The following is a 282600-nucleotide window of genomic DNA, read 5'->3' as shown; positions in this document are numbered from 1 at the left end:
TATTGACCAGTTTCAAAATTTTATGGAGGGTTTGTTAGGGCGGACAAGGTCACCGCCGTCTATAATCATAGTCCATCTTGGGGGTAATGATTTGGTAACCACTGGTAGACGACTGCTTCTCGAGGCAATGCTTTCCACTGTAAGTTGGTTGGCGAGAAGAGTGCCAGGGTGCACAATTGCATGGTCCCATATGATTCCACGAAAAGTGTGGCGGGGGGCGATTTCGGTTTCTGCTCTGAATCACTCAGTGAAGAAAATAAATAACAAGTTGGGTAGATTGTTTCGTTCAAGAACACTGCATTCTATTCCGCATGGTTGTATCAAGGGGGACAGTATGTATTTGGGAGATGGGGTCCATTTGTCCCGGGTGGGGAATGAGTTACTCATAGGAGACCTCATAGCTTGGCTAAAGAGTTTAAAACATGACCTTTAGGCAGGAGTTGTGTGGGGGGTCCGGATAGCCGGTCAACTATCCGGCCTGTGGCGGTAAGGTCATGATCGGTGAGCAGTAATTGGAAGATCCCTATGGGGGGGGCGTCACCCATTACGGATGGGAGCGCCCGGGGGAGGTGGCCATTGGCCCCTCAACGGGGAGGCGGTTCCTTCTAAGGATGGGCCGCCGAAAGAAAAGGAAAGGCGGTCAAGGCCCCTTCCTTGATAGGAGGGGCTACGGGCCCCTCCTGGGGAATTTCCCGGGGCCAGGACACCTGCGACGGCAGATGTGGTAAGTTGTGTGGAGTGGGGAGGGGGTTTACGCTACCTTCTAGACACCTCACACGAGTCCTCGGACGACCTTTAAATGGCGTCGAGTTAATTGGGGCCCCCGTCAAGTCAAGGGAAATTGGTAGATGCATTTGAGGTACAGCCTCTGTGCGGTCGCCCCTCCCGAGTGGGGGGGGTAATTCTGGTTTAGGGATCTGACACCGGTTACGACCTTGCCGTTGGCCCTTAACGTTAGGATGTACAATTTCAAGTTAAATGTTTTGCAGGATGTTAGTTCGGCTAGGAGAACCTTTGTATTAGAAATATGTTAAGGTTAGCCAAACATCGTAATGTGGAAATGAAATTGTACATAATATGAAACTGTTATTTTAATGTTTTGATTTTTGTTTCATATTTTAATAAATACGGCTGGGAGGGTCACTCCCTCCCGCCTTCCAAAAGTTCAGAACCGTTTCCGTTTTCCCATCCTTGGGGATTGCGCCGAGAGGGGGTGGCGGGTATCTCAGCCATATGGAAAGGGGCGACCACTCGGTCCCCCCGAACGTATGGTGGAGTACCCCGATCCCCCCGGGAGGCCATCTTGGGCGGGAGGCGAGTCTCGGCTGGTATGCCCGAAGCGGCGTAGCCGGGGCGCGCCTTTTCCCGCCCTAGAGTGGGTTGTCCTAGACGCTGACGCCGCCGACCACGCCCCCGGGGGGGCAGGCGGAGGCGGGTTTACGCCCGCCCGAAGACGGATAAAAGGAGCAGCAAGCCAAGGAGGCATCCTCTTGTTCCTGTGCTCTGAAGCTGCACCTCCCCGCTGCACGTGAGCTCGAGACGGAACGAAGAGTCAATTTTGAGCGTTTGTAATTTTGTTCTTGTTTTTACAGATATCTTCGTTGGAGAATGCCGGGCAAGAAGGTCGGAAAGCGGGTCGGTACCGATCAGATGCTCCGCATGCTCATAAAGGAGGTAGCCGAGTTGAAGAAACAGATGGCGGTAAAGAACGGGGAGGGAGGCCCGAAGCGAATCGTCGGACCAGCTTTGCCGGGAGTAGTCCCTAGTAATTGGAAGATCCCTATGGGGGGGCGTCACCCATTACGGATGGGAGCGCCCGGGGGAGGTGGCCATTGGCCCCTCAACGGGGAGGCGGTTCCTTCTAAGGATGGGCCGCTGAAAGAAAAGGAAAGGCGGTCAAGGCCCCTTCCTTGATAGGAGGGGCTACGGGCCCCTCCTGGGGAATTTCCCGGGGCCAGGACACCTGCGACGGCAGATGTGGTAAGTTGTGTGGAGTGGGGAGGGGGTTTACGCTACCTTCTAGACACCTCACACGAGTCCTCGGACGACCTTTAAATGGCGTCGAGTTCATTGGGGCCCCCGTCAAGTCAAGGGAAATTGGTAGATGCATTTGAGGTACAGCCTCTGTGCGGTCGCCCCTCCCGAGTGGGGGGGGGGTAATTCTGGTTTAGGGATCTGACACCGGTTACGACCTTGCCGTTGGCCCTTAACGTTAGGATGTACAATTTCAAGTTAAATGTTTTGCAGGATGTTAGTTCGGCTAGGAGAACCTTTGTATTAGAAATATGTTAAGGTTAGCCAAACATCGTAATGTGGAAATGAAATTGTACATAATATGAAACTGTTATTTTAATGTTTTGATTTTTGTTTCATATTTTTATAAATACGGCCGGGAGGGTCACTCCCTCCCGCCTTCCAAAAGTTCAGAACCATTTCCGTTTTCCCATCCTTCGGGATTGCGTCGAGAGGGGGTGGCGGGTATCTCAGCCATATGACTTTTGCCCCACATATTCCGTTTTTTCTGTAGATACTACGACTACTGAATATTCTACTCAAAATACCTGTGCACAAAGCATAGGAATAATGATTCTAATAACTATGTAAGTAATTTCACATTGTTTCATTATGTGCACATAAATATAAACACACACAAATAATGACTTTTGCCCCACATCTTTCTTTTTTTCTGTAGATTCTACTACTGAAAACTGCACTACTAATGAACAAAGGACATCAGTACTATTTCTACAATACATTTTACTAAGTAAGTATTATGCAACTGAAATAAATGTGGAAAAACCATACAAACATGTAGAACTGTTCTAATTATTTTCTATTATATATTGTTTATTTACAGAGCAAACACGACGAATAGATATACAGACATAATACAGAACTCCACATTCTGAATAATACAGATACTAATCACAAAGTAAGTATATTAAAGAACATAATTACCAGATAATCTATTAAAAAACGTACCAACATGGTGATTATTCTAACACATATGTTCCTTTTTTTTTAAGATAACACTACAAACTACTCTCCAGAAGCTGAAGAAACAACTATACTGGCAAACACCAACCTAAAAAAATATGTAAGTATCTTCACAATGTGAATCATGAAGATACACTTTTGTAGTAGAAATGAGCTCTAACATTGCAAATGTACCGAAACATTAATTAATAATATACTACTTTCATGTTTTTCATAACAGCTACAACAATATCACAAACAATTATCCCCAACTAAAGAAGCAAGCAACTCCTAATTTTGCTGTAAATTCAAAAACAAGTAAGTGTAAACATTCCTAATTATCACTAACATAGATTATTTATCACATTTAATTTGACATTAACTATTAAATATATATTTTATAGATATACAAAGTCCAAAATGACCGAAGGAGCCGAATTTGTGACCAGCCAGAAAGGAAAACTATTACTATGCTACATGGGTTACACTTATACACAAGAAAAGCAATATGGCATGAAAGTTAATTGGAAATGTTGTAAATATTATTCTAACAAGTGCTATGGAAGAGCAACAACTAGAGAAGCTACAGTACTGTATACTAGGGAACACAATCATCCACCTAATGTTACTGAAATAGAAGTTAGAGCAGCTTTGGAAAATATAAAAGAAGCTAGTACAGGTTCCCAAAAGCAAACAAATGTCATTTTAAAAGAAGCCATTCCTAAAATCCCAAAAACAGCCACAACCCAAATGCCAAATATTCTCTCCTTAAAAAGAACTATAGCACGAACTAAAAAAGCTACTACTGCTACAACACCATCTCCCAGAACAAATCAGGATATAAATTTCACTGCAAACCAAATAATCACTTTAAATAAACAACCATTTATAGTTTATGACAACGAAAACAATGACAAAAGGCTTATCATTTTTGGTACCAATATGAATTTAGTTAAACTGCAGCAAAGCCAATATTGGATGATGGATGGAACATTTAACATCTGTCCCAAACCATTTTTCCAATTATACACAATACATGGCCTGTACCACAACTGCAACATACCTTTGCTATATGCACTATTGCCAAACAAAAATAATTCCACATATATGGAATTATTAAATATAGTAAAACAAAAAACTAATGATTTTTCTCCTGAAAAAATCATTCTCGATTTTGAGCATGCAATGCTCTCAACTATCCTAAAAATCCACCCCCATACCTGCATTCAAGGCTGCTATTATCATTTAAACCAGTGTTTATGGAGACACCTTCAAAAAACTAACCTAAGTGTCGAATATGCTACAAACTCTTCTTTTGCTTTCCAAATTAAAAAATTCATTGCACTTGCTTATGTCCCTGAAACAGATGTAGCTGAACACTACAACATGCTTATAGACAGCCCCTTCTACAAACAAAACAAAGCTAAATTAAGTCTATTTCTCGACTACTTTGAAGACACCTGGGTAGGCAGACTCCACAGATCTGCCCACAGACGAAATCCCAAATTCCTCATACCCTGGTGGAACGTTTACAAAAGTACCCTTAATGGAGAATCAAAAACTAACAATGCAGTGGAAGGTTGGCACAATGCATTTGTACAATCAACTGGAAGAACCAAACCTACCTTAGAACATTTCATTAAATGCCTACAGAAAGAACAGAGCTACCAGGAATTTAGAATGGACCAATCTGTAACTGAATTTGTCCCTAAAATAAAATAATACAATAACAAATGCACAAGTACCTGGAAGAACAAGTAACACTTTACCCTAGTACAAAAGGCATAGAATACCTAAATATCATAGCCAAAACACTACTCTAATTAATTACCAATATGTTATAAAACACTCAAACTATCACCTAAGTATGCAAAAATATGTAACGTGAGCTTCTAAAGTATTTAATGTATGCAATATTTAGAGATATTATAATAATATATGCACACATTAAAACTAAATAACAAGTAAAACACAATTCCATAATAAAAATAACATTACCCACCCACACAAAATAAGAAAGCAAGGACTTACCAATCATGTTGTCAATCCAATAACGTCCTTCTCCACCAAAGTAATCCAGGTAGTGCAAAATTAACCCCCCAAAAAATGTAAAAATACAACTGTTCCAAAATTTAGAAATCCACGTTGTCCAGAGCCATCGAATAACCATAAAAAACCCGAAAAAGTTGAAAAATAGAAAGAATCGCTCCTGGAAAACCGAAAAATGTAAAGAAGTGTTTGTAAAGCAGTGTTGAATTAAACAAACAACCACTTCCTTAAAAAAAAAAACGGAACTTCCGATGTAGCGTACACCTATGACAAAAACATGGAAAACAAACATTCCCACCCACATTAATTAGCTAGTAATTAGGTACAAACATATTAAAATTGATGTTTTCACTTGTAGATATACCCTAAAAGACTAAAAATCACTCTATAAATAATGAGTTAACAAACTAACACTACGTGTATATACCATAAGTAATTATCTGTTTTCGAAATCTAAAACATAACTCCCTCACATTCAACAACACTAAATATAAGGTCACTAGTCTCAAAACATCATAAAAATACACATAAAACATATAAAATAAACCTTACCTGAAGGGACATGAAGTGTCTCCCAACCGCGATCAGCCCTTTTTCCAAATAACCCAAAACGACCAAACCCGGTTACAAAATAAAGCACCCAAATGCAATAAAATAGTCCCAAGTATAAAATATAATATCTATACTTAACTAAATAGGCAAAAATAAACATTACGTTTCTAATATTGTAAAAAAAATTTACTTTAATCCTACAATGATTTGATTAACAAATATGTAAATGAATGTAATAAATAAATATTATGAAAACAATAATATTTATGTTAACAATGTCTAGAAATATAACTACATTGTCACAAATTATAATAATTTAAAAATGTGTTAAAAATGTGTGACTTATATTATAAATATTTGATGTTTAGAAAAGAATTTAAAAAAATCATAATAGAAAAATACTTTTGATATTTCTACATTTCTTTCTGAAATTACAATATGTAAAAGAGATAATAAATAATTTTCATTATTTTAAAAAAATTATGAAAATAATAATGCTTCTGTATAGTTGCTTATCATTGTGTTTATAAAATTTGTTTTTAAAACCAAATGTAATAAAAATATTTGTGTTATGAAATAACATTTTATTTGTGAAACATAAATAAAAATAATGTTTCTACAATCATGTTGAACTATTTGTATCATTATCTTACTATAATGTAACAATCTTATTAGAAATATTGCACTGTATATTAAATGTGAGTATATGTTGGACTCTAATAATATAATTATTAATATACCAAATCCAGTGTACATAAAATTAGAGTAGGTGTAAAATTTATTTTTTGTAATTTCCTTTAATTGATGGAATTTACATTTATTTTATTTGTACCCTTTACGACTGTACCCCAAAAACTTAAAACTGACCCTGAACCCTAAAAATACCCCTTTACCCAAAAACTGAAAACTGACCCAGAACCCTAAAAATACCCCTTTACCCAAAAACCCAAAACTGACCCTGAACCCAAAAAATACCCCTTTACCCAAAAACTGAAAACTAACCCTGAACCCAAGAAATACCCCTTTACCCAAAAACTGAAAACTGACCCTGAACCCTAAAAATACCCCTTTACCCAAAAACTGAAAACTGACCCAGAACCCAAAAAATACCCCTTTACCCAAAAACTGAAAACTGACCCTGAACCCAATAAATACCCCTTTACCCAAAAACTGAAAACTAACGCTGAACCCAAGAAATACCCCTTTACCCAAAAACTGAAAACTGACCCTGAACCCGAAAAATACCCCTTTACCCAAAAACTGAAAACTGACCCAGAACCCAAAAATTACCCCTTTACCCAAAAACTGAAAACTGACCCAGAACCCAAAAAAAATTCCCCTTTACCCAAAAACTGAAAACTGACCCTGAACCCAAAAAATACCCCTTGTCCCAAAAACTGAAAACTGACCCTGCACCCTAAAAATACCTCTTTACCCAAAAACTGAAAACTGAACCTGAACCCTAAAAATGCCCCTTTACCCAAAAACTGAAAACTGACCCAGAACCCAAAAAATACCCCTTTACCCAAAAACTGAAAACTGACCCCGAACCCAAAAAATACCCCTTTACCCAAAAACTGAAAACTGACCCTGAACCCAAAAATGTCCCCTTTACCCAAAAACTGAAAACTGACCCTGAACCCAAGAAATAACCCTTTACCCAAAAACTGAAAACTGACCCTGAACCCTACAAATACCCCTTTACCCAAAAACTAAAAACTGACCCAGAACCCTATAAATACTCCTTTACCCAAAATTAATTCATATTATTTAATTACCAATTCATTATTAATTAACAATAACAATAAAGTAAATATATTAGCAAATTAGCTGTAATTAAATAAATTTAATAATTCGTTTTTTAAATGCTCATGGGGGCGCACCAAAATGAAAGTCCAAAAAGAAATAAGTAGAAAAATGTTCTTTATTTATCTTTGTCCAGCTAAAAAGCACATCAATAAAATATGTAGCGAGTTCAGCCAACGCGTTTCACTCCCTACCAAGGAGTTTCTTCAGGGCTGAAAAAACAATAAAAGACAAATATTCCCATCAATTTCCTGCATAGCCAAGTGTGTACATATTTTCCCATTTGACATTACATCATATGGAGATTCTTTGTAGAACACATGTTTCCCTGGAACCAGGGAAAACAAGAGAAGGACACAGTAGCCTAATAACAGGGAAAGACTGATCAGCGAATATTTGTTAATATCTTAAAAGTCCTTTTCTAAGCGGTTACTACCACGGAAGGGGGAAGGTTTACATGGAAGACCGTAAAGAAAAGTGCAAAACATCCTAGTTAGAGTATATATGTATGCTGAAATCCCACTATAGTTTTGAAACTCCCCGCAGGGAGAGGTGAGTATACCACCGTCAGTAGAGGAAAACACATATCTCACTTTACAGTAACATAAACATATATAGGTCTAACATCACTATTTCACATTCATGAGTAAGAAACATCTGTATAGTCTCACTGTTTTTCCTTCATGGGTAGGAGAGAATACACCAATACTGACTGCAAACTTATATATCCACTTTCCAAGAGTACAGTCCGCAAGTTTTTGTCTTGTTATACCATGCAGTTTGAAAAAGACTAAAGAGTATATGTATACATAAGTAGCACATTGAACACTCTACATCATGTTGTGTCTATTTTCTGACATTTATATCATAACCTTGCCGTCCCACATTCAAAATAGACCATCCTTCTTTCAACTGTTTCTATTGGATTTTAGCTTGGAGTCGAGAGGGCATGGAGCGGAAATGGTAGTGATAGTTTGGACATAATTCTCCTATCTGTTATTAGCAAGGAAGAGTATGCTATCAAGACTATGGTTCTTACCGCTGCAGATCTTTTCGGTGTGTTGTGTTTGAGAGTTCCCTCTGTAATCACATTAGTATTTCTCCAGTCATTTCTTCATTCCGACATGATTCTAATCAGTATAAAAAACATTGTTTTACACTATGTCTGTATTCTATTAAGATTTTCCTATGGTATCATTCATTAGTTCCCTTGTTGAACATACCTTAAAATTCTTTGAAGTACCTCTCTTCCCTTATCTTCTCACGTTATCACGGACTTTATATATCTTGTCCAAAAAGCTATTCTGGTACTCCAATAATTACCCGTCCCTGGCTGTATTTGTTCGAGGTGGGTACAGTGCTAAATGGTAACAAAATTTAAAAATAGACACTAAGTCCATCATGTATTCCTATTTAGACAGACTGCTATATGTTTGCACTTTATGTTATAGGAGCTACCCTGCCGGATAGTCCAGAATCATAATAGCCCAACCTCACAAGTTGAAAAGATATCAGTAGGGCAAAAGTACGAAATATATATATAAAGATCTTAATCCTCTCATGCTGTTTCATATTATCATTGCAGATTTTAGTCCTCTCATGCTGTTTCATATTATCATTGCAGGGATACACCCTACCCTGTATCATAGTATCCCAGAACAATAGCGCGTCTCAACCCATGCTACTAATGGAGATCAAAGATTCACAGGCAAAAACCATCATTATTCTAACCAGCATGAGAGAGAGAGCAGATTAAGAAAGGCACTCTTCTCCATGGGTTTACAGTAGTTTCCTTCTGTTAAAACAATTAAACCAATTAAAAACTCCCAAAAAGCAGAGGAGAACCCATGGAGGTACCATTATAGTAGCCAAGAGTTACTTATGTGTATAACAAGCACTCACTAGCACTGCTGACCCCCACTCATCCATTGGTTTTTAGTTTTTGAAGCCCAGTATGGATGTTCGCTACACTCCTAACCCCGTCTCTCACCTGTAATGACAGTCGTTCGGTTTCAGCGTCTCGGCATGGCTGGTTCCAGGCTGAGTTCGTCATTCTTGAGACCGCCTTATATTCAAATAAGAGCTAGCCCATTGGTCAATCTATTTTCACCCCCGTAATCATTTGTAATGGATAAACTTTTTTCGCTTTGGTCGCCATCTTTGAATGGGCAATTCTACGCGACAATTTGTATTGTAACGCGTTATATATATATTTAAAGGATGTTAGAAACAATGTTTTATTTTATAAGGAGTTGGAAAGCCTTTCTGAGCATTTTATCGCTTAGTGTAGAGAAACACTAGTTCATGCGTGTAGTGTTACCGATCGTTGTATAATCCTTAATCGTCTAAATTCATGTTGCTGCTAGGGTGTCAAAACCTGACCCGTTGGTCACACAGCAATGGCATAATCGTGATCAACAAAAAATTTATTTTGTATACTAAGTATTGGATGGCGTTTTCACTTGATTGTACCCCGCATATTATGCGGGCGCCATCTTGGAACGGGTAAATGGCCTACAGTATTCCATTTTCTCGGGTTTTATTCGTTCAGTTTCGAGGGGTGTATATCATATTCGGATGTACTGATTGTCTATCAGAACATTCGCCAGTACATGTCATTAGTTCAGTTTTATTTGGTAAGAGGGGTGGGACATTATGCTTGGCGCTGCCTCTTAGAATGAAGGGGTACACTGTATATTTAGACAGGGTGAGTGTCAAACCACGCAATATTTCTTTTTGCGTTTGGCGGGCGTTGGCCGGGCCTTGGAAGCAAGGGAGGAGGTAGGGGTAGAGGGACAGAGTATCTTATCGGTTGTGCCTAGTAGTATTCTATATGGGAGGGTACAGAAAGGAGGATGTGTCTAGATTGAATTCATATCTGATCATACAGTTGACACAGTCTTGTTACAAAGTTAGTACTCCCCCTGACAGACTTGATAACCAGGATGTATGCATCACACAGTTTTGGTATAATATTGACTCAGAGCAATAAAGGTTATCATGTCATCATAGAAAATGGTACATTTCACTATCCAAGTTCATGCCGTATTTTATACTTTGTAGTTTGCATATCCATCTTGCCTCCCGCTGCCTAAGAAGTGCCTCCCGATTACCTCCTCTTATAGGCGGTTGTACATGTTCCAAACCATGGAACCAAAATTCAGGTTTCCCACTATGTTTTTCCCAAAAGTGTTTTGTGTGGACATATCTAGCATCTTTGTTCAAAATTGCTCTCCTATGCTCTTGGATTCTTATCCTAAGGTTGCGTTTCGAGCTGCCCACGTATATTAGTCCGCAAGTATAGCCCAAGATGTATACCACAAAGGTAGTCGCACAGTTTATGAAGGATAGAATTTCAAAATTTGGTGAGCCATTGAATGCAAAATGCTTAGTTTTGTCTCTGCCATATTCACAGATGTTGCAATCCCTGCATGTTTCTGTGGCAGCCAGTTTGTACTGATGTCTTTGTTTGGTTTAAGATAGCTAGGGCACAGTTGGTTGCTTAGTGTCCTGCCTCTGCGGTATGTTACTGATGGATTGTTTCTCACAAGTAGTTGCAATCCTGGGACCTCTTTTAGGAGATGCCAATTATTTTTTAGGATTTTGAATATACTGCTGTTATGTCTGGTATATTTTGTTATAAATCTGACATCTGTACTTGTTTTTAGTTTTTTACGTGGTTTGATTTTAAGAGTTTCGTCCCTAGGGATCTTGCGTGTCCTGCTCTCTGCTCTGTGGATGACATCTTCACTGTATCCCCTAGCTTCAAAACGACTCTTAAGTGTTTGAAGATTGGTATCAAAGGATTCTGCTTCTGTGCAGTTCCGCTTCAGGCGTACCATTTCTCCAAATGGTATGTTGTTAATTGTGGAACTGGCATGTGCACTACTTGCATGCAGAACCGCATTGCAAGCAGTGTCCTTGCGGTAAAGGGTACTTTGGATTTTGTTGTTCCTGATATAGAACTTCAAGTCCAAAAAGTTTATGCTCTCTCTACTATATTCCATCGTGAGTTTCACGTTCATGTAGTTCTTATTTAGGTAACCAAAATAATCCCAAAGATCAACATCAGATCCGGACCAGAGACAGATGATATCGTCAATCTACCTCCCCCAGAACACGATGTTATTAGTCCAGGGGGAGGCGCTCTGGTTCCATGCATGTTCTCTTTCAAATTGTCCCATAAAAAGACAGGCATACGACGGTGCAAATTTGGTCCCCATCGCAGTACCCCTCTTTTGGTGGTACCACATATCTTCAAACAGGAAATAGTTTTTTGTTAGTACCAGTTCCATCATTTCTAGGACCATTTGGTTCTTATGGAGCAAGTCCGCCCCTTCTCTATCCAGATAGAATTCACTAGCTTTGAGGCCAATGTCGTGTTGGATGGAAGTGTAAAGACTTGTAACATCTAAAGTCACAAAAAAGAGATCATTTGACCATTCAAAGTCTTGCAGCTTGTTCAAAATATCTTTGCTATCTTGAATAAAAGATGGTAAGTTTAGGACATGTTTGTTGAGTTTAAGGTCTATATATTCAGATAGTTTCTCAGTAGGTGAGCCTATTCCCGAAATGATGGGACGGCCTGGCGGGAATGGCCCACCTTTGTGTATTTTGGGGAGGATATATATACAGGGAGATCTAGGGTTAGAGACTAGTAGGTATTGGTATTCCTGGTCGCTGAGTAGCCCCATATCTTTCCAATCTAACAGTTTGGAGTTGATTTCGATAGTTAGTAGCCCAAACGGATTGTGTGTCACTTGCTCATAGCAGTCTTTATCCGCCAACTGTCTCTCAATCTCATATGTGTAGTCTTTTCTGTTCATAACCACAATGTTTCCCCCTTTATCGGCCTCCTTGATTACTATATTAGGGTCTTCCCGTAATCTCTTGAGGGCATCTCTTTCCCCTTTAGTAAGGTTAAAGTCCTTAGATCGTTGTTCCCTACTTTCCCTCTCAAGTTTATATAGGCCGGCAGTGACTCGCTCGTTAAATATATCAATGTTTTGATGGTATACACCGGGGAGAAACTTTGATTTGGGATGTAATCCACTATCATCAGACATATTTTCTGTAATTCTACATTCAGAGCGGATAGTATCTAAGTCAACTTCCATTTCCTCATTTAGTGTGGTTAGACATTGTAAACCCTTTATCTCAGCGATGGACATATTCACAGGTTCTACTTCAAGCCCCAAGTTCCCAGGTAGTGAGTAACACATAGGTTTGTTGCAAAAAAATTCTTTTAATTTTAGTTGTCGTGTGAATTTAAACAGGTCTATGTGTACATCAGAGAAATCACCATCCTGCGTAGGACAAAACCCCAAACCTTTACACAACAGTTTCTTTTCATCAGAGTCCAAACATCTATCTGACAAATTGACTATTCTCAATTCTGACTGATTATTCATTTCTATGTCATTATTCCTTTCATTACCATCTATTGCTTCGCTTGTTCTTTTGGTTTGTTCTTCCCCCTCTCCGATCTCCTCACTTGCTCCTCCCCCTCTTCTCTTGTTGGACCTTTTGTGCCTCCTGCCACCTCTCCTTGTCTATTTTGCTGTTGTGCTTTTCTGGCCTGATTCCCACTTATTCTTAGTTTCTCCATTTCCTTCTGGAAAGTGGAGGGGCCTGCTTCTAAAGGGAGTCCACCTGGGGCTGTTGCAGAGGATACACTATCTAGCGAGGAGAGAGAGGTACTGCTCACTGATCTTAACTCTTCACTTTCCTCCCTCGTTCGTTTCCTAGTGGAGTCATCTGTATTTATATTATCAAATTTTTTCGCAAAGGTGTATATGCGACCATCGCGATAATCTTTATCATCCCTTTTTATCTTTCTTAATTTTTTGTCTTTTAGATACATTTGATGGTTATCAATTACTTTTTTCAAGATCTCATAGTTTTTCTCAACTAGATCCCGGTTTTCACAGGCCTCAATTTCTTTCACTACATTTTCTATTTCTACCAAAAGTTTAGCCCCCTTCTCTTCAGCATGTTTAATTAGTATTTGCATCATTACACATGAAGCACCCTCCAAGTTGGTTTCCCAGTCCTTTAATAATTCTTCACTCAAGTCCTCAAATGTAGGAAAGATTAGGATGCGTAACCCTCTTGGTACTTTTTTCTGGTGGATGTATTGTTGCAAGGTTACGCCATCCCACCATCGTGATAGTTCCTGTCTCCTTAATCTTTCCAATTTTTGGAACAGTGCCTTCAGTCCTCCGGTTTTCGGTGCATTTGGTATATTAGAATTTGTACAAGAGTCTTTCCCAAACAGGTCCTGTGCCATTTCCTCGCGTTTATCGTCATATTTGGACATGTTTGCTGTCTTTCTATGACTGGATAGCTGTTAGTGCTTGCTGGTCCAGGTAGCAATTAAGTATTTATACGAAAAAGCAGCAGCGGACCTTAGAGTGCCGCACCTAAACTCCAGTGCCAATGAATCAATGTTCAAGTAGGTTTGGTATTGTGCTGCCAACCCCGACACCAGCTGCTGTTAGGCATCGCTGTGCTCTCCAGATCAGTTGAACAGTTTTTTAAATGCTCAGGGGGGCGCACCAAAATGAAAGTCCAAAAAGAAATAAGTAGAAAAATGTTCTTTATTTATCTTTGTCCAGCTAAAAAGCACATCAATAAAATATGTAGCGAGTTCAGCCAACGCGTTTCACTCCCTACCAAGGAGTTTCTTCAGGGCTGAAAAAACAATAAAAGACAAATATTCCCATCAATTTCCTGCATAGCCAAGTGTGTACATATTTTCCCATTTGACATTACATCATATGGAGATTCTTTGTAGAACACATGCAAACACTTGACTCAAAACATCATTTTAAATGCACAGCTAGCTTTCTTATTTTCTCCAAAAAGCATACTGGTCTCTATCTAAAATAAAGAAACCATATCTCACCTTAGCACATGCTTTTTGAATTTCAAAACAGTCTCAGAAACACACCAATTTTTCTTTAGCAGAAGAAAAGGTATGGACTCCAGAGGCTGCAACCAAGAAAGGCACAGAAATGCTGATATTCATCACACAGATCTCTCATGTCAGCCAATCAAAACTCTTCCCTCACTTTTTTCAAATCAACACCTTTCCCCCCGCTGCCCTTTCTGCCCTTTTTCCATAGCAACTACCTCCTGCCAGACCTCTCATGTTTACAAGTTCACACAACAATGTTTCAAATGAACTCTGAACTCTCAGTACACCTGCTAATCCACTGCAATCTTTCATAAAATCATTTTTTCTTAACCATTCAAATTACATCTTTCAAAGAACACATCCATGCACCCTAACTTTCTGTTTTCAGCAATGGAAATCCACCAATCATTGGTAATGAACCATTAGCACTGAAACTCCACAGTTTTTTTTCTTTACAAACTCCTACTGTTTCAACTGCCATTTCATTCCCACACTTCATCTGATTGCAGCAGAACCTCCTCTTGCCATGTTTTCTGTCTGGATTCTTGGACATAGCTATATCCACTGGGCTCACAGGTATGCTGATAACAGAAATTTACACAACCTCAATTTTTAAAATGTGGATATCAAATGGATTGGGCAAAGAGGATTGAGATGTCACCAATTGATACCATTGGTGAAAACCTTTTTGCATTTGCCAAACCCTGACCTCATAATAGTGCACTGTGGAGGAAATGATTTGGGCACTTTGACTGGGGTAGGTCTGGAAATGCTCTTAAAGGACACCTTTGAGCAATTAATGGCACTTTTCCCTCAAACTGCCTTGGTATATTCCAATATATGCCAAAGACAGAAATGGAGGTGTTCCAATCAATTTTGTCCACAAATTGAGAAAGCGAGGAAGCATGTAAATAAGTCTGTTTCAGCTTATATGAGAGACCATGGAATGGGCGCCATCTACAACAATAACTTGTGTTACTACATGCAAGATATCTACAGAGGAGATGGTGTGCACTTCTCAGATGAGGGCAACAGAGTTTTCATACAAAATTTGAGACTGTTTGTTGGTACCTACTTATAAGTACCTAGAACTTACACAGAACACAAAAGCTCTTTTCAGAGCTACCTTAACTATAATTAGTCTTTCCAAATTTCGAATGTACCTTTTTTCACTAATTTTCACTTATGTTCGCTTCCCGGTTTGCTACCCGTTCCGCGTACCGGCAGCTAACCACGCGAAAAATTCAATTTTTTTTTATTCCAACATATATGAGCCTCCTCAGCCACCCTCAGAAAACCTAGTGGGTCAGGATACGTCTACCGTGCCCCCTTATACCCATTTCCCACATTGTTTTTCCTCCATCTTGTGATTTAATTAAAACGAAACACAAAATGGCGAACTCCCGTTACGCTACCGGTGAGCGACCCAGTTCGTGTACTGAGAAGCGCTTCTACCGCAAAAAATCATTTTTTTTTTATTTGCCCCACGGGACCTTTTAATAACTCCAACATCATTCCTAGGGGGTCAAGAGGGGTCTACCTTGCCCCCTTTCATTAAATTCCCCCTTAGTTTTCTCCTCCTCTTGTCTCTCGATCCTACCAAGAGACAAGATGGCGGCCGGTCCGGACTGTTTAGAAGGTTGACAGACACCGGAGAGCCAATCAGCTTCGCTTCGCGAAGTTCCGTTACGCGTCAGGTACGCGAACCGGAGCGCTAACCGGAGCGCTGTCACAGATATATCTGTTTTTTAAAACATTCATTTCTCAAAATCTTCTGGAGCACATATATGGAGACATAGCAAAGGCACGTCAGGCAAACCATATCTACAATTCTGCCAAGTTTTGTGTAAATCCATTCAGCCGTTCGAGCTAAAAGTGAGTCCAACCGCCCTATGGAAAACTCAATGTTAAAAACGCGTTTTGGGACTCCCCTTTTTTCTCGGCCCCCCCTTGACGAAACCCCCCCAAATCAGAAACACAATGTGCCATTTTCCTGAAAATTTCAGCCAATTCCGTCCACAAACGCCAAAGTTATTCGACATAGAATTTTCAAAAATCCCATAGGAAAAAATCCTAACTATATATACCTACTGGTGACTGCCAGTAGGTAATATACATATATATATATATATATATATATATATATATATATATATATATATATATATATATATATATATATATATATATATATATATATATATATATGTCATGAGTGATGTAATATGTGACGTCATCAGCAGTGCGTTACTCGTGCAAGTTATAGTGAGTCCAACTAACTATAACGTGAAATTTCAATCTTTTAATGTCAGTAAAATTTCCAGCTAACTATAACTGATGTGAAACCTATGGTTTTTTTAGTGAATTTAATAGGTTTTTTTTAAATGCTAATTCCTAACTATAACTGTTGTGAAACCTATGCTTTTTTCAGTGAATTTCATTGTTTTTTAAATCCTAATTCCTAACTATAACTGGTCTGAAACCTATGGTTTTTTCAGTGAATTTCATAGGTTTTTTTAATGCTAATTCCTAACTATAAGTCTCACTTTATAAGTAAGACTGTTAGCGCTCTAGTTGTTTAGAAAACTCTGATACATTCTGTCATTGGGCTACCGTTGGGCTATATTTGAGCTATATTTTATTTTGTCTCTGGTGGCCATTTTTGGGCTACATTGGGCTACATTGGGCTACATTTCGGCTACATTTTGGCTCTAACATATATAAAGCCCAAACCACTTAAGAATAGGGCTACCTGTCCCTACAATTTTTCCCATTTTTATTTTTTTATTTTTTATTTTTGGAGCGCTCCCGGTGCACCTGGGTAACACAAGTAGTCCTGCCCTGTGGGCGTGGCTCCTGGCCTCTTGGGAAATGTTGTGCCTAGAAATTTCGATCTCTAGTGAGTTTAGTAGAACCCTGGCAACATAGTTCAATTTAAATCCACAGTGGGTTGAAGTATCAGCACGTCTCAGCCCTTTACTTTGCTTTGTGTTGGAGTCCCGGATTTTTGCATCCATTTCGCGCTTCTCCTCCTGGAGCAGCGCTGGTCCAAAATAAAAGGAGAAATTTATTTTGCTTGTGGATTCCTTTCATAAGGGCAACCTGTTGAATTTATTTGTTGCGGCTATGCTCGTCGCGAAAGGATCCCGCTGCCTCAATGGCAGACCAACGCTGCTCCAGGAGGAGAAACACTACTTGTGTTACCCAGATGCAATGGAACAGAACTAACTTTGGCACACAGCGCACAACCATTGATAAAGGGGACAGGAGTCCCAGAAACGCGTCTGGTGTTGGTGCAATGAACTTGAATGAAGCCATTGGCGTGCTGCTATTTACAAGCCGTTGGAGTCCAAATAAAAGGAGAAATGAATTTGCTTGTGGATTCCTTTCATAAGGGCAACCTGTTGAATTTATATATATATATATATATATATATATATATATATATTCAACACACTCCTGGTTACAGCACTTCATCAATGAAAGAACCAGAGTCGGAGCCCAAATCAGATGCGGTGTCGTCAAGTTTAATCAGCAAAGGAAACACCCAACGCGTTTCGAGATCCGCTGATCTCTTTCTCACGGGTGGAGTTTACCTGGATCAACATTCATTTAAAGCAACATACTGTTTTAGAATTTTGCACACGTGATCATAGACATAGAAAAAATAAACAAATTACAGCTATGTCAACAAAATTAGAAACATTGTTTCAAGTGAAAGTTTGTATCAACTCACGGGAAATAATGGATACATGCGGAACCCCTGTTAATAAACTTAAGTTCTCCTGAGTATTTAAACAGTGTTTGCTTATTTTCCGAACTAAAATTGCAGTTCATTTCAATACACGCCAAAAGTGGCCAGCCCCATTATGCAGTACCAAGTTACAAAATCACATCGGTACTTGTGATGGGTTTATCAAAGGTCGTGTTGCCCCAGTGGGCAAAAATCAATCCATTTTACACAGTAGACAAGGTTTCCAATAAGCTCCAAGTGGGCAATAGTTTAGTCCATATTCCTGGAAAAAATGAAAAAGGGATATAGCTGTAGGTGATAGTGATTACATTTTAGATCAGTGCATAGTTAAAACCAATTAAAAACTTTTGAATTTGTTACCAAAGAAGCAGCAGCATTACAATTTCACATAATTTAGTCACAGTCTATTAAGTCTGGAGATGGATTGCAAGTTCTTCCCCCAAGTTATGACCTGTGGGTTGTAAGGTGTTATACATAATAATGTATTTAGATTCCAGTTTCCAGGAGAACTTAAGTTTATTAACAGGGGTTCCGCATGTATCCATTATTTCCCGTGAGTTGATACAAACTTTCACTTGAAACAATGTTTCTAATTTTGTTGACATAGCTGTAATTTGTTTATTTTTTCTATGTCTATGATCACGTGTGCAAAATTCTAAAACAGTATGTTGCTTTAAATGAATGTTGCTTTAAATGAATGTTGATCCAGGTAAACTTCACCCGTGAGAAAGAGATCAGCGGATCTCGAAACGCGTTGGGTGTTTCCTTTGCTGATTAAACTTGACGACACCGCATCTGATTTGGGCTCCGACTCTGGTTCTTTCGTTGATGAAGTGCTGTAACCAGGAGTGTGTTGAATAATAGGGGTTGGCGTTCCCCGTCGAGAGCCCGCCGTCGAAGATGGCTTAAGCGCTCCAAACCTGTGTGTGTTTATATATATATATATATATATATATATATATATATATATATATATATATATATATATATATATATATATATATATATATATATATTTTCACTGAAAAAAAACACAGGTTTTAGGCCATATATGGTTAGGGATTAGCATTTACAAAACCTTAATTTACTCGCACAAAACCATAGAAATTCGCATATATAGTTAGATGCAATAACTATATATCGCGCACCCGCAATCCACTGCTGATGATGTCACATATTACATCATTCATGACATGGTCAGTGACATCACTGATGACATCACTGATGACATCATCCAGTGATTGTATGTTTCTTTAAAGTTAAAATATGTCTTACATATTGAAGAATGAGTGGATGTATAAGTGTCTGGATGAAGGATTTAGTAGGTGCATGACTGACTGTATGAGAGAGTGATTAAATGTGTCTCACTGAGTGCATGGGTTAGTGACTAAACTGTCTTAATTTGTGCATCATTATGTCTGTTGTTCTGTAAACTGCTGCATGTGTTAATCAGTAGCTATATGAGTAACTATATGGGTTATTGATTGGTTGCCCAAGTATTTGTATGGGAGACTGAGTGTGTGTGTATGGGTGACTGGGAGGTGTGTAACTCTGTGCATAGATGTGTGAGCAGTTGATTCACTAGATGTATGGGTTCAAAAGTGCATGTGGAAACAGCTGCATGGGCGGTTGACTGTCTGCATGAGTGTATTGGTGAGTGAATGGATATCTCAGTGCTACATGTCAAAGTAAGTACATATGTAAAACACAGTACATGTGAGAGTTGACATATATAAATAACTGTGCATTAGAGCCAGTGAATGTGTGAGTGGCTGTATGGATCATTGTGAACTTGTATCAGGGATTGTATAAGAGAGTAAATATGTGTTATTATATGTTTGATTAAGTAAGGTGTGTATAACTGTATAGTTGAGGAAATGGATGTGTTATTGATTCTTTGCATGACTGACTAGGTGTGTGAGTAACTCCATGGATGAGTGACAGTCTGTGAGTGTATGTTTACACTGAGTGTATCTAAGGTTATATTAGAGTCTGAAGAGGTTCATCGTATATCACATGAATGATGTCATCAGTGATGTGATCAGTGATGTCAAATGAGATGTCATCAGTAATGTCATCAGTGATGTCATTTGAGATGTCATCAGTGATGTCATCAGTGATGTCATTTGAGATGTCATCAGTGATGTCATCAGTGATGTCACTGACCATGTCATGAATGATGTGATATGTGACATCATCAGCAGTGGATTGCGGGTGCGCGATATATAGTTATTGCATCTAACTATATATGCGAATTTCTATGGTTTTGTGCGAGTAAATTAAGGTTTTGTAAATGCTAATCCCTAACTATATATGGCCTAAAACCTATGGTTTTTTCAGTGAATTTCAATGGTTTTTTAATAGCAAATATCAAAAGCTGTCAAATGTGAAGTACGTAATAGGTAAAAACATTTTCGTATTTATGCACGCTGATGTACTTTGAACGCTGCCCCCCCCAACCCCCCCCCCGCTTTTCTCTTAGCAGTACTCTCTCTTTGCAGATAGTGAAGGGTAGTTAACGCAGGCCTTTGCCCCCGTTCTAATCCGTCTCGTCTGCTTCTCTCTCCATTTGATTGATTGTTATCCAAGCATTTACTGTTTTAGAATTGGTTCTCTTTGGTTCATTCTCTATTTACAAACAAGCACAGAGTCGCAATACTCTGTTTAGTTTTTGCAGATAGTGAAAAATCGTTTTAAAAAACAAAAGGAATCGAGCAAAATCAATAGGCCACTAATGTGATCTCTTTTTGACCTAGCTAAAATAGAAACATTAAGAACAACCCCTAATGAGAAATACGAAACTAGTGAGATGAACTGAACTCCACACGATGATGGCTGCAAGACAGCTCGGCTCCGCCACCCACCCCACCCAAAATAACGACAAACCCTATGGAAATATTATAAATATATACAACACACCAGCGAAGTAACAGGGTAAAACATTTTATAAAATAACTATTTACATAACTATTTTATACTTTTAGTTGCCCGATCCGGCTAGCTCAATCGATCAAGCATGAGACTCATGCACTCTGATCTCCTTGGCCTCAGTCAAGCATCAATAGTAAGATTTTCATACATGAGTGTTTGTTCATGGTTTTGGTCCCTGAGTTGCTTCGATGTCACTGCCTTGCACAAATGGCATAAGTCCTGGATGTTGGGTGCCATACTTCAGAGTTCTGAGCAGCGCTTGTAACACTGTCTAAACCTTTTTTGCACCTGCTGCAGCTTCACTATTCTCAAAGTAAGTGGGGGCCGTTTGTGGACCTGACTGCATTTGAAAACAATGTGATACGGTACCTCCCTAAACCGCTTGACGGAGGCCCCCGAGGGGCGGTGTGATGGCACGGACTCGGAGAAGACGCTTGGCTCCGACCCCATCCCCAAGTCTTATAGCCCTGTTGTAGCCTGAGATCGCACCCGACATAGGCGGCCGGCTCCCAGGGTCAAGCTGTCTTTGACATTTTGTAGCCTTTCGAATTCTATCCTTAGACGGCATTGTCTAATTCCCAAATAATCTGCAGTTGAATCTGTGGAGAATTATAATAAAAAATGTTATTAACCACTATTACCAAACAGTAAATCAATAACAGTAAGAACTAGATTCGACAATGCTATAAAAAAAAAAGTATGCACAAGGGTGCAGGGGGTATCACTTTGACACCCTCTGACACCCTCAAAACAGGCACAGGTGCCATGTGGCAAGCAAACCAGCCCTAAGGGCAGGTCTGCCTTTCACATGACATAGGTGTGCGAGCACACATGTGCATGCACACCGGAATCGGTATTTTACCATGAAGTTTGATTTCATGCTAAAATACCGATTCGTTAAGGCCTTTGGGACTCAGAAGACTCCCCCCTACATACCAAATTAACAGAATCGGTAAAATACCGATTCGGTATTTTACCGAACAAATAATTTTTCCGATTCTGTAAATGTAGATTTACCTACATGTGGCCTTGGATTTAAGCCCCTACATACCAATTTGCCATTTAACGATCGGAAACGGCCGAAAACAGCCGTAACCGGTCGGTAAATGGCCTGAAACGACCACCTACATCTGGCCCTAAGTGTGCATGCATTTGATTTCAAACAAAGTTTTAAAACATTTTATGTAAAACAATAATACACCTAGGGCCAGATGTAGGTAAATCACATTTACCGATTTTGAAATACCGAATATTACCGAATTTTACCGATTCGGTATTTCAAAATCGGTAAATGGGATGTAGGTACCAACATCTGATTTATTACCGATTCCTTAAAAATTCGGTATTTACCGATTCGGTAAATACCGAATCGGTATTTGCTATTGAATCCTATGGGCCTTGAAGCCCATAGGATTCAATTCAAATACCGATTCAGTATTTACTGAATCAGTAAATACCGAATTTGTCAAGGGTGCAGGGGGTATCACTTTGACACCATCTAGCACCCCCAAAACGGGCATGTGTGCAATGTGGCACACAGACATGCCCTAAGGACACGTCTGTCTGTCACATGGCATATGCATACATGCACAGATGTGCATGTACACAGGAATCGGTATTTTACCATGGATTTGTATTCCATGGTAAAATACCGATTCTGAAAGCCATGTGCCAATGGAAAATTGGCTACCACATTTCAATCTTGCATTTTCGGTAAAATTACCGAGTCTGTAAAATTACCGATTCGGTAAAATTACCGATTCGGTAAAATTACCGAAAACGCAACATTTAAGAGCAAATTAATTAATTTAACACATGGGGGCGTATTTACAAGGGCCTTACACTACAAGGAAAATGACTTCAAATGACCAGACACACATGGGGACGTATTTACAAGGCCCTTGAACCCGGGGGAAGTGACTTGAAATTGCTAAGCACACATAGGAGAGTATCTACAATGCCCGTGCAACACTTATGCATCATTTTTTACATGTACACCATAACATTAACAGCACAATTACATCATATATCTGTTCCGCAAAAGCGACGCATTGCAGGAGTCACATCATTTTACCATCAAAAACAATTTCTCCGATTCTGTAAATGTAAATTTACCTACATGTGACCCTGGATTTAGGCGCCTACATACCTTTTCGCCATTTTCTTTTTGCCTTTTGGTGACTCTTCCATTCTGAACACTGTCCCACAATCCGTTTGACAGAAAACTAACAGAAACTTTAACATGAAACACACTTGAAAAGGAAGGGAACGAAATCGAACAAAATCAGTAGGCCACTGATAAGTTTTTGACTTCGCTAGAAATAAGAAACATGGAAGTGGTGAAAAAAGCCAAGCTTGACGTTACGGCAGCCACGAGGTAGCTAGGCTCCGCCGCCCCCCACTGCTCCAAGCATGTCTGTCCCACCGCCCGCCACGCCCATTAACGGTAACATGAAATAGATACAAATCAGCAGATACCTACCCCCATTCCGGAAACTCCCGAAGTGCAACAGGTCCACGGTTACGGCCATCCGGAAGATGAGGCCTCGACACGTGCAGGGCGGGGCCCGACTAGCCGCCATCAGCCGGAGAAGTCGTGGGATGGTCGGCCCGGAATGTGCTAGTCCTCCCTTTCTCTTCTGGCGCCCTGCAGGCCACGGGGGGGATGTCTTGCCTCTGCCTCCGGCCCCCCCTCTTATCGCCTCATCCGGACATCACGGATATCAACGCCAGGTGTCGGCGTGGGGTGGGCTGGGAGGGAGAGGCGGCGCGAACAAGCCTCTCCCACCCCCCCAGGTGGGGGCCCCTCAGCTGCACCCCCAACGCTCCACACACCCAACCAAAGGGTGGTCACGTAAGGTGCACCAGGAGAGGAGCCGAGGCCGACGGGAACTCTAGCTGCGACAACACTGGAGAGGAATGTCTTGCAAATACCACCGACCCTCCCCTCGTATCTCCTGGTCTCGCCCCGGCTTGGTATGAGCTCCCCGTTCGGTCCTGAAGCGGCGCCCTGCAGGCCACGGGGGGGGATGTCTTGCCTCTGCCTCCGACCCCCCCCCCTCTTATCGCCTAGTCCGGACATCACAGATATCAATGCCAGGTGTCGGCGTGGGGTGCGCTGGGAGGGAGAGGCGGCACGAACGAGCCTCTCCCACCCCCCCAGGTAGGGGCCCCTCAGCTGCACCCCCAACGCTCCACTCACCCAACCAAAGGGTTCCTCCACTCTTGCGATGCAGCGGCGCTGCACTCACCCGACAGTCTTGGTTACTTTTGCGGTACAACAACGCTTTTCAGTTCAGCCTGAAAATGAGTCCTGCGTCCAGAAACGTTCTCCTCAACTTTGAAGATTCTATAGGAGCCACGGGGGCCCCCGACCCCCGATGAGAAATGACTGCCATGATCACCCACGGAACGACCACAACGTAGCCGAGGGACGTCGGCGCGCTCATGCCGGCGCCGGCCTCAGTCTTGAAATGATCAAAATCCTGCAAGACTACCAACTTGATCAGTTCCGGTGGGACACCAGTATGACCCGGTAGGAGAGATTGTTTCCTCCCACCCCACATTCACTGATGGTTCATGTCACCAGTCCCCTCTGCTACCCTTCAACAAAAACTTTTGGACTACCGAAAGAGGTCCAGGTCCAACCACAAGTTGGTGGTGACATTTTGACTATACTTGGACCTTCCTGACCTCACCCAAAATGGCGCCGGTACAAATGAAACTCTCAACTCCTTGTTGTGCCCCGATTGCTCAGCCTTGATATCATGAGATATGTATGCAGTTTTCACCACATGAATTGATATGGGATAAGACTGATTACACGTTCGAACAATGAATTGATATTAAGTTCTAATGCATCATTGATTACTGTATTTATTATTGAAGGTTGGAATTGTCGACACTAATGGTACTTGCTCACAATGAATTATCGATATGATTTTGTTGCACTTGTCGCACTTTTTACTATGAAATCAACGACCACTGACTCTGTTATGTATTCCACAAATAAATACCCCCCCCACCCCCATTTACAGTTCCAGCCTGCTCCGTGGCCGGCCCACGGGGTTGTAGGCCCGTATTTGGGCACCAACATTTTTATTAAAGGTTTTTGAAAAAGCAAACGTAGTTGTACCGCGTACATTGGTAAGTTTCGAAGAAATGGCCACTGTTTCCGATTTTTTTATTTTTTTATTTTTTAAAAAGCAGGTGAAATGAAGCAGCTCAATTAGTTAAGGGTTAAAATGTATAGTACGCAGAAACATTGAAAATATGAATGGTCCAGGTTTGTTGTATGTGTTTTTCATTTTTGTACAGCATAAAGCAATCGATAAAGATCCTGGTATTTAGCTTCTACTTTATATGCTACCTATATCAGGGAAGTTGTTTTAAATGCCCCTAAGCCACCCCGAAGGAATGTCACCTGGCCCCCCTAGTACAAACGAAAACGACCCGGTACCACTGTAGGTTATCTCTCTTCCTCAAAAATGACAAAAATTACTTTCTAGGACGTTTTTTTGACATTGATGATTTTCATATGATCTATTTATTAAAGTAATACTCATCTCTCCGCATGAAATTAATTTTCCACATGCTACACAAGTCAATCTCATCTGCCCAAAGTTCTTTTGCAGATTTGGGATCGTTTCCCTTGCCTCTGACTCACTTATTGCTAAGTCATTGATGAATGTTTTTGCCGGTCGGGGGTTATCCACCAAATCTCGAAGTTGTGCTTTAGAATAATTAGGAGGGTGCCACTTCTCCATGTGCCGATGCATGATATGATGACCATAGCTATATTTTTTTTCGGTCCCTCTCGAGAGTTTTTTTTTTTGCAGATGAAGCAGGTAATGAACCTGGCATTAACTTTCTTTTCATGAGAAGGAAAAGAAAAAAAATGCCAGATAAAATTCACTTTCACATGGGACGTTCTTGGCATTTCTTTCAGAAACTTTTACATTACTGTGTCATTTCTTTGTCTATCCTGGTTAAAGCAATGTCATATAAATACTTGTTTCAAATGTTTTTTTTTAACATGTTTACTTTGTTGGAGCGTTGTATATATTTATAAGTTATTAAATCCTACAACTTTGTTGGAGTGCTATATATTTTTAATGTGACACATAATTGTGAAGACTTTGATGTACAAAAAGGCATCCCTGGAATCTTCCGCTTCAGGCTCGGTCCCACACACCCTTACAGTGAGAATCCCCTCCCCAATCACAATACAGGATCGTTATCAGATAGTAGGAACGCGTGTGGTGTAACGGATCTCATGAGGTGGCGACCTTGATCTACTGTAACTCCTTTGAACAGGGGTGATTCTTTACAGTTGGGGCCATAAACTACATCCGCAGGGCTAGGTGATAGCCTGGGACCGGCCTGGACAATCATACACAGAGGAAGAGGACTGTCAGAGGGTGCGGTAGTGAATAGGGTGAAAGGGAGGTGTTGGGCGGGCACAGGGTGTGATACTCAGGGAAGAGCAGCGCAGATGGGGGGAGGTTTATGGCCCATGCATAAGACAGAGAGCGGGGGTGACCAGTGCGTGGGGGAGATGCTCCAATCCGGGATTTTCATTTGCAATTTGGGACTTGTAGTCTTGTTTATTCCATTGCAAAACAAGGGCTCTCTATCTGTTCCAGAATGCAAAAAAAAACATGGACTGAAGCAAATTAAACTTGAGGTAAAATGTTACAAAAAAAAAAGGAAAAATACATTGGAAAATTTATTTTAGAAAAAATAAATAATACTTTTATAAAAAATATTATAATTAATAGTTGTAAAAACAGCTATTAAATAACTTAATAATTTTCTTTAAAAATCATAGGTTACAAACTCGTTATAGTAAGGAATTAGCTTTAAAAAACCTTTGAAATTCACACAAGTTATAGTTAGCTGAGCATTTTACTCATACAAAACTATTGACATTCCCATGTTATAGTTAGTTGTACTCACTATAACTCGTGCAGCGCAATCCACTGCTGATGATGTCACATATTACATCATTCATGACATGGTCAGTGACATCGCTGATGACATCACTGATGACATCTCAAATGACATCACTGATGACATCACTGATGACATCTCAAATGACATCACTGATGAAATCATCCAGTGAATGTGTGTTTCTGTAAAGTTAAAATATGTTTTACATATTGAAGAATGAGTATATGAATGAGTGTCTAGATGAAGGATTTAGTAGGTGCGTGACTGACTGTATGAGTGAGTAACTAATTTTGTGTCTTACTAAATGCATTGGTTAGTGACTAAACTGTCTGAATGTGTGCATCAGTATGTCTGTTGTTGTGTAAGCTGCTGCATGTGTTGATCAGTAGCTATATGAGTGGCTATATGGGTTATTGATTTGTTGCCCAAGTATTTGTATGTGAGCGTGAGTGTGTGTGTGGGTGGCTAGAAGATGTGTGACTCTGTGCATAGATGTGTGAGCAGTTGATTCACTTGGTACATGGGTTCAAGAGTGCATGTGGAAAGAGCTGTATGGGTGGTTGACTGTTTGCATGGGTGTGTTGGTGAGTGAATGGATATGTCAGTGCTACATGTCCAAGTAAATACATATGTAAAACACAGTGCATGTGAGATTTGGCATATATAAATGACTATACATGATAGCCTGGGATTGCGTACATGACTGTATGGATTAATGTGTACTTGTATCAGTGATTGTAAAAGAGAGTAAGTATGTGTTAGTATATGTTTGAATAAGTAAGGTTTTGTGTGTATAACTGTATAAATGAGGAAATGGGAGTGTGATTGATACTTTGCATGACTGACTAGGTGTGTGAGTAACTCCATGAATGAGTGGCAGTGTGTGAGTGTCTGTATAGGTGTATGAGTGCATATGATAGTGTTGTATTGATGAGTGAGTGTATGTAAGAGTGATTGTATGGGTGAATGAGTGGATGTGTGTAGACTTAGGAATCAGTGAGTGCGGATGTAGCAACTGGTATTGGTGTGTAAATGGTTTCTGGAATGGTAGTCTTTATTTAACACTGGATGTATCAAAGGCTAGATTAGAGTGTGAGGAGGTGCATCGTATTATGACATGAATTATGTCATCAGTGATGTCATTTGAGATGTCATCAGTGATGTCATTTGAGATGTCATCAGTGATGTCATCAGTGATGTCACTGACCCTGACATGAATGATGTAATATGTGACATCATCAGCAGTATATATATATATATATATATATATATATATATATATATATATATATATCCTCCAAACGTTGCTCAGAAATTGAAGGCGCACACGAGACAAATACATAGATATATATATATTATGAATACATAATTCTTATAATTAATTTCAATATTACTGTTAAAAAATCTTATAATAATTTGAGAATTACAAAACATGGTGTAAGTAATTAATATTAATTAAATAATGATAATGATAAACATACTTTTAACACCTTCCATGCTCATGACGAGCTGAGCTCTTCATGAGACACGGTGGTGCTGTGCTCATGACGAGCTGAGCTCGTGTTGACCGCCATGGTGCTCACATGTGGGGATAATTCCCCCTGCTGTGCTGAACGTTCCACGAAAATGGCAGGGGAATTACCCCTGCGGTGAAGGGGTTATAATACATTCACAAATCGAACGGAGTCCATTGGGGACCCATTCCCCTTCGCAAATAGTTTACCACCTCCTTTCATTCGATATACTATCAATAGTATGTGAGCACGATTACAGTCACAAACCATTAATACATAGCATTGCGAATCGCATTTTGGAAGGGATAGCCTAAATACCCTTCCAAATTGTTATTCAAATACCTTTTTAAACCCTGTTTATGATTTGGTAAGCACTTACTGGTTCACAAAATGGGTTTAATGCTTAATGCTTACTAAGTACCTATTTTGTGTTTTTGAACACTAAAAGGGATCCTAGGACTTATTTTGCTGTAATCCGGCTGGTTTGTTTTGGTTGACAGATTATTATTGAATAGATGTTGACATTTTCCCATAGTGTGTTGTTTTATTAGTGAAATCTGGAGTAACTGCAGTGACATTGCGAACAAGTGGAACAGTTTGTTATGGCAGTTTTGCTTTACTTTAAGAACTCATAACAGGGTGCATTGAACCCTGTATATAGTGAGCCAGAGAGGTGCCTGTGGTCGATGAAGAAACTAATGTCTGAGATTAATCATGCAGTAATCTCACTTTGGTTAATTTGAAGTCCTGCTGCATCTTATCCTCCTAGTGATTTCTGTAGAGAATTACATTGCTCCATTATGAAATTCATCTGGCTGCTGAGAAGACTTAATTTTTTCTGAAAGAGTCTCATTGTCTTCGTTGGACTGCATCAAGCAGCTTGAGTCAATTGCACATCTTCATGCATCAACTATGACGTGCTGTAGCTTGAGCATAAAGGGGCATCTCTATTTCTACCCCACCATGTTCAATCAATCAATAAGGGATTTGTAAATCACGGGTCTCAAGGAACTTGGGGGGAGCTGCTGATCCATCGGGGTATGGAGGTTCAGTTGAAGAGCCACGTCTTCAGGCACTTCCTGAATTGGTGAGCTGGAAGGACAAGGCGTTCCAGGCTGGGGGCGAGGTTGGAGAAGGATCTTCCTATGGTTCTGGTCTTGTGGATCCATGGAATGGAGGTCAGTGCGAGTTGGGCAAAGCGTAGTTGTCTGGCTGGTGCATGGAAGGCCAGATGGCGGTTGATTTATTCTCGTCCGATGTAGTGGAGAGCCTTCTATGCATGCGTGAGGAGCTTTAAAGTGATTTTCCTGTTAATTGGGAGCCTGTAAAGATGTTGGAGGATATGTATTATGTGGCTGCAGCAGGGGATGTCGAGGACCAGTCTGGCTGCAGCGTTGTGGATGTTCTGTAGTTTCCTGAGCTGTTTCTGGGTGCACAAGCATAGAGTGCATTGCCGTAATCAAGTCTGCTGGTGATGAGTGAGTGGGTGACCATCTTTATGGAGTCTATGGGGTGCAATCTGAAAGACCTTTTGGAGCAGGCGGAGCGTGTGGAAACAGAAAGGGGATACTGCATTGATTTGGCGGTTCATTGAGAGTGAGGAGTCCAGTATGATGCCATGGTTACGTACATGGTCAGTAGGGGTTGCTAGTGCTGCAGAAAACCAGGAGTCATCATAGACTGTGGGGGTGGGTCAAAGGATGCGTACTTCAGTCTTATCTTACTTGAGCTTTAGGCATCCCTCAGACTCTCAGGTGAAGGTGTTAAGGGTGGTAAGTGGACTGTGGCAGCGTCCCTACCGCGTTTAAAACTGAAGCGCATCTGCGTGTAGCTCGCATGCTTTGCGGCGCGTGAGCATTTTATGCTTTTTAAACTTTGCACATTACTCCTCCTCACCTGGCTGGGAAGCACAGCGTGTTGTCAGCGTGTTGTGTGTGCCCCTTGTATCTAGCTCGGCTGAGCTCTGATAGACGGAATACGGAGGACTGGACTCGCCCCTCCCTCCCGCCTCGGTCTGACGCCGGTGATTAGCGCCGTTTGAGCAAAGGGCGTGGAGGGTCCGAGCCAGGCACTTCCGGTAGGGAACAGCAGCGCTCTAGTTGTTGGAACGCTGGGGGGGATATAAGGCGGATGTGCTGTCGTCAGCGCAGCGGACGAGCGCAGCGGGCGCGACGAAGGCGCGCCGGAGTTGCGCCTGAGTTAAGCCCGTCTGCGCCCGTCCGCGGCCGATTGCGGCCCAGGGCCAGACCCCCTGCCTCTCCCTCCTGTCAAGTCTCTTGGAGTCGAGATGACTTACTTCTCCTCCGCAGAGAGCTGTGCGGGCTCTGCCCCCACAGCATTGATGCAGGGACCAATGCGGGCTGCAGCCACTGTGATTACATCTTCAACACAGGTAAGGCGCTAACCGCAGGCCAACATACCTTGGTATGTGGTCTACTAAACGTTCGCTCCCTACGGAAACACTCCCTCGACATCCATAACTTCTCACGGGGAAACAATGGGATCTGTTTTTCCTCACGGAAACTTGGCTTGACCAAGATTCCATGCCGGAGATCATTGAGGCCATCCCTGATGGCTATTGCCTGCAAAGGCAAGTCAGAATACGTGGGAGAGGGGGCGGCATAGCCATTGTTGTTCGGCAAGACTATCAATGTCATCTTGATCGCACTGTGATTGACGACAGTGAGGCTGGTGCCTTCTCCATTTCTATTAATGGCTGTTTTACCCTGAAAGGCCTGTTAATTTACCGTCCTCCAGGCTCTACCACAGCCTTTGTTGAAAAGTTAGTGGAAGGCGTCACAGAAGCCGCTCTACGCTCGGATAAATATCTGGTCCTAGGGGATCTCAACTTACATCTAGATACCCCCACGGACAGGGTGGCGAGCGAGCTATGCCACACGATGGCCAGCTTACAATTTGAGCAGAAGGTATCGCAACCCACCCATAAGTTGGGTCACCTTCTGGACCCAGTTTTTGCTAACTGGAGTCAAGTGGACGCACAAGCCCCGATTCCCATCGCATGGTCCGATCATCTCCTCGTCCCCTTTACCATCGAAATACAGGGACTTCACCCCAATGACCCTCCCACTGATAAACATCCTAGGCGCAGATGGACAGCGTTCTCCCAGGCCAAATTCAACCTGGCACTCACTGAGAAAGGTCACCCTGGGGGGCGACGGGGCTGATGAAATTAATTCCAACCTGGACCAGCGCATCCTGGAAGCCCTGAATCAGGTGGTACCTCTGGATATGGCGAAATCAGGAGGCCGAGCAAAACGGTCGGCGCCTTGGTAAAATGAGGATTTGCGAACGGCCAAAGCTGCATGTAAACGAGCCGAAAGGCAATGGAGGATTGCATACTCCATGCAGACTAAAACAGTTTACATTGATTGCAGACGTGCCTATCACATGTTGATTAGGAATGCCAAATCATTGTACTATTGCAATAAAATTGAGGAAGCTAAGCAGTCCACCAAGGAGCTTTTCTCTATTTATAAATCTATTGCAATAGGAAAATCCGCCGCAGCACCGAAGAAACTTTGCACCACGGAGGGCTGCAATCGTATTGCGGAGTACTTTGCAACCAAGGTCTCCAACATATACAATTCCTTCCCCCAGAGGACAGACAGCGGCCTTGCCCCCTTGGAACTCCCAAGAATGGAAGGGGAACATTGCCTATTCACGTTTGTCACTCCTTCCACTACGGAGCTTCTCCGTATTTGTGGATCCATCAAATCCGGCTCCCCTAGAGATCCAACCACTCCCAGTCGGCTAAAGGACAGCCTGCCAGTACTAGAGCCCCATGTGCGTCAGCTGCTGGACATCTCCTTTGAGTCTCAGGTGGTCCCGAAGGCCTGGAAACAGGCTGTGGTACTTCCCCTGCAAAAAAAGGCTAACGTTAGCTTTCAAAAGCTGGATAACCTCCGTCCCATTTCCCTCCTTCCCTATATGGCGAAGGTGGCGGAAAAAACAGTCAACATACAGCTCATGCAGTTCGTGGAGACGGCTTCGCTACTCCACGACTCGCAATTTGGCTTCCGCCCCCGTCACTCGATGGAGTCTGCTCTCCTCGTGGCGGTAGAAGCACTCAGACAGGGAGTAGACGAGGGCCAGACGATGGCACTGATCCTTCTTGACTTAAGCGCAGCATTCGACACTGTAGCACACTCCACCTTGCTACAGTGTCTGAATGGAGGAGGGGTGACAGGAGCTGCGCTTGGTTGGATCAAGTCCTTCCTCTCTGAGAGGTGCTTTCAAGTCAGGTTGGGTGAGTGCTATTCCAGGGAGATTGAGCTGGGCCAGGGCGTACCTCAGGGTTCGTCCCTGAGCCCAACTCTATTCAACATCTACGTCTCCCCCCTGGCGGCTATCGTGGAGGGATATGGTCTCCGCCTGGTGTCCTACGCCGATGACACGCAGTTGGTCATCTCCCTATCGCGCGCGCCCGGTCTTGCGGCGGACATCTTCAGGGACTGCATGAAAGACCTTGCTGCCTGGATGTCTGCCAACTGTTTAAAGCTGAACGGGAGCAAGACCGAGGTGCTCGTGGTGGGGGGTGCACCGTCGGCATGGTCGTCTGCGTGGTGGCCACCCTGTCTGGGGGAAGTCCCCGCTCCCTGCCATGAGGCCAGGAACCTGGGCGTGTGGCTGGATAAGGACCTCACCTTTGGCCCACATGTCGGTCGGGTGGCGGGGGTTTGCTTCAGTGTTCTGAGAGCTCTCAGGAAAGTATTAGATCTGCTTCCCATTTCTGCTCGTCAGACGCTGGTGCACGCCTTGGTCACCTCCCGACTTGATTATGGGAACCTGCTCTATCTGGGGGCCACAGGCAGGGTCATCGGCCGCCTGCAGGTTCTTCAAAACGCGGCAGCGCGGCTGGTCCTCAGACTCCCTAGGAGGTCATCCACCAAACCAGCCTTGCGGGCGCTCCATTGGCTCCCCATCGAGAGGAGAGTGGAGTTCAAGGCCCTTGCCATCTGCCACCGTATCCTGAATGGCAAAGCACCTCTTCCGCTCCAGAGCCTAGTAGCCCATTACGAGCCTGCACGCAGTCTTCGGTCCTCGCAGACCGGGCTGTTAAAAGTTCCAAGAATATTTAAAGCTCATATGGGAGGCAGATCCTTCAGATACCTTGCTCCCAAGTGCTAGAATAATCTTCCGCTGGAACTTCGGCTTGAACACTCCGAAATCCAGTTTAGAAAAAAGCTTAAAACGCACCTTTTCAGTAGATAGCTTGGTTGGGAGGAGGGGGGACAGTCACTCCACTTGTCATAGCGTGGGGACACGCCAGTGGCGTAACCAGGCGCTTAATAAATGTCCAATAATAATAATAATAATAAAGGATGTGCCAAACACCAGTCCCGCGATGTGTCAAAAAGTGTGATAACGGCAACCAACGTACACTAAAGCAAATGGAGGATTGCATTTCCATGGTATAATAGCCTTCACCCGTGGGCTGCTTCTCTGTTCCATATCCCAGGTTGCCTATTCAAAGTGGAACAGTCTGTTAAAAGAGTTTCCATTCATTCAAGGCTACAAATGAATGAGTGTGAGTAAAATAAAGTACCGCAGATATGCCTCTAAATTCCCATATTTGTGCCACTAAATTTCCAAATTTGTGCAGCTAAATTTGCTAATCCATCTCACTATATCCTGGCGGGTCTGATTAAGGTTGCATTGTTCAAGAACTTCTTTGGAATTTTTGTAGGTTGCATTGTTCAAGAACTTGATTTAGTATAAATTATGTATAATATAGCGTATTCAATACTCTATAAAGTCAACCAAAAGGTATACAAATTCTAGAAAGACATCAACAGTTTTAATCACTTTGATCACTTCCAAAGTTCTTTATTAATTGTCACAATTCATCAATGAATGCAGGTACTTACACAAAATTATTTATTCACACGTGATCAATAATCTATACTTTATGCAGCAAGAATTATATGTGATGTTCTCAAGGGCATTTTGAACTCCAAACATATTGCAGCTATCAAAGGTGTATTACCTGTAAGCCAAATGAATTGGTTAGCTTTGTCCTGCTAAAATGTTCTTCTATCTTGCAGGCTGCTGAGAAAAGCTTATCTATGATGCTGTAAAGGAATATCAGGGAGGAGCAGAGCTGAGGAATGGAGGCAGTAACTGATAAAGTACAGAAAGAGAAAGTGAGGCGGCAAAAAAAGAGAGTTGGAGACATAATGGTAGTGGCATAATAATTAGAGGTATGGGAAAGGATGCACGATAGAAAGAAGTAAGGAAGCTGAGAAGCAGGAAAGATGCAAGCTAGGATGCCAGGAAAAAGGGAGGAACGAGACATAAAAGAAAGGAAACATGAAAAAAACACAAAAGAACGGACAGGTGAAAAGAAAAAGGAAGGAATATTTGAAGAAAGGTTTGTTGAAATGGTGAAAGGTTATAGAATAAAAATGATCCAGAAATAAAAAAATAGGGAACCAAATGGCTAATTGACCAAGGAAATTGCATAAAGAAAGGAGTCCACCAAGGTTGTGTTCTGGCCCTGAATCTTTTTCTTTTATTTATCAACAAATTTATAGTGTGTTTGTTGTGACAACAGTTCTGTTGAGCTGTGTTATGGACTCACCAATTCTAGCAGGCTCGAGGACCCAGCACTATTTTTTGCAGATGACACGCTCCTTCTTTCAAAAACAAGCTCAGGCCTCCAAAGGTTTCAGCTGTTTTGTGATTTACCTGAGCTAGATATTAACAGGCAAAAAACAGTGAGTCACAAGAGATGGTCGAAGAGTTTGACTATTGATAGTTGGACTCAGAGTTGTAGGTATGCTAGATCTCCAAAAGCAGTCTCCTGACCAAGAACTGGGCTTCTGACATCCTCAGATTTGGTAAGAGGGCTCCCTTTCACCCAGACTCACCAGAGATAGAAATATGTAAAGCTCAAGCCAGGAGTGCGGTATTATATGAATCAGAACTATGTGGTCCGGGATCCACTACTAGTTTAAGGGTGGATGACAACTATTTTGTAAGGGCACACGTTTCTACAGGCCTAGGTACTCCTTTACTTCTTCTTGGATTAGACTTTGCTCTTAAGACCATTACTGAGTTGGCTAGGTTAAGACCCATACTTCATTGACTTCGCATATAGTCCATTGAGGACTTCCAATCACACAGGGAAGCCCTTTGTGATATCTTGAGCGATGGTAGTACTCAGATCCCTTGGCTTATTCAGTCACTGAAGGACCTGGAACAAAGCAATTGTTGGTATGATCCTTTTTTTGTTCTATTATCCATATCAGAGGCTGTGAACCATAGGTTTTAGACTTAATTTAACACCCATTGTGAGCTTTCTTACTCTATGGGTGGGTAGGTGCTGTAAGTCATTTCATCTAAACAAAAACATTTTCATGGGTGATACATCTCTACCCACGTTCAAAAAACCTATTTTCTTGCAAGTTGGATGTGGTATTTTTCCAGTTACCAAATTTACCTCAGCATAGTTGTCATTATCGGAATAAATCTAACTTGTGTCTGGCATGTTGGCAAGTTGATGAAACAGAAAAAAAACTTTTATTCTTCTGCATGACTTACTCCAAACCAGGACCCAAGTGGAGCACGTATGTGCCTCACGGTGACGGAGAGTGTAATGGAACTGCCCATTTAGAAAAGTGCTTCTATGGGGGGTGGTGATTACAGTATCCACATTGCTGTATGCTGCATGAAAGTTAAGACAGAATGCGGTGTCCCCTGTATCATTCCCCCTTGCAGCCACATGACATGAGATCATTGTTTTCCTAGTGCCTTGTAAAACATCCCTGTGTGTCTTTTAACCTTGGACTTCTTTTTTACTTCAAGCTACACTCATTTTTGACCCGTTTGATGGCTTTTATGATTTGTGTAAGTTAAAATGGTATGCTGAATAGTTTTATGTTGTATTTAAGGTATTACTAGTTAAGTTAAATTAATATGGTATCCCTACTTTGTTTTATCTGGCACTATTTTAGCTTTGCCACTTTTGCAGGTTTTTTTATCAGTTTTTATTTATTTGGAGGTTATTTCCTGACATCATATTTTATGAATTGTGTAGTTAATCTGTTGTTTACCATGCTTGTTCGAAGAAGATGTTAATATGTATTTTCTCAATGAACTACATGTTCGATATGCCCAAAAAAATTACTAGATAAATACAAGACAAAATCTACAATAGATAGCTTACTTGACAGGGAGGAGGGGCAGACCCTCCCAGATCCAAACAAATGACAGAAAGGAAGTACAAGGAGAGAAATCAGTGCCAAAGACAAGAGAGCAAGGTCTTCTGATCCCTTCAAAATATTGACCTAGAGATATTGATATGCATTCATGAATGAAACCTGTTTTAACTCAGTATATCCATTTAGAGCTCATCACATACACAACCCTTTGAGATCTGCCTTTAGGTATCACTGTAATTGCTGATGCCCATATGTGGCACATCAGTGTAACATCAAGATCATATATCTGACACACAACACTTCAGAAACCTAAAAATGGCAAACTAGCACCAACAATTGATGTCTCACATCCTTGGAAGGTCATATAGAATGGTTAATTTTGATATCGGTCAGAACAAGATAACAATGAATAAAAAAATACATCTTGCAATAATTAACATGTTTGCTAGCAATGTTGAACCCCTGCATCAAAATATATCACAAACCATATTGGTTAGTGAATGACATGCATATTAATGATGCACATGGAATGCATGTAATTTATGGTGTCATTCAGAAGCATTTTTTTATATTTTGAGCTTGTCCATGAAAGTGAAATTCATGGACTGTGGCCCAGAACCTGTCCATACTTGCAAATCATTTTTTCCACTGGGATACTTCTTGCAGAAAAAAGAATGAAAACAGTATCCCCTCAGTAGTGTACAAAAGGATACATGGAACCTAATGCAAGCAAGAAACTAGGTCCCCATTCACCAGGTTTGGGAGTGGAAACAACAGCTACTAATAGGGATGCGGCAAGCCCTCTAAATTCCAGGACCACTACACCTGCTACAATTTTGATAGGTACATCTTCATCATAGATTCATCTACTCACTCAGTAGGGTCTTACTCACCCAGCCTTCTCTATCTCTGAGCGGCAACTTTGACCCATTCCTGTCTCTTTAAATTATGTTTTTCATTCATCTCTGATCTCTAAGTTGTGGATACTGTCCAAGCCCCACAAACCAAATGTCTTCACCTGGGCATGTGTTATGTATAGTACGCACTGACCTGATGGGTGTGCACCATATCACACCTTTAACAGACTGCGCAAGGTGCAGACTGAGTCTCCACCACACAGGGGCGAACATGTGCCTGCCCTGGGGGCAGGACATTAGTGTAAGGTGGACTTGCTGTTTGAAGAAGCCAGTCCACCTTCCACTGTACAGGTATCAACCAGCCAGCACTGCAAAGGGGGACTCTACTGGTGGGAGGCAGTATGTAACTATATCTGCCTGCAGGGGATGTCAGGGGCGTTCAAGGGGACTCCTTTTCCTCCTATTCAAGGATCACCCTCAGGGGGAAACTGACGGTGCAATGCCACATTGTGGTGCACAGCCGGTGTATTATTTTACAGCTCTGCTGCCTGGCTGCCTCCAACTGTAAATCAGCCAGTATGCAGCTGTACACTATTCCATCATGTGCACAATGCTTCAACCTAATGCATATGAGTGAACTCCCTGTTAATTTCCCTCCAGAGCTATAGGTGTGCCTGTGCAATCTACACTACAGTATGGGTAGCATAAGCATCTGCAGCGCTTCTGTATTAACAAAGTACCCTGAGAATACATAAAGTGAGTGTAGCCTTCTAGGTGCAAAATGCAATCAAGCCCCTGACATAAATTTTACACTTCATACACCTTTTTCATCTTTTTGTTTTGTAAAGAATTGTATTTCATGTTATCATTGTAACACAGGCATCTTTTATATAAGATTGTTAAATTCAAAGTTTAGACTGTGGTCACGATGCATGTGCGCGCATCTAAGAACATGTATCATGAAACTAGTGTACATCTTGGAATGGATTTTTTTCTTTAGATGGTCCATCACAAAATTTCCATTGAATGTATGCATATGCATCTTCAAAAAGATCAGCAGTTTAGATCTCAGACCTATTGGCTTGACTAACATTAGTTAATAAGCGCTCTAGGCAATGGTCGGCTGAACCAATCAAAATGAGGTCCTTCAAATCAAGAATCAACAAAATGAAAACCTAATAGAATTAGTAAGAAGGAGATGTGGGCTAGTGGACCGAGCTGAAGACTTAGGGCAGCCAGGTTCTGAGAAAATCCCTTAACTTACCTGTGCCACAAATATAGGATCAATCCACAAAGGTAAACGTAGACCTGATGTCTGAACTTAGACTTCAGGTATGGACAAGTAGCCGGATTTACAAAGGACCTCCACACTCATGCAGGAGGCCCTGCAGTTGTGGAGGAGTCTCTTCACCCGGATCAGAATATCTACAATGAGAATTTGCAGTGCAGAGATTCCGCTTCAATTGTGGAGACTCCCCCACAACTACAGGACGATTGTGGCTCGTACAGAGTAGGCAGACAAAATATTGATTTTTTAATATCGACCTACAATAATATCAGTGTTTTAATATCGAAGGGACAGAATGTAGAAGGTAAGTAATATCACATTTTTTAATACCGAAGCGACAGAATATCGAAGGTAAGCCATATCAATTTTGTTAATATCGATGTAAGTAATATCGATGTTACTAATATCGATGTTAGTAATATTGGTTACTAATATCGACTTTTAAATTATTTGTATGTATATTATTATGCATTTAATATGTATTTCATTATTTTTTTATGTAATTTAAGTACATTATGTATTTTAGAACTGTAGCGGGTTGTGGGATTATAGGGGAATAGGGTGGGAAGTAATTTAAATTTATTTTCATTAATTTTTTTGCTAATTATATTATTGTTAATAATTATTAATTGGTAATTATTTTTTATTAATTGGTATTTAATTTGTATTAGTTGGATTAATTGATAATCATGTTAAGTGTATTATTGTATTATTGGAGTTTGTTGTGCGTTTAAAGGGAATAGTGTGTAAAGTAATTGATATGTAATTAGGTAGTTATTGAATATATATTTGTGTATTAATAATTAATTTATTGGATAATAATTATTCATTGGTAAGTATGTTTTTAATCATTATTGCTTGGTATTTGTAATTATTTTAGATTTGTTTATTAATTCATTTAACAAATATTTTTAAATATTAATTCATTTATAAGTATGTTATTTTTAACTTCTACACTATCCAACACTAACCCTACTGTTGCACTCTCTGGAGTGAGATAAGTAATATTTACCCCTACGCTACCAAACACTTTCCCTATTGTTGCACTCTCTGGAGTTGGAACAGTAACTTTTACCCCTACGTCATAAAACACTTTCCCTACTGTTGCACTCTGTGGAATTTGAATAATAATTTTTACCCCTACGCTATCCAACACTTTCCCTATTGTTGCACTCTCTGGAGTTGGAATAGTAATTTTTAGCCCTACACAATCCAACGCTTTCCCTACTGTTGTACTCTTTGGAGTGGGAATAGTATTTTTTACCCCTACGCTATCCAACATTTTCCTTACTGTTATTTTTTTTGCAGTTGTAATAGTATTTTATTCCCTCTGTTATTTAATATTTTTTGTATTGTTTTAGTTAATGTAGTATTTAATTAATTTTAAAAATATTAAAAGTAAATATATTTAATGTAATTTGTATGTTTTATTTATGTGTATAGATGAATTTGTAATTCATAATATTTTTAATTATGTATAAGTTATTAAAATAATTATTAAAATTGATTAAGTATCTATATTACAATGTATATGTATATGTTTAATTACATTGTTATTACATTTTGGATATTATAATTTTTTAATATTATAAAATAATGTTAACTATGTGTATTATATTTTTAAGTATTATTTACTTTATTTTACATATTTTTTCTAATTTAAAAAATGATTTTTCTTTAAAACTATATATTTGTTTCGATATTTTCTTTTCGATATTTTTTTGCTTACCATGTTGTAGATAGGATGTCTATATTGTTGACATCGATATTTTTGCTCCGATATTTGTGTAGGTCGATATTTTGTCTTTCTATATTTTGTCAGACATTCGCGTACAGAGCCCTTTTGTAAATCAGGTCTAAAGTTATACGTCAGGCCTAAAGTTAGACTTCAGGTCTAAGTTTACCTTTCTGAATTGGGCCCGTAATGTCTGGTTCTCATGTAAAAGTGTGTTCTGTTTGAAGTGCAATAATGCACTTGGGCCAAGTTTGTGTAACATAGAGCTGAAAAAAAGCAGTTTTGGCAGTTTTTCATCATAGCTGCTCTAGACTCAATGTTTAATTAACTTAATAAGTTAAATAGTTTGTAAATGGGTGTGTTTTGCTATTTTCAGAGACATTCTGGATGAGTAAGCAAAGGGGACCATGTGGCTAATGTGAAGAAAATTCAACCCATAAACACATGCACACACATATATTACATTATATATGTATGTTTTATATTGTGTGCTTCCATTCCTAATGCATTTACCAGTACTATTTGGTGTACATATATTTAGCCTTCAGAAATCTAAATTGACAAAACAATGACAGAGAAGGTTGAAAGGAGAAACAGTGAGAGGCAAAGGTGTCCTGATGAAGGGTATTGTCCATTGTGGCAATAAACTACAGTCATTGGTGACATGGATGACATAGTTGGGGCGATGCTGGATGTCTCTGAACTGTTGCAGGGAGGGACTTCTGGTGGGGTGATGTTGCGAATAAATCCAGTATCCTGTATAAATGATCCCTGAAAGCAGAGAACATGTTGGAAGACATTAATTATCATAAAACACTGTGTCAATTGACAGAGATATTAAACTAGCTCATAATATGCCAATTGTTCGAAGACCTGAATACCCAACAACATACAGTTCTGTTTGGCCTGCTGATACTCCATCCTCCATGTGTTCCAATTTCCTATGATAAGTGACATGTCTCAGCAAATTGCACTCACACACGCTAGTGTACACATGCATGCATGGGTGCACACATTCATGCCATAACACAACCACATCAGCAACTGTGGCTCAAATAAAAGGAGGCACTGAGTGGATTAATTTTTTGGTTGTGGAACCTAGGGAAGCTTTGCTCAGCCTGTCACTTTTGACTATGAATTTTGGTTTTCTCTGGAAAAGTGGGTTTATTGATGCACCCTTTCAGGTGCAAATTCCATGCACCTTCCTAACAACCCAAAGCAAGGACAGCATGATAGTGATACCTAGACCATAAAGGCCATATTTGCAAGTTTTCAATTGCATTCCATGTTTGTGTTTTGCATTTTTATGTTTCTTTATCAGGTTCCCATAGGTCCTTTCAAAAACATGTTCAATAGATTTCTTTTCAACCTAATCAATTAATGCGTTTGCTTTACCTATAGGGTCTGATTTACAAATTATAAAATACATATGTAGATTTGCTCACGTGGAGCAAGACATTCCTCTCCAATTGATTGCTATTCATTATTTCTTTGTTTAAATGTACCATGAGGGAGAGGATACTCCTACATGTAAAGTTAAAAGATGAATACCAAATAAAGTGAAGACTTGCATCTAGGTGTAGTAGTAGTAAGTATGAGTAAATCTATGTGTGTATATGTACATTTGTGAATAAGCCCCCATTGTCCAGGCCACAATCCACAGGTCTGAACAGAAATGGAAAGTATTATATTAACAGCATCTGCCTTCTAAGCACTTTCTGTGATTTGATGCTGAGAAAAAGCTACTAATCCCACTCTATAAACACAGCAGAACACTTTGAAGTGCACAGGATCATGAGCAAGATTTTGGAGAATCAAATCTGTAAAGTAGTTCAAGTGAATGCTTGACACCGGAGAGAATAGTCTACAAATATGAGAGACAAAACAAGAAGAACAAATTGGTGGTTGACATGTAGAAGATATATTTGCATATACTGAATATATGGTAGGTCTGAAAAGTCTTTGGGCACCCACAATAGGGAACCCAGCTCCCTACCCATTCTATTAACCATTTATCCATTAGGGAAAACAATACTAGGGAATGTATGATAATACCTATACCTAATATATAATGTCCCTGTCTTCATCTTCCTTCAAAACATCATCTTTCACTTTTGATTAGGTGTCCCCTATTTTGTACTGTCAGCCAGCATGAAGGGGAATATTCTAATTGTTTTACTTTTATAGGTATTTATAGGATCAAAGGTATGCCTTTAAGACACAAAACTCTCTAGTCATTGAAGGAGAACCTCGTTATAGAAAAACATCCATTTGATGTGCTGAACACTATTCTAACTGCCTTATGAATCCCAAAGTAGTGGCCTGCAGACTCATATAGATTACGTTTGAAGCCATAGAGATTTTGAGATCAAGTATGTGGATATGAGAACTCCATTTCAGAGGATCTGTTTCGATAAACTCCATGTCATTCAATGTTATCAATATAGTCTTTCATATTCCCATAGGTATTGAGACACAGGATAGTTTGACTAATTTGGAGTTGGTTATGAAAACACTTGAAACATATCTGGCAACCTAATATTGCCCAAGTATGCACACTGCTATCCTGCAACAATTAGTTAAGGGAAGGAATGAGTGGGAAACGGAAGGGAAATGGAAAATGGTGGAGTGGACTCATTGTTTGTTATTTGGTATATACCATAGCATATATTATACTTTAGAATTGCCACCTCTTTGGATAATGTTTTAAGAATAACATGATTCTTTTTGGATTACATCTCTTAAAAACAAGTAGGAGTTGGTTACATGGGGCCTGTAGGTAATGCATGAACTATCCCTTATAATTGATAATCAGACAGATAAGAATAATTAACTTAGAAACTGCGTTTCTTCCCTTAATAATGCTGCCCTATTTTCCTCAGGATTTCTGCTGACATTGCAAAAGGATCCACATAGAGGAAGTGTTTGGGCCATCAGACATTAAAACATATACTTGGGTAAGGGCAGCCTGCAAGAATAGATAAAGTCATAGTTGGTCTTCCTCTGACATGAACATTTCATTTTTTAAAGATTTTAACATACAAATCCCCCAGTCCAACCCCCTCTCTCTAAACCCATTCCAAGCCAAGAAAAATCAAATTCATCCATTGAGAAAGTTACGAATGACGGAAAACAAAAAAAACTCTTACATACAGGACAGAATAAGAGAAATCATCACACAAGTTCATCATGAGAACTTGCCCCTACCAGTATTGGCCTTGGCTGTCCCGCTACCTTTCAACCCAGGACTACGCCCCGAGCACCTTCCCCATCCATAGCTTCCCCCTCCAAATCTCTCATCCAGTTCCTCAAAGGTGGTCAGATTTCCAGACCCCATTTCTTTGCTACCCTGTCCTTCTGAACATAAACTGCTAATTCCTTATGATATATAGCTAAGAGTCGAGCCATTCAATGCTGAATTGTAATCGGGACTGGGTCTATTTATCCTGTGACCAGACAGAGCCTTAGTACTGTCATACCAACAAACATAATGGCTGGGCATGGCTTGGTATCCAGTCCTCACCTACCCCTAGGATATATGAGCTGGGGAGTAACTGCTACCCAAAGCCCCAACTGTGTCTCTATTATTCTACCATACATCCGTTTTGGGGCTGTCAATGCTAGGGCAGGTTGCAAACATGTTAATAAGGTCCACCGCGTAGAAGCCGCATTGGTGTTCCAGCAACCCCTCCCCATTTCGCTATTTTTCCTGGAGTAATATAAAGATTATACCAAGCTTTGAAATGCTTCATCTGTAGGTTAGCTACAACTAAAGTGGATTGTTCAAAACTCAAAGTCTTTGCACTCCCCTATACCCACTCGTAAGATTTCTTCCCACCTACTTATATGCTTAGCTAAGTCATCCACCTTCCTGGCATTCTGCATCCTAATTAGTATACCAGGCAAGGGTTGAGATTTGAATTTTGAGTCAATCTCATCAAATAAAAAAAACACTTATCTCCCACCTTTATTTTCAGGAAATCTCTTTTCTGCAGATACCTAAACAATTCCTTGTACTCCAACCTGAACTTACTTTTAATCTCTTCACATAAACAGATGCCCGCATTGCCCATGAAGTCTTACAAGTTCTTTCCAGTCCCTGACATAGCCATCCTTAAACATATCGGGGAGCAGGGTATTGTTATAAATTGGAGTACAAAAGTTCAGTTGCCCTAAACCAAGTTTCTTCCGGACTTCTGACCATACTTTGTATGCGCAAATCATAGTTTTAAACTTAACCCTTTTGAAGTATCCAAACTTCAATTGATGCAGAAGACAGCCACTGGCCTCATCTCCTACCAATATTTCATAAGTTGAAGGGGGACCATCCTCACTTGGTCCTTCCTCAACTTCCCCTTTCAACAGGACTATCAATTGTTGTAGGGTTGAGGCCCAGTAATATGGAAGAAGATTTGGGACAGCCCAGCCTCCACATTCCCTCAGAGTGTCAGAAACTATAAAGCTCTTCTTGTGCGTGAGTAAGCCCAGAAAAACCCAATCTGATTTAGTATCTTAAACCAGCAGCCATCATCCTCCAAGGGAATAGCCCTAAAAAGTACAAAATCTTCGGTAGAAACAGCATGTTACCAATATTGCTCCTCGTCCCAATCAGAGTAAGCCTAAGGTTATTCATTCTCGCAAAATCCAGTTAAGTTCTATGAATCAGCGGGCCCAAATTCTTCTCCACAATTTTCTCTATCTCAGAGGAGATACCCACTCCAAGATAGACGGCATGTGAAGCCACTCGGCTATCGCTTGGTTGAACTATTCTGTTGACCACAGTTTGGGTTTTGTTCTGGTTTAGCAGTTAAACCGACAACTGTCCAAACTTTGCACCCTACATCTCTTTCTCTCTCATGGCACCCTCGGGGTCAGAGGTGGTAACTGCCAAGTCATTGGCATATTCCAGGATTGTATTCCCCCCTTTTACAATACATCAGTAAATTTAAGGGATTATCAGTTATTTTCCTAATCAATTGATCTATCTAGAGGGGAACACAAGAGGAGAACAGGGACACCTTTGTCTTGTACCACATTCTCTAGCCACTGCATCGGACATCCCTCACATTACTGAGATCTTGGTGACAGGATTGCGACATAGAGATTGAATTGCAGTAATGAACCCTGGTACCAGACCTTTTTTACCCATTACTGCCCATAGGAAAGGCCAGGACACCCTATCAAAACCTTACACTGCGTCAAGTAGAAAGCCATAGGACCTCCAGCTACTCTTGCGGCATCAATTAATGTGATTGCCCAATGAATATAGTCTACTGTACTCCATCTGGGAATGAATCCATGTTGAGCTCAATTTCTTGATGATCTCAGCCAATGTGATGGCAAAAACTTTGGCATAGATTTTGACGTCACTACTAACCAACGTGATTGGCTGGTATAATTCTAGTTCTTGGAAAGGGTTCCCTTTCTTAGAGAAAATTATTATATAAGCCAAAGCCCAATACTCTGGTGCCTCTTTCCCTGATAGTGTTTTTTTTTTAAACTCCTCCACAAGAGCATGCAGGTGGGGGACAAACACCTTATAAAACTCTCGAGGTATAAGATCCGTCCTACACGCTTTGCCAGCAGATACAGATTCAATAGGGTTAGTGACCTCTTCTCCCTTTTATCCCAAAATTGGGTCCTCCAACAGTTCGTTCTTTTGTGTAGGTAATCTCCCATATGGCATAACATCTAGGTATTTGTCAGTTTTTGGCCTATTTGAGACTTCTTCTTCATATACAATTGCTGATAGTATTTTTGAAAGGAGGCTCGTATGCCAACTGGCTCAGAGGTCAACCCATTGATTGGATCCCGAATCTCCCTAATCTGACCATATGTTAACTTCTGTCTTGTGCGCACGGCCAGCTGGTGCCTCGCCCTTTCATTAAATTCATACGTCATATTCTTCCAGGCTGATTATTTGTCTGTGGCCTATTTTGCTGAAATATCAACTGTCGCTGATTTGGCAATCACAACACACAGCTGAGTCTGTTCTAATTCATCGCCCCTAGGTACTGCCATAATTAGTTGTTTTTCTGCAGCCACTAGCTTCTCATACAGTTCTTGCAGCAGTTTTTTCCCCGTTTTCTGTTGGGCCCAGCTGACTCCAGTAGTCTCTCCCCGTGGCCCGACTTAAAAGCATCCCACACAACCTCTTTCCGGACACTCCCCAAATTATCAGCAATGAACCTCAATATCCAATTATTCATATAATTGATATACTCCTCGTCATACAGCAAGGCACTATGAAATGACCAGCAGGAGGCAGAAGGGAGAGCTACATCCATCTCTAACTCTACCACCAAAGGGTTATGATCAGACATATCCCTGGTGTATTTATATGTTCTGCATGTCAGAGCAAATTCATATGACATAAATAAAAATCTAGCCTAAAGCTAGGACCCAATGTGTAGCCCAGACATCAGATATCCTATGAGTCTGACATAGGTATCCCAGGGATCTATATACCCTTGGTTTTCGGCCCTGGTATTGTGCCGCCACTGTCACAAAAAATACCATCTGTACCATTAGTATAATTATTAAAGTTCCCACAAATTATGAGAAGGAGGGGCTAGTCAGCCAATTCATTGTTGAGCCAGTCAAAGATCGTCAGATTATCGGCCACTGATCAATAAACTGCACATAGTACAAACGCGTTATTATCTACACAGCACAACATTGCGCCATAATCCATCGGCCATATTTATCCACTATTACTGGCCATAATAGTCACACCCCGTGTTGGGCACTAATTGATGTCTGCTAGGTCTACAACTTCACGCCTACTTCCCTCTACACGTGTCTCTTGAAGACAGAGAATATCTACATTCAAGAATTTTCTATCCACATTGATCCTTCATTTTTGCAAGGGATTATTCAACACACAAATATTTAATGACACTATCCTTAGCTTACTCATCTACATTTGGTTGTAATCCAGCGCTGTCCTATCCATAACCAGTTGGAGTGGAGAAGTGTGGCTCAGGGGTTAGAGGCAGCAGACCCGGAATCTGAGATCGTCCCTGGACCAGGGTTCAATTCCCCGCCTCGGCGGGTCTTGGGCTCAAAAATTCCACGGACTCGATAATTCTCGTTCCGGTGCCTTCTCTACTCACGGGTTCACACTCTGCGACTCTGGGCAATAGCTTGCTTAATCTCCACAACGGCCCCTCGTGGCGGGATGCCTGGCTTTCACCTTGTGGATACCCTGCCGGGGTTATCTCACAGGGGAATACCAGGACGGGTTCCCTAAGCAAGCGCTGGGAAACCCACTGCGGGTAGCTGTGCGCTATATAAGCTTAAATACATTTACATTCTCCTAAAATACATGCTTAGAACTTTCCCTCCACCCACCACCCAGTACCCCAGCCACCACCCCCCAACCACCCCTAAACCCACCCTGCCTCTTGTAATGAGCAATGGCATCAGAAAGGCCCTTATGATGCCACCTACATACCCGCCGCCCCAAGCCGCCTTTCCATAACCACCCCACCACATACTATCAGACTGGTGATCGAAAAGAGTCCAATAAAATCCTAAAAGAAAAACCAAGCACAGACAAAAATGAGGACTAACCATTTGTGAAAGAATCACCTGAGTCCAGTCCATGACGTTGTTTAACCCATCGGGCAGATTTTAATTGTCATCATTTCTAAGCCCTTTATCATGGAACTTTTAGTCCTGAACAGGCCTATTATTCAACCCATATTCACCCACTAATCCCCCTGGTCAAAATCGTATTCAGGAATACTTGGGATTTAATTTCGAATGAAAAAAGACCCTGGGGTTTCCTTTAAAAATGACCATAAGGTGGGCAGGGCTCAACAGTTAAACATCGCAGTCAAGTCTTTAGAAGGGCCCAATCAATTGTCATAGTTGCCACCTTCTCTCCACAGTCATGTGACAGAAATAGGACCTAACAAAAAAGGTTTTGCCCTCAAATGTACTCCGGCTTAGCCTTTTAATTTTCCCCAAATATGTCAGGATGGCTCCGGGTTTCTCATTAGAATCTGGTTGCCTCCTTTTTTATGTCATGAGAGGGAATGTACGCACTCTCTTCACCTCCGCCTCTCAATCCCAATGTGCCAGCTTGGGGAAGGCTCCCATCAACACTCTCAGCATAAAGACCAAAATATCGCCCCCTCAGCATTCTCAGCCATACCGAGGAATCTGAGATTGTTTCTATGCTGGCGGTTCTCAAAATCTTCGAGCTTCCACAGCATGCCTGACACCCGACCTTATTAAGAGGCTAACTGACTTCCCATATTCTCAGCCCCAGCCTCTAGCACTACTGTCTGTTCTGCCACAGCAGGTGTATGCTCTGAAATTTCCATAGAAATCTTGTTGACCTTACGCCTGGCCCCTTGAAGCTTTTTAGTGGCCAAACAAGCTCTCTTATAAGAGCTTCAATTTGCGTTTGTTTCTCAGTGGAAAAGATCAGTTCCATCGAGGGGGAAGTTTCGGACTCTAGATTCGAGACTGGCAGGTCCCGCAGGGTTTCTCTACCTGCTGAACCACCCTCCCCAGATCCAAATTTGAATAAGAATTGTCCCATTTCAATTGATTGGTAGAACTATGATCAGAATCAAATCCAAGCTCGCCAGATAACAATTTTCCATTCCATGTTCTGAGAGGCCACACAATTTTGAGTGGCGGGCTTGACTGAAGAACTGTCAAGACAGTTCCCAGAGGTCCTTGGTGTGGCGGCTGTATCAGAATGGATATCACTAGCCCCAGATAGTTCAGAATCATCAATAAGAGAGAAAAGATCCAGCATCCAACCTTTGCCCGAACAACATCTTCTGGCTGAGAGAGTCTCCCCGCGCCCCCTTGGGTGTTCCAGCTTCGCTGCAATCCTTAGCAACCTTATTCCCCTTCAAAGTGATTGCAACCTTCTAGCTCCACCAGCCTTGGGAGTCAAGCCCACCAAGCACCTCTGCTGCAGCTCGGAGCATTCGCAAGGTAAGCTCTTTTAGCTTCAATAGGCACCAAATAGATTTTTCCTTTCAGGTGGGATTGCAGACTTCTAACAACCTGAAATAACACCATCTGCATTACTTAGTGTCAGAAGGAAACTGGTTAATATTTGCAAGCTTGGGCAGGCTGCTCGCACAGCGTTCAAGCAGCCACCATCTTGCTCCCTGTGACATGAGCATTTCAAAAGAGCTTAGGACTTAGGTTTTCTCAATTTCATATCTCAATTGTGATGACCTGCACTAGACAGAGATTCTTCCTATTTTTGGTGTCCAAAGAGGCTATAGAAAGTTGGGCAATTTTTCTAAACAATCCTTCAAGACCGTTTACAGGAGAGGCGCACATCTCATATAGAAAGCAACTCAATAATCTAGGAAACCACAAGTAAGGGTTCCCCCAAGGAAAAGCCACTGTGACTACACAGAGGACCTCTTACAGGGCCCATTTCACTGAGAGTATGTGAACACACTAAGCTTGCAAAGCTACCACTTTCATGTATTGATTTAGGGCCATTGCCCACCCACAAAAACAGCCATACATTTGAATACTAACTTCATACACATCATAAGAAAAGGAAGACTCTTCCACTTAAAGTCGTGCTCTAGCTCTCCCTGTTTATTCTCAGTTTTTAGGCTACATGTATCTACATATTGCATCAAAGTGCATTAAAAAATGTTGTGAGAGATTTTGGTTTGTGAGCACGTTTGTTTTCTCTGTAGATTGGAATAGCTTGGAGACTAATTCACAAATCTCCTGATTTATGGTTGTATTCATTATGATACCACTGTGAGTCATTGTTTCTTCTCATGTTTAATGCCCATGACATTAGTCTGGGTTACTGGGCAACTCCTGTTTGTTTGGATTTGTGGAGACTCAGTTCCACTTCTCAATATAATTCCTGCAGTAAAGATCGGGTAATCCTGCACCTATTACTCATCCTGCAATGTTTCAACTTTTAATAATTCTTAGCCATGAGGCTGTACCTCAGAACACTTAAAGGTTTTATTTCTCTTTAAGCATTTGGTTATATTTGATGTGTCAGAGTAAATAGCAGTGCTACTAGGATGTGGTGTATTTACATTTTGTTTTTAGAGTGGCAGTTGCAGATTTGGGGAAAACATTATTGCCAAGTAGTTATTCCAACTGAACAACAGATGGTCTAGAAACAGATTTCATATTTTCTTTATTATGCATTACAGAATTCAAAGTACACTTTCTTTCAGTTATGATACATAATACCTAAAGTGCCTAATATTTGCAATCCTGCATGTGAAATGTCAGGGGTCTTGGGGTCAGTCTATAATGATTCAACAAATCCAACATATACACCTGTACTTTCTCACAAACACATTTAAGAAATGTTGTGGGGCTGTCCAAGTTTAGTTGCTTCTCAACATTGTAAACATCCAGCAGATCCTTACTCAACAGATTGATATCTTGTTGAGTATTATTTCTCTGCTGGACAAAATCTTACACTTGAAATCCTTATTAAATCACAGCATTATCAATACATCTTCACACACTAAAAAAGCCCCATTTAAGTATAATTCTAATAAATACCTCATCCCTAAAAGTTTGTATCACTTGGCAAGTGGTAAACATTCGCTGTCAGTCTGCCACTTGAAATCTACAACTAGGATGGAAGGATCCTTTATTACTATATCAGTTAGCAATCTTAGCTGATGTGTTTAGAGAATCAAATATATTTAGGTGCAGATTCAATCGCTATTTCCCCATTCCGAATAATGATTAACCAAATCTCACCTCCCAGCCAATTCAATGATTTTAATATCCTTGTATGTATCACATCTTCCTTAGCCTCAACAAAACATGGTAATATGCAAACAACCTCTCTGTGTCTGCCTCTAAAAGAAACACACAGATCTCCAGTTCCACACAGCACTTCCCCTGCATATTTCCAATAAACAGTCAGGAGCTCTTTCTATCCCCCGTTAGGAATGAGGGTCTCTAGTTGGCAGTGGCTTGCACCCTGTCCAAGTAGGGACCCTTCCCTCTAGTCAGTGTAAGAGAATTGCATATCCAAGATGACCCCTTCTTACCCAATTGGTAGATTTGCACGAGCATTCAGGCTTATCTCAGAGGCAGTGAGTAAAGTATGTGTGCATAGCACACACATTAACATAGTCAAAACACTACAAATGGACACCACACCGGTTTAGAAAAATAAGCAATCTTTATCTAATCCAAACAAGACCAAAACAACAAAAATCCAACATAAATAACTCCAAATATAACTTTTTAAAGGTTTAAGCAATTCTGTCTATAAAACTATATGCATGTGGTGATTTTACTCAAAGTTCCTTAGATGCATCAAAAACAGCAAGGAAAAACAGCTGCAGAGGAGGGAAGCATCGGAAAACCCAGCTATGTGTAAGTACTGGAATCCCATTGGGAGGTGATGCATCAGTTCTGCTGCACACAGGGGATGGGTTGTGTGGACTGTAAGGGGAAGTGATGCATCAAAATTCAAGACGGTTCTGGTCAGCGGAGGTTGCAGTGGAAAACTTGGAGCATAGATACGATGCCTTGTGCACTGGAGATGGTGGATTGCTTTGCAAGGCTTTGGGTCGTACAGAGTTGGTTCTCAGATGCTGAGTATTGAAGCTTTGCGCGGCTTCGAGGGGCTTCACGTCATCGGCTGTCAGCTGTGTGGTGGGACTTGGTGAGGGTTCGTATAACTCACCGTCAGTTCTGAGAAGCTGCAGGGCAGGACTTTGCTCCATCTGGCATCGGTTTCCGAAGAGCTGTCAGCTGTGCGGCAGAACTTGGTGAGGCTTGGTGTTATCCAGTGTTGGCTCCAAGATGCTTTGCAAAGCTTTGTGTTGCTTCTATCCAGTTATTACACAGATCAGTTGCAGACTCCATCTCTGAGGCCCTTTGACTGGTGGAAGGCATATCAGGCGAGGGCTGGACTCACAGATGACAGAGTCCAGCAGCACCAGCAGAGTTGCAGGTTGTCTTTTGTGTCGCTGAGACTTCTTAATAGGAGACAAGCACACACAAGCCCTTGGAGAAAGTTGGAAAGCAGGATTCAAAAGCAAAGTCCAGTCCTATCCCTGTCCACAGACAGAAGCATTAACTGCTTCTGTCCAAGCAAAGTAACACAAAGCAAAGGGACAGTATTCCTCTTGACAGCTCTTCAGCTCTCTTTCTTGGGAGAGAACTCAGACCAGAAGTGTTCTAAAAGTACGGCGTTTTAGGTCCAATATTTATACCCCTTTTGGCCTTTGAAGTAGGCAAACTTCAGAGCAAAGATTTTTTTTATTTTTTTTAATTTTTTTATTTATTTATTTTTGCATGGTACATGAGCCAATAGGAATGAATCACATAAACAATAGAAAATATGTAATTGCAGCCGTTCCATTCAATATCCAAAATGATTATCTTAAACCCTCATCCCAAAAGAGCAGACAAACCCAGCTGCAAACCAAACCCGAGCAGACGGAAGAAGGAAAACAACAAAATGGAGATATACAAAACACATTTAGACCAATGGAGAAAAATACGAGACATATAAGTAATTTTGACGTATAATTTTTATTCATAGATAAGTGTGAGCAGGGTTACCCCTTAGGCTATAAGTACCGCCTCACACACCCCCATATTTGTTCACCAAGCTTTCTCTTTCAATGCCCCTTCAGGGTATAAAGACTATACTCCATGTTATAGACTGTAAAAAAGTGTGCCCTCCACATTTCAAATGAGGGTGGTTCCTGCTGCAACCAGCAAGAAGCAATACTCAGCCTATATACAGCTGTGGCTAAGAATACTAACTCAACGTGTTCTCTTCGTGTACCGCACTCTTCAGAACCCATTTCTACCCCTAAGAGGATCTGCGTGGCTGTCAAACAGAGTGAGGTACCCACTATAGCTGATAAACATTCATCAACTTGCTTTAATAACCTTGCCAACGATGAGCAACCAAAAAAAATATGAAGATCATCTGTAGAGCGCTGACCACATCGGAAACATTTACCAATAGCAACCCCCGACCACTTTGAGACCTTGTCCGGCGTGTAGTATAAATTAAATATTGACTTGAAGTGCTGCGCAGATAACAAAGCCGAGAGGAACACATTTTTTGCCAATTCTAAAGAAGTTTCAATCTGTGTATCTTGTCTTCCTAATTTAGTCACCCATTTACCATTTTGTTGTTCAATATCATTGACCTTCGTACTCAACATATAACCATATAACACACCTATCCTTGCATTTTGCCTAATATCTTCTATCAAGAGATTAGTACAAAAAATGCCTCCACTGTCCCCCAGATGATTCCTAATTTGCAAATACTTAACAAAGTGCTCCCGAGGGAGATGGTACTGCTCCCTAAGTTGCTCAAAAGATTTCAAACAACCTGTATTATATAAATCCCCCACCATCCTTATACCCTTCCCCTTCCACAAATAAACCACCCAATCCAATAAATGCACTGGTTAAGAAGAGTGGCGGCCTCATCATTATCATACTCATCCCTGTAGTATAGTTTTTCATAAAATTGTTGGAACACCTCAAAGATACCAGCTTCATTTTCTACGGAGTTACCATTTGAGTCCAAAATGTTATCTATCCATTGAGCTACCTTCCTCACTCTTAATTTCTGGGCAAAGTATCTGCCACTAGCCCCACCGTACTCATATTGGATCTGTTGTTTAATGAAATTTTTGTTTGCATTTTCCTTGGACCAGTGGAGATTTAATCTAGATTTACTTTGAGTCACTAACATGATCAATTTAGTTATATCCACACCCGTCTGAATCCCCTGAACAAGTGCCTCCTCAGCCTTCTTCAGTCCATGGTATAATTCTTGAAGATTAACAGCCTGTTTTTTTTTTATATATACCAAAGCTCAAGGCTTCTCCTCTAAACGCAGCCTTAAAACTGTCCCAGACATAACCCACACTACTAGTCCCATGGTTGATGTTAAAAAAAGTAGGAATCCATTGTTGCATATGATCTATAAATTGTTGCTCCAATAAAAGTTTACGGTCAAAGGAGAATCCTCTCGGCCTTGTAACTGCCACTATGCGTGTTATTGAGAGAACCACCGGCCAATGATCAGATGTAATTCTTGGGAACACCTGAATTATGGCCTGATTTGATAGTGACTTTGCTGCAAACAAATAATCAAGCCGTACTAACTTAGGATGGGGGAAAGAGAAAAATGTGTAACCCAGAGCCGCCCCTCTTAAATAAGCCCACAAATCCACCAAACTGTGAGCAAACAATAATGCCTGTTGTGCCTTGAAAACATGCGGTTTCCTACCAATATATCTCGACCCTTCATTACATATAACATTATGTGTTAAATGTATATTTAAATCCCCACATAGAATCAGTGGGGTGGGCCAAGATGCTAACTCCACATTTAAAAACTCTAGGGTATCTGCCTTGTCTAAATATGCCCCCTAAACTGAACAGACCGTAAATTTTGTAGACCCAGCAATACATTCTACAATCGCCCACTGACCCAATCCGTCAGTTAAGATTCTGCCTGTATTGCCAATATGTTTTTTACAAAAAATTGCAACTCCTCTAGCCGTCCCTGCAACTTTTGTACAGGCTATAAGGTTGAATCCCAGGTCCTCAAGCAAATGGCACTTTGACCAAACCATATGAGTCTCCTGGAGACATATTATATCACAATACAATACTCGGAACTCTTGCGCCACCGCCGTCTTTTATCCAATGAATTCAACCCTCTCACGTTCAATGTGCCATATATCAATGTCATACCTCTGTGGAATTACTCCACATACTCCCTGTAAGAGAACAATATCTGCCCCAAAAGGACTAATTTCCATATTATACTCAAGTGCTATTTTCTGTTTTTCACCAACCACCCCAACCCTTCCCATTCCCCCTTCCAAAGCTCCCCCCCACCACCACCCAAAAAGAGAGAGCAAAGAATTTTTTGTCCACAAGCTCTTGCCTTGCCCTGCCTTGGCTCCATACACACTTCAGGGATTAGAGATAACATTGTGGGAGGTCAAACACAGCCAAATTCAGGGGTCAGTGAGAACTCCTTCCACTACCCACTCTAGCTCAGGAAGGCCCATCAGCCTGTTGATGGGCAAACAGGATATGTGGACATGCCTCAACTCCCTGTGTGTGACATTTTAGAGTGAAAGCACCCTATCAGACTACACCAGATTGTGATTCCACAGGCAGGAAGATGCATAGGCTGGTTAAACAAGAACCAGCCCACCTCTTAAAAGTGGCATTTTCAAACACACAATTTTAAAATCATCTTTACTAAAAGATATGTGTTTAAATTCTGAACTCAATGAGCCCAATCTTCAAATCTCTATGTCTACCCAATTGAAAGTTACACGTGTAGGGTGTGACAAGGCAGCACCAATGATAACCTAAGGGAGAGTTAGTCTTTGAAATAGTGAAAAAAAGAAATTAGCAGTATTTAACTATCAGGGCATTTACAACACACCAATACATGTCCTAATTTTCACATTATCTGCACCCTGCCCTTGAGGCTACTTTGGGCCTACCTTAGTGGTACCTTACATGTGATGAAAGGGAAGGTTTGGGCCTGGCAAGAGGGTAAACTTGCCTGATCGACATGATAGTTTAAACCTGCACTTGGGTACACTTGCAAGATCGAATAGGATGCGTCACAACTCAAACATTTCCAACGCATGCCTTTACAGGGCGGTTTTTACAACGCAACATCCATTACAGCGCATGATTTCACAACGCATGGCATCACAACTCATTTTTAGAAACTACATTTACAACACATTCCATTACAACGCATACTCCTACAATGCGTACCATTACAAAGCATAATACTTTTAGGGCAACAGTAGTGTTGGATAGTGTAGAGGTAAAAATGACTATTCCCACTCCAGTAAGTCCAACAGTAGGGTAAGTGTTGGATAGGGTAGGGGTAATGAATTGTAATGACATGCGTTGTAGTGACATGCGCTGTAATTGCATGCGTTGTAGTGACATGCTTTGTAATAAGTGCATTGCATTGACTGCGTTGTAATGGTTGTTTCCTGCAAGATCAACTTTGTACTTTAAAACTGCACTTCAAAACACTGCAGTGGGTGGCACAACTAATGCTGCAGGCCCACTAATAGCATTGGATTTGCACTTTATTAGAGACGTACTAGTAAATCAAATATGCCAAGTATGCACTTTAGCACTGATCAGCAGTGGTAAAGTGCCCAGAGTCCTAGAGGCAACAAAAACAAGTCAGAAAAAATAGGAGCAAGAGGGCAAAAAATTAGGTAATAACCCTGCCTAAAGGGCCTGGTCAAACATCTCCTTTTGTTGAAGATTGGATATATTAATAGATATTTATAAAATTAAGTCTGTGGGATATCAAACTCGTCATTGATCTGCTGAAAATTGTAAAAATTCTCTAAATATAACTAACAGAAAAATTGGATTTTGATCCACAATGATACATAGGTATTTGAATATCACTAAAACTATCCTAAAAGTGGTTATAATCATTTGAATTTGTCAAACAAAATATTTCTGAATATCTATCTATACATTGCCTAGATCAGAAAACCTTCCTATTTAATTTTATTGGGATAGTGTTTGAGATCTAAATGTTGGAGTGATACTAAAATGAGCACTTTATGTCATACTATTAATACTGCATAATTAAACATGGGGGGGGGGGGTTATTACATAGTGCAAGCCAATACTAAAATTGAATATTGGTAAAAGCTCACTGTTCTCATATCATTGATTGTTTTAGTTATTTGAATCCCCATATAAAAATGAAGACATAAGGGTTTCTACTTTCCTGCAAAAGGAGTGTGGTCAATGAATGGGTAAGGTCCCCCATTATAATGTGAATCTCTTGATGCCTTACAATTCAGTGTAGGTTTAACACCGATATAATTCATACTGTTTACTGCATATTTTCATATGTCCAGTGAAATCCCATTTTCAGAATATCAGATTTGTCTTGATTTACCTTATTTCATCATATAGCTCTAAACTGTACCGCTATCCAGACTTGTAGGCTCAATACTAGTAGAAAATCACTCCTGACAGGCATGCCGTAGAAGTCCAATGCTTCCGCTTCTACAATCTCAGTTGTTTCCTCTACACATATAAACATGCTGGTCGTGGTACCTGCAACCTACCCCTCCTTCTGTTCTTCTGCTTATCATTGTTGTCGACAAGCCCATTTTAAATAATATCCAGTTCAGCACCTTTGGAAACGTGTTAATTGAACGCCCTGCTTGTGCCAAGAGAGGAGCTTGCCCTTTTTGCTTTTGAATGACTATTTCACACTTGTGTAAATCAAAAATTTAAGATATCACATGTATTCTTTCTTTTCTTAAGTGTTACATCAAATTACTTGGCCAGGTCACCAGTGTCACCAGTGTCTAAAAGGCTTCCCAGAAGTCATGGTACTGAAGCACCTAATGCCACATTTGATTATGGAATATCCTGAGAAAGAAGGTCCATGAAGGTCTACTGACAACTGCTTCCTGAGCAGACTAGATAGATTGGATATTATGGAATATTGTATTCAATGCTTACTTAATGACAAGAGGCTGGAGGTGCTCTTGCAGTAGTAGTTCAGAGATACTCTTGTTTGAGGTAATCAGAAGTATGGTTTCAGGTTCAGCTGGGCAACAGGAACCTGTCTTTCTGATACTACATTGTCATGTCTGTGTACCGCTGAAGAAATGAATCAAATGAGAACAAGCAATAAAGACAATGCTGTCCGTAGGCATATAAGAAATGGATTTGTTCTCCATATGTGAGAAACGCTCAGAGAACAAACTACTATGACCTTCAACTTCCAATAGAATGACATCAGGAATGTAAATGTCGGGTTCCAATGACACCCTGCTGCATGGCACCCTGGTGGAAGGCGGGATCAAGATAACCGTACCAACCGGCAAGGCGGGTTCAAGAGAACCATACCAACCGGGAAAAGGATATTATATGCTCTTGAATGTTGAAGGTTGTGATCTGGAGTTAATTGTTTTCTGTGGAAATGCCACACAGGGTAGCATGTTGCTCAGTGGGCCATCTGGTGTTCAATCACATGACAGATGTTACTTACCAGGCAAATAGAGAGGCAAATGTGACACTCCATCAATTGCAAGAACATGAAGAAAACTGCAGAGATTCTCTAGCATGCAGGAAAACAGCAGTATGAAATAATAGACCAATTCTACATCTAAGGTTTATCACCAAATCAAGACTGAGAAAATAATTAAGGACTGCTATATTGATCTCAGTAACCATCTACCAAGGCTCTTTGCTTATAACAAAGTGCACATTCCGTTCAGACAGTGTCTCTGACCATTTCTGCACTTTGTGGTGGAACAGACTTATTTTAAATTAATGTTTCTAGCTTTCAGATTGAAATAGACACTGTGTATTTACAGTTTACTATGAGGTGGCAGCAGTGTGTCTTCAGTTACAAGGTATATACATGTATCCAGACCTGGATGACTGACCTCTGGTCAATAACATTATTGATGTCTTTGGGTGGTAGCATGTGTCTGTGATGTCTAAGGACTGAGATGCTGGCTTTAGGAAAGACTATTCTGTTAATGACTTGATCCACTTTCCTTTGAAAGGGTTCTGTTTCAGAGAGGGACCCAAAGCATCAGATTCGAGCAATTCCCTTTGGCAAGAATAATTGCATCTCTATTAAGCCTGATCTTGTGTTACACCTCTCTGATCACAAACCTCCACTTGCATATGAGCATTTGGAAGAATGTGGTGAACTCCAGTGGGCACAGACTTTGACAAAATGTGAAAACAGAATTGTATTGTGGTCTAAAGCATTTCATATTTTAGGCTGATGGATGGACCTTCAGAAACACAATGAATATTTTCTTCAGTGAGCTACTGCAAATTCAAGATACAGTATTTAGGCAAGCTTCCCTTAAAGTTTAGGCAGCAAAACAGAGTTCAAATTCGAAAAAATCTTTAATGCCCATTGGGATCTTTTATTGTTTAATCATACTGATTCTCACTGGTGTCATGTTGGTGCTTCACATAGTGCTTTGAAAGCGTCCGGGACAGAAATCCATCAGTTTAGGTGGAGCAGAAGGGAACAATGTAGATCACTTTTTCTAGGTATGACCAATAGGTTTTAGAGAGAGAGATACGACACAGTGTTCCCCTTGCAATCTATCATTTCCCAGGCTTATGCAACAAGGAAGCAAATGAATTTAGGGAGAACAATTAAGAGCTGAATCTAGATAGTTTGCAAAATCTCTAAAATCTTGACTGAATCTCTTGATGGTCTATTTTCTGAAAAAACAAAACACTATGTCTATGATCATCAGTTTTGAGTGTCTTGGTAAAATATGATTCTTAGGGGCATCATTATATGCCTCCCATCAATTCTGTTTAAGAAGTTCTGGACTTTTGCATCCATGATCCATGATCATTCTCACTTGGAGCAAGGCAGATGTGGTATCCTGGCCTGTTGATGCTTTCTGTCACATTTTAAAAGACTTCCTAGTATACTGTACATGCTATTCAGAAACCAGGGAATACCATTCTTCCACAACTTGAGCTCTCTCCCAGCCTGACTGTTTGGGTCCTGAGGTCCTTCTTCTTGGTCACCTAAGCTTTCCTCAGAAATACATAAAAATGTTAATGGCAATCATACAATATGTAAGCAATTCTTCCTATGATAGAAAAGTAAGGAAGTTCTGCATGTAGTGTCTTTCACATTGTAAATATTCCCTATCATGCCAGAGAGAGGTGGTTGCACTACATGTGTGACTCCTTGCAAAGTAATATCTTCAGCCTTGTTTGATAAGAGATCACTCTTGAGTGATCACCTCCTGTTGTCTGTACTACCTTGAGTCAGGACACCAGCTTTCTCGAGGATATTCATGCTGTACCATCACAACTGTTTCTATCAGCCCATGCACAGCTGTGGCATGAACATTCTAACATAAACACTGAATTTGGTGATAATGATAATGATCACGTCTCTCTGGAAAGTGATTAAGCTTCAGGCAAAGTCAGAGGATCACACTTTTATGCATTATTTATCGAGATAAGATCATTCTTGGGAGTCACTCTTTAATCCTGTCTATGTTAATTTCTCAAATACACATCAATCAATCAATAGCCCTCTCAACCTTTTTTCAAAATTCACAAATGAAAAAGGGTGACCCCTGACCCTGTCTCTGGACCATGCGTCACTACTTTTCAAATCTCAATTTGTACTTCCGAAGTAAACCTAATACCGTCAATCTGATTATAAGCTGCTTTTAAGGAGAATGATTGTGTGATATAAATAAAAAATGAAACAATATTTGTATATGCTCCAACCCTGTTCTTACAACCAGCTCAGCTATAGCGGTCGGAAGAAGACAGATGTATTTATATGCAACGAGTTTGCAGGTAGTAGACTCTCCCCCCAACCTTTGAACCCCAAACCCAAAATGACGGTTCAGTCATACAACTATTGTGATTCATATTTAAATCGCAGATCTCTCGAAGAGGCAATAATGTAAAAAAGTTACTAAATATGTAAACAAAATTGTAAAGTGTAAATCTCTTTCAATTTTTGATGTTATTTTGTTCTGAAATATTGAGAGAAAGAGAGGGAGAGAAAGAGAGAGAGAAAGAGAGAGAGAGGGAGAGCGAGCAAGGATTTAAAATGCTCACAAAAGCAGCAGTGTATTTACTGCAATAAATGTTGAAGTAAGATTTGGTCAACATGTTATATATTTTAAACAAACCTTTGACTCTGGGGTCAGTGGCAATTTATTAATTGTATGGGAATTAGTCTCTGCAAGATTTGCAGCAATTGTTTCTGTTATGAGGCATGTTGCTTAAATCCCCCCAATAATTGTCCAAACATAATGTAGCATAACGTATGGTATTAATACCATTTATTCACAGAACCTGTCTACTAATTTCTGCATAATTTGTCAAATGCAACATAAAGCCAGCAGCCACACATGTATACTGTTCAGGATTCAGGAGGTGCTCGCCATCATTTGTTTAACATTCAATATGGTTTTTTGTGTTGGTGTACCCTATGATAGCAAATGTTCCCTTGCTGTATAGCGGTGGAGTGGTGTGGCTCACTGGTTAGAGACGGCAAACCCGAGAGCAGAAGTCAGCTCGGGACCAGGGTTCAATTCCTGGCGCAGTAGGGTCGTGGACCAGGGTCAGAGGACTCCACAATTCTCGCCTCGGTGCCTACTCTAACCTGGGGTCCCACTCGGCAACTCTGGGCATTAACTTGCCTAATCTCCACAACGGCCCCATCAACGCCGGGGATGCCTGGCTCCACCTTGGGGATTCCCAGTAGGGACCCTCCCACAGGGAAAGCCAGGACGGGTTCCCCAGTGGTATACAGCGCCGGGACGCCCCTTTGCCGGGGCAGCTGTGTGCTTTACAAGTATACAACATTTAACATTTAACATTTAGTGTAGTTAGGCAAAGTTCTGGTGCAATGACTCCCAATTTGTTTTTAGGGTGTTACCTCTCAGCTAGAACCAAATTATGGCAATTGGTAACCTTTTTGCCTTTTTTAGGAGATATCCTAAGGAACCCTCAAGATAGATTTCCATAAGATACCTAATTTTAGTAAAAGTTATTATTATCAAAATATGTAGGAAGGAAACAATGGCAACACTTGTACTTTTATTTTGAAGAAGCATGAAATTCGATGGTTGGAAAAGAAACATCATCTGTGCATAGAATGTGAGACAAGCTTCAATTGCACAGGTTGCATGTCTGAACATTAACAGTGCCTGTAAGAGATATCAGACAGGTGTTCCCATTTAGGGAACCCGCATGCTAACAGGTGTTCCACACCACAGGGTGCATCCTGGGTGATGAGTCCAATCTAGCTTGTGGAAATTCTGGGGCCTTATTTATGAAGGCCTTGCGCCGCCGGTGCGTCACTTTTAACATGGGAAAAAGTGACGCACCGGTGGCGCAAGGCTTTCATAAATGAGGCCCCTGGTATTTCCACATTAAAGAAGCCTTAAATTGATACCACAGATTATGAGGCAGTAGTATGGTTGCTCCATCCTCCTCATTAAAGTTAATCAATGGAAAAGTTGTTTGTGTCCATGCCAAATTACTCAACCTGAAGATTTGTGCACATATTACATGCTCTAGCATTCTGCATATTTCTCCAGGTCACAGTATTGATATCCCTCTAAGACATCTTACAAACTCTCTTATTCCTGTCATGAAAATAGAAGAAACTTACATTAAAATGTAGAATTGCAATATTCTGAGTTGATTCCGTGGTGACCTTTTGTACCAGCGAAATATTTTCAGGTGTCCACGATACCATGTTCAATGCAGCAGGGTTGCTGATAAAAAGTTAAAGAGAGGACAGTTTGGATGTGGAGATTGTGACATATAATTTTGTTTAGTAATTATCCTCCTCCCCCACAATGATGATGCCCACATAAATTAGAGTTAGAGACACTCTTCTAATTAAGGCAAATACCACATCATGAAGATATGGGCAGTCAATAAAAGAATCTGCTTTTCCATGCTTTTGATTTGATTCCCCCTGGAACTGCCCTGGCTATCTATGGTGCTCTTTTGTCAAGGCAGCAGAAGTAAGACAAAGTAAAAAAGCCTATATGAACCATGGCTGGATTCTATTTTTTTTATTACTAGAGCACCTCAACTTCAAACAAGACAGCAAATTTTAAAACAGCAGTGGCACAAGAAGCCATTACTGTGGAACCACAGGTGGTCAATATCCCATGATTTCAAATTCCTGGCATTTTGGTCCACCAATGTGGGTGCGATATCTCTTAATGGAAAACAATCTTACCAACAGGAACTAGAGGAACTTGAGGAGCAGATATGTATTTCAATGAAACACGTCTGGAAACCCCTCTGACACAACCTTATGGCACATGGTTCATAGTCACTGGGCCCAGACAGGCACCATTCTTGATGTTAAGCTGTGTATTCTAGGACTGCAACCAGCTATGTTTACAAGCTTCTACAGCTTGATGGTAATGGTGGAAGTCAATGAGGTTTAAGCTATTATTGAGCTAGTTTCATCTATGATAAGATGGAGCCCATAGGCTCTCTGCTCTGTGAGATCATCGTAGTATGCAAAGGTTGCCAAATCTGCAGTGGCTAATATTATTTGGTTTAAGACTGTCATGCCTTCATTGAATGTCTCCTGGAAGTCATCTTGTCTATCCCTGAATAAATCTGTAATGATTGTTAGAAAGAGCCTCACGGAGTAAAATCTATTTGCTTAAAAGTGCAGTAGTATTAGCGGCTGTCATGGCTACAGTTGAGGTGCCATATATGTTCCTCCTGCAGAATCAAGGGGCATATTATCAAGAACAGCGTTAAAAATTGTCGTCGGTTCAGCGACAGAAAACTGCTGCTAAAGCGGTGATATTGGACTCGATAATATGCCCTTGAAAATTCCAATAGAAGTCCATGTTCTGGTGTGAACATGGGCTTCCATTGGAAGTCTCCAGGGCATATTATCAAGCCCATTATTGCCGCTTTAGCGTCAGATTTCTACCGCTAAACCAGCGATAATTTTAATACCGTTCTTGATAATTTGCCCACTAGTTTATTGCTCTCCTTTTGCTGGTGGTACAGATGAAAATGGAGCTGTAGCATTATGTCTCAAAGTCAGTGGTGCAATTGTAGAATCTGGTTGTGAATCAGATCTTCAGAATAAGTCATCTTGATCCATAGGTTTTTAGTTCTGCAGCAAATGGGAAGAAGCAGCTATGACAGAAGTTGAGCCTAGAAAAAGCTGCCTGTGCTGATTTGAATGGGCCTAGTACCAATAGCAGCATATGTCTCAAATGCAGAATTTGAAAGATCAGAGAAACCAATTATGATAGAGTCAACACTGAAACAGAAAGATTTGCAGCACCCCTTGTTCGCACTACATGAAAGGTATTCTTTTTTTCTACAGAAAATTACAGGATTACCTCAATGATTACCTACATCACATAGGAAATGATAATGTAGGGTTACCTATTTATATTGAAGCCAAAGGTTGATGACAGTGATCCATAATCTGGGTTGCTAGCGCACTCAGCGATCATGTTCCTAGGATAGTAAAACAGGAAACCAAAGCACATCTCATCGGATGTGCTATAACCACCCTGTAGTAAAACAAAATAAAAACATCCAAACTGATTAGTCATGTGCAGCTATCACAGTGCATGGCCACATTAGTAAGCAAACTCATTACCTGCACACAAAGTGATAACATATTGTCTTCAATATTGTAGGTGCATGGTTGTAGACAAGTTTTGCTTCTTGTTCCATGTCTCAAAATTGCAAGGCCTATTTGTCTGTTAACTCCTCTTAAATTGTTTGCATGGCATAAACCATGACCAAAAAGATATTCTGTCCCTCTCACTGATACAAATATGTAGCTGTACCCACTCTTCCTAACATTTTCAGAACTGTTTAGCTATTACCTCTTGAAATTAATTTCAAGGTCATTGGAGGACTATGTGTGGAATTCAAAGCATGTTTCTGCAAAGTGCACATTATCCTTAGAGCCAGGTTTTAGACTTTGTCGGGAAGAGATAAGTCTCTTGGTATGGCATAGGTCTTTCCACCTTGCAGACCTAGAGTCCTCCTGCCACCTAATTTTGAGTTGTCACAACAGCGGGTCTGTCAATGTTGTGAGAGTTTAATGGAATGCTCCATCAAACATGATGGCTAACCGTCAAACCTTTAAAACCTTTTATATTTTTGAAAAAACAAACTTTCAAAGTGAGAGACTGTTAATAAATGAAAAAGCAATGGTCCCCATACAATAGGAGTCATTTCCCGGGTGTGGCGGTCATTTCTTTTTTTTGCACCATCCGTCACCTCTAGGGTTTACTTGGCAGTGACCATTAGCAAAGCGATCCAACACTATCCGCTCTAAATAGGGAGTTAGTGACCATATTGATTAAGTATTGACTAAAGATGGAAGTGCATTAGACCAAATGAAATCAGAGCTAGTTTATGGATGTAAAAATCCAAATGGGTTCACCAGGTGAGTACAGTTATAAGCAAAAATCAAATAGAAGGCAATATTGTTCTTTATATTATGAGCACACCTTCTTTAATCTTCTCTATTCCCAAAAGTTAAAGACTGATGTGCTGGGAAAGACACGCATTAAACATTGTGATTAACAAAATCATGAGAAATTTTGGACATATAATATCTCACTAGAGTATGAGAGTACTATGCTTAATTTCCCTCATCTGTTCTCTGAGGTGCCAACATATTGTAACACACCTTATTAAGTATAACTATACATTACTGTAATTTTTTTTAAATGCTTATTTGAATAAATTAACAATATGGTAAGGGGCCAGGTGAAGGTGGAATTACATAAGTTGTGCGGGATGTTAAGTATTATGAAGAAAGAGATGGAGCATGAATAGAAAGGGTGACAAAAAGAGGGTTAGGCCCTAGCGTTCATCCTAAAGAAAAGGAATAAACAGGAACATTGTAACACTCCTTAGCACACGTATATCATAGTACTGTTGTATATAGGTGTTGCCACCCCTTGAAACAATCACAATACGTAGTTGTTATTAATACATAAATTTGTATTTATTCTTGATCACTGGAAGTTCTCCACACAGCCGACACGTGTTTCGTCGTAACTGGGAGTGTAACCCACAACTTTTTCAAGGCTATTTCCAGATCTGTTCTCTTTTAGTTAGTATGCGGTGTTAATTCCAACCTGCATGGGGGTTCTACGGGGGACTTCTGTTGTATGGTATCCAGTTTATGCTGTCCACAGTGACTTCACATCACAGTTTGTTTTGGCCGGCTTTCGCCCGTCTTATTCAGTCCGTAAAGGCTCCCCGTTAACAATCAGCGTGTCCGCTCCGTGATTGTTTCAAGGGGTGGCAACACCTATTTACAACAGTACTATGATATACGTGTGCTAAGAAGTGTTACAATTTGTTTGAAGCTTATGCTCATGTTTGGAAGGATTAAGTTTTTCCTTCTACCTTATAGCACCTTAAGAAATAACGTTTGGACTAGAATAACTTGTGAGACTCTCTAAGTGGCGCCGGATAACCTATATCAAACCACTGTTTGTGCTTGATAAACAGGAACATTGAATGGTCATAAAGAAAATGTTTGTCATCGGACCTGTTACTCTAAGTCTAGTGGGGCTGGCTGAACAATAAACGCATTACTTCTGGAACGTATAGAAAGGAGAATTCCACCCAGACACCAAACCCTGAAAAGTCGGGAGGGCTTTATTGCAGCATGGTTTCTCCTGCCCTTTCCCTCTAATCTGCTTAGGTGAAATATGTTTAGAGACCCAGGCAAAATGTAATTTTACTGTTCAGGTACTCTCTTTCCATTAGCAGGAAAGTTTATTATAGATCATTATTGTACATGGGAACACACTTGCATACATTCTTTCTGCCAAGCCAATGTAACTGTGTATATTGGCCCAATTGTAGCACCGACGAAAGCTCTAGGGCCTTTAAATGAATTTTCCATGTTAAGAAAATATTTGTTATATTCAATCATTCACCAGAGATTGAGGGCTAGTATTAATTTTTTTTGGTCTGTCACGGTCTAAGATCTTGACGCTGATTTGCTTTTCTTCTTGCATGTACAGCAGGACTTTATCAGTTGATGAAGGAACACATTTATGCAAGTATTGTGTCCAAGCAATTTCAAACTAATGAATGAAAGCATTATTGTCAAAGTAAACTTACATATGTTACACTGGTACGTTTCATGGTGTTGTAGGTGCATTTTGTCTGCAACACATCACCCTGTGAGAGAAAAGAAAGACAATTGATTTGCATTTGTACAATCAGGATTTTCACTTTGCAGTACGCTCTGCACAAATGTGCTCTCTGTGTTGGTATTTATAACATTTCAAACTTTTGGGATAGTCATAGAGAACAAACTGTACATAGCAAAATAAGGTGCACTTGAGCTGAATCGTATGGAATTCAGAATCCTGCATGATTATTTACCCTCCAGTCCTCTCAAGAAATGCTGCAAAAATATAATATAGGCTGACGCAAGAACATCCTTCAACTCTCTGATTCTGTCCATTTATAGACGCCTGAGGAGTGGAAATCTAAACACCACTCTCAAGGTTATCTCTCTCAAATGTCCCTGTGGATTGATTCTCTTCAATAATGAACGGAACATTTCCGATAGAGACAAGAATCCCTATGGACCTATACTTACCTCTATTCCATAATCCCTCCTCAAAACTAACCTCTTGATAGCACCTTCAAGAACAAACAGATTATGATTAGGCCCCTGAAATATGTTATCTCCCCTTCCTGAAACTCCATGACAGCTTTGCCTGTTGGGCTTCGAAATCTTTTTTCACCTAGCTCATTATTGCATGACTCACCCTGACACCTCTTTCCAAGTTCCTCTTCTCTTCCCACTATCAAAAAGAATGTCCCCTCTGCAACCTGCACTCCTCTGTGAACTATTCTTTTTAGTGCTATGGTGGATCTCATAACAAATTAGAAACAGCCTGAGCCACCTACTATGTCCTAATTCATGGTCTCTAACTCTTCTTCTACAACAACACATAGTTTACCACTGTGGAAACTCCCTGCACCAGGCCATTTTCACCTGATATTCATGTTACCTCCTCACATCACTTCTATAGGACATCTTCTCAACTATAACCAGGTCACGTTCTTGATATCTCCTTCCCCTACCAACCACTTCCTTCTCAAATGCCTCCCTCCTCTCTTCACAGTGTGTGTGCAAGTCTGAAAATGATTAGGATAGCTTCACTAATTACCTCAACAGTGTCCCCTAAGTCCACCCTGTCATTTCAGTATATGGTATTCTATATAGCTCTAGGGAAGCATTAAAAGTGTTGGTGTCTTGAGTTACTTTGCATTAGGGAGGTGTTCCATCCTGGCTTATGAATGCACTGTGAAGCGAGACCTAAAACTCTACGTACCAATTATTTTCTAGTTATCTAGGGCACTTAAATAGCATTACAAGGTGCCACTTAAATGTCAAGCTCAGGCAGTTTCTGCCCTGTGAAGGAGGGTCCTGATGTCATCAGAAAAGGACTCATTTATTCTCATAAGGTATCCCTTTCTTAGGAAGCAGGAGAAGAAATGAATTTGTGGGTGTCCAAAAAGAATGCTTGGAATGGAAGAGAGATACTTGGATCCTGACCAACTATTGTTAATGAAATGGATGCCAACAGAGAGGGCTGGGGAGCTTGAAGTGGAGATTTTCCCACAGAAGGAATATAGTCTTCTTCTGAAAAGAGTGGACGAATCAGTTGCCTGAAACTGCTTGATGGCTGTTTTGCAGTCCAGTGCCGGACCAAGGACAAAATTAAATTCACTGTCCTAGAAGGACAATGTGGCACTCCATCAATCATCTGGGAAGAATGAGATCCAAAACATCAGCAGATTTGTCATGGGGTTTTTGGGAATTTTGTCTGGAGAAAAGTATCCCAGTGACTGCATGAATATCTGCTTGGGAGATTGAAAACAATACCGGATTGACAGGCCTAACATTTTTAGGATTTTAGTGTTCGAAGCTGCATTCATCTCTTCTGAAACAAAAATCTATGTTTTGGGGACCCTTCTCGGTTAACCATTTTGCCTTCAGACTGGACCATCTGATTTTCGGATCTTTTAGTTTGAGACCCGATCTAGATGCAACGGCCACAGATGTTTTTCTGCAAGACTGTGTCAAAGAGCAGGGATTCCCTTTTTTTATGATAATCCACCTTTCGAAACAAACAAGATGACAATGGGGCAGATCTAGTTGTGGTGATTCTGATTTGGAGAGCTCAGATATGGTATCCAGATCTGATTGAACTTTCCTAGGAGTTTTCAATCCATATCCATTATTGCCCAGATATTCTTCAGGATCCCTTAAGGAATCCCCATCGCCTAGTGTCATAGGGCACATTACATCTGATGGCTTGGAGGATTACAGGGGGCTATTGAAAGTATCTGACCTTTTGACATAAGCTCAATACCCCCTTTCTAGAGCATGGACAGATGAAACAGTAAAGAGGTATAAAATACCATGGTCCAGATGGTTACATGGGTGTGTGCAAAGGGGTATTAATCCTGGCGGCTGTGATGGGCCAAGAAATGGTGTACAGATTAGCAAACACCTTATGATCTTCTATTTCAGCAGGGCATGTTCCAATTGATGGTAGTCCTGTGGGAGAATAGCCTTTAGTTAGGAACTTACACAAATGTATTTGTCTTTGTCTTCCTCTAAGACTTAGATAATCCTCCCATTGAGATATTCACACCGTCTTAAATCTTGTCCTTCTTGCCAGAGCAAGTAAAACTTGTCTCGAAAGGTGCTTTCAGCCAAGTTAGCACTTCTTCTTTGTTTGGTCTCATGCAGTAAGGTTTTGGTCTGTGAGAGATCTAGACAGAACATGCATGGTATTCACCCCAGATTTCAACATTTTTAGACAAATAAAATTGAGCTTTTATCCAGCATTCAGGAAAATTCCAATATTTTTAGTGGTTCAATGTCTTAAAACGTATGAGAGTATGACAGTAGAACTTCTCCCTGCCGGTGAGAATCATTTACTAATTTCCATACATAAACCACACAAAGCACTTAGGGGCCGATTACAATGTTGTGATTGTAGGAGAGTAGGATCTGCTTAGTATGGTTACCCCCATTTTCTGCTGGTGTTTTCCTGTTTCTCAACTTTAGTCTTGCTGGGCTCTGCTAACCAGGACCCCAGCCTAGCTGCTTCCTCTCTAAATTGATTGCATGTACATTAGGTACATTCCAGATTGGTTACTGGGTTACCCTTGTGAGTCCCTAGTATATGGTACCTTCGTTACTAAGGTCATAGGTAACCCAGAGGCCTACCAGGGACTGAAGCATGTATTATGGAACCCCTAGGAAGCCTTCCAAAATGGCACCACAGGTATGCTACTGCAGTCTGGGTAAGCTGGTGCATGCACCCCTTACTAAGATATAGGCTACCTATATCTACTCTTAATCACTGACACTTATCAGTCCTGAAGGCAGAGTGATTGGTTTTGTGTGTGAGGGTACCCATGCATGAGCAGGACCCCTCTGCAGCTTTCGGAATCTATTTTCTGTAGCTGTTCTGTGATGCAGCCAGACCATATATTCTCAAGTGCATCATAACCTTGGGGTAAATGCTAACTTTGGAATGGCTGCATGGAAACATGTTGTGTTTGGTGTCAAACACTTTGTAATCCTACCCCCCTTCCACCCTTCTAGAGGGAGAAGACATGTGCACACTTACCTGACTGGTAATAGTTTAAAAGAGCACCAGCATCACAAAATAGATGCTGTAGCCACAGACACAAGCCTGACCTCCTGCTGCTGGACAAAACTCTGGCAGGGGAGGCCTGGACAATAGTTTTCTTGTCACAGGGAGGTGGAACCACCTCCCCAGAAAGGCTTTAGTGTATTGGGGCTGGGTGGGTGCATTCAGTGAATGCTTTTCAGACAGTGCTGGGGGCACACTTAGTGTCCCTGTGCATATCTCAGTTCAAACTGGTTGCAGGGGCTCCCAGCCCCTGCTCTCGCTCGAAACTGGACAAAGGGAAAGGGGTGTAACCACCCCCTCCCTGGATCCACCCACAGGTGGGTCAATAGAGTACGTCCAACCCCTAAACTTAGTATAAGTATAGGAGTTGGCCTAACAGCTAGGGCGCTCGACCTCGGACCTGGGGAACCCGGTTCGAGTCTCAGTAATGTCACTAAACCTCCTGTGATTCTGGGCAAATAACTAAATCTCCCCATGCCTAACAAAATGAATGTTGTGTCCTTGTGTAACGTAACTGGTGCTATGTAAAGCGCTCTGATACCCGGTTCAGTTCGGGTCTAGTTTGCGCTATATAAAACGTTGCCAAAAAAAAAAAAAAGGAAGCATCTTGCCCGTCTGCATTTCCAAGGCTCCTGCCGAATCCCAATGGATTTGTGACACAGGACATGGACTTCCAGACATCTCCAAGGCCGGTGCAAGATTCCAGTAAGGCTGAGACCTGCAGCCATCACAAGAGACATGGGACCGGAACTCCTTGACCCCGTGCACATTTGCAAGTGCATCAACTTCCAGAGCTTTCCCAAAATTTTGCATTGGGCTACTCGTAGTCCAAGCCAGAGCACCATTTGCACTGAAGATTGTGAGCCTATACTCCACGAGTGTTCTGTGAGCCAGCTTCTAGCATTTACGCTCGAGGCTCCTTCACGATCCCTGGCCCGACGACTGGTTGGTCCCAATAAAGGTAACTCTTCTATTCCTTTGGATTTCCTGTTTGCTCTAGACATGCCCTGCCGCCCCTCCAAAGGGTGAGTCCCTCTGACTTTGCTGGTCTGAACCAAAGCCAATCTCTGCTTTCTGCATGGGTTGGTAACCAAGGCTTGTTCGGTCCCATCCTGAAATCAACACTGCAGCACTCAACATCCTTCGTGGGACAGCTCAAATCCAGATCCTGGTCATCGTCGACGCCTCCTGCTCCTCATGGCTGAAGAGTCAAGCTTCTTCACCTGCAAGCACCAACATCAGTTGGCATCTTCTCTTCGGCTTCCATGGGTGAGGTAACTCGAGTACTTTGGTGCTCCCGTGGGTATTGACTCTAGAAATGCCTAGTTCTAAAGGGGTTTGCTCCAAGTCCTCTTTTAAGTGTCCTTTCTTTGTAATTTCCCAACCGCGACTTTCCCCATAGAAGTAAAAGGTGATTCACGGCTGTGTTTAAGCACTGCACGCGTCCCCCGTGGGTCCCCTGCGTAACTACCTTGGTGGTTCCTGGTGGCCCCAGTGGTTCTACAGGCTCTAGGCTATGTAGTCACGATTCCTATACCACTTTCTGAGTATATGGTTTGTGAGGCCCCGAGGGCTAAACGTATAATGTGCTAATTTACTGTATTCCAAATACATTTAACTGATGTACTTTTGCATCTAGCCTCATAAAGAGACTAGAGGAGTGTGTTTAGAATAAATACATATATTTTATATATATACCTAGTGTGGTTCTCCTTTCATTTGGTCATTCATGAGATTATAGACCGGTAAAAGAAGCTGCTTTACATTCCTTCAAGACAGCCTGAAGGCTGCTCTCCATAGCTACCACTAGGATAGCTTTCTATAAGGTTGTCTTTAACCTACCATCAATAAGGGGTCGTTTGGACTGGTGGAAGGTGCCCACTAGAATAGTGGACAGCATATGCTAGGCCAACTTCTCACAGCGATACCAACACCAACATGCTGTTGGTGCCGGTGCCACTGGCATCTATATCCCTGGTCAGATCGCAGCATTACGATGTGGTCGGTTGTACCCCATTGCCCCAGGGATGACCAAAATTTTCTGACCTGCTCGGCGGTCGGGCGGATCCCATTCACCACAATGGAGGCAGTGCCTTTTGAGGCACCACTGTGGTTGATTATGATCCTCCTTTCCGCTAGCCATTTCACTTCAATTCTTCTGACGTGAAAAGGCTTGCGCAAAGGATTTTACTGTGCCGCCTAGCAGGGCCCCTGTCCCCTGTGGCCCTCCAGTATGGTACCCCCTTAAACATCCCTGCATCATGTGACAGGCACCACATGGTGCTTGCCACAGAGTGCAGGGATGTTTACAAACATGCCTTTTGGCCTTGGGGCTTGTGCTGTGGCCCTTTTCTGGGCTGCCGTAGAAGCCTCAATGCAAAGAGGCATGTTTCCGATTGCCTTCACGACAGTTGTATCCTAATTTGGTGAAATGTTGATAGAATTACACAAGGTTACAAGATAACCAAGACTGGCATTTGATGATATATTTTAGCATGAAATGCCTCTGTGTGTTCATTCTGCGCTGCACAAAATAGTAAAGGAAAACTGTGTTATCCCCGTGCACTCAATGTTAAACCAACGATTTTCAATAGAATGTTTTTCAAAGTTCTGGTTATTCTGATATTTGTCGCACGTAGCCTAAACGTGCCTTTAAATATCAGAATGTGATATTTGGAGAATCATCTACCCACAGAAATGTGCGCACGATATTCGTAGAAACACACCGGTTTCTCCACAAAATTCAATGTATTTGTTTCAAAATATAAACTTTCTTGAAAAATTCTTTAAAGTCTTTGAATTCAATCATATATCCATAAACAGTCTGGCACACATAATGGTAGTCTTATGATGCAAGCTTCATGTAATTTACATCTTCTTATATACCCAATGCATTTCGGGTCAACAAACGAGGACCCTTCATCAGGGGTATGTAACGAGTTAAACAGGACCAAATCAGATACTCCACAATAAATGAAACAAATGTAACTTTCAATAATCATGCAAATGGTGAAAAAGAACATGCATACCAGAGATTCAAAAAGAACCCCGAAAGTGTAGGAAACATGTAAACGATAAGTGCCTGATAGAAGAGTGCCTCATAGGGTGAACGTGAAACTACGAGACCAATGTGAAAATAAAGTGACCTAATGATATGAACGCTTTTAGTATCGAGACTACGTCAAGTGACAGGAAGCTTTCCCAAACGCTGTGCCGGGTTTAAACGAGTGAAAAAGTGAAGCGTACCCAAAGTTAGATGAATTAGACTACAACAACAAAAAGTGAAACGTGCTCAAAGTTAAACAGATTAAACTACATTCGCTAGCGGAAAACTTACATGGAAACGGACAACACTGTGTCTCAATAGGGATTCAGGAAGTCTAACTTGCGGTGACTGTGATTCGTCGAAATAAGTCATGTAATCGGAGTGGAGTAACCAATGAGAATGTGAGATCAATACCATGTGATAGGAGTGTGGGTGCTTCACGGAAAAGGAATGGCTCAGAACAATAAAGTTGTGTGTATGAAAAACCATCAAACAAACTGTCAAACGGAACCTAAAAGTGAAAGATGAAAAGAAAATACATACAAACAAATTGATTATACATTCCCTGCTGATGCTAAATATAGGACAATTCTGAAAAATATAACGGTAATTTTAGATGAGGTCAACAATCTGAAAATTCATTACGCTTGAAAAGGACTCAGAAAATGTCTTCAGACCAAGCAAATTACACTGATCTCTAAATTAAAGAAAACAAGAATATTCAATCCGATACTTCATCCCAATCGGATGAGTAGAATTCAGTTTTTTAATCCAGTAATATTCTGCTCTCAGTCTTTGTTTTACAGCAGCCATGTCTCTGCGCGGAGGATTAGTATCCAAAATCATGAATTTTAATTGAGCTATCTGGTGACGTGCTTCTTTCCAGTGACAAGCAATGGTATATTTCATATTTGCTAGACCTATGTTACTCTTTTGTTCGGTGATCCAAACTTTGATTTTGCGTTCTGTTTGTCCCACATAAATCTTACCACACGGGCATTTTATGGCATAAATACAATTGGAAGTATCACAAGTGCTGGTATGATGTAATTCAATTTGATGGCCTTTCGTGGGGTGGGTAAACATGTTACCCACGATGATGGTATTACAGTGAGTACAGTTTTGACATCTTAACATGCCTTTCCATGAAATATTCTCTTTCTTTCGTGTGTTCAATAATTCCTTAAGATTTTTGGATCTTTGAAATGCGAATGTCATTTTCTCCCTGTAAAGACCTTTCAGGTCAGGTTCCAGTTGAATCAACGACCAATGATTATTGATTATGCGTTTCATTTTTGTGTATTCTGTAGAATATTTCATAACGCAAACTGTTTTCTTTTCAGGAATTTTTACTTTCTCTTGCAGGAGAGTTTCTCTGGTTTGTTCATTAACTTTTTTGAGAGATGTTTCCAAAATTTCTTGAGGATATCCTCTTTGGCGATATTTCTTAGTTTGCTCTCTAAATGATTCTTGTAAATCATGGTCATTCGTGGTGATCCTTTTCAATCTGGTGTATTGTGAAGTTGGCAGATTTTTTTTAGGGACTCCGGATGAAAGCTTTGGAAAAGAAGACTGGGAATTTTATCTGTTGTTTTCTTATAAACTTTGGTGCTGATTTTATTGTTATCCAATTGTATCCTAAACGCAATGTTCTCTTTGTTGATAGTGTGAGTGAATTTTATACGATCATTGTGTGAGTTCAATATGACGATGCTCTTCTCAAGTTGTTGTCTGGAACCTTCCCATATTAAAAAAATATTATCAATGTATCGTTTAAAAACAATGATGCCATCTTGCCAAATTTAATTATGTAGAATGTGATCTGTCTCGAGTTTATACATATAAATGTTGGCATATGAGGGTGCCCCCCCAAAACCCATCGAAGTACCATTACATTGCATTGATTGAAAAATATTGATCATTGTGTGTAGACTAAAGAGCTCCAGGGGAGAACACATGACAAGGTTACTAAGAGGAGCTAGGGAGGAGGGCACAAAGAAGGGGTTTTAGCAGAGAGCACTAGAGGTGAGCTGAATGAGGAGGTGGCAGAGGAGAGCACTGGAGAAGAACACAATGAGGAACAGGCAGTGTGGAGTACTAGAGGAGAGAACAAACAAGGAAGAGAAGCAAGGAACACAGGAGTAGAGCAATGTAAGAAAGAACTGGATGAAAGCGCTAGAAGAGAGCACCAAAAGACACCTCCGAAGAAGAGCATGATGATTAGATAGTGGAAAGCACTGGAAGAGAGCATGAGGAGAAAGGGGGGGTGGAGAACACTGGAGGACAGCACTAGGGGAGAGCACAAAGAAGGCCTGTGAAGAAGAGTATGATGATTAGATAGTGGAAAGCACTGGAGGAGAAAGGGGAGGTGGAGAACACTGAAGGAAAGCACTAGGGGAGAGCACAAAGAAGACCTCTGAAGAAGAGTATGATGATTAGATAGTAGAAAGCACTGGAGGAGAGCATGAGGAGAAAGGGGAGGTGGAGAACACTGGAGGAAAGCACTAGGGGAGAGCACAAAGAATACCTCTGAAGAAGAGTATGATGATTAGATAGTGGAAAGCACTGGAGGAGAGCATGAGGAGAAAGGGCAGGTGGAGAACACTGTAGGAAAGCACTAGGGGAGAGCACGAAGAAGACCTCTGAAGAAGAGTATGATGATTAGATAGTGGAAAGCACTTGAGGAGAGCATGAGGAGAAAGTTGAAGTGGAGAACACTGTAGGAAAGCACTAGGGGAAAGCATGAAGAAGACCTCTGAAGAAGAGTATGATGATTAGATAGTGGAAAGCACTGGAGGAGAGCATGAGAAGAAAGGGGAGGTGGAGAACACTGGAGGCTAGCACTAGGGGAGAGCACAAAAATACCTCTGAAGAAGAGTATGATGATTAGATAGTGGAAAGCACTGGAGGAGAGCATGAAGAGAAAGGGGAGGTGGAGAACACTGGAGGAAAGCACTAGGAGAGAGCACAAAGAAGGCCTATGAAGAAGAATGTGAAGAAGAGGGGGCAGGGGAAAGCAGCGGCGAAATCACAAAGCAGAGGAGGATGGGGATAGTACAGGAAGAGAGCATAAAGAGGAGGGTGTAATAGAAAGTGCTAGAAAAGAGGGGGAAGATAAGTGGGTCGCCCTGTCCACTGGATGAGGTCATAAAAGGAGAGGGCAACAGAGAGCAGTGGACCAGAACAGACTAGAACACTGAGAAGAAGGAGCAGTGGGGAGCACCAGACAAGAATAACAGAATAGAGCAGGCGGAAAAGGGGGCTTCAGACAGCATCAGAGCATGACGAGTAGGGGAAAACATACATCCCTGGAGAATAACACTGGTGAAGCATTGGAAGCACTGGATGCAGGATTTTAAATAAGATGCAAAGAGTGAGGGTCTTTAAAAAGAGGTGTGGCCTGTCTAATTAAGGGGGAGACTTAAACACATAACCTACATTTATGTGATAATGTTAGTGGATTACTCAACCAGCATTTCAGTTATTTTCAATGCATTCTTTTTTGCTTCTATTCATATAACCTATCAACCGACACACACCTAAAACCAGCCAGGCTATGGGATTTGTCGAAGGTTGTTAGCTATTTAAGGTAGATTAGTAGTAATAATACTTTTGTTGTAAGTAATTGATGGAGCAGGGTTTTGCGTAATAAAATCTGCTCAGATAGATTACCCTGTTTTGGAAAATAATCATTAACTTAGTTATATTTTACTAAAAAGTGCTAAACTAAACTGTGCATGCGTAAATAGAAAGTGTGGAGTAGGCCGCAAGCCTGTGCATAACGGCTGCAAAGAGCTAATGACTTAAATGTCTGAAGAAAACATATACAATATTAATACTTTTGGAGAGGTATACACACAAAAGCAGAACCACTTAGAAGCAGTCCCAGAGCATAAGCCTTGTCAGCATCAATGCAGGGGAGGCGTCTAACACCCCTAAACTGTGGTCCACACATTCTCATTGACCAGTGCTCAGCCAGCACCCCAAAGGGTATGTGAGAAACCTCAGTGAACCAGGGAGGCGATCTTTGACAGGCAGCTTCACAGCCAGGTGAAGGGACATCATCCTGGAGTCCAAGGATTTATGTGTAGTGTAGAAACCTGGCTTTAATTAGTAGCCTAAGTTACTGCTGAGAGAGAAGCACTGAAGGTGATTCTATAAGCACATACTGCACAGGGGAGATTCCAGAATTAGCTGCTTTTAGCAGGAGCAGATCATGCACTAACAGATAACTCTGCACTGAGGAGCTAAGGGCGAGATCAGCTCTTCATAGATTTCACTGAGTGCATGTCCCCGGCTGCCAAAAATGAACCTTGATGCTTCACAGCCCTCCCTGTCCTGTGAGATGTTAGAGGGGTTGACACTATAAATGGCAACTTCAGGGCAGTCTCAGTGGTGATCTCTGCTGCAATGGACCGAGCTACACTTCCTAGGGCTGTATCCAGCTCCCCAAAGAGCATTGGGATGAGGCTACTGAGCCAGTTTGCTAAAGGCCATGCTCAAAACTTGTATGTGCACCACTTTGGCATTTGCCCTCTAAGCATTGTTGTGGAGATGACCCGTACATTAATATAGTGTTAAGTTAGCATGGGCTTTTTAAAAGTTCAAACGCCATTTTCGCCTTGTCTGCCCAGCTTTGCACACAACACACTCTGCGCTGGTGTTTAGAGAAACGATAGATGCTTTGCTTCACATGAGAATAAATTTGTTGTGCTGCATTTCTAGACTGCTTTGATAGTTTAGTCTGCACTTTATGAGATGCTACCGTCAAGGTTATCTTAGCCACTGAAGTTGTTGTTCTAACTGAATAGCGCACGTTCTAGCCATAACATGTATGCAGCTGTGGCAATCTTAGAGATTCTGCACATATAATAATGCACTGTGTGGGCATGAATAGACACACTTGGAGAACATTTGTGTGCTGAGAGATTGTGGGGAATATGATGTGATCCACTCCTTCTGATCACCAGATGTATGGGGTTCCCCATGTAAACCTGTGAGACCTTCTAATAGTTATAAAATAAATTGTGACCTGGGGAGGGTGAAATCTAGGTATATGTATAACCTGTTTCCCTTTAGCATTTTAACATGCTTTCTCCCTTTGTATTTTATGGAATAGTAACAATGTTGACAACCTTGCTTTTTTTAGTATGTTTACTTATACTAGCAAAGATGCTGCTCATGAGAACACGTTGTTAGAAATAAACATTTCAAACTTATCCGTGTCTCATTTACTCATTGTTTTGGACTGGTATGATAGTATAACAAAAGAGTGTTCCTGTTTCCACCTAACCTGAGGTATCCTAAGTTTCATGTTCTGGGTTTACTAATCATTGGGTTTTTTGCATAGGACAAAGAACCGATGAGTCACTGATGCTAGTCTGGTAGGGGATGGTAGGTACTAAGGTGAGTTTTTGTACACCCTAATTTACTGAGGTCCTAGGTCTCTATGCACAGTTCTGTGTAGGAACGGAATACCTGCAACATGGCGCCCAATGTTATGGCCGTATTTACAAGGCGCTTGAGTAGTGTTACTATCAGTCCTTAATGCCTTAACCTTTGTTTCTGCAAAACGGTGGTGTGGGATAAACCTACCCATAATTATATAGGTCTTTTAAAGTTTGAATCTATCAAAACGGTTTCCTATTCGAACTACTACCCAGTTGTGCTACACAGTCTGGTCTAGAACCAGACCTTTCTGTGTTGTAATGGCGGACGCTGTAGATATACCGCAGCATAGTCGCATTGCGGTGCACAATCATTTGCAAAATTATAACGTCCCTTTGGAAGGCATGGCAGGAATTATGGTGGTGAGTGCAGAGGTAGCTTACCCGTTTGAGATCTTTTACTCTTGGGTTACTTTTCCTGCAGTAGATGCTACTTCTAATGTGTTTCATACATATACTCCCACACCTGTGCCTACGGAGTGTACTCCGTATAGGACGCAGGAAGTTCCAATTAATGCTTGGCAGCACCGAGTTTGGTTTAATGGTTTAAAGTTCAATCCCGTGAGGGTCAATGCAGTAATGGGCAAGTGTCCCCTGGATAAGGATGATATGCCTTTCTGGCTTGCTGAAAAGTTTGACCAGCTGGAAGCTGTGTTTCCAAATACGTCTCCTGTGGAGAAACACAGGATTCTTACAATATGTTTGTGTAAGGAGTTGGTACCAGAAGCTGGTGACTGTGAATCTTGGAGAAAAATCTTTGCGGCAGTGTATACGAGGTGTTTCAGCACACCGTCAATGACTGTCTTGCCAACGGTCATTAAACATGTTCAATAGGAACATGGACCTTAGGCTGCAGTGGAATTGGGAATGAGGCTCTGCGGTTCATTTGATGCAGTTTCCGATCTAGTCCTTGCAAATGTCAAGGGAGATGTGGTAAGCTTTCAAGTGGTGAATGCTTTGCAGGCTGTTCCCGACGCCGACAAACCCATCCAGTTGCCGACAATTATTACGGCGGCTTAAAAGACCGTGGGCCTTAACAGTTTGGGTGTCAAACCTTTTTCTACTAAAGAAATGAAGCAAACGCATGCTGCTAAGTCTGATAATTCAGAACGGCCTAATTCTCAAAAACAGAATTGGACTAAAAACAAAAAACAGGGGAAGCAACAGCAAAAGAAACAGGAGTCACGCCCTGGGTCACCTGTGCCTGCGCCCACTGAGCGCGTATATGATTTGCGCGACCACACTACGATAAAGTCGCCTGATCGATTTCAGATTGCTGATCAACGTTCTCCTTGTTCTTTACAGGACACATCGGCCTCATTGATTGGTGGTGGAGGCGGCGGCAGAGGACATGGTGGCCCGCAGAATCGCGACCAGCCTTGCCCGAAAGATGGGAAAGGCAAGCAGGACGATTCTACACCGAGAAGATCCCAGTTTCAGAAAAAGAAAGTCGCTGCTTTAACAGCGAGATATGCCACAGATAGTGAGAACGCAGCTTCCGAATCTAACATGGGCCCTGACGTTGTTGGACAGCGCAGCAGAGATTACCATAATTCGAGAGAGCCTGCGTCCACTACTGAAGGTGACAGCGACTGAACAGTTTGTTGTTGTTGAGACAGCTGACACTAGAGTAGGACCCCCTGAACGGCTTTTTGAGATTGTTATTAACATAGCAGGTGACATACAACATACTATAAGAGGGGTATTTTGGCATGACTTAACACCTACTTATGATATCTTGTTGGCGGAGGAAGACTGGCCCCCACCTTTTGTCCTCGCTGCTCCAAGAGGTAATCCTCCCTCGTTTCGCAAACACAGTCCCAAAGGAGCATGCGCAGAATTTGGCAGATGAGTGGGCTAAGGCTCTAGCGCCTGCTCTGTACTGTACTCACTGTGGTTGGGATAAATTGTCACCCCACCATGAGATTCCCTTGCGGTCAATGCCACAACCACAACCTCAATACCCCATGCGACGAGAAGCGAAAGCTGCCGTGTCAGTAATACTTGAAATATTGGAATATCAGGGAGTTATAGAAACTTGTGTGTCTCCGATGAATAACCTGCTTTTTACTTTGACCAAGCCTGACAGTTCATATTGTTTGGTATTGGATTACTGGCATTTACACTCACATTGTCGTACCTGTGCAGTACAGAATACTCAAGGCTCGGCCTTAGTTGATAGTCTTGTGCGTAAATGTTTTAAAAATACACTTGACATATCCAATGGTTTTTTGCCCACAACTTGTCTGAATTGCGTTCTCAATGGACGAGTTTCATCACTGGTGGCAAGCAGCTTAAATGTAAGTGCCTAGCTATGGGTTACAAATTGCCCTGGTGTGTTTGCTGCCCGTATTGTGTCCTTGTTGGAAACAATGAACCCAGATGCATGTTCGTATGTTGATGATATGTATCTCACTGACTACGAGCTATACCAGCATCTGAGCAGAGTGGACCACATAATTGGCTGTTTTGCGGACTTTGGCTATAAATTCAACTTTGCAAAGTCACACATTTTGCCGCTCGATGCGTTTAACTTACGCTGTTGGGACTCTGCTGTTTTTATCTGTGGGACGCTGCCAGCTACCGGAGAACTTTGCTGAGTGTGGGCACTTGCTGTTTATACCCGCGGGACTGCAAGGACCAGGTTGCACAGCTCCTCTGACACCGGCCACACCTGGGTCCTCTTCCCGCCCCGCCCTCAGCTCCATATAGCGCCTTGCGGCCCCCGCTTTGCGGGGTCCGCTCAAGGCATTGAACTTACGCTATTGGGACGCATTTATCTGTGGGGCACTGCCAGCTACCAGAGAACTTTGCCGAACTTTGCCGACTGTGGGCACTTGCCGTTTACACCCGCAGGACTGCGAGGACCAGGTTACACAGCGCCTCTGACATCGGCCGCACCCCAGTCCTCTTCCCGCCCCGCCCTTAGCCCCTCCTACTTAGGTTGAGAAGCTTACGCGCATGCGGGACGTGCGTGAGTGGACGCCGGGCGAAGCCTGGGCCAAGGGCGGGCCCGTTCTAGCCCGTTATAGACCGTGAGAGACCGGACCGTGCCCCCTCTCTAACTCCAATTACCCTGAATCTGACTCAAAACTGTATGTACACTGTATTTGTTTTTTTTTCTGTACAGATTAATTCCAAGTTGTATTATTTATCTGGTTTGGGACTATATGTCATGTTAAGGCTTTTACTATGTCGACACGGGGAAGCAGAAGTAAAACAGCTGCAGGAGAGGCTCAACCTATAGGCCCCTTGGATAGTTTTATTATTAGGGCAAACTCCTTTATAGACCAAGGTATTTCCATCATGGAACGTAGAGTGTCTCAAGACCTAGCTCTAGCAAAAAGATCTTCCATGGGCCAGCTAGCAACCGCTAGAACACCTGAGCGGGCTAGGGACACTGGACTGTTGGAAGTCCGCGCCGACATCCATAGCCTACCAACCATAGCTGATTTATCGGCCTCACAATTGTTTTACGATTTACAACTAATTTTGGACTTGGAAAACACTTTTGAACTAGCCATTCAAACCACACCAGAAGAAACAAGACAGCTGAGAGGTAGGAGGGAGGGCGCAGTACGGAAAAAAAAGGAAAATTCAAAAACATCTAAGGTCAATCAAACACGTGAGACACCTAAAAATAGAGCTGAGAAGCTAGATCATACCACACGGAGAGGGGATCAAGATAGGCATACGGCGTTTCCAAAACAAGTCCCACAGGTGTCCCAAGGACCTATTAGCCTAGACTGACTGGTTACTCCATCAGGGGGTAATGATGTAAATGAGGTCAATACCCAACTCTTAAAAAAATGGGGGAATTATTCCAACTTTCTTTTATCCCAGTAGAAGCTAGATTGCTGCAAATTGAAAAACAGCTAATTGAACTAACAGCCCTCACAAAGAAATCCCTCAAATCACGGAGTTCAAAAGACCGGGGAAAATAAGCAAACCACTAATATACCAACTGTTCAACAAACCAAAAAAATAGCACTTCCAGGAACAGCAGTAAAAACAAAACCCCCTACAGTAATAGAAAGGAAAACCGTGGGGAAGTCTTTAAACTCAACCCCACAGATTAATCAGGAACATAAAAATAATGTTCCTAAGACCCCTGTTTTAAATCCAAATAGAGATTGGGACAGGGGACCTCCTGATGGCAGATTTGCCGTTAACTTGCCCCCTGAGGCTAGCCCATTTGTGGTTGTGATGACCGGTGTCCCAGAATTTGTTGATCCGGCCGCAGAACCCAGTTGGTCATTAAAAAACAAGGTTCAACATTGGCTCAACATGAACCGACCATTACCGCCCACCAGGTCAATCAAGATCCTCATGGTTCGCAGGGCCCCTTGGGTGGGGCATGGCAGGAAATCGATTCAGGGAGATTGTGTCCTCATTCATTTTGAAGATCCCCGAACAGTTTACCACATTTGCTCATGGGGACAGGCTGGAATAAACAATGGTATAGAAACAAAACGTCTCTCTTTCTTTTACCCCCCCAGAAATTGTAATGGTCCGTTTTATGAGGGAACGTGGCACACAGTGGGCCTTCGTCATTGGGGTGGAGACATAGAGGAGTGGGGAGGCAATTTTGCCAGGAATCATATTAGAGAGGAGTGGGGAGGCATCCCTGACAGGAATTATGCTAGAGAGGCATCCTATAGGGATGGATGGAGCAGCATTCCAACGATGAATAGATATAGCTGTCTAGAGATGGTCGATTGACCACAATTGACTGAAGTCCCCTTGAGGGGCCAACAGAAGAAACTAGACCACATACCCCCAGTGGGTGGCACCCTAACAAAGGACTCCCAAGTTCTAAATGTTATTTTTTGGAATATTGCGGGCCTTCACCCTAAGGTTGAAGACGGCAGTGCTATGAGCTTTTCTGGAGACATATAACATTATCTGCCTCCAGGAGACATGGTCTACGACTGAACTCCATCTTCTAGGATATAGAACCTATTTTTCCTCAGCGCTAGCGGGAAGCATGGTCAGGCCCAAGGGAGGACTGACCATCTTCATAGCAAACATAATTCAAGAAGTGAAAGTAACTGTAGTCGAACTGGATGTTAATTCCCAGCTCCTTTGTCTCTCTTTCAGTAATAAGTAGACCATCCTCTTGCTTAACTTCTATAACAATTTAGAGGAAGGACAGGTCTTGAGGGTTGTGACCAATCTTCATGATAAACTCTCCCAGCTTATACAAGTTCATGGAGAAAAAGGAAGTGTGAATAATGTATGGGGGGGATTTTAATCTGCAACCCTGCCCACGCAGTAGTAATATCATCTGCGGGTTGGTGGACAAACACAATAGCCCCCTTGTTAATTTTATCCACTCTAAGTTGGGGTCTCACATGAACAAAGTCCTGTCAGCTTTAGGCTTCTTAATAGTTAATAACTTGGCACCAAATTTAGATCAGCTCCTACCAACATATTTAGGGAGGGGACACAAAACTACAGTCGATTATGTTTTAATATCGAACGCCCTGGCTAATAGAGTGAGGCACTTTGAGGTGCTAGATAACACATTAAGTGATCATTCTGCCCTCAGGTTAGAACTTCATGTAGAGTATTTATATTCTTCCCACAAACTATAGCAAATGCACTAAGTCAGAATAGCCTACATATAGATAGGATAAATGGGTACACTCTAAGATGGGAGAAGATACACCCAGGCCAAATCACAGAAAAGCTGATTAGAGTAGCTTATCCATATATAATGAGATGCCTAGACTTAGCAGCTACAGAGAAATAAGTTTTAATTAATTTTGCCATAATCCTAGTAAAAATAAAGGAATTACTGACAGCAAAGCCTAAAGCAGACCAACCCAAAAAGGCTGGATGGTTTAATCATAGCTGTACGGCGGCACATACTAAACTAAAACTTGCACTGAATAAAACCACTGGAGACCCACAGGCAATTAGTAGGCTCAGGAAAGAGTATACTATTGCGCGGAAGAAGAGAAAGGGCGAACTAAAACAAGCCCTGTGGGATCAACTTCACAAAAGTGCCCTAGAGAAAAACAGTGCGGCCTTATGGAGAGTGGTGAAATCTCCATTTTTTATTGATGACAATCTTCCTAAAATAGAAGTTGCAATCGAGGAATCAGTTTGGGTGTCCCACTTTTCTAAAATATTCCAGAAGAACCCAGTAGCAACAGGGATAGATTTAGCATTTCCTGCAGTTTACCCTATCCCTTTAGAATTCGATATTTCAGAGGTACTCCTGGCTTTAAAAGCTAGCAAAAATGGGAAAGCTTCGGGACCAGATGGGGTCCCCGTGCATCTTTTTAAGTATAATACAGATTTGTGGGCACCAATATTGACTAGGGTTTGTATGGCTGTAACAGTGAAGGGTTTGTTGGATTCCTGGACCAAGTCTATCATGGTTCCAATATTTAAAAAACGAGATCGGCAGGAGGTATCCTGTTACCACCCTATTTCACTGCTGGACTCGATGGGCAAGGTAGTGGGTAGAGTCTTGTTTGAGCAACTCCAGCAGTGGGCTGAGGCTGGGGGGGTCCTTTCCAACCTCCAATTCGGTTTCCGGGAGGGATTTGGTACAACGGAACAGGGCCTGAATCTATCAATGATCCTGGGGAAATACACTCAAGCAAAACAGGGCAAGTTATACATGGTCTACATAGACTTGTCCGCTGCTTTTGATTGTGTCTGCCATGCAAAGCTCTGGTCTGTCCTGTTACAAAAAGGAGTAGATGATCCCCTCGTAGAGGGAGCTATATTCCAAGGCCACTGCGAAGGTACGCTTCGGTACAAAGGGCGAACTATCTGCATTGTTTGGAGTAGAGCGTGGAGTTCGGCAAGGTTGTGTCCTGGCCCCCTTTCTGTTCTCAATGTATACAAACTGTTTGGAGGCGGTGATGTTGAGAGGGGGCCAGGATCTTCCTCAAGCACGAAAGCGTCCGATCCCCGCTCTGCTCTATTCAGACGACGCCGTGAAACTGGCTCGTACCCCGCGTAAATTTCAGAGGGCCTTGGATAGGTACGCTGATTTCATGGGGAGCCCTGATCTGCATATAAATATAAAGAAGACGTACATAATGACAGCAGGCACAGGGAAAAAATGGGTCAAAGATATTTTTCTCAGTAACCAAAAACTTGAAGTTACTGCCCATTATCCCTACCTGGGTATCATAATAGATGAGAAACTAAATTGGAAAGTAGCAGTCGAGGCAAGAAAACATCTCCTTATGAGAGCTACTGCCGCCCTCATAAACTTCTCACAAAAACTGGGCAAAAAATCCCCTGTAGAACTCCTAAAAATCTACAGTGCTAAATGTCAGGCAATAGCCCTGTATGGGGCTGGACTGTGGGGGCATGTAAACATCAGTGCCCTGCAGGTGGCAGAAAATACTTTTTTAAGATTTCTTTTAGCGGCACGCCAAGGAATTTCCACTTTTGCATGTCATATGGAACTGGGGATCCTATATTTAGGGGAACTAGCAAAAATTCAACCACTTTTACTTTGGCGACGTATTTGGAATTCCTGAAAAGAATCTATTAAGTAAGGAAATCCTGGCAGATTGTATGGCACTAGATTATTCACTGACAATTAGATGGCTCCTTTATGTGAGAAATTTTCTAACTGATTTAGGTCTAGAGTCTTATTATACAAAACCTGAGAAGATCTGTGAGATTTCGAAGAAGGATCTGAAAGCAAGGCACTGAGCCACTTAGAAGGCTTAAGGCTTGCCAGTGAAGCCACAAAAGCTTCTGCCCTACATGTAATGGCGGTCCAGACTACCCTGCAAATTCAGCCCTATTTAACACATGATCTCATAGTATTTGAACTTCTTGTTCTGACCAGATTCAGACTAAATCTTTTCCATTGATTAGTAGCTTTCCCAATGAGAAACAGCTGGGAGACAATTCTTATGCCCTGCCCCTGCGATGAAACGTCATAGCAGACGACCAAACACACAGTCCTGTTCTGTAAATTTTATCGTGACCATCGGAAACTTTGGCTATTACCTTTGCTAAAACTCTGGGGTATCAGGCACACTCATCCAGCTATGTTGTGACTGCAGTTTTTAGAGTCTAAATGCATTTGCTATCACGTCTTCAACTTTTTTAAATGTATTTTCAAACATAGAACAAATCTGTAAATAATTTTTTTTATTCTATGAATTTGATAATTTGCTATCTATTCCCTTGACACCAATTGACTATACCAGTGCGGAAAGCCCAGTTTTAAATTGTAATGATTAGTTTCTAAATTGTAATGATTGTGTATTATGTGATAATATGCTTTTACTGTTTGTAATCCTGCTTTTATGGTTTTATATTTTGTAAAACCGAATAAAGAAAGATTCATTCATTCACATTGCAGAGTTTACAGTGTTGTTTTCGGGTTACGAACTCTATAATGAGGGTAGAGGCTTAGCCCCGCACTTCTTGGAGAAATGTGCACAATTGCACGCTCCGACAACACTGAAAAAACTACAGTCTCTGCTGGGATTTCTGAATTTCGGGCGTACTTACATTCCCGATTATGCTCAGCGTATCAAGCCGCTGTATGCTTTGATACAACCAACTTTTACCAAATCGTGCTGGCTGCCGGAACATTCAGCCCTTTTGCAAGCTTTGCAGGCTGACCTTCTAGAATCAACATTCTTACTTACACGTGATAACCACACTAACCTGGTGATTAGAATCGTGCCGGGCGGGGGTGGGTTTCACGTACCTTACCTTTAATGAAGGTGACACAGTTCCTATTGCTTACAAGTCACACTTGTACACTTCGACTGAATTGCGCTTTTCAGTGCAAATGGCGATTCTCAAGGAACGCGCACTGTCGCAGCAAAAACGCATGTTGGTTGTTACCCCGTATCATGCCTTGGAGGCAGTACCGAGAGCCAGTGTACAGCTTTGCACCCATGATGGATACAATGGGCCACATCATTGACGTCTCCGGATGTCACTTTTATCTTTGATGCTTCCTTGCAGTCACAGGAATAATTACAGTATGAGTTTGTTCATCCTGCTCCCTTGACAATGCGCCCATTGGAAGAGTTCCATTGTATCATTTACACTGACGGTTCAGAGCAAATTGCGCATGGATCTAAGCACTCTTATGTCTCTGCCTGCGCGATTGTGGTAGATACCATGGTGAATGGAGAGTTCAAGTCCGATGTTGTGCATTCACAGACATTGGGGGACTGTACCGCCCAATTGGTAGAGCTACAAGCTCTTTTGCTTGCATTGAAGTAGGCAGATCCTAGTGTGACTACTCTTATCGTAACTGATTCTTATTACTGTGTACAGTCGTACAATGACAATCTTCATTTTTGGGGTCAGAATGAATATTGAGACTCCAAAGGTAGCACAATAAAACATAAAATGATCTCGGTCCGGCTGGCTGAACTTAAAGAGCAACTGCCACTTGTGTATATAGTTCTGCCTCTTGGTCATCAGTGCATAGGAGTACACGCTGTTGGCAACAGCTTAGCCGATGAGGCCGTTAAATCAGCAGTATCGACATATATGGTTGCAGAAGTTACACATTCCAAAAGTAAAATCGAATCGAAGGGCAAGATAGCGGCCACGATTCTGGCCGTGTGAGGTGCTGCGCCGTGTCCTCGTTCAAATTCCCTGCCTGCGGTGATTTTCCCTACCTTCCGACCCCGGATTGACGGAGTTCTTCGGTGGTACAGTCGGTGATTTTCTGAGCCAGACCGGGACACTTTCCAGCGGATTTTCAGCGGCATCAGCGGCTGTTTGGCTGCTCGAGTACCCGACCGAGCAAACGCTCCATGCCCACGCCTGCTCTGGTCCCGCCCCGACGCCTATTCCGGGTTGGGCTAGGGCACTCTGCACGCCACGCTGAAACTGACAAGCGGCTTCCGACCATGATAATGAAGCTTGGGTTTGGCTGCTGAAGTAGACGAAAGGATTTAGTTTGGTGAAAAAGGAGAAACTCTGTTGCTACCTTGTTTCAACCCCGGGGCTACAGTTGAGTGACTGAATCGATTTCGGGGGCTGGAAAACGCCTGAGGTGATACATTGAAACACTGCTAAATACTGCTAAAACAAGGTGAGAGTGGGAAATTTGTCTTTTCAAGGCTATTGCAGGCTTTATTTCTAAAATAATATCTTCAGCAATATATAAAGATTCAAATTCAAATTCAATAGTGATCCTGTCTTATAGTAGTTGCGATGGCACCGAAGGGAAGGGGAAATGTGAAGAATAAAGGCGGAGGTGTGACTGAAACACCGGTTGGGACCCCCACAAGGAGCGTGCCTGTTGAGGGAAATGGCAATGGAGCTAAAAAGAGAGGGGCTGCTTCTAAGCCTAATGTTCCTGAGGTAGATAGTCGCTCGACCCAGGTGGCTATAGATGCTGGTGCAGTTGGAAAGACTAACGTTCTAGGCGCAAAAGCACAGCCCTCTTTACAGTCACAAGCACGAGGTGGGCAAGGAGCCTTAGGAGACTTACAAACTAATTACAGAGACTCAGCAGCCCACCAGTCTCAAGCGACACCGACTAAACAAAAAACAGTCTCAGTTGCAGCAATTTTTGATAAAAGGCAGGGAACCAGGCAAGAAATTTTAGAACTGAATACTGCGCTTACTAATGAGTCTATCGTCAGAAACGCTGCAGTGTCAGTTGGAGATGGAAGTGAAGCGAACAATTCCGAGATAGACATGAGTCAGATTCAGGCAGAGGTAATCACCCCTGTAATGGGGGTCTAAGATGTGGTTTCCCAGACTAGCTCAAAATTAGCTTTAGATAAAGATCTTGAATTTGAGGCTGAAGGGAAATTTTACTCTATGTCAGACTTAACAACTCTGTCTGATAAAGAGAAAAAATTGGATAGTGCTAGCAACCTCGGCGACTGGGGGGGACCTTCCAGATTATGAAGAAGACCCGGAACAATTTCAGACTCAGGATACAGTGAGGAAGTTGAAGGATGTTAGTGAGACATTACAGTGTGATCAAGTACAGCCATTCGGTCAGATTAATTTGGATGAAGAGCTGGAAGAGGAGGTAATTACACTCGGTCTCATCTATAAGACTATTATGACTCATCGTAATGAGACCAAAATGGATCCCAGGTATTTTTGTTCAACCCTTCCAAATTAAAGGTTGTTTTCAATGGGCAAACGAGGTATTTCACATCTAGTCGGCTGGCACAGGACTACCTGTCTGACCTGAAAAATAAAGGAGGGTTAAATTGATGCTTACTGTTAACGTCCACTAAGTGGAGAAGATGACTTCTTTAGCTCTGTTGCTCTGACAATCTGAACTTATAATCTGTAATTGGTATTGAGTTTCTATGAATCTGGGGCTCGTGGGTAGTGTTAATGCTTTATTTTTTGGTTAAATGGCATTGAGTGTATCTCTCTTCATACAAAAATATCGGTTGGCTGGCTTAATGTATAAACAAAGGGGAATAGTTCATTTGCTTGGTTAAGTTCTGGTCCCTTGGAGACAATGATGTTAATTGTATCTGTTTATATACATAGAAAGAGTAACCTCTTTATTATTATTATCTCTTATAGATTTTAGGGATTTCTGATTAAGAACTGATATTTGTATTTAGAAGCTAATTATATCCGAGAAACTGAGTTAGAGAGTACCATATTTGTCGGGTAGGGAATTTGATGGGGTGGGGAACGGCTGTTGCATCTCAACATCACTGAGGACAACGTCCTTAAGCTTTTTTTTGGGTGGCGGTGGGGGTGTGGGAGGAGGGGGGTGGGAGTTGGAAGGGGTGGTGTGGGGTGAGGGGGTGCGGAGGGGAGAGTGTGTTAGTAAAAACAAATGAGACCTATTTTGCAGAATTGGTTGTACAAATTATCCATATATTGGCTGAGGGAATCTCATCTGGGTTTTTCTTTTTTCAGTGCTTAGATGCGGCAGGATAAAATAGTTATCAGTACTTGGAATATCTGTGGCCCCCTCTGACGCTAAAAAGCGGGCTCTTTTTCATAAAATTGTTGACTTTATCCATGTAGATATACTTTGTATACAGGAGACACATATTCCTTGGGGGAAGCGGAAATGTTTGAAGATCCCTGGTTTTGAGGTATTAGCCTGTTCTAAACAGACATTTATGATTAGAGGGGTTGCTATATATGCAAGGGGCGGGTTGTGTAATTGTAAAAGGGCATTGGCTGATAATATGGGTGGGTGGGCTATAGTGGAATTGTGCATTGGTGGGAAACTACTAACAATCTGCAATGTGTATGGATCGAATGTAGATGATCCTGAAGTGTTTGAATATCGCGATGTCGAGCTGGCAGCATGGTCTAGTCCCTTACTCTTTTGCGGAGATATGAATATTAATATGCCAAGCGATGTGGATTTTACGAATGGTAGTAACTATGTGGGGAGAAAACCAAAAGTTTTTAAAGCCCTCCAGGCTTTTCTTCGGGAGCATGGTCTTACAGATTTATGGTATGTGCAGAAGAGTACAGAATATGGCTCTACGTTCTATTCTATACCTCATAATAAAAACGTCAGGATAGATTTTATTTTTTTGTCTAAACAGGTGGCAGCTGTTAGCACTATTTTTTGTTTACCACGACTTTTATCAGACCACAATCCATTGATCGCTGAATGTCCTTGGCCTCGAGTTAGAAAACCACCAAGAGATTGGACTTTTGATAGGAAACTTTTATTTGATGTGGGGTATCGCTCACATATTAAAAAATCGGTAGTCCAGTTTCTGAATATCAATAGAGGATCGGCTTCAGATCAAGTGGTCTGGGATACAACGTAAGCTGGGTTACGGGGGGAGACTAAAAGTTTCTCTTCTTACAGGTGGAAATCAGATCAAGAATGGATGCGTAATAGCGTTAGAGAGTTTAGGGATGCAGAAATAACACTGGCTTTAAATATCAGGAGTGTAAACGATACAGCGCCTTGCCTACAAAAGGTAGCGATTCTCAGGGCTGCATTGTTGGAGCCTCTTGGGCAGGATCTAGCGTTAAAGTTCTTACAACATCGCACAGAAATGTTTGAGTTCGGGGAGAATTCTGGCAGGGTTCTGGCTAAGAGACTCTGCCAGTGTAGCATTCAGAGTCAGGTGGTGAACATGCAAGATTAATTTAGAGCAGTACATGAATCGCAGGAAAAGGTCAATGATGTCTTTTTAAGATTCTATTCTTCTTTATACAGCGAAGATACCGATCATCTTAATACTGACAGAGCTACTGAAGCTTACTTAGCAGATATTGAGACTGCCATTATCTCTCCTGAACAGGCTGAACATCTGGCCACACCCATTCAATAGGAGGAGATCGAGACTGCAGTAAAATCTTTGGCTAACGGAAAGGCCTGTGGACCAGATGCAGTGCCAATGGAGTTTTATAAGGTGTTTCTATCTGAAATTGGTCAGGTTTTATTGGAGGTATTAAGAGCAGCCCAGAGGGGCATAGTACCAGAATCTTGGCAAAATACGACTATAGTTTTGTTTTAAAAAAAGGCAAACCTGACTTATTACCATCATCATTTTTGCCTATTTCTCTAATCAATAGTGATTCTGAAATATACTCAAAAATAATGGCCGGCCGACTTGCACAGGTGATTACCCCACTGGTTCTTTGTGTTTCAGCACGGATTTATACCTGGCCGAGATACTGCCGACCATGTTAGACGCTCCATAGCACTATTAGATTGGGCTCAAGTCACTAATTCGCCTCTCGGGTTGATCCTGTTGGACGCTGAGAAGGCGTTCGACAGGGTCTCCTGGGGTTTCATGTGGGCTGTCTTGAAATGAAAGAGATTTCCAAAAGGCTTTATACAGTCAATCTGTGCGATGTATAATTCCCCAAGGGCACAACTTCGTAACTCCGGCCAGCAGACTCGTTGTTTTCCTATCACTAGGGGCATGCGACAGGGGTGTCCTTGTTCTCCCCTTTTATTTGCTCTTTACATAGACCCTTTCCTATCTAAGATCTTGGCTAATCAGCGAATAAAACCTAAAAGAGTCAGCAATATGTCTAACAGCCTGCTAGCGTATGCAGACGATATAGTGGTTATAACTTCGGAAGTTTCATCTGCTTTTAGTGAACTTAAGCAATTGGCAGGACATTTTGGGGCAGTGTCGGGCTACAAGCTCAATGTCTTAAAGAGACAGGTGGTTCTGACACCTGGTATGGCTATTTCAGATGCCCCAGTGGTTCCTGATGCATTGTACCTAGGGGTGTATATAACGTCTGTAGTAGATAGTATACCTGATTTAAACATCTTACCGGTTATAGATGAAGTTAATAACAAACTTGAAAGATTAGATAGCCTGCATCTATCTCTCTATGGACGATGTAGTGTCATTAAAATGCAAATTTTACCTAAGTTTTTATATCTGTTTAGGACCCTTCTTCTTTTTTTTTCTCAAACAAGCTTGTTAAAGGCAGATAAAGTTTGTTACAGATTGTTGTGGGGGTATAGACGCTCACGTAGAGCAGCTAAGTGTATGTTCCTTCCCAGAGATCGAGGGGGCTCGGCGGTTCCAAATCTTGCTATGTATTATTAGGCTGCAATGCTGCAGGTAATGGGTGTGTTGCTATGCGGAGATAAAGTTAGCAAACCTTTATGTAACACTCCCACTATTTACGAGATGGGGCTTGGGTCAGCTGCAAAAGGTATATTACTTGAAGTCCTTGAACCTAGTTACTATAAGAGAACCCACTTCAAGATTTTGTTAGCAGCATATACTATCTGGCGAAAGATTAGGAGGAAATTAACTATTCCAAATATGAACCTATATACGCCTTTTAAAGCTACCCGAATATTTCCCAGCATCTTTCAGGATTACGTTATGTACATATGGCAAAACAAAGGTATCTATGGGCTGGTCAATATGGTTGTGGATGGTGTTGTTTTATCATATAGGGAAATAAGGGATAAAGTTCAGTTATCTTCACGTGACTTCTTTAAGTATTTACATATTCAAAGTTTCATACAAAAATACTCTAAGACAAATTCTTGTATTTTGGAGAAAGTGCCTATCCTCGAGTTGATAAAAAAGAGAAGTAGAATTGGCATTCTGTATCATTATATTTTATCAACATTTCCGGATGACTTGATAGTTCAAAACGTCAAGTGGGAATTGAAATTAGGTGTAGCTGGTATTGATTTATCTTCGGTGATAGAACTTGCTAGTCAGGTTATAGTATCTGGTTCGCTTAAAACCCAAAGTAACATGTCTATGCTGGACCTATAGTATACGCCTGCTAAGATTGCAAAATGGGGGGCCACAAAAGGAAATACATGTCCAAGATGCGGGCTGTTGGCAGCCGGTGTAATACATATGTTTTATTCTTGCTTATCGCTCCGTGCCTGTCTAGATGATATTGAGTATTTTATTAATGTTACACTTAAGATTCGATGTACAATAACACCGGCGCTATTGATATTTGGGGTAGATGCAGGTAATATAGTAGTTGGTGGCAACACCTTTAATGAATCAGCTCTTATATTTATTGTTATGTCACAGTTTCGCCTATGTATTACATCTCAGTGGCTCTCGCCGGAAGCCCCACATTTGGACAGTGGCAGGCAAGATTGTTAGCCATACATCGTTTAGAATTCTCTGCATTCTCTTGTAAAGGGGGGAGACAGCGGCAACTTGCGACCCGAGTCTGGGCGCCTGTGGCCGAATGAATTGGATAAGAAAAATGTGTTGCTTGGACTGTATTTCTGCACTAATATTTTTCTCATTTGCTTTGGATGTGTTTTCCGCGGTCTTAATTGATCAGTATGTATTAGTGTTATCATTTGACTAATTTGACATATTATTTTGTATGAATTCTGTACAACCAAATCTGTTGTTTAAATTGTTAATCTGAATTGTCTAATGTTTGGTCTCAATAAAAACAATAAAAAAAAAAGTAAAATCGATAATGATATCTTGGCTGCTATAGCCGCTACTGTGAATGGAAGTAAATGTGCCGAGGGATTCCCTTCTAAATACTCTTATGACTTAAGTCCCGAAAATGTGCCTTTTGTGAAAACTCCAGACGTTGGTGACAGACTGATTCCCAACGCAGACCGCAGACACCAACTGATTACGGCAGCACATGAAGGTGTTGCGTCCGCTCACGCAGGCATTTCGGCTACTGTTACTCAGTTACAGAAACATTTCTGGTGGCGGGGACTGTATCAACAGACGCGAGAATATGTCCTGCAATGTGACATTTGTCAGCAGATTAAACCTTCAACTGCTGCGCGTCCGCCCCAGACACAGTTGTACATCTCGAATAGACCACTTGGTTGTGTTTATTTGGATCACTGTGGTCCTTTTTCTCTTAGTTGCAGTGGGCTCGTGCACACGCTTTGTATGGGTGTGGCCACAACGCAGCGCTGATTCACGGACTGTCATAAGAGACTTGCGCATCTTTGTAGGATTTTTTTGCCTCTGTTACTTTCCATTTAGACCAGGGTCCAGCGTTCGCCTCTAAGGCTTACAAGGATGCCAGGAGTTCCCTGGGGGTCCAAGGTAAGTTTTCGTCTCCGTACAGAACTGAGGGTAAAATTGTAGTGGAGCGAATGAACCGTGATTTAAAGCAGTCTTTGACAGCCCGAGTTATAGGCACTGTCAGGAACTGGCTAGCCCATCTTGGTGGGGTACAGCATGCACTTAATAATCTCCCTAGAAGGTCTCTTTGTGGGCGGACCCCATACGAAATGCTCTTTGGTATCAAAATGTTTGTCCCGTACCTTGACAGTCTAGACCCAATGGCGGTCCCTGTACCCTTTGACGTAGATGAACGTTGTCATTTTTTGCAGAATCTACAAAAGACCAGAGACAGTCTTGCAAAGGAACACTTGCCCTCCACATCTGATGCTGTGTTTCAGATTCCGGTAGTTGGCTGGATACCCCGAGTTGGACAACTGGTCCAAGAGACAATCGAGAACAAAAATGAATTTGGACCCTTGTATCAAGCTCCAGTTCCTGTACTTGGCGTGCAGGGCACAAGAACAGTCAAATTTCCTCCCCTTACAGGTCGTAAAGAAAAAAGGTATATCTCAATTGACAATGTCAAGGTACAGAGTGGCCGATACTCCTTAGCATGGCGCCTGCAGTTTCCATGCCGGCACTACAGAGAAATTCTCTTTTGGTTCTAGCTCCTAGGGAAGTGCCCTCAGTTACTATCGAGATGCATGTTGTTTCAAGTCCTTTACTAACCGATATTTCAGATACACTTATTGATGAATCCGATTATGCATATCCCGCAACATTATCAATGCCTGACTTACAGACTTGAGTAGCTAATGAGTCCATATTTTCATTTGACGCTGCCTCTTCCACATCAAAGACACCTTCCAGGATTACTGTTTTTGTCCAATGGTTTAACAAAAACTTTTTGATACCCCCTTGGACTTACATCTGGACGGCCCTATTTTCAATTTTTTTGTTTATGTCCGTGGGGCTTGTGAATTTTTTTTTCGTTTGGTAAATGGATGCTACGTAGAAGAAAGAATTGTGACACGTCATCTTAATGGAACTTTGGCCCTGCACGCTTCGTCCCACATCCACAGATCCAGAAGAGACTTTGACTATGTTTATAAAACTGCCTGGCCCGTCCTAGATGGTATAGTTTGGGATGCTGTCAAATTTCAAAAACATGACCCGACAGAGGTCGTTAACGTCCCTAATGTGTTGTGTGTTTCAAAGGGTAATGTAATTGAGCAAAATATACGTGCTGATGATTGGGATGTACAAGCTGATGAAGCTTTGTTTTCAGACTTAAAGTATTATGCTGCCTTCGATGCTGAAGATTTATATTCAGATTCAGCTAATTATGGTGAATTATATTGGTACCAGCACTTTGGCAGTCATTTCCTACATAAAGCAAATATGAGAAGAAATATAGTAAATTTTACTCAGTGGGAACATTGCCCAGCCCCTATAGAAGGCAGTTGGAAGTCTCTTTTAAAAGGATTTTCCTATTTTACAGATTTTAATCAGACAAATCAAGATGCATTTTATTTTAGAATACACGAAAATTCCGCTTCCAAAGTTAGACTAACTCACACCAAATTGTTATATTCCAAGTCCTTTCTTGACCAATTGGCAATAGGGGGCTATGACTTGTGGAAAGATACTATTGATCTTAAATCTGTTTGGGGTTCTAAAAGTGGCAAGTGCAAGGCACAGAGGCTTTGCATCGTGCATGTCTCATCCCAAACCACATGTTGTTTTTGAATTCTACTATTTCATAGAATACTTGCTTGGGATTGGCTACACCTAAAAGATTGAATGCCCCTTCATTTCCTGATTTAGAAGAATACCATGGATGGGACAATTTTACAGAATTGTCTATCCGAGATTTACAAAAACTGTTGCTGAATTCTACATTTGATATTTCAAGCATTAATCCCACTGGTTGGTTGCTTTGGCACAAAAGTGCTGATTCCTGTCAACGTAGTTTCATGGATCTAGCTCCTGGTTATACACAAGTGAGGACGGATCCTAGATTCCTGAGTGACCATTCTGTAACTACTTACTCAGTAGGTAAGTTGTGTCAGAATTGGCTCAAACACTCCACTTTGGCTTCTGTTAAGATGCATTTGTCAAAACTGACGGAGGATGTTGATCTGAATGACTTTGTGAAAGGTCCTGCAACTGGCAGAACAAAGAGATGTATTTATGCTATCTACAATGAAATTTGGAAAGTTTCGCAAGTAGAAGCAGCTGTGCGTTTACGAGCTACAGATCAAGCTAATTTGGAAAAATTGCTTGCTGTTATAGATAATAGTATTAATATGCTTTCTTCCCGCATTTACACATTGGATAATATTGTATTGTCTGTAGTAGATATTGTACAAGAGGATGCTTCTGTTTTGTTTCATGGTCAAAATCAATTGCGTTCCATCATGCAGTTTGCTTGGACATTACAAACGTTGAAGGCAGGGCGAGTACCTTGGGATTACATGAATACGTGATCGTTATTTGCCCCATTTAATTTGGCAGAAAAACAACAATTTATGTCAATGAAGGATGCAACATTTTCTATGTTGCATATTAAAAAGTTAGAACCTTTGCCCTTTTCTGTTGCGGAATACAATTCTGCTGGGTGGCTTATTCATGGGTTAATTACACTCCCTTTTCCACTTTTCAAATTTGAAAATTGTATGATGGCTGTTATGAACCTTTGGGGAGCGCATATCTACATGAAGTTTGGTCCCTCCCATTTACATACAGATGCCTGAGAGAAAGAAAAGAGGTTTATCTGAATGGAGAGGACTGCACTGTTTCTCCAGACCGTTCCCTAATATGTAGAAATATCCAAATTCATGGTTCTTGCAATGAAAACGCGCCTAATCTGGCGTGTGTTTCAAAAGGCACACCTACACCGGCTATCAAGCCAACATTTACATTACTGGCGAACTGTAGTTATTTAGTGTTAAACAATGAAGATTGCTGTGGTTTAATTAGAGGTATTACTTACATAGTTACCGTCAGTGAGAGGGTAATCTGTAGTAAAAATGTTCTGTTTCCACCCCCGCGTGGGAAGCTGGATGTTTCCATATGGCCGTTGATTCTGACCTTGGAGGCAGAGTTCAACAAGCTGAGTCGAATCAGGGCTCTGTTGTCCCAAAAAGAAGTCCCCCTTACATCTGCTCATGAAACATTTGTCCTTCACGTGGCCAACACCCGAACAGAAGTGCAAGCCTTATTGAATACAGACATGCCCTTACATTATGGGGAGTAAATTCATACTACTTTCAATGCCTCCTCTACTACGGTTCTGGCTAATTTTTTTTAAACTGGTCAGTAGTGGCCTTTGTCACTTCTTTTCAAACTATTTTTGGTGTTTTTCCAGCCTTTTTACATTCGATTTTCTCCAGCCTGTTTGGGGGATATCCCTTAATTCTCGCAGTGGTTGCTGGTGTGCTCCTATTGCTATTTTTATTTAAAAATTGATGCAATTCCTGTGGATCGCTAAAACCAGGCCTGGTTGTAGTTGCTGCGCAGTCGAATGCTTAGTTTTTATGGAATGCTGCCTTTGGCTACATTAAGTGCAGCTTATGGATTATCACTTCAATTTTCCTTTTCTGCATGCGTCCAGCCTGTTTTTCATTGCCTGAGCTGTGATTTCCAAAGGGCCCTGGATTTGTGTCTCTGTGGTATGGTGTCTCCCAATGCTGATTATGATCACCTAATGAGCCCCTTAGTTGCTCACGACATGTTCTGTTCTAGCGGAGGGATTATGGCCTTTGCAGCGATGCATGGAGTCCTGCGGCATTGGAATGTATTCACGGAGGCACATGAATGCTTGGCAAGCAGTTATATTGAAATAGACCCACCCCAGGTTGCCTCTGATGGTGCAAGAGGCTCCGGTGATTGAAGAACATTCATTCCCTTTGATGAATTGGATGGCTGAAATGTTTTCAGATGAGAACAATGACTTCCTATTGGAGGCTGTTGCAAAGTATTGCGCATACACGCTATTGGAGTGAGACATTATTTTTTTTCTTCGCTCTTTCCTCGACTGGGGTCAGGAATATGGCGGTGTAAGTTTTTATTTTTTTGTGGTTTCGAACTTGTTTCTGATATTGCATTAGCATTTCTTACTGAATTTTTTCAACGATCTTCTAAGTTGAATTCTCCTTATCTCAAATTACGGCTTTTTGAACTTGACTCTGACTCAGAAACTTGTACTCTGAGTTCATGATTAGTGTCTGTTCACGTCACGTCACGTGCTCCGATCAAGGGAGGGTGTGGTGGAGATGACCCGTACATTGATATAGTGTTAAGTTAGCATGGGCTTATTAAAAGTTCATACGCCATTTTCACCTTGCCTGGTCAGCTTAGCACACGACACACTCTGCGCTGGTGTTTAGAGAAACAATAGTTGCTTTGCTTTACATGAGAATAAAGTTGTTTTGCTGCATTTCTAGACTGCTTCGATAGTTTAGTCTGCACATTATGAGTTGCTACCGTCAAGGTTATCTTAGCCACTGAGGTTGTTGTTCTAACTGATCAGCGCACGTTCTAGCCATAACATGTATGCAGCTGTGGCCATCTTAGAGATTCTGCACGTTTAATAATGCACTGTGTGGGCATGAATAGACACACTTGGAGAACATTTTTGTGCTGAGAGCTTGTGGAGAATATGATGTGATCCACTCCTTCTGATCACCAGAGGTATGGGGTCCGCCATGTAAACCTGTGAGACCTTCTAATAGTTATAAAATAACTTGTGACCAAGGGAGGGTGAAATCTAGGTATATGTATAACCTGTTTCCCTTTAGCATTTTAACATGTTTTCTTCCTTTGTATTTTATGGAATAGTAACAATGCTGACAACCTTGCTTTTTATAATATGTTTACTTATACTAACAAAGATGCTGCTCATGAGAACACGTTGTTAGAAATAAACATTTCAAATTTTTCCGTGTCTCATTTACTCCTTACTTTGGACTGATATGATAGTATAACGAAAGAGTGTTCTTGTTTTCACCTAACCTGAGGTATCCTAAGTTTCATGTTCTGGGTTGACTAATAATTGGGGTTTTTGCATAGGACAAAGAACCGATGAGTCACTGATGCTAGTCTGGTAGGGGATGTTAGGTACTAAGGTGAGTTTTGGTACACCCTAATTTACTGAGGTCCTAAGTCTCTATGCACAGTTCTGTGTAGGAACGGAATCCCTGCAACAGCATCACCAACATTTCCATGACTCAGAATCCTGAATCACGAGCTGCAGGAAAACTTCTAGGCCCCCAACTGAATCTGCTTCTGAAGAATCCTAGGTTTGGCACCATTAGCACAGAGGATTGTGTTTGGACCTATGACCAGTGCTTGAAGGGCCACAAATGAAAAACAACAACTTTGCTCTATGTACGGGCATCTGCGTGAAGGGAGGACAGATGGAGAGAAAACTGTGATCAGCAGCCGCAATCAGATAGTGTCCTAAAAACCTGAGCCATTTTTGCAGCAGTCACAAAGGTAATGAGCCAGCTGTCAGTTTCAAAGTCATGCAGCATAATCAGACAGTTATAACAGCATTGGGGTGCACTATGTTCTGTAGTTGCAGGACGTGTTTGGGAGCAATTGTGTTCTGAGTCTCTAACCCCAAACCAATCTCCCTTATAAGCCTTGAAATGTTTGCACTACTATTTACCTAGTGAACTACTAAAGGAGTGCACATGTTGCTCAGTTTTCAGACAGGACAGCCTAGTCATCAGTGGTGAAAGGAGTCAATCATAAGACAAGCTACTGTCTCAGTAAAAATCATCTGAAAAAGCAGTCCACACTTATGATCATGCAACACTTGCCAGTGTGATCTGAGACTTTTTTTAAACCCATATGAGACTTAAATTTTGTTATTTTTTTTACCCTAGCATCATGTTTCTATTGTAAAATTGCACACCAAATATACAACTAAATACTAGCTAATGGTTTCTTTATTTATAAGGCCAACCAGAGGTGTAAGTTTTTCATTTTCCCTATACAGTTAAATTGTTCTCATTCATAATGTGAAAATAACTAATATCAACAAACATTAATGGTGTTACATAGAGAAATAGGGATGCAGGACATTCACTAAAGATTAGATTATTCCCCTTTCCACCCTATTTGGATGTACACTCATCTGCTGACCACCATCATATGATGGCCATGGTTGCAAGTAGAGGGTGCACAACTGGGAGGACAGGTAAGGGGAGACAGAGGACTAGTGGCATAGACAGAAAATACACTGTGATGCTATCACCATATGGTTGCTGTGCTGAATTATAAGTGACAACAACATATTAGGAAATAAATGCAGGGTGGCCAGGACAAATAAGGGTAAACATGTGGAAGATGCATAAAAAATATACTCTAGAACTACTGATATAATGGTCACTCGGTTATCTATCAAGAGATAGGGATCATTTATGCAGATTGTCCAGGAATCTAGGCTTCGAAATAGCACTTGTGACCATCATCCACATGGTATCTGCAGCAGTAATGCAAACTTACACATTTTTGCTATGCAATGAAGCTCCCAGGGTTTTGGATATTACCTTATTGATCAATTTACTAAAATCACAATATGTGTAATATATTGTTCTGCAGTGAAATTGTTTGAAAATAATTCAGGTCTAGCCTATTGCACATTGTCCATCAATGTTTCATCATGTGAAGATAATGTAGATTATTCATATATTAGTACAAATAGACCCCTAGTAGAAAATACTATTTATAATGTAAATTGTAATAATAATAAATAATAACTTGTAGGCTGGTTCACTTTGGCTAGGGGTCACTCTTGGAGGTTATTATTGGTGCTTATTTATTCAACGTTTATCAGTTCAGAAAATACGTGGTCGCTACATACACAAACATAGGTTATTCTAGTGAGCATTGAAAGAAATTAACTTAAAAACGTTATTAGTGGAATAATTCTTCATAAATTACCATAGCCAGAGAGAGTAGTGTTTTTTATATTGTGAGTATATAATATATTGTCTGGAAAGATATGTCCAATTTTGAAATGATATTGCACAATTCTTCCTATGTAATAATAATTCAACATTCTGGATTAACAAACATGGAAAATATGTGTGGTACATAATAAAAATAAATAAAAGTATCAACACATTCTTCAATGGAGCTTCTCTCAGATATAGTAGCACTCTATAGATCAACAGTGATTCATTCTAGATGAATGTCCATATATTCTAGGTTGGTGTCCTTACCATTTTGATGGTTGTAAGGTTAGTCAGGTATCTTGTCTCCTGCAGGCTGAAATCATAGGCTATGTCACGGGCAACAAATCCGATCTGTTTTCCATCCCTTGGACAAAAGAAAGGCTGTTGAGATCGTTCTCACTGAATAAAAATCTTTAAGTGACAAGACTGAAAGTTTTAATCCTATCTTCATCTAGAAAGTATGATAGCTTAAACTCTCTTCAGCCAAAATAGAAAATAAGTTCAAGACAGTCAAGGCTCAAAACAGTTGTCAGGCTTCCTCAAGCAAGAAATACATTTTTGTAAGTCAGAGGGACAAAATTTAGCATTGAAGAGTCTAGAATTTATGTACCTCTTCCATCAGGTGTAAACACTCGAGGTACCCCTTTGCCTCAGATTCATTCTGCATGTTCCAAAACCATAGGTCTTACTAAAAAAATAACAGAATATTTGGGCATGTTGTCTGATATTTTCTTGGCTGTTAAGGAACTTTCTGGTACTTTCTTTAGACCAACACAGCACGATTTCTTACTCCAAAAGGAAAACCGATCCATTCTGGCCTCAAATCTCTTTCTTAGAATTACTAATGGGACACTAGACATCATCTGGCTCATTATGCTGTTTCTGTTTATGTGACATTATCAATTGACAGTGTAGATGAATGTGCAACCTCTTGTATTTCAAGGTTATTTCCAAAATTCCTATTCAGTTTTCAAATTGAAGGGAACTAATCCTTCATCCTATCATTTTTTAGGTAACTTATTTGACAAAAACAGCAAAATGGCTGTTGAATAACAAAAAAATCAACATGCCGGAAATCTTTATTTAAAAAAAGGGAAGGGGCTGCATAGCTCCATGAAGAAAACATTGTTAGTTAGGAGTAACAGAAATTTGGGAAAACTTCTGTATGAACAAATGGTTTACCTTAATCTAATCAATTCAATATACAACTCAGGGTCCCCAAAGTACAATCATTGAAACCTTATTAAGAAAGAATGATTGTAATATAAAATAGCCTCCACTACTCAAATATACATGAAGGGGCCAACCAAATTTGAGTTGGGGCACTGGGGAATACCGCTGTGTATGATGGAATACTTTGTGATGTTTTAAACAAGAACTATAGTAAATCAGAAATTCTTAACTAAAAGAAAGAAGACCTGTGATCATTCAATACTGTAAATACAATGAGCAAAATTAGCCATTATACTGTCCAGGCAATGGGCAGTGTTAAGATAACTATGCATGGCGAGTGACTAGTTAATATCGAACCAGTGCAGTGGCATATTATTATTATTTGTTTATGTCCATGTTTATGTACTGTTTCTTGAAGAGTGCGTATATCACCCAGAGGTCTCATAGCGCTTTGACAAAGACTGAGGAACAGACAGAAACAGTGGCTAGGAATAAAAGAGATTCAGAATAGCCAGGTCTTAAGGGACTTATGAAACTTTGTATGCTCAATCTTGGTTCGTAGGTGTATAGGTAGAGAGTTCCAAAGGGTATGGCCCAATTTTGAAAAAAAATAACTGCCATGCTTAACTGTTCGGACCTTTGGAACTATCAGTAGGTGTTTGTTTGCAGAGCAACGTTTCTGAGAAGGCTGATACTTCTATAGTTTAGTTGCTAGATACTGAGGGCCCTGACCATTCAGGGTTTTATAGACAAGACAGAATGTTGTGAAGTGTATTCGCTTATTGATAGGCAGCCAGTGAAGCAATCATTTGACCATAGGAAATGTATTTCTAGTATTTGTCATTTTAAAATATTTCTTGAAATGAGCCAATACTTTTATCAAAGTATTCTCTGTCTAAATAACACACTCAGCTTCATCACCCAGGAGTGCTGGGATGCCACCAATTCCCGTGGACTGTTTACAGTAACTTCAAAACTGGGGTTCACCTTAGTAGAGTTTAGAAAGATATGCTACAGATTAAACTTTTTTTAATATATCTTTATTGATCGTTTGTACAGACAAATACCATGAATAGTGACATGTGCCATATCAATGTGCATACAATGCCAATTATTCACACTACAAATATAATCAGCCGCATCCCAAATGCAGCACCATCAAGCTTCCTCCAAGGTCAGACATCTCCCCCCTGTATCTTATATGTGATGCCTTCATCCTGAACACTCTTTCAGATCTCTGCTATGGTGCATGTCCCCCAGACTTCTGTCCTATGGATCAGCCAACCTAACTCCCTCCCACCCCCTCTTCTCAAACACAACTCCCCCCTTCCCCCATCCATGTCTAGTGTGACCTGCCTGTTGATGTACCCTAATGAACCGAGCATCTCTAGTCTGTCTTACCCCCCTCCAAAAGTACTGTGCTACCCTGCCCATCTCATCTCCTCAGTATTGTCTGTCTCATGTCTTGAGTGTATACTCCTCCCTTCTACTTCTTCGTCTGCTCTGTGTGTTCCCCCGGCTACCAACTCTGCCACCATTGCTCTCCAAGCCTGTACATCGTCTTCTAGTTTCTCATTGCATCTTGTCTTCTGCATTCGAACTACCTCAGAGGTCGCCCATTCCTGCATATCCGGTACCCATTGTGACAAGCTGGGAGGACATTGACCCATCCATGATATGGCTATCTGCCGCTTTGTGAGTACCAGCCCCAAAAGGACTAACTTCCGACTGAGGTTCTAATTTTTAGGTGAAGACAACAGTGCCAGCAACACCACCCTGATCTCTCCTGCTATCACACACCCTGTTGCAACTCTCAATACCTCCAGAACTGTCACCCAAAACTCCTGGAGCTCAGGGCATGACCAAGCCATGTGTGTGAATGCCACATCCGACTCTCCACACCTAAGGCAGTGCCCTGACTGCTCTGGGCAGATCTTGCGAATCAGTTTTGGGATCAAATAAGATTGATGGACATAATTAAATTGTATTCATTTAAACCATGTATTATCACTAGTTTGTTTGACCCCTTCATGGATCATGACCAAGTCCATATAAATAAGCTGATCCCCTATCAATGCCTCTCACTGGATTGGTAACTCACCATTCACTCAGACATCCCTGATCGCACAATATAAATCAGAGATCAATTGGCAGCCTTTAGCCATCGCCATCAACGTCTGTTGTGTCTGGAAGACTGGGGGTTCATCCAGGAATGTGGGCCAAAGGTCCCTTGACGCCTGCGCAATTTTTTATACTGAAGGAATTTACAGGGCCCCTGCTCAAACATCTCCCACGCCTGTGCACATGTGCGTTCTTTCTCATTATCGTATAGATCTCCCAAGGATTGGCAGCCCGCCACCTCCGCACTGACATTGATGCGGCAATCTGACAGAAAGGCTGGCCCTCTCAGAAGGGCATGTCAGGCGCATACTGAGTCCTCTTCAGTACTTTTCGGACCACCACTTCCCACATTGCTGCCACATGACGCACTATATGTGGGCATGCCAGAGGTACTCCTGTCCCCATCATAAGTAATTCGGGCAGCTCTCTTCCTTCGAGAGTACCCGCCAGCAGGGTCTTTTCCCATTTGATGTCCCCATCTAACCAGTGCACAGCATGTTGTAGTTGTGTGGCAATGTAGTAATATTCCTGCTAGTGTGACCCTCAAGTAACAGGGTGCTGACCGTACCCATGGAAGCCCCACCTTTGGCAGTGCCTCATCCGGGCAGAGTGCCAATCGTCCTAACAGTACCAACTTGGACTGGATGATTTGTAGGCCTGACATGCTTCCAAACCCCGCTAGGATGTCCAGTAGAACTGGTATTGCTGTGCCGGATCCCTGACACACATCAGGGTATCGTCCGCATACATGGACACCATATGAATAGGCTTGCCGACCCTGATCCCAAATGGTGCAATCCTTGCCTGGAGATCTATGGCCAGTGTGTCCATTGCAACCACAAAGAGTAATGGAAATAGCGGGCACCCGTGCCTGGTGCCTCTGTGTAGTTAGAAGGCCTGGGATAGTAGCCGCCCAACTCTAATCCTAGCACATGGCTCTGAGTACAGCAACTGCGCCCATTGCAGAAACTGGTCTCCCACTCCCATTGCCCGCAGACCTCCCACAGATATGTCCACCCTACAGAGTTGAAAGCTTGTTCGATGTCAAGGAGTGCTATTGCGCATTCCTCATGTTGGAGCACTTACGAATGCCAGACATGAAACGGATTCTAAGATTTATGGCCGTACCCCGTATAGTGATGAAAGCCTGATCCGAGTGAATGAGTCGCTGCAGGCATGGCTGCAGGCGCACAGCCATATTCCCGCTAAGAATATTCATGTCAATATTCAGCAGGGATATGGGCCAATCTGACCCTGGAAGTCGGTTGGCACTGCCCGCCTTATGAAGCATCACCACCACCATTCATGGAAGGTAGAAGTGTCCGTGACTGGAAGGCTTTGTTATATACCGCAAGAAGGTAATCAGCCAAGACATACACTATTTTCCTTTAAAATTCATCCGGCAGCCCATCAATACCGGGACTCTTGGTTGATTTCAGGGACGTAATCCCTCTCATTATTTCCTTCTTTGAGAGCGGCTTGTTAAGCATTTGCCCTATCTCAGCCTCCAAACAGGGGAGCCGTAGAGTAGTAAGGAATTCACCCATCCCCTCCAGTGCCAGAGGGGATGGGACACCTCGCATATACTCTGGCCATATGGTACACCAAAGTAAAGAGAATTCCATTCTGACTGTATATCATGCGTCCATCCCCCGACCTCAACTGCACTATAGACGAGGTCTGCATCTCGTTGCGGATCAACCTCGCCAACAGCGCCCCAGAGCGGTCTCCTTCTGCATGCAGGCGCTTTTGGTATGTGGTGTAATGGAACTTCTCCAGGCGACACAATGCCACCAGAAACTCCTCCCGTTTCTCCCGCCACTCCGCCCAGCTGTGAGGCTCAGACGGCAACACTGCTTCCAGTTCAGCCAGTCGTTGTTCGGCTCTCTAAATATCCCTTTCTAGTTCCTTCTGAACGCCGTACGTCGTATAGAGGAGAACCCCCGGACAACCACGTTCATCGCCTCCTTCTCCGTGCCCCTCAACGTCGCCGATCCCCAATTGGTCCTGAAATACGACGTAAGTTCTTCCTCTAGTTTCCTGACAAAGTGGGGATCCGCAAAGCACCTCAGATTCGAGCCGCCATGTAGGGATTGCCAATCTGGGTCTGGCCATTCTCAGCGTCGCCTGCAATGGGAAGTGATCCGAGAGATGTCTCAGGAGATACACTACTTCCTCTACTCTGGGCATCAAATTCTGTTATATACCAGAATCTGATCTAGCCTACTACACATATTGGAGGCCAGGGTATAACATGAGAACACTTGCAACACCGGGTGCCGGATCATCCACACATCAAGCAAGCCCATCTCCCTCATCACATCCAAGAGATCCCATGTCATGCCGAGCTTGGTGTTCGCTCGAGGAGGCCCAAAGACCAATGTCCCAGCCAGGACACAATTAACGTCCCCTAAGAATATCACATCTCCACCCAAGTATGAAGCTGCTACCTTCCTTATGTAATAGAAAAAAGCTGGCGTGTCCACGTTAGGGGCATACACACTTCCCGTCCGTCCAACCTACCGTATAGTACTACATAACGTCCCTCCGGATCTAGCGTGTGGCGTAAATGTTGTTAAGGTTTCCCAGGAGGTACCCAAAACAGTGCCCCCCTTGCACACCCTCAGAATGAGGTGGCATAAAACTGTCCATGCCATCTCTGCCTGATGTATGGCAGTGTCTCTCCCCACACATGAGTCTCTTGCAACCCCACAATGGCAATTTTATGTCTCTTTAAAAATCAGTGTACACTACTACGTTTCTCTAGCTAGGCCATACCATGTATGTTCCATGTAATTACCTTCATCAGGGAGGGAGCCATATGCCCAAACATCTGGCAGCCCATTTCTTTTCCCATCCCGCCAAGGCAACATTGACCTGAACATTCCAAATTGAGTCTCGACCCAGACATGGATCTCACCCTTGTCCCCAACCACAAACAAAAACTGAAACAGAGAAAACATCCTGATCCCCCCACCCGCTGGGCAGTGTGACAAGCAAATCCCACCGCCAACATAGTGAGTGAGACGTACTATCCCACGCCCTACAACCCCCACAAGCTTTCCCAATCAAACATTAGGATTTCTTTAAGCATAGGCGAAATTTGCGAATTTGAGGATTATTATATTTTGCATGTTCGCGGGGCGCTTTGCGTATTCGCGTGGCGCCTTGCGTGTTCGCAGGGTTTTTTTAGCGTGGCGACCGCGATGCACCCTCTGGTTCATCACTGCCACCGTCCGATTCATCACAGCACCCTCTGGTTCACCACTGCCACCCTCTGGTTCACCACTGCCACCCTCTGGTTCACCACTGCCACCCTCTGGTTCAATACTGTCACCATCTGGTTCCTCATTGCCACCCTCTGGTTCATCACTGCCACCCTCTGGTTCACCACTGCCACCCTCTGGTTCACCACTGTCACCCTCCGGTTCATCACTGCCACCTTCTGGTTCATCACTGCCACCCTCTGGTTCATCACTGCCACCCACTGGTTCACCTTGCCACCCCCTGTTTCACCACTGCCACCCTCTGGTTCATCACTGCCACCTTCTGGTTCATCACTGACACCCTCTTGTTCACCACTGCCACGCTCTGGTTCATCACTGCCACCCTCTTGTTCATCACAGCACCCTCTGTTTCATCACTTCCACCCTCTGGTTCATCACTGTCACCCTCTGGTTCATCACTGCCATCCTCTGGTTCACCACTGCCACCCTCTGGTTCATCACTGCCACCCTCTGGTTCATCACTGCCACCCTCTGGTTCACCACTGCCACCCTCTGGTTCATCACTGCCACCCTCTGGTTCATCACTGCCACCTTATGGTTCATCACTGCCACCTTATGGTTCTTCACTGACATCCTCTGGTTCACCACTGACACCCTCTGGTTCACCACTGACACCCCCTGTTTCACCACTGCCACCCTCTTGTTCATCACAGCACCCTCTGGTTCACCACTGCCACCCTCTGGTTCATCACTGCCACCCTCTTGTTCAGCACAGCACCCTCTGGTTCATCACTGTCACCCTCTGGTTCATCACTGCCACCCGCTGGTTCATCACTGTCACCCTCTTGTTCATCACTGCCACCCTCTTGTTCATCACAGCACCTGCTGGTTCACCACTGCCACCCTCAGGTTCATCACTGCCACCCTCTCGTTCACCACTGCCACCCTCTTGTTCACCACTGCCACCCGCTGGTTCATCACAGCACCCTGTGGTTCACCACTGCCATCCTCTGGTTCATCACTGTCACCCTCTGGTTCACCACTGCCACCCACTGGTTCACCACTGCCACCCTCTGGTTCATCACTGACACCCTCTGGTTCATCACTGCCACCCTCTTGTTCATCACAGCACCCTCTGGTTCACCACTGCCATCCTCTGGTTCACCAGTGCCACTCTCTGGTTCACCACTGCCACCATCTGGTTCATCACTGCCACCCTCTGGTTCATCACTGCCACCCTCTGGTTCATCACTGCCACCCTCTGGTTCATCACTGCCACCCTCTGGACACAAGAACTGCACAGGGATTGCGCTCGTGAAATTCAAGGATGCAGAGGACTCTATCCAGCATCACAGCTAATTGTTGACGTGGGGAGAAAGAAAGCACACCTGTACAGCCTTCATAAAGCTCACAATTGTTTTTGGGCTGATGAATGTGATACTGAATTTGAGCTTCAACTTGGGCACCTGCTTTAATTATATTATTTATATCTGTAAGTGCTTCCTGTTGAGGGTCACATTTTGTGAAAGGAGCATCGTGCCAGAATGAACCTTGCCCTTCATATTTATATATAATGAGCTCTTGGGGTGATGAAAGGTTCAACTCAGGCATCTGCTAGTTTATATCTGTAAGTGCTTCCTGACATGATGGAGCCTCATACTTGTAACTATTCTCTGACCCTGCTTGAGGGTCGGAGCAGGGTCAGAGAATAGTTGGAAGTAGGCAAGGAGACGCCGCTCAGGAAGCACTTACAGGGTTACAGCAGGTGCCAAAGTTGAAGTTAATTTCTTTGTAACCATTTTGTAAATAGTTATAAAGAAAGTAGCTTCGACTTGGGCACCTGCTGTAACCCTTTAAGTGCTTCTTGGGGAAAAAATGATTCCCTCTTGCGAATTCGCAGATTTTTCAGCAATTTCACGCAATTCGCACGCACAGGAAATCCGCAAATTCCGCAAGCGGAACAAATTTTGCACCAATACTTAGATTTCTTACAACACCCTCCCCCCTGAAACCCAGAGCGCTCCCCGTAGGGGTGCACCCTGACTCTCATTTATCATTGGAGCCACGCTAGCAGCTGGCTCCCGAACTGGGTGCGAGGACTGGCCTCAACTCCAGGGATAGAATCCAGCCGCTGGTAAGGGGTGTGTCCACTCTCCTGCAGCATACATATACAATGCATCCTCAACCTTCAACTTATAGCGTGCACCTCAGAACAATTGGCATCAAAACATTAAGGTACAGACACTTATCTGCTTATCCATTGGCCCAGTCATTGTCCTCACTCCCCTCCAATATTCACTCCACATTAACTCCGATGAGGTTAGCTCAGAGTCTGGCGATCCCTCCACCACCTACAGGGTGTCACCATCACACACCTGAACCCTCCCAGAGTCCCTCATGTCTCTTAGTCCCAGTCCTTAAGGCAATCACTGTCCTCCATTCCAGTCCAGCAACATTGCGCATTGTGCTGACTGTGTCTGCATTCTTCTCTGCAACTCCCGCTCTCCTGTGTTGTCCATCCAGTCCATCCGCTGATCCGAAAAAACAGAGCCTTGCCCTTAAGTTCCACCCGGAGCTGAGCAGGATGCAGAAGGCTATATTGCATCTCCGCTTCTCTCATGCACTTTTTTACTACCAGAAATGTGTGTCATTCGTCCTGCATCCTTTCGATATAGTCGGGGAAGATAGCAATATGATGTCACTCAAGGTGTAGTTTGGACATGGTGCTGGTAGCCTGGTGGAGCATGTCCCATTCCCGGTAATTAAAGAAACAGGCTATTAACTCCTGTGACGGCGCCCCCAGACCATTGCCTTGTGGGCTCTTTCAATGTTAAATACAGTTGCAGATCCCTATGTGTCATTGGAAACTAGTGCTAAACACAAATGGTTTCAGACAGTTAAGATCTGTTCAACGTGGGGTACATCTATTACATGTACACAACAATATTTCACAATATAGACAGAGAAACTAATTTCCTAACATATTGTACAATCTCACTTACTTATAGCACAGAGAGATGGTGTACAGTTGTCTCTACCAGTTGAATTGTGACTGTAGAGCTTCTGACATTTTCAACCTCTATTGGCCAACTTAAAAGCCTTGAGAAAGTCACGGTGGTGACAAAACGAGCATTGGATATGATCAGTTTTCTTCACGACAAGGACTGGGCCATCATGCATTTTACACAAAAATTGGTTGTATGAATGTATTAACAAATATTTATGTGCCAGTCTTTTTTTACTTTCTATGTTATCATCGGAAATCTATTAATATCTGGTTTCCTGAAATAGGAGGAATCTCTCTTCATCCTTATGTTCTTTGGTGGTAAAGATAGTATACTACATGTAAATTGATGTGACATTTTAGGAATGCCTGGGATTCCCTTCTGTTGATTGGTATAAAAACAAATTGTTCATACTAGCCCATTTTTCTGAGAGGCTTTGAAGTGCGACTGCGCATCCACCACTACCTCGATTTTCTTTTCACCTGCTCATAGGATGTAGGTCACAGGCATGCACTCCGGGTAGTTTAGTCAATGCTTCTTTATTATTCCTCAAGAGTTAGCACCCGAATACATCACTGGAGGCCTAGGCACCTCTCATCTGCTATAAGTCTGTCCCCAGAATTGTTCTCCATGGAGGCCCCTCATTCTGCCAGCTTCAGACTCCACAGGTCTTCAAGGCTATGATATGTGTAGGGAAGCCGCCCGCTGGCCTACTCTCAGCCCGCTAGTTTATGGGGCCTCAGCACCCATTGAAGCTATGGTGGCCCGGGATTAGAGTACCCCCGTCCTCCCAATCGACTAATGCACACACCGGATCTCCAGGATGATGCCAGTTCCCGAGTCAGTGCGCAGACAGCTTCCTGCTGCTATTCAGAGCCTCTGATGCCTCCGGGGACTGGACAGGGAGACAGCGCACTCTGGATCCCGGCTATATTTCACCATGCAAGACGACGGCTCCGCCTCCAGCTCATTCCACAAGGTGTCTAGCTCTCACAGTGGATGCACCAGCCGATACGGGTGATGGGGTAAGGTCGGTACCTTCACTGGCACCGCAGGATACTGTTGGATGTATGGCGCGGTAGGACGGAGCTCTGCACCGCACGTCCTACTTGCCCATCTTGTTGGCCACACCCGCTACAGAGGAAACTTGCTTAAGACGTTTTATTAAGTCTATGAAAGTTTGCTTCTAAATTGAATGCGCTGCTGACACAGTGCTTTATGTGATCATTTGACCTACACCTGTGTGTGCTTCTGTTGCAATGGTATTATTCTGAGCCTGGTTCTCTTACTCTCCTTTGACATAATATCAATAACAAAATTATAGTGATACTATATATTGCAAAAAAGGTAAAGAGGACAAAACTAGGTATTCACTAGGTAAAATAATAAAATATTGCCTAAACAATTTAGGGCCAGAAGTATGAAGCCCATTTGAGAACGGTAAGAAGCCTTTTGGGATATATCAACCCAAAAGGCATTCACAAAATAGGCAATCCCAATTTTTGTGATTACCTATTTTGTTAATGCAGTTAGTGAATCGCAATTTGCTATTCCCTTAAGGAAATGTAAAAAGCATTTTAAAATGCGACTTTGCATAAAGGATTCGCAAAGTTCCACTAACTTCAAGTTAGTGCTAATTCGCAAATCATTAGAAAAAAGCACAAAATTGCATTTTTACAAGTACCATGTTGCGCATACACATGCCCCTAGGGCATGTGTGTGCGCCACATGTGCACACTTACCTTTTTAGGTTGTGCATAAGGGTGTCCTTTTGGCCCCCTGTCCCCTTGAAATTGTATTTGCATTATGCGATTACCAATTTGGTAATCGCTAATTGTGAATGCCTTTCCCTTCATTCCTATGGGATTCTAGGTCCAAAGGAATGAATGTTAAGGAAAATGTAGGAATTCAGTAATGGCGAATGGGTAAAATTTGCTATTACAGGATCGCAAAATGCAATGTTGATATGTCTGGCCCTTAATGTACCAAAACATTTCTAATATTTAACATTATATTAACATTTAGCATTATATTAACCTTAAATATTACACCAGAAACATACACCATGGGGTACATTTATCAAGCTTTTACGTAGCGCATGCAGCAAGCCACCTTCTTGCGCTGCTTGAAAGAGAAAAGGCACGAAAGTGCCGTATGTAACATTATACAGAGCATTCCTGTCCTTTCCTTGTGCTGGAGCACTTTTGTATGGCTAGCTCCAATGCAGGCACCCTTGCACCATGGAGAAGGGTGTCTTTGTTGCAGGCAGGATTGTATTTGTGCGGGAAGGGACACCTTCCTTCACACAAAGACATCCTCAGATGCATTTCCTCTTTTCATGTGTGCTGCAGAATGCAGTTCAAGAATAAACAAATTACATTTACAGCTTATGCAGATGACATTATATTGTTTATGAAACACACAAAAGGCGACGGGTGGGTGCTTGCAATACATCTAACCCCTGGCAATAGCCCATCGTTCTTTTGCTCATCATTTCATCTCAGTTTGGACACACTCAATTGTAAATCAGCCTTGACTCTGCTTCTCATGGGAACAAAACAACCTGAACTTCTAAACTAAGTCCAGCTTCACCCGAGTTATAAGCTCAGTAGCCGAGTACAGCTTGATTCCAGTGACACAGTGAGCAAGGGCCACCACCTCCAGCCATACTCATGCCATTTAGGACCGTACATGAAACACATAAAAGGAGATGGGTGGCTGCTTAAAATAAGTGTAAAGAGAGGCCGTAGCTCGAGGTAGCACTCCAACCCATCGTGCTTTTAATCATCATGCCACCTCAGTTGGGACCCAGCCATATGCAAATCAATTTTGACCCTACTTCTTATGGGAACAGTCCAGCCCGAACTGTGAAGACAGGTTCTCCCTGTTCTGGAACCCAAGCAATCGAGGACTGGTTTCATCCTAGTTATGAGCTCACCAGCTCCAGAAAGCTTGTCTCTAGAGATTCAGTGAATACGAGACACACTACTGGGCATACCCATGCCAATGGGGGCGATACATGAAACACACAAAATGTGATGGGAGGCAAATTGAACCCAGCCATATGCAAATCAATCTTGACCTTGACACTCATGGGAACGCCGAAGTTCCAAGCCAGGTTCTCCCTGAACCGGAACACAAGCAGCCCTGGACCAGGTTCGACCTAGTTATGGGCTCAGGGTACGCAACTCCACTCTACATCACTCCACTTTACACTCCTCAAGTCTACTCCACTCTACTATAAGACAGTCCACTGTACGCTACTCCAATTTTCTTTATTCCACTCTAATGTACGCAATAAAGCTTATTAAGGGATTCAATACCTGTAAAGACAATAAAACATGTCATATAAAACAATCAATTCAGCTTAAATTATTGATAGGTAATGCATACCATTACAATATGAATATCAGAGAAAATCTAACAAATATTCTTACCCCAGTACAAGTATTTCATAAAATTCTAAGTCAGATTAGACAGTGTCAAAAGTTGATAGTCTTTCTGGATAGACATCAACAAAGAACGCCCCCACATGATGGGAGCCAATCCTTACTGTGATAGAAATCAAACTTGATGTCAGTTTGATCCGGATTTGAAGCAATGCCCTGGGCAGCTTACACTTGGCCATTTCAGTCAAAAAAGTTCAATGTGTCCTATAAGATGAAATTCTTTGTTGGTGATAGATTAGACTTAATGCATGTCTGGCTGTGGCGATAGATGTTGTTTGCCCCAGTTGAATTATTGTAAGGTCCAGGCACTTCAGAAATGCAGTCAAAATCTGTATATCATTTCCATGCAGACATTCATCTAGTGCTAATTTGGTGGATCTATTTCCCAGGGGAATGAAATTGGGATGCAAAAAGTTCCTTCTGAGGTTTAAGGGAAGGGGGCAGAGTCAACTTATTTGCAATAATGATTCTAAAATACTGCCAAACTGCCTACAGCACGGGCAGGCTTCTTTAAATGTGCAGGGTTGGATGGATTTAAATGATAACACTAGATATATACATCTGGTGAACCGAGATGTAAAGAATGTTTCAACCTGATAGAAAGGTACAGTTGTTGAATTGACAATGTGAAAGTTGCCAATAATAGCTGTGCTCTTGGTAGCATAGGTAAGCCCTATGAGTTGGTACTCATGTACACCCTCTTAGTAACTGCTTTGGCCGCTGTTTTAAAGATGGCGTAATATAGTCTGGACTCCTACAGGTCCTGTAATTAAATATTCATCAGGATCTTCTCGAGGTGGCACAATCTGGTAGTTTGATGGATTTTATGAAAGGTTGCTATTTTTTCCAACTTTGTAGGGCCTCTTCGTGCATGCTTCTCATCCTGTGACAATAGTTCCCAAAGCTGAGATGAGCTAATGAGATTATATTCAATTTTCCAAACGCCAGTCTCAATTGACTAACAGGTCTTGTTGTTGTCAGCTTGAATAGGACTATACGTGCTCCTGAACAGATACTCTCTAAGCTCTTATGAAGTTGCTCTGCCAAAATTGGAGACCCATTTGAGAGTGCTGGAACCCCTTTAGCTTTAAATATATCCAAATAGAAGAGGCTTTTGGTATTATTGGTTCTGTAGCAATGCACCACAATTGTTTTTGTAGGAAAGAAAAATGGGCAACCAGAGCTTTGTGTTGATTTTTTAAGTTTTAGTTTCTCATCTAACCAAACCTGTAGGTAACCCATATGCCTGTTGTTGGTTTGATTGTTGATACTCCATGAGTATCTGATTTTGCTGGAGATACATTTAATAATTTTAGTTTTTGCCACATTTAGTTTTAATATAGTCTGGATGTTGTTAGTCTTTAGATCAGACCAGGCCCTTCGAAGGCCAATTTGAGTTTGGTCAAGGAATAGGGGTATCATCGGCGTATTGTAGTAAGGTCACATGTTGACTACAATCTTGGTGGTAGAGTTCTCAAGACTGCAAGAGATGGTAATAGGTTAGCTGTGTAAAGATTAAAAAGAGCTGGAGCCAATATGCATCTTTGCTTCAAGTCCAGATTCTTTCGAATTTTCTTTGAGAATGTGAAGCCAGGACCCAGCTTAAAACGGACCTAAAAGTCCATGTGCAGCAGTCTTCTTGCAGCAGTCTTCTTGCAGCAGCAGAACTCCATTTTTGCCCATTATCACTGTTATAATTTTATAAGTGGAGATTCGGAAAACAGCATATTGAGTGTGTAACAATGTGGATTGTGACCGTGAGTTGTCAGACAATCTGACATCTATGTTTGAAATGATGGCGACGGAAAAGCAACTACCATTAGTTGTTGAAGTTTGGATCTAATAGAGGTTTGTCAAATAAGCATCCCAGGTTCATTCACCAATTGAATTGAATGACCACATGGATTTAATTAGGATGGGGATCAGGCCCTGAAATGCCAAGCTGTCTTTGATGTGAGTCTATTTATTGATGTCAAACCATCTCTGACTTAAAATTCAGTTCTGGCATGCAAACATTTAGCTTTATAGATTTTAGTTAGCTGTTGAATGCCAATTCTTATTTCATGATTTGATTCAGCATAGTGTGAGTATTTTTTTAATTTGTGTATAGATTTCATTGGATCTCTTAGCTCAGGTGAATACCAGGTGGTGAGTGTATCCTTCTCAGTTTTATCATTCTTAACCTTAGTGTGTTGAGCCTATTTGTAGGCACACACTATGATGATAGTTGACAAAAGAATTCAAAAAGAAACACCATCAAGGGCTGATCTTGTCTTTCGCATGTTGCTCGGAGAACTGGCGATCAGGTTATGCCATCCACATGCCTCCATTGTTTATATTTGAGTTCAGAATGGATAATCCATGTTATGTTATACTGGCTAGTACTAGTAATCTCTGACAAGATTGTTTTATAGGATTCATTATGCTTTGGCTTCCAATTCATTTTTAGCACTTGATGTAAATTATCACTTTTCTTGCTGAATACAATTCGAAATGAATCAATTGCTGCTAAGAAAAATGGAGTGACCAAAGTGTTGTCCAGTATTGTGGCACAAAATGCTTTGTTACATGAGTGGCCATTGCAGGAATGTCCAGTTTAAAGCTGCCATTTATATTTATCAAGAACTGATTACAAAATAGTGACCAGAAGTGCTTACTTTTAATGCTTTACTTCTTTGGGGCAAAGGACATAGGTGGAATGTAGTACAATGCATTTAATTCACGGAGGACTGGTGATTGTAATGGTTTAATACATGGAGGACTGGTGATTGTAATGCATTAGGGGTCAATATCTCATTTAGGTCCCCAGTTACTGGATGTATGATGGTACAACGCGTACCCTTACAACGCGACCCATTACGACGCAAGTGTTGCAACGCAAGTCGTTACCATGACTTGAGTTGGGGGGCGCTGATAGTGAATAGTATAATTTACTATTCCAACACCAGTCCCCGTGGATAGTAGGGAAATGTTGGAATAGTAAATCTACTATTTCCTATCCTCCAGCGTAAGTTGTGGTTACGACTTGCGTTGTAACAGACGCGTCGTAAAAGCACTGCGGGGTAACATCCGCGTTGTAAAGGATGTCCCCCCCAGTGACTATCACTTCATGGTCCAGAAATGTTGAGCGCCAAGATGCGGAAATAGAATGTTCTGATAAGATCTTTTTCTGATAGCATTTGGGGAAATATGCAAAATATAAAGGAGAAATCCTGGCATGTTGTGAAAGATTATTTCAGAAATTAGGAGATAATCTTATGAAATCAAGACAGCAGACCAATTAAATTTCAAATATAATTAAATATGGGTGGACAATCCTCATGAGAGTCAAACATGTATAGATAGATGCACTGCTGTTTTTACCATAGACATAATGCCAGGAAGGGCAAACGTGTGCCTACCCCATGATTCCTGAAAACAAATTACAGAAAAACTTGTGAGTCAGCCTGTCAGTTTTGTGTCATTTGTGAGCTGATGAGCCCCTGTCAAAATTCAAGAGACCATTGAGAGACATTGAGCTGTAGCATCTGCACTCTCCTTGACAAAATGTGCATGGGAGAAGCAGAAAGAACACAGGGCAGCCAGCTCCACATTGTAGGTGCCTGCACAGGGGTTACTTTATGATTCATAACAAGAAGATTGACTGTCCCATTTTCAGACCCGTCTGCTGTGACTGATATGTTTTCTGTTAACACTGGGGCTGTCATTTGTCCATTTGCGCTTCGCAGATTACATTCAGGACTGAGTTTTATTATTTGGGTATCTAGACCATCTTGCTATAGGTAGTCTCAACTCAGTGGGTATTAAGATTTACCTACTGGCTGTATATCATTACCCCATTCAAGAAAGCTATAATGAGGGTAGCAACATCCTCATTTAGTTTCCCTTAGGTACAGATTTCTACTGTAAATTGTCTCCTCTAAAAAGGTGACACACTCAATGTTACTTGATTTAATGTTTGAAAGGGCCTCAATCTCAGCAAATATACAGAATCTTCCCCTGATTAAGTATATCATGTGGGACTTCGCTAATATACAGGGGTTTAAAGAGTTTTGAACAATTAGGTGAGGTCTCCAATGATTTTGGAGGATACAGCTTTCATAAGCAGGCACATTGCCCTGAGATCCTAGTTTCAAATGCTTCAAGCAGCTTTCTATTTTGATGCTATATTTTGCTGATGCTTGATTATGTTTATAGTCACAATTAAACCATGTTCTATTGAATTCATCTTATTTGTTTGCATACATTGTGGAAGCTACTTCAGTGCATGACTTGATATCTGGTGCAAGGATTATTGAACACTATCTCTGTTTTAGACATTGTATCCCAAGATTGAGCCTAGAAACTTCCATCGACTTGTTTTAAGTTACATTGTGTTTCAGCACCTATTGCTCATTCTATTAGTGTAGGTGCTAGATTGCCTAACTTGGAAATTATCAACGTTTCCCTTGCCCTTGGCTTGTGTTGTGCAAATGTATTTGCTGTAAGATGTATCCATTTGAGAGATATTATCACACTTGAGGGTAGAGCCCGCTTTTACACCTTCATAGCAGAGACCTACTTGTGATCTCAGAGAGTAAACAGGGAAGTGCACTGTAGGGTGGAACCCCTCTGGGGTTTTGTCTGATATATTTGCATAGCTTCAGAGTTGTTCGGCTTCTCTGAGCAGTTGGTTTTGTTCTCAAGGGTTTGTATGAACTGCTGTTTTGTTAAATTGAAGAATATTGCACTATAACTAATAGGTTTACATTTATTTGACTTTAAAACTAAATTCTTGTTAAGTTTCCTGGGCGCCTCTGCATTATGTCGATTTTCTGGGATGCTAAGTTGGTCACCAAAACCTCAGTGATCTGGGGATTTGGTGCTTTCAGGCAAGATCCCCCCTCCTGGGAATTTAATGCTATAGCTGATAAGGTGGTAGGTGTTGATTAAGGTTGCACATATTTTGAGAGCTTATCATCTGATGTTTAAGTAAGTGAACTGAATGCCAAGCCAGCCCAATTATTGGATTGGCCATCAGAAGAATTATCAGTGCTGGCTTCACTTGAGCCGGTAAACAGTCAAAATATCGAGTAAAATATATCGAATGGACATAATATCGAGTTTAAAATATCGAATGGACAGAATATAGACATCGAAAATATTGTTTTTGAGGTAAGTAATCTGATATTGAATGTTAAAAATATAGAAAGTTAAAATATCGAAGTATATAATATATGTTATTAAAATTATCGCATTTTTAATAATATCAAATTTTTTATAGTGTATTTATGTTATTATATGTGTGAAAAGTGTGTATTTATGTTATAATTTATTTTAATTAATGAATTTTGTTTTTTTAATTTTTGCGTAAATTGATTCTGTAGCGAGTTGTGGGTTTATAGGGAATAGGGTGGAAAGTAATTTAATTATAATTAATCAAATATGTAAATTTATTTATTGGTATTCATTTTTAATTAATTAATACTTAATTTATATTTGGTAAATAATTAAATTTTAATTGGCAATTAATTTTAATTAAGTGATTGATTGCTAATTATGTTAATTTTACTAATTTATTTTCTGTAGCGGGTTGTGGGTTTAGAGGGGAATAGGGTGGGAAGTAATTTATTTATGATTAAATAATTACATTTATTTAATTGTATTTAATTTTTTTTAATTGTTAAATAATTTTTAATTGTTAATTAATTAATTGTTAATTTGTAATTAATTTGTATTAATAGGTAACTAATTGTAATAAGTAATTTTTAGTTGTAATTTTAATTGACTAATTATTATATTATATTAAATTGGTAATTACTTTTAACTAAGTTTTTATAGAAATTAATTTATATTTATTTAAATAATATATGAAGTATTTACTTTCCCTACTGTTGCACTCTCTGGAGTGGGATTAGTAATTTTTACCCCTACGCTATCCAATGCTTTCCCTACTGTTGCACTCTTTGGAGTGGGAATAGTAATTTTAACCCCTACGCTATCCAACGCTTTCCCTACTGTTGCACTCTTTGGAGTGGGAATAGTAATTTTTACCCCTACGCTATACAACGCTTTCCCTACTGTTGCACCCACTGGAGTGGGAATAGTAATTTTTACCTCTACCCTATCCAATGCTTTCTCTACTGTTGCACTCACTGGAGTGGGAATATTTTGAGAGCTTATCATCTGATGTTTAAGTAAGTGAACTGAATGCCAAGCCAGCCCAATTATTGGATTGGCCATCAGAAGAATTGTCAGTGCTGGCTTCACTTGAGCCGGTAAACAGTCAAAATATCGAGTAAAATATATCGAATGGACATAATCTCGAGTTTAAAATATCGAATGGACAGAATATAGACATCGAAAATATTGTTTTTGAGGTAAGTAATCTGATATTGAATGTTAAAAATATAGAAAGTTAAAATATCGAAGTATATAATATATGTTATTAAAATTATCGCATTTTTAATAATATCAAATTTTTTATAGTGTATTTATGTTATTATATGTGTGAAAAGTGTGTATTTATGTTATAATTTATTTTAATTAATGAATTTTGTTTTTTTAATTTTTGCGTAAATTGATTCTGTAGCGAGTTGTGGGTTTATAGGGAATAGGGTGGAAAGTAATTTAATTATAATTAATCAAATATGTAAATTTATTTATTGGTATTCATTTTTAATTAATTAATACTTAATTTATATTTGGTAAATAATTAAATTTTAATTGGCAATTAATTTTAATTAAGTGATTGATTGCTAATTATGTTAATTTTACTAATTTATTTTCTGTAGCGGGTTGTGGGTTTAGAGGGGAATAGGGTGGGAAGTAATTTATTTATGATTAAATAATTACATTTATTTAATTGTATTTAATTTTTTTTTATTGTTAAATAATTTTTAATTGTTAATTAATTAATTGTTAATTTGTAATTAATTTGTATTAATAGGTAACTAATTGTAATAAGTAATTTTTAGTTGTAATTTTAATTGACTAATTATTATATTATATTAAATTGGTAATTACTTTTAATTAAGTTTTTATAGAAATTAATTTATATTTATTTAAATAATATATGAAGTATTTACTTTCCCTACTGTTGCACTCTCTGGAGTGGGATTAGTAATTTTTACCCCTACGCTATCCAATGCTTTCCCTACTGTTGCACTCTTTGGAGTGGGAATAGTAATTTTAACCCCTACGCTATCCAACGCTTTCCCTACTGTTGCACTCTTTGGAGTGGGAATAGTAATTTTTACCCCTACGCTATCCAACGCTTTCCCTACAGTTGCATTCACTGGAGTGGGAATAGTAATTTTTACCCCTACGCTATACAACGCTTTCCCTACTGTTGCACCCACTGGAGTGGGAATAGTAATTTTTACCTCTACGCTATCCAATGCTTTCTCTACTGTTGCACTCACTGGAGTGGGAATAGTAATTTTTACCCCTACGCTATCCAACGCTTTCCCTACTGTTGCACCCACTGGAGTGGGAATAGTAGTTTTTACCCTACGCTATCCAATGCTTTCCCTACTGTTGCACTCTTTGGAGTGGGAATAGTAATTTTTACCCCTACGCTATCCAACGCCTTCCCTACTCTTGCACCCACTGGAGTGGGAATAGTAATTTTTACCCCTACGCTATCCAACGCTTTCCCTTCTGTTAAACTCACTGGAGTGCGAATAGTAATTTTTACCTCTACGCTATCCAATGCTTTCCCTACTGTTGCACTCTTTGGAGTGGGAATAGTAATTTTTATCCCTACGCTATCCAACGCTTTCCCTACTGTTGCACTCACTGGAGTGGGAATAGTAATTTTTACCCCTACGCTCTCCAACGCTTTCTCTACTGTTGCACTCACTGGAGTAGGAATAGTAATTTTTACCCCTACGCTATCCAACGCTTTCTCTACTGTTGCACTCATTGGAGTGGGAATAGTAATTTTAACACTCTTACTATGCTACGGTAAATATATTGTATATTTTTTAATAATAATATGTTAATATATATATGTTTTAACAAATAACATTGTATTATTTTTTTTATAACTTAAATTAATTATTTAATAATTTTAAGGTTATTTAAGTATTTTTAAGTATATTTTAGTTCTTTTTTTTATTTTTTTATTTTACATTAATTTTAATAAATTCGATTAAGTACATATTTTTAAACAATATTTTTGATTCAATATTTTTGTACTTACCTGTTTGTAGATAGGACTTCGATATTTTTGTAGTCGATATTTTGGAGTCGATATTTTAAATACCTATTTTTTTGTAGTCGATATTATGTCAGTGATCCACTTGAGCCATGGGGATTTGGTACATGCTTTTCCGGACCCTGGTGTGAGAGAATATGAGCTGTTGCATGCAGCTGGATTTCTTTTTAGATCCGAATCTATTGTGTGAAAGATGCTAGGTAATGTTGCACATTTCTCAATGATATCTCCACAAAAACAGTGTGCGGTAGAAGAGCGGCTTGCCATAGGGCAGGTCACCTTTTTGTCGAGACCCTGAAACTGGATCACAGCTCTTGAAAGTATGTCAATTTGTACCTCCATTTTATGGGACTGCAGGTTTATGGCTTTCACTATTGTAGTCAGTATCATTTCCATAGAGTTTAGTGTACTAACTGGAGATGCTATTGTTGAGGTCTTGGGGGATCCATGTGCCTCTTCCGAGAGCTCTGAAGTATTTTACCTCTTAGATACATTTATTTACCTTGATAGCTTTGGTCCTGTGGGTTCCATGGTTTGGTCTTGGTGTACTGGTTCAACTATTTGTGGGTCATGTCCCAGTCTGTATAATTAGAGTTGTAACACTCTTTAATCATTGTTCTACCTTGAGTGAGAGGGACTTTTTTGTCCTCACTCCCTCATTGAAGCTCAGGATTATATTCAAAGTTTCACAGGGCAATTTTGGAGGAACTGAAATTTAAGTTGGGTTGCAATGTTTCTCAGTGTATGTCAGCATTTGTTGTTCGACAGTTAAATGTAAATGTAAATGTAAATGTCAAGGTATTTGTAGAGCGCACTGTCACCAAGCGGTTTCCTGGCGCTATTACTCATACCGCTAAGGAACCCATCCTGGCTTTCCCTGTGAAGTGTCCACTCCTGGGCACCCCCAGGGTGAAGCCAGGCATCCTAGCGCTGTTGGGGCCGGTGTGGAGGTTAAGCAAGCTATTGCCCAGAGTTGCAGCGTGGGGCCCATGATTAGGATAGGCACCGAGGCGAGAATTGTCAGGTCCTAGGAAATTGAGCCCAAGACCCGCCGAGGTGGGAATTGAACCCTGGTCCCGGGCCAGAGCTCTGCATCAGGGTCTGCCGCTGCCGCTCAGGGTCTGCCGCTCTAACCATCGAGCCACACTCGTCCAGTTCCCAAAGTTTGTCAAACTAGGCCAAAACCCAGGAGCCCATGATGGGTTTTGATAGGCTCAAGGGTCTGTACTCAAGCTCAAGAGAGACAGTTAAGGATGAGGTTGTGGTTATTATGCCTTAGACTGCTGTTTTGTTTGCAGCTACACAGCATGTGCCCAATAGTATGTTGCATTATTGAGTATCATCATTTTTCACTGTGAGTTCTGACAGTGCCTTGTACTTCACACTAACCAGCAAAGGCTAGCTTGGGCTGTTGCGCTAGAGTACCTAAGGAGGGAGGCACATTGATGTGGAGTGACTCAGAGGAAGTGGAGGGGCCTCAAAGACCAAGGACGAAAGCCTCACCAGTCTCCAAAGTTGCCTGCTTCTGTGAAAACGTCTGTGGCACCCAGCTGTTCTGAGGCCGATCACCTGCAGTAGAACTAATCTTGTACTAGAATGTACCTTCCTACACTCTGCTACCAGGTTCATTGAGTCATTGAATCGGAGAGTCTTCTGCACAGTCCAGGCCAGCTGCCACTCCACACCTCCCCCGCCTCACTTCACCTAGCCTTAACTTCAGGCCACTAGGCTCCCTATTCCCCGCAACCCCTCTTGAGGCTCTGCGCCCAGATCAAGGGACACTCAGGGTGGAGGAAGTGTAGCAATGGAGGGTCCGAGGAGGCAACACTAAGCCATGTCTAGTGAGCCAGCCGATATTATGCAGAACCGTGACACGCAGCCCACTATTTACACTGGGCGTCCTCTTTACTCTTCTATATGCTATTCCACTGTATGCCACTCTACTGTATACAACTTTACATTGTACACCACTCAACTCTACACTATTACACTGCATGCAATTCCATTCTAGGACACTCTACTGTATGGTATCTCACTGTACCCCACTCACCTGTATGCTGCCAATCAATGGAACTCCACTATACACTACTCCACTGTACGCTATACCTCTCTACGCCACTGCACTGTATGCCACTTCACTCCATGGCAATCCACTGTACACTATTCAACTGCATTGCACTCCACTCTCCGTCTCTCCAGTGGACGCCTCTCTACTCTACGCCACTCCCTTCTATGCTATTCCATTAGACCCCACTCCACTCCATGCCACTTACCTGTATGCCACTCCACTTTATACCACTCCACTCCACTCTGCTCTATTCCATCTACGCCACTCCACTGTATGGCATTCCACTCTACCCCACTCCATTGTATGCCACTCCAGTCTATGCACTCCACTATGACAAACTCCACTGTACACTACTCTACTATATACTATTGCACTCTATGCCACTCCACTGTACAACAGTACACTGAACACTGAACACAATTCCACTGTATACCACTATAGTCTAAACAATCCACTGTATGCTATTCTACTGTAGTCCACTCCACTATCAACTATACAATATGCACTGCCACTCCCCTCTGCCACACTGTACTTGACTCTATACTTCTCCATTCCACTCGACTCTACAACATACCAATACACTCAGCGTCACTCTACTCCAGTGTATGACACTTTTCAATACTGCACATCATGGGAGTCCACTCCACTGTATGAAACAACACTCCACTCCAGTCTATGACATTTTACTGCAATCACTGCTTTGTCAGGGCACTTTATTCAACTCCACTGTACTCTTCTCCACAGCATACCACTACACTCTATGGCACTTTAATTCACTCTATCCATTGCAACTCCCATCGACTACACTTCACCCTGCAATACTTTACCCCACTCTATGCCACTGTTCGAAACTCCTTTGGACACTGCTCCACTCTAGCACACTCTACTCCACTCTATGTAACTTTACAATACATAACTCTACTACACTCTTCATTTCCATACACTCCACTTTACAAGCCTGTACACCACTGTATACAGCAACAATCCACTGTACGAGTGGGTTCCTCTTTACAAGACTTTCCCATGCTTTATGACACACTCCACCACTGTACTGTACAACACGCCACTCCAAATAATTTTACTCTACTGTATGCTATGCCACTCCACACTAATGCACTCCACACGACTCAGCTCTAAGAGACAACACTCCACTTTACGACACCTTACTTCACTATGTACTACACCACTCCACTGTACTCTACTTCACTCTACTCCATACTACACTGTATGACATTTTCCTCCACTCCATGGTACAACACTCCTTATAATGACACCGACTCCACTCAATGACACTGAACTCTACGATATAAAACCCATTTAAAAAAAATTGAACTTTAAAGACAAAACTAAAGGTTAAAGCTTATTTATAGTTAAGAAAACGTTTTTTATCCTATACAAACCAAATTTAAACTACACGAACGTTATAAATTCAACAGTTGCAGTTACAACTTTAATTTGCAGCTTATTCACCACATTTCAAATTATTAGGAGCAGCACACAACCATTCACACTCTTTTCAGCTCGCTAACCAGACCACACTAACTGTATATGTGCTGATTTATATTCACACTGCTACTTAAGCATTTATAGATCTGTCTCAAAAATGGGTGACGAAAGGAAGCTGGCCCAGATAATTCACACATTCTTCACCATTGATTCAATTTATAGTCCTGCCAGGGGCAAAGTTCAATTTTGTTTCAAAACCTGCTGATTATTTTAAGCAAAATCTTAGTGCAGGGATTGATCCTAAAATTGATTAAGTCAAATAGTCCACAAGAAATGACAGGCTAAAATCAGTATGCAAATACTCGTGTGGGCATATTTTGTTGCTACAACACTATCAGTGAACTGATCACCTACTTATTGGCGGACCATAAGGCACTTATGTATGATTTTACATCTGCTGTATATAGTGCATTAGGTAATTTTCGATTAATGATCAGTCCCTTCTTTAGCCTGGCATGCAGTCTAGAAATTATGTTATTTATTAGTGACCAGCTACCAGAAGTTTCACTTTTTAAAAGCAAATCTGCTAGTTTTTTAGTGTGCACTGTTGTGTACAAATACCCTGTGCTAATGGTCCATTGGAGTGAAGGATGCATTCAAAGAACAGGAAGGTGAAGTTACTTTAAAACTTCTAGTAGCATAGACTGTGGACCCATTACTATTCTGTACAATGTTACCTATGGATATTTGTGGTCCACTTTTGGCTGATCTAGGGAGAAGACAAATGTCTTTATTTAAGATTAATTGAAATATTCCTCCCCATACAGAAGTTTGAGGTTGTTCATTAAAATCACAGACTAAAATGCACTGAGTGATGTATGCAAGAAGGATGTCTGACGATACAACGAGGGCCATTTCAACGTGGTCTTGCGCTGGAGGGGCGCTGGACTTAGGAATAGTGTAACTACTATTCCAACTCCAGTCTACATACAGTAGGGAAGGTGTTGGAAACAGTAATTTACAATATTTCTTAGTCTACAGCGCCGTCCAGTGCAAGTCGATGTAACGACTTTCGTAGTGAATATCACAATATAATAGTACCACGTTGAAATGGATGCATGGTAAACAATGTCTTCCATGCAAGAAATATGTGTGGGCTATTATTACAGCGAAGATAGAATTTGATGATCTAAGATGGCATAAGTTGTTAGCAACTTAGGAGACCTGCGGGAACGCTGGGTTGTAGGAAATTTGTGGATCCACGCAAATTCCAGAATTTTTCCACTCAAATTTGTGGAAAAAAATTATGTTTTCAGCTAAATTTAAGGTTTGCAGAGGATTCTGGGTAGAAAAACGTTGGGGGACTCATACAAGACCTACCTCGCTGGACTCCCCTGGGTGTCATAGTTTGCAGAAATGTGTGAGTTTGAAGGTTTCCCAAGATGGCTGCTGAGCCCGCAGCCAAAAACCCAGGTGACCGCCTTGCAAAACCAGGTTGTTTTGTGATGAATACGCCACCCAATTACGCATGCCTAGAAATGTGGTGTGTCCAAGTTGCGTGTTGGGCCGTTTCCTGTCATGGGCACAAAACCTACCCACAAAAGTGAGATACCATTTTTCTCGGAAGACTTTGGGAATGTAGTGTGGGTGGATTTGTGGATCCACCCAGATTTTAGAACTTTCCACCACAGAAATATGAGGAAAATGTGAGTTTTTAACTAAGTATGAGGTTTGCAAGGGATTCTGGGTAACAGAAGCTGGTGAAAACAAGACAAGTCACCTGTATTCTCCTGGGTACTTAGTTTTTAAAAATGTATAGGTTTGCTAGGTTTTCTTAGGTACCGGCAGAGCTAGGGTTCAAAATCTACAGCTAGGCACTTTGCAAAAAAAGGGTCAGTTTTCACTGTGAAAAAAAAATATGTCCACGTTGAGTTTTGGGACATTTCCTGTCATGGGCAGTAGGCCTATCCACACAAGTGAGGTACCATTTTTATTAGGAGACCTAGGGTAACACAGAATTGTAGAGCAACTGTTATTAAATATTGACTTTTGATGCATTCTGCCTTCCAAATGAAAGACAATGTGTAAAAAAGAAGTCACTTTGAAACATTTCCTATATTTCTCATGCTAGTATGGGTGCTCACAATTTCAGAAATATGCAAATAGCTACTGTTTCTAAACTCTATTTTTTGTTCCAATTTCCGAAATACATTGGTGTCTTTCATCCCGATTTTTCAATGTATATATTTTCCCAAATTGATTGTTATATACCCGGTACATAATAAAAAAAAATTGAAAGACGCTGCTCAGTTATTGGCTCTGGGTTCTTCGGGTTCTTGGTGAACCTACAAGTTCTATATATTACCCCAATCAGAAGGATCAAGAAAATGTAACAGTACATTGTCTTCAAACAACTGTCATAATTAGAAGAAGTTACAGGTGAAAACGTTTGGCCAAATTGCTGTTTTTTCAACTCATTTTCAATTTTTCCTATATTCAACTGTTAACATTTAAGGATCTACACAAATGAACCTTTGCTAAATTCAACATTTCATCTACTTTTCCGAAATTTACAGATTTTCAGGATCCATTATTGCTTTCATACCCATTTCTACCGTTAACTGTAAGAAGGTTTAAGGCACAAAAAATAGCAAAAATAGGCTATGTCCCAGTAAAATGCCAAAACTGTTTAAAAAATGTTTTTGATCGTTGGTTTTCTGTACTTTAACTAAGTGGCAAATCAGCCTTTCCAACTCGTAAACATACCCACAGTGTCCAAGGATGGTTGAACATAATTACTGCAATGTTTAGTTATCCAGCCAGACTCGGACACCATGGAACCTGCCTTACTGGTGCTTCACTTACTGCCAACCTGAGCTCCAATTTTCCTTGGCACTATCATAAAACCATTGCTTAGAAACACCCTACCTGTACTGGACGACTTCTACAGCTGTTCCAGTCAAATGAGTATGGAGAATTGCAGCAAACACCTTCAGGTCTTGAATTGACTCACCCACCACCTACCAGAAGACATAAAAGACACATTTAGTCAATTTTGCAAAATAGATAAACCAACAGCCAGCCACCATCAGAGCTCGTCAGAAGGAGATTAATTACAATACATTACTCAGCTAAGGGGCTGAGGGTGCTAACTCTGAATGGCGATCTACAAAAGATATACATATTTTGTTTGAATAGTTTTTAAAAACCTTTTCAGAAAACAAATTTCTGTAGAATTGACATGATCTAGAAAGGAGGTACTACATGATAAAGAATGTAAGAAGGTAGCCAATTGTGATTTAAACTGTTTGTTTTAACAACAATTAACTTAGTTGAAACAAAGGGATAACAATGTTTTATATTTATATATAAATCCTTAGCAACTTTGTGAGTTTGTGGTGTGCTAATAATCATGAGACAGAGAGAGTATGAAGAGGAAATCCCTAATTTGAATCTGAGCAGGGACATTCCACATTACAGTCATCTAAGGTTGATACAAGTAGTACAATATTAGTGTAATGCAGTATCTATAGTTAATCTGATGTTAATTGGCTGTTTGCAAAGATGTTTTTGTGTCCTAAAAGTCTTGCATGTTTATGCCTGTGGAGCTGTCTAACCCTTTTATTCTTTTGAGGTTAATACAATGAGTTCCACCGAGTGGGGAAATATTGCCATAAAAAAATGATGTTTCTTGCCCCAGTATTCACCTGCAACCCAAAGTGGGGTACATACTGGGTTAAGTGGGGTGATTCAGGATTGTGTGTGTGTTGGGGAACACATTGCTCTCAAGAGATTGCACATTACAGTTGTTCTAAACCCATACTGCCGATGACTATACCCAGGGGCAGCTTTAGGGTGGCGCCACTATTGCAGTCAACCTGGGCAATGGCTGGGTGGGGGGCACTGATCTCAGGGGAGTGAACTGTGTTTAACAATAACTTTCAATTTAATAAGCACCTGTTACCGAGTTCCTTGTGCATTTAGATTTCAGGCAAGCACTGAGCACTGAGCAGCACTGAGGATGGCCCTAGACATACTCCCTCATTAGAGACCCTTAAGTGCAGCTGGGCATTTGACTCAGAATGAGGACATTGAGTGACTGATCACACCCTTAAAAGTAGGTTTAAATCGTATAGCTGCATTCTATACAATATGTTAAGATTGACCTACTTAATTGGAAAGCTTATAAGTTGTAAATGCTGTAGTTGTTTTTAATTCTAACTGACATGAGCTTGGTTAGTGGCTACTACATGGCAATCACAAGGAGATAATGGACTGTGCCCAGACCAGCCCAACCTGCCAAGCCATATCTTCCCTGGAGCGGAAACAAGCATCCTGGGCCTTGTTTCGGGCTAACAGCCCTCATCAGCCAGGCTAGCTTGAATACAGCTGCAAAGTGAGCAGTGAGTGTGTTTACTATTAGACATAACCAGATGGAGCTGCAAATTAACTACATGCTCCCATCCATTTTGCACCCTCGCGTTTGGCTAGTCGCATAGCAGGAAAGTGGACATATAGCTGATTGATTCTACAACTTGAAAAAAAGCATTAAAACTAATTATTATCATGGACTATTAATGCTGCAGGATTTATCCAATGGTTATGATCAGTGTCTAGCTTTTTAGTGAATGATTGTACAATATTTAAAGTGGATTTGTTTTTTGAATATATATTTTTTCCACAACTTTACAAAAAGAATGGCCCTGAAATTGCCCCCAAAAGAGCAAATGTTGAGTGGTCAGAAATGGGGTCCTGATAAAGCTGCCACAGCAGCGCATCTGGAACCTGTGTGAAGGGAATTGAAAACTGTATGTTGACTGATTATCCAATCATAAAGTAGATGGACGAGATGCGCAAATATTCACCAGATAGATTAAGGTAATAATGGTAGGATTTGTAATTATGAATCCTTGCTTTGCTGCTTCTCGCCGTAAAGGCAGCAAGGCAGCGTACTTAAAAATATTTCAAAACATAGAACATTTATAACATTAGCTTCCAACAAAGATGCCTTTGACTATCTATGGCAATCATCATAACTTTCCCTAGCAATAAGGAAGAGAGAATTATGGTAGAAAGAGCCTGAAAAGGGATGTTTTTGGTTGTAATAAAATGTCAAGAGATCTGGGGTTCCTCACAACTGGTCGATTCACAAAGGCAATCTAAGACAAAAGTCTAATGTTACGACTTTTGGTATTCCCAGAGATCATTTACGAGTCATATATTTACATCTGTAGTTACGCCGGAATCTCTGGCTAAAGCCATATTTTCCAGCTCGGGTCGAACTCCCTGGCTCAATCCGAATGAAGTGTAATCAATGAGCCAGAATGCAATTTTTCCAAATAGGTACATTAGGAATGTGAGAAAAATGGTAGAGGAGATCATGAAAATCATTTTGGGCAGGGAAAAGGGTGTGGCAAGACACTACATCAGATCCCGGAAAAGTTTGCTCCTTTGCATCATGATAAATGCAGTCCACATTTTACTCACCCCTCAGTGTTAACTGTAGTGTTACACCAACGTTTGGTGTAACACTACCGTCAACACTGAGTGGGGTGTAACACTACAGTCAATACTGAGAGGAGTGGAAATGTTGGACTGCATGTACAATGATGCAAAGGAGCAATTCTTGTAAATTCTGGGAATGTGTAAGGCCCCTCCTTTTATTTCCTAAAACTCTGCCTTTTTAGACACAAATATTTTCTGTTTTGCCTGCACTGTCCTTGGTGCCTCCCACACTTACTATATAGTAGTATTCAAACTTTGTGCATAGAACAGAAAAGATATGAAAGGCAGAGGCCGAAGTCTCTGGTCATATGTTTGTGATCTGAAGTTTGCATTATGTATGTATGACTAATTCAATGCTAACCTGCGCACTACACAATGCAGTTGATCAATATGGCCAACAGTAATTTCACTTTAACCTGTATTGCCAAGGATAGACAGCATACTTGTAAATTCATCTAGCTGTTAAATCTATTCACCTGTTTGAACTTATCGGTTTTGCAGACTGAAGTCAGATTGAATGATTCTGCCCCTGGAGGGATAAAGCCAAGTCTTTCTACGAATTCCCCTATCATCAGAATTCCAACATCATTTACCCTCAACACTGAGGTGTAGTGAATGCGAATACCAGAGTTGTCCATTCGACCTGGAAGAAAAGAGACAAACAACACTTTATAACTGCAATGCTTTGAACACATGAAACATATCAGTCTAGATTCCGAACAGTACAATGTGTCACCAAATATGTTTCAGTTAAACAGCTTGGGAAAAGGTTGCATTTATATCGTTAGCCTTCTTTCGTGTAGCTGATTTTCTAGCAACATTCCTTTGTCTTAAACAAAATCTATCCAAGTTACAATTATTTGTCCCAAGGCTGGTTTTAAAGAAAAACTAAAACATTAGATTTGACGTTTCTCAAATTAGTGATTTTGAGATGGCTTAAATACCCCTTTTTGGCTTCTTGATCAAGCACACATAGGTGTAGGGAGGAATGGTTCCCAATTTTGTATCCAATGGCAATCACTTGTGGTGAGATTCCAACTGGAACTACTGGACGACTGCTCTCTAGAAGGGAACTCAAGCAATCCCGGACCTGTTTCTGTGAAATCAATTATTAGTAATGCAATCCAAAGTGATTTTCATTCGATGGATAATTTGCAAGTGCTCCTCCCATTAATATTTTGCATATGTTATATAATGCTTGATGTAGCCAAGTGCTGGACTTGACCCTCTGTGCAGGGCCATCCCCAAACGCTTTGCCTTCTCCTGTTTCTATAACCCATTTTCTTTGGCTCTTAGAACTCTGTGCACTTTACCACTGTTAACCATGGCTAAAGTGCTTATGCTTACTCCCAACAACATGGTAAAATTGGCTTACACCTGATTGGCATATGTAATTTACTTATATGTCCCTAGTAAAGTTGTATACCATATACTCAGGGCCAGTAAATTCATTGCTACTAGTGTACCTGCTGCTTTATGGTGGCACCCACATAAGTAGCCATACTTCAGGGCTGCCATTGCAGCTTGTGTGTTGAGTTTTAAACTGCCATTTTGACCTTGTAGATTAAATCGAATATAGGCCTAAACCTTTCTTTTTAATAGATACAGTTGCACCCTAAGGTAGGGCGGGCCATAAACAACTCATAGGGCACCTGTAATGTGTTTAAAAAGTTAGACATGTACTTTTAAGTTTTGTGTGTCCGCTAGTAGTGAACAATTCTTAAACTTGTTTTTCACTTCTGCAAGGTCTACCTCCCCATAGGGTAACACTAGCTTACCTCATTACATTTCATAAGTTATAACTTTTTATTGACGTCTTTTTTATTTTCCAAAAGGAGAACCAGAGGAGATGCCCTTGTGTACACAGCAAATTATAAATGTTTAGTGGGAGCAGGTAGGAAAGTCGTATTTGGTGTCTGAGGGATTGTAATTGTCCTCTTTATAGCTAAACATATCACTTTTTGTAAGTTGGTATTTTCTTGCCCTAAACATTTGCCTGCAGCCTCTTCCGGTGTCACATGACCAGGTGTAGTTGGCAGTTGGTCTTTGTGTATTCCTCCTGAACAGCCACACAGTAGAAGGAATAGGAGTGCATGGATAGGGCCATCACAGGCGCGATGGGGGGCAGAGCTGTGAACAGCCCCACTTACCCATCAAGGTCACACACAAAGAAATTCACTTAGCGTGGTGTGCCTGTAGCCAGTCTGGAGTCAAAGCATAAAGGCAGGAACGTTCAGACACTTTTGTGGGTGAAATCTTCAGAAGATTTTCCCACTTCAAAGAAGCACTAGGTTGAACAAGGGGACCCTTGGACCCACTCTTCAGGTCACTTCTGGGGGTGCGGAAGTGTCTGAAAATGGACTGCCTTGCTCTTCTCCTGCAAGAAGAACTGCTACATTGCTGCCCTGCTACTCTGCTGCCCAGCTGTCCTGCTACTCTGCAGCCCTGTTCCCTGAGTGAGAAGAACTGGACCGGCACCTTTAACCATGAGTGATTCAAAGGTCTAGTATGCTGACCTCCTGATCAGAGCCTCAGGGACAGAAAATGTTCCATTCGTCTTGAACTCTGCACCCGGGACTGTGCCTGCTCTGAGTCCTAACTTCACAAGTGTTGGCCCTCCACTCCTGGACCCTTGGAAGTGGGGCTAAATGTGCTCTGCCGGCCCAGCTATGGTCTTCAGCAAGAACCAAAACAGAACAATGCATATCCTTGCAGCACCGAGCAATGAAACCTGCACAAAGGACCTTGCATCACATGAGAAACGGCACTCCATGATGCATTCCAGACACTGGAGCCCTGCAGCTGATTGGAAATGCTGCAGTGCAAAGCATCCTTGATGCAACCCTTATAAGAGTTCCCAAACAGGATTTAAATTGCATTGCTCAGCGGGCCAACTTGATTCCACAACCACCCCGTGCTCCATTGCAGCCGGCCTTAACTTGTGACTTTGAACTGGTCTTCCATGATCAGATAACCACAGTTGGTGCTCTGTGTTTCTAAGCACTATTTTAACCAAATCTCCTACTATTGCGTATCTCCGGGTCTACTATTTGGATTTTTGTCGATCTGGTGTAAATTTTGTTTTTTAAATGGAATTTATTCATTTGAAACATTTTACTCTATTTTTCTTGTTTTGTTGTTTCACTTTATTACTATTTAGGAGTGGCATACATACTCTACTTTTTGCCCCTAAGTTAAGCCTAACTACAAAGTAGTCCACAGAGAATCCAGGAAGCGTGTATCATGGTAGATTATTTGACCAATTTTTAGATCTTTTATGCATTTTGTTGGAATTTTGAATGTTTTTTAACTTGCTACTTTCTATCACGGGCCCATCTTTTTATTACTAATAGAGGGTGGTGGAGTTATCTATTTTCCACACAGCAGATCTGCACTTTCGGAAAAAGTGACTAGATTGTCACTATATTCAGTCTGATGATGCTCGTCATGCATTTGGCTGAAGACATTACTCACCAGGCAAATATTATCTTTTTCACTTCTGGGGAGTGACCTGCAGTCATCTTGCTCAGTATTCTAGTTGCTGGAACATGTACATCAGTGGATTTATAGGCAGAGATGTAAAGCAGTATCTCCTGACTGTGTTCCATTTCATTAAGCAAACTTTCCGGTCACCTGCCCCATCCTTACCCACTATGCTCTTAGGGCCCATTACGCAGTGGATGGAAGTTACAAATTGGTAGAACAGTATGACCTTTGAGGCTCGTAAGTTAAATATATCCAGCAAAGGTTCTGGTTAGCTGGCCAGCTCCCAAATTTCCACTGCATGGTCCTTAGGACCCTGGTGTTATGTGATCTTCACTCCTCCAGTGCTGCGCTCAGAGAGATCTTTCCTCGCAGAGCTAGCATGGTTTAAAGGAAAGCACACCTACTCCTGTGGGCCTGATAAAACAATTAAAAGTGGCACATTTTGGCCCCCTGACCATATCTTGGACAAACCTGTTTTAGAAGATTGAGCAATCAAGCAAACATCTACCAATATGGTTAAAATCAAAAGGGCACATATGAGATGTTCACTTAAGAAAATGTTTTGGTCTGAAAAAACTATCCCTCTCAAGCCCTCATCCAGCCACTTTACAGAGAAAAGTGTAGCCTTAATGGCAAAGGCTGTAGATACGACTGGCATAAGTGAAGCTCATTCCTGGCAGTTTCAGGAGAGCACTCATGATCAGTGAATTCAACCCAGTAACGTTTAGTCCTTTATACTGATACTGATACTTCATGATCAAGAAACTGGTCATCACATTTTCTGGATCCAACCTTCAGGGGCAACCTTAGGGCTACAAATTATTAAGGCTGGACATAAAGGCTTTCCAGCAGTTTGGCTCCTTACCAGAAACTTGGAGTGAAACATCTCTTCCTTTGTACGTTTGTGTTTTGACTTTGTATCGATCTCCAAAAAGTGTGCCTTTTGTATTATATTTTATACTCTAATTAAAAGCAAACATTAGAGTTAAAAAGAAAGTATTTCACATCACCATATCCATAGAGCAGCCTCTGTAGGTAGCAGGCGCTGGATTGTGAAAAAAATGAATAATGATATTGATTTAAACAAAGTTCATTTAAAATAATAATAATCCACATTTGTAAACCGCACAATCACCCGTTAGGGTCTCTAGGCGCTGGGGGCCGTCGGGAAGATTAAGCAAGCTATTGCCCAGAGTCACATGGTGCTGGGCTAATCTGCCGCTGGTGCCGGGGATCGAACCGTGATCCCCAGATTCCGGAGTCAGTCGCCCTAGCCGCTGCACCACACCTCTTCCCTAAGAAGTGTTTAGTCTCTGCTGTTGGACTCTGTATGACATTCTTTTAATTTTATTGAATTATTATTGAATTTTTTGTTGAGTTGGCAGTAGTGTGAGACAGCCTCGGAGTGTGATCACTGTACTGGGGAAGATAGGACGCTTACAGAATAGACATGAATGAGTTATTACTATAGCAGGCTCAGGCCATTGTACAAAGGTGAATATGATGCATCTAAAATATAAATAAATTGCTATCCAGGATACCATACTGTGCAAGCACCGGAGCTTTAGGAGAACTCAACATAACAAACTTAGGTAATAAATATTTGCATGTCAAAAATAGTGCAGAACACAATATAGAGGGTAACATATTGTTTTAGTTTTGAATACAGTTGTGTATGAAATTGTACTTTTTGATTTTTCCGTAGTGTTTATTTTGCAAGTTATTTTTGTTTTAATGATACGCATCTGTAATTCTTTCAGTTTAGTTCGTTTGATTGATTTTGTAACTCATAAATATAGATAAAATATATATCTATAGATGTATCTGTATACATATATATATAGAGAGAGAGGCAGGTTGTTGGTTTGGTAGGGAAATATGGTAGGAAGCTTTATCACTATATATTTTTAAATGTTATCTAGCGTTTTTTTATTTTTAATGAATGAATTTATTGAGTAATTATGTACTTCAAGTTAATTGTAAATTATTTAATAGATTAGTTTAAATAAAGCATTATTATTTTTAATTGTTAATAGGATAATTAAAGTATTGACTTGGAATATTTAATTGGTTATAATAATGTGTATACTAATGTGATGCAATATTTTGTATGTTAAATATTTGTAGTATTATTTGTTAAGGTAAAGTGTACTGTTAATTATTTTCAAGCATTATTTTAATTTATTTTGTGGGTTTTGTTTGGGGTGCTAAGTTGAATGTGTTTTGCAATTTTTAATTGGTAACTATTTTTTATCGCAAATGTATCAATTATAGGTTGCAATGATTTTTATACGATTTTAATGTACAAAATACATATATTTAAATATGAATGTTGCTTATTTTGGATTGTGAATAGCAGATCTGACCCCTCCAAAGCTAGAGCGCTTCACTGAGTAGAAAAAAGTACCCCATCCCGATTCTTTATTAAGCTTGGGTGTAAATACAAGTATATCTGACCTACAACATTTTGCCTACTGTTGCTTGCGTTGGAGTAGGAATAGAAAATGTAGTAGAAAATATAGAAAATCTGACCTCTCCTAAGTCCAACACTTTCCTGACTGTTGTTTGTGCTAAATTACAATAGCAAATAGGACCCCTACAAAGACCAACACTTTCTTTGATCTTTTTCAGATTGTAGTAGATAATACAATCAATGCCCAAAGTGTTGATCCTTACGGTTGCTCAAGTTGGATTGAGAGCATCAAATCTAACCATTCTAAAGATCACACTTTACCTACTTTTGCTCAGGTTGGAGTGGGAATAGTGCCCTGCAATATCCACCAGTTTCCCAACTGTTGGATACCTTGGAGTGAGAATAGTACATATGAACCTTGCAAATGTAAGCTGATGTTTATGCTGGAGTGGGAATAGTAAATCTGATCTCTCCAAAGTCCAACAATTTTTCATTTTGTTTGTAACAATATTTTGGTCTTTTGTATTTATGTAGACACTATTTTTACTTTAATATTGCAAGAATGAAGACTTGATAGTTTTGTCCACCATAGTGTTTTGCATATGTTTTTGCATTTTGCTTCCGATATTTTGTTGTGCGACCAAATGAGATGCACATGGAATGCACATTTGTGACCATAGGTAGTGGAAGCCCTTTGTTGTAGTAAATTGAATTCACATAGAATTTGCATGGACATATAACACACACTGTATAGGTGGGTGGACTACTGCAGGTGAAGCAGATGTCTGTACAACACTAGTCATAGATCAAACACAACAATGAATAGAAAACAGAGCAGTAGACTTTAGTGTCGGTGCCAAGACGATAGAAAGAATTGTCTCTGAAATTGATCATAACAGCAAATCATCCAAAGATAAGTTTAGAAGGAAGGAATGGGTTGCACAGCTAAACACCTACCACTTTGCATCAGCAGGTTATTGTAGTGGATTTCTAGTCTGGTGAACTGGGGATCGTCGCTTGTGCCCAATGAGATTCCAGCATTGGTTGGCAATGTGAATGACTGGAAAGGGGAAAAAAATACATTTTGACACAAGGATTAGGAACAATGATATTTGTAAGCATTGATGAGCGTAACCTCCTTTGTACAATGGGGCACACAGAAAATGCAACCTACGATTCACTTGGGATTGAAGAAATATACCACTGATGTGTATATGTGTACATCTGTGTCTTATCTCCTTGGCCACTGAAATTATGCAGCAGTGGAGGAGTGGGAGAACTATGTTATGCAGAGTTATGTGGCACATTCTGTGAAGAATGTTCTCGCTATTTTGACATTTTAACATGCACATTGATACAAAACCAATATCAGACAAATCGGACAAATACTGTAGAAAATGTTTTTATTCTGACAAAGAAACACAGAATCACCTTTTTCTTTAAACTGTCCAGTCTAACTCCCAGAATACAACAACTTGTACAAAACATACAGTGCTACATTCAACCATAAACAAACCGATCCAAACTTCTGGAAATAAAAGGCACAGTTTTTGTATTGTGTACATCCAAAATCATTTTTTAATCTGTCTTCATTTTTTAGATGCATTCTCTTTACAAAGCGAAGTTCTTTCGCTTCTGACATTACAAAAAGCAATACATTGCTGGTGCGTTTACTGAAAATTATTGAAATGTAGCAAGAAGTTGTAAGAATAACTAAATCAAAAATCAATTTTTAGATTCACTTCTTTAATTACTTTTCAAATTGAAAACATATTTTCATGGTACAGTCAATGAGATATTCTAGTCCATGAAAAAGAGTGTTGATACATATTTGATGACAGGCTCTTCTCTTTTGTACCTGATTAGTATCTATATGTAGTATTAACAGCGGCTGTGTTGAATCCCATTTACCATTTAGGACTGATTATGATGCTAGAGGAGATAGCTCCGACCCTCAGTTGGAGCAGCTCATACAACATCGTAATCGACTGTTCGGATTCCTTTCTGACCGACCCATTCGGAAAGCCTCTAGTAATCCCTCGAGCGGCTCTTTCCACCCTAGGGATTACAATGGCAGATGTCAACAGCCTTTCTGTGCTGGCCTTTCCAACACAAAAAGGCTGTGGGAATCCAACTTTGGGGGCCACCAGCAGGGCCCCCATGAGTGCAAGGCAACCGGATGGTGGCCTTGTGTAAACATATGGTGTCCCCTTGTTGATCCCAGCACCCAGTGGTAGGCACCTTGATGTGCCTGCCATGGGGTGCATGGATGAAAGGCACCTCAGCTGTTTATGAGAGCATGCATTCTGGTCAGAATGCATGCTCCCATTTTATTGAATAGAAATGCAACCTAATTGCTGGGTTGGGACCAACGACAGGAGGTTGTTCGGTCCCAGTTCCCAAACGATGTCAGAAGGACTCAGGTCCGCCTGACACTGTAATCAGGCCAAAAGTGTTAGAAAGAGACACAACTGGCAGATCTATGGTGTCAGAAGGGGCCAAGTGGCAAAAGCCGGAGCATTCAATGTGCTCAATTCAGTTTCCGAAATCAAATACAGAAGGTCAAATACAGCTCCAAGGACCAATAGGAAATTCAAAAGGCAGCTAAGAGTTCTTAAGGCCTAACTCCATTGGTGAGCCAAAGGAATTTCAAATTAGTTTCCCAAAGTAGCACTGACCAATAAGAATTCAAAATAATTTAATGAAACCTAAACCAAAACAGGTATTCCAAATATCAAACAATTGCAGTTTTCAAACAGCGTCTAAGAACTCTTTAACATCTTATTCTTCAGTGAAAGAAAACTAATGCTTGTTATAGGTGTCAGTCATCGACAGTGTAAGACAACCAAGAGTGTTACTGGACAGTATCTGACAGATGCCACTCGTTCACACTTTCAACTTGTAGCAGCTCAACTCAACATATCCACAGCCTGTATTCTACATGTCTGCACAAACAGACCATCTAGGTCCTACTGACCTCCAATAGGGATGCACTGTAACTAAGCATAGGGATGTGGACTAGCCCCAACCCAATTTCCAGACTCGAGGACTACATGGTTCAGTGTACAGTTGGTATGCTGTAGCTTGGCCCACCTTCAGCAGGATACCAAGTAGCGTATATGGGAGCAATAGAAGCTCAGACAGTAAATGCTCTCAAGTCATGTCTTATGCAAGAAGGGATTCCCGAAGCCATCTGGCGCATTGGATGCTATGCATGTATAACGTGTGCCTCCCATAGAGTCAGAACAGGCACATGGAAATAATAAAATACAAAACATTATTGACATGTATATGGTATGTGATGCAGATATGGTGATTATGTAACTATGAGCTGTATTCCCTGGATCCTCACACAAGAAAATCCGTGTGAACAGCATACGATGGAGAGATACCTCTGTAGAGGGAACAGCAACTAGAGGAGTACATCGCATACCCACAGCCCATAGGATAGGGCTGAGGGTGGGCCATTGTTGTGTAAACAATAATGGCCAAATTGACGTAACAACCACAGAGCATCATGTCATTATGGCGCCTACTTGTGGTATCTGATATACACCATACCACATAGGGGTGTACATATACTATATGAACTGACAACGTCACCTCAAGAGGTGAAAGGTGGAGGGGTGAGATCCAGGTGTGAGTGTGTGCCCATAGATGCATCAAGTCTAAAAATCTAGATAGGTGGCTTACACCTGAGGTGAACAGAATTTATTTTTGTAAACACTGCAATGAACTCTACTCACATATAATGTGGATGTAGCAAACACCCAGATAAAGGACCAACATCTACCTCTCAGAAAATGTTACATGCACCTTCAGCATCACCTGCGGCTGAAGGATTTTGTCTTAGTAGTGGTAGAAAACTTCAGTTTTTATAGTATACATAGCTGGTTTACATATATGTCACATGTAATCCTCACAAATGGTTCACAATTTCTTTTCTGCCCCAGAAATACCCCATCTTATCCCCAGACATGCAAGATAATCACTCTCTTGTTCAAGTGGGAACTGCAGGCATGCCTGAGGACCATGGGCGCTGCTCCAGGGAGAGCACAGGTCATGAGAATGCCAGTAACTAAGTCAGGGAAGTACTTCCAAATTCTTTTTAGCCCAATCCTGCTAAAGGGAGGAGGCAGCATTTTCTAGGGGTTCCACACAAGGACTGCATCCAAAAATTGAGGGTCATGAAGTGTCCAGAAGGCACTTCTGGGCGGACAACACCCGGACCAGAGCGTTATAAACCCCATTTGAGTTAGCTAACAGGCCTTTAAATACTCTATAAAAACTAAGTCATCTATGTGCATCTCCCTGGAACACCACAGTGAGTGCTCTGTGCAGGAACATCCACTGAAGCAAAGCAATCGTAAATGGAATTTACATTAAACCCCTTGGTAGCCCCCTTGGTAGCCCCTAAGGCTTTGGGTCTCCCCAGAGGACCAGCAAGATGCAATATTTATACATTTTCCCCTTAAAGGTGAGAGACTGCAATTAAAATTCCTTCACGCAGCAGAGCATCGGGGTCTGAGGTTAATTGCCCATAAAGATCTTGGAGCTCCCTCAGAATCTGGTGCACTACTGCACTCTGTTCTCCACTCCTACACCTGGGGGAGTTTCCCTGCTTCAGCTGTACATCCTTTGTGAAGACAACAAGGGGAGCAGAGATCGGGATCCACTGTTGAGATGGCGGAAATTGTGCCATGTGGGTAGAGGGGACAACAAGTATGGGTCAGAGGCCAAAGGAGGAGCCATGGGCAAAAACAAAAAGTAGACAAGTACTGGTCCTCATCAGCTAGATAAAAGGCATAGCCACAGCCCCAGTGGATCACCCTGGTGGAAGCTACTGGGATTCTGCGGGAAAATGGGCATATCTGATGGGCATGCCCCAGAAGGGTCATGGCACTGAAAAAGAGGCACATTTCTGCTGGGAGGCCACCTAGTAGCAAGAGTGTGTACCCTCTCATCAATTTAAATATTTGTCTGTGTACATTTTACAGGGTGTGGTGTTCGGAGGAGTAACACAAAATGATGAGGCCCGCTATCTTCAAAATGTGATGGATGGCCCGTCGTCTCCCAGATCAGACAGATATCCATTGGTCTTGGGTTCAATGGGGCCTCCCTGAAGGGTTAGGGCCTACCTAAAAATAAACCAATCAATAAAGCAGTGCTTATATAGCACAGCTTATTACCTGAGAGGGTATCATGGTGCTAGTGTGTCTATGCTGGGTATCTATTATGCAGGCGTCTGCTCGGTAAGCAGAGTGACTTCCTGAGCATTTACCTATGGGCATGGCTTTAAGAGGTAAGGTGGCCCCTCAAAAAAAAAGGAACCCTGGGGTCCTCCCGCATTACAGGGGCAACAGGGTCCTTGGTTAGTCCCCTGGCTGTATTCCCAGGAACTTACTTTTGGTTTACTAAGAGTGCATGTACCTGAGATGTTTTGGTCCTATCTGGTTGTTCAGCAACCTGGTTATCAATACAAACAGGATTTATACATTTCTTATCCAGACTATGGATGTCCGCCTTCTTCTTCATCATTGACTGCACCTCTTAATTAAACTTCACATTAGAAAACTGGTCCGAAATGCACATTTCCATTTGCAGCAACTAAAAGAATGATCAATTAAAGGCTGGTGCTCAGGAATTGTAATCTCCAAGTTAGACATGGGCAATGCCACCTTGTCTGGCTTCCCAGTGAACACCATGCCACCCCTAAAGCTTTTACTGCAATTTTCAGCCCATTTACTAACAGAGAAAAGGAAATTTGATCATGACTGCCCTCTCTTGAAGAAGCTTTGTTAGCTCATTCTATAGGTTTGAATACAACACAACTTCTGCATCATGTTCAAGGAATTACCAGCTGCTTTACTGATCTGCTGAACATCTCTGGTGAGTTGCTGCAGGGATACAGAAGAGTATTGCAGCTTTAATCATCTGCCTCTGAGCACAAACCATGAGGGATGACTCCAGCCTTGGGTCTGGCAGGCATGGATGGAGTTATTTGGTGACCATGACCTGTCCCTAATGTGATCTGTGTGCCTGTTGTGAGGCACCTACACATCTTATCATTGGTATTTCTACCTGCCATCTTGTATATATCTGTACATTTGTAATGCTTATTTTTAGAGAGTGCAGTCACCGACTGCAATTTGATTGTTTGGTATTTTTCTTTGGTTGCTGAGCTCTGTGTCGCTCACCAAGGAACCTCTGGGAGTAACCCTTAGACTGCGCTACCTCTCCACCCTGATAGACAGATCTTCAAATGAGTACTGGTTTCCAGTGTTTAATTCCACAGAACAGGGGTTCCAGGAAGATATAATCGAAAAAGTCTTGTTGTTAAAATTGAAGCCCTGTGACTTAGGGTTGCCCAGGGACCCTCTTTTTGATCAGCATATTTCAGAAATATTTGTTAAACAATTTTTCTGACGTATGCTTGACATTTTTTTCTGCATAGTGTTTTCTCCTCCATTCATTTTCTTTTCCCTTTTTTCTCTTGCCTTTAGCTTTTATCTTTTTGGTGTTTACTAGCTTCTCAGGCTTTTTTAAGCTGTGCTACTCCTGAGCAAACTCACTGTAAGTGATATTGAAATACGGGTGTTGAAGGAACCTCCTATTCTTTAAGTTAAGGAAATCATACAGTGACAGAGTAGAACAATATAAAGTAATAGTGGTGCAACCAAGGACACCAGAGCGGAAGCATACATTGAGTTGCAAGTTTGATAAAAGCAATCCATTAGGGGAAGTGATGGTGTGGTGTAGAAGAATCGCTTGTGATGCAATAGGGGACGTGGTGTTTGAACAAAAAAGCAAGCAATGGTGGTTGGCCAAGAGGTATATCCCTTGTGGCAAGCCAAGAGATGAACATGTTGTGTGGAGGTATATAAGACATGATATTTATGAACACAGACTTTGGACAACCTCAGTTCTTCATTCTTTGACTCACCCCACCACCAACAGCCCATCCAACAATAACTTGTCTGCAGGGGAAAAAATCTGTATTGTTCATACAAATGCCCGGTGGGACGGAGACGTTGGTAGCGTTGGCACATCCATAGACAATGATGTGATGAACCAGATTCTCGTTGCCACTTTGAATAATCGGCTCAAACTGTGAAGGGGAAAGATACATGTTACTGAAAGGTCTTGATGAGCAGGAGGGTACACTTGCATTCAGCTATGGCTCTCAGTTGCTTTTAAGATTTCATATAATTTATTCACTGCCAGTGGAGTTCTCTGCTAGTCACAGCTTCTCCAGGGACTCAATATGGTGTCCAATACAGAGATCATAAACAAGAGTGATTTTCAGGCTATTTACACACATGAAATACATTTCCAAACAAATTAATTCAAATCTAATCTGGCTACTTTGTGGTTATACAGAAAATCTCATTTATATTTGAAACTTGTATATGAAAAGTAACTACATTTGTATGAACCTATAGGCTTTCCACTCACTCCAGTTTATTTAGGCAAACCTTACTCATTGGAGGATCATAACAAACTATAATGTCAATCTGTACAGTGGCAATTCTTCACTGGACTGAAGTCTGGTCCACAGTTAAATAGGAATTGAGCTAACTTATTCAGACCATTAATTAGAGCTATATTAGTATATTACTGAGACCCTCAAGCTTCTATTGTATTTTAAGCCTTCAGCATTGCTTTGCCGTTAATAAACGTGTTAGGAGTGCCTTGATAGATATACCCTTGAGTGTTTTGCTGAACCTATTTAATGGCCCCATTTCTTAGTATCTATATTTAAGAATATTGCTGGACCATTCATGTTTTTTTCTGATAAGTGTATTCCTTGAGACAGTGCTCACAACCCACCAACGATAATTCTTCACTTTACTTTATTGCATTGCAGCATTTAAGGAAACTCAATATGAGATTCCTTAAATACAATCGCAATTTAAGTAATCGCAATTTAGAGATTACTTAAATTGCGATTCTTGCATTTGGGATGATGCATCCCAAATGCAAAAACACAGGTCGCAAAGGGGCAGATTCTGAGAATCTGCCAGTTTGCAACTGGTTTTTGCTTTGATGCATGTACCTGTTAATCCCTTAAGGGAAGACTATATGGTTGTTACCATATGTCCCTGGAATATATTCCTGGACCTCTTGCAGTATTGGGCAACTCTCCTCAATAGTGTGAAATGGAATACAACCCTGCACCACTCTTTCCTTCCTTTTTGGTGAAGTACACTATTTATCACATTAATCAGGTTCAACTTGGATGCATTCATTCTAGTTTTGCTGGAGTCAGCCATATTTTTTTACTGTGAATATCACTAAATGCTGTTTTTCCCAACAAGTTTTAGAGATTGAATGGATTGGTTTCAGAGTCCATATTTTACCACTATTATGTACCTTTCATAGCACTGGACACCGATAGATTATTATTATTATTATATTTCTTATATAGCGCCAGAATCGACCCCCGAAGGGGTATCTCCGCGCTTGCCTTGGGAACCCGTCCTGGTTTTTCCCTGTGAGATAGCCCCTACAGGGCATCCCCAAGGTGAAAGCCAGGCATCCCCCCGCGGGGGGGCCGTTGTGGAGATTAAGCAAGCTTAATGCCCAGAGTTGCAGAGTGTGAACTCATTATTAGGTTAGGCACCAAAGCTAGAGAATTATCGAGTCCGTGTACATTTGAGCTCAACACCCCGCCGCGTCGGGAATTGAACCCTGGTCCCGGGTCTGACCACTGCTTCTGGGTCTGCCTGCTCTAACCTGTGAGCCACACTTCTCCACACTTCTCCACTGTGCAATATGGATGTTAAGGACCTGGGTGCTATTTAACTGGATAAACATGCCAGGTCATGACGTTGGTGGTGTATATTCAGGTAAACCACCAGCATCAAGCAATATAATAATCAATTACATGAATGCCAATCCTTGTAATTTTCAAAATTCTAAAATGATGAACATGGCAAACGGATTAACAAGGCAAAGAACTCTAATGATTAAACAGAAAGTCACCTTATATATGTGATGCTTCCGTGCCACCCGTGGCAGCGCCAGGTATGCACAGCCATATGTCGTGTCAGTAGATGGCACAGGAAACTAAAAATTGGAGATGAAGAAAAAAAATAATGTAAGAGCACAGTTTTCAGTACCCTGATGGAGGATCCTTTCAATAATGATTATTCTAGAACAAACCTTTACACGTGTCTGGTGAATGTACTCAGAAAAAATAACTTCACGGCCTAGCTTTACATGTGTATTCCTTGCTTAATAAAATGAGTGAAAATCAACTCATTCACCATTACAGAGGCAGGATTTCAATGTGTGCCTGGAATGCTTACACCTTCAGAAAGTTAAAATACCTAATTATGAGCAGTAATATTGCTTAAGGAAATTCCAAACCCCTGCTCAAGGAGTATTTAAAACTGGCCATGTTAAAGACCACAATCAGGTGGAATAAAGTGATCTGTCTACCAGCCAAGCTGGGACTTCACCTTACACTTGAAAGCAAGGAATCAATTCTAATTAAAAACTAAAACTTCCAAAATTTCTTGTGTGCTGAAAAAGCTTTTTTGGTGATTGCATGGGTGCATGTGATGGGCCAAATACAAGACTAGGTCAATGGGAAGATGTATGAGTGCATAGATCAATGACTAAGTAACGGAATGAATGTATGGATGAGTTAACAGGCAACCCTTGATACATACACTTATGTCACTGGCATATTCAGCCAGCTCCTTGCTTTTGACTCACTAGCATTTTGAATGCATTGCATGTAAATGTTTAAGGTCAAAGTATGCTACAAGGGACTTATTTAAGAAGATAGTCAATTTTAGTTGTGAGTCGTACAAATGTAACAGACTCAAATGTATCCACAGGATATCATACTTAGTAATTGGTTGAAATGGATCAGCGGAAGGTAAAAAGAGAGCAAACTGAGAAAGAAAATATATTCAGAAAATTGTGTATTTACTGATGAAACACGAATTTGGGGAGACAAATACAGAAAAGTGAATTCAAGCAACAGTCATGAACAGAGATAGATAATAATTACTCTACAGTTCACAACTAAAACATCAACTCCTGGTGAATATAACAGACAACCAAAAATAATTAATAGAAAAATGGTTGTATGTTCGTGCCAACGCAACGTTTCTGGAGATGATGGAAGTGTTGACGTTTCGGTCTAGTAGGCAGTTGTCATGTAGACCATCATCAGGACAGAATATTTCATTGCTGAAAAAACTCCCTACATTAAAACAATGAATTCAAATTACTAACAAAGCATGTTAAAAATCACTAAAAATACATTTATTAAAAAAACTCCATGTGTCAGGCAGGAACTAAATGTCTAATAAATACCAAACATATTACCCCTTCCTGGTAATGCTTGAAAAAACAATCATTAGACAGTTGATATGAGATTTGAGTCAATGAGTTTTCATTGGGTATTGCAAAGTCAATGTAGAGATGCTCAATATCTACTTAGTTGCATGTAGATGTAGCACCTGGCCTTTCTTTTTATGTACCTTCCAGTAAAAACACAGAAACAATCAGTGATACCCGATACTTCCTACCTGCTTAATTCTAAACCCAAAGCAGATCTCCTAAAATATATTTCATTAAGAAGTGGTTGAGAGCTAAATTATAATTGTAAGAAAGCAGGCCACTAGATGTGGGTCCTGCACATTCATCCAAACAATGGAAGCAGGTGTATTGAGATGAAAGCTATACGACATGCAACCACTGGCAATGCCCGCAAGTCAGCACCGATCTTTAAAGGGAAGACCTGTTAACTTTAAAATGGTTTCTCATTAGTGCATGTTGAATACTTCAGTTGCAAAATGATCTAATTCTTTGGTGGCCCAGGCACCCCTGCTCATTTCCTAAGGTTCCATCAACCCCAAACTACCAACAATTGGAATACTTTTTCCTGCTGAGATGGGGATAGTTTTAAAGGCAATCACCTATAATTGATACCTATATAACCCATCCTATCAATCACACCATGCCTGATGATCAAAGCCCAACAAACAAGGCCTCTTTAAGATATACTTTACCACAGATACAAATGAATACTTAAATAAATACATTTGTTTTAAATGCTCACGTTGGTCATTTTAAGGTCGTAGGAAAAGGACGGAACCGGATCAGGCTGTGAGACGGGTGTCTCTGACAGCAGCTGGACAGACTCCTGGAAATGTTGATTCGGTCCATGGTACTCAAGGGTGTCGGATGGCCCAAAGGCAGCAATGATGCGCTGGGTGTTTGCCTAAATAGGGGGGATATAGACACCATTATGTTACTTAACATTCTGTTTACGTCATTTCAAATTGATACTAAATTGAAAAACAGACTTATTTTCGGGAATAGCAGTTTCTCCTATTTTTACGCAGAAGTGATTGCATTAACAGTGACCTTTAATAAAACAATGTTCGATACTAAAGAATCCCCAAGTGTCTGATGTGAATGTTTTGAACTTTAAAGGTCTTCATTCTTTCTCAATATTCTTCAAAGTCAGTTACCTGGATAAGGGGCGCTAGCATAATACAATGTACATTTATAAAGCACCTTTTCTATTGTCTTGGCGCTAGATAACAGGTTGGAATTGGCAGTAGAGCAGCATTCAAAAACAGGTGCCCAGTGAATGCCAAGCTCCGCCCCCAGGCCATTATTACACTGCAGAAAAATTAAGAAAATGTTGGGGAATTCAACCCTAGGCATTTTATTGGGTATTATGGGGGAATCATGTTCAAAGGTTATCTAGCATATACCTCTTTGTGCCTCGGGTCCGCCCAATGATGGCACTGCAATTAGTGGCATCAGCCACAGGACAGCACCCTTCATATCCTGGAGTGATGACGCATTGGTCCCCGCTATTCATCGGGGACATTTAATGGTCTTGCTTGCAACTGGATATTGGGGCTTATTTACAAGGCCAGTGCCCCAGCGGTGCGTCACTTTTTCCCATATTAAAAGTGTTGCAAGGATGACGAAACAGGCTTGTAAATAAGCCCCACTGCTTTTGGATTCTGTAAAAGACCGAACATCCTTTGATATAAATGGTGTGAATTGCTGGTCGGTTTGATCCCAGTGGGGTTTGGGGACATGCTGTTGTTTGGGGGATTTTAACCAGAAACTCTAATGATCAGTGTGTAAGTGATGCTTCTGAGACGAAAGTAGTATGGAAGCTACAATATTGAGTTTGATTGTGGTGCACCTTTATTCTGTATAAACTATCTTAATATTCTTTAAAATTATCATCCCCTTGGATATAGGTTTTCAAACATTAACTTTAGTGGGGCAATAATTTGCAGCATATACTTAAAGCACAATTTATTGATCCTAAACGATTTTGTGCACTCCCCTTGTTTTCTGTATCCAACTACTGCCTCTGCGTTTCTATATAGTTCTCTGATAAATGAGATTATGGATGGGTCAACGGCCTATGACTACATGATCAACCACAATTTATTGTGGCTCTCGCAGTCAAAGGCTGCAGACAGATCCATAAATGCCAACATTAGCTGCCCCTTTTTAGTAACTGAGTATATTATGACGACTTGGCATGGTTGAAGCACTGGTCTATTGTGCCCCTCCCCTTCCTGAAGCCATATTGGTCTTCAGCGAGGATTCTGTTCTCACTTTCAAATAGTCTTTCTTTCGATGCACATATCATAAAAGACAATACCTTAAAATTTAAAAAGGTTTAAGAAATTGGAACATTCCATTCTGATAAGAATAGCAACATCACACAGCAGAAGAGTACATCATCAAGTTTATCCATCCAATTACACAAAATGTATCTAAAAGCAGGATAAGAATTATAAAAACGTAGAAAATCCCGGCCCAAAATACAATCAGCATCACAGAATTAATATGACTACATACATTTGTGGATATAATAAACACTGCTAGTTCCGGCTTAACCTACGCGCACGTATTGCCCACATCAAATGTAGAAATTTGGCAACAGCAATGACAGTAGGTTCTGAACAATCTGCTTTGAGTATCCTTAGCGCCTCTGTACCAGTGGTAATGCCCTTCATCAGGCAAATAGTCTTCAACCAAGTGTGCCAGGGATATTTATACACTGGACAGATAAATAGAATGTGTGCTATAGTTTCCGGCAGAGATGGACAAAATGGACAACTTGTACTGTTATTAGCAAGCCATTTGCCGGTAAATGAGTTGACTGGAAGCGTTCCCACCCTAAATTGGTGGTACCGTTTCATGTTTTATCATGTTTTAGTTCCAGGAACTCTCTTGTAAGTGATGGACTGACACAGATCCTAAACCTTTTCATGTTCCAGTAGTGCTCCTTAAAGGCCTTTCTGGGCAGAAAATAATTAGCTGCGGGATTCTCCCACAAGGAATTTAAGCCCATTGCCATACAAATTGTCTTGGCCTCTTTCATCCATGGAATTCTACAAGCGCTGTCAGCATCTCTAACTTCAATAAACCCCTTAGAATACTGGGAGAGCTCAGGGGTAGCCCACAGTCTCCTCCAGTAGGCAACAGGCTTAGATCTTGCTATATCCTCAATACGTTGGCATCCCAGAGGGGCAGTAGTTGCGTATATGGAGGAAGGCCAGTTATACCCCTCACAACTTGTTTTGGGAGCTCGTTAATGCTGCTAAATTACTGAACCCCCAGAGTTCAGCCCCATAGATGACTGATGCACTGATTTTAATATTGTAAATTTTGAGAGCTGGGACAATCGGTTTTGTAGCTGAAAGGCGGAGTTTCTTTGTTAGGGCACCAGCTAGTTGTGCATGTTTAATAGCCAGCTAGTTGGTGGGAGGCTTCCAATCTAATTTAGAACCCAGGGTTATACCAAGATAGGAGAAAACCTGGGTCTGCTCTAACGTAACGTTAAACAGGGACCCCCTGAGTGTAATAAGATTCCTGGATCAGGGCAAACAGTCGATAGCAGAATAAAGTATCCAGGCAAAAACAATGTAGATCACTGGCAAAAAACTTAGTATAACAATATAAACACAAGTAAAAAAAAAATGATGTAACCAATAATTATGATAACATATGTCTGTCTGACAGACAGACATCAACTCCGACAATCAGCTCTGGAAATCATCACAGTTTTTAACTTTCCTTCTAATACAAGAGACTACTATAACTGAATATTGTACTCTCTCTTTTTTACTGTTTTTTATTAATTCTTGTATTTGATTAAACATGTTTATGAACTTTTATCAATGATATTAAATTTCATATGTTATCATAATTATTGGTTACATCATTTTCTTTTACTTGTGTTTATATTGTTATACTAAGTTTTTTGACAGTTATCTACATTGTTTTTGCCTGGATACTATATTCTAACGTAACACCATTCATGACCACCCTCCCTTTTACAAACTAGTGCGATGAAGCACCATAAACGTTGTCTTATTCACATTGATAATAAGACCATGGTCCTTGCAGAACACCTCAAAACGCACAATTGCCTTCTGGAGTCCTTGCTGCCTTTTAGAAATTAAGTGGGTGTCGTCTGCAAACATTAGCAGAGGAATACTCCTGCCATCAAGCTTAGCGGCATCAGTAAGATGGTTCTTAATATACTGAATCACCCTATTGATGTACAAGAGAAAAAGTGTTGGTGCTAGTACACACCCCTATCGAACCCCTCAAGCGATGTTACTTTCCCTTGCTGTCCCCACCGGACTTGGGCAAACCTTGCATCATGGAGTTTGATTAGAAAAGCCAGTACGTCGAGAGGCATACTCTGTTCGGCAAGAACGCTCTACAACTTGGCATGCAGCACTAGGTTGAATGCCCACTTAAGGTCGACAAATGAGGCGTAAAGCATGCCACCTGCCAGTAAATTAAAACAAATCTAAAAACCTGATTGATAATGCTCGTGTGTGAGCGCAACCCCGCCTGTAGAGGAGACAGAATATCCTGCTCCTCAATCCAGCCTTGGATTCTGCTGAGCACGAGCCTGGCGATCACATTCTGAATGCAATCAATTAGGCTTATGGGCCTATAATTTCCAGGATCAGAACGATCCCCCTTTTTGAAATTTGGGATGATCTCAGCACCCTTCCAAGTATCAGGTATGGGGTAGCCTTTAGCAATAGCATTGGCCAGGGACTGAATGTATGCCACCCACATTTCCTTGTCATGTAAGGACAAGTCTGCTGGTAAACAGTCCAACCCGGGTGCTCTACCCCTCGGGACCGTGTCTCTGCTGGCATGATACAACTCAATCCAGTGCTGCTCATCCCAGTCCCTTTTAGCATCATGTTGCACTTTCTTATACTCCACCAAAGACTTTTCAATCTTGTCCCTGTTTTTGGTTCTTATCACCCTTGCCAATGCTTTGTGAGCCTCCCTGCATGATTTCCCATACCATGTGTTCGCCCTGGAATTAGGCCTATTCTTGGGATTTTGTACATTGGTTATAAAAAAGCCCTCAAGCTTGTTAAAACATTCAGTATGGATAGAAATAACTTTAGACACCATAGCCTGCTGTGTGACACAGTTTTGGAGTAAGTATGGGCGAAATTTGCGAATTCGCGCTCCTGAATTTGCGCGAAATCGAATTCACAATCCGCAAAATCCTCAAATTCGTGCAAATTTGCGGATTTTTGTTGTTTTGCGTGTTCGTGAGGGTTTTTGCGCGTTCGCTGGGTTTTTTGCGTGATCGCAGAGCTTTTGGTGTGCTTGCGGGCCGCTTGCATGGCGAAGTTACCCATGCGGTCGTGTATGGGCACAGCACCCTCTGGTTCACCACTGCCGCCCTCTGGTTCATCACTACCGCCCTTTGGTTCACCACTGCCACCTTCTGGTTCAACCCTGCCACCCTGTGGTACACCACTGCCACCCTCTGGTTCACCACTGCCACCCTCTGGTTCAGCACTGCCACTCTCTGGGTCACCCCTGCCACCTTCTGGTTCAGCACTGTCAACCTCTGGTTCACCATTGCCACCCTCTGGTTCACAACTGCCACCATCTGGATCATCACAGGACCTCTGGTTCACGACTGCCACCCTCTGGTTAACCACTGTCACCCTTTGGTTCAGCACTGCCACCCTCTGGTTCACCACTGCCACCCTCTGGTTCACCACTGCCACCCTCTGGTTCATCACAGCACCCTCTGGTTCACCCCAGCCACCCTCTGGTACAGAACTGTCACCCTCTGGTTCACCACTGCCACCCTCTGGTTCATGACTGCCACCCTATGGTTCATCACAGCACCTCTGGTTTACCCCTGCCATCCTCCGGTACAGCACTGTCACCCTCTGGTTCACCACTGCCACCCTCTGGTTCACGACTGCCACCCTCTGGTTCATCACAGCACCTCTGGTTTACCACTGCCACCCTCTGGTTAACCACTGTCACCCTCTGGTTCAGCACTGCCACCCTCTGGTTAGCCACTGCCACCCTCAGGTTCACCCCTGCCACCCTCTGGTTCACCACTGCCACCCTCTGGTTCATCACAGCACCCTCTGGTTCACCCCTGCCACCCTCTGGTACAGCACTGTCACCCTCTGGTTCACCAATGCCACCCTCTGGTTCACGACTGCCACCCTCTGGTTCATCACAGCACGTCTGGTTCACCACTGCCACCCTCTGGTTAACCACTGTCACCCTCTGGTTCAGCACTGCCACCTCTGGTTCACCCCTGCCACCCTCTGGTTCAGCACTGCCATCCTCTGGTTCAGCACTGTCACCCTCTGGTTCACCCCTGCCACCCTCTGGTTCATCACTGTCACCCTCTGGTTCACCCATGCCACCCTCCCGTTCATCACTGCCACCTCTGGTTCACCCCTGCCACCCTCTGGTTCAGCACTGCCATCCTCTGGTTCAGCACTGTCACCCTCTGGTTCACCCCTGCCACCCTCTGGTTCACCAATGCCACCCTCTGGTTCACGACTGCCACCCTCTGGTTCATCACAGCACGTCTGGTTCACCACTGCCACCCTCTGGTTAACCACTGTCACCCTCGGGTTCAGCACTGCCACCTCTGGTTCACCCATGCCACCCTCTGGTTCAGCACTGCCATCCTCTGGTTCAGCACTGTCACCCTCTGGTTCACCCATGCCACCCTCCCGTTCATCACTGCCACCTCTGGTTCACCACTGTCACCCTTTGGTTCAGCACTGCCACCCTCTGGTTCACCACTGCCACCCTCTGGTTCACCCCTGCCACCCTCCGGTTCACCACTGCCACCCTCTGGTTCATCACAGCACCCTCTGGTTCACCCCAGCCACCCTCTGGTACAGAACTGTCACCCTCTGGTTCACCACTGCCACCCTCTGGTTCATGACTGCCACCCTATGGTTCATCACAGCACCTCTGGTTCACCCCTGCCATCCTCCGGTACAGCACTGTCACCCTCTGGTTCACCACTGCCACCCTCTGGTTCACGACTGCCACCCTCTGGTTCATCACAGCACCTCTGGTTTACCACTGCCACCCTCTGGTTAACCACTGTCACCCTCTGGTTCAGCACTGCCACCCTCTGGTTAGCCACTGCCACCCTCAGGTTCACCCCTGCCACCCTCTGGTTCACCACTGCCACCCTCTGGTTCATCACAGCACCCTCTGGTTCACCCCTGCCACCCTCTGGTACAGCACTGTCACCCTCTGGTTCACCAATGCCACCCTCTGGTTCACGACTGCCACCCTCTGGTTCATCACAGCACGTCTGGTTCACCACTGCCACCCTCTGGTTAACCACTGTCACCCTCTGGTTCAGCACTGCCACCCTCTGGTTCACCACTACGACTCTCTGGTTCACCACTGCCACCCTCTGGTTCACCCATGCCACCCTCCGGTTCATCACTGCCACCTCTGGTTCACCCCTGCCACCCTCTGGTTCAGCACTGCCATCCTCTGGTTCAGCACTGTCACCCTCTGGTTCACCCCTGCCACCCTCTGGTTCATCACTGTCACCCTCTGGTTCATCACTGCCACCCTCTGGTTCACCATCCCCACCCTCTACCGAGACCTTTTGTGATGCAGCAGCAGCACAAAAGATGCGCTATTTTGCTGGTTATTAACCACGTGACGCTTCTGAGAGATGTGTCACGTTGTAAAGCCCTGCGCCATCAGGAGCCGTTCTGCCGCAGGGGAGGGCGTTCCTGGCAGGAACGTCTCCTAAAAGTGGCTGAGGGAAATCTACAAGAATTCACTCAGTCACTTTTAGGCCAATGCTGCGTTAAAACCCTGCGCCTGCTTCAAGCAGGCGCAAGGCTTGATGCATCGTTGGGAAAATAGGGCCCCCCAGAGCATTGCTGGAGCTGCAGCTCCAGAAATGCACTGCTTTTACGGCACAGATGCGTGACGCATCTGTGCCGTTTTTGTCACATGGTGCGCCGCATTGTAAATGCGGCACACAATAACTGGCGCTTTCCTCAGGATGCACCAGTTATTGTAAATCTGCCCCTATACATTTAGCCAACGAGGGAGCACTTACTGATTAGACAGTAGAAAGTACTCCAGTTGAGTAGAGGTATTGCACAAAAAGGTGGCATCTTCGTGGACAAACAGGCTGGGCGGAATTCATTCTGCCCCCTGTTAGATTCGTTTTTTGTGCCCTTCTGCCCTGTGTTTGACTCGTTTTTCCCTTGTTTTTCTGCCCTTCTGCCCCCAGTTAGACTCGTTTTTTGTGCCCTTCTGCCCTCTGTTAGACTAATTTTTCCCTTGTTTTTCTGCCCTTCTGCCCTCTGTTAGACTCGTTTTTTGTGCCCTTCTGCCCTCTGTTATTCCCTTGTTTTTGTGCCCTTCTGCCCTCTGTTAAACTCGTTTTTTGTGCCGTTCTGCCCTCTGTTAGACTCGTTTTTGTGCATTTCTGCCCAGTTAGACTAGTTTTTTGTGCCCTTCTGCCCTCTGTTAGACTCATTTTTCCCTTGTTTTTCTGCCCTTCTGTCCTTTGTTAGACTGTTTTTTTGTGCCCTTCTGCCATCTGTTAGACTTGTTTTTCCCTTGTTTTTCTGCCCTTCTGCCCTTTGTTAGACTGCTTTTTGTGCCTGTGAGCCCTCTGCATTACCAAATCCTCAGTCAGCGCTACCCCAGCATCACTCAGCACCACCACATTATCACTCAGCACACCACACTATCACTCAGCACCACCATAGCACCACTCAGCGCCACCACAGCATCACTCAGCGCCACCACAGCATCACTCAGTGCCACCACATTATCACTCAGCACCACCACAGCATCACTCAGCGCCACCACAGCATCACTCAGCACCACCACAGCATCACTTAGCACCACCACATTTTCACTCAGCACCACCACAGCACCACTCATCACCACCACATCACCACTCAGTGCCACCCCAGCATCAATCTCTGCAACCATTCAACAACAACTGGTTCAAATATGTTCTCTCAATGTTTCAAACTTTACTACAAATGTCACAAGAAGATGTTAATATTTCACTTCTGTTCTTGGATTTTCGGCACAATAAAATACACTGAACATAATCTTCACAAAAGGTATTTACAAAAGTTTAAGCTATTGCCATTATAAATTAAAATCACTTTTATGTAAGTATTAATTATTTAAAAACATTAAAAGCCATTGTAATTTGTAATATCAATACAGCTAAGTCACGTAAATACAAAACATGTTGCATTACAAATGCTATAGATGTCATATTTGCGAAAGTTATAACTATTGGCATTGTAAATGACAAAGCTATTAATTTAACTATTTTCAAAACCGACACATAAATAAAAAAAAATTGTCATTTCAAGACCAATAGCTCAAACTTTCCTAATGCGAGACCTATTGCATTGCAAATGCTTGTTTTTATATCTGTCAGTGCTTCCTGTTGAGGTTTAATTTTCGTCACAGGCGCCTCATTGCCTACTTGTAACTATTCTTGACCCTGCTTCAAGGGTCAGAGCATGGTCAGAGAATTGTTGCAAGTGGGCAACGAGGCGACAGGAAGCACTTACAGGCTTACAGCAGCAGGTGCCCAAATTGAAGTTAATTTCTTTGTAACCCTTTTGTAAAAGGTTACAAAAAATTAGCTTCAACTTTTGCACCTGCTGCTGTATCCCTGTAAGTGCTTGGCTGAAAATTCGTCCCCGCTGATTCGCGGATGTTACCGCGATTTCGCGAGATCCGCGAGCCGAATGAATTTTCAGCCCATGCTTATTTCGGAGGTGTACTGTAGCCTCTATGGCCGACTCGCTCAGCGCAGCTAAGTGGTCCTCTTTATGCAGGCCTTCTGACCATTTCACTATCCTTGTATCGTTGCTGAGGTGTATGTCAATACACACTGAGCAAGTTTCTAGAGGCTGACTTCCTAGCATATAAAGAGACAATACAAGCGGATTGTGGTCGCTTTCCACCCTTTCCAATACGACCATGTCCTTAATAAAAGACCAGCATTCCATATTAAAAAGTATGTAGTTTATGCGACTACTATGTAATCCGTTATTGAATGTGGGGACACCCTGCTTGTCAGATTCTGTTCTCCCATTCACTGCCCTTAACCCCTGTTCCAGGCATAGTACTTTAAGCTGCAATGCGGCCTCTGTCCACTTCTTAATGGGGGTATGGACAGTTGCGGGATATCCCAGGGACGAGATCTATGTCGTTACTATCAAGCAATTCAAAGCATCAATTAAAATTTCCAGCTACTAGGATGTTCCCCTTTCCATTATAATGTTCAAGATACAGATCTAACAGGGCAATTGTGTCCAAAGCTTTATCCCCAGGCTTCCCCCTTGCGTAGATGTTAAAGATGATAAGGTTATCAGACTCCAGCATTTGGATTTTAATTATTAAAATGTCACTACTCTCGGAGTCCATCTGTTTAACTTTGTACCTATCATCCTGTCTCACCCAAGTAGTTAAACCCCCATGGGTCAAGCCCGCTGGGGGCAGCAGGCTTGAAAAAAATTAAATAGCCTTGTCTATACTCCGGGCCACTAGCCATGTTTCCTGAAGTATTATAACATCATTTTTATCTATAAATGTGAGCTAATCAAGTGATATTAATTTACTCTTTAACCCTGCCATGTTCCATGAGACCAAAGACAATGGTTTGCAACCAGGACTTAGATTGCTGCATTGGTAATGCTCATTAGCACCAGGGATAAGACTAGGAACAGTTATGCCCAGCACAGGACAATCAACAGACTTTGAGACATTATTTGTGCTATTTTCCACCCCTACGTGATCTTCCCAATTATTGATGCCATTAGGTGCATCAGTTGTTGTTAACAACGTGCCCCCTTCGCTCCCTTTATTCATTGTAATTTTATTCTCACTACATCCCTGGGTTGTACTTTCCCCATATATGTTGAGGTCTATTTTTGGAAGCAGTCAATTGTTTTTTTCCAATGTGCTAAGCACCTCAAACCTATTGATGGTCTGGCTGAGCGATTAATGGGTCCTGGCAGGTTCCAGGTTGTCCTCGTCCTTACAACCCTGGGGTGTATACTAGATTGGTAAAAGCGTCCCAGCGGGAGAACACTGATAGCCTCTGTACTAATCACAGGGGGGGCTGCCCGTTCTAGGATACAACAAACCATGTTCGGAGACCTGAAGCTTAGGACTACGCAGTCCCCATTACAAACCTTTTTCAGACTGACCTACCCAAGCAACCCTTCTCACCATCTTAAACTCACTAAAGAGATGGTTCCTATGCCCTGTCTTAGTGTTCAAGAAGTGGAGGGCATTATTCTTAAGTGCATACCAATGCTCCTCTTCTTGAGGTTGGAGTTTCAGAATATTTGCTGAAATAATGGTCTATGGGGTCGCCTCGGGTGGAAGATGTAAGGAGACTGCTACAGGCATTGCACCTCCCAAAACCTGTGGTCTTCCTACTGGGCACATTGACCCTTCCTTGCCACTCGATACGTGTGATATAAAGGGATTCAGAGGAATTACCATGGAAGTTGAGGGGCGGGCTGTGTCAGAACGTGATGATCTAGATAGATTTCTAGTCTCGCTGGCAGCTGAATTTTCTACTTGTCTGTTCCCAGGGTTAACAAGTTAATCCTTTGATATGTGCTGCTCAATATTGCTCCCTCTTTTTAATTGCTTCTAATTTTAACATTAAGGGATTGATCAGAGCTAAAAGCTTTTCTTCCAACTGTTTAATAAAGTCAGATTGTACCCCTTGGAGATCAGGGTGACCAATCGCAATAGCAGGTGGATTGGTGCTGACCTCAGCCCCCTTAGTGTTATCAAAATCTGTGGGTATGACTGTAGACCCTCTCGTCCCATGACCTACATTCCTGCTCTTTGCCTGCTTTGAAATCAGATGACTAGCTTTGGGGGTGCTACGTGCTTTCCTTTTTCTAGACTGGTCATTACCTTTAAGGACTTGTGTTGACATTTGGTGCCTGGTACGGATATTTGGCGGGGAGGGTGAAGTTGGGCAAGACAAATTAACCATTTGGGAAGAATCGGGGGTCCCCTGCTCTGGACTAGCTGAGATCCTGAGAGAGGTTTGGGGGCTCGTTGCCACAGTGACAGAAGACTCTGGCACTGGAACTTGCTTAATGAATGGATTTAGTGGATCTAGGGAGAACCTCCGTTCTGTGAGCTCAATCTCGTGTATTAACACGGATTCAGCCTGCAAAAGGAAGGCATCTAGAGTCCAAACCACTCCTTCCCCTGTCCCACACTTACGTGGAGTTTTACTCATGTCCTCACATGAAGCTAAATCAGAATCAATTTAGAGAATTAACATTAATGACAGCTTGCTCTTTCTCCTTTCAGCACAAAAGAATACCCCCTTCAGTCCAAAGTCAAAGTCAATTGCACAGGCTTTCTTAAATTCTGGCGAAGATGTTGGAGGGGTAGACCAGCCCAGCCTCTTACAGATGCTGACGCGCGCGGACGGGCCCGTCCTTGGCCTGGGCTTCACACGGGCGCGGCCTGGCCCACGGCCCGCGCAGTGGGTGCCCTGGCCCCATTCAAATGCGCCTCCTGGCGCGCTGGTGGGGTCTGGGGGATGTAGTCGTCTCCCGGCGTCTGCGTCAGCTCAGCTCGCTCTCCCTTCACTCCCTGGATCCTTGCACTGCTGGCCATGGGCAATAGAGACACCTTGGGACAACAAGACAGCAAGTAGGATTTTGGAAAATGTGCTCCTGTTCTCAAATGCCCACTCCTCCAGCCTACTTATCAGCAGTCTGCCCATTGACTTTGCTGTGCTGTTGAATAGAGAGATTGGTTGGTAGTTAGCCAGATATGCGCCGCTGCCCTCCTTATGGATTGGGACTAGCTGGCTTTAGCTATGGCATTCACTGCTATTGTGAGGACCGGTACCCAGAGAGGTGTATTAGTTGTAAAGACATCCATCTGGCCTGGGTGCCTTCAGCACTGGTCATTGATTTAAAGCTAGTTCTACTTCATCTATGGAGAACTCCAGTGCTGGTCCACGAATATGGCTAAGGTAGCTCTAGCATTTTGGGTGTTTGATACTGGAAGAGTTTGGGGAAATGGCTTATCCACATGGCCTCATCGATGTGAAGGTCCAGTGATGGCCAACTCTCTTCCTGGAAAAGAGGCATTATTAATTATTTTCCAGGAAGATTTGCTGTCTTTGAAAATGGAAGCTGATCTCAGATGATTTTAGCAGGCTATCACATTTTTTCTTTCCTGCCTTGCACATTTATAAGCAGACCTGAGGCTTCTGATAACATTTTGATCTCTAGGTTGCAATTTGAGTACTTTTTGAAGATCTGCTAATACTTGTGAGCAATTTTTCCCAAACCACCTTTGTTGTGAGGGTGTTTTTTGGGAAATTTGACAAGTAAGGCGCTCCTTTATTGAAGTTACAATACTGCTAAATGTTTCCATGGTTTGGTTAACCTTGGAAGGTAAATTTAAACAAGGGCATATTTCCTTATATGAGGAGGACACTTTTTTTGGTAACAATTTTGTGGGGTCAATGTTCTCCCATTTTAAAGTGTAGCCGTTTTCCATGGCTAGTGTTGGTTTGCATAAGCAATTGGTGCCCAGTCTTTTGGGTGAGTGCCAGCTAAATGTAAAAGTGTTATGAACACGGGGGTATACCCAAATAAGTCGCTAGGACCTGGGTGAGTTAACGATGCAAACAAAGTGGTCCCAGAAAAGGAGAAAAACAATATAGAGTAATGACAATCGATTATACACTGAATTCAAAGAAAACTAGCAACATTGTTTTTAATCACAACCAGCCAATGCAATACATTGCAATTAGTTCATAAAATGCACAAATATATACACACACTTGGTGCCCCTAAGGGAAGGGAAAGGTCAGGGTGGTGATGGACAGTGTAGGGAAACTAAATACGTGACAAATTAATAGTCAGTTTAAACCTTAATATATAAAAACGGCAAGTGGCCAGTTAATCACAAATAAATCAAGACAATCTCATGCTTTGATGGAAAAAGCGGAATGACAATTAACAGAAGCTGAGGGGAGAGAAGGTGTGTCGACGTTTCAACCCAAAATCGGTGCAGGTGCTCGCTAAGACCTTGCTAGAGGGTCTTCATCAGGACGGTAGAAAAACCCGGTGTGGCAGACAATCAATGGGTCGCCTTATATCCGACTAGATTGTGGAAGCACAACTGCTTAGAGGACAATGGACATCAGGGGAAAGCAAGAAAGTTAGTGAAGTCAAAGAGTGACTAGGGAATGGTACTTCTGAAAGGAGGTGGCAAAACAGTCAGGTGTGGAGCAAGCTTCTCAAAATCTGTTGACTGTGCCAGTGGATGAAAAATCTGGTGAAGATAGAAAGGATCCCGAATGCTGGTCCGGTCCGTTGACCGTTCGTGGAATCTTAATTTAAAAGTCTCACGTAGTCTCAGCCGAGGGTCGGAGAGAAGGTGCTGGTCAGGGAAGCAGCCGGGTCAATACGGATCCTTCGTGACTGAAAACCTTCTCGTCAAACACGGGGGGTCGGAACAGGATGCCTACTTGGTATGCAAAAGTCTGCAGCTAAATGTAAAATGCAGAAAGGAGTAATCACTGAATTCAGACGGTGTGACCTCAAAGTTCTCAACTTTTCTGCATGAGGACATAGGGAACAAAATGAAATCGATACTTGAGGACCCCCCTGCCCAATGAAACATTGCCGCCATTTGTCCTGTGATAGAGCAGTTTGGATTAACAATTTCCAAGTGCCAAGCCATCAGTAAGTTATTTAGGGTGTTGCTGTAGTTATGATGGTTGAAATGAGTCCGGGGATGACCCTTATCATCAATAACCCACATATGTTAGGGTAAGTGTGATTACAAGTGTGAGAGTTAAAATCTCCGACCCATATACTAAATGGCCATCTGGTATAACTAGAAAGCAATCCCTCCATTGTGTGTCCCAGTTCTTCTACAACTTCTGCTGGATTTATGAAGTTATTGTTGTAGAATTGTATTGATACAGGATGTTTCTGTCCCCTCACTACTATGATGTGAAAATAATTTGAGCTGTTAACAAATACTATTTTGTCAAACACAAGTGTGTTGCCAATGAGTGTTATTAGACCCCTTTGGCTCTACCTTTGATAGAAGGGATGGCTTGCGTAAAAAAGAGCGATAGCAATTTAGGAAAAAAGGTTTCTGTGCCCATGTCTCTTGCAAACAAATTATGCTGATGTCACTCAGCTCTGATTCCCTCACCGAGGAGTCTTTTTTCTTTAAAGCCAGCTATATTCAATAAGATGAGTGAATAGCTCCTTCTAGGGGCAGATGATGGTGGGGATAGTGGGTCGTGTAAGGCCAATAAGATAGTAGGCAAGCCACTCATCCTGGTGGCTCCTCCTGTCACAAATTGTTTTCCCTCAGCCTCAGACTCTTAAATGCTGGGTGGGGATAGTGGATTAAGGAGGGAGCAGAGTCACTCACAGGTGTCCAAATCCTCAAGTGCAGCATATCTTTTTCCAAACAATGGGTTGTGCTCAAATAGCTGGGGAGTGCAGGTTGGGTTATTAGCTGCCAGGGGTACCACATTATTAGTCATGATTTTGAGTTGAGGTAATGGTTTGCAGAAGAAACCCAGCGGGACTGTGAAGATCTGGGAATGTATGGTTGGAGCTGATGGTAATTGACATAGTAGGTACCTCACCAGTTTGTCGAAATTAAGAACAATGCAAGGTAGAGTCACAATAGGGCCAGGGTCCAAAAGCTCAGGTGTGAGAGAGTCCATGGAGGAATCAGTGCATTTTGACCTGTAGTACAAATTAGGCTCTATTTTCTGCCTTATAGCTAGCAATGAGTCGCAGATCTTACCTATTTTCTCTGCAAAGTAGTGAATGAGTTTGTCAGCAAGTTCATGAGAAAGCACAGTGGTTGATCCTGCAAGCAACCATTCAATCTTAGAAGCTTCCTTAGTGGTGTTCTCTGCAGCTGTAACCTGCTGGGAGCAAAATTCAGCTTTTGCAGATGCTATGAGGTTCTTTTGATATTTAAACAGGTCCTGTTTTAAATTAAAACTTAAGACTTAAGACTTAAAAGGATAGTCAGTGCACCATATCCCTTCCTAAATTCCTACACCTTTTGCGGGCCACAGAGAGTTCAGTGGTGTACCAAGCTTTAATCTGTATGGCTCTTTTTGAACTGACTTTTTTAAGTGCTGAACCACATCCAGTTAAGTTTCATTCTAGAGAGAATAGTGATTATAGCTGTTGTCTAAGGAATCAAAGTTCAATTGATTCTTGACCTCCGCCAGGTAGTTTATGAGCTTTGGACTAGAAATGTTTCTCCAAAGTCCATTAAATCAAGGTGCCATATAGCTAGTTAAGCCCTGAGAACAGTCAGATTTTTATATTCAAAACAACAATATAGGCATTGACCAGGCCTGAGGTAGTTTTTCATTTTTATGAACCACAAACCATAAACTAAATCCAATGTGTGGCTCTTGTGGTGCTCAGGGTCTCAGGGACTCTGTACATTCTGGAAGAGATCCATGTACGATATGCATTTAATGAAAGTGAAAATGGAATTAAAGGATGAGTATGTTTCAATCCACAGTATAAAGTCCCCCATCATCAACAAATTAGACTGAGAAAAAACTATTTTTTATTGCACATGCTTTGGAAAATATGTCATAAATTTTCTCGTTTTGAGGCCTTCAGTGTCTTCCCTTTCCAACCCTTGCAACCTGCAAGAAAAGCTGAGTTACTTTTCTGCCTGATTTGCTTTCTGGCATGAAAACTGTAGCTTGCCTAGGCCCATTGATTGTAAAGTGCAAAAATATACTGTACCTGTCTGCCTCACTGGTGCTTTAAGCAAAACACACAAGATAATGGACGTAATGTTGCACAATAGCAAAACATTCACCCCCAGTCACAGATCTTGGTTTAATCCATTGTTATTTTGCTCACCAAGCCACCTCAGTTCAGACATGGCCATATGCAAATCAGTGTTGACCCTGTGCCTCATGGGAACAGTCCAGCCCGAACTGCCAAGCCATGTCTTCCCTGGACCGGAATCAAGCATCCTAGGACCGTTTTCTGGCTATCAGCCGTCTTCAGCCAGGATAGCTTGACTCCAGTGGCGTAGTGAGCACGGGGCCCATGTCTGGGCATACACTTCCCACATAGGGTGCAAATCAAAACTCACAAGATGATGGACAGAATGTTTCACAATGGCAAAACATTCACCCCCAGTCACAGATCTGGGTTTAATCCATTGTTATTTTGCTCACCAAGGCACCCCAGTTCAAACATGGCCATATGCAAATCAGTCTTGACCCTGTGCCTCATGGGAACAGTCCAGCCCGAACTGCCAAGCAAAGTCTTCCCTGGACCGGAATCAAGTATCCAAGGGCCCGTTTCTGGCCATAATTCTTCTTCAGCCAGGATAGCTTGACTCCAGTGGCGTAGTCTGCACAAGACCCATGTCTGGGCATACCCTTCCCACATGGGGTGAACAGCAAAACACACAAGATGATGGACAGAATGTTGCACAATGGCAAAGCATTCACCCCCAGTCACAGATCTGGGTTGAAATAAAAACATTAATCTGTCATTTGTGCCAATGCCTTTGTTGGTTTTAGATCTGCCTTATTATGCAAAACTTTAGGCGTTACAAACCTTAAGGGGTTATATACAATATCATGTTTCATATAATCATGTTTAATGTTTCTAATTGTGCCCATGCAAAACAACCATTCAATGTCATTATCATTCAAAAGTCTTTTTGACAGCTTTAAAATACCTTTAATTGATTTCTTGTATCTTACATTTACTTTTTTTAGGATGATATTGATAAAGGAAAAAAATACATCTTTGGCTGTTCCTAGTTTTATTTTCACTAACAAATACTGTACAGGCCAGGTGACAACCTAAGCGATAAACCTGCTATTTTAGGAGAGTAACTTTTTCTTCAGATAGATCATATTTCTGAACTTAAACAGCACTCACAGTAAGGTAGAAAGGCTAAATGGCAAGATCGAAAATCCACAGCTCCAACACATTTACATATAGAGGCTGCTCCAACACAGACCACAGACTCCATTCTGTTCTGTTGCCCATGTTGTCAGTGTAGCACAATGGGAAGGTGTCAGTAACTGTGGCAGCCTACAACTGTTAAGGACTGATGGGAGGACCCACGAACAGTAGTGTATACCCAGGAGGAAATAATGGCAGATCTGAACCTAAGATTAGAAGCACATGATTTCCAGAATCACATCCTGTATAGTTACAAAGTCAACTTCTGTGTTGGGCCTGGATGGTAGTTCTGAGTTTTTTTGTGAAGTCAAAGTAATGCATGTGGGTCATGGTATGCTGAAGATGTTCTGTGGCCTTGGTAGGGAATCCTACCTCCATCAGTCAGTCATCCAGATGGAGAAACACACAGGCTCTTGACCATCACAGTGAAGCTACCAAGGAAACCAACACTAGGTAAAATGCCTAATCAATGGAATGAGAAACTGAGACCCAACAGCAAATGTCTGATCTCTTAGAAAGCCTGTGAGCAAAACAGAGCAGCAGATGAAAGTAGGCATCATGGAGATCTAGGGGTCTCAGTTAAATCCCCTCAATATAATGTCCACAAGAAAATAGCTCAGGGAAGGCATTTTGTACTTGTCCCCCCAAGTCGAAAATTGTTCTCAGAATTTCTTAGGAAGTAAGAAATAATGGGAGCAGAATTTGTACTTCTAAGGTGAACACTTTTGAGGACCCTTTCTTCATCAGATCAAGAAGCTCCACTTCCATAATTGGTGCGTGTGCGAAAAAGCACTTTCTTGCAGATGGAGGGCAATCAGGAGGGAGGGACTAGACGTGCAAGGCTTGGCCCTTGTGGATCAGCGCGATCACCAATGGTGTGTTGTAATTGGCTGATAAATAAAGACCATACCCCTGAGTGGAAGGTGGTGTTGTTGAGGGGAGAGGCAACAGAACCAGGGGAATTTGGCAGGACTAATGTTTTTTTCTAGTGATGGCGAAGCCCTGCTGGAAGGTTGTTTTGCTTCACTAGGCTTACCTGAAGGGTACAGGGATTGCTTCTGTATGACTTTGAAGTTATAGGCTAAAACTAGCTTGGCAAATCTGTGATGGTCTTTGGGTTCATTAATAAACAGAAACTGGCTGAGGGGTAGTCTTCAGATCCTAGACGCCACTTGAGGATGACCTGCGGGTCTGAGAAGAACTTCTGCTTTAACCATCTGCAATAGAATTTGGACGCTGGAAACTAAGAAGGAGACTTTTTATGTAGTTACTGTCAATAGCTGAGGAGTTTTGTTTGTGAAACACCCCAGCATTAAAAATATGAACTGATGCCAGCACACCCGTATATTCCCTTATATCATCATATCTAGATCAGAGGAAGTCAAGACTGATATCACATGGAGGCACCTAGTGGCACAGGAGAGCTGGTGCTAGAGAAAAAAAGTTTCTGCATCCAAACTGGCACATGCAGGAAATTCATAAGGTGAAGACTATGCAGGTAAATGGGCAAATCTTTGGAAGTGTGTTAAATTGTTCGGAAAATTAAACATTCACAAACACATTTACAGAGAAACATTGCATCAGTATGCCCTTTTCACACAATCAGCAATTATATGTGTCCATCTAATCCATCAACTTTGTAAATGTGTACTGCAGAATCTGTCACATAAGCCCAAATGAAGAAATGCATGCTGATGGTCATGATATCATTGTACATCAAAAGGAACTATTGTGCTGTCTTTAATCCCTTAACAGTTATATATTTTATATCAGTGGCAAGGGTAGAGAAGGTGAGATAGAAGGTATACAAGGGCCAAGAGTCATAACTGGCATTTGACACTGCAGCAGAGTGGTTTAATCCATGCAGAGTACGTTTTTAGTTGTGAATGCTTTTGTTTTGTTTTCTGCTCATTCTATCTTGGTAGGATTTGTGCCAGCTTTGAAGTGTGACTTGAACAATAAATCTTCCAGCCTTGTGTATTTTTGCAGAGGACATTTCCTAAACTGCTGTTTCTGGCTTGGTGCTCTTCTCTTAGTATGCATTTCCAAAGCTTCAGATTTTCAGCAGATGAAATAGCAAATACAGATAAAGTTTATAAGGATGCAACTACATTGTTATCATGTACAGTGTAATTTTAAAGATCCACAAGGTGGGCAATTCTTTTAAGGAGAATGCCTGGTTTAGGTGTGTGCATCATCTGTGGAATAGTGGCTTTACATGTCTATTAAGAAAATAATAAGAAAAGATTGGGGGGAGATGAGTCCCGTATTTCTAGGAGAACACATCAGATAAAACATTTGCAGAGAGTAGGCTGCAATGCTAGGAACTTTTCACTTCGGACGCTGGGCTCTTGGGAAACTTCAGCTGAAACAGTGATAGGTGCCACCACCTTTTTATGTGGGCCAGATTTCTAAACTACAGAGAGAGTCTGACATGCATGTTGATGCCACAGAAAACAGGCAATGATTGTGGCAATGATTGAGACATTCTTCTTGGCTTTATTTTAAGATCATGTTCTGTGCACTATTTGAAATTCAAAGGGTGGAGAGAATTCTATGCCCAGTAAATCATGGGGGATGAAAGCCATATACATTTTTACCATCTACATTTTCTGGGCCTCCATCAACTGTATATTATCCATCCTGTTCCTAACCTTTAAGTCGAATTGTTTGTACTGGGCTTTTGCAGTAATATATTTACTGCAATTTCACCATTTGTTGTAAAGTAAATTACGGTAAATGCACAAAAATAACTGAATGCGAGTTAAAAGTCTAAAAGTGGGGGGTTGGTGGTCTAGGAAGTAGAGGCGCCCTGCTGCTACTGCGTTTAGTGTGCTGGATGTCTGTAAGTACGGCGCCAAAAGGTAGGGGAAACACCTTATAACCCCTATGTGTGTGACAGAGAAATCCTGCACACAGTAATGAAGCAAAGTCCTGTACACACGTATAAGTGTGTACATGACTTTGGTTCATAACTGAATGCGAGTGTCTGTTATGAACACTGCTTTTTTGTAATTCCACGTAATCTTTCTGTCATTTTGCATAAATAGGCACAGACAAATTCTACAAACTTGGCACACTCGAAACACAGAAGTGAAGATGTGTTAAACTTTGTCAAATTAATACATTTTCTACTGGAGTACTCTTCCATTACAAATTCTATGCTAAACATCATACACACACCCTTGCACTGTGGTGCACAATGTGTGTGTGTGTGCTGACACAGGACACTCTAAAGTAAAGCAGCACAGAGGGAGCAACACAAAGCACTGTATCTTGGAAGATATGGCCCTCCTCAAATGTTGATGCAACTCATCAAGGACACTTTAATTCCAACCTGATCAAATATTTGCTCTTGTGGGAAAAGCTTAAACAATCAGGGCTACAGCAACCCCAGTTCACTCTGTCTTTAATAAGAAACCACTGAAAACAATACCTATGACCATTTGCTCTCTTTTTGGCCCAAGACAAACTTGATATAATGTGATACCTGTTCACTTACATTGATCTTCAGAGATAATTTTGAAATGTAATTAGGCATGCTCATCATGATTATCATATTACATATTACATATTGTTCATGGTTCTTTAACTAAATGGAATGATACTGTACTTCAGTTAGGTCTGTATATTATCCACTACCATAGGATGAGACTAGGCTGAAACCTTGAAGGGTCATGTCTAAGTGGCTGCACTTTGTCATTAATATTTGGCTGGAACCCTCAACTACAAGACACTGTTTGTGATGGTTATTCCTAGGCCAACCAGTAGACTCAAAATTACAAGACAACATGAACACAAAATCACCATCATCAACATCAGATTGAAATGATATTGTCATCTCATCTTTCCAAGCTTAGAGATTGCTTTCATCAATGCACAGGGGAAATGCTTTAATGATCACATTCATCTTAAGTCAATCCTGATCCTACAAGTGCCTATATGGATTCATCATACTGCAATTGGTGAAAATCACGAATCCCACACCCAAACCATCACCACTTACTGTGACATCGACATCATCTGGGTCGCATGTTATGAATTTGCGGGTGTACCTCATAATGGTACTTGTCTCATTTTCAGTCACAGAAAGGAGCCTGAAGTTCTGCATCGGATCCCGTATTGGCTTAACATGCCCAATCGCATAGTAGTCCTGAAATGGAACACAATTTGCTGATTATTCATCGTGCATAGATATCCCTTTCTTGGTTTTGAGTGTCAGTACAGATGCCTTTGCAAATACGTTTTTATTAGGTTGTTGGAGGTGGATGGAGTACATAATTGCATTACATAATGTTTAAGTGAGTGTAATTGGATTTTATTATGAAAGCTAATATCACTATTAAGAGATATGGAAAGGTATATTGTATGTTATGTTGTGTTTTCTAATGTTCTCTGTGCACACAACCCGATTTCCTACTTTGGTCAGCCAAGCTTATAATATTGCATGTTGGTAAATGACTGAAAAGATAGCTGTCAGTCAGAAAGAGTGGGCTGAGCCGAGAGGATGGTGCTTCTGGTGGAGTGTTCTAAGTAGCCTGTAACCTCATCAATATACCTACACCCTTTTAACCTATGGGGACAGGGTATGTTACTCCTGCTTACGAGGAAGGAATCTTCCACTATAACAGGAACCTATCAATGCAACCCAACATGACATGTTAAAGATATTTCTGTACACAAAATCTATTGCTAAGAAACTCAAGCAATATCACTATAATCTGTGAAACTCAGAATCATCACTAATTAACAATAAATAAAATAGGCAGATCCAATCATGTGTTGAACTGGAGAGCTGTCACCACCTTTTGTGGCAAAAAGTCATGGGGAAACATATATCATCCCACACCAATAAAACATCTCTGTTCGTAACATAGCAATATGTTTCCAAATTGCGCCGCACAGATACTGTGAAACAAAACATTCAAGATGGCTTTCTCTGCATATTAGAAGCATCATTGATTGTCTTGGTTTATTAGCAGGCTTTATGTGTTGACCTACCTAAGCTTGTTAAAATTCTTGGCCACAGCATGTATCTTTTGAAACATGTCTACTTTGGTCTGCTTGTCTTTACTCTCCAATCCAAGCAATCGCTGAGTTTAGGCTAATCCTCCTCCAAACTAACTATGATCACATGTATCACGAACATCTGCTGGAAAGGATATAACCCCACTTCCCACCATCTATCTCAGTAGTATGTAGACTTCATCCTGGGGTCCTTATCCTGAGGGAATTACCACACGGATAAGTACCACACATTTATTTTTATTATTACTTTACCATGATGCACTTTATTATGCGGGTAAGTATGTTTTGTTTTTTTAAATTGCATAAAAGCAATGTCTTTTAAGAAACAGGGATGTATGGGTTATGTGATGGGTAAGATTTCAGGGTGGTGTGGGTTTTATAGGGGTGTTTAGGGTGCAGGGGTGGATTAAGAAACAGGTTAGAAAGGTTTGTAAAGGGGTTTTAGTGTTCAGGGATGTCTAAGGGTAATGGATGTATAGGGTGTTTTGCATTCAAAGATGGGTTGTAGCAAAAGGAAGTGAGGGCTTTTTCAGTTTAAATTGCACACAGATGCAAAAGGTACTAAGGGTTTTTTGGGGTTAATTTGTGGGTAGAGATAAAGGGAGCTAAGAGATTTTTAACGTTAAGTTGACAAAAAAAGTAACAGTGAGGTAAGGGATTAAAAAAGCAGATGTATGAACATTTATGTCATTTTTTATGTACGTCGCTGAGGTTAAAGTGATGTTTCAATTATGTGAAAAGGTCAGGTAATACATAATGGTTTACACTACCAAAACCTCAGAAATTCTCAACAGTGTGGGGTAATGGTTAAATCCAAAGCATTATATATAATATCTGTGATATGCCAGAAATGACCCAAGATTACACCTATGTAGTGACTTGTGGGCTATGTAGGCTTACACAGAAACTGGGGCCAACAAGAGGCTACGATTCCAGCCTGCTACACAAAGGTTTGCAATGGGACATAAGATCTTTGAGGATCTTTGAGGACTAAACAATTGTTTAGATTGTGCTTAAATGTGAAATAGGTTTGCTAGACATGCCTAGGTTGCCAAGGGTTTGTGGTGAAATTGCATCTCCGCTGGAGTTTGGTTTTGTGTTTTAAAGTGTAGGGGTTAAATGTATCTGCAATCAATAACAATTCTACCACTTTAGTTAACAAATAAACTCTTGTTGTGGTAGAGTTTTATGTTAGATACCCTGATGCATTGCAATTGATGAGCATACCTTTCTGATTGGTTAAGCATATATCTTGAGACCATTGCTTTATCCATCTTCTCAAACGCAGTCTCTCTGAGAGGACCCCACTTCATATCCATTGCATGAAGGAATTTGGGATGATTGCAGATTAAATTACAAAATATTCACAAAAAATGAAAGATCTGATGACTGCTCCAGAATAAGAAGTGGAACATCATCCTGCCATTTCAACATTTAGTTTACTGGAGAGCTGCCAAGAAAGTCCTGGAATTCAGACCTTTTAGCCACCTCTCTGGCCAACCTGAAGGGAATTACTTTGTCATCAAGGGCTGAAGCAGCAACGCAAGATCTCCTGCTCCTACTGTTGCCCCTTGTCTGTGGTCCGACCACCATTTGATTTCTTTCTCCTTGGAGTTAAGTCTGACCACAAAACCCCCCTGCCCAAGAACACCTGGGCTCGCAACTGGGGCAAAGTTGACATTCCATCGCTTTGTTCCTCTTTATTAGCCTCTAGTCCAGCCACAGAGGAACAGGCAGCACCCCTTCAGGCATAAACTCTAAATAAATGGCTGTCTAACGCCTGTGATCAGGTAGCCCCCTTAGACGCATTACGGAAGACGCGCCCACGACGTCAATACATGGTTCACTCCAGAACTTAAGGAGAAAAAACTGGCTGCCCGCCGTGCAGAACGTGCCCGGAGAGGCACTCACTGCACAGCCACCATATCATTGTACTCCTCCACCCAGGCTGAGTACAAGAAAGCCATCCTAGACGCTAAAACTTGCTACTTCTCGAATAAGATCCTCCGGGCAGAGAACCAACCCAGAGAAATTTTCGCCACAGTCTTCGAATTAGCCTCTTCGGACAGGACCACATCCAAGCCGGTACCTTCCCAGCCCCTGTGCGACTCACTGAATAACTTCTTTATTAAAAAAAATTGCAGAAATCATGGCCAATATTCCTCCTCCCTCCCCAGCTTTCCTAACCCCTGACCCACCACCCAACACCTATCACCTTGACCTTATAGCCCCGCTGTCTAAAGAAATCTTCCTCTCCCTGCTTCCTTGCAACAAGTCTGGATCCCCTTCCGACATTTGCCCGGCTCTCATCTTGTGCGACATCTTCCTTACTTGCCCTTCCCCCCTTACCTTTCTCAATGAGACCCTTAAGTCAGGGATTGTCCCTCCATGTCACAAATCAGCTACCATCATCCCAATTTAAAAAAAAAACAGGCGCAGATCCAACAGCGCTAGTAAATTATCGGCCCATTTCTCTTCTCCCTTACCTGGCCAAAGTTCTCGAACACTACGCCACCAAAGTCCTCAGTTCTTTCATCAAGGACAGCGGCTACCTCTCACCGTGCCAATCAGGGTTCCGCCCTCTCCATTCCACCGAAAAAGTGGTGGTCTCTGTTATAGACACACTCAGAGAGGGGCAAGATACTAATCTTCCACAGGCACTGATTCTTCTTGACTTGTCGACCGCCTTCGACACGGTGGACCACACCATCCTTCTTTCCCGTGTCGAGGCGGCAGGCATTGGAGGTTCTGCCCTGGCCTGGCTCAGCTCATTTTTGAGCGATCGTTCACAGGCAGTCCATCTGGCAAATTTTTCCTCCGAGTCCCGCAAAGTGCAATGCGGCGTCCCTCAGGGATCTTCTCTCTCCCTCCTTCCTTTTAATTTGTACATCTGTCCGCTTATTTTTGCTTTGCAGAGGATAGAGGTCACGGTGTTTAATTATGCTGATGACCTCCAGCTCATTTTTAACCTCTCTGATTCTCCTGACTCTATTTATAATTTCCAGTCGGTGATGGTCTTTACCAGGGATTGGATGAGCTTTAACCACCTTAAGCTCAACCATGATAAGACCGAGCTTCTTCTCACTGGCGGTAAACTCAACCCTTGGTCTCCTATTTTTTGGCCCCCCTCTTTTGGTCCCTCCCCCTCTCCTTCTCCCTCTGTTAAGACATTGGGGATCACCCTTACTCAACAACTCACCTTACACTCTCAGATCAGCACAGTGGTTTCTTCTTGTTTCTTTACTCTGCGCACCATCCGAAAGATCTCACGTTTTTTTTTCCTTCTCAGCCCTTAAATTGATCCTGATGGCTATGGTCCTCTCCCGGTTAGATTACGGGAACGTCCTGTACAATGGTGCCCCCGCGTAGGCTATCCGGCAGCTCCAACTGGTGCAGAACCAAGCTGCCCGCCTGGTCTATGGCTTACCCAAATCACATCATACTACTCCCCTCCTAAGATCCCTCCATTGGCTCCCTATTAGTGAAAGGGCCCTTTTTAAGATGGGATGCATTACGTTCCAGGCCCTTGCGGGAACAGCTCCGTCTTCTATCATGTCCAAAATCGTACCCTAAATTCCCAGCAGACAACTGGGTTCTTCCTCTCTGTCCCACTTGGTGGTGCCCAGGTTCAAGAAGAGCAGAATGGTAGGCTCTAAGTTCTCCGTCCTTGCTCTGCAATTTTGGAATTCTTTACCACTCCAAATGAGATCAACTCCATCCTACCTGGAGTTCCGTAGCAAACTGAAAACCAATCTGTTTGCACAGGTTTTTAAAATCTAAACCGCTCTACCCTCTAACTCAGGAATCATTCTCCTCAACAGCGCCATGAAACCGCCTGGTGTATGAGCACTCAATAAATACTTTTAAATTCAAATTCAAATTCAAAGCAAAGTTGAGTGACTACATGCTGCAGCATTGAGAGGAGCTCATACACCAAGCCAATATTACTCATATGCCCAAAAATATTCTCATCTAGATTAGAAGGACCTTGAGTTATCAATAATTCTACTTTTAATGGAACCAGTACTTACTAATCCTAAAATCGCAGATCAGCATGTCTTCAAGGATTTGCAACTCTTGGATTTGAAACACATTTTAGGGCTAGGGTGATGCTAGTAATTGTGATTCCAAATCAATGGTTTCACAGTCAGATGTAGCATATCTAAGTGCTGCAGGTGAACCACTGGTGGCCTGACTCAAATGGATAGTTATAGGGTTAATCCAGTTAATGAACCCTAATCATTCACACCCTCTTTAAGCTGTCTAGATACAAATAAGACATAGGCCAATTAGGTGTGGGAGCTCTGTTCCGCAATCAGTGGGACATTTCAGTTCATTAGCACCAACTACTGTAGTGAGGGATCTATATTCAAACTGGGAAAAAAATAATGGGTATCAGAAAAGGGAACAAGAGTGAAGAAAACAGGAACAAATTGTGCTCAATAGGTACTGCCACAAGTCAGATCATCAACACTTGAACAAATGTGGGGGCAGTTATAATAAGGATGTATTTTGCCCTTGCATCATGCAAGGTGATGTTTTGCAACCCAGTTCCTAAACTCAGATTTACAAAACCATCAAGTGGTGATTTGTGCTGACATGTTTTACAGTTTGTGCTGGGAGGTGATCCACATGGGTGGAACATTGGTGTGTCTGTGCATCTACCCATAGATTTAATGCAATTCAAAAGTTACAGAAATGTGTGGATTGCTTAAAATCGGTATGCCTCCTACATGATTTTTCCCTCATATTTCTTGTTTCTATGCATGATGCAAAATACAAAGAACGAGCAAAACATCTCTTATTTTTTTGTACAAGACAGCATCTCTTCCTGCACTAAAACAATCATGCACTAAGACAAGCTCTCCTGCACTATATAACTCAGTTCCACCTTATTGACCAATTCCAATGCAGTTTCTGTCAGGGTCACAGTACGCAAACAGTATTGACATATGATGATGTGCTTAAAAATGCTAGATCAGAATGCATCTTGCCTCCTAATCCTCCTGGAATCTCCTCAGCCTTTGAATAGGTCAAACATGACAGCTTACTTGACCTACTTGAATATAGAACAGGGTTATAAGGGATGATTCTAAATGAGTTGATCTAATTACTACACAATAGAATTCAAAGAATCAAGGTTTACCCATCCTAGTCAAATGTCACTCTGGTCACTTTCAGAGTCCTACAGTGCTCCACCTTGTCACCTACTCTCTTCAACCTGTTTGTGGAGTTTTTAAACACAATTCTGAAATTCTCCAACGTCAAATACCAAAGGTATGCAGATGATAGCCAATTGTATCTAAAAATCTCTTGCCCTTAAGATATCCGTCAACTCAATACAACTTTGCGAAAAACTCAAACCTGGCTTCCCAGAAAACACTTCAAAAACAACTCACTCAAAATGGTGTTTCCTCTCAATCGCCCGTGACATAAAAGACTAGATGAAGCATTTAACAGCCTCCCCTACATTATTGATTCCACATAGGTACCCCCCATGTTCACCCCCATCCCCTCTTCACCTTGGGAGCCCGCAATGGGCCCCCAAAGCAAAGACCGTATGCCTTTCCACAGCGGCAATGCCACCGTGGATAGGCATAGGTCCCCCGGCATCGTAATATGATTGGCGGTGTCTCACCGACACCGCCACCTTATGTAAGCAGTTTTCTTGCAGACTGCCGCGGACTCCCTCCCCATCCTAATGTGGCATAAAAAGCAGATTGCATTCCCACATACAAGTTAGCATCTCCACTTGCGGAAAAGCAATGCCGACTCCCGTAGAACGTGTGAAGGTGGCGGGACCGTGGGGGCATGGTGGCTCCCCTCACTGTCCCCAACATTTTTTATAAGACCCGGTGGATAGGGTCCCCGGGGATATTAGAATTTACTGATAGGGGTATTTTTTACCATAAAATTACAAGTCGCGCACCCAGTGCAGCGCTCAGTGCGTCCCCCTGGTGTGCACTCGTTGGAAGCACGACTCCAGCGCCTTTGATGCTCAACTTCTAAGCATTTGGGAGTCGGCATTACTTTTCCACATCATGAGCTACTAACATACAACTCCCCATGTGGAAAAGCAATCTGATTTTGATTTTGAAAGAGAGAACCGATTTCCTTGCTATAGGAGGGCGGGATGGACACCCCAGGACACTGTAAAAGCCGGCCCTCCCACAATAAATAAAACCCCGGGGAGTGGTTGTCCCCGGGGCTTTGGAGACCTTACAACCCCCCTCCCCCGCCATTTGTAGCCCGGTGGGTAACGGGGCCCTCGAGTGCTCCAGGAGGGGAGCCACGTAGTCCCCCTCCCACAATACTTAAACCACCGACGGTTGAAGGTCCCCATGGCTTTCAGGAACTTCGACCCCTCCCCCCACCATGTTTTTCATTTTAGCCACAGGGGCTTATGATCCCTGCATCTGGGGGGCCCCTTTGGGCCCCACAAAAATTTTTATAATTTTGCCCCCGGTATTTTACCCCCGGAGATGAATTATTAAAAAAAGCTCCTTTTTATTTTATTTATTTTACGGCACAGTCCACGCACCCTACAGGCGGCCCGATTAAAAAAATAAATACATGTGGGCCCTGGGGGTCCTTCAGGGAACTCCTAAGCAGGTTTAAAGGGTAACATTATTTCTACCCTGCCCCCTTCCTCCGTTTTGAACACATATTCCACTGACTTCCTCAGCCTCGCTCCTACCGAGGCACAAAAAGGCTGCCAACAGTTCCTGGGTTTGAATGCTTAACAGCCAATGAGCATTGAGCGCGTGAACAGGATGGTGCGCTTATTCTACGATGCCAATCCTCGCACAATCCGTGGATCCACCACACCCATAGATATATAAATGACTTTAACCGTAATTTTCTCAGGAACTACTGAACAGATTTACACCATATAAGCAAAAGGCACAAGTCGGAACTGAGGACTACCTCTCTGCCAAATTTGGTGTAATTCCATTCAGGCCCGCTTGACCGATCACCCACAAACTTTCCAGGAAGGAGCATAACTGAGCTGGTCAACAGTTTGGAAAATTTTGAGACGATTCATCAGTCAGCGCCAAAGTTATTGGCTGCGGATTTCCTATGGATAATATGCCCTAACTATAACTACCTACTGGCGACCGCCATTAGTATGTATACATATATATATATATCGAAGGATTCCTCGCCACACCCCACGCGTTCCCAGCAAATGTTACCGCAGGAAAAGAATGACGATGAGCAAAACCCAGGTCTGGTGCAAAATATTTCAGTTCTTTATTTCATGCATGAAATCGCCAGCATGTCCGCAATGACGCGTTTCGCCTCTCACCAGAGGCTTGATCACATGACATGTTGCAAAGCAATGGGGAGTCTACAAAAGGGCGGGCAATGTTCACCACGCTTAATATAGTTGAACATAGACATAGAAAACATATTTGCAAGGAATATTTCATCATTGAATAAAATGCGTCTGGCGTCACTACCCTCGAGAGTGACGTCTCTTCAGTGCACTTGCTTGAATATCTTCCTAAGATTCTTTCAAATAAACATTTCCATGAGTTTAATCCAAGGTTAATTTATTTTCAGTTATTCTTCAATTTGCGCATTATTACTTCATAATGTTTTAGAAACAAGAAATCATTCTTCGGCCCAATGCATTTCAGGTGTTAGCCCTCCGTCAGCGGACTTGGTCCTGTAAGTAAATCCAGTATAACAGATTTTGAAGAATAACTGAAAATAAATCAGCCTTGGATTAAACTCATAGAAAAGTTTATTTTAAAGAATCTTAGGAAGATATTCAAGCGAGTTCATTGAAGAGACGTCACTCTCGAGGGTAGCGACGCTAGACGCATTTCCTCACCCCGGGCACAGGGGGTTCACTTCAGTTGCACCACCCACATTCTGAACATCAAAACATCACATTACCACAAGAGTGCGATTTCCACACCCCAAGTATTGGCTTTGCATATCATTGAATAAAAGACACAGTGTCTAAAATCCGAAAAAAAATCCCATATTAAAACCAATCCGTAATGGCAATAAATATGTGCAAATATATAAATGTATTTAGTATAAATACTTAAAAATTCATATACATTTCATTAGATTTTCCATGTATATCAGTTAAAGGAATACTACCCAAGTGGGTTATGGTCCTGAAATGGCCAACCTGATTACATCAAATTTGTAAACCATGGACATCTCCCACATGTGCAAACATTTAAAGTGCTATTTATGTGCAAATTTTGCATTAAAGTGAAACTTGTGCAATTCTAAAAACGAATTTTATTAAAATAACTACTTAGGTAATAGAGGTTTGCCTGTATATACACGTCATATGTTGTTAATTCATCCTATTGTATGACAGAACTCACATATTCATTATGTTGATCTTGTTCCTCCACTTTACGGTTAGTCCTATTACCACAGCCCTTTCTTTTGTTTGTAAATACTCTCCTGGAACTACAGGCAGGTGTACAGATCTTCAGTTGCATTAAGACCTGCCGGGGTCTTACTATCTAATTCAAGTATATATCTTGTTTCCAGGAGTCTTAGCTGTGCTTCTCGGTTCCCTCCACGTTTTAATGGAAGCACAATATCAATCAAGAAATACTGTAAGTATTTAGGATCACTCTCATGCGTACTCTCAAAATGACTGGCAAATGGGTTTCCTTGGTCCTTCCCTGTGATTGCCCTGATGTGCTGCAGTATCCGCTTATGGGCTGACAGCCGGGTTCTACCTACATACCGCAACCCACAAGGACACTGCAGCACATATACCGCATAGTCCGTCTTGCAAGTGAGTCTCTTGTTTATAGGTACCAGTGTTTCTTTGAATGGGACCGAGAAGTGGGTTTTGTTGCAGCCATATGTACATGCTTTGCAACTGGAACATTTCGTAAACCCCTTACTTAATGCCATCAATGTACTTGGTACTGTGATCTCAGGGCAGTTACTCGCTAATTTATTCGCCATGGATGGAGACTTTCTAAAGGTTAGTTCTGGTTTTCCTGGTACTAACCCCCAATGACAGGATCCCCTGCCACCAGATTCTAGTTTTTGTAGAAAATCTTCCTTATGTCATTATGCTGTCTGTTAAAAGTCAATATGACTCTAGGCTCGATCCTGGCCTCGTCTCCCTCATTAACTACCACTTTAGGTTTTGGGGTTAATGCTTGAACTCTTGATATTGCTAGGGAACGAGATTTTGCTATATTGAGGACCTCCTCCGAGTATTCCCTAGCCAGGAATCTTATTCTGCTTTCTTCTTGAGCCTTATGGCATTCCTGATCTGAGCTGCATATTCTCCTAATATGCAGCATCTCCCCGAAGGAATGCTTCTTATTAGCTGATGAGGATGTTGACTATCCGCATGTAGTATTGTGTTGCCCGCAGTGGACTTCCTGTGCAGCTTAGTAGCCAGTCCTGTGCTCTCCACATACACCTTGGTGTCCAGGAAGCAGACAGACTCAGCATCTATTGTGGCAGTGAACTGTAAATTTAAGTTGTTGTTATTCAACTCCTCCACAAAATGCTGTGCATCTTCCCTGGCCCCCCGCCAAACCATAAACGGATCATCTATATATCTAAGATAAAGGGGTACATGATTTTGCAGTGTGGCTTGGTGTTGACCCATGAGGACCTGCTCCTCCCACAGTCCCATGTGCAAACATGCAACACTGGGGGGAAAACAGGCTCCCATAGCCACCTCCCTGATCTGCTGTACACCTGATTATTGAACATGAAGAAGTTTTGTTCTATACCAAAAACACAAGGGGGAGGTAGAGCAATAGGGATTGGATTCCTGCTCCACAAGAGTACTTTAATAAACAAAGAGAATCCAACACAGAAGTGGGGTGAAGTGTTCAACAGATTTTGAAGCACTCCGTGTTTTGTAAAATACCCCTCACACACCAAAAGGCCCCTTGGTGTCATGCTTCATCATCGGGGTCTTCGCACCCCTCTAATGGGATGCGGCGTGCTGCGACCAACGATTACGCGGGAGCACTTATAGTAAATGACTATGTGTGGTGTAGGTGTGTGGGGTGTATTTACAAGTGAGTGGTGGGATGTGGTGAAGATTTAAAAAGTACCTGGCACATGAGTATAAAGGAAAAAAATGTATTCTGAACTCTGGCTGGTACTATTAAAAGGGTGCAGTGTGAGGTCTGATCTGTTATATTAAAGAACAGGACCTCTGGTGTGCGTCGACATGTTTCGGAGGCAAGCTCCTTCTTCAGGACGGGGGCACAACTTCCCCATCTTACTCACGTGTTTTAAATAAATATCACAGTGTATTTACAAAAAAGTGAAGTATTAGGCTAAGTGTGCCTACAGCGGTCTGCTACAAGCACAATGACCTGTAGAAAGACAAAAAGAAAAATGAAACTAATGGTTACCCATGTAACGGGTAGTTCAAGCAGGTGCAGTCACCTGGAACCTCACCATTTGCTTGTAATAAGCCCTGTAAAAGAAAGGGTACTGACATCACATACAACACAGAACACATAAACACTAGGAATTACTGGCAATAGTTGTCATACTTATGAAGCTTGCTTGCTTGCTTCATGAGCAATAGGAACGTCAGGGGTGTTGCTTTTTTGCAATCTGTAGTGAGGAATGATGAAGGTGTAAAAGTACATTCTCACTTACTTAGGAAATAGGTTCAAATGGTTGATTCAGGTTCCATAGTCACAGGATCGGGACGCAGTAATCACCGTCTTACCCCCACACGCTGCTCCGCTGGTTTGAGGTGATCACAGGGTTTGCGCTATTTATACCCTGTCTTTGATTGGGCGGATATGTTAACATGACCAAACATGGGTGTTCCGCTATTTGTAGTTAATTACATGCCCATGTAGGGCGTTCTGGTTGTTGAGCCATACTTGAAAATCTTGAGCGGATTGTCGGTCGCCCTGCCAAATGACTAGGATGTCATATTGGATCTGTAAGGGTTCTGGTTGTGAAGAATCTTTGTAGTTTCGAGGTGGTACACATAAAGTCCAGCCAGACTAGGAGCAAATGTGCTGCCCATGCTGGTACAATGGCACTGCTGATAGATTGTTGTTTTATATTGGAAAATGTTTTTCTGCAGTGCCAATGAGATACATTCCAAAACCAGCCCTCTCGGTGTTTGATATTTCCATGGCGTGGAGAATAGGACTTCCTCGATGATCAGGAGTGTCACGTCGTGAGGTAGACTTGTATAAAGACTTTCCACGTCTAGACTGATTAGGAGTTGGGTCAGAGGGTCGAAGGTAGTGTCGATGAGGTGCCCTGGGGCCAACTATCCAACTACATTGCGGCCCCAAATAATCCCAGACATTTGCAGTATTGTGCATATACATATCAAATTAATGATGCACATTAACCGCCATTCTAAATTGTAACCGCCAGTACTGCCCTCACCACAACCTAGACAATTGTACTATGTTAAAGTATTTATTCCCTAAGAATATGCCTAGGAATCAAAAATCAAAAATATTACACCGTGTCCCGAACAGTGTACTGTCTGCTGGTACGCAGGCGCAAAAAACTACCAACTCCGGGAGGGAGCACAGAACTGTAATGCGCGATGGACTCCTAACTGCACAATGCGCATGCGCACTGGACGAACACTCACGCGCAGCGACACTGGTCCTTCGCAAGTCTGTTCTGACACTCAAGCTGCAATATGTATGGTTAAAGATCGGACGCTCCTAACATGGGCATGTAATTAACTACAAATAGCGGAACACCCATGTTTGGTCATGTTAACATGTTATCATATTCGCCCAATCAAAGACAGGGTATAAATAGCACAAACCCTGTGATCACCTCAAACCAGCGGAGCAGCGTGTGGGGGTAAGACGGTGATTACTGCGTCCCGATCCTGTGAGTATAGAACCTGAAACGACCATTTGAACCTATTTTCTAAGTAAGTGAGAATGTACTTTTACACCTTCATCATTCCTCACTACAGATTGCAAAAAAGCAACACCCCTGACATTCCTATTGCTCATGAAGCAAGCAAGCAAGCTTCATAAGTATGACAACTATTGCCAGTAATTCCTAGTGTTTATGTGTTCTGTGTTGTATGTGATGTCAGTACCCTTTCTTTTACAGGGCTTATTACAAGCAAATGGTGAGGTTCCAGGTGACTGCACCTGCTTGAACTACCCGTCACATGGGTAACCATTAGTTTCATTTTTCTTTTTGTTTTTCTACAGGTCATTGTGCTTGTAGCAGACCGCTGTAGGCACACAGCATAATACTTCACTTTTTTGTAAATACACTGTGATATTTATTTAAAAACACGCGAGTAAGGTGGGGAAGTTGTGGCCCTGTCCTGAAGAAGGAGCTTGCCTCCGAAACATGTCGACGCACACCAGAGGTCCTGTTCTTTAATATACCAGATCCGAACTCACACTGCACCCTTTTAATAGTACCAGCCAGAGTTCTGAATATTTTTTTTCCTTTATACTCATGTGCCAGGTACTTTTTAAATCTTCACCACATCCCACCACTCACTTGTAAATACACCCCACACCTACACCACACATAGTCATTTACTATAAGTGCTCCCGCGTAATCGTTGGTCGCAGCACGCCGCATCCCGTTAGAAAACACTGAGTGCTTCAACATCTGTTGAACACTTCACCCCACTTCTGAGTTGATTTCTCTTTGTTTATTGAAGTTTTGTTCTAAGCAGATCTGTATCATATATACCGCCAGTAGGTAGTTATAGTTAGGATCTACTTTCCATAGGTAATCTGCAACATTCTATTGGGAATAACTTTGGCGCCGGTGGACGAATCTGCGCGAATTTCTCAAAGTAGGGGGCCCGCTCCGCTCCGCTTCTTCCCTGAAAATGTGGGGGGGATTCGTCAAGTGGGGGTCGAGATAAAAGGGTGGTCCCAAAACGTGTTTTCCCCATGTTAATTTCCATAGGGCGGTCAAACTCACTTTTAGCCCGAACGGCTGAATAGATTTCCACCAAAGTTGGCAACATTGTAGGGACTGGTAGCAAGATGTGCCTTTGCTATGTCTCAGGTGATGTGCTCCAGTGGTTTTCGAGTAATTTAGGTTAAAAAAAATATATATATCTATGGCAGCGCCCCGGTACGCGCACCGGGGAGCGCTCTGGGCGCGCCACGCGAGGTGCGCATGGAAAGCTCATTGGCTCTCGGGTGTCTGTAAACATTCGAAACAGTCCGGAGAAGCCGCCATCTTGTGTCTCGGTAGGATCGAGACACAAGAGGTGGGAAAAACAAAGGGGGAAATGACCATAAGGGGGCAGAGTAGACCCCCCTTGATCCCCTAGGTTTGATGTGGGGGCCATAAAAAGACCCCGCAAGGCAAAAAAAAAATTTTTTTTTTACATTTGCGCAGGGAAGCGGACCGGGGAGCGTACCATGGGGAAAAATGAATAAAAGAGCTTTAAAAAATTGTAGCCTTTTTTTTAGAAATTGGAGGTAGTTCTAAAAAGAACTGTTTTTTTCTTCTTTTTGTTGTTTTATATTTTTTTAATGTTTTTTGAACATTTTGTAATTTTTTTGGCTTTTATGAACTATTTTGTATTTTTTTTGGTATTTTTTTATGGGGAGAAACAAAAAACAGGGAATTCAAAATGGCTCAACAGGAGCAAAAAAAATACAGGAAAAAATTAGGGTTTTTTGGGACAATTGTGGTTGTCACCAGAAAGGAGGATCAGCTTTATGCTCTGTTCACCATATGAGATGGTCTTTCCACAAAAAATACAGGTGACCCTAAATTCTCCATAGCGTGGTTGAATACAAGGGATTGTCTCCCTTGTTTCTGGTCCCGATGGAGTGGGTTGTTTTTGTTTGGAGGTGCTGGGTATAGATTGGGGAAGGTTGCTGGCCAGTTCTCTCATTTCTGCAGCAGAATAGTTTATAGGATGCTTGCGCTGCATGTGCCTTATCATGGTATTGTTCCCAAATGAATATTTTTTTATTTGGGTTACCCCTTGAGAGTTCCATGCCACAGATAAGGCAAGTTACCTTTGCTTCATTATTTTCTTTTTTCCCTCAGGGATGGAAAAAAACTCCCATACAATATGTGGCTTGGGTTGGTATGGGGTATTGGTTTGTGGCAGCCACCTCCTCCTCCTCCCCTCCTCTTCTTTCTCCTCCTCCTCCTCCTCTTCATTTCCAGCACTGTAGCATTGTGGTGGGCCTCTTGGTGGTGGAGGTGGTGGTGGGGGTTGAGATGCTCCTGCTGCTGCTGCTACTGAAGCCATTTTATATTTCAAAAAGGTACAGAGAGGTACAAACAGCTCTTCATCATTTGGAAAAAAAAAACTGTCCTGAACCAATGAAAAGCGTTATTTTCAGGTCACAAGACCAGGGGCTTCATCATTATGAAACCAAAACTGTTATGAACCAATGAAAAGTTGTATTATCAGGTCACATGACCCGACAGTCTTACGCTACGCGCCCCGGGGCGCGACCCGGGGCGCTCCCTTGGGCGCGTCGCGTAAGCTCGCCGGATGCTTACGTAGCGCGATCGTATGCGCTAGAGTGCTTCCGGTTGCGTTTACGCAGTGCGTATCATGCGGACGCGGCTACGCGGTACGTCACAAGATGTTTTCGGCCGTGGCATTGGCGCTAACGGGACGCTCCTCGGTGCGCGCACCAGGGCACTTCAAAAGACTGCGCTTTCCGGGGCGCTAACCGGGGCGCGCACCGGGGGGCACTTCGGGGCAAAAAAACTAAAAAAAATAAAACAATATACATTAAAAAAAATGTTTAACATAAATATATAAGATAGGATTCATTAAAAAAAAAATTACATTTCATAGCTACAGAAATTTGCTATGAAAAAACCTTTGAAATTCACTGAAAAAACCATAGGTTTCACACCAGTTATAGTTACGAATTAGCATTTAAAAAACCTTTGAAATGCACTGAAAAAAAGATAGGTTTCAGACCAGTTATAGTTAGGAATTAGCATTTAAAAAAACCTTTGAAATTCACTGAAAAAACATAGCTTTCAGACAAGTTATAGTTAGGAATTAGCATTTAAAAAACATTTGAAATTCACAGAAAAAAAGATAGGTTTCACACCAGTTTTAGTTAGGAATTAGCATTTAAAAAAACCTATTAAATTCACTGAAAAAAGCAGAGGTTTCACACCAGTTATAGTTAGCTGGAAATTTTACTGACATAAAACCATTGAAATTCCCACGTTATAGTTAGTTGGACTCACTATAACTTGCGCGCCTGCAATGCACTGCTGATTACGTCACATATTACATCACTCATGACATGGTCAGTGACATCACTCATGACATCACTGCTGATAGAGATGTTTGTACAGAGTTACCTTTCATAATACACCCACATTTTTCATTGAATCTTGGTAATACACTTATTAGCAGGGTTTTTAAATACCAAAATTGAAAATAAATACCACTTAAAATATAAAAAGGGACTAAAATATGAAAAGGGACTATTCCTTTGAAGATGTACAATGAAATTTAGTTAGCAAAAGCACTCAAATTTGGTATAATTTTTCATTCTTTTATGTATGATTATTTTAAATTGATGCATCAAAGAACTCAAAAGGGAAAAGATAATTGGTGATGTCCAACAATTTTTTTAATGTCCAAATAATTGTTCATTGTAGCATGTGTGGTCAATTCAAATTCATCCATTGATTCAATATAACTTAATTAACTATTGAACAATAAACAGACATCCCACTTACTGTATTAGTCTATTTTTACTTCAAGTATCTGTCCCTTAAATTCTAAATCTGTGGATTAACCAGTTTTGATCCCTCTACTGTTCATTTGCTAAACACTCTCTTGTGAACAGCAAATAACAAAACATACATTTTTAAATATTTTTCAATTATGTAGTCTTCATTCTGTATTCTACCCATTATTTGTCAATTGTTCACCTTTAGCTAACTCCAACAGATACCGTCCATCAGTGAAATTTCTGTGTTTCAAAAAAGTGCATTGTGCTTCATATGTAAACTTGTTAACCATTGTTTGCACATTCTCTATGTGTATATAAATGACATGGTTAGTAACATCAGTGATTACATCACTAATGACCTCTCATATGACATCTCAAATGATATCCTTAATGACATCACTCATTGCATCTCAAATGGCATCACTCATGACATATTCCACAGATCGACTACCACACCATAAAGCATCTTATACCCCCACTCCCACTCTCATACAAGCAACAACAAACCCATTCACAGATGCATACAGTTACTCATACATGTACTGACTCGTCCATACAGCAATTCATATATCAACTGAACCACACACTACTAATGCAACCCCTTAGTCACATCTACAGTCAATTATGCATATACTGATTGATCAATATAGGCATTCATACATCTAGTAATACACACACATGGAATCAGCCACCCATACAGCTACTCAGACACCTGTTTACTTCCCCATATACTTAACCATAAAACAACCCACTCACCCATACAGTTCGTCCCACTCCCACAAACTTGCTCATAGTTACACATGAACCCACTCACCTATTAAGTTAGTGACACAAATGCATACTCTCCAATACAACTTCTCTGTTACATTCACTTACTCACCCATACAGTTTTTCACACACCAATTTACTCACCCATAAAACGCTAATACCACGTACCTACCCATATACCATTTTACCAAAACATTTAAGCACTCAGCCAGTCATGTACCCTCTCACTCTCCTGTAGGTACACTGATACACCCACAAACCCATTACATTCACTCATTCACCCTCTTGTTCAACCGTACAGTCACTTATAAACCCACTCACTCATAGAGGTACTTATGCAACCACTCTCACCCAATAACACAACCACTCACTCATCCATACAGAAACTGACATACACACTCTCTCATATTTAGACTGTCTCACATACCCACTCAAGCTTCTGCTTACCACTTACTCACCCACTCACATTACCATAGAGGTACTTCGACAGCCACTTACCTTAGTATATATGTTTAAAGTATAATACATTTAAAAACACTCATTGGGTGATATCATAAACATACTCCCACCCAATACAACCTCTTGTATAAGAAATTAAACAGCCACACAACCACCTACATAATTATTCAGTTATTCCAGTACTCATTCAAGCATTTACTCCTCTATAGAGTCAATTTACTCCTCTATAGAAACACATCCACTTACTCATTCATACAGCCACTCACCCACACAGCACATACAGTATCGGTATACAACTACACAGAGTGTGTAGTTGTATACAGATACAACTACACACTCTGATATAAACAAGCATACATACAATAACACTGCCATTCGCAATATATTTGTTAAAAGTAGTAGTGCAAGGGAATTTTCGCACATGTATTCTGTATGTTTATAATTGACAAATAAAAAGGTGTGAACTATTAGTATTTAAAAAAATTGCATATATTTGAAAATGTTATTTTTAAATCAGATTAGGGTATTTTTGGTATGCTTTTTTTGCTGTAGATTTTAGATTTTAAAGCTGATTTGACTTGACTGAACTAAAAATCCCTTACCCCAAAAAGTGCTACCCACAACTATAAAAATAAAGTTGCTTTATCCCCAAAACAGTGTTCACATCTGAAACACATTTTTAAAAAAGTAATGTAAATAAATGTATTTATATATTTTAATTTTACATGAATTACTTTTGAATTCATACGTTTTAGGAATTTTTCATTTACTAATGTAATATTTTCTTTCATTTTAGCATAGAGTAGATTATGATTGACTACTGATTAGTACATTATAATGTGTTTTAATTTTAAAATATGGATATTTATATTTTTTTAAATGTCTGTTTATCTGTAAAAATATCCTATATATACATGTTGCCGCTCCATGGGCAGGCTCTTAAGAAAAACTGTTGACTCCTGTGCTTGTATTTTTCTTAAACAAACTTAGCACTGGTGTGTCCCCAAAGAAAAAGCAACACTTTTTAATTCTGAAGCCTGCTTAAATTTATAAGAGTGTGGCTTTATCACATTAAACTAACGCATTGAGTTCTAAGTTCAGATTCAGTCTCTGCCACTGTTTTGGGCTGAGTGATGTCTTGAGTAGCTGAGGAGTTGGAGCAGTGCTATTTTACCACCATAGACATTGGTTAATGACACCGGAAGTTTCAATGCACATACTTATTTTTACTAGAAATTTAGCACAATTTGTTGACATATTTTAGAGTAATGAGCAGATCCTAACACAATAACATGTGGAAAGCAATATAACAGCACAAACATAACAGAACATATCATAACAAAACAGTGAGAACAGAAGGATACTTAAAAACGGTTGCAGAATACAACAAAACTACATTGCAATAATGCAGCACGAAAGCATAGCAGCACAAAGAACAAGGTAAGTGCTTGGGTACTCTTAACATTTAAGAAAAGTGTTGAAGGTTTATCACTTTAGAAGGAACATGAGAGATCTCGATTTTACATTTTAGTTCAGTTTTCTTGGACAACTCCTATCTGATTTATTTTCAAAATCATGCATACTTAGTCAACTAGTAAAGAGATGTGGCGCTGCGGCCAGGGTGGCTGAATACGGAACCTGGGGGCTCACTGTTGGATTGCCGGCGGCAGATTAGCCCAGCAACATTTGACTTTGTGTAATAGCTCACTTCAGCTTCCCGATGTTCCCGATGTCCCCCAATGCCTTAATACCCTTGGGTAATTGTTCGCACTTTTCAAATACTGGTATAATAATATTATTATTATTAACTAGAACTTTAATCAAGGGTTACCTCCACCACTCCTTCTTTCACCAACTACTGCTACATCCACTCTTTTCCTCACTGCCAATACTTGTCCTCTATTCTGACCTTCACACAACTGTTTGAAAGGAAATCTTTTAAAAAGAGGTGAGCTATTCCTAAGAGGAGGATCCACCATAGTTTAAGATTTGGTCCCACCATACCTCCAACATATTTCCCCCAAGCATTGGTGCACTTACTCCGAAATAGGTTGTTTGATTCGGCCACACTCCACCAATCGCAATGTCTGCCCCAGTCATGCCTCCGCTGGGGCTGAGTCCGAATCCGATCCATCCGTGTGTCGGTGCTACCAGCTGAATTGTGATCTCCTTGGCGTTCTTGTTTAAGCCCCAGCTAAAAACCACTGTACCTTCGGGGTTCATGGCCTTTGAGAATCTCAGATCCTCCATCTGACCGACAGCCAGAGACAGCAAGGAAAGAAAATATAGTACTTGGCGGCTCATGTTTAATGAATTGGACCACCAATGGCCCATAGAATATCAGAAAGTACAAGAGTCCTTCTCTGAGGATCTCAGAGCATGCACCTCCTATTTATCACCCACTCTTGAATGAAGTTCTCAAGTCCAACCCACAGCATTTTTAAGACAACCCAGCTTCAATACAAAACATGCAAAATTAAATTAAATTAAACCAGATGAGGTCATAATCAGATGGAGCAGCAACCTGCCAGGAGGGTGGCTGCTTTTCAATTTGGTGCAGTAAAGTGCCTATGCCTCCACGCTTATCATTTGACATTACTGTCTAACTGGTTGGCTGGCATTGCAGCAATCTTCTGCTGTGCATACATTTGGCATCTGAACACAGTGCAAAGTACTGTTCTTACTGCTGTGAGCTTTTTATTTGCGGTTATTTCATTAAGACAAAATGAACAAATATCTTGCCTTTCTTTGCAATACATTGCCCCTATTTTATGTAGACAATTAGCTAGGGAGCACAAGGAAGATGGGCCCTTATTTATGAGGCCTTGCGTCAGTTTTGCGCCGCCGGTGCGTCACTTTTTGTGACGCACTAGTGGCGTACAAAAAGCGCCTTGTTGCGCCATATTTAAAAAGTGACGCATCTAGGTAGATGCGTCACTTTTTAAACCCCTGCACCACATTATACCTGCGTCAGGTATAATGTATGCAGAGGGGGCGTTCCCCCGCAAAAAGCCTCGTAATAGTGACGCAGTGAAATCTATGAGATTTCACGGCGTCACTTTTAGGATGCTGTTGCGTCAAAATCTTGCGCCTGCCTCACAGCAGGCGTAAGACTGACGCAAGCCCTTTCACATGGGGCTTTCCCCATGTGAAAGGACGCATTGCTGGAGTTGCGTCACTTTTGTGACACACTCCAGCAATGCGTCACTTTTGCGCTTACAGATGCGTCAGAAATACTGACGTATCTGTAAGTCCTTGCGACATGATGCGTCATACATTAAATATGACGCATCACTGGTGTCGCAAGGAGTGCGCAGTGAAAAGTGACGCATCGCTGTTTTCACGCAGCGATGCGTCACTTTTCATAAATGAGGCCCCCGGTCTGTCTGCAGAGGATCTCCCGGGTAAGTGAGGAAATGTAAACAACGACCCTGAATTTAGTGGAAAATCTTAGATTTTCCAAAGGATATTATTTGTGTGCCTGAGGCTTGGACTGAATCTACTAGATTGAGATTGTATCTTCGGTAAACTGGGTGACATGGACCACCTACACACATTTGTGCAGGTGGTATTGGAATCTGTTGTGATATTCTTTTGCTCTCATATACATATGTTGATCTTCAGTTCGTGGGTTTGATTAAAACTACAGGAAGTCATCAAATTAGGCAGCAGTGATTTAATTAGTATTGTTATATAGTATTTTTCATTTTTGTCACAAGTATTTCAAAGAATAGAGTTTTACAACACATTTATATACAACTAACATATCCTATAGGTGATGTTTCACTCAGTACAGCTGATACATTTGTCAGAACTGGGACAGAAACATTTGCCTGATACGGTCCATTGACCTTCACTGCTGCATGGCTTTCTATAGCAAACAGGCTCATTCACTCAACAGTTCCAGATGCATTTTGGCCGATCAGCCTGGGTGAAATCTAGTCCCCCATTTATACATGTTTATCTGATTCTGCCTTTAGGTTTCCTTTAGAGGAAGTACATTGTATTCTAAGTGCTAATCGCTTATTGTAGAAAGGACAGGGTGTGAACTAGCAGGTGCTTATCCCAGACTGACTAGCTTCTGAGCTGCTTTTCATTTTGACATGTGACTGATTTCCTTAGCAGTAGCACTGAAAAATGCACGTTGGCATAAGGCCACTAACCTCGAGCAACATTAATATGTATGAGTCAGGAGGTATTTTGCATCCCTCTGCAAGTGACTACAAATTATAGGGTTGACTCCTGTGATGGAAAGCACATTTCATTCTCTGCCTTAATCCACATTCCCTGCATGTCCAGGCTTTTTAGGTTTCGACCTGGCGAGGGGCACGAAGTGCCCCTCCCAGTTTGAAAACTTTTGTTTTCAGTAGGGATGTTCAGACCGCCTCTGTTTCCAATTGGCTAGCTCCATAAATGGAGACTAGCCATTGGGAGACAGAGGCTGTCAATCACGCTTTCTCGGGAAAACGCGATTCGGGGGCGTTTCTCGGGCTTTTTTTAAGTCCCGCCCCTTTGTCCCGGGCCGCGCTGTCATTGGCTGCCGGCCCGGGACACCCCCGTGACATCAGCCAATCACAGCACGGCCCGGGACCTGACTTGTTTCTTATTGTAACCATGCGGCGGTGGGCTGAGTTGTTTTTGTTTTTTTCGGCGCCATGTTGCTCTCATTCTGCGGCCGACCGACGTTGGAGGAAATCCAGGTGGGTGAGTGCTTGTTTATAATTACTGTGGAGTAAAAACTCTTTAAAACATTTTTTTACATTTTTTTCGTTTTCTAAATATGTTCTTGTTTTCTAAACTCTGGACTGTTGTATCTTTGTTCCTAGCACTGGTGTTGAGCCTGGGCCACCGCTTCTGTATGTTTAGTGCTTATCCATTAGACATTGAGTCTGAAAATATTTGTCTGAAAATATTTGTGTGTACCATCTTAGCTGACTAGAGTGGTGACAATGAAAAATGGTAGAGATAATCCATCAGTAACGATCATGATATAACGTCTTGCTGTATTTCTACCACAAGTTTTATATTCTTATTGAACGACTTAATTCACAAGCCTGTTTGGGGGGAGTGTTACAGAGTTCATTCTCCTTTCCCAATCTGCGATGGCAGCTATTGCGGACGACTTGGATGTCGTAGTCACGTGACTTCTACGTTCACGCCACGTTACGTGATGCATCAGAGTCTGTTCATCCCGGTTGCGATTACAGAGACCGCGGCCGGATGATTGAAAGCGCACCGGGTTTGAGGTCGCGGTAAGAGTATGGTTGTGAGCTTAGGAAGTGAGCATGAAGTTGTGTGAGTACGGAGAGTTCTAAGTGATTTCAATAAACGAATGCGGTTTTTACGCATTTAAAGAATGACAATGAGACTTGATAATTGTTAACGTTGTATGTAGCGAAATGGTGAGACCTCCTCGGAGATAAGGGATGTGAGAGATCCTTGTTATGTTGTTCTTTCATTACATTTGTACACGCTCTCACTCACGGGACACATGTTCTAATGCACGCTCTGTGTTTCACGTTCCATAGCACATGGAACGTGAAGCAAGAGCAGTTGGTCAGATCTTGCTGTAACTTTGTACTGTCGAGTTGGATGTATTGTACCTGCTTCTTTATTATATAGTAAACTCATCTACTTTATCACAAATATTGAAGAGTGATAATTCAACAATTGGCGATGATCGGATGCGAACCATTCATGGACTGTAAAAAAACCAAGCACTGGCGTTGCCAATAGGTTTCGCATTTGGAAAGTTGGAGCTATTGGTTTTGTAAATGACATTTTATATTTATATATCGTTATTGGCATTGTTAATAACAATATATAAATATACAATGTCATTTACAAAGCCAATAGCTCCAACTTTTTAATTCGAAACCTATTGGCAACGCCAGTGCTTGTTTTTAAAGCAGTGGCTTTAAAGGGAGAGTTTATGCTTTTGAAAAAAACAAGCAGTGGCAAGCTACATAGGTCTGCGTTGGCCACCAGACTTCCGGTAATTCTTTTTTTGCTTCAACATGTTTTTTTTTTTTAATTGTATAATTCGGGAAGGTACTGGACCCCAATTAAGTCTAAAGAAAAACATTGGCTAAAAGCAAAATAGTTTTCTATTCTCAAGAAATTACACATTACCATGGTACATCTGACAATGAAGAGAACTACCTTGTGTGTGGATGTGTTCCTTGTGAAAGCACAGCATGGTGTAGCTCATAGTAAAGCCAGTCAGTGGCAGAAGTGGGCTAAGATTGCCCCTTGCTGCACACGTAGAAGAAAATTGTGAATGACACAATTAAAGCCCTATAAGCAACTATGTTATAAGTTCCTTTAGTCAAATCAAAAGGTCTTGTCTAACACACACCTAAAAAGCCATTGGTGTGTGCCATTGACTGTGAGAGTCTCCTTCAAGAAAGAAGGCAAGAAAGCCTGAAAGGTAACAAAGGACAAAGGGAAGAAAAAGAAAGAATAATGGATGAGAAAAAAGGAAGGACGTAGGATAAAAAAAAGGAAGGAAGGGAAGAACGAAGGGATGGACAAGGAAAGAAAGGCGGTAGGTAAAAATGTGAGGAAGGTATGTAAAAGGGAAGAAATAATGAAAGAAAGAAAGAAAGAAAGAAAGAAAGAAAGAAAGAAAGAAAGAAAGAAAGAAAGAAAGAAAACAGAAGGAACAAGGCGAAAGATGAAAGAACGAAAGAAAGAAAGAAAGAAAGAAAGAAAATAAGAAAGAAAGAAAGAAAGAAAGAAACGTGACTAAGGTTAAAAAAGAACAAAAAGGAGTAAAGGAGCCAAAACGAAAGAAAGTTGGGAGAAAAGAAGGAAAAAATAAACAAAGAAGTAAAAAAGGCAAGACATGAAAATGCATAATTTTAAATGTTATATTTCATGATTGGGAAAGCATAGAATTGTGAATGAAGGGAGCGTGTTATGTCATGGTAGGTGCACTTTTAAAGCTCACTTCCCACCCGGGAGGGTATATTGATGCTGATGAGGAGTGTTACTTCCACCCTGTCTAGTTCCTATGTGAAGGATCAATTTGTCAGCTTCTTCCTGAATTCTAAGACTGAACTGGTGGCCCTAATGTGAAGGAGGAGTATGTTCCAGGCAACAGGAGATAGGTACGTGAAGGCGTGGCCACCAGCTTTGGCTCCTTGGATGGAGGGAGCGTTGGCAGTGGAGAGCTGAAGGTTTGCTGAGAAGAGGTGTGAGGTGGGGATGTGGAAGGTGATGCTCATGCCATTTACCCAGAGATGATGTTGATTACCATCAGGATGCACAGGTTTTCCTAATTTACCATTCAGGCTTAGTTATCAATAATGCTTTGTTGGTTTTGCTGTATTTTTTAAACATTGTGATAATTCTAACTGTGTTCTCTGTATTGCATTATCTTCATGACAACTAATTAATATGTACTGTCTTTTTCTAAATTCATAAAAAATTTCTCATGGACTAAAACTTAGTTATTCGGTGACCTCATGTTCTCACTGATTTAATGATGTTACTTGGTTGCCGGCCCCCTCCCCCCCCCCATTTAGAGAATAGTGGAGTCTTTACCTCTAGATAAAGGGTATTTGAGTGAATCCATTTGAGGTAATTTTAATTAATTTGGGGGAGGTGAAATTATTGAGCTCTGCTCCCACATAGCTGTGGGATAAATGTCCACACACACACACATTTACCGGCACACATACAGGTTCATGTAACAATTGTGAATACTGGATTGATTGATTAATTGAGTGATGATTGTGTGGGTGTTTATAGCGATGGACTTCTGGATAGAAAGATAAACAGATGAATCCAAGTGTATGTATGACTAAATGGGTGGATGTTTTTATGATGGCATGCATAGAAGAATGCATTGATCTAGGATAAAGAATATATGGGTGTGGTTCTGGATGGATGGGTGGAATTATAATTACTTTATTCATAGGCAGAGGTCACAGTGGGGAAAGCTACCTGTGACTTATCTAATGACTGTTGTAAACTGTTTATATTATCCGTGCATGTGCGTTTTTGTAGTCTGATGTGGTATTTAACATTTTATTTAGGTCATTATGTGTATGCAAGGTGCATGGTTGTGCTCAGGGACATGATGCTTTAGGGGCTCCTTCTGGCGAGGCCAGCCTTTGGTCTCATTTCTGATCACTGTTCATTCTGGAAGTTGATAGCAAGGTGCAAAACGCCCATACCTCATGTGCCTCTTTTGTCGGCACTCCAGGCTGCAAAGCACCCTGCCGTCAGGAACATCAAACTACAAAAAGGCTATGTCTGGAGAACAGCCTACAGTGGACACATGGAAAGAGAATCAGCCCAAACCTGTTCAGAAATCATAGAGAAGAGAAACCACATCCCATGTCTGCTTTGAATGTGCAAGGGACACTGACCCACTTTGTATCCCACTTTCAAGCTCTCCTTGACCAAGGAAGGAAGGGCACTGCAGAGAACCACCAGATAAAGGGTCTGCTTGACAGCCAACTGGGGCCTAATGTTGCTGGAAAGAGCTGATCTCTGACTGAAGCACCTTGTAACCAACATGCTGCTGAGAGAGAGCCTACTAACCCTGCTTAAGTGTGAGTTAACTGAAACACCAGAGCAGCTGGGACTCCTTGTAATTGCTGCCACTGAGAGTGAAGCTCCTAAGGGATTGTACTTGCTCCTGTTTTGTAGAGCCACAGCAGATGCACCCCAAGACATCAGAAGAAAAGGACCCCAGCCCCACAGCTGACACCTTCTATCACCTGCTTTCCATGTTCCCCCTCTGAACTGGGTCTAGCATTTGGAAAAATTAATTACATAATGGATTGATGATTGTGTGGGTGTATATAGAATGAATATATGGCTGGGTGAGGAGGACTGCTTACAATTGTGGGAAGTTGGTAGGATGATGCGTGTGGTTAGGTAGCTGGACCTGTGCAAGTATAGGTTTATGGATGAATACTTGGATGACAATAATTAGATATATGCATTGCAAGGTTGTATATTAGATGCATGGATAAGCATGGATGGAAGCGTAAATTGTGTCAATAGCTGTCTGGATAGCAGGATAAGTAGAAGTGTCCATAGGTAAGTTACTGAGAATACATGGGTGGATGGGAATGGGAATACATGTACATGCAGAGCAGTGCATGGATCTGGGATGAGAAGAGTATGGGTATAGTTAAATGGATAAATTGGTAAAGGTGTAGCACATGGGAGGAACTATAATTAGGTTATTGACTCCTTGTGAGTATATCTTTGGTATATAAGCCCGTGTTAGTGTGATGTGCTGTCCTACATGGGGGCAGCCTGATCCTAGTCATTGTATCATGTAATTTTTTGAGGTGTTAACCAGACAGAAAAGCTCAGTGAGACGATTTTCATTTGACAGACGACACTATTATGGGATCAGGAATCAGCATTGAAGACAAAAAAAGTGCGAACCAGCTTCCTTGAAGATGCTTCAATGAAAGAAGTCACAGAGTAGATAACAATGAAATACTACTATGGAGGCAGCTGAGGTCATGAGGAAATTCACATTTGTTTGGAATACCAATCGTGATCCAGACTGCAGCCATACTTCAGTGGTGCACTGAGAGATTAGATATAGTCTGATGTATCACAGGATGAACAATATACCAGCAGGACCCTCACATGTGGAGAACTGAGCGAAACTATGTGTGATTTCTCTTTAGGATAACTACTCTGGCAGCCTGTAGGCTTAAATGAATGAGACAGGCAAATACCCTGGACTGGTGACGAGCAGAAAATAACGTGTATTCTCTTTTGTCTCTTTGTTTAGGTGTAGTTGAGGAGAGTTGTTAATTCTAAAATGGAAAATGTACTTTCCTGAGATCAATCTACGCAAAAAAACACAGTTATTGCTTTTTAACATCTGAGAAGTCCATGGGATGCAGAGGTGCAACTGTACTAATATTACCTAAGGCAATGGTGTTGAACTGTTTGTTTATTTGAAGGGTAGAAATACCAAGTATGCTGATGTTAGAAGTTACTCAAACTAAGTTGTGTATCCAAAGTGCTTGCAAAGTCTTTACATAAGCAAGGCATACACTGCCCTGCTTCAAAATGTGCACATTATTTTCATTCAAATAAAGTTGATTGGTAGATGCTAAATTATATGACAATCTCAATCTCAATCAGGAGCCACGGAAACCATCAGACAGGGGGCTGATGCGGGACACACCATGGCACTGATTATGTTAGACCTTGGTGCAGCGTTCGACACTGTGGCACATTACACCTTGCTACAGTGTCTGAACAAGGGTGGCGTCTCGGAGTCCGGCTCTGAGCTGGCTAATATCTGTATTAGTAGTGCGCAGTTTCCAGGTCAGACAAGGTGCACATCACTCCGAGGATATCAAACTGGTGCAGGGAGTTCCACAGGGCTCTGCCCTCAGTCCCACCCTGTTTAATCTGTACATGTCTCCTTTGGCGGAGATAGTAAGGTCCTTTGGAGTTGATGTAGTCTCCTATGCTGATGATACCAGTTGCTGATCTCCCTATCCCAGGCACCCAAGGTAGCAGCATCCAATTTGAGAGCGTCATCGTATCTCTCAGAATGCCGGTCCGGCATATCTGAGAGACCTGGTCACCAGGTATGTTCCTAAAAGGTCTCTTAGATCCACAGGGACTGGCCAGCTGGTTATCCCTAAGGTAAAGAAGGCTAAAATGGGTGGTCGCTCCTTCTGGTTTCTAGCGGCTCAGAACTGGAACAAACTACCTCCAAACTTAAGGCTAGAAGGCTCGGAAGCTAAATTTAGAAAGAAAACGCACCTGTTTACTGCCTAGCACGATATGGCCCGCTGATGCGTTACTCTGCCCTTCCTCTCACTTAGCGCGGGGACACGCCGAGATGGCGTAACCATGCGCTTTATACATTTCTTTATTATTATTATTATTATTATTATTATTTCAGAAAGTGAAAATAGTCTAGAATCAATGGGGATTCCTTATACTCTAAATGTATAAACTACAGTAGGTACTTTGTTTGTTATGGCTTTGGTTAGTGTTTTATGCCACGTGGGCTGCCAAAGGACTAATAATATTCCACAAAGGCTGTAGTAATGATAACCAGGACTCAGAAATGGAGCATGGCCATGTCTTCGAAAGAATCTAGACCAAATGAAATGGCTGTCTTTTGGGCAACGCTGTCAGAGTTTTCTTTGTTTGAAGAAATGGCTGCTTACTTCCAGAGGCAGTAGAGGTATCCAGATTGAAACAGGATGTCCAGAACTGCTACAGAAAACAACCCAGAAGGAAGGCGAAAAATATAGAGACCACAAAAACCTTCAAGCTGACCAGAGCAAGCAGCAGAGGACAAGTAGGGAATAAAGTCAGGAACTGGAGTGAAGGGAGGTCCAAAGAGTCCAGTAAGTAGGCAATGATTCAGGAACAACTGCGACACAACTGGAAAACACATTTTATTTTGAAAAAAAAAGAAATTAGCAATTCAAGAAAGGTATTGGCTATCTCAAATTAGGACAAAAAGAAACATATGAAATGATAAAAAAATTGTTGCAAACAGCAAAACAGAGGGCAAAGGCTAATAGAATCTGCACCCAACACATGAGTAATGTCCCCGTATTTAATTAAAGGTGCACGAAACCAAGGAGTACTTCCCTTTATACTCCCCAAAGTATAGGAACTAATCCTACAAATGTGATACTTCAACAAAGGTTTCAGCACTCTATAGAAGAATAAACAATATTTCTTGTCACAATCCACAGTCAATGAGTAACATCAAATAGTTGCACATAAGGAAAAAGGCATCCAAGTTCGACAGATGTATTTCTTGTTCCAAAATTCTCTTTATTATTCACAAAACAGAGTCTTCTTTCACAGACGGATTTATCATAGCCAACGCACTACATCTCTATAAGAGACTTCTTCAAGGCTTTAAGTGTATGGCATATGGTATATTCTTCAAGCAAAGCGTAGTATTTAAAATGGCAGTGTGAGTAAAGCACTCTGTACAGTATTCTAACAATCTTAAAACGGCATAATAACCGCACGCAGTGATCAGGACAGATACTCCTGAAAGCAAATGTATGGAAATGTCTTGGAGTTGAAACTTAGAGACTGATTCCGATGTCAGACGGACCTGAGTCCGTCCGACATCGACAAGGGGATGTAACCGACCGACCTGCTGTCATCGGTTACAGCCCTGCTAGTACGATGCAACCGAACAGGGTTCGGTTGCATTTGTATACTTTGCAATACAAGCATGCATTCAGAGCGGAATGCATGCATGCATTGCTGAAAGCAGGGGTGCAATTCATCCCTGAACCCTGTACGGATAATGGTATTAATTGATAGTTTAGTTTGTGTATGTTATTTTTGATTGCCAGTTTGTGGGTTTGGTAGGGGAGATGAGTGGGAAATGTGTTTAAATTTTGAAGTTTCATATTTGTAATTGATTTTTAAATGTTAATTTACTAACTTATTACTTGTATTAATAATGAAGGTGTATAGGGAAATAAAAGAACATAAGGTGAAGCACATAACTTTAAGACTATACAGGGAAAGTGGAATCTCAAATGAGATGTCTGTGGTAACCATCAAAGCTAACCTCAGTAGGCAGAAACGTGTGTATGATTCTGAAGTGACAAAAAAAGGTGAATGCAATAGTAACATGCTGGGAGGAGAAGTAGTTAATTTAAGGAAATATCAACACAGAAGCTGCAATTTGACAAAGGAAAAGGGTAGAAGGAATTTGATTTTATAGATTTTATAGAAGAAGCTGAAACTGACAACTCTTGACAACCGATGAGAGTTGTTCAGAAACATTCAGTGGTGAATCAAAGATCTCAAGATTACTAGTTGAGGACGAAATGGAAATAGAAGAGACATAAATCAAAGAAAAAAAATATATAGCTGAAAAAGGCCGGTAAAAAGAATCTGTGTTTTCTTATGGTACAATTTTGAGTAATTTAATGATTTCCAGTTTTCAAAGGGCAGAAAGACAGGTATTACTAAGAGAACAAAGAACAAAATTAAAAATATATCTCAGAGTCGGCAGCATAAATGTGTGAATTAAAGCCAAAGTAATATTTATTCAGATTGAAAGGAATAGTTTAGGAACTTAAGTGGACCAAGAACCATACCTTGAAGAACACTAGAGAGAAGATGAAAGATAGACAATCCAAACCATAGGCTAGGGCCTGCGAGCACACATTAGCAAGTCTATTTTTGAACAATTCCAGCCAGAGAAAAGCCATTTTTCCAGTTGTGCCAATAAACAGCAGGTTGCTATTGAAGGGCATGTTCAGAAAGCTTCTGCAATACATGCAGCCCTTCCTGCATTAAGTAAGCACTGTAATCTATAATGGTTTATTGCATCAGCCAAATACTGGCCACATTTAAGGATATACTCAAACAAGTGCAGACCTCCACTGACCAAATCAGGAAAAAGTTTCTTCATGTGATCCAGAAGGCTCACGACAGTCATCCTACCTTATGCACACAATACCGAGACATGCTATTCAATGAAGCCAACAATGTTAGCAGAGCACAGTACTTAGGTGCCCAAAGCAAACAACTTTTCACACATGGAGTCAGGCCATTTGGACTCATGGTGTTAACAGACAGGAGCACTGTTATTCATTTTTAGTTGATGCTTTACCTTTTAAGCTATCTGGAGTAGTATGCATCTATAAGACCTTGAAGTCAGATGGCAGAGGCCAATGTCACTGAGAGATCGTTCTGTGGAATGCTAGATCAGAAATGAGCTCATCCTAGGTGGGAAGAGCCAGTTTCAGCAACACACTGTTCAATAAATAAACATATTCTTGGGCTGCAAAATATGACTTCAGGATTTCCACCCATATGTTTGGTGAAGGCGCTTCAGTTATTGAAGGAAGCCGTACACATATGTTGCATTAATTTGTACAGAGTTAGGGCCATATCTAGTGTTTCTTCACACAATGCAGTGCAGCAAAACACCTTGTTGAGCTGTGCTGCTTGAATGGGAGAGGCAGCAAGGTGCCATGTCTACCAAAATATTGGTCATTCCTGGTCCCTCCTTGTGATGAAACAATTTTGGCTGCCTAGGGCCAATGTAGGCACACTTCTACCATGGTGCAAGGATCCCTGCGTTGTAGGAAAGAGTGTTTGTGTGCAGGAAGGGACCCCTTCCTGCACCAAAACAATCAATTGAACAATCAATTGAAGCATTTTTCTTCATCCATTTTGTTGTGGAAAATTTTAGGACCCTATTGTAATTTTCCCGATTCATGCCCTTATATAGGTATAATTCACTGTATCCTTATATAGGCATAAGAATCATAACCATATTTAGACATAGCTCATGCAGTCCACATTCGGCAGGGCTGCTTCCAATAGTTCCGAAAATCTACAACGATTTCTTGGAAAACTCAGCTTCAGCAGCTTGAGACTTCCCCTTGCTCGAATACTGACTTGTCCAAGAAATCCTGGAGTTTCCAAAGAACTGAGAGTCTTTAGTGACGTTATTATGTGCACCTTCACGTCAATCTCAGCACCTTCAAGGTATAAATATGCCCACACTTGCCATAGCAAATACACAGTGGTTTGGAGAACTATTGGTTCAAATGGGTCATCAGGGTCTTCACTTGCCCCAGAACTGGCAGCATCTTGCCGAGAATGGCAGGCAGAGGCAGTCCAGCGGTAAACATTCTTTTTATTGATTGAAAACTTTATTGTATAGTTATTTAAAACCGTTACAAAAATACAATCATGATAATAGCTAAGACACTGAAAATTTACACTAATGTGAGAGTAATAAAATTTAAAAATGAAGGTAAAAGCAAATGTCTTTCTGGGGTAAAGAATAGCAGTTCCAAGTTCAAGATTTTGCCAATGTTCCTTGCTTTTTCTCAAAATGTTCAATAAATTTGATTGACCTACAAATGAATTGCGGGTCTGTGGTGCATAATGTTTGTATAATCGCGGACCTGCAGGTACGTATTCCATACTGCTTGAACTTGGCTTTCAACCAATTCCGAAGGTTTGGAGCAGTTTGACTATCTTGCGGGTTGTTGGGAAATCGAGACCTGAGCCTGACCTCCTTCCTTCCAAATCAAGGTACGGAGCTGATTAGACCCTAAGAGAAATCTTGGATAGATTCTTGGCAAAAGAATACTACGTTTATGCTACACCTCACTTAATTCTTCCCTCGTACTAAGCTTAGGTTAGGGTCATCAGCGTATTTCATAAGAACCAGTTGAGTACTTTTAGCCTCTGTTATTTATCTAAGTATTTATTTATGGCATAGGAACCAAACAATGCTCTTACAGTATTATTTTATTCTACTCTTTCTACTGTATGCATTGTATTTTATAACCAGTTTTACGATTGTAGCAGTTCATCTCTTATGCTTGAGAAAGAAGACTGTTCAATAAATCCTTTTATTGAAAACGCCTGTCTATCGATTTTCTCTGCACCTCTGGTGGTGAAACGAAGCTTGCGCGATTTACTGAGTGAAATATCTATCTATTGTTCCTGTAGGAGAGTAGGGTCTGCTATCCTATGGTCACCCCAATTTTTGCTTTTTGCTTCACTGGTTTTTGACTTACTGAGGCTGTGGGCCTGCTAATCAGACCCCCAGCCTGCTGTTCTCTCTCTAAATTTATAATACATGTGCTATAGGTACATACCACAATTGGAAATGGACTCCTTGTCAGCCCCTGTACCATGCACTATAGGTGCTCAGGGCATAGCTGCCACCATGTGTAGGAGAGTAGGGTCTGCTATCCTATGGTCACCCCAATTTTTGCTTTTTGCTTCACTGGTTTTCGACTTACTGAGGCTGTGGGCCTGCTAATCAGACCCCCAGCCTGCTGTTCTCTCTCTAAATTTATAATACATGTGCTATAGGTACATACCACAATTGGAAATGGACTCCTTGTCAGCCCCTGTACCATGCACTATAGGTGCTCAGGGCATAGGTGCCACCAAGGCCTACCAGTGGCTGAAGCATAGCTTTTGCCACCCCTGGCTGGTTCTTAAATTGACACAACTGGCTGATCACTCAGCTGGGGCAAGTGGGTGTAATCACCCCTTGCTTAGATATAGTATACCTATATCTAAACCTATATCTGGACACATATATAGCCTGTAAGCCACTCCTATGGAAGGCCTCATCAATCCTGGAGGCAGAGTGCGTGGTTTTATGTGAAATGGAGCTCTGGCATGAGCTGAGCCTGTCTGCAGCTGTCGGGAACAACTCCCTAAGCTGATCCGGGATAATGCCATACCATATACTCTTAAGCGCCTTATAATCCTCGCGGTTATATAGCAACTTTGGTTTGGCTTTATCAAAACATGTCGTGTAAGGTGTCATACAATTTGGAATACTACCCCCTCGCCAGTTCTGGCGACGGGGGTAGCATTCCACCCTCCTAGAGGGATAAGACATGTTACTTTACTGAAACGCGGTTGATTTAAAATGAGCCTCAGATCCACAAAATGGATGCCTCTGCCACAGACACGGGTCTGGCCTCCTGCTGCTGACCGAAACTCAGCATATGGTGGCCTGGACAAAGAGTTTCCTGTCGCAGGGCGGTGTCAAACCACCCCAGACAGGAGATAGTGTCAGTCAGTCAAAGCACGCTTTATTCGATTTACAAAGAAACCATAAAAAGCACATACAATACATATACATTAAAATCACATTTCATAATTAAATGATACAACGAGATGACCTAAAATTTTACTAAACTACATCATGTCTAATACTAATAAAAGATACCTTATTTACAATAAAATGTTCAGTGGAGCTCGTTTTTTCCTAAAATAGAAGGCTTCTGCCAGAAAACTGGCCACACTAAAAGTAATGTAAATATTGCCCAACATCTGGAGGTAAATTAAGGCAGGTCTAACTTGGGTAAAACCAGCCTCCCTCAGCACAGGTAATAGATGTTTTTTCCTGGCAGCAGTATAATACTCACAAAACATCGTAAAATGCATGGTATCCTGCTCGGAAAATTTATCACAGTCACAAGGGGGTGCATCTTTTGGGTGATTCCATGAAGGGTAGTAACCGAGAGAGAATTGGATTAAATTAAACCTAAATCTTGTTAATAGAAATCTGTGAAGGGGTTTTGTAACAAAATTCAAATATGGTTCCAGGGTTGGGGTAGTAATTAACATGGCATGGGCTCTTATGGATGGTTTCATCATTTCCCTCCCCTCTCTACTAAGGCGGGCCCTATCTGAAAAATGGACTTTAATCCACCTTACGTCCTCTCTCTTGATGTTACGAGGCAGTAAGAAAAGTTCCTCTCTACCCAAAGCTGAGAAAGTGTTTTTTAAATACTTCAACCAGGGTATTTTTATGGCATGGTCCAAGGACATGACGTCCTCCAGAATAAGATGGTTTAAAGTTAATTCTGGGTTCAGCCATGTCCTTGCCCATAATAAAAGAGGGGCCAAGTTCAATTTGTCTGTGATATAACTCAACCCTACTTCCTCATGGATAGAAAATGTGGGGGACGATTTTGGCACTGAAAGCAATGTTCTAATTAGCCTGTTTTCTACCATTTGGATTTTTTCTTGATTAACATAATGTTACTTTACTGAAACGCGGTTGATTTAAAATGAGCCTCAGATCCACAAAATGGATGCCTCTGCCACAGACACGGGTCTGGCCTCCTGCTGCTGACCGAAACTCAGCATATGGTGGCCTGGACAAAGAGTTTCCTGTCGCAGGGCGGTGTCAAACCACCCCAGACAGGAGATAGTGGATTGTAGTAGGGAGGTTTCAAAGAAACCAGACACTGCACAAGGCTGCCCCTTGCATAATCCGGCCAAACCGGTTCTGGGGCCTCCCAGCCCCTGTCCCAGCGCGGCCTGGATCAAAGGAAAGGGGTGTAACCACCCCCTTCCTGGGTCCCACCCATAGGAGGGGACCTAGCAGGATGTCCAGCCCACCAGATTCGAATAAGAGTGGGAGCAGTGCCAATGCCACTCAGATCATCCTGAAGAAACATAAGAAACGAATTCTGGACCCTTCGACTTTCTACTCAACGCAGAAGACTGAAGAATCTCCCTTGTGGTCAAGGAGTGACCACCCTGTGCAAACAGGCACCATCCAGCCCTCGACCCTTGCTTTGTTGCAGTTCCCGCCGGAACTCGAGCAACAGAGATTGAGGAGATCAAGCTTGCCTGCCTTCTCCCAGCCCGATCCACAGTCCCTGCAGAGCTGAGACCAGTGGAGGCGACCGGAAGCGTGGGGCACGCCATCTTGAAAAGGCCACGAGACGCTGACCGTGCAGCCCACGAGTTTTCCTTGAAGCTGTGCACCGAGGTTTGAGAAGCCCCCACCCCGAGCTACACTTGCACCAAAGCTACCCCCTCCACACTCGACGAGCGCTGCGTGGGGCCCTTCTGCTTGTGGCGGCTCGACGCGTTGGCCCAGTCACTTGCCAGCTGGCTTGTGGCCCCTGTGCCAACGAAAACTGAAATACGACTTGCTTTTCTGGTTGCTCCAGATCTGCACCAGCTCCTGTGAAAAGGAGCCCCCACTCTGACCCTCCTGGTTTGAGTGATAAGCAATCTCCCGGTTCCGCGTGGATTGCTTTTGCCAAGTGCTGTTTGCTGCAATCTTGAAGCCGACGGTGCTGACGGTGAGAGCCTACGTGGGACAGATCGTGACCCGCTCCTGGACGTCGCAGATGCCCCAGAGCCGACGTGACAGCGGAGAGAAGCCTATCAACGACCACCTGATTGCGCCCGACATTGCCTGGTTCCGTCCTGGTTCCACCCTGGTCACTGCTGAGTGACCCAGACTCTGTCCCCTCTGCTTTCAGGTACTTTTCTACTTCGATCCACCCTCGGATCGCACCGGACGCTTCTGCTTCACATCGCCTGCAGCTGCAACAGCTTCAAGCACCAAGAGTGTCAAAACCCGACGCCACTTCGACCCTGTGCACCCACGGCCTGTGGGTGAGGTAACATTGCAACGCCGGTGTACATACACTGGTACACACCTCTAGGGTCTGTGTCTAAAGTTTTGTTCCTCTAGGTTCAGCAGAAGTATCTTTTAACTCACTTTATTTAACTTTTACGCACCATTGACATTGCATTGGTGCGAGCCGCACTTTCCGTGCTGCACCCGTCTCCTGTGGGCTACTCCCGACTTCAGCATTGCTAGTCCTGACTGCTCCCAGCGAATCTCTAGGCCCTAGGCCTAACCACTGTTCGATTGGTGTTCCTTATACCACTTTTTTAGTATATGGTTTGAGTGGCCACCCACCCTCATCCATAATTGTGCAACTTTATATGTTTTACTGTGCTTTTGATTTAACGCTTGTGCCCCTCTCCTCATAAAGAGTACTGGGGAGTAATTTAGAAATAAATACATATATTTTTATAATATATACTTGTGTGGTGTCCTTTCATTTGATTACTGGATTGTATGTGGTAAAACAGCTCGCTTAACACGACCTCTTAAGTTAAGCCTTTAAGGCTGCTTAGTCCATGCTACCACTAGGATAGCTTGTCTAACAAGGTTGACTTACAACCAGACATCTTTGGGGTTTGTTTGGACTGATACCAAGTGGTTCCAGAATTGGAAACACTACATATCAGGCCAACTTCTCACAGTTCCCATGACTCTGAAGATTTGTTTTATCTTCGGGAAACAAAGATGTCTTGTTGATGCAGTTGTCGGAGACTAATCCTTTCTTGTGAATTCAAGAAAGTTTCTAGTGACCTCTGAGCTAGCGAGCACTCAACAATTAAGTCTAATATATTCAATAGAGACCTAGTAGACATAAGTCCTACGTCACATCTATAGGATGTATTATTCCAATGGCACAATGGAAATGCAAACATTGATAAACATACCCTTAAATGAACAGACTTCCTCAGAAGGAGGGGCTAAAGGACATGGAACATCACCTTGCAGTGATGTATAAGGACCACTAGCATTCTGTACATTTAGGTATAGTCCACCCTCTGTGTAAAAAGCAGGGATGCAAGCGAATCATCTTCCTATGTGTGGCTAAATTCAGTCTAGGTATGTCCAAAGTATCTGAGTCAAAGACAAAGGTTTCCTTTATTCATGCTAATCTCTGTTCTCTAAAGAGTTACTCAGCATGAGGCTAGTTCACAAGGATACATTGAAGCTTCCTTCATATACTTAACATATTTCAGTAGTGTTTTTCTAGACTGAGGCAGAGCCAATTGTGGCTGCAAGTATGATGCTGAGGACCTGTCCCTGATAATCAGAACAGACATATCACATCTGACCTAATGTTTTGCAATGACCCTACGTAGCTTTTAACCTGTATTATTGGCTTGTAACCACAACTAACTCAGACTTCCTCTATTTAGCATATACACTGCCACTGTGCATCCATCTATCATGCTATCATAACATAACAAATGTGCACATCTTCTACCCCAGAATTGATCAAATTCAGCAACCAACTCCAAATCGTTTGCCTACTATCACGGTTTGCGAGCGATTATGTAACAAAATTACTATTTACAGATTTTAACACTTTGCAGTAACAATTCAACCTTACAAACCTTCCAGCTTTAGCATGCTTATTTTGCCATGATATCCATAAATAAGGCAGTCCTGCTTCCTTTACCCTAACATTTATAAATAAACTGATAAGCTTTGATCATTGGCTTGTTTCCGAATCAGGTCTTCAGTATTGATCCTAGGTTTTTCCACAACACAAAAGATGCAAAGAAAGAACTCCTTTTATACCATTTCCTGAGAGGAAGAGCAACATGAGCGTGCAAACTAAACCATGTTCTCAATATTGCTTCCTTAGGTTCTTTATTTTAGGATCACAAAAGGTCCTGCAACAGCTGCACTGTAAATCCAGAAGTAAAAAATGCAGCTTCCTTAACAAATTCAATCCATATGTGATGTGGAGAAAGTGGTTGGATATCATTGAATAGGGATGAACTTCAGAGGCATATTTGCCATTGTTGAGGTGAGGGGTCTGGTGTGAACAGTGCTGAGATTAATGAGTGTGCATGAGATGTGAGTGAGGGTTTATGCATGATTTACATAATTAACATATATTTCTACGTGAAATGTTTGAAAACACATTGCAATCAATCCAGGTGTACATCCCAAAAACGTTTAACAATCCATGGGGACCTTACAAAAACCCAAACCTATTAATATAAAAAAAACACTCTAAGAAACCAGAAACAACAAAGACATTAAAAATAATATTAGTAAAAAAAAGTAACTACATGTATTTCCTTTAACCCCTTCCATGCTGTTGACGGAACGGTTCCGTCATGCACGTCGGGTGAGCTGTGCGGATGACGGAACCGTTCCGTCATGACTCCGCCCGCGTAAGGCGGAGTCAGCATGGGCGGGGAATTCCGGCCGCACGGAAGGGGTTAAAAAGTAGTATCCAAATAAACATATTTCTGACAACACAAATGTGAAACCTGTAAATGAAAGCACAAAACAACCACCCACCCAGCAAATAAATCACACATTGCTTTTCTCAAACAGAGCAATGCAATATACAATTGTAAAAAAATACACGTAATTAATACACAAATAGGAAGAAACCCAATATACCTATAAATTCAACATAATGAGGCCTACTGCACGATTGTCTATCACCACTACAACACAATGCTAACACTAACCAAACTAACTACAAAAAGCCAGTAACCTAAACTAACCAAACTATTGCTATACCCACCCCACAACACAAAAAGAATTAAAACAAATTATGTTCCTGACCCGGAGAACAAACACAGGGAATTGCGACCAAAAGAAACCAGGAACAGCTCAAAATTACAAATACAGATTAATAACGTGTAAAACAGTTACAGCTTAATAAATATTCAAATACTCATACCCCATACCTCAGACCTTATTGAGAACAATACAAATGTAAAAAATATTATTCATGTTTTTATTGTTATTTTTTTTAAATATTGTATTTTTTAAATAAATTACAATATTTTTATAAATGTAAATGTACCCTAATTGAAAGACATATTAAAAATAATACTACACATTTAGGAATATGTTATAGTAATTATAATATATTAAAATATGTTTGAATATGTAATTTATACAATTGCATGTATCAATATAAAATGAAAAATATAAAACATGTTCTGAAAAAATACAAAAAGATTGTTAGAAATTGATAAAAAATGTATGTGTATGACAAATACTTCCTTAATTAGCAAGTATTTCACTTTATGTTATTAAAAATACTACATGTAATGAATAAACCTTACCTTAGAAAAGCAGCTTAATTATTCTTGAATTTTTGCTTGACAACCTAAATTTAATTAAAAGTATATAATTAAAAAGTCACATTTAAATAAATACAGTGTTTTCACCCATAAAACTAAAAACCCCATAAACCAAAAAACTAACAATGATCGAAAACTGAATATTTATTCCTAGCTTTTTCTAAAAAAGATTTTATGTAAAAGCTTAAATTAGGCAACTCCAAACCAAAATACACTGTAGAACATCTTAAACATTGAAGGGTGTAGATTTTTTATTTCCACTCCAGTGTAAGTCACAGTGGAGTAACACTGCACATAGAGGGAAGTAGATTTACTATTCTCACTACAGTTTAAATCACATTAGTGAAAGTGTTAAACTTTGAAGGGAATATATAGCACAGAGTGGAGATGTGCATTGTTTGGAGGAAGAGGTGGAGCTACTCGCTGCTACTTGCCTCTGCTGTTGCTTTTCACGGTCGCCGCCGCTTACTGCCCGCTTGTAGCCCGCTTGTAGCCGCTGCTTTGTCGACTGCTGCCTGGCTGAAGCTTTCTCCCCGCTATTGCCCTCTCTTTGCTGGGGGTTTCTGAGAGTGGCATTTGAGAGCGGGGTTTGAGTGTGCAGCCGTAACACTTGGCTGGCGGTGGTGGAGGAGCATGTAGCATGGCAGCTGCAATGGGCTCACATGCAAGCTGGAAGTCCAGGGTGTGCACCGGACCTAGATGCTTGGGCCTTAGCTTGGCTTTGACTAAGTTCTGTTGGCTGTCGGCTGCTGGCTGCTGGGCTAGTCCTGGCCCCCGATCGCCACAGAACTGCTATTGGCCAAGAGAGCGGGTTGTGAGCTGTGCGCTGTGAGGCTGACTGCCGGCCCAAGGTTCACCTAGCCCTTCTAGACTTAGGACTTAGGACTACCAGCTGCGAACTGAAAACAAGTAAGTGAGAGATGTGGGGTGTGGGTGCCTACACTTTTTCACCTGAAGGGCAGATAGAGGTGGACAGCTTTGGTGGGCTATCTGGGGAGGCCCCAGTGAGACATCTACTGGAGGACTACCATTAATGTTTACCACAAGTCTATAGAAGCCAAATGGTGCAGTAAACTGTAAATTGATTTAGGGTCTTTGGCCCTCCAGGCACACCCTTCTAGTGGCAGCTACAAAGTGTAGCGAAAAAAAGTAAACACAAGCATACACAGTGAACATAAGGTAAGTGATTTTCATCTAGGTGAACAAGGTGTTTGTTCTAGGGGTTTGTTGGCGTTGTTGGGGCAGTCAAAGTTCACACATACGGTGAACATTAAGACAGGGAAACAACAAAATAACAAGAAAAGGGGAAATGAAAGGAAATAAAAGGAAAATCCAAGGAACAAGGGAAAGAAGAAATCAGAAATTAGATAAATCGATTAATGAGGTCAGGGCGAGATAGAGCACCCTTCCCTCCTATAAAAAGGAAAAAAAAAACAAGGACTGACGGCAAAGAACAATACAGCAAAAATTGAGGGTGAGGCTCAAACATTAATCTGGCCTGTGTTTTGAATCTTTGCAAAATCAATCAACGCACCAAGCAAGTTTGACTTCTTAAAAGATCCAGCTGGAGCAATGCTTACTAATCAAGAGGAACAAGATCAATTACCTGTACCAATCAGACAAACAATGAAAACAATAACAAGGAACGCCCAAGTTAATGACACAAATGACACGAAAGGGACCATAGGTCCAATTGGGTTTCTGCTGGAATACGAATCAATGGAACACAAAGACAACTCATGGGATCCATTATGGACTTGGAACTTCTTACAACAAGAGAATATTCCCCACAATTGACTAAACACCTATCAGAGGTGTCCGACAATCCATTGTTGCAAAAAACTGAAGAATAATCTCTGAGAATTGGGGTTCAACAACTAATCGAGGTAAAACTAAAAATGTATATTCAACCATCAAAGCAAATACACCACACAGATGTAGTTCAAAACATACAGGCTCCAGTTAATACTACCCAAATCTTAACACCACTGAAACATTAGTCCATAACACAGAACAACATAATAAAGGAAGTATCAGAAATAGATAACCCAATTTTTAGCGCCAAATGCATGGCATGTCATAACGCGGCAGAAGAACCATAGGATCACAGAAAGTACACACACTTGTGCCAAAATAGCGAGCAAAACACATTCTAGCATCAATTTGGTCAATGGCACGCCTTGTCGAATCCCCAATATCAATGACTCAGTGTCAACAACCAACTTAGTGCCAGCAACCGATTCAGGAACCATATGGGACATCTTTATTAAAATGTCACAACTTACATTACAGGCACTGAACCATCAATCTAATTAGATGGATGTCCAAGTAGACCTGCTTATTATCATGGCAAAAGCAATATCAGGGATTGATCAAACATTTGAACACATTAATCATGCTGGCCCAGTCTTAAGCAACTATATTAAACACGGAGTGTGCCTGTTGCCTAACAATTGATGAATTAGCAACAATCCCAGAAGTCCTGACCACTCTCATTGAGGACCTAAAAACAAAGGTAACCAATGATGATTGCAACACAACAGTTGCCAGGTCTCAGCACAACACTATGAAAGAGGATCCAAGCAAGGTTAGCACAAACACAGACTCAGCATTTCATAATCAACTGAAAGTCACCATAGAAAAATCACGTACAGAGGTTAAAGAGGAAAACTTAACCCAAATTACTAACCTGACACAACGCATGAAGAAAAGGCTAAGAAAACAACTGAAGTGCGAAAAGAACACACAAATTAGAAGCAGCTGAAGGCAGTCAACATATGCCTCGATTGAGCCAGTAACAAAACCAGCTCAAAAGCAGGAACAGCAACTGAATAAAACCATATCCGATCTTCACTAAGCTGTCAAAAGCAAATAAACCATCAAGAGAAGGTCCTGCTACGGTGAATATCACAACTGAATCAGCTCGCCGAGAAATATAGGAGAAATTTGAACAGGTGGAGGTAGCTAAGAAAGGCCCACCAGTCACAACAGAAATCTGCTTGGATAAGTCTGTACACGAGTTTCCTAAAGAGAAAACTTGTGAAGGAAAGAAGCAACTCCAGTCTGATATTGGTAATACATTTAATTCTTCTGGAGAGATATTGTGCAAAGGAACTAAACCCCCGCAGATTGTGATTGACAATAAACTCCACCTTTCCTACACAAGCAACACAAGCAAAAGTATCTTTCAACCACTTTATAAATCAAAGGGTAGGACAATACATTAGAGAGGTGAAATGTATTAAGGCTCCTTCAACACATACCATCACTGTCTAATATAACAAGTGTAGATATGGTGAGTGTTCATTTTGAACAATGAGATGATGATTCCCCTCACGGAAACAAGGTAGTGACATGGATAAATCATCATATTCCAGAAGCCGTGCTCATGGAAAAATAAATCTTTAAAAACTGGGGGATAGCAATAATGGCACCCGAGCAAGAAAAATATCAGCTAGCTTTGCTTGAATCATTAATCACTTCCCATTATACAAAGAAAGTTAAGGAACACTCCCATAGTATATTGAAAGGCACCTCAAAAACACTATTAGATCAGAATTACAAGTATATCAGTAAGAACACAGGAAGAGACAATCATAAACAGAATAGTAAAAGATGAGGCGCATCAGAAAATCAGATGGAGGGAGCATTACAACAGGACAAGCAGTGTGCCCCAGAGTTGCACTCGCCATACCTGATGTAAAAGAGCTCATGCTCATCTTTTGGGAACCCACAAGAGCAGATCAACACAAAATTGTCAACAGTGACAAAGAACTGCACTCTAAGTCTCATTCAAAACACACAATCCAGTCTTAAAATTGTCTCCTGGAACGTGGCAGGCATACATAAAGCTCTTAAAAAAGTTACAGAAATAACTAAACTGTGTGAAGAAAATATTCTATGCCTACAAGAAATCTGGGCAACAGAACCGGTACATCTGGACGGCTTTGGTGGTTTCCATAAACTAGCACCTAAACACAATCGGTACCGAAGACCATCAGGTGGGATTTCAATTTATGTTAAACATGCAAAACAACTGACAGTAAGGATCATAAAAACTGACTCAGACATGCTGCAGGCACTTGTAGCTGAGGGAAAAGTAGACAGAGAAGTCAGCGTTTCGCTGCTCATAATAAATGTATATTTAAACGCACATGGTCAGTCGAAATCAGAGGCTACAAAATCCATGATTAAAACATTACAGGAAATCTTATGCCATAACTTGGAATGAGTTGAGTGAGAAGATGCAATTAACTAGCGCTGAAAGAACTTTCAATAACTTCTTACAAAATTAGGACTTCAAGTCAATTGAGGAATTACTAAAAAGTTCAGACCCAAATAGCTCAGGAACGACCACATTGAAGAATTACTCAACAATCGATTATATAATTTGTGCAAAATAGCTCACTTTAAAATAAATCAACATAGATGATACTAGTGATCATGCAATACTCCAGGTTCAACTTAACATTACTGTTAACAATGGGAGGGAATCAGCACGGTAGAACAATCAAGAAGCATTGAGGAATATGCCCTATTAAGAAAAATAAAATGGAACGAGCATCTGGCTACCGCAATCAAGGCATGGAAAAACAAACGCGAAGACACAGGCACCATCTTGATATCAAGACCAGCATGGAGAACTTGTCAGAGTGGACCTCTGCCTTGAAAACAGTTCTTAATAATGACAAGAAAGCTGACCCCAAATTAAAAGTGAAACCAGGTACACAAACCTGGTATAATAAAACAAAACTTAGGGACATAACACGCAACCTAAAAAAGGCAAAAAGATCTCCTAAGATTGCGGACACGCTAAGAACACTGGATAAGCGCATCGAACAGCATAATGAGTGCAAGCATTTGCTATGGACGCTCAAGCAGAATATGCTAGAGAAAAAATAAATTAGGATCCATGAACTAACAAAGCCTCATAAACATTGACAACTTTGGCAATACATAGCGCGGTTAGAAAATGACAAAGTGGACCGGCGCAACTCTGTCGATGGATGGTTGAGACATGTTCCACAATTTATTTGGAAAAGGAAGGTTGCATTGATCCCGAAAGCAGTGTGGAATGCCCCACGGAGAGTATAAACAATGTAGTGGAATTTACTACTGAAGCCATGAGCCAAGATTAAGATGGCACAGCTGATGAAAAAGTAGTAAAAAAAAGATAAGAAAAGATGAGTCATCAGGGCCTAAATGGCCTCCCGGGGTGCAATGTTTAGAGAAGATCCAGCATACTACGGGAGAGTCCTACTCATTCTATTCACCGAATGCCGATTACATGCCAAGGTGCCGGACTCGTGGCACGGCTCATTCTTAAAACCTATATACAAGAAAGGTGACAACACAGGACCAAAAAACTACAGATTAATTGCCCTCCTGGATATTGAAGGAAACCCCTATGCAAGTACCCGATTGACAGATTTAAACAGATGGGTTGAAGAAAACTAAATCATTACCCCCTTACAAACAGGGTTCCGCAAAGGCTGTTTGACAATCTATAATATCATGGCTATATCATATTTAAGACAGCAAGCCAAACTCAAAAACAAAGAAACAGTCTTTGCCTGTTTCGTAGACTACTCAGCAGCCTTCTACGGGGTGCTTTGAGGCAAGCTCTGGACTAAACTGTGCAACTGACAAATCCCACAGGACCTCCTCAACGCCATTGTCTCGCTATATAGTAACACTTGGATCAAACAACACCACAACAAAAAACTTGTTTACAAATTGAGGCCTAAAACAGGGATGCGTACTAACCCCAACGCTTTTCAACTTATATACAGCAGACCAGGACAAGATGCTCCATAATGCCAACCTTGCTGTCCCCAACATCGGAGCTAAGAAACTCTTACAATATGCAGATGATCTAGTGGTAATGGATCATACTAAAATGTGTGCTACAATGGGGATTAGATACAGTAAACACTTACGATGAGAAAAATGAATTTACAATCAATTCTGATAAGACCAAAGTCATGATCTTTGGGAGCTGCACTAAAAAAAAATCCTCAAATGGCACGTGGGTAAAGAGATAATCGCTGTTTCAAATAATATGATTTTCTTGGGTGCTGGTTGAGCAGCTCGGGTAAAACAACTCTGCATCTACACAAAATGAAATCTAAAGTACAGTCGACAACCTATGCCCTGTGCAAATTACATGAGAAAATGCAAAGTCCAATAACCATCCCAATCAGAAAGGTGTTACAATCTAAAATAAGGGCAATTGTGGGGTATCCACAGCAGGCATTGCCAGCAAAATGGACACAATGATGGAAAAAGTGCAATACTAGGTGTAAAAACGCATATTTAAGCTACCAAAATATACTCGCAACAGCTGGATTTGCCTGGAGTTTGGCCTGGTGCAACAGAACAAAAAATGTTTGGGAGTGCATGCAAAATAATACTACCAAGTACTTAAATTTCAGGATGGAAGCTTGAAGAGCATGCTTACATCAATCTAAGGTGGGTCAACTAACCCATGGCAAGTCTATATGCAGGAAGCAATAGAAATGTTAGACTTGGCAACACAGAACTGGGGTCAAGATGACATAAATTACCCGGCCTCCAAAATTGCAATCAATAAAGAATGCTATCAATTGTCACGAAAAATTGACTTAGCACATTTTGAAACTGGAGGTGGTCAATCTAGGCTGATTGCAACATACATAGACTACAAAACAGAGCCTTACCTTCACCAAGCTTTCGGGAGGAAGACCCTAAAAAACATTAGGTGGGCCAGACTAGTGCCACTCCCAATTAAAGAACTGAATCCCGGGTGGAAATCCTTTGATCATAAAATCAGCTGTAGAATCTTCAATTTCAAACATAATCATTGCTACACCTGATGTGCTGCTGTCATGGCCTGTTAGTCTTGTCAGAAGCTTTTAAATCCAATATAGCTATGCAAAGGAGGTTGGACAGTGAAACAAGCAGTTTCAGTTCTATTTTCTTGTAATCTTACAACTGACTTAGCTAGAATTGGGAGACACATGGATGAGGTGCATTCCTGACTTGTTAAATATCAAGATCTCGGCCACCAAGAGAGAATAGACTACCTGCAGATGGGTTAAGGCAGACTTTAGAAATGACATAATAACTTCCGTCATAATAGTTTGTAACTTAAATTATATTTTTTCTGAAATTAAATTGGTCAGAATCTCTAATGAATTCTATTTAACGCTCTTATTGTAATAATTCTGTTATACTGCAAATGGTTTTAAGTAACTCTGCAAAACATTTTTATTCATCCATTCATATTGAAAATCCCATTACAATCTAAGATAATTGGGGAAAGCGTTGGAATTTGAGTGGGTTTGATTTACAATTGCCATTCAAATATAAGCCTTATTTGGATAGGGTTGGATTTTGAAGGAGTTTTATTAACTAATCCTACTCCTATCTAATCCCTAAAAATAAATAGAGGCAGACTTTATAAAATATAAGTAAAAAACTTTCCATCCAATAATAAACATACCAGTAACAAAACTATTCTATAAAAAACCTATAGCCAACAAAATAAAAATCAATTAGAATAGGTTTAAAAGAAAAACATTTATAGAACAAAATTGTATATAGTTAATGAGATATTTATTCAAATGTTATTTACTTTAAAATATAATTAATTATAAAAGTATACATTAACACTTCAAATTTACAAAAACATAAACTAAATAAATTACAATATGCACTTTACAAAACGTATATATTAAAACAATTTCAACGAAATAAAACAATTTTAACTCTAAAAAATAAAAAACAATTGAATTTTTGCAGATAAAATAATTTTATTACTTAGAAATATTTAAATAATTATAAGGAAATACACAATAATACCTGTGAAAATAAATATATAATCCGCAATAAAACAACAATACTTTACAGAACTATAAATTGAAGTGCCATTATAAAATTACAAACCATAAGTATGTGACCACATTATTAAATGAAATAAACGAAACATGAAAATAATTAAATACAATGCCATTATAAATAAAATAAAGAACTTTTACTAATAAATCCAAAGACTCACCACATAAACTCCCCCAGAGAATATACAGCCCACTCCCAAAACATTTGCAAATTACAAAATATAGATATTGAGATATAAAAAGGTATTCAAAAGGTGATAAAACATTAAACATATTCAAGGAATTAAAAAAAATCACAATCACACTAAAAATATTATAAACAAAACCTTAATCCCCACCCTATTCCCCTATAGCCCACCCATCCAGCTCCCAGAACTTTGAACTATTAAAATGAGACCAAAAGCGTAGCATAAAAAAATGAAATACAATCATATTTGATAGAACAATATTATTAACAGCAACATTAAACATGAGTTAAAAAGCGATATGTTTACCCATGATATTAAAGTTGATGTGGAAATTGACATCAAAATATCACTAACAATACTCTTGCCCCCCGATATTTTCAATGTAATGTTTTGGCAGGGTACCAGTTCCTGAAATACATTAAGTGAATGTTTCACCAGCATGCGGGCATATGAGATCCAAATAGGTAACCAAAACAAACCCATTACATTCTGTTTTTCCAAGTCAACTCCCTCACGTAACATTACAAAGATTACCCGTTTGGGAAGGATGAAACACTGAGCTTATCCCATCAGAATTCAAATGTTTGATTTGAAGGTCAGACAAGATTTTACCAGCACACTGTTAAATGTGTGAGTCACACCTCATGTTAAAGACTGCAGTTGAAATTGACAGGACAGTATGCTGTGTTCTGTCCCCTTATACTTGGTGTATGCAAGTGTGTAACTGTAATACAAATATCAAACCAAAGTGTTTGCCAATGCTTGATTACTGTTGCTGGTTTAAAGGACACTTCTAATACAATAGTATTCCTGTGCTTTGATGTTAGATCAAAGTACTAATGTTGACTTAAATAGAATGTGATCCATGTTTATAATTAACTAAGATGTTTGTTTTTAAGTAATAGCATACCTTTCAAGTTACTGCATTACAGTGTCAATATAGCTACATATTAATGGCACAGCCAGGGGCGCAGCTTAGTCAGTGCTTAGCCAGCATATTCTGAGGAGGTGTAAATCTCAAATTTTCCACCTAAAAAAGCAGTGGGCTGCAGGGTGGAGGGATGAGATGACTAAGGTTTTGGATTACCTGTTTCCATGAGGGACAGGGTCAGTACTGATTTTCATCAGGTGATTCTCCGTCGAGAGTGACACAGTGAGTGGTCCATGGAGCACCAGAATCATACCGAGTCCCTTAGTACTTTTTTGGTAAACTGTTTACTCTATACATTTATGTTTCTGCTCCAAACAAATGAAAAAGCTAAAAGCTCTTAGTGAAATGAGAATGATGAGAAAAGGTGACACAGACATAGCAGACTCAACTCAAGCCTGCCCCGACCCCAACTACCAAACCAAGAATGTATTTTTGGGGTGACACAACCAGAATACCCTTGCGGTAGCTATGTCTTTGCCATTCCACCTGGTCCTAATGGTTCTTCCTGGGAAATCATAAGTATGGGCATCAACAATACTTTGGGGTTGAATAGGATGGCGGGCAGACGCCACCACCGGCACGGCAGTGGTGATGCACCTGCCATCGCAACCCGCATTACCCCCTGCCATATTATAAAGGCGGGGGTATTGCGGCGGACACAAAGTTTGTCTTCCGCTTTTTTGCCAGTCGGCAATCATTCTGATTGCTGGCCAGACAGATTTGGGCCAAAATGTGGTTCGGGTGCCTTGTAGGCACCGCCATCCATATTATGATGTGGGGAAATCAAGGCCTTTCCATGTCTGAGATGCTGCCATGGATAGGCTGGCGGGAATTGCTTGGGGGCCCATTGCGGGCCCCCTGGAGGGTGGAGAGTTGGTGGCTATACTTAGGGGGTTTCACATTGCCATGCACAACATGGCACTTTGGCATTGCGGTGGGTGCTGCTTAGAGCAGCACCCGCCGCAATGTCAAATATGGGGAATGCGACAACCAGGGTGGTGGTCGCATCCTAATTAGCTGAGCAGGACAGCCGCATGCCTGGTGGCCGGTCCCAGCACCGCTAGGGTGGCAGACGGACTAAGTCCACCCGCCATCCTAATAACCCCCTTATTTTAAATGTATTTTCACTGCACACATTCTTCTTCGTCTTTGCAACAAGTAGCCTTAACAGTAGAGGGAGGAGGAGCAAGATGGCAGACTGAGGCCGCCAGTTCAGAGCGTAGCTGGTGGTGGATCTGGCTGCGCTAAATGCTAAAAAGATCTTGAAAAAAAATTACCTGCCTTATTTGATCATGTAGCTCTGCAAGATCCTTTGTGATCGTTTTTGAAGGCGCGTGTGAAGTTTTTTTTCCGAGGCACAGCACGAGGGTACAATCTTGGGCTGGTGAATGGATGTGGCAGCCGTTTGGGAGCCGATTTAGGCGGTTGCTCTACTGCATGCGGCTGCCCGCGCTGGGCGCGAGCGGCTGGTTGGCGCTCAGCTGGTCAAGTCTGAAGGCTGCTTCTGGGACTGTCCCTGCAGCAGCAGCAACGCGGGAAATGGCCCCAAAAAACGCACAGAGGAGCACTTGAGCAGGGAGAGCAACCGGCACTAACAGCACAACTGAAGCAAATACTATCAAGGGCATTGAGCCGGTGGAGCCTGTTTGTGAAAAATCCTCAGGGAGAATAGCCAAGAAAGCGGGACTGACAACCGATGAGCCTCTTTTACGCCTACCACTGCTCGGCAAAGTAACTGAGTCTTTTGGCAGCAGCACGCGGAATGCGGGGTGCGCTACAAGCAAACGCTGTGGAGAAAAAGTGGCTCTAGGGTCAGTTTTAGATTTATCTTGCAACATTGTAGCACCACCAAAAGAAATGACAATGAGGCTGCTACAGTTTCTAAAGGAGGCGCATTGGAGACAGAGGCAGAGGGAGAGGGACTAGCTGATAGCTTGGTCTCATCTTTAGACCCAGGGGCCCAGATAATTACTGATGCACCGGTTATCTTACATATCGAGACCCCGAAAATACAGGCACAAGAGGAGAAGGCTCCTGGGGGAAGCCCAAGTGTCTTTGTAAGGGAGAGCCTATCACCGATTTCAAACAGAGGCTCGGCTTCAACCATGGCATTGGCCCCTAATCAAGATGTGGGGTCAGACCCGGGCGCTAAGCAGACTCTGGCTGTAGATGAAAATACAGAGGAGGTGGTGGCTGAGACGGACGCAACAGAGGGGGTAGATACTGATGAAGAATATGTGGATTATGCGGACTCAACAAACCGCACACCTCTGGGCACAATTAAAACTGATGGCAATAAGAAAGGAAGAGGCAAGTCTAAAAATAAGGCAAAAAAGATAACCAGCAAACCGAAAGCTTCAGCCTCAATGGAAAGAGTTGTTGCAGAGAATAGCCCCTTGCAGAAATGGGTACAGGCGAAAGGCGGTGTCAAGTCTATGGCTTTACAACTTTCTGGAAATAGCCCTAATGAATGAACTTTAATACCTGATAATATCACTTCCAAACTTAATTCAAAGTTACCGGAGGGGGTCAATCCACTGCATTGGATCTTACGTTTATCTCTACCTCAGCCTCAACCTCTACTTCAGTCTCAGCCTCTGCCTCAGCCCTCGCTCCAAAGATAACACCAATATCCGCATCTATAGCGACAGCAGATTCAAGTGCATCTCCGGTGCTTACTGCCAAGGCTATTGATCACAAAGTTACTAATCCACCTTCAGTCATCTTACAGTCTAGTATGACTTCGGTGGTGGGTAACCAAGAGGAATTACCATCATCATTTAGCCTGATACTGCGACTGCTAAACGAGCAAAGGCAAGAGGCCCAAGAATATTATCATCAGATGCAAGAAGATAATAGTAAAACACAGTCTTCATTACAGGAGATGGCAGGCAAATTGGGCTGTATAGCCCGTGAGGTTGAAGAGCTACAGCAAAGAGTTGTGGATACCGAAAATAAATCAACATACACAGAAGCCACTGTGGACAGGCATGAGGCTCAGATAGCGATTATGCAGACCAAACTTGAGGACATGGAAAATCGGCAACGTCGACAGTATCTGAGACTCTTTGGGATTGCGGAAGGGGCAGAAGGAGCCGATCCAAGGGCATATGTGGTACAACTACTGCAGAAGGCATTCCCTGATCTCTCCGACTAGGACTGGGACTCACAGATTCAACGGGCCCATAGACTGCCGCTGGTACAAAGAAGTTAGGGGGGCCAATACCCTCGACCACTTTTGATTAATATAGGAATTTCTTTACTGCAACAGGCTATCCCACTAAAAGCAGGACCTAATACTCCAGTTTCTACAGACTCTGTCACTTTTTTTGTGAGATCAGATATGAGCAAAGCCACAATGGAGAGGCGGTGGAAATTATGTCAATTTATTAATCCGATAAAGGCCACACGATAAAGGCCATAACGGCGGACAAGTTTTCTTGCAGGAACCTGCAAGACTAAACATTTTTAAGAATGGCTGTACATATTTTTTTTCGGATGCAAAAGAAGCTGAACAAGCTGTAACTAAATGGCAAACTGAAGCAGTCGATTAAAACGTTACATAAACAATAATATTTACTACGTAGATTTTTGGAACTGGTGAAAAAAGATGCCCAGACACTCAATCCTGATGATTTAATTGTTAAAAATGAATGGGGGTTTTATATCTTCCCTTCATTTTTAGATTTTCTTCCTCTTTTTTTTCCTTCCTTTCTTTGCTTCTCTTTTGTTTCCCTTAGTCAAGAGGGTAAAACTAGGAGACTGAATTGTATATATTTCTGTTTAGGTAGGGTATATGACTAATCTGGGCGTAGCATAAGCTCAGGCCGAATCCCCACAGCTATGACTCTGCATGGCTGCCCAAGTCAGTGGCAGCCGGGTCAAATGGGGAGGTCTCCTCTGGGGGTAAAGGGGTGTTTTTTGGTGGGTGGGTTAAGCAAGGGTAGAGGGTGGGTTTTGAGACGGGGGAAGTAACCAAGGAAAAAAAATGTAGCATGAGGATAATTAGTATAGAGAAAATGTATAGCAAGGTTTTTTGTTTGAATTGTGTGAAGATGGGAAGCAAAACCAAATAAGATGTATCGGTTGAGATGCCTGGCATGGAACGTGGTGGGCTTGAATAGCAGGAATAAAAGAAGATTAGTTTTGGAAGAGTTGAAGATGTACAACCCACAAATAGCTTTAATTTCAGAGACTCATATTGCATATAAAGATCGAAATCTGCTTAAACAATTAAGGTATGATGTTCTTGTTTACACTGATTTAAATGCTTCAATACGAGGGGTAGCCATTCTTAAACAAAGGTAATTTAGAGCTGAAATTGGTAAAACCTTCGTAGACAAGGCGGGTAGATGGGCTACAGTTCAGTTGATACTTGAAGGCTGCAAATATACATTCTGTGGCATATATGGCTCAAATTAGGACGAGCCATCAATTGTTGACCAAGTTAATATGGAGTTGCTGGGTTGGGAGGGGGAGCATTAAGTAATGGGGGATTTTAATTGTATCATGAATTATGGCATCAATACTACTAGACGGGGGTCATTTCACAACAATTTATATGGAGACAGAATAAGGATCGTAAGAGAGAAAATGAGAAAACTATTACCAATATAAAATTGATTGAGAATCAATTAGCTGATGCATTACTCTCTGGGTCGGCAAAAATAGAAGAATTGGGTGACAGTTTGATGGACTTAAAATCTGCTCTTAAAAACACCTTTAGGGAAAAAAGCATTGCTAAACTGAAGAAATATCAATTGTCACAGTATGAAAGTAGAGAAAAGATAGGTAAGATATTGGCATATAAAATTGCAGAGGATAGGGCAAAAAATGCTATAAACGAAATCAAGGGGGCTAATAATCAGATATAAAACAATTCTAGGCTGATTCTGCAACAATTTGCTAACTATTACCAAGAACTTTATACTACTAGAAATCAGATAGCCAAAGATGAGGTACAAAGATACATTGATATAAATAACATTAAAAACATGGGGGATGAATACTCTGACTCAATAATGGACGACATTACAGGAGCAAAAATTAGACTTGCTGTCAATGCCTTACCATATGGCAAAGCTACAGGTGAAGATCTGATACCCCTGGAATTATACAAAGCATGCACAGAAGAGTTGATTCCAATATTCTGCCATGTTATTCGCTCCATTGGGGTAGGGAAAAAAGCCCCTAAATCTTGGAACTCAACACAAATTATTTTCTTCTTGAAAACAAATAAACCAGCCTATGAATGTGGGTCTTACAGACCCATCTCGCTTATAAACAACGATGCTAAAATATTTGCTAAAATTTTAGCAACACGTTTGGCACCGATAATGTCGAGCTTGGTATCACCCTAGCAACACGGGTTCATCCCAAAAAGGGACACCACATCACATGTTAACTTGGCTCAGTCAACCCCACTCGGTATGATAATATTAGATGCTGAAAAAGCATTCAACCGAGTGGATTGGGGCTTTCTCTAGGCTACACTGTCTGCATTTGGCTTCAAAGGCCAATTCTTGAACTGGATTCAGGCCCTATATGACAACCCGACTGCTAGAACCAGCTACGCAGGGATGTACTCTTCCGCGTTTCCAATACGCCGAGGTACAAGATTAGGGTGTCCTCTTTCACCCTTGCTATTCGCTTTAATAATGGAACCTTTTATATCAGCTTTACAGAACCAATCCCAGATAGCTCCTTTTGTATTTGGCTCAACTTCACTTAAAATTACTGCATATGCGGACAACATCGCAATGTATTCTGCAGATGTGTCAGAAGCTATGAAGGGAATCATACAGGAGGCAAAAAGATTTGGATCTGTTTCCAGATATAGACTTAATACCAATAAGACCCAAATCATAATTAACTATAAATCTCTGACCCCTATACAGGGAGTATGCGATACTGCCACCTATTTAGGGGTAATAACTTCTGCGAAATTAAATGAAATACTTGCCTAAAACTATGAGATATTATTAAAAGAAACTGCTATCTTACTTAAAAAATGGCATAAGTTGCCTTTAGGTATTATTGGTCGAATAAACCTAGTAAACATAAAGCTTTTGCCCAAATATCTTTATTTATTTCGCTCTATCCCTTTACGGGTAAATAATTTTTATTTTAAATGCCTAGACGGGGTCCTTAGTAGTTTTATTTGGGGGTATAAAAAACCTTTCCAAGCTATTGTGCTACTAAAACTTCCATTTAACCAGGGCGGTCTCGATTTCCCAGATTTTAAGTTATACTTTTGGTCAACTTTTTTTTGTTGTTTCCGTAGTTTTTTAAAATCCTTTTTACAGTCTTTTCTTTCATAAATTCATGCTGGGGGAAAATTGCAATTTTTTTTTTCTATAGACTTAATGACCCAAATTACTTTAAGAGGGTAAAGTTCAAGACTGCACGGGATACAGTAACTATTTGGCGTGCTTTTCTCCCTAAATGTAAGATCTCTTTGTACCACTGTAGATCACCCTTGTGGGGTACCACAGGCATTCCTGAAATTTTTCAAGATAAACCTGGTAAACATCTATTCAACCTGGGTATAAAAACTCTAGGAGATTTGTACGACCATAATGGCTTTATGACATTTCCAAAATTGAGGCTGTTCATAATCTTACCAAAGGGTCTCGTTTTAAGTACTATCAGATTTGTGACTATTTTTTACGTAGGTTAAATCTTACGATCATCTTCGATTCTGATATTTGGAACTGTCTATACCCAGAAAAAGATAAATCATTGATCAGTATTGGGTATAAAAATCTTAATGGCTTTAGGATTGAAGATTGTGCCAAATTAGCAGAGAAGTGGAGCAGGAAATTGGATACTGATGTGATATCAACCACAATCTCTACAGCCCTTAGTAGCATAAGCAGATCTGTGCACTCTTCTAGTCTTAGGTTACAACAACATAAAACAATATGCCAGCTACACTACACACGTGAAAGAATATCGAAGTGGTCATCTAATCATAGCAACAATGATCGTACCAAATGTCCAAAATGTGACCAAAGGGCTGTAGATTTGAAACATTTGTTCTTTACATGCCCAGAGCTAACCAAATTCTAAGAAGGAGTTATTAAAGTTCTCTCTCAGAAACTTGGATGACCAGTTACACTTACAGCTTTAAGTTGGTGGGTGGGCATAATGGGAATAGTTGTCAGATTGATTTAATACCAATTTGAATTGCTTGTGCCAGACTAACAATTGCACGTGTTTGGATACAGCAATGCCAACCGACAGTCTTGCAATGGCGGAGATTGGTCAAGGATACATATGATATGGAATACGCCCTGGCCAAAACAAGGGGGATCCAATCAATGCAGAAACTGGAAAAAATCTGGGGATCAATAATTTAAAAAAGAAGGAAGGAAGGAAGGAGGAAGGGAGAGGAAGAGGGGAAGGGGAAAAAGAAAAGAAAAGGAAAATATGTTTTACATTTGTTTGTTTTTTATCTCCCTCTGCCTTATATTCTTATCTGCAATCTTTAATCTTGCTAACTTTCTTCTATTAATAATTTCTGATTATTTGTATGTAATTGAATATTTATTTTTCTTCCTCATGCTGTTAATAAAAATAAAAAAATAAAATAAAAAAGAAGCCTTAACAGTAGGGTTTTCAAATTGGTGCTTTTGGGCAGAGATGCATGACTTGAGCCGGGCAATGACAACGTTTGCCATGTATATTGTGTAACAAATACAATGTAAAAATTATCTCTTCAAATTCAAAAAAGTGTATTTCTTTAACATGCAGAAGTGTTTCGCCTCAGTATATCAGTTTATATAATTGCTGAGGCAGACGTTTATTAAAAGTGGTAGGTTTTAGAAACATTCATGCTCACCCCCAATGACAATTTCATTAGTGAACTATTAGGAAAGTCAGTATTCATACAACCCCCTAAATGTGGCCTGAATTCTAATTATAGATGAAGCAACATTATAGCCTTTTAAATCAAAAAGAAAAAGTCCAGCCTGAACTTAAGTATGTAAACGTTTGCTCATTTATAATAATGAAGAAAAGGAGGATCTGTGAAATTGCCTAGGAGCACACAATTTGGACAAACAGAGAAGGGGGTATGAATTCCAGGTTGTCTGCTTTAATATTGTGAAATCTAGCCACAAGATGGGTATCTCTGTTTCTGTCTCTGCCACTCCTGTTTACAGAAAATGTCACTGTTGTCTGTTTCAATCTTGACTTACACAAATAGCCCGATTCATGAAGGTAAACTTAGACCAAAAGTCTAACTTTACTACTTTTTGGTATTCACAAAGATAAGTTACTACAAGTAACTTTACTAGTACTTTTCTTACTAATAACTTTACTACTAGTAACTTTTCTTCTAGTAACTTAACCAGTAGTAAAGTTACTAATAGTGACTTACCTTTGTGAGTACCATGAACGTAGTAAAGAAATACTTTTGGTTTAACTTTACCTTTGTGAATTAGGCCTTTAGACTTCATATGTAGAGTTAGCCGTTAGGTTTAAAGTTAGCCTTCAGGTGTAAAGTTAGACTTCAGGTTCAGGAAAGGCATGGATTGGCAGTTCGGGCTGGACTGTTCCCATGAGGCACAGGGTCAGACTGATTTGCATTTGGCCATGTCTGAACTGGGGAGGTGTGGAGTGGAAAAAAACGATGGATTTAGGCCCAGATCTCTGTACTGGGGTGACTGTATGACATTGTTCTGCATTCGGTCCATCACCTGTGGTTTTTGCATTTGTCACCCCAAGTGGGATGGGTATGCTCAGACGTGAGTCCCATGCACTCCACACCACTGGATTCAAGCAAGCCGGGCTGAAGAAGGCTGGAATGCCAGAAACCGGTCTTCGGTAGCTTGTTTCCGGTCCAGGGAAAGCATGGCTTGGCAGTTCAGGCTGGACTGTTCCCGTGAGGCACTGGGTCAGACTGATTTGCATATGGCCATGTCTGAACTGGGGTGGTGTGGAGTGCAAAGAAACGATGGATTTAGGCCCAGATCTCTGTACTGGGGTGAAGGTATGACATTGTTCTGCATTCTGTCCATCACCTGTGGTTTTTGCATTTGCCATCCTTCCTGAGGCCAGATCTCTTATATTCTACATAGCCTCATGTATCATATGTGCTAATTTGACAATACCTGAAACACTCGGAAAGGAGGATGAACCGCTGTAGACGTTGTTGCACAAGGTGCTCGGTAAGACCAAAATTAGCAATTAGGAAATCACGGATTAGTATAACATAACCATAACATTTTGAGTAAATTAGTGCCCTGTCTATTGTTTACAGTTTTGAATAACTATTGAGAAACCTAGAGAAACCTCGAGTACGGTCAACGACAGAATACATTCCAGTGAGTACACACATGCGTAAAGTGCATGCGATACGATATAAGACCAAGCAATACGGTTTATTTTTTCACAAAAAGGGTTATAAGGTGTAACATGTACCGGAACTTAATAGGAACGTGAACTGTTCTATGGTTAATTTTTTGCTGAGAATTTTTGTTGGGTATTTCTTATATTGTATTCTGAACTGTGAAATGATTAGTTAATACCTGTTTGCATACTTATATGAAAATGTAACGACATATTGCTATATTTTTTCAGAACAAAGTCCCCTGAGGAAGAGCATTTGTGCTTGAAATGCATTGGGCAGTTAAGAAATGTGAAATTAACATGTGAACTACTAAAAAGTTAATGATGAAACAATTAACAGGATAATGGAAATTAAAGAAGAAGTAATCATGAACAATATGTGAAGAAAATTATTTTACGTTGTATGAAGAGATATTTTGAGTGCCTATGTGATTGTGAAGCTTGGGTGCAAGTACTGCGTGTCCAATCAGTATTTATACAAACAATGTGACAGCTAAACCCCAACCACTAACAGTCACAAAGAAAATAACAAGATTCTCTTACAGTTTTTAGCGTTGGAAGTCTTTTTAGGCAGATGTTAGTGATGGGGCCCTGCCCGGCCTCGTCTGGCCCCGGACGGCCACAAACGGCCCACCCTTTGCCCGGGCTTCACCCGGCGTTCCGCGAAGCGGGGCACAGCGCTGTTTAAAGGCGCCTCCTAAGGGCTTACGGTGCATGGCAGAAACGCGCCACCACTGAGGCAGCTGGGAGTTGTGGTCCCGGGGCGGCGGCGCAGATTGTAGCAAGTAATGACTCCTGGCGGTGGCGGCAACACAGTGGGGCTTCCTCGTCCTGTGCCCTCTGCTCCGGTGAGTGACCCTTTCAAGACATAAAGTCACTGGGAGCATCATATACCCATACTTTGGCAAAGTTTGTCCTCCTTGTGAAACCATCATGCTATGTGAAATCACGCCTGCATAGTACGGTGGTAGTAGACATGGTTGGGTCCCAGATCCTTTTCAGTCATGTCAGCACAGACATGGCTGCACTTTACTGGGTGACTACCTCTGCTTGCTCTTCTCAGCGAGCCAACAAACAGACCTATATCAGCCAAAAGCCCTAATGACACTTGATTTCTGGTCATTCCTGGAAAGAAGGCTGTTCATATAGGCAGGTATTCTGCCCCCTAGCAGCTTAAGTTGCTTGTCCTCCAGATGAGACTTGCTCACACTTACCAGCATCACCTCATGCATCCAATTTCATACATCACTACTATAACTTCTAAGCTTTCCAGTTCCTTGCTCACGCATGGGCATCATGCCGAGGGCACCTTGTGCACACCAGGCTCTGGTCAACCTACGTTGCATCCTCCTAAACATCTGTGCTGAAATGTCGACTTCAAACTCACATACCAGTTAGCCCCACAGAGGTTACTCATTCACCAGGAGAAACTGCTCACCACTACTTCCTATGACCTTACTGTTTGGTCTATGTAAGGGAAGCTTTGACCACAAATGGACATGCTGAAGATGGGGAGAGTGTGAGGAGAGTGTGTGTTAGTGTAAGTAGGCCCTATTACCTGAGGTGATTTGCGTTGTATCCACGCACAGACACAGAATCCACGCCCTTAACTTACGTGTGCCTTGTAAGGTTGCACTGTTGTGGACCGTGCTGCACCTGTGTCTTTTGTGTCACTGAAGCTTGACACGCAGTTTTCCTATTACAGTATGAATACATTGAACTTGCTAATGTAGGTTTGTTTATAATCAACAACTGTTACCATTACTTTCTGTGTGCAGTTATAGCTGTATCATGTTTTATTTCATTATGTTATTCTACAAGATAATTAACTTTACATGTGTAGCATTATTCAGGGCTATCAATTGTTAATGATGGCAGCAGATGCCTGGTATAACACTGAAACAGTGAAAATGTTAGACATATTTCAATTGTAAAAAAAACTCATAAGAGCCAGGAGACATAGAGACAAAGCAATACAGGGCTAATGTAATAGTTTTAATTTAGTTTTAACTCCACCGCCACGTTAGAAATTAACAATATACACACAATGGTGTTATCACACCTGAACTACAGCAAGAACTTGTGTCTGGGCCTCGAATAACCTCACCTGAGGTTATTCGAGGCCTTTCGACGCAAACTCAAGACCTGGTTGTTCACTAATCATTAGGTCTTCAGCATTCTCAGGTCTTCAGTATTTCCTTTTTCCATCAGTGGGATGTGTTCTTGGTTACTCTCTATGGGGACTCTCATGTAATCTTAGCGCCGGGACACCTCCGCCGGAGGTAGCCGTGCGCTCTACAAGCTTCTAAATAAATAAATAATATTTAGGCTACACTCAAGAACTGAGCTCACAGAGCCCATGATTCAAAGCTTGCATTCTGAAGAACATCCTCATGACCTACATTGGACAACGGTCGTCAGGAGCTAAAATGTGGAGCTCGCTTATTAGCAGTAGACCCAACGATCATCAGCAGACAAGGTCACCCCAGTGTCTTCAAAACAAAAGTCTTCTGTGGAAGTCATGGAGGTCTGACAGGCATGGAGCAAGTTGAATTAATCATGAACACAGCAAAACAACCATTACACACGCTAGTGGAACCTGAAGACCTCCTCTTCCAAAAAAAAACAACTGGAAGGAAATGGAGGAATTCATGTGCAAGAATAACTGGTCTTCATCATTAAATAGGACCTGTCCAAATTTAGGTGGGTAACTACAGACCACCGAAACTAGAATTTTACTAATGTCGATGAAAGTAGACGTGCCTGATGCTTAGCTCCTCACACCTCAACTCAATCCATGGCTTCTGTTCTCTTACAATGTCATAGAGTGACACTTGATGTGTAGGAACTAACCAGTAGATACATGAGTTCCTTGACTTTGAGCGACATGATGTTTGGGAGAAAGAAATTCTGCTAAAGAAAGTAAGGCCCATAGATCTTGAGCTGATGAGATGGGTTTCTGAAGACAGAGAAAACAAATAAACAAACTAGAGCCTACTTGGCTGGAATGTTTCCCGTGAGAATGAGAATCAGCTCCAAACCAACGTTTAGCAGGAATCCTGTGCTGTTAATGAAAATATACTTTGTTAGGCATGCGAGGCAGCCAAAGAGACACTGTGTGTGTATAGGCAGTCGCCTCACCTCAAATAACTGTGATAATTGTCAATGCACTGAAGAAACAAGTTGGCTGTGATTGCCAGGGTACCTGCTGAAGGTGTCTTCACCCACCCACTTCCAAAACATTGAGTTAGGGGCACCAGAAGGCATGCCCTCAGTATTCACACACATTAGCAGTAGCTGTAAAAGGAGCGGTTGAAGATTGATATATTTTGAGGAGGGGTGATGAAGACACTTGATGCCAGAATGATCTCTCATACCCTGTTCTTTTGAGAGTTTTACACTGAGTAATAAAGTAATGCTCAGCATGTCCACTTCTTTTAAACTTTAGAAGAGCTCCCAGCATCCTGCACTCAACCAGCCTTACTTTGCCAATTCTGCATGGACAGCCACATGTGCAGTGACTGCCTATGATGTTACAGTTTGATGTTCAATATGTCTCAAATCAAGGTACCCGTAGATAGTGGCACTTTGCCCGAGAGCACACAAAAAGAACAGGTCCATGCTTGGACCCTTCACATTACTTCCCTAGAGTTTCTCCAGTAGATTCGCTAGAAGGATGTTCCACTCATGCAGTACCAAAGAAAACACAATAATTGACCTTGTCACTATTCACTTTCTGACCTATACATTTCATAAAACTCTTAAATGAATGGACATGTTACTTGATCTCAGAAGGATGAAAGGCTGAGACAGTCTGCTAGGATTTGAAATTGGCCTGTAGGGTGCACACCAATTGCTTCAGTAAAACAGGGGCTAGCAGTACTTTTGTTTTATTGCACAAACTTTTTTTGCCCTTGAATGTTGCCTAAAAGCAATGACAAGCAGCACGAAGCACTGCTTTGCACTATTTGGCATCATTGAGGTGTACCTTGGTCATTCCAATGCAACAACCCATACGCTTTTCGATGCAAAACACTATTTACTAATAATTGTATATAGTGTTTGTGTGTGACACTCAGCAGCAACATTCTGAGCCGGCACCAGTAAGATGAAAGGAAAGTGCCATGTCTGTAGATATCACACTCTCCCTCTCCCTGTCATGCAGTGCATGATGTTTGGCTGCTGTTCTGACTTGGGTGACCCTGTGCTAAATCTGGCCCAGAATGTGGTATAGATGCATCAGAGATAAGATGTGCTTTTGGCAAGATGTAGGTCAAATTTCTTTATCTGTTAATTGACACCCTAGGAAATTGTAGTTCAACATCTGAATATTCATGAAAAGTCTCTAAACTATGCAGCAAACTATTTAGCAGATTATGCCTCCAGAGTCTTGTTAAAGCATGTTTTTTATAGACCTTGAGTGAACCCATAATGCACCAGAAACCAGGTCAGATCTCAGTTGTGATGTCCTTGGATCCCTAGTCACACTGGGAGATCTTGAACATGCTCCCACACAATGTACCACAGCTGCTCTTTAACACTGGAAAGTGGGCGAATTGTGCTAGATCACTTAGCACATAGATGCTCCCTTTATTATCAGACCACTCCCACCATTTTATGCAATCAACCCCACACCAAATGGACTTTATCTGTGTCTTGTACAAAATCTCTGTAGGTTACGAAAGTTGGTACTCAATTGCACATAAGGGTATGCTGAGCATCAGAGAAAGTGCTCTGCGTGCAACTCACCCAATGAGACCTCCTACTTCATAATGTTACTTGAGTTTCAAATCCCTTAAAAAACAGAAGACAAGAAAATCTTTGACAAAAGAGGAACATTTTGTATAATTAAATTGTATGGCTGGCAGAAAAGTAAGAGGGTCCGAGGATTGTCTCAATTTACAATGTGTAAGCCTACTTCTTTCATACGAAGTACAAGACGTTGTAATATGTTTTGGCGTACCATATAGGGTGAGGAATGTTTGTTGCAGCTTTTAAAATCATTAATTTACTGTGGAATGGTTACCACAAGTGGGTTGCAACCTCACATAGACACAGCCAGTAGATAACGTATCCAGATGTCTGGCATGGTGACCGTGTGATCACTACATGTGCTAGGTCCAGATTGGCTATGCATTCCTAACTCATGTGGCATCTGACTTTATGGTGTTGCTAAGAGCGTGCGTATCCCCTATGGACACTATTGGGGCAATCTTCCTTGACCAATCAAATGTTGCTGCGTCTATCTGTGGAATTGATCAAGAGTTTCATGCCTGAGCATTTGCCTACCAGCTTTGCACCCTCCCACCTACGACGTATCAATCAGAAATCCTTGGGCCTAGGTCCCAGGGCCTGCCTAATTACATATTTGCAAGTTGAGGCTGTTGTAGAGTTCACGACAAGCGATTTTGATGAAAAAAGCAATATTTTATTTTTATTGATGCATGTGCCAAATTCCATATTAACAATGATATGTACCTGCAAGCTTGAGAAAACGCACCAATGCATTGAAGGCCCTCTTACAATAATAAGTATGTTGTATGAGATATGGCAAATTGACTACAACATTGTTTTTTTAATCTTATTTTACACGCTTGGGTCACCTAAAAAATCAACTGTGTGAAGAGTGATTGAGCAAAATGGGTGCAAAAGGAAGGTGAAAATGCTCAAAATATGCTAAAAAAAATAACAATACTACGGGCCTGATTCACAATTGTAACATACAATGTTGTGCAAGATTCAACTTTTGGGCAACCACTGGTATTGCATCACCCTTCCATAGAAACTAATTGTGTTATAAATGTGTAAGTTACTACAAACATGAAGTTTGTGAATAGCACTTTGGGGTATGTACACAACTTTAAACAAAGAGCAATTGGTGAATCAGACCGTATGTGTTGTTATTTGGACTACTGTGCTCAACGGCACTCCTAGTCTATTCTGTGCTTCCTCTCCTCCACACATATTCACTGCCTGTACTCTATTACAGAGCTGTAGTCTGTATGAGTCTCAGATGTATGTGTCTCAGTGACTCACTGACAATGGGCCATCCTCTAGCTTGCAGGGTGTTGTACTGATAACACACACAACAACCGCTGTGACCATGGAGTGTTATAGTGATAGCCTCACAGTCACCCAGATAATTCTGGAAGTATCACAGTGACAACTCTTACTTGCAAACATTTTGTATCTGATGAAGTGATAACTTTCATTTCCAAGATCATGAAAATCTCTCAGTGATACCTCACACTGCTAAAGCTTGGAACACCTTGTCTCTCAATAATGCACATATGATCAATAACCCAGTAATTGTCCCAAGATCGCCATATCCTTTCCATTATTTGTGCCAGTTGCATCAATAATAAAGGACTGCTTGAGGGCCTTGCATGTTCCAAGAATGGAGGGTGTGCACAGTCACCAACCAGAGGCTGATTGAAAGCACTGGCTCCTTGCACATTAAACCATGTGTATTTTCAAACAGCTCCATAGCAGCTTGTGCCACACTTTACAAGGTTGTTGCCTGACTCTGAGCTCTGATATCAGGCCTTAAACTGTACCACAATCACAGGGGCACCAAGTTGTTGCAGACATGGGATGAACAATGGTTTCCCCAAGTCAACAAATTGCATGATCATGAGTCAATCAGTGAACCTCAGCTTCGCCTGAAAAGGCAGCTCAAATTGCTGTGTTGCTTTGCTCTGTGCTAGGGAGGCAATTCAAGGGCATTGCGGTGGGTGTTCCCATGCAACACCTATGGATTTTGATGCATCACTGGATTTACATGACCATGTAAACCTGTGGATGTGTGTAAACCTTACGCCACTCCAGGAGATGTGCAACAAGGAGAAATATGTTTATTTCTCCTTGTTTGTTCTTCTTTCTATGTGTGCTGCAATCTGGAGCACGTGCTGCATTCTGCAGTACACATAGAGGAAAAGGCCTCCCAGGATGGTTTTTATGCAGGAAGGGACCTCAATTCTGGATGCAACACACACGGGGTGCAGTCCTGCACCAAATCCCCATAAATAAGCCTTTTTATTTTCTCCTTACTTTTTCCTTTTTCTATGTGTGCTGCAGACAGAGGAAAAAGCCTCCTAGGATTGTTTTCTGTGCAAGAAGGTGCCCCTTCCTGCACAATAACAGTCCTGCATGTAATGCTGGTTTCCTTTAAACCATGTCAAAAATGTGTCAGCAGAGCGGGAACGGGCAGGAATGCACAGTATGCTATAGATACAGTGCTTTCCTTCCCTTTCACTTTGAACCTGCACCAAATTCCCATAAATATATCCCTTGGTGCATGCACTCAGACCATTTTCCAGAAACCTCAGTCAAAACTGACAGAGTGAGCTCCACCCAAACATTATGATCATGTTGACATATCAACCGATTATGAGCTAAGGAGATATTTATTACCTAGACAATTTACAATATCACGGGATATGTTGTTAATCGGGTGAGGTCATGTTTTTGATTTGAGAGAAAGCTTACAAAAAAAACTAGTGGCAACATAGTTACTGCCAATAATTTCCCATTTTTCATGGTTCTGTTTAGATTAAGAGCAGTAAGTTCTGCGAATTACAATAATACCAGCTCCCCTTTTCCCCCATATTTACTAGCCAAGTTCATTATCTGGGCTAAAGCCTCTGGACCAGATATGTTCAATTTTTACGTGTGGCAGAGACAGAATTAGTTTTCTGCCAGATCTTCTGGCATTATAATAATACACAGGGTTAATGGGTCAGTTTCTCTCAGCCATTACTAGTTGTTAGTGTCATTTCCATTTTGCATCAACCAACTTTGTTATGTTATGTTATGTTATGTGTATTTCATAAAGGTCAAAATCACCTTCAGTTCTCTAAGCGCTTTTAGAGCGAGTGACCAGAGTCACTGACGGCAGCTAGAAACACAAAGCAGCAACATAAATTACACTGTGACTAACATCTCCCTAAAAAGGGGCATTTTGTGTTGTTTCCTAAATGTAAGGAGGACTGGTTCCCTATGAAGGTACTTAGGTAGATTATTTCAAATTTGAGGGAGCAGGTCAGAAAATACTCTGCCACGTCAGATTTGCTGATATATCGAGAAGGGCCTTGACGGCAGGCCTCAGATGAATGTAGTGTCCAGCCAGGAACGTATTTCTTCAGGCGTTCTTTTATATACACTAGTGCTTGTCCATAAATTGCTTTGTGGGCAATACAGAGACTTTTAAATTGCCTGTCTGATGGAGAGCCAATACAATTGATGTTGCAGAGGGGTAGCGTGGGTCCTTCTATGAAGCCTGAAAATCAGCCTGGCTGCATCACTTTGCACCACCTGTAGTATCTTGATAAGTTTCCGGGGGAGGCCGATCTAGAGGGCTTTCCCACAGTCTAGCCTAGAGATAGCAGTTGCAGAGACAATTGCCTGTAGTGAGGACGTTGACATAAGAGGGGCAAGTTTCCATAGCTGACTCATCAGTCCTATACAGCTTCCCACAACCGTGGTGACCTGGCTGGACATGGACAGCTCAGAGTAAATTTTTATGCCCAGGCATTTTACATCCGGGACTGGTATGGGGGCAGTACCCAGTTCCAGTGGCCAAAAAAGGTAACACCAAGGGCTGTTTTTTTGTGGGAGTGACAAGCACGTTGGTCTTTCCAGGGTTTATTTTCAGAGAATTGGCCGTCATCCAGCTTACTGTGAATCTGAGCAGCTTTTGAGCCGATTCCTCTGCCTGACTAGAGTTGCTGATCCAGATGAGGAGTTGGGTATCATCAGCGTATTTGAAGACTCAGCAGTCCATGTGAGCCAGCGTCTCCACCAAGGGTTGCAAGTAGATATTAAAGAGGAGCGGGGATAGCGCGGGCCTTGGGGTACGCCGCAAGTAAGAGTACCCTCCTCTGATGTATGCTCATCCAACTGCATTGTCTGAGTCCGGTCTGATAGAAAATATTCTAGCCATTGATGAGCTGGCCCACTGATGCCCAGGTCAAGGAGACAGGATAACAGCTTTTTATGGCTGACCGTATCGATGCCGCTGATAGGTTTAATACAATCAGGGTATTCAGTTGTTTGTTGCCAGCCATAATTTTGAGCTCATCAAGGACAGACAACATCACTAGCTCAGTACTTTGATGGGTTCTAAAGCCCGCCTGTCGTGCTTGGAGTAGCTGATGGTCCTCCAAGTAGTTCGAGAGTGTCCTCAGTGCATGTTGTTTTATTACTTTTGCCAGGAAGGGGAGCTGGGAGATAGTTCTATAATTCTTAAGAATGGAAGCATCCGAACAAGGCTTCTTTAGCAGGGGGGTGACCCCCAGCTTCTTTTAGGTTGGCCGGTAAGTAGCCTGTTTCCAGGGACTTGTTTAGTAACATGAGAATCTGTTTCTCCAGCCCTGGAAGGGCCATTTAGAGAATCCTTGGAGGACCGGGGTCTGCTGGGGAGCCCAATTTGGTGCGATTCATTAATAGAGACAGAGAGGCTGAGTCTATTTTAGGGAAGTTTGTGAGTTGTCTACCAGGAGAGGGAGTGGACTGGGTCTAGAAGGAGGAATAAAGGTTGGTCGGGGTATTTGCAATTTCTGAAATGATATCCCTGACTTTCTGAGGAAAGAATGCCTGAAAGACGTTACAGTCGATGGGTGCAACCACAGGTTTTTTCTCAGACTTTTGACTTAGTTCTTTCAGAATTATGAACTTCTCCTTCTGTAGCTGCCTCTGTAATCCTTCCCTTATACGACTCCACTTTTCTAGTTATAATGGCAAATTTGTAGCAAGTGAGAAGTGCTTTGTAGGCAGTCAATTTAGCTGAGTCATAACTTTTGTGCCATTGCCTCAAATAAGGTCAAGGGTATGGTCCCTAACATGGGTGGGCTATTGACCAGTTGGTGGAGGTCCATTGATAGCTTGGCAGTCTCAAATTGGCTAGCATATGGCTCTCTTTGTGCTTTATCCCAGTGATAGTTAAAATCACCTACTACTAGGAGAAGTCTATATCTAGAGCATAAATCAGCGATGAGCTCCAGGAAGAGGTTGTTAAAGCTGGGGGTGGTCCGCAGGGGACGATATACTACCAAGAGTAAAATGCATGATGATTTAAAGGAAATTTTGACCCCTAAAATGTCTGCATTATCACAGTTTCCGGCCGTTATCTTAGTGACCATTAAACGTTTCTTTAAAAAGATTGCCACCCCCCTCCTCTAGTGTCCCCTGGTCTATTTTGCCTGAGGTCGTCAAAGTCCTCCGGAAGAGCTGCAATAATGTCTGGGGCTGATGAGTCCCCTAACCAGGTTTCCATGACGACCAGAATGTCTGTGTCTCCATCTTGCTGGAGTGAGAAAACTTCAAGGTGGTGTTTCTCTAGGGAGCATCTGTTGAGACCGCCACATTCAGACCTGGTGAATTGGAAGGCTGTGTGTGTTTCTGGGCTAGTATGCGCGGGGAAGTAGGTCCCATTTCTTCTCAGTACGTCTTCTGCTTGCAGCTTGGCTATAGAGTTGACATTTAAAACATTGCACCGATTCCGTGTTGGACCCATCAGTCAAAAGCAGATGTGCCTTTCCTTGTCTTTTGCCTCAATATTTAACCATGCAGGAGTCAGCATCCAGAGACATTTCTATGGCACTGGAGCTATGTGCTATTGCTTAGGGCTAGCCATGGTCAATGCATGCGCAGAAGATGATCATTAGGGACGCATCCGCATTTTAGAGACGTTTGAGGACTCCGGTGGCCACAATCGACTAACAAAGCCTGATCAGTACCAGGAAACAACATTCAGTCTGTATATGTTTCATCTCACTTACAAGGAGGCAGCAGTATGTTAAAATTCTCTCAGCACTATGAGTTAACTGGAGAATTTACAAAAAGACCTCTGGGCCAATGGAGAATTACAGGCTGAACCAATAAGAAATGGGTTCAGCTAATGCTTCAGCAACATGTCAGTTCTGGAGGTGACAGATGTGCATTCAGGCAGGTTAATCTTTAACGTGTACTTCTCTCTCTTTCAACTGAGCTGTGTTTTTTTTGGTTGATGCTGCCAACTTGAGGTACCTTGTCTGTCTCTCGGTAGCCATACGCAAAGCTACTCAACTATGCTCAAGATGGCAGGTTTTTCATTTGCACCTCAACAAAACCAAGACATTTTTTGCCATTACTTTAATTGTGGATGTATAGCAACCTCAATGCAATCTTTCCCTGCTTCTTATTGTTACCATTTATGATGACGATTAGATGCTACTGAATCTTGCTGAACAACTTAGGTGCTTTATGATCCTCTTCAGGTGCCTGATTTTATCCATGGTCTACTGAAACCCTTAGAGAGTTTGGCCATCACAACTTATACACTGCTCAGTACAAGGCAGTGGACTCTTTACAGAAGATATGTCTCAAGCATCTTCCTATGGATATAGAGTCAGGTGAAGCTAGTTTATATCAAGCCATCTCAGGCAAAAGTGTGGTCATTAAGCTTCGGTATTTTCCTCTGCTTGATGTATTGTTGAATCTGCTTAAGAAGGGCCGAAGATTGGTCCTCTTGTTCTGCCTGATGGACCAGCTGACTGGATGGCTACCTAGCTTTTAATTGCACATACTATCAAAAAGGTAATCGTATGTTCCACGGATACTCTGAACATTTGATTCAAATGGGCTTCAATGATTTAATATGCAAGGATTTTTTGCTTTTTAACCGCCCTTTTTTACTATTAGTGTGAGTCTTGCTGCCTGAGTCTCATTCACTCGAATTGCCTAGTAATTGGATTGCAATTGTTCACTGCCAGTGCCGCCTTTTAAGATAAGCCCAGTGCAAAGCAAGTATTGCAAGGAGCAGTGGGCTGGTTACACTTGAACAAGTGTGCACATGTGTGAGAGACTACATTTGTGTGCAACCTAATACCTGCACACAGGTAACCTCCCTATGGCAGTTTTAACCTTGAAATACCACCTGTCAAAATACCCTGTCAAGGTGGCTGATGTTTGAATGCAGGAAATGTAGAAATTAATGGTGAACATGTCCTTACAGAGAGACATTCCCAAAAAACGATGTTCACTTTAACAAGGCTGGCTGCTTTCATAGGGTATCTTTGGGCTACATTGTTGCATTTATTTAATACTAAATTTAGTTTGGTGGCTGGTAGAGAAAAACTTCTACCTCTCATTTTAACTGTAATTTAAAGGAAATCCTCCTTAATTGTAAAGTTACATTTTATATTATGCTTTTGGTTTCCCTGAGTAACGTTTTGTTTCTGAGGTCTTTCTGTAAGTGACCAGATGCATGGCTGGTAATGATTCACCCATTGGTAAATGTGTTCTGGGACCACACTGGAGACAATGAGGACTAAGCATAGTGGGGTGTTGGTATTCCTGATACAATGACTAAGGAGGAGCCATGCCATGGTTACACTTCAAAGAAACCTGCCTCAAGCACACACACAGATAACTGACACAGGGTCTGCCCCTGCCTTTGTCAACCTAGCCATGCTGGAGTCAAACCCAGGGGAAACCAGATTTAGGACTGGACAAAGGAGAGCCGCCCCGCTCACATGCTGACCCTCAACATAAAAGTGGCATGTCCAGAACATGAAGAAGAGCAAGACCCCTGACCTGGCCTGTGACAGCAGCAACACCATGGACTGCTAGAGGGACCAGCCCCCTGATGGACTTAGTGCTCTGCCTGCAGCTGCAGAGGACTAGATGGGTTCTCCAGGGCTAGTGACTGTGGTCCCCTTGCACCTTCATGTGGAAACGTTAGAGGAATAGTGTGACCTAGCAGGAGGAGAGGAGGGCCAGGAGCCAGACAAAAGAGAAAACATCACATTTCTTATGTCTTTTTCTGAAACAACCATTCAATAAAACCAAATAATGTCTGGATTCATGACTTTTCTAATATCATATCTGATCATTATGCTGTTTGCTTCACAGACACCCTTCGCAGCTTCCATGAAGAGCATGATAATAATGATGAACCAACTGAGAATATCAAAATGTAAATGTATGTATACTTGTAAAGCGCAAAGACATTGTCCCACTACGTGGTACACCAAGGAAATTAGTAAGGAAAAACATTAGAGAATGACTGCATGCTCTTAGAGTCACAGCACTCCCATGGCTAATCTTGTATATCACTGTGCTCTTGGAAGATCATACAAAACCACACATTTGAAGCTGAGTTGGATGGACATCAATCATTCTGTGAATCCCTATAGACTTTAAATCTGTGGCCAACCTCACTATTTCCAGTCACAAAGCCACAAACCATATAAATGATTTCTATATCATGTAACCTATATGAAGAGATGTGTTCTAATCAGTTTTATGTATGAATATTGTGGTCCAAATTATCATCTGACTGTGTCCTAAATATCTTTAAATCCTTTATATTGACACTCTCTTTACTTTTATTTAAGGTGTGCATATGATCGTTTTTCCTGTGTATTGCTATTCGCATCATAGGCTCTTCGGCATGTATAAAAGCTACCAATATTTAAATCAACAAATAAATGACAGTAAAATATATATGACACTGCATTAAATTTTATTTCAGCCAAAATACTATACTGTCATAAAATGCCTTGCAAACCTATAGTGAGAGGCGAGCACAGTATATGATGTACACCTATATAAGTGGAGACCCTGCACTGATCCAGACAACCCATATGATGATTGTGGCAGTCTTAGACAACCTTAGAACGCTCTATAACTGGTAGATGTGGAGAGCAGTCTTCAGGCGTAGGTTAGATGAAGTGTAAAGCAGCTTGTTTGACCCGAACCCAATTTTATAGGTATAGATTAAGTGAAAAATAACCACACTGTATTTATAAAAATATGTATTTATTATAAGACACTCACTAACACATACACATATCTCATAGCCATAAATATATACAATGCATACAATACTTTTTAATTGAAACAGGTAAGTAGCACTGAATACACAGTGGTCCCCAGGGGGAGACAAAACCATATACTAAAATAGTGGTATGGGAACCATGACTCAAGTAGAAGGGCCAGCAACTCAAGTAATCACCCAAGGTGAGTATCTAAGAGCCCCACAGAGGTCATGGGCAGTGTGGAAACATGACCACGGTCTGCGTACAAATCAATGTGTAAGTCGCAGTTAAAAAGAAGGACCCTTCCCAGTGGACCTTGAAGAAACCCAGTGGAAGAAACAAGGTTGGAGCACTGCCCCGCCCGTGGATACCTTAGGAACCAGGTTACCTGCCCCAGGGGAGTTGGATGCATAGGTGTGAATTAGTGTCGGAAACTTCCATCGAACCCAATGGAGGACTTCAGGAAGATGCCGTTGCTGGAGAAGGTGAAAGTGTCCAGTGGAATCCAAAGGTGGATTCAAGTCGAGAAGTACCTGAAAGCAGAGGGGAAAGGGTCTATGCCACTTGGAAGTGACCAGAAGGTACGGAAGATGGATGCTCACAAGTGTTGCACAAGAGTTGATGGTGTCCTTGGAACTGCATCTATGAGGACCAGGCAATGCTGTGAAAGATCAGGAGCTGTTTATGAGCTGTCCCAAGTTGGATGTTGAGAGTTGAGGGATCGGTGTTAGGTGGGAGCATTAAAAAGCCTTGGCAACTACAAACAATGTTGAAGTAGGAGAAGGTAAAATATCGGGACAAGGAAGGTCCAGGAGACTCACCACAAGCAGGGGAGTCTGAGCAGGCCCTAGCGATTAGGGGATTACAAAAGATTTCAACAGTGACCGTCAAGAGAACCTACAGGCGACTGGAGTCGCAGAGGACCTCGAGCAGCTCACCAAAAAAGTAGGCCCAAAGTGCAAGTGATGCAGTGAGGATGAATAGACTAGGCACTCCTAGTCTATTCTGTGCTTCCTCTCCTCCACACATATTCACTGCCTGTACTCTATTACAGAGCTGTAGTCTGTATGAGTCTCAGATGTATGTGTCTCAGTGACTCACTGACAATGGGCCATCCTCTAGCTTGCAGGGTGTTGTACTGATAACACACACAACAACCGCTGTGACCATGGAGTGTTATAGTGATAGCCTCACAGTCACCCAGATAATTCTGGAAGTATGACAGTGACAACTCTTACTTGCAAACATTTTGTATCTGATGAAGTGATAACTTTCATTTCCAAGATCATGAAAATCTCTCAGTGATACCTCACACTGCTAAAGCTTGGAACACCTTGTCTCTCAATAATGCACATATGATCAATAACCCAGTAATTGTCCCAAGATCGCCATATCCTTTCCATTATTTGTGCCAGTTGCATCAATAATAAAGGACTGCTTGAGGGCCTTGCATGTTCCAAGAATGGAGGGTGTGCACAGTCACCAACCAGAGGCTGATTGAAAGCACTGGCTCCTTGCACATTAAACCATGTGTATTTTCAAACAGCTCCATAGCAGCTTGTGCCACACTTTACAAGGTTGTTGCCTGACTCTGAGCTCTGATATCAGGCCTTAAACTGTACCACAATCACAGGGGCACCAAGTTGTTGCAGACATGGGATGAACAATGGTTTCCCCAAGTCAACAAATTGCATGATCATGAGTCAATCAGTGAACCTCAGCTTCGCCTGAAAAGGCAGCTCAAATTGCTGTGTTGCCTTGCTCTGTGCTAGGGAGGCAATTCAAGGGCATTGCGGTGGGTGTTCCCATGCAACACCTATGGATTTTGATGCATCACTGGATTTACATGACCATGTAAACCTGTGGATGTGTGTAAACCTTACGCCACTCCAGGAGATGTGCAACAAGGAGAAATATGTTTATTTCTCCTTGTTTGTTCTTCTTTCTATGTGTGCTGCAATCTGGAGCACGTGCTGCATTCTGCAGTACACATAGAGGAAAAGGCCTCCCAGGATGGTTTTTATGCAGGAAGGGACCTCAATTCTGGATGCAACACACACGGGGTGCAGTCCTGCACCAAATCCCCATAAATAAGCCTTTTTATTTTCTCCTTACTTTTTCCTTTTTCTATGTGTGCTGCAGACAGAGGAAAAAGCCTCCTAGGATTGTTTTCTGTGCAAGAAGGTGCCCCTTCCTGCACAATAACAGTCCTGCATGTAATGCTGGTTTCCTTTAAACCATGTCAAAAATGTGTCAGCAGAGCGGGAACGGGCAGGAATGCACAGTATGCTATAGATACAGTGCTTTCCTTCCCTTTCACTTTGAACCTGCACCAAATTCCCATAAATATATCCCTTGGTGCATGCACTCAGACCATTTTCCAGAAACCTCAGTCAAAACTGACAGAGTGAGCTCCACCCAAACATTATGATCATGTTGACATATCAACCGATTATGAGCTAAGGAGATATTTATTACCTAGACAATTTACAATATCACGGGATATGTTGTTAATCGGGTGAGGTCATGTTTTTGATTTGAGAGAAAGCTTACAAAAAAAACTAGTGGCAACATAGTTACTGCCAATAATTTCCCATTTTTCATGGTTCTGTTTAGATTAAGAGCAGTAAGTTCTGCGAATTACAATAATACCAGCTCCCCTTTTCCCCCATATTTACTAGCCAAGTTCATTATCTGGGCTAAAGCCTCTGGACCAGATATGTTCAATTTTTACGTGTGGCAGAGACAGAATTAGTTTTCTGCCAGATCTTCTGGCATTATAATAATACACAGGGTTAATGGGTCGGTTTCTCTCAGCCATTACTAGTTGTTAGTGTCATTTCCATTTTGCATCAACCAACTTTGTTATGTTATGTTATGTTATGTGTATTTCATAAAGGTCAAAATCACCTTCAGTTCTCTAAGCGCTTTTAGAGCGAGTGACCAGAGTCACTGACGGCAGCTAGAAACACAAAGCAGCAACATAAATTACACTGTGACTAACATCTCCCTAAAAAGGGGCATTTTGTGTTGTTTCCTAAATGTAAGGAGGACTGGTTCCCTATGAAGGTACTTAGGTAGATTATTTCAAATTTGAGGGAGCAGGTCAGAAAACACTCTGCCACGTCAGATTTGCTGATATATCGAGAAGGGCCTTGACGGCAGGCCTCAGATGAATGTAGTGTCCAGCCAGGAACGTATTTCTTCAGGCGTTCTTTTATATACACTAGTGCTTGTCCATAAATTGCTTTGTGGGCAATACAGAGACTTTTAAATTGCCTGTCTGATGGAGAGCCAATGCAATTGATGTTGCAGAGGGGTAGCGTGGGTCCTTCTATGAAGCCTGAAAATCAGCCTGGCTGCATCACTTTGCACCACCTGTAGTATCTTGATAAGTTTCCGGGGGAGGCCGATCTAGAGGGCTTTCCCACAGTCTAGCCTAGAGATAGCAGTTGCAGAGACAATTGCCTGTAGTGAGGACGTTGACATAAGAGGGGCAAGTTTCCATAGCTGACTCATCAGTCCTATACAGCTTCCCACAACCGTGGTGACCTGGCTGGACATGGACAGCTCAGAGTAAATTTTTATGCCCAGGCATTTTACATCCGGGACTGGTATGGGGGCAGTACCCAGTTCCAGTGGCCAAAAAAGGTAACACCAAGGGCTGTTTTTTTGTGGGAGTGACAAGCACGTTGGTCTTTCCAGGGTTTATTTTCAGAGAATTGGCCGTCATCCAGCTTACTGTGAATCTGAGCAGCTTTTGAGCCGATTCCTCTGCCTGACTAGAGTTGCTGATCCAGATGAGGAGTTGGGTATCATCAGCGTATTTGAAGACTCAGCAGTCCATGTGAGCCAGCGTCTCCACCAAGGGTTGCAAGTAGATATTAAAGAGGAGCGGGGATAGCGCGGGCCTTGGGGTACGCCGCAAGTAAGAGTACCCTCCTCTGATGTATGCTCATCCAACTGCATTGTCTGAGTCCGGTCTGATAGAAAATATTCTAGCCATTGATGAGCTGGCCCACTGATGCCCAGGTCAAGGAGACAGGATAACAGCTTTTTATGGCTGACCGTATCGATGCCGCTGATAGGTCTAATACAATCAGGGTATTCAGTTGTTTGTTGCCAGCCATAATTTTGAGCTCATCAAGGACAGACAACATCACTAGCTCAGTACTTTGATGGGTTCTAAAGCCCGCCTGTCGTGCTTGGAGTAGCTGATGGTCCTCCAAGTAGTTCGAGAGTGTCCTCAGTGCATGTTGTTTTATTACTTTTGCCAGGAAGGGGAGCTGGGAGATAGTTCTATAATTCTTAAGAATGGAAGCATCCGAACAAGGCTTCTTTAGCAGGGGGGTGACCCCCAGCTTCTTTTAGGTTGGCCGGTAAGTAGCCTGTTTCCAGGGACTTGTTTAGTAACATGAGAATCTGTTTCTCCAGCCCTGGAAGGGCCATTTAGAGAATCCTTGGAGGACCGGGGTCTGCTGGGGAGCCCAATTTGGTGCGATTCATTAATAGAGACAGAGAGGCTGAGTCTATTTTAGGGAAGTTTGTGAGTTGTCTACCAGGAGAGGGAGTGGACTGGGTCTAGAAGGAGGAATAAAGGTTGGTCGGGGTATTTGCAATTTCTGAAATGATATCCCTGACTTTCTGAGGAAAGAATGCCTGAAAGACGTTACAGTCGATGGGTGCAACCACAGGTTTTTTCTCAGACTTTTGACTTAGTTCTTTCAGAATTATGAACTTCTACTTCTGTAGCTGCCTCTGTAATCCTTCCCTTATACGACTCCACTTTTCTAGTTATAATGGCAAATTTGTAGCAAGTGAGAAGTGCTTTGTAGGCAGTCAATTTAGCTGAGTCATAACTTTTGTGCCATTGCCTCAAATAAGGTCAAGGGTATGGTCCCTAACATGGGTGGGCTATTGACCAGTTGGTGGAGGTCCATTGATAGCTTGGCAGTCTCAAATTGGCTAGCATATGGCTCTCTTTGTGCTTTATCCCAGTGATAGTTAAAATCACCTACTACTAGGAGAAGTCTATATCTAGAGCATAAATCAGCGATGAGCTCCAGGAAGAGGTTGTTAAAGCTGGGGGTGGTCCGCAGGGGACGATATACTACCAAGAGTAAAATGCATGATGATTTAAAGGAAATTTTGACCCCTAAAATGTCTGCATTATCACAGTTTCCGGCCGTTATCTTAGTGACCATTAAACGTTTCTTTAAAAAGATTGCCACCCCCCTCCTCTAGTGTCCCCTGGTCTATTTTGCCTGAGGTCGTCAAAGTCCTCCGGAAGAGCTGCAATAATGTCTGGGGCTGATGAGTCCCCTAACCAGGTTTCCATGACGACCAGAATGACTGTGTCTCCATCTTGCTGGAGTGAGAAAACTTCAAGGTGGTGTTTCTCTAGGGAGCATCTGTTGAGACCGCCACATTCAGACCTGGTGAATTGGAAGGCTGTGTGTGTTTCTGGGCTAGTATGCGCGGGGAAGTAGGTCCCATTTCTTCTCAGTACGTCTTCTGCTTGCAGCTTGGCTATAGAGTTGACATTTAAAACATTGCACCGATTCCGTGTTGGACCCATCAGTCAAAAGCAGATGTGCCTTTCCTTGTCTTTTGCCTCAATATTTAACCATGCAGGAGTCAGCATCCAGAGACATTTCTATGGCACTGGAGCTATGTGCTATTGCTTAGGGCTAGCCATGGTCAATGCATGCGCAGAAGATGATCATTAGGGACGCATCCGCATTTTAGAGACGTTTGAGGACTCCGGTGGCCACAATCGACTAACAAAGCCTGATCAGTACCAGGAAACAACATTCAGTCTGTATATGTTTCATCTCACTTACAAGGAGGCAGCAGTATGTTAAAATTCTCTCAGCACTATGAGTTAACTGGAGAATTTACAAAAAGACCTCTGGGCCAATGGAGAATTACAGGCTGAACCAATAAGAAATGGGTTCAGCTAATGCTTCAGCAACATGTCAGTTCTGGAGGTGACAGATGTGCATTCAGGCAGGTTAATCTTTAACGTGTACTTCTCTCTCTTTCAACTGAGCTGTGTTTTTTTTGGTTGATGCTGCCAACTTGAGGTACCTTGTCTGTCTCTCGGTAGCCATACGCAAAGCTACTCAACTATGCTCAAGATGGCAGGTTTTTCATTTGCACCTCAACAAAACCAAGACATTTTTTGCCATTACTTTAATTGTGGATGTATAGCAACCTCAATGCAATCTTTCCCTGCTTCTTATTGTTACCATTTATGATGACGATTAGATGCTACTGAATCTTGCTGAACAACTTAGGTGCTTTATGATCCTCTTCAGGTGCCTGATTTTATCCATGGTCTACTGAAACCCTTAGAGAGTTTGGCCATCACAACTTATACACTGCTCAGTACAAGGCAGTGGACTCTTTACAGAAGATATGTCTCAAGCATCTTCCTATGGATATAGAGTCAGGTGAAGCTAGTTTATATCAAGCCATCTCAGGCAAAAGTGTGGTCATTAAGCTTCGGTATTTTCCTCTGCTTGATGTATTGTTGAATCTGCTTAAGAAGGGCCGAAGATTGGTCCTCTTGTTCTGCCTGATGGACCAGCTGACTGGATGGCTACCTAGCTTTTAATTGCACATACTATCAAAAAGGTAATCGTATGTTCCACAGATACTCTGAACATTTGATTCAAATGGGCTTCAATGATTTAATATGCAAGGATTTTTTGCTTTTTAACCGCCCTTTTTTACTATTAGTGTGAGTCTTGCTGCCTGAGTCTCATTCACTCGAATTGCCTAGTAATTGGTTTGCAATTGTTCACTGCCAGTGCCGCCTTTTAAGATAAGCCCAGTGCAAAGCAAGTATTGCAAGGAGCAGTGGGCTGGTTACACTTGAACAAGTGTGCACATGTGTGAGAGACTACATTTGTGTGCAACCTAATACCTGCACACAGGTAACCTCCCTATGGCAGTTTTAACCTTGAAATACCACCTGTCAAAATACCCTGTCAAGGTGGCTGATGTTTGAATGCAGGAAATGTAGAAATTAATGGTGAACATGTCCTTACAGAGAGACATTCCCAAAAAACGATGTTCACTTTAACAAGGCTGGCTGCTTTCATAGGGTATCTTTGGGCTACATTGTTGCATTTATTTAATACTAAATTTAGTTTGGTGGCTGGTAGAGAAAAACTTCTACCTCTCATTTTAACTGTAATTTAAAGGAAATCCTCCTTAATTGTAAAGTTACATTTTATATTATGCTTTTGGTTTCCCTGAGTAACGTTTTGTTTCTGAGGTCTTTCTGTAAGTGACCAGATGCATGGCTGGTAATGATTCACCCATTGGTAAATGTGTTCTGGGACCACACTGGAGACAATGAGGACTAAGCATAGTGGGGTGTTGGTATTCCTGATACAATGACTAAGGAGGAGCCATGCCATGGTTACACTTCAAAGAAACCTGCCTCAAGCACACACACAGATAACTGACACAGGGTCTGCCCCTGCCTTTGTCAACCTAGCCATGCTGGAGTCAAACCCAGGGGAAACCAGATTTAGGACTGGACAAAGGAGAGCCGCCCCGCTCACATGCTGACCCTCAACATAAAAGTGGCATGTCCAGAACATGAAGAAGAGCAAGACCCCTGACCTGGCCTGTGACAGCAGCAACACCATGGACTGCTAGAGGGACCAGCCCCCTGATGGACTTAGTGCTCTGCCTGCAGCTGCAGAGGACTAGATGGGTTCTCCAGGGCTAGTGACTGTGGTCCCCTTGCACCTTCATGTGGAAACGTTAGAGGAATAGTGTGACCTAGCAGGAGGAGAGGAGGGCCAGGAGCCAGACAAAAGAGAAAACATCACATTTCTTATGTCTTTTTCTGAAACAACCATTCAATAAAACCAAATAATGTCTGGATTCATGACTTTTTGAATATCATATCTGATCATTATGCTGTTTGCTTCACAGACACCCTTCGCAGCTTCCATGAAGAGCATGATAATAATGATGAACCAACTGAGAATATCAAAATGTAAATGTATGTATACTTGTAAAGCGCAAAGACATTGTCCCACTACGTGGTACACCAAGGAAATTAGTAAGGAAAAACATTAGAGAATGACTGCATGCTCTTAGAGTCACAGCACTCCCATGGCTAATCTTGTATATCACTGTGCTCTTGGAAGATCATACAAAACCACACATTTGAAGCTGAGTTGGATGGACATCAATCATTCTGTGAATCCCTATAGACTTTAAATCTGTGTCCAACCTCACTATTTCCAGTCACAAAGCCACAAACCATATAAATGATTTCTATATCATGTAACCTATATGAAGAGATGTGTTCTAATCAGTTTTATGTATGAATATTGTGGTCCAAATTATCATCTGACTGTGTCCTAAATATCTTTAAATCCTTTATATTGACACTCTCTTTACTTTTATTTAAGGTGTGCATATGATCGTTTTTCCTGTGTATTGCTATTCGCATCATAGGCTCTTCGGCATGTATAAAAGCTACCAATATTTAAATCAACAAATAAATGACAGTAAAATATATATGACACTGCATTAAATTTTATTTCAGCCAAAATACTATACTGTCATAAAATGCCTTGCAAACCTATAGTGAGAGGCGAGCACAGTATATGATGTACACCTATATAAGTGGAGACCCTGCACTGATCCAGACAACCCATATGATGATTGTGGCAGTCTTAGACAACCTTAGAACGCTCTATAACTGGTAGATGTGGAGAGCAGTCTTCAGGCGTAGGTTAGATGAAGTGTAAAGCAGCTTGTTTGACCCGAACCCAATTTTATAGGTATAGATTAAGTGAAAAATAACCACACTGTATTTATAAAAATATGTATTTATTATAAGACACTCACTAACACATACACATATCTCATAGCCATAAATATATACAATGCATACAATACTTTTTAATTGAAACAGGTAAGTAGCACTGAATACACAGTGGTCCCCAGGGGGAGACAAAACCATATACTAAAATAGTGGTATGGGAACCATGACTCAAGTAGAAGGGCCAGCAACTCAAGTAATCACCCAAGGTGAGTATCTAAGAGCCCCACAGAGGTCATGGGCAGTGTGGAAACATGACCACGGTCTGCGTACAAATCAATGTGTAAGTCGCAGTTAAAAAGAAGGACCCTTCCCAGTGGACCTTGAAGAAACCCAGTGGAAGAAACAAGGTTGGAGCACTGCCCCGCCCGTGGATACCTTAGGAACCAGGTTACCTGCCCCAGGGGAGTTGGGTGCATAGGTGTGAATTAGTGTCGGAAACTTCCATCGAACCCAATGGAGGACTTCAGGAAGATGCCGTTGCTGGAGAAGGTGAAAGTGTCCAGTGGAATCCAAAGGTGGATTCAAGTCGAGAAGTACCTGAAAGCAGAGGGGAAAGGGTCTATGCCACTTGGAAGTGACCAGAAGGTACGGAAGATGGATGCTCACAAGTGTTGCACAAGAGTTGATGGTGTCCTTGGAACTGCATCTATGAGGACCAGGCAATGCTGTGGAAGATCAGGAGCTGTTTATGAGCTGTCCCAAGTTGGATGTTGAGAGTTGAGGGATCGGTGTTAGGTGGGAGCATTAAAAAGCCTTGGCAACTACAAACAATGTTGAAGTAGGAGAAGGTAAAATATCGGGACAAGGAAGGTCCAGGAGACTCACCACAAGCAGGGGAGTCTGAGCAGGCCCTAGCGATTAGGGGATTACAAAAGATTTCAACAGTGACCGTCAAGAGAACCTACAGGCGACTGGAGTCGCAGAGGACCTCGAGCAGCTCACCAAAAATGTAGGCCCAAAGTGCAAGTGATGCAGTGAGGATGAAGATCTTGGTTGCTGAGATACTTGAGGCTACTTGGAGCCTGAAGCTTTTGGTGGAAGGAATCAAACAAGTCTCTGCAACTGCAAGTTTGGTTCCTATGGCTCCCCCAAGGGACACTAGCATCAAACTTTTTTAGAGGACAGGGCAGGCCTCGAGTGATGTGGCGAACCACTACCTGTGTTGTTTAGCCTTTCAGAGTCTGTAGGAGCCCAGGATCCGCAGACTGGTCAGCTTGGTTGCAATGACTGCAATTGCATAGAAGTAAATCCTTCCGTGCAAGTGGGATTCCTTCAAGTGTCTTAGATCTCCACATGCCCTGAGCGGATTCCTGTATGGAGCACAGGCACATCGTTGCAGCAGACGAGCAGGGCAAAGGGATAAGGAGCAGCAGGAGTCTTCCTGGTTGCAGCCTTGATAACCAGAGCAAAGTCTGCGAAGTCCAGAGTGCCTAGCTGGTTGAAGTTGAAGTGATGTCTGAATTGTATTGTGTCAGAGATGAATCTAGGGATGCACCCACAGGTAAGCACTTAAGTACCCTAAGGAAAGGGTTGGGACAATCCAGGGGTCCCTCTTTAGGAAGGGGCTTTAAGGGGGAGGATACTCCCCTGTGCTTTGTCCAGTTCGCGCCAGAGCAGAAGCCAAATGCTCCCTGAACTGGTTTGAGCTGTAATATGCAAAGAGGGCACCAAATGTGCCCTACCCGCAGACTATGTGGCACTGGCAAGCGCTTTCACCCTGCCCCAATACACTAAACCCTGTCTTTGAGGTGGTTAAACCTCCCTGTGACAGGATGCCTATTGTTCTGCCTTCTCCTGCCCAAGCTTGGCTCAGCAGCAGGAAGTCAGAATCGTATCTCTGGTTGGCAGCAGCCATATTGTGATGTCCAGGTCTAGAAAACTGGTCCTGGGAGCACTGAGGGCCTAACGGAGGGCCTTTACAATGCTTGGAAAACAATCACCCACACCGTTTACTCTAATTCAGAAATCCCTAATAAAATTATATCATTTGATAATATTATTTCATTTTTTAAAACCTCAGATACAAAATTTGATAGGTCCTTAATTAGGTTTTGCAAAACATTACATGATGCAAAAATGTGAATGATATCCGCATCTTAAAGAACACAGCGTGGGCAGAATATTTCCTTTCCAGCCCACATTTTGCTATCTTGTCGTATGTATAATATAGAAAAAAACAGGTCTTAAAAAACTGTACTTGTAGCTTGGCAGACAGTAAAATAGACTGTGACATATTATATGCATACATAAACATCTCAGCTGAAGCCCCTATTTTCATCTGCCATTTTTGAGAACATTTATTCAAATGATCAGGCGTAGCCAGTTTTAGAGGTCTATTAATCTCCCCAATAGAGCTTACTTTCTTTTTCACCATTCTTTTTACGGTGTCTTCTCTCTCAAACTTGACCGGTGCACCACCTTTTTATAAAAGAAAATCTCTGATCTGAAGGAATTAAAATCCCTCCGGTTGAGAGTATATTCCTGTTTCATTTCAGCAAAGGAATGCAGCCCTGAGGGGGAAAAAAACATCCTATCTGGTCAATTCCTGCCCTAATCCACATTCCCATATAAAAATCTTCAAAAAGCTCAGGATGATTGTGATTATTAAATATGGGTGTAAAGAAGGATAATCTGTCAATTCCCAAAGTTTTACGTACAGCACATTTTAAATTCACTAAAAAGAGTTTTAAAATGAACTTTTTTAAAGTAGCTGCCATGTAGTTGTTGCCAAAAACATCCTCCAGTCTCACTCCCCAACATGAGCTCAAATGGAAAAAGAATCGTATCGGTTTGTATGTTATACACATGCGCCCTCAAATACTCATAACTATACATCAATGTGGAGGCCCAAAAATATAATTTCAAATTTGAGAGAGCTAATCCCCCCTCTCTCTTGGTAGAGTAATAAACCTAATGGCACGGGGATGTAGAGAATACGCCCATATAAACTGGGAGAATTTATTTTCCATTACTTTAAACCATTGGGGAGTAAATTCCAAGCAAATGGTCCTAAAAAGATATAGGATTTTTGTGAAAATGAGCATTTTTATTACATTACGCCTGCCACTATTGGATAAGTGTAGGTTATTTAGCCTTTGCTCAATATTTTGTAGTTTTTGCCATAAGGAGCTCCATATTGCCCTGGACCCCAATGTCTAGTCTGTCAGAAATATTAATACCAAGTTAGGTGACCTTTTCAACTTCACAATTATCTATCATCCTGACTTCATCATTAAGGACAATCTGCATCTTGCCTATATTCAGAGCATATCCAGACACACCCGAAGCGCTCAGCCTCCTCCTCGATAACCACTTTAGCGGAGTTTGGATCTGATGTGACAAGAGCAATATCATCCTCATAGGCCAAGATCTTAGTTTCCCTATTCTGCAACCATATTGCTGGTACTTGCATATTGTTTCGATAACAACTGCAAATAGGAGAGGGGAGCAAGGGCAACCTTGCCCAGTTCCATAGGCGATTATAATGTTTTCAGAGAAAATACCATTCACCATTATCGCCGCTGATGGTTTGACATATAATGTTTTAATTGCTTGAATAAAATCATCCCTAATACCGATTCTAGAAATAGTTTTCAAAAGACCCTATCAAAAACTTTCTCAGCATCCAATAAAATAAGGGCCATAGGGTATTCTGCCACATTGGTAACATCAAATAGTGCTATAACTCTCCAAATATGGTCTATTGTGGATCTCCCCGGAACAAATCCATGTTGACTCACTAAAATAATCTTATGGATTACTGGTGCAAGTCGACTGGCGAATAGCTTTGAATACATTTTTGAGTCACCATATTTCAGGGTGATCGGCCGGTACAAGCCCAATTCTAAGCAGGAGTTATTATTATTTTTTAAAACATTATTTTAGCTAGGGACCATGGGGGGTGCCCACCAATAAAAACATAATTTATAGTTTCTTTATCTGATGAGAAAAGGTAAGGTAGAATTGGATTGGGATACCATCTGTACCAGCTGCTTTCCCCCTCCTTGCTAAGCTATTCATGGATAGTAAACTCTCAACCCATTGAGGAGGGCTATCTAAACTTTCCTGACCCTCTTCTGAAAATGTTGAATATGGAATTAATCCATAATATTACTAAGTTCGATCTTGGTACCATCCATATATAACATTTGATAATACTTTCTAAATGCAGCCCTGATTAAATCTGGCGTGGTAATCTGCCCTAGCTCTGGATCTTAAATTTCTCGGATTGGATTGGATGTTATTTGTTGCCTGGTACGAACTGCCAAATGATGACCGATCTGTTCACTAAACTCATATGCTTTTTCTTTTTGAGTTTTCAATGTACTCATTGCCTTATCTGCCAGAATGTCACAATGGTGGCCTTAGCTATTGCCACCCATCGTTTCTCTGCCTCCAAATTCCACCCATCATGATAAGCCCTTACTAAACCCTCCTCAGCCGCACCTAAATTATCCTGAAAAACCTTCATTGTGTGTTTGGCATGTTGGTGATGATTTAAGGAGTACCTCAATGTTTCACACCGAATACCAGCTTGCAGAGCAACCCACAACTGAGCAGCCATAGCGAGCGAGCCCAAGCCACCAAGTAGGCAAATGGTGCTTGCTTAAGCACATTTGAGAAAGAGGTGGCTTGGCGAACACATCTCTGGGAGTAGCCAGACAAGTCTTTTTGCACTTGCACAGATACATCGCTCTACCTGCATTCACATAGGTAACTACTCACCCTGCACGGATGTATGACGCTACAACGCATACTTTTACAACGCCTACCTTTACAACACAATTTTTACACCACAACATCCATTACCACGCATACCATTACAAAGCATGGCATTACAACAAATTCTTTGAAACTACCTTTACAACGGATTCCACTACAATGCATACTACATTTACAACGCATACCATTACAACGCATAAAATTACATTGCATGTAAGTTAAGTATTGAATAGTGTAGGGGTAAAAATTACTATTTTAACTCCAGGGGGTGCAACAGTAGGGTAAGTGTTGGATAGTGTAAGGGTACTATGTGTTGTAATGCTATGCATTGCAATGGTATGCGTTGTAATGACTGCGTTGTAATGGCATGCGTTGTAGTGGTGTGCGTTGTAGTGTCATGCGTTGTAATGGTTGCGTTGTAAATGCATGCGTTGTAATGGTTGTTGCATTGTAAAAGTTTTGTTGTAATGGTAGTGCGGTCTAAAAGTTACGTTGTAAAGGTTGTTTCCCACCCTGCACTCATAGGCCCATTACTCAACCTTCCCTGACAGATCACTAAGCCTGCATTCACCCATCTACCACACATCACTCACCCTCGAGTCACACAGGCACACTGCTCATCCTGCACTCACACAGACATCACTCACCCTTCGCTCCACTGCACTGAATAGGTTTAATTTATTAAAGCCTGTCTAGGCCTGACACTGCCTGGTAACAGACTACAGTAGGGGGACGGTAATTAAAATAAAGAAAACGTACCTTCCTCCGCTCAACTTCTCTACACTCCGGATCACGCACCGCCTTAAGTTCATCCAATATCCCAGAAGACAGTCCCCCTGTCGGTACAGTTACATATAGAGCAATTCCTCTGTTTACTGTAGGTGCCCATGAAATGCTCAGCACACAGTGCTGCTGGTTTCTTGTAGCTCAGCTCGACCAGGCTCCCAAGCCAGCTGCTGTATGGGATGGGGGACGTCATTTCCAGGTCCCTCCTCCCTCACAACCATTAAATTAAGCTTTTCGTAGTGGTGGACCTTTTACTTAGTACTGGTAGACTGCCCCAAACCCCATCCTTCAGCCATTTGTTGGTAATAATGGTGACGCTGCAGTTTTATGGCAGTTCTTTTAACTGTATTTAACAGCTTTCACTGCTAGTCACTTTACCCCTGTTCATGTTACTGATCTCAGATGGATGAAGAGCTCAGGTTGACCTGCCTCGAATCTGAATTTGTGACCTCAGGTGACATTCAGATGCAGCAACAAGAGCTTAATTCATGAATCTATTGGTCTGGTTGATTTAGGAAATATAGAGCTGAAGAGACTATCACCCTCCATCCATTGATGGCTATATGATCACTGCGGCGTTTTACATGTCAATGTTTCTTTTTTTACATACACACCTGTCCAGTCACCAATAGCTTGTGTTGCCTGCCTTCCAGGTTAAAAACCAGCAAACCTGCACATTTAGACTCTGGTCTGCGGCCAGGCTGTCAGTGTATTTTTGGGATGGGATACTTGATTTCAGAGTTGATCATGCAACATTTCTCGTTCACTTTAGCACTTCAAGCCAAGTCCACTTTCTTTGGCGGATTTTGTGTCAAACACTAATTGGTTAATAGAGAGGGAGCCCTTCAAAAAGCTAAACTGGGCACTAGAGGCTGGTCTACTGACAAGACTACTGGAACTATGGAAAATAAAAAAACGTTTACCACCGGGACGTTTTCTGCAAATTAATAGAATTGCTGCATGTGTGTCAGCATTACATGCATGGCGAAATGCCGGGTTAATTCAGGACAAATCAAACTGCAGAGGAGACGTGATTCGTGAACGGCATAGATGAAATGCATTCTTCTTGACATTGTACTCAGGAATAGACCACGGATCTCTCTCTGGACAGTTATCGGACAGTGAGGCGGTGGGCAGGGATGAAGTGTCAGTCAGGCTCAGGCAAGCGAGGCTCACCGGCCAGAGGCGGGAAAATGAAACCTGTTAGTGCCGCAGTCTCTCCACTTTGACACCTCTCGTTTATAGTGCAGCAGCTTTGTCGGACACCTTCAGAAGCATGAAAATTTGCATTACAATGCACACCGCTTGGCAGAGGAGGAGAACTTGTTATTGCTTGTTATTGCTTGTTATTGCTTGTTAATGCTTGTTATTGCTTGTTAATGCTTGTTAATGCTTGTTATTGCTTGTTAATGCTTGTTAATGCTTGTTATTGCTTCTTATTGCTTGTTAATGCTTGTTATTGCTTTGTATTGCTTGTTAATGCTTGGTATTGCTTGTTATTGCTTGTTATTGCTTGTTAATGCTTGTTATTGCTTGTTATTGCTTTTTATTGCTTGTTAATGCTTGGTATTGCTTGTTATTGCTTGTTATTGCTTGTTAATGCTTGGTATTGCTTGTTATTGCTTTTTATTGCTTGTTAATGCTTGTTATTGCTTGTTAATGCTGTTTATTAGTTGTTATTGCTTGTTATTGCTTTCTATCGCTTTTCTGTGCGTTTTGACACCTATTAGTGTTTGTCATCACTTTCTAGTGTCTGTTACTACTAATTACTTCTAGCGGGCCATCCGAGGCCCGCAATGATCACCTGCCCGTTGGTTCCCGTTGCGGCCCTGCTGGGGTGGGACTCAGATACCCAGCATTCGAGAGGCCGGCTCATGATGGTTTAAATGAAATAAAAACGTGAACTTGGAGGTACAGGAATCCACATGCACAGATTGGTGATATTGTAGAGACGTTTTGAGAATGCTGATATTGCCAAATCAGAAGACTTATGCGGCTGGGGGCGGCTGACCCGGCTGTATCCTTCAGCAAAAACATAGGGATCCATTGTATCATATGCATACAATATTCTACATTTAGTAACAGCGATCTCTCAAATGTCCAAAATCTTGTGTTTGACTTGGATGAATCCAGTTCTAGGTCAAGGACCAACTAGTTATGATCTGATAGGACCTGTCGTAAATTCTCTATATGGCATTACAAGATTAATGTATTAGAGACAAAAACGTAATCAAGTCTAGCATGGGTCATATGTGGATTGGAAAAATAAGTAAACCTTGAGTTGTTCGGTTTTAGCAAACTCCATCAATCAATCAAACTGTGTCATAAATTCCTTAGTGCCTGAAACACTTTTGGTTTCCTACCCATATACCTCCATCCTGATTCCAGAGGCCAGTCACAGGGTAAGTTAATATTACACTCCCCACACAGGATGAGTGGGAGTGTCCAATGAACATGTTCACTGGAAATGGTATCAAACACACAAGGGTCATCACTATTAAACCCATATAAAAGAGCATGTGTCAATTTCGTACCAATACTTAATTTGAGCTCCGTAATAGCCCATCGGCCAAACTTGTCAGAACATGACGGTGTGAATTGAATCCCACTTCCTTTGGCCAGTATCACAACACCGCGGACCCTAGTACCCTGCATTGTTGCACTAAATACACAATATCCCAGTTACTTTAATAAGTGCAATTGTGACCTTTCAATATGTGTCTCCTGGAGGCAGATGAAATTTTCACCAAACATTTGCCGCGCAGAAGTCACCCTATGCCTTTTCTTAACATGATTGAGTCTGAATATAATAAAAATTGCAACTCTAAGTCTGCCCATATCTACTTATAGCATTAGGCTGATCCTGATGCCACACAACTAAACAACTATCCCACCAAACCCCCTCCATTGTAACCGGTATGACAAATGTGACAAAAACACTGTTAACCACCACTGCCCTCACCACGTCTTCAACAAGGCCGACGCTGTCATTGCACCCCACCTGCGAGACATCATCAACACATCCTTCGACACCACCATCTTCCCTGAGAGCTGGAAACACGCCGAACTCAGCGCTCTACTCAAGAAACCAACAGCGGACCCCACCGACCTCAAGAACTACCGCCCCATCTCGCTCCTCCCGTTTCCAGCCAAAGTCATCGAGAAGACCGTCAACAAGCAGATGGCCGCCTTCCTCGAGACGAACGGATCCCTCGACCCCTCACAGTCCGGCTTCCGAGCCAATCACAGCACCGAGACCGCCCTCATCGCCGCCACCGATGACATCCGAGCCCTGATGGACAATGGAGAAACAGCGGCCCTCATCCTCCTAGACCTCTTCGCGGCATTCGACACGGTCTGCCACCGCACCCTAGTACGGCGCCTCAGCAACATCGGAATCCAGGACAAGGCGCTGGAATGGATCATCTCCTTCCTCGACGGAAGAACACAGAGAGTCCGCCTACCACCGTACAAGTCAGAGGCCTCCGAAGTCATCTGCGGCGTCCCTCAAGGATCATCTCTGAGCCCCACCCTCTTCAACGTCTACATGAGCCCCCTCGCGGCCATCGTACGCAAACACAACCTCAGCATAATCTCCTACGCCGACGACACCCAGCTGATCCTCTCCCTGACCAACGACCCCACCGCCGCCAGAGCCAACCTGCACGAAGGAATGAAAGAGGTAGCCGAGTGGATGACAACCAGCCGCCTGAAACTGAACTCGGACAAGACGGAGGTCCTCATCCTGGGCCCCTCACCCTCCGCCTGGTACGACTCCTGGTGGCCTCCCGCCCTGGGCACCGCACCCAAACCGACAGACCATGCACGCAACCTGGGCTTCATCCTGGACTCCTCCCTCTCCATGACCAGGCAAGTCAACAACGTCTCCTCGGCGTGCTTCAACATCCTACGCATGCTACGGAAGATCTTCTGGTGGATCCCCACCGAGACCAGGAAGACCGTCACCCAGGCCCTCGTCACCAGCCGACTGGACTACGGCAACGCCCTCTACGCCGGTACCACCGCCAAGCTCCAGAAGAGACTCCAGCGGATCCAGAACGCCTCAGCCAGACTCATCCTCGACATCCCACGAACCAGCCACATCTCCGGACATCTGAGAGACCTTCACTGGCTCCCAGTCAACAAAAGAATCACCTTCCGCCTCCTCACTCACGCACACAAAGCCCTACACGACCAAGGCCCGAGCTACCTCAACAGCCGAGTCAACTTCTACGCTCCCAAACGCCACCTCCGATCAGCCAACCACGCCCTCGCCGCCGTCCCCCGCATCCGAAGAGCGACTATAGGAGGAAGGTCCTTCTCCGACCTGGCCGCCAAGACCTGGAACTCCCTCCCGACCGACCTGCGCCTGACCCAAGACCACCTCTCCTTCAGGAAGAAGCTGAAGACCTGGCTGTTCGAGCAGTAGCGGCACCCCCCCTCCCCAGCGCCTTGAGACCCTACGGGTATGTAGCGCGGTTTATAAGTGTCATTGATTGATTGATTGATTGAACCCATTCCCCATCATCACCCATCTGAGGATCACTTCCCTCTACCCTTTCCTCATCCCCCCCCCCACCCATCACCACAAACTAGGCAACCAGGCTGAACCATGAGCCTGCATGTTATGTTATGTTATGTTAATATCTTTTATTTTGCGCACAGATGCTCCAGCTAAGGAGCGTCCTGGCGCAAGGAAAATGTGAACATAACACAACGCTTGGATAACCAACTGTCTCGTCGGAGCATCAAAAAATTTGAGCACCGGCCTTAACCCACGCAGGACACCAAATCAGCATGCCGCCACTCTCTTAGTGTGGGTAGTGAAGCAGAGGGTGTAATCTAACCACACTCCCAGGTTTCTAAGTTCCATCACTGGTGTAGGGGCCGGCCCTAACTCGAGAGGCCACCAATTGTCCCCCCAGCGATCCGCTCCCCTCCCGACGATCATCACCTCAGTTTTTTTCGCGTTCAGTTGGAGACAGTTGTTATTCATCCAGCTGGCCACCTCTCTCAGCCCATTTCGGAACCTGGGGGCATCCTATTCGACATCCCCACTGATCTTGACCGCTAGCTGCGTGTCGTCGGCATAACAGACCATGGTTAGGCCCCACTGCCTGGCGACATCAGCCAGCGGCCGTACGTACAAGTTGAAAAGCGTGGGACTCAGCGAGGAGCCCTGAGGAACCCCCAGGTCCAGCTGATGGAATTTGGACTGAAAAGGAGGGGTGGCAACGCAGAAGGAGCGATCGCTAAGAAAGGAACGGAACCACTGCAGAGCAGAGCCACAGATGCCAATGTCCTCCAGGCGGTGCAGAAGGATGCGATGGGACACTTTGTCAAAGGCAGCGCTAAGGTCTAATAAGATGAGCGCTGCCGTTTGACCTGCATCCAACACAATCCGCAGATGTTCTACCATTGCCAGAAGGGCGGTCTCCGTGCTGTGACCAGCACGGAACCCATTCTGCATGGGATCGAGGACATTGGCCCGGGCCATAATATCGGAGAGAGCCAGGTTGACGTGAGCCTCCATGACTTTGGCCGGCCAGGGAAGCAATGAAATGGGGCAGTAGTTTTCCAGTTTTAAAGGATCCAATGATGGTTTTTTCAGGATCGGAGAAACAACCGCCTGCTTCCACTTGGCAGGATCTGTACCTGAAGTCAAGGACAGGTTAATCAGCGAACACACTACAGTGCGCCCCTGAAAAGAAGGATCTCTAAAGAGGGCAGGTCTGAGCGGGTCCGCAGGAGTACCGGACTTGACTCGTTGTGCCCACTTGACAAACCCATCCCAGGAGAGAGTAGGGAGTGAGTGTAATGCCGGGCAACTGCGAGGGCCGTTCCGAGGAATGGAGGGCAACGTCGTACTGGGGAACGACTGATTGATGGTCTTGACTTTCTCCAAGAAGAAAGCGGCCAAGGTCTCACAATGGGAGGTAGAACCGTCCACTTGCGGATCCGCTCTCTTAGCCAACAGATTTTTAAGGGCTTTGAAGATGGTCTTAGATGGATTGAGGCTGTTACAGAATTTCGCTGCGTAGAACGCCGCACGGGCTCTACAAATAGCTCGATGGTAGAGCTTGACGGAAGCCAAGTACGCAGTTTTTTTACGACATCATACGTCTTCCGCCACTCCCTTTCTGCCCGTCTACATGAACCCTTCAGAGCGCGGAGGGCACTGTCATACCAAGGACTCGACTGCCTGGAGCTGGATTTACTTGAGATGATAGGCACCAATACGTCAAGCGCCTTGGTAATCCAGCTGCAGAATTGGTCGTAGCCCGAGGTGGCGTTAAGCAGAGGGCCTAATGGCTCTTCAGCCAAGATGTAATGTAGGTCCTCTAGCTTAAGCTTATTCCAGTGACGCCGAGGGATCCACTTAGGAGATGGAATAGTGGGGGTTTCGGGGAGAGGTAGCCAGACGGACACCAAAAAATGATCGGTCCAGCCCACTGGAGAAATAGCCAGTACTTGGACATCCGCTAAGTTAGTGAAAAACGGGTCCAAAATGTGACCAGCCACATGTGTAGGTTGAGTAACAAGTTGGGTCAGCTGATGGGCCTCCAAATCCGCCAGAAAACCACTGATAGCCGAGGGCTGTTGATTGTCAAAATGGAGGTTGAGGTCACCTAAGATGGAAAAATTGGCGCAGTCACTAGCTAGCGTACTAACCGCCTCGGGGAAAGCTCCCCTGAATGCTACATCACTGCCTGGGGGGCGATACACAACCATCCCAGACAGTGTGAACTGGGGACTGATGGTGATCTTAAACAGGGCGCTTTCGCACCCAGCAATATGCAGACCCGTCCAAGTGCACGCAAAAGTAGATTTTATAGCTAGGGCAATACCTCCACCTCTGGACAGGCGGTTCCACGTAAAAAGTGAATATCCTGGGGGGCAAGCCAAGTTAATTATAGCTGCTTCTGTGTCCTGGAGCCAGGTCTCAGTGATGACAAACAGATCTGGCTCCTCGTCAGTGATAAGGTCCATGATAGACAGGTGATGTCTTACCAGGGATCTGGTATTAAGGTTTAATATCCGCAGACCATGAACAAAACACTTACTCAGCAGAGGCGCACTTATGCCTTCCCGTGGAGCTGCAGAGTTGTCATAGTCCCGAATACCCACTGGCTGGTCGAGCGACCATCCCTTGCAGGCACATTGATAGGGGCCACACAACGGATGGGTCGGTGCTGAAACGCACCGCGGGAGGGACTGCCCAATCGCCCGGAGCAATGCACTGGTGTAAACAACCATCCTACCTCCCAAAAGGTGCTTACCGGGAGGGGCCCGCTGCGCCCAGCGCGTCCTTAGCGCGGACGGGCGGAGACGGGCAGGACTCTGGCAAGACTCCGGCTAGCGACGGCGTCCGGCTGCGCGTTCCCGCTGCGCGGGAAAGAGCGACTTTAAATAGGTGGAGAAATGGTGGGAGGAGCGCAAGGACGCTCCAAGATGGCGCCCACCGGAAGACCAGCACCCCAAACCAAAATGGCGTTGATCGTCGATCCCCGGACCACCCTCGGAACCCGGACCCACCAAAACGGTGGTGTTTTTTCCAAAATTAAATGCAGGTATGAGGAGGGGGGAGAGAGCCCAGCCAGTTCCACTTTAAAAACAAAAGAAACAAAATAAAATAGTCAAAATTCAAAGGCAAGTATTCTTAAAAGCTAGGCACTAACAAACCGCGGCGCGGTAATGCAGCACCTTTTCCAGGCTGCCCACTGCCTAAAATCGCCTTAAATAGTCGGAGAAATGGTGGGAGGAGCACAAGGACGCTCCAAGATGGCGCCCACCGGAAGACCAGCGCTCCAAACCAAAATGGCGTTGATCGTCGATCCCCGGACCACCATCGGAACCCGGACCCACCAAAACGGTGGTGTTTTTTCCAAAATTAAATGCAGGTATGAGGTGGGGGGAGAGAGCCCAGCCAGTTCCACTTTAAAAACAAAAGAAACAAAATAAAATAGTCAAAATTCAAAGGCAAGTATACTTAAAAGCTAAGCGCTAACAAACCGCGGCGCGGTAATGCAACACCTTTTCCAGGCTGCCCACTGCCTAAAATCGCCTTAAATAGGCGGAGAAATGGTGGGAGGAGCGCAAGGACGCTCCAAGATGGCACCCACCGGAAGACCAGCGCCCCAAACCAAAATGGTGTCGATCGTCGATCCCCGGACCACCCTCGGAACCCAGACCCACCAAAACGGTGGTGTTTTTTCCAAAATTAAATGCAGGTATGAGGGGGGGAGAGAGCCCAGCCAGTTCCACTTTAAAAACAAAAGAAACAAAATAAAATAGTCAAAATTCAAATGCAAGTATTCTTAAAAGCTAAGCGCTAACAAACCGCGGCGCGGTAATGCAGCACCTTTTCCAGGCTGCCCACTGCCTAAAATCGCCTTAAATAGGCGGAGAAATGGTGGGAGGAGCGCAAGGATGCTCCAAGATGGCGCCCACCGGAAGACCAGCGCCCCAAACCAAAATGGTGTCGATCGTCGATCCCCGGACCACCCTCGGAACCCGGACCCACCAAAACGGTGGTGTTTTTTCCAAAATTAAATGCAGGTATGAGGGGGGGAGAGAGCCCAGCCAGTTCCACTTTAAAAACAAAAGAAACAAAATAAAATAGTCAAAATTCAAAGGCAAGTATTCTTAAAAGCTAAGCGCTAACAAATCGCGGCGCGGTAATGTGGCACCTTTTCCAGGCTGCCCACTGCCTAAAATCGCCTTAAATAGTCGGAGAAATGGTGGGAGGAGCACAAGGACGCTCCAAGATGGCGCCCACCGGAAGACCAGCGCTCCAAACCAAAATGGCGTTGATCGTCGATCCCCGGACCACCATCGGAACCCGGACCCACCAAAACGGTGGTGTTTTTTCCAAAATTAAATGCAGGTATGAGGGGGGGGGAGAGAGCCCAGCCAGTTCCACTTTAAAAACAAAAGAAACAAAATAAAATAGTCAAAATTCAAAGGCAAGTATTCTTAAAAGCTAAGCGCTAACAAACCGCGGCGCGGTAATGCAACACCTTTTCCAGGCTGCCCACTGCCTAAAATCCCCTTAAATAGGCGGAGAAATGGTGGGAGGAGCGCAAGGACGCTCCAAGATGGCACCCACCGGAAGACCAGCGCCCCAAACCAAAATGGTGTCGATCGTCGATCCCCGGACCACCCTCGGAACCCAGACCCACCAAAACGGTAGTGTTTTTTCCAAAATTAAATGCAGGTATGAGGGGGGGAGAGAGCCCAGCCAGTTCCACTTTAAAAACAAAAGAAACAAAATAAAATAGTCAAAATTCAAATGCAAGTATTCTTAAAAGCTAAGCGCTAACAAACCGCGGCGCGGTAATGCGGCACCTTTTCCAGGCTGCCCACTGCCTAAAATCGCCTTAAATAGGCGGAGAAATGGTGGGAGGAGCGCAAGGATGCTCCAAGATGGCGCCCACCGGAAGACCAGCGCCCCAAACCAAAATGGTGTCGATCGTCGATCCCCGGACCACCCTCGGAACCCGGACCCACCAAAACGGTGGTGTTTTTTCCAAAATTAAATGCAGGTATGAGGGGGGGAGAGAGCCCAGCCAGTTCCACTTTAAAAACAAAAGAAACAAAATAAAATAGTCAAAATTCAAAGGCAAGTATTCTTAAAAGCTAAGCGCTAACAAATCGCGGCGCGGTAATGCGGCACCTTTTCCAGGCTGCCCACTGCCTAAAATCGCCTTAAATAGGCAGGGAAATGGTGGGAGGAGCGCAAGGACGCTCCAAGATGGCGCCCACCGGAAGACCAGCGCCCCAAACCAAAATGGCGTCGATCGTCGATCCCTGGACCACCCTCAGAACCCGGACCCACCAAAACGGTGGTGTTTTTTCTAAAATTAAATGCAGGTATGAGGGGGGGGAGAGAGCCCAGCCAGTTCCACTTTAAAAACAAAAGAAACAAAATAAAATAGTCAAAATTCAAAGGCAAGTATTCTTAAAAGCTAAGTGCTAACAAACCGCGGCGCGGTAATGCAGCACCTTTTCCAGGCTGCCCACTGCCTAAAATCGCCTTAAATAGTCGGAGAAATGGTGGGAGGAGCGCAAGGACGCTCCAAGATGGCGCCCACCGGAAGACCAGCGCTCCAAACCAAAATGGCGTTGATCGTCGATCCCCGGACCACCATCGGAACCCGGACCCACCAAAACGGTGGTGTTTTTTCCAAAATTAAATGCAGGTATGAGGGGGGGGGAGAGAGCCCAGCCAGTTCCACTTTAAAAACAAAAGAAACAAAATAAAATAGTCAAAATTCAAAGGCAAGTATTCTTAAAAGCTAAGCGCTAACAAACCGCGGCGCGGTAATGCGACACCTTTTCCAGGCTGCCCACTGCCTAAAATCGCCTTAAATAGGCGGAGAAATGGTGGGAGGAGCGCAAGGACGCTCCAAGATGGCACCCACCGGAAGACCAGTGCCCCAAACCAAAATGGTGTTGATCGTCGATCCCCGGACCACCCTCGGAACCCAGACCCACCAAAACGGTGGTGTTTTTTCCAAAATTAAATGCAGGTATGAGGGGGGGAGAGAGCCCAGCCAGTTCCACTTTAAAAACAAAAGAAACAAAATAAAATAGTCAAAATTCAAATGCAAGTATTCTTAAAAGCTAAGCGCTAACAAACCGCGGCGCGGTAATGCGGCACCTTTTCCAGGCTGCCCACTGCCTAAAATCGCCTTAAATAGGCGGGGAAATGGTGGGAGGAGCGCAAGGATGCTCCAAGATGGCGCCCACAGGAAGACCAGCGCCCCAAACCAAAATGGCGTCGATCGTCGATCCCCGGACCACCCTCGGAACCCGGACCCACCAAAACGGTGGTGTTTTTTCCAAAATTAAATGCAGGTATGAGGGGGGGAGAGAGCCCAGCCAGTTCCACTTTAAAAACAAAAGAAACAAAATAAAATAGTCAAAATTCAAAGGCAAGTATTCTTAAAAGCTAAGCGCTAACAAATCGCGGCGCGGTAATGCGGCACCTTTTCCAGGCTGCCCACTGCCTAAAATCGCCTTAAATAGTCGGAGAAATGGTGGGAGGAGCACAAGGACGCTCCAAGATGGCGCCCACCGGAAGACCAGCGCTCCAAACCAAAATGGCGTTGATCGTCGATCCCTGGACCACCATCGGAACCCGGACCCACCAAAACGGTGGTGTTTTTTCCAAAATTAAATGCAGGTATGAGGGGGGGGGGGAGAGAGCCCAGCCAGTTCCACTTTAAAAACAAAAGAAACAAAATAAAATAGTCAAAATTCAAAGGCAAGTATTCTTAAAAGATAAGCGCTAACAAACCGCGGCGCGGTAATGCAACACCTTTTCCAGGCTGCCCACTGCCTAAAATCGCCTTAAATAGGCGGAGAAATGGTGGGAGGAGCGCAAGGACGCTCCAAGATGGCACCCACCGGAAGACCAGCGCCCCAAACCAAAATGGTGTCGATCGTCGATCCCCGGACCACCCTCGGAACCCAAACCCACCAAAACGGTGGTGTTTTTTCCAAAATTAAATGCAGGTATGAGGGGGGGAGAGAGCCCAGCCAGTTCCACTTTAAAAACAAAAGAAACAAAATAAAATAGTCAAAATTCAAATGCAAGTATTCTTAAAAGCTAAGCGCTAACAAACCGCGGCGCGGTAATGCAGCACCTTTTCCAGGCTGCCCACTGCCTAAAATCGCCTTAAATAGGCGGAGAAATGGTGGGAGGAGCGCAAGGATGCTCCAAGATAGCGCCCACCGGAAGACCAGCGCCCCAAACCAAAATGGTGTCGATCGTCGATCCCCGGACCACCCTCAGAACCCGGACCCACCAAAACTGTGGTGTTTTTTCCAAAATTAAATGCAGGTATGAGGGGGGGAGAGAGACCAGCCAGATCCACTTTAAAAACAAAAGAAACAAAATAAAATAGTCAAAATTTAAAGGCAAGTATTCTTAAAAGCTAAGCGCTAACAAATTGCGGCGCGGTAATGCGGCACCTTTTCCAGGCTGCCCACTGCCTAAAATCGCCTTAAATAGTCGGAGAAATGGTGGGAGGAGCACAAGGACGCTCCAAGATGGCGCCCACCGGAAGACCAGCGCTCCAAACCAAAATGGCGTTGATCGTCGATCCCCGGACCACCATCGGAACCCGGACCCACCAAAACGGTGGTGTTTTTTCCAAAATTAAATGCAGGTATGAGGGGGGGGGGAGAGAGCCCAGCCAGTTCCACTTTAAAAACAAAAGAAACAAAATAAAATAGTCAAAATTCAAAGGCAAGTATTCTTAAAAGCTAAGCGCTAACAAACCGCGGCGCGGTAATGCAACACCTTTTCCAGGCTGCCCACTGCCTAAAATCGCCTTAAATAGGCGGAGAAATGGTGGGAGGAGCGCAAGGACGCTCCAAGATGGCACCCACCGGAAGACCAGCGCCCCAAACCAAAATGGTGTCGATCGTCGATCCCCGACCACCCTCGGAACCCAGACCCACCAAAACGGTGGTGTTTTTTCCAAAATTAAATGCAGGTATGAGGGGGGAGAGAGCCCAGCCAGTTCCACTTTAAAAACAAAAGAAACAAAATAAAATAGTCAAAATTCAAATGCAAGTATTCTTAAAAGCTAAGCGCTAACAAACCGCGGCGCGGTAATGCGGCACCTTCTCCAGGCTGCCCACTGCCTAAAATCGCCTTAAATAGGCGGAGAAATGGTGGGTGGAGCGCAAGGATGCTCCAAGATGGCGCCCACCGGAAGACCAGCTCCCCAAACCAAAATGGTGTCGATCGTTGATCCCCGGACCACCCTCGGAACCCGGACCCACCAAAACGGTGGTGTTTTTTCCAAAATTAAATGCAGGTATGAGGGGGGGAGAGAGCCCAGCCAGTTCCACTTTAAAAACAAAAGAAACAAAATAAAATAGTCAAAATTCAAAGGCAAGTATTCTTAAAAGCTAAGCGCTAACAAATCGCGGCGCGGTAATGCGGCACCTTTTCCAGGCTGCCCACTGCCTGAAATCGCCTTAAATAGGCGGAGAAATGGTGGGAGGAGCGCAAGGACGCTCCAAGATGGCGCCCACCGGAAGACCAGCGCCCCAAACCAAAATGGCGTCGATCGTCGATCCCTGGACCACCCTCAGAACCCGGACCCACCAAAACGGTGGTGTTTTTTCCAAAATTAAATGCAGGTATGAGGGGGGGGAGAGAGCCCAGCCAGTTCCACTTTAAAAACAAAAGAAACAAAATAAAATAGTCAAAATTCAAAGGCAAGTATTCTTAAAAGCTAAGTGCTAACAAACCGCGGCGCGGTAATGCGGCACCTTTTCCAGGACTTCTGGACCACACCTCCTCTCCCTCCACCCCTTTACCCCTTCCATTATTCATATATTCAAATGACATACACTACCCTCCCATGAAGAAACAAAAAAAATAAAATCCAACACACATTTGGGCATATTACAAGCTTATATCTTACCCCGGAGGGCACTGCTAAAATATCAAACAGGACCTTCTAGGCTTGAATTTCAGAAGTGAAGCTAAAACTCTGGCCATGATGAATTACTTTTAGCCTGGCCGGGCTTTTCAAAAATATCACAGCTCCTGCAGACTGGAGGAGTTATAAGCTGTCTAAGCCGCCAACTCCTCTCAACAGTAGCATGTGGAAATTCTGGTCTAGAATAAAAAGAGAATCCCTCACATCTTCTTTTAGCATTAGGTCTTGCTAAATCATAAACAGCCTGGCATAGTAATAAATTGCCAAAAGAAACCTGTGTTCCCAGTTTGGAAAGCTTAGAGGAATAAGGTTTATTGTAAAAGAGTATGCAATTGTGAGGGAATGATAGGGTTAATAGAGGTAGTATGTGTACTAGATACTTGAGTATAAATAGTCATCACAGCTTTAATAAGTTATATTTGTTTGTGAATGAGGTAGGCAGATTGAACAAGTGGCTAAGTGAGGAAAAAGATAGAAAATTCAATTGGGAGAATAACTGATGAACCCAGATTAATCCTCTCTGTCTCCAAAATTTTCCAATAGAAAGGTTTATTGTGAATAAGCACATTTTTATTATGCTAAATGGTGGAATTGAGAAAGGAATCTATAGTGTGTTGTGTATGAGGAAATATTGGTTGGAGGAGTTTAGAGGTCAGTTTGATTATAGGGGTCGAAGGAGACTGCGGTTTGCGTGAGAAAGAAAGATACTCCCAAAAAGAAAAGGGAGAGAGAAATAAACGTTCTATTGAGGTCCACAGGGGGCAATCATCAGTGGGCTCCATTAGCCAAAAGGATGCCTGACGTAAAAGAGAAGCTTTCTGATATGTCCGAAAGTCTGGAAAGTTGACTCCACCTTCGGCCTTGGAACAAATGAACCTCTTCAGAGACATTCTAGATTTTTTGTTGTTCCATAAAAAGGAAGAGAGAATTGAATTGATTTTGTTAACTGTTTTAACCGGGATGAGGACTGGTATATTGGATACAGTGTAAAAGACTATGAGTGACAACATCATTTAAATGGTGTCTAAGCATCCCAAACAAGATAGATAAAGGGGAGGCCATTTGGTGGTCAAGTCTGAGAGCTTCTGAATGCATTTATTCATGCATAGTACTACTGTGTCTGGGATGTTACGTTTGATATACAGCCCTAGATAGTTAATATGATTAGAGTTCCATATAAAGTTTGAAGCACTAAAATCTGGTTTAAAAGTATATTTGGTTAGGGGCAGAACTTTGCATTTATCATTGGTAAGCTAATAACCAGAAATAAGGGAAAACACTTGAACTTCAGCTAAAAAGGCAGGAATTGATTCACTTGGATTAGAGATAAAGATCAAGATATCATAAGCTTGGAGTTTATTATGGTAATTAGTCGTTTGGAAACCATATAAGTTTGGGTTTTGACGTAATTTGGAGAGGAAAAGTTCTAAAGCTAAATAAATATAAAGGGAGAGAGTGGGCAACCTTGATGAACGCCTCTACCCAGATGGAAAAATGGGGAAATCAAACCATTGGCGAAGACTGCAGCGCGAAGGTTGGAGTAAAGAAGAGAAATCAAAAATATAAATTTAGGACCAAAGCCAAACCATTCAAGAGTATAAAATAAATAGGTCCATTCAACACTATCAAACGCTTTCTATGCGTCCAATGCAATTGCTGCCATGGAGTGTTTTAAGCGAGAAGATTTAGACAAAATATTAAAGAGAAGTCCCGGATTATCTGTAATGAAGTGCCCTTTAACAAAGCCAGACGGTTCCTTTCCCAGCAGATTTGGCAGGTAAGAACCCAATCTGATAGCTAGTGCTTTTGAAAGATGTTATAGTCAATGTTGACCAGGGAAATGGGCCTATAGTTCTTACAGAATTTAGAATCTTTTCCGTCTTTAGGAATAAGGCAGATATGTGCCTCTGAAAAAGATCCAGAAGATGTAAAACATGTAATTTAGGCAAAAGGATGTTAGAAAAATGAAGATAAAATTCAACAGTAAAGCCATCTGGGCCCAGTGCTTTGTCTTTCTTAAGATGTTGAAGTGCGGATAATCATTCCTGTTGTGTGATATTTGATTCCAAAGAAGTCAAGTCTTGAGAAGAGATGTGGGGTTTTGGTATGTTAGAAAAGAAATGTGACAGAGTATGTTGAGTGGGTTGTGTTTTGGATGAATATAAGGACTCGTAAAAAAGAGAGAATTCACTTAGAATCTCAGCATCCTTAAATGTTTTATTTGAATTGGTGTCATATATCGATTCAATATTTAATTTGTTCTGTCTGACTTTTAAATATTTTGCCAATATTTTCCCAGCTTCATTTTTCCCTCCATAAAACATTGCACTCGATTTTATTAAGAACAGTGAGGCATGTTAACTGTGTTATTGAGTTCAAAGTATTCATTGAAAAAATTAGTGAAGGAAGCAGTAAACTCTGGGTTTAAAAGAAGAGCATTAATAAAACACCATCTTTTAGGGTGTGAGGAGTTAGGTAGGATGTCGATGCCAATTGAAACAGGAGCATGATCTGAGACTAAAATAGGGCCGATTTCTGCAAATGTAAGTGTTTGAGAGATATTATGAGAGAATAAGATATAATCGATTCTGTATTGAGTGTGGAGAATAGGGGAATAGAAGGTGTACTCTCTGGTAGTTGGATTACTTTAGTGCCAAGTGTCTAGAAGTTTGTGTTGAGTGATAGTGTGAACAAAGGATTTATGCGGTTTATGAGGAACAAAAGGGGTTTTGGAATTTCTGTCAACATATGGGTCACAAACCTGGTTGCAGTCACCAGCTAATACAAAATTATCTTCCATGGAGTGGGTAATTTGTTTAACCAGTATGGACAACAACGAAGAATCTCCGCATGTAGGGGCATACACGTTAAGCAAGGAAACAAGAATATTCTTTAACAACAGTTTGACATTGAGCCATCTACCCTCACCGTCAGATTCTTGTGATATGAGTGTGAATGGAAGTGATTTACGGCAAAGTATGATTACTTCATTGCGTTTCCCATATCCAGGAGATGAATAAACATCTCCCACCCATCTTCTCTTCAATTTTAATGATTCAATGTCCGTTAAATGAGTTTCCTGTAAAAACACCAGGTCAGCATTTAACATTGCTAGATGGGTAAGGACTCTCTGCCTTTTGATGGGGGAATTCAGCCCCTTAAAGTTCCAAGAAATAAAATTCAGTGATATAGATAATCAAAAATGGAAATACTCAAAATGTTGAAGCCTACATCTGAATTGTTATAACAGCTATGTACATAAGTAAAACATAATTGAAATATAGATAAAAACTTTTATAAGAGAGAGATGGAAAATGATGGAAATATAAAACATGAAAGTAAAATGAAATTAGTAAGTAAGCATAGAATAGAATTGAGGGCAATATGTGGAGGATACAAGTGACAAGAAAAAATGAGATTGAAAGTAGTGAGTAATATCCTATAAAGGAGAGAATGAGGCTGAAAAAGAGTGTGAAAGATACCAAATATGAACAAAATGAAATTGTAAGACAAAACAGAAAACGAAAAACAAGACAAAAGACATACCTACAAATAGGGAACATAGATGTGGAGGAGGATAAAACCGCATGGAGCCGATGAGACAACCAGCGAGGGTCAAGCCGAACCATGGAGGGAACAAGCCATGATATAAATGTAACTGTGAAAGCAAAAAATTGAAATAAACAAAGGAACCTTAGTTTATATATTAAGTGTTAACATAGAAGGAATGAAAACTTATACAAATATGTAGTAATCCACTCAAATAGTTTAGATACATAAGTTGAAGTATCTTTTATTCAGTACATGTCAAACACAGCATTCATCAGTGTTAGAAATGGGATCCCTGGCTGGCCAGGGCTCGCGGCAAAGTCAGTCAGAGACCACCACTCCTAAGTCAGGGCAAGGGAGTTACACACCAAGATAACCCCTGCTCACCCTCTAGGTAACGTGACGCAAGCAGCAAGGCTAATCTCGCAGGCGATGTGTAAAGCGTTTGCACGCGCACCCAGCAACAACACCCAAAGCCGAACACAAAGGAAACTCCACACAAGGTTATATAAAAAATAGCCTTTGTATTATAGTAAAAACACTTTAGATAACACACGAACTTTACAATGTGCCAACAGGCACAGGCAGAATTTACAAGGGATTATGTACAGGACAGGGCCACATGGACCACTGTCAGGGGTAGGCACTTGTTAGAAAGAATACTTGTAGGTATAACACTTAGCACATAAACATATAATGACTGTAGCACTAAAATAGTAAATGCACCACACAATCAGTAATCACTGGTAAAGAGTAAATACCTCCTACGCAACCCTAATCACTGTAGGAAAAATCACGCAGGGAACTAGGACCTTATCATCAGGACCTATAGAAGGAAAACCATCACCTAAGCAGGTCACTTTTAGCAAAGGGAAGGAAACCTAAACAATCACCTAAGCAGGTCACATTTAGCAAAGGTAATAACATAAACAATCCTCTAAGCAGGTCACTTTTAGCAAAGGGGATAAAACATAGAATACCTAAGCAGGTCACTTTTAGCAAAGGTAATGACATAAACAATCCTCTAAGCAGGTCACTTTTAGCAAAGGGGATAAAACATAAAACACATTGCACATGAGGCATTAAAACACATTCAGAGGTGCAGGTAGAACATTTGCGCAGGAATCACATACATAAGTAAATTACAATGCGCAGGGTGCACATGGCACAACACTAGAACTGTCCCTCAGGCCAACTGGCCACGCAAGGGCTGAGATGCCCTGAGTCCAAATTGTCTGGGAAGGCTGCGCAGGCAGCACAGAACACAAAGCCTACACGTAGCAACTGTCCACTAAGTGCTGGACAGTTGTGAATCACTGATGGGCACGTTGGAGCCTTGTGGACTCAAGAACAATGGTGAGGGAACACAGCGTGGGAGCCACGGGGCTCTGACCAACTAACTGCCTGTGTCCCCCAGAGCCTCTCTGGCTCGCAAAACAAATATGCTGGCGCTCTTACAGCTCCTGCGCTCTAAAACAAAGATGGGCGCTCGGGAGCCTCTCTCAGGGCTCAAGGAACAAGGGTGTAAATCAATTTCGGGCGTCGGTGGAGTCCCTCACGGGGAACTCAGCAGCACAGGATGGCGCCCCGAGCCTCGCATACTGTGTGGCCGCAAGAGCCTCTCGTGGCTCTAAATATACAAATGGCCCCCAGGAGCCTCGGGTCTCCCAAACACAGAGATGCGGAACGTTGGAGTCCCTCACAAAGGAAGTAATGCCCCCGGAGCCCTCTCTGGGCTCGCAAAATCACTGTGGTGCCTCTCCAAGGCACCGGAGCACACAGAGAGCTTCCCTCCCTCGCGGCACTCACCGGCTACCAGGACAAGCTGCTCCTCGGGCGGGACGGCAGGGCGGCCCAAGCGGGGCTCTCAGGCAGACCGGGGCTCTCCTTCTCGTCTCGCTGCGGCGCCGAGGGCAGGACTTCCGGTGGGCCTCAAGGGGGCCGCGCTGCAATTGGCCAGTCGGCCCAATACTTTCGGGTCGCCACGGGCAGCGCGGCGGCTCGTTTCAGGTAGGCAGGCGGGTTCTCAGTATCCGAGGAGTGGGCTCCCTCGTAATAAATTTAATATCCAAGGACGGGGCAATGCCGGGTGGGCACCGGCTTCCAAATTAAATATAAAGCGAGGTTGGCACTCGCTCGGCCGGGCAAAGCGCTAGTGAGCGCTCGAGGAGAAAGAGAAGCGCGCTCAGCGCTATAATCAAAATAAAGCTCTCCCAGCGCTCGGGGACAAAGAGAAGCGCTCACAGCACTAAAGGGCAGACACAAAGCGCTCCCAGCGCTGGGGACAAGGGAGAGCACTCCCCAAGCACAAAGTCTCTTAGGCAGGCAGGGGGGCAAGGCTGGGCCCAGAGCCAGCACACTGGGTCTCCAGGCAGGGAGACAGCCAAGTGGCGGTCCTCCTGGCCCCAGCAACAGCAGCAGCCTTCTTTGGCAAGATCCTGGAACAGAACCAAATTGTATGGGGACACAGCCCCTTCTTATACTGTAAAACCCTTTGTCTGTAGGTGCAGGGTGGGAGGAAACCAGTTGCAGCTGGTTTTGAAGTACCCTTGATAGCTCAACCACCCATTTCATTCACTGGCAGGGCTAGGGTCCTCAGTTGCACTACAGGGGGTGGAGCCAGCATTGTGTGGGGAAAGTCCAGGCCCATCAGGGACCAGGTGCACTTCTCCCAAGCCATCAACATGCTAATCTCACACTCACCACCGGGCAGACCCATCCAGCCTTCCTGGATCCAGGCTCACCAGCCAGCTCCAGCCAATCACACGCCAGGCATATTTTCCATTACTATGCCAACTCCTAGAAGTGGCATTTCTACACATGACACACTCATGCCACATACACCATTGCGAAGCATTCATTCTCACGAGCTCGCACATACCAAATTCGAATCTGCACTCCCCACGCATCAGGAACTACCAGGGACACAGACATTCCCCATGCATCCCTATGGGAGAGCAGGCCAGCCTAACTACATGCACGCACTTTACTCTGGGACACAGGGAAAAAGTGCGCACAGACCAAAAAAATTCATCTACACAGATCACAGATTAAAAGCAAAAAGATTAGGGGTGAACCTGCCAGAAGGGCCAAGTCCAACAATCAGCAAACCCACCAAATACTGGTTTAAATTGGAACATTCACATGATGCAATTCCACTACATCATGACTGCATCTAATTCTAAACATTACCACAAATACGTTATCATTGCCAAAGAAAATGTTAGAATGTAGAATTAATACATCTCGACAATATCGTAGAACATGTAAGCCACAAGGAAATGAACATCTCAAATAAGAGGCTCAATTAAATTCAGTTCCATGAGGTCTGTCTTGTGTGCATTGATAAAGAAGTTGTTTTGTTGTTAAAGGTTACTTTAAACAAACATGGGTGGAATAGACCATATCTAGTGCCCATAGAGCGTAAGACTGGTCTCATGTCAAGGAAAGCCTTACGTATTTCAGCAGTAGCCTTGTAGTAGTCCTGTGCAAAGGATAATAAAGCACCGGTCCAGGAAATCTTTTGAAGAGCCTTGGTAGCATTCAGGACTTTTAACAAGTCTGTGTACTCAAGAAAGTATATAATCATTCCTCTCGGTCTCTGTGAAGTTGAAGTATTGGTGGCAGGACGACCCAACCTGTGAGCACGCTGTATATTCAAAATGTTATCTTCTGGTAAATGAAGAATCCTTGGAAGGAAGGACTTAAAGAAGGCAATAGGATCTTTACCTTCAACTCCCTCAGCCAGATTAAAAATACGTGTGTTATTCCTCCTATTTCGTTTTTCCAAGTCCTCAACTTGTTTTTGTAATGTTGATACTTGAGAACATTTAGTGGAATCTTTAGAAGAGGAGACATTCTGTTCCATTATTGTTAGCCTGATGTCCATTTGCGACCAGTTACCAGACAGAATTTGCAATTTGGTGTTTGTTTCCACCATAAATGGTCTGGGGGCCCTTACTTCCTGTAACAGTAATTCTATAGAAACAGGTGCAGTCTGTTTAGGTGGAGAGGGGGGATCTTTTTTTAAACGCTTCACATTCGATGTTCCTGCAGGTAGTTGCGGTGGTTCCATGTCTGCGTTATACTGATCTTTTTGAAGAAGACCTAAACTGTCTAAATTAGAGAATTCCGAAAAAACCTTAGAGTTTTTGATGAAGATGCGTTTGGGATTCGAAATTGCAGATAGAGTACCTTTTGTTCAACCCATGAAAATCTTTATAGCAAAAAAACAGAAAAAATAGACACAAACTTCAAAATGGAGGGGGTACCTGCCGGGTAAGACACGTGACTTAGAAGGTATACAAAACGGCAGAACACCACTTTAAATATAAATGTGTTAAGAGTCTATGTAAACGAGAGTTCAACCCCACAGGTTACTTAGCTGCATTGTTTGAATAAGCAATGTGAAATACATTTAAAACAGACTTATAATGCGGCAAGTTGATTCACTAAAATAAAGAACTTCTGCATAACATTCCAGAGCTATACAGTTAAGCTGGTATTTCACATGTTAATCCCCCCCAAAAATTCTTCATCCTTGCCAAGTTTCACTGCATAGACAAACGCACCACAGTTGAAGTGGAAGGAAATAAATTTACCTCGATAACTAAGCTATTTATGCAAATACATGTGTGGTTAAAGCATGTGGGAAAATGGGTGAGAAGGTGGTAAAGTGACTGCTGTCATAACATTGTCCCATAGAATCATTAATATTCACAGAAATACGCTGCTGGAAGCAAAACGTAGCGTTTGAAGTGACATGAGTAAGACCAGGTGACCTTTTAAAGCAGTATAATTGATAGCACTGAGGAGAATTGCATGAGCGTCGTCAAGGCAGTCCTGAGTGCATTCCCCCAGGGCACTGACAGAGCCGAGGAGGTAATTGCTGCTGTCACGTTGTTCAGAAGTGTTTCCTGTAGTGAGCTTGAAAGGAAACAGCTTTAAAACATGTGAGGCTTGAGAGTTAGTTTGGGGCAAGTCCGCCGATAATTGTAATTTAAGCCGCCGCTCGCGGCAAAATACGGGGATACAAAATGACGGCGACCACCGTTACGTGAACGTTTGCTGCTTCTTTCACCTCACATATCAGCAAAGCCTCTCCTTAGGAAGCACCGGAGTGTCTCCCCACTTAATGAGCGTTATTTCAAAAGAAGGCTCATCCAGGAAACTTCGTTCTTAAGGTGATCAAGGCGTGATTCCCTCATTCCAGCTCGGGAGCCTCATGGTGTCACCGCCATGCCCGTCGCGCTCCAAGCCACGCCCCCAAATAAATTATATTCAATTGTGTAGCATTCTTATCTCCATGTTGTTGCATTCCTTCCTCTATGTTCCAATAGAATTGTTATGGTTCATGCTTGCCCCAACGTTCTGTATGGTGTGGGTGTACAGTTATGATCAAGGATCTGTTGATGGTGGTTGTTTAAGCTGTCTCCTGAGAATAAACTATCTTCAACCAGAGCATCTCCCTTTGTGAATTACTTCAAATTACATTTTAAATCTGTCTATCGAGCAGATGAATCCATCCACGGAGGGCAAGGTGGGCTCACCATAACTCACTAAACCATTTAGTGCTCCACCCAGACGGGAACAGTATGTAACCTGCCTTATTTGGACCTCACCATCCACATCAGGCCAACCTGAGCTCAACATTTCCAACTTGACAGTGTCATCAAACTATTTCTTACAGACAACCTACCTGTATTGAGCAACTTGTACAGCTCTTCCACTCAAGTGAGTATGGAGAAGTGCAGCAAACACCTGCATATCTGGGAGTGTCACACCAGCCATCTACCACAACAAATAAAACACACCAGAGGTTAGTTCTTGAAGGTAAAACGGTCATATTAGCTTAACAGCTGGTCAGAATTAAATGAGGTAATCTAAAGCAAAGAACATCTCTGGGTATACGTAAGATGGATGTATCAAAGTGAGAAATGTGCATTTTGTCTTGACTTCTTTCACAGCAACCCTGGTTTTTGTTACATTTGCTTCTAACATAAGTGAGGCAGGGAAGCCCCCAAAAACTATACATACATGTGTATGTTTGTGTGTGTATATAAATACACACACACACACACACAAGTAGCAGTAACAGAAGAGAACATAAGGCATGCTGTCCTCTGACCGCAATATATAAGAGGACCTGTTCATCATTTGACAGGGCACAAGCAGGTACATTAGAGACTTTATTGCCAAGCTTAAAAATAAGCTTTGAAAATGCAATAGGTCTCGCAGTTCCTTGAGTTAGAGCTATTGGCATTGTAAATGGCAATGTATTTTACCCATGTGTTATGGAGTGTATGTATGTGATGTGTAGTGGAATTATGTGTGTTGTATTGGTATTGTTAGTTGTGGAATTCTGTTGTGTGTAGTGGATTTGTGTAGTGAAATTATGTGGAATGATGTGTAGTGGAAGTATGTGGATAGTAACTGTGTAAGTATGCAAATGGAGCTGGAAATAGGTATACTCAGTAGAAGTGCCTTCACACAAAGTGGCTGGCTGTGCTGGATGAAGATACACAGCTGTGCTCTCGCAACTACAATAGGGTGGTAACATTTAGTACAATGACAAATGTAATACAATAAATAGAAGCAGATTCTTTGGTGTTTCTCTTGTCCCAGCAAGATGAAGTTTTAATGTATCCAGACTTGAACAACAGTCACAGTAAGCCGACACGTGTTTCGTCGTGTACAGATGAGTCAACACGACTCTTCAGGGCTGGTGATACAAAATTAACGTATGCATATTCAGTTATACGTCTTATCACTTAAACATACTGCATTTGGTGACAAGGGTGCATCACACATGCAGTTGTGACGTGCGTTTTCTTTCACACATTGTGGGTGTGATTAGTGATGACGTAAATCATGATTAGTGTGTACCACTGTAAGGATGTGAGTGGTTATCCTCGAGTGGTGGTGCACTGGAAGTGATGTGAGGTGATGGTTCCATATTGTGTATGTGACAAGTGTTATCTCGTACACGGTGATCCTGCACTATGAAGATTGCAGACGTAAGTGACCTAACATGCAAGTGTGAGCTGTCTCAAGTGCAGCTTGTGTTCGAGAAATGATGGTGATAAGTTCAAAGGAGGGTGTGTGAGCGAAGTGGGCGGTTTAAATTATTAGTTGTGTCTAAAGTGAGGTAAAGGAAATTCCTTTCTCCCTTAAAGGTAGAGTCGTTACCTTTTAACTCAACTCCGAGCAAGTGAGTTGAGAATAGTCTGGTATTCATAGAGGTATTCTATATGGATAGATTAGAGAGAGGGAAGAGAGAAGATAAAAGGACTCATGAGGAAGGCATAAAGAAGGGGAAATGTCCGAAGACAACTATGTTGCCTGTAGAGAATGGAAAATTAAAGACAAAATAGTGAAATTAATTCTTACCACTGAGTGTATATGTACCAGTCATACTAGTCAGTAAGACTGGTACATCCAGTGGGTAAGGCACAAGAAAATAATCTTGCTGCTATGTTCCGCCCAGTAAGGTGAGTCAAGTTTATCAGAGTTTTGCACTGTAAAAGAAAACATAGAGTACAAATGCCATCAGGCTAGCGATGAAGTATAGCGCGTCATTTTCACTCTCGTTTTTGGGCGAAATTCACAGGATATAGAAGTTGAAATCGACATGTACCTTAATACGGGTGTGTATAAGGCAGTAACCGGGAGGGGATCCATCTGTTGAGGCACTTTAGAAAAACGGGTACGTTTTCTCAATACGCAGTGTGCTGTGGAGAGAACACATAAGTATATGCGCATGTATTAGCAGTACGAGCAATTTACGTAAAGGTTGTAATATCA

At 42.1% G+C, this 282600-nt stretch overlaps 1 protein-coding gene across 1 annotated transcript; it reads right to left on the bottom strand.

Moving 5' to 3' along the window:
* Window positions 1-40217: 40217 nt before the first annotated feature.
* LOC147700821 (putative DBH-like monooxygenase protein 2) lies at window positions 40218-191391 on the bottom strand. Its single transcript, XM_086929740.1, has 13 exons — window positions 191082-191391; window positions 171107-171253; window positions 149838-149999; window positions 147743-147826; window positions 145701-145865; window positions 139715-139817; window positions 133335-133501; window positions 130282-130373; window positions 102932-103028; window positions 67205-67264; window positions 64484-64614; window positions 62718-62823; window positions 40218-41287 (listed from the first exon to the last, which is right to left on the bottom strand). The coding sequence occupies exons 1-13, from the start codon at window positions 191373-191375 to the stop codon at window positions 41069-41071; spliced, it is 1827 nt and encodes a 608-aa protein (XP_086785866.1). The 5' UTR covers window positions 191376-191391; the 3' UTR covers window positions 40218-41068.
* Window positions 191392-282600: the final 91209 nt, after the last annotated feature.

This window comes from Lissotriton vulgaris, chromosome 7, assembly GCF_964263255.1.
Source record: "Lissotriton vulgaris chromosome 7, aLisVul1.2, whole genome shotgun sequence".
Taxonomy (NCBI): domain Eukaryota; kingdom Metazoa; phylum Chordata; class Amphibia; order Caudata; family Salamandridae; genus Lissotriton; species Lissotriton vulgaris.
This window is presented reverse-complemented; position numbering and strand designations above follow the sequence as displayed.

Bases quoted from the DNA above. Each gene is read 5' to 3' on its own strand.
- LOC147700821 (XM_086929740.1), bottom strand. From the start codon at position 191,375: ATGGGCCATTGGTGGTCCAATTCATTAAACATGAGCCGCCAAGTACTA. The intron at 130,374-133,334 runs GTGAATAGATTT...GTCTTCTGGTAG, and splicing joins AAACCGATAAGTTCAAACAG to GTGGTGGGTGAGTCAATTCA. The intron at 62,824-64,483 runs GTAACCCTACAT...ACTTTTTATCAG, and splicing joins TTTGGCTTCAATATAAATAG to CAACCCTGCTGCATTGAACA.